At 48.1% G+C, this 279862-nt stretch overlaps 15 protein-coding genes, 1 long non-coding RNA gene, 1 other non-coding gene and 1 pseudogene across 25 annotated transcripts; 9 read left to right on the forward strand and 9 right to left on the reverse strand.

Moving 5' to 3' along the window:
- Positions 1 to 540: 540 nt before the first annotated feature.
- LOC119521284 (EP300-interacting inhibitor of differentiation 2-like) lies at positions 541 to 1667 on the forward strand. The gene is given in 2 exon segments (XM_037819386.1): positions 541 to 762; positions 765 to 1667. Coding segments are annotated over 2 exon segments (513 nt in total). The 5' UTR covers positions 541 to 641; the 3' UTR covers positions 1157 to 1667.
- Positions 1668 to 9934: 8267 nt separating this feature from the next.
- SELENOV (selenoprotein V) lies at positions 9935 to 28745 on the reverse strand. 2 transcript variants are annotated; one of them, XR_005214421.1, is made up of 7 exons: positions 27887 to 28745; positions 17142 to 17166; positions 16966 to 17019; positions 16770 to 16844; positions 16573 to 16671; positions 15642 to 15672; positions 11534 to 11560 (listed from the first exon to the last, which is right to left on the reverse strand). XR_005214421.1 is itself a non-coding variant. In XM_037820408.1 (6 exons), exons 1-5 carry the CDS (start codon positions 28636 to 28638, stop codon positions 16594 to 16596), a joined length of 984 nt encoding a protein of 327 aa, XP_037676336.1. In that variant the 5' UTR covers positions 28639 to 28743; the 3' UTR covers positions 9935 to 11560; positions 16573 to 16593. The 2 variants fall into 2 exon arrangements, 1 of the variants encoding a protein (XP_037676336.1); XM_037820408.1 differs by lacking the exon at positions 15642 to 15672 and having other exon boundaries at positions 9935 to 11560; positions 27887 to 28743.
- LOC119521767 lies at positions 10096 to 11969 on the forward strand. The gene is made up of 3 exons (XR_005214422.1): positions 10096 to 10220; positions 10314 to 10378; positions 11482 to 11969. It is a non-coding gene; the product is annotated as an uncharacterized LOC119521767 (long non-coding RNA).
- Positions 28746 to 44664: 15919 nt separating the features above from the next.
- On the reverse strand, positions 44665 to 53692 carry DLL3 (delta like canonical Notch ligand 3). Of its 3 annotated transcripts, none has more exons than XM_037819864.1 (9): positions 53547 to 53692; positions 53117 to 53398; positions 52259 to 52316; positions 50946 to 51188; positions 49839 to 50053; positions 48648 to 48870; positions 46580 to 47168; positions 46275 to 46365; positions 44665 to 45958 (listed from the first exon to the last, which is right to left on the reverse strand). In XM_037819864.1, exons 1-9 carry the CDS (start codon positions 53613 to 53615, stop codon positions 45953 to 45955), a joined length of 1776 nt encoding a protein of 591 aa, XP_037675792.1. In that variant the 5' UTR covers positions 53616 to 53692; the 3' UTR covers positions 44665 to 45952. The 3 variants fall into 3 exon arrangements, with proteins under 3 accessions (XP_037675792.1, XP_037675791.1, XP_037675793.1); XM_037819863.1 differs by having other exon boundaries at positions 49839 to 50056; XM_037819865.1 differs by lacking the exon at positions 46275 to 46365 and having other exon boundaries at positions 49839 to 50056.
- A 5371-nt stretch (positions 53693 to 59063) lies between these two features.
- TIMM50 (translocase of inner mitochondrial membrane 50) lies at positions 59064 to 66428 on the reverse strand. 2 transcript variants are annotated; one of them, XM_037819554.1, is made up of 11 exons: positions 66294 to 66428; positions 65197 to 65347; positions 64634 to 64665; positions 64383 to 64404; positions 62915 to 62973; positions 62702 to 62821; positions 62160 to 62264; positions 61968 to 62066; positions 60785 to 60941; positions 60347 to 60453; positions 59064 to 59266 (listed from the first exon to the last, which is right to left on the reverse strand). In XM_037819554.1, exons 1-11 carry the CDS (start codon positions 66399 to 66401, stop codon positions 59165 to 59167), a joined length of 1062 nt encoding a protein of 353 aa, XP_037675482.1. In that variant the 5' UTR covers positions 66402 to 66428; the 3' UTR covers positions 59064 to 59164. The 2 variants fall into 2 exon arrangements, with proteins under 2 accessions (XP_037675482.1, XP_037675483.1); XM_037819555.1 differs by lacking the exon at positions 62160 to 62264.
- A 1387-nt stretch (positions 66429 to 67815) lies between these two features.
- Positions 67816 to 94751, reverse strand: SUPT5H (SPT5 homolog, DSIF elongation factor subunit). The gene is given in 31 exon segments (XM_037819564.1): positions 67816 to 68247; positions 68331 to 68426; positions 69880 to 70083; positions 70200 to 70368; positions 70459 to 70617; positions 71055 to 71160; positions 71255 to 71382; positions 71468 to 71570; positions 71662 to 71740; positions 71742 to 71772; positions 72138 to 72232; positions 73597 to 73722; positions 73823 to 73969; positions 74743 to 74889; positions 74987 to 75142; positions 76061 to 76197; positions 76287 to 76380; positions 76612 to 76717; positions 78265 to 78335; positions 78447 to 78536; positions 79934 to 80185; positions 83217 to 83285; positions 83625 to 83655; positions 83942 to 84007; positions 84122 to 84190; positions 84323 to 84392; positions 84882 to 84893; positions 85469 to 85534; positions 89293 to 89455; positions 94318 to 94401; positions 94653 to 94751. Coding segments are annotated over 30 exon segments (3261 nt in total). The 5' UTR covers positions 94393 to 94401; positions 94653 to 94751; the 3' UTR covers positions 67816 to 68103.
- Positions 94752 to 98491: 3740 nt separating this feature from the next.
- On the forward strand, positions 98492 to 100702 carry LOC119521387 (annotated as a pseudogene).
- A 9514-nt stretch (positions 100703 to 110216) lies between these two features.
- RPS16 (ribosomal protein S16) lies at positions 110217 to 112830 on the forward strand. Its single transcript, XM_037819597.1, has 5 exons — positions 110217 to 110372; positions 110507 to 110608; positions 112224 to 112320; positions 112433 to 112480; positions 112620 to 112830. The coding sequence occupies exons 1-5, from the start codon at positions 110325 to 110327 to the stop codon at positions 112763 to 112765; spliced, it is 441 nt and encodes a 146-aa protein (XP_037675525.1). The 5' UTR covers positions 110217 to 110324; the 3' UTR covers positions 112766 to 112830.
- Positions 112831 to 115116: 2286 nt separating this feature from the next.
- PLEKHG2 (pleckstrin homology and RhoGEF domain containing G2) lies at positions 115117 to 125962 on the reverse strand. The gene is given in 20 exon segments (XM_037819596.1): positions 115117 to 117042; positions 117045 to 118514; positions 118598 to 119531; positions 119623 to 119799; positions 119962 to 119978; positions 120143 to 120181; positions 120276 to 120323; positions 120473 to 120574; positions 120682 to 120715; positions 121069 to 121155; positions 121237 to 121329; positions 121724 to 121915; positions 122122 to 122259; positions 122609 to 122759; positions 122996 to 123042; positions 123152 to 123218; positions 123932 to 124032; positions 124106 to 124377; positions 125054 to 125204; positions 125839 to 125962. Coding segments are annotated over 19 exon segments (4356 nt in total). The 5' UTR covers positions 125163 to 125204; positions 125839 to 125962; the 3' UTR covers positions 115117 to 116764.
- Positions 125963 to 126997: 1035 nt separating this feature from the next.
- TRNAI-UAU lies at positions 126998 to 127090 on the forward strand. Its single transcript is given in 2 exon segments — positions 126998 to 127035; positions 127055 to 127090. It is a non-coding gene; the product is annotated as a tRNA-Ile (tRNA).
- Positions 127091 to 129883: 2793 nt separating this feature from the next.
- Positions 129884 to 132558, reverse strand: ZFP36 (ZFP36 ring finger protein). Its single transcript, XM_037820146.1, has 2 exons — positions 132400 to 132558; positions 129884 to 131540 (listed from the first exon to the last, which is right to left on the reverse strand). Exons 1-2 carry the CDS (start codon positions 132421 to 132423, stop codon positions 130590 to 130592), a joined length of 975 nt encoding a protein of 324 aa, XP_037676074.1. The 5' UTR covers positions 132424 to 132558; the 3' UTR covers positions 129884 to 130589.
- A 6205-nt stretch (positions 132559 to 138763) lies between these two features.
- MED29 (mediator complex subunit 29) lies at positions 138764 to 142065 on the reverse strand. The gene is made up of 4 exons (XM_037819038.1): positions 141813 to 142065; positions 141241 to 141299; positions 140909 to 140993; positions 138764 to 139082 (listed from the first exon to the last, which is right to left on the reverse strand). The coding sequence occupies exons 1-4, from the start codon at positions 142026 to 142028 to the stop codon at positions 138840 to 138842; spliced, it is 603 nt and encodes a 200-aa protein (XP_037674966.1). The 5' UTR covers positions 142029 to 142065; the 3' UTR covers positions 138764 to 138839.
- Positions 142066 to 142300: 235 nt separating this feature from the next.
- Positions 142301 to 147388, forward strand: PAF1 (PAF1 homolog, Paf1/RNA polymerase II complex component). Its single transcript, XM_037819037.1, has 14 exons — positions 142301 to 142629; positions 143208 to 143237; positions 143337 to 143429; positions 143731 to 143852; positions 143946 to 144012; positions 144107 to 144208; positions 144297 to 144402; positions 144499 to 144567; positions 144672 to 144775; positions 144863 to 144979; positions 145077 to 145205; positions 146447 to 146552; positions 146665 to 146752; positions 146833 to 147388. Exons 1-14 carry the CDS (start codon positions 142583 to 142585, stop codon positions 147234 to 147236), a joined length of 1584 nt encoding a protein of 527 aa, XP_037674965.1. The 5' UTR covers positions 142301 to 142582; the 3' UTR covers positions 147237 to 147388.
- Positions 146445 to 184355, reverse strand: SAMD4B (sterile alpha motif domain containing 4B). Of its 3 annotated transcripts, none has more exons than XM_037819036.1 (13): positions 184241 to 184355; positions 170550 to 170952; positions 160512 to 160982; positions 156383 to 156622; positions 155788 to 155897; positions 155541 to 155627; positions 154443 to 154782; positions 153622 to 153707; positions 153000 to 153118; positions 152221 to 152419; positions 151960 to 152088; positions 149933 to 150016; positions 146445 to 149725 (listed from the first exon to the last, which is right to left on the reverse strand). In XM_037819036.1, the coding sequence occupies exons 2-12, from the start codon at positions 170743 to 170745 to the stop codon at positions 149957 to 149959; spliced, it is 2037 nt and encodes a 678-aa protein (XP_037674964.1). In that variant the 5' UTR covers positions 170746 to 170952; positions 184241 to 184355; the 3' UTR covers positions 146445 to 149725; positions 149933 to 149956. The 3 variants fall into 3 exon arrangements, with proteins under 3 accessions (XP_037674964.1, XP_037674962.1, XP_037674963.1); XM_037819034.1 differs by having other exon boundaries at positions 146446 to 149725; positions 151965 to 152088; XM_037819035.1 differs by lacking the exon at positions 184241 to 184355 and having other exon boundaries at positions 146446 to 149725; positions 151965 to 152088; positions 170550 to 172691.
- A 3888-nt stretch (positions 184356 to 188243) lies between these two features.
- On the forward strand, positions 188244 to 192530 carry GMFG (glia maturation factor gamma). The gene is made up of 7 exons (XM_037819761.1): positions 188244 to 188384; positions 188842 to 188938; positions 189062 to 189111; positions 189907 to 189956; positions 191408 to 191490; positions 192145 to 192218; positions 192366 to 192530. The coding sequence occupies exons 1-7, from the start codon at positions 188382 to 188384 to the stop codon at positions 192435 to 192437; spliced, it is 429 nt and encodes a 142-aa protein (XP_037675689.1). The 5' UTR covers positions 188244 to 188381; the 3' UTR covers positions 192438 to 192530.
- Positions 192531 to 192686: 156 nt separating this feature from the next.
- On the forward strand, positions 192687 to 210889 carry LRFN1 (leucine rich repeat and fibronectin type III domain containing 1). 3 transcript variants are annotated; one of them, XM_037819760.1, is made up of 5 exons: positions 192687 to 193848; positions 200324 to 200356; positions 202309 to 202363; positions 202702 to 204144; positions 208465 to 210889. In XM_037819760.1, the coding sequence occupies exons 4-5, from the start codon at positions 202739 to 202741 to the stop codon at positions 209369 to 209371; spliced, it is 2313 nt and encodes a 770-aa protein (XP_037675688.1). In that variant the 5' UTR covers positions 192687 to 193848; positions 200324 to 200356; positions 202309 to 202363; positions 202702 to 202738; the 3' UTR covers positions 209372 to 210889. The 3 variants fall into 3 exon arrangements, with proteins under 3 accessions (XP_037675688.1, XP_037675686.1, XP_037675685.1); XM_037819758.1 differs by lacking the exon at positions 192687 to 193848 and adding an exon at positions 197619 to 197830; XM_037819757.1 differs by lacking the exon at positions 192687 to 193848 and adding an exon at positions 197619 to 197830 and having other exon boundaries at positions 202309 to 204144.
- A 6337-nt stretch (positions 210890 to 217226) lies between these two features.
- On the reverse strand, positions 217227 to 218973 carry IFNL1 (interferon lambda 1). The gene is made up of 5 exons (XM_037820009.1): positions 218806 to 218973; positions 218579 to 218656; positions 217609 to 217752; positions 217421 to 217504; positions 217227 to 217325 (listed from the first exon to the last, which is right to left on the reverse strand). Exons 1-5 carry the CDS (start codon positions 218971 to 218973, stop codon positions 217227 to 217229), a joined length of 573 nt encoding a protein of 190 aa, XP_037675937.1.
- Positions 218974 to 265810: 46837 nt separating this feature from the next.
- On the forward strand, positions 265811 to 267131 carry IFNL3 (interferon lambda 3). The gene is made up of 5 exons (XM_037820002.1): positions 265811 to 265990; positions 266302 to 266379; positions 266606 to 266749; positions 266854 to 266937; positions 267033 to 267131. The coding sequence occupies exons 1-5, from the start codon at positions 265811 to 265813 to the stop codon at positions 267129 to 267131; spliced, it is 585 nt and encodes a 194-aa protein (XP_037675930.1).
- The last annotated feature ends 12731 nt before the right edge of the window (positions 267132 to 279862 follow it).

The following is a 279862-nucleotide window of genomic DNA, read 5'->3' on the forward strand; positions in this document are numbered from 1 at the left end:
AGACATGGCAGCTCTCCTGGTCTCTCCCTTCTATTCTGTATTCTTTCGATGTTCAGCTTCTGGCTGCTCCTTTACCTTTCTCTCTTGTCTGAATTCATTCTGCTTATAAAGGACTCCAGTAATAAGCTTAAAATCCATTCTGAGTGAGGGGGGGCACACCTTAACTGAAATAACCTCATAAAACTTCCTATTTACAATGGGTTCACATCCACAGGAATAGATTAAGTTTAAAAACAGGTTTTTCTGGGGTGCATACAGCTTCAAACCACCATAGAATGCCAACAAGAAACGATCTTTTAAGACTCTCCTTATAAACATTGTTTTAGTCAAAATGTAAAGTATGGCGCCCCCTTCGAACTTCAGTGGTGACAGGGCGTTTCCCACCGCTAGGCGGCGTCTGGAGGGTAGATGGTGCGGGAGGGGTACGCATGCGCAGAGCGTTCAGGTTCACACGCCGTTGAAACTGGCACGCACGGTTACGCACACAGCGCTTACTCGTGCGCAAGGCATTTGCGCACGTGCACGGACGTTTTGCCCCCCACAGGGAGACGCACGCTCACGGACTTACGTCAACAGTCACAATCGAGCTGTCCCGTTTTTCCAGTTTTCTGAGTGTAGCCTAGCGGGCACCGCGGATCGAGATGTCCGAGCTGCCCGCAGAGAGCCGGACCCCACAGCCGGGCGCCGCGACTGGCGGCAGCGACGTCCCGCCAGCGGAGATAGGCGGCGGGAGGCTGAAGCCGGCCTCGGCGCGGCCGGAGGAGCCCGGTTGGCAGAGATCGCCCGGTTGTTGGAGCCTGAGGAGGAAGAGGGTCCTGAGAGCAGGCCGAGGAACGACCGAGGCCTGGCTGCACTGCCATATCTCTGCCTCCGTCATCCGCTTATAGTCTTAGGAATTACTTCCCAGCAGTTCATCCGCCACTATCTGGAAAACTACCCCGTTGCCGCGGGCAGAATACACGCTCTTGAAGGACGCCGCAGGCGGTTTGTGGAAGCCGGCAGAGCTGGGGAAGCAGCGTTTGATGCCGAGTATCAGCGGAATCCTCAGGAGATGGATTTTGATGGTTTAACATTTACCATATCTCTGACTGCATCTGAAGTTATCAATCCTCTGATAGAAGAACTTGGTTGTGATAAGATTACCAATAGAGAATAGTTAGGTGAGAACTTAGAGAACCTCTGCATTCAGGACAATATGCCAATCCAACTAAGTTGATTAAAAAAAAAAGTTTTGACAGCAAAAGTAGAAACAACCTTTAAAAAGCTTATTTAAAAAATCAGACAAGAAATGGGAAAAAAATGTCACAAATGTTATAAGATCTCCCTGTTTTCTCTGAGTTTGTTATTGAGCCAGGTTCTTTTTCCTATGTTATGGAAAATGTCTTTCAAAATTGCTTTACCAAAAAGTAAAGGATACTTTGGTAAAATTAAGACTTGATGAAGAAAAATTGCCAATGAAAGAAATTATCAAATAGCAATGATAAACATAAGGAGTTGTCACTGAATTATTAAAACTGGAAGGCTCTGGAGAGAACTTGAAATTTTCAGAATATGTACTGTTCATGTCAGATTCAACAGAAATTTTTAGTATATTTTGTTTTCTGAGGTATTTCAAATGACAAGCAAAGTACATATTGTATGTGTTATACAATAAACCATATTTTCAAGAATATCTGAATATCTCGATTTTTTCCTTCCCTCAATTTTTAATTTTCTGTTGAAATTTTTGGTAAATAATCTGTCCACAAGTCCCCATAAATATTAAATATACAGCAAAAAGATTGCTATCCCTATCCCCTTCTGCCCAGTACCAGCCCCTCATCTGTCTGTCCACTTTTTTCTTATATATACACAAGCAAATATAAATCTAGGTGGGATTTTTTTTTCCCTGCCTAAAAATTGATACATTATATTTGCTGGTTTATACATTGCTTTATCGTTAATAACATATCTTGAAGATCCTTCCAAACCAAGAAATTTCTTCATTTTTAGAGTTGCATTTTCTTCCATTCTGTGGTTATGTCCTAATTTACTTAACCAGGAACCTATTGATGGGCATTGAGATTCTTTCCAATCTTTTTCTATTACCAAAAAACAAAACAAAACAAAATGCTACAAAAGTTAATGTTGTACACATATGACATATTATGTGTGCAAATACAGTATGACATCAATTCTGCTTTTCATATTTTAACATCTATGAATTTGGGATATATCTTACATTTACATTTTTCTTAATTTTTCATAAAAATAATGGTTTATCTTGTAATCAGTAGCTTCTTAGATTCTTTGTTACATAAAATATAACAAAGTGAGAACTCTGTACCAACATATGCATTTGAAATTGTATGCATGTTTCTAAGCTACTTTCCATACATGTATCTTTGATGAACACGGATGTTTCCTTATAGACTAGCCAACTGTGCCGGTTTGAGTGTATTGTGTCCCCCAAATGCCATTATCGTTGTAGTCTTGTGTGGGGCAAACGTTTTTGGTGCTGGTTGGATTTGCTTGGAATGTGCCCCACCCAGCTGTCGGTGATAATTTTGATGAGATGTTCCCATGGAGGCGTGGCCCCACCCATTCGGGGTGGGCCTTGATCGGTGGAGCTATATAAATGAGCTGACTCGGGGGGAAGAAAGTGCAGCTGGGAGTGATGTTTTGAAGAGGAGCAAGCTTGCTAGAGAGGAACGTCCTGGGAGAAAGCCGTTTTGAGGCTGGAGCTTTGGAGCAGATGCCAGCTGCCTTCCTAGCTAACAGAGGTTTTCCGGAGGCCATTGGCCATTCTCCGGTGAGGGTACCCGATTGCTGATGTGTTACCTTGGACGCTTTGCTAACTGTGTAGTGAAATAAACCCCCGTTTTATAAAAGCCTATCCATCTCTGGTGTTTTGCATTCTGCAGCATTAGCAAACTAGGACACCAACTCAGTAGAACCATCAAATCGCTGGATTTTGCGATCTGATAGTTGAAAAATGGTATTCAGTAGTTTTAATTGGCCTTTCTCTTATTACGAGGTTAAATTTCTTTTTATTTGCTTAAGAGTCATAAGTATTCCCTTTTCTGTGAACTATCTGTTCCTATCTTTTATCTTTTTCTCTCCTGAATCATTTTGTCCTCTTTATTGATTCTAGGAACTCTTTATGTATTAGTTATATGAGATATGATAATAGCTTATGATGTGAGTTAGAAATATTTTTTTCCAGTTTGTGGTTTGTCTTTGGTTTTTCTAAAAGCTCCTTTGTTTTTGTTTTCTGTTTTTCTTTTTTTTTAAGTCTGCAGCATTTTGAATCTCAAGGTTTTCTTGGCATGTGTGTGTCTGTGTGTGTGTGTGGCTACGTGGCTTCACTCTTCATGTTTGAATCTTTGAACCATTTGGCATTTATCCCGGTGAACAACATGAGGTAAAGATCCAGTTTTTTTTTTTTTTTCAGATGCCCAGACACTGCTACTAAATAGTCCATCTTTTCCCCATTAATTTTAATTTAAGGTGCCTCTTCATCATATCATAAACTATGTTTTAGACTTGTTAACTAGTTTTAAATATGATAATGCTAAAACCTCTTGTTCTTTTTCTGCATATTTCTGGCTATTCTTGTTCGTTTATATTACTACATGAACCTCAAGATCACCTTATTTCAATTATTAAGTTCACATTACACTTACATACTACCTAAAGGATAAATTGCTATCTTTAAGATGCTAAGTCTTCCCAGTCAAATGATCTATTTTTCCATTTTTAAAGACTTTCTTTGTGTCCTTCAGAAGAGTATCATGTTTCCTTAAAATAGATCTTTCTCAGGTCTAGTTATATTTATTCCTAGATATTTTATCTTTTATATTTTTTGTATTGTAAATGAGGATATATCCATTATATATTTTTAAGCTTACCTGTGTATTTAAAATATTGATTTCTGCATATTTATTTGATAGCTGGTTAGCTTATTTGAATTTTTGTACTCATTATAGTAGTTTTTCATTCTATTCTCTTAGGTTGGGGAAAGTCATCTGTAAATAGTGGTAGTTTTGTCTTGTTTTTACAATTTTTATACCTCAGACTTCTCCAGAAATAAATGGGGTCACAGGGTACCAACAACAACACCGCCAGGTGAGAATCATTTCATCTTCGAAGTAGAAAATATCCCTTAAAATAGTAAATTTTTATAATTCCCTACCTTTGCAGAGTTTAGCTTCTATACTAGTAGAGAAAGTAGATATAATAAACATGTAAATTACTTGTATTCCAGGCAAATTCAATAGCCACTGCAGAAGCTTTAAGGCAGGGACTTTCTGGGTTACTTGAGGAACAGTGAGAAAGCCAGTGTGACTTGGAGCCGAGTGAGCAAGGGGAAAGAGCTAGTGAAATCAGAGAGGTGACAAGTTGGCCAGACCTGCCCTTGGAGTGGTGCCTCGTAGGTGACTGTGGAGACTTTGGCTCTTAGAAGCTAGTGGAGGTTTTCAGTAGAAGAATGACCGGTCTGATTTACATTTTAAAAGAATCATTCTGGATTGTGTATTAAAAATAGATTGCTATGGGCAAAGTAGAAGCCAGGAGACCAGTGGAAAGATACCATAACAATCTACGTGAGAGACGATGATGGCTCAGCAGGATGGTAGCAGTAACAGAGTGAAGAGTGATCAAATTCTAATTATGCTGTAAAAGTAGACCATAAGAGTTGCTGATGGATTGAATATCATATTTGAAAGAACAGATTTTTTCATCCTGAACAACTAGAAGGATTGAGTTGCCTTCAATTGAATTGGAGAGTTTGTGGTTGAAGCTTATTTGGGGTAAAGATGAAAAATTGCATTTTGAAGGTATTAAGTTTGAGATGCCTGTTTGACTTCCTAGATATCCACAAGTTAGTTCACTGTACAAGTTGAGTTCAGAAGACAGGTCTTGGCTCTTCCATACATTTTGGAGTTGTCACCAAATAGATCAGGAGTTCTTAATCTTTTTTGTGCCATTGAGCTCTTTGATAGTCTAGTGAACCCAGTGGACCCCCTCTCAGAATAAAGGCTATTGCCTAAACCAGTCCATAGCTCCCCTGAATTCCATCCAGTGACCTCCTGAGTCTCCAGGACTCTAGGTTAAGGACCCCTGGGATAGATGGTATATGAAGTTAGGAGACTGAGTGACATCACCAAGGGGGTGAGATAAATAGAGAAATGGACTAATAACTAATAACTGACCCTGAATTACTCCAACATTGAAGTCAGGGAGAAGTGTAGAATAAGCAAAGGAAACTAAGAAGGAACCACTGATGGAGGAGGAAAACAAAGAGTGTGGTGCCTTAGAAGCCAAATAAAGTCTATATATAAGGAGGATAGATTGGTCAGCTGTGTCAAATGCTGATTTTAACTGAGAAGAGATGAGTCCTGAGACTGGACCATTGGATTTAGCAGTGTCTCTGGTAGCCTTCACAAGTAGCAATTCTTTGGGTTGGGTCGGGGTAGAAGGGGTTCACCATGAAGCTTGTCAGGGACGTACTGAAGAAAAAATGAGAGAAAAGGACTTAGAGACAGTTCAGTGAAGACAAACTTTCAAGGAGCACTGCAGCAAAGAAATGGGGTGGTGGGCAAAGCAGGTTAAGAAAAAGTTATTTTTCAGGTAGGAGAAATAGCAGTGTTTGAATACGCTGATGGAAATGATCCACTAGAGAGCAAAACAGTCAATGATGAAGGGGAGTGGGGGGACAGTGTTTCAGAGCAGGTGACAGAAGACGGGGTCTCTGCCTCAGGAAGAGAATTAGCATTGGATAGGAGCACAAGTGGTTTGTGTATGGTGAGAGGTAAAGTAGGTAGATGCAGGTGCTGGTGGGTTTTAGATGTAGTAGGAGTTGGTGGGATTCGTCTTCAGATGTCTTCAGTTTCCTAAAAAATGTAGGACAGAAAGTCAGTTGCTGGAAATGAGGAGGAAGAATGTTTTGGAGGTTTGAGGACAGCATGTGAAATAGCCAGCCAAGAGTACGGGAAAATAATGGACTAAGGAAGTACAGTAAGATTGCTAGGCAGCATTAAAGGCATTCCAGAGGGATTTGGTCATGAATTTTAAATGAAACCAGATTTTTTTCCTGGCTGCGACCACAACTGAACTGGTTGTTTAGGTTAGACATTTAGGTCATTATTAAAGTGCATCTCTTCTTGATAGGTATGCTTTTTTATCTGACAATCTCTGGCTTTTTTTTTTAACTTTTTATTTTGAAATAATTTCAAACTTACAGGCAGCTGAAAAAATAATACAAACCCCATACAGAGAATTCCAGTATACTCCCACCCCCAGTAACCAGATCGACCAATTTTAACATTCTGCCACCTTTGCCATATCATTTTTTTCTTTCTTTCTCTCTGTTATCTATCTATCTATCTATCTATCTATCTATCTTCTGAACATCTGAGAGTATTTGAGAACAATTTGCACACATTATACACCTTGGACACATAATGATTCCATGTACATTTCCCATGAACATGATATTCACTGATGTCATCACCTTAAGTGCAGTTATCAAGAAATTTAACATCGATATAAAGCTTACATTCTATATTCCAATTTTTTATACCCCATTAATGTGTTTTTGAGCCTTTTCTCCATTTTTAGATCCCATACAGTATCATATATTGCATGTAATTGTCATTACTTTTTAATTTCTCTTCCCTTTTAAAAAAAATTATGGACATATATACACAACATAAATCTTCCCATCCCAACCCCTCCGAAGCATACCAGTGGAATTACTCATCTTCACAATGTCACTGTACCCTCACCACCACCCATTATTAGAACTTTCCCTTCACTCCAAACAGAAACCCTACACCCATTTTGTATCAACTCCCCATTGCCCCTGACACCCACCCATAGTAACCTGTACTCTACTTTCTGTTTAGGAGAGTGAATATTCTGATATTTCCTTTGTGGTTACCATAGGGCTTAAATTTAACATCCTATATCTGTAACAATCTCATCTGCTTGGATACCAACTGAGCTTCAATAGTATATGCATCCGCTATGTTCCTATACCCCTCCCTCCCCCCACTTTTATGTAGTTCTTGTCACAAATTATGTGTTTATACACTATGAGTCCAGAACAACTTCTTTATCATTACATTTTGTGCCTTTGCCTTTTGATCCTGTAGGAAGTAAAAAAAAGTGGAGTTACAAACCAAAATTACAATAGTACTGGCATTCATATTTACCCACATCATTATCTTTACCAGAGATCTTTATTTCTTCACATGGCTTTAGTCAATTTAGTGTCCTTTCCTTTCAATCTGCAGAAATCCCTTTAGGGTTGGTCTAGTGGTGACAAAGTCCCTCAGTTTTTGTTTATATGGGAATGTCTTAATTCCTTCCTCGTTTTTTGAAAGGCAGTTCTGCCACATATAGAATTCTTGGTTGGCCATTTTTTTTTGCTGTCAGCATTTTAAATGTCTTCCCACTGCCTTCTTACCTCCATGGTTTCTGGTGAGAAATTTCACTTATCTTATTGAAGCTCCCTTGTGTGTGACATGTTGCTTTTCTCTTATAAGCTTTCAGAATTCTCTCTTTATCTTTGGCATTTGGCAGTTTGGTTATAACTTGGTGTAGGGTGGGTCTATTTGGGTATATCCTGTTTGGAGTTCATTGAGCACCCTGGATGTGTATATTCGTGTCTTTTGGTAAATTTGGGACGTTTTCTCTCTGCTCCTTTCTTTTTCTTTTCTTTCTGGGAATCCCACAATATATAGATTGTTACACCTGATGATGTCCCACAGGTTCCTCAGGCTCTCTTCACTTTTCTTCATTCTTTCTTCCCTCTCCTCAGACTAGATGATTTCAATTGTCTCCTCTTCAAGTTCATGGATTCTTTCTTCTGCCAGCTCCAATCTCTTATTGAATGCCTTTAATTTTAATTTGTTACTGTGGTCTTCGACTCTGGTTCCTTTTCATAATTTCCATCTTTCTACTGATACTCTTTTTGTGTTCATCTATCATTTTCCTGATTTCCTTTAGTTCTTCATCCATGTTTTCCTTTAGCTCTCTGAGCATACTTAGGACGATTTTTTAAAAGTCTTTATCTGAAATGTCCCAGGTCTGATCCTCCTCACTGATGGTTTCTATACTTTAATCTTCTCCTTTACCTGGGCCATTGCTTCCTGTTTCTTTGTATGTTTAGAGAAAAGCCCCCATCCCAGGCTGTGTCAGGTGCCCCTCAGCCCACCCTGTCATGGCCCTGAGCCAATGTCTGCCTGGAGACTGTAGAAATAGACATTTTTTTAAAATGGTATAAGTCACAAAGTGTGATTACTTTGGGAGTAAAGCACAGGGAACCAAGAAATTGAGTTAACAGGATGTGGTCATATCCAGGGCACAGAACTGAGACAAGATTCTGAAGGGGAAGTGGGTGTGAGCCTGGCACAGGGCCCGGGGAATGTGTACCAGGAAAAGGGAGCCAAGTGTGCAGAGGCAAAGAGGCGGAAGTGCCCCTGGGAAGGAGGAGAGAGGTGGGAGATGAGGCTGGCAGGGTGCCTGGGACATGGCCGTGCAGGGCCTGGAGGCTCAGACAGGCAGTTTGCTAGCCGGGCAGCAGCTTCGCAAATGGGAGGCAGCCCCTGACTCCTAGAATCATGGCTGGGGATAGACAGCACCAGAGGGTGTCTTTTTTTTTTTTAATTATGGTAAGATATACAACATCAATTTTGCCATTTTAGCATTTTTACATGTACAGCTCAGTGGGTGGCATTAATTACTTTTATATTATTGTGCTACTAAAACTTCATCACTCAAAACAGAAACTCCACCTATTAAACAGTAACTCCCCATTCCCCTTCCCCTAAGCCCCTGGTAATCTGATATACTTTCTGTCTATAAATTTGCTTATTCTAGACATGTCATGGGAGCAGAATCATACAATACTTTTCCTCTCTCTGGGTTATTTAGCCTAATGTTTCCGAGGTTCATCCACGTGTAGCATGTTTCAGAACGTCATTCCTTTTTAAGGCTGCGTACTGCTGCACTTATGGACAGACCACCTTTTGTCCAGCCATTCATCTAGTGATGAACTTGGGCTGCTTCCACCTTTTGGCTATTGTGAATAACGGTGCAATGAACGCTGGTGTGCAGACACCCTTCAAGCCGGGCGGGTGTGCCTCAACCAGCAGCTCCAGCAGCGGCCTCTGGGGCCCCGCATTCGTGATTCTGGCAGGGACAGCAGCTCCCTGGTGAGCCGGTTCTGTGGCAGGTTCACAGCAGTCTTCCCAGGAGGCCCAGCTAGAACCCACTCTCCAGCCCTTCCAACATGCTGTAAGCACCCAAATTGCTGGAATCAATCCTTTTCTGCTCTAAACAAATAGGGTGGTTTCTGTCTCCTTCAATGAACCAAGGCTGATATAGAATCTAAATCCATAAAGTTAAGAGGGGCTGATTTGGTGGTTACAAATACACTGCTTCATGGACCTCACAACTTGAGAGAGCAGATGTTTTTAGCTCCATTTTACAGATGAAGAAACTCAGGCCCAGAGAGGTGTAATGACCCATTACCAATCCCACACCCTCACCCATGACACTAGACTGGTCCCCACATCCTTTAGGTGCCCCCCATCCCGGCCCTGACCCCTTGGCCTGTGGTTTCCCATCACAGCACTGGTCACTATGAGTTGTCACTGTCCGCCGACGTGTCTGTCTTCCCCACTGGACTATGAGCTGCCTGAATCAAGGGACTGTCTGGTTTACCTCTGTCCCAGCACCAGCCAGGGATACAGCTGTGTGTGTGTCCCAGCACAATGCATGTTTGTTGTGTGAACAGTTGGATTACTAGACAGATGGACAACCCCCACCCACTCCTCCTCTTCCTTTCCCACTGCTCCTTCAGCCTTTTTGCTAGAATTGCATGAGATTTATATTGTCTAGAGTTTTCAGCTTCCTTAATTTAAAAAAAAAAAACAAGACACCTAGGTTCATTCCTGCCGAGTGAGCGTGCTGCTAACTTTGGTAAGGAGGTTGTTGAGAGAAAGGAAGACGACGTCACTTCACAGGAAGGAGGGAGAGCATATTCGTTTCCTTTATCTGCTGGAACATACGACCACAAACTTGCTGGCTTAAAACAACAGACGTTTACTCTTGCAGTCTGGAGGCCAGAAGTCTGAACTCGAGGAGCTGGCGGGGCTGCACTACGCCGGGAGGCTCGGGAGAGAATCCGTTCCTCACCTCTTCCAACTTCTGGTGGCTTCAGACATTCCTTGGTATCTGTCCCCATCACTCCAATCCCTGTCTCTGTTTTCCCATCACCTTGTCTCCTGCGTGCCTGTGATTTCCCTCTGCCTCTCTGTTATCAGGAGATTTGGGATGGCATCTGAGGCCTATCCAAATAACCCAAGATGATCTCATCTCAAGTCCGCAGGTAAGGATGGACTGGGATGGGTGAGTGGGCAGGGGACAGGGTGCTGTCCTGGAGTCACAGCAGAAGACGAAGTGGGGCTTCCAGGAAAGTTTTGCTTTCTTAGTAAGAAGAGACTGACCCAGCAGACAGGTCTTTGCTTCTTCACCCACTTCCTCCCGGAATCCAGACATTAATGTGTAGAAGTGCAATCGTGGAACAATCTGCACGAGCCCCAAAGCCAGCACATTAACCAAAGTAGAAAAGAACTATGGGTCCCCAATGGCACGCCCACCTGAAAACTTGTTTCATGAAAACAATTTGGTTTTGCTGTTGTGTGAGCTATGGGCAGTCAAGTTTGCTGTTACTTGCAGGCAAAAGCACACACAACTAAAGCTACACACATCAAGCACTAATTCTGTGCCAGTGTATATGCTAATCTCTACCCAGGCATAATTTATAAAATATAATTATCACAAAAATTCCAAGAGTTAGTTTTATACCCCCCATTTTACAGATGAGGAAAATGAGGCACAGAGAGGGGATGTCCCTCGTTGGAGGTCACACAGCAACTAAGTGGTGAAGCCAAAGTCTGACTCCCATGTCTATGCAGCTGAGTCTCCTGGCATGTGCCCAGCATCCCCCACAGTAACAGGCAGAGAGGTGACCCACAAATGTCTACTGAATGCACAAATGCTCCTCCCCCAAGTCACAGAGACCCCTCCCTACACCAGGATGCTAAGACCTGAGGGTTTAGAAAGTAGGCTCTGGAGTACAGTGGGGTTCTGGATGTCAAGGATTTGGGACTCACTGTAATCCCCTGCCTCCTCAACCCCTAAAAATGCCAACAAGACAGAAAGTTTCAAAACTTACCCCTAACCAGGGCATGGGAAACAGAGAAGCCACAAAAGAAACAAATTGGCCTTGACAGCATGAAGAGTTGACGCTAGACCACCAGAAGAAAACCTGAGTCTTATATTCGGCAAACCTCCCTCCCAGCCCAGAATGTGCGAGATGTTGGAAGCACTGTCACAGGAGCCCTCTACTTACCCCAGAAGAGCAGACAAGCCAGACAGGGACACAGGAAGGCAGTCTCTGTATGTATTTACCTCTTCACCCCTCCCCAGCCCCACCCTAGCCCCAGCCACCATCGGAAAAGGACCTGACTGCAACATTTCAGCCCTTCTCGTCATCCTGCTGAGGCTCCTGAGATGGGGAAAGAAGAGAGAAGATAATAATTTCAAACACAGAAATAATAACAAGAGTGCAACAACTCCATAAAAGTAATAGCATTTCTACAGGGATTACTATATGCCTGGCAAAAAAAAAAAAAAAAGTTCTAGAGCTTTACATGGATTCCACACCCACTCAGCTCTCCTTGCTATTTCTCAAAAACACCAAGTAAACTGGCAAACTCCTACCCCAGGACCTTGGCACTTGCTACTCCCTCTGCTTGTAATGCTTTCTTCCCCAGAAGCCCATGATTCAATCCCTTACATCCTTCAAGTGCTCAAATATCACCCTCTCAATGAGGCCTTCCCTGACTACCAAACTGAAAATTGCCAAAAAAAAAAAACAAAACAAAAAACTCCCCAGCACTCCTCATTCCCTTCCCTGCTTTATTTTGCTCCTTAGCACTTGCCACCTTCTTAAAGGTCTTGCAATTGACCTATGCACCATGTTCATTGTCTGTCTCTCCCTCTACAATGTGAGCCCCAGAAGGCCAGGGGTTTGTTCACTCCTGTATCCCCAGGGCCTAGGACCGTATCCATTACATAGTAGGTGTTCAGCAAGTATCTGTTGAATAATTTTTTAAAAAACTCCAATGAGGTGAGGGCTTTCATAATCTCTGGTTTACAGAGGAGGAAACTGAAGCATAGAGAGGTGAAGGCATTGACCCCAGGTCACACAGCCAGTAAATGCCAAAGCTGGGATTCTATTCCACTATTACTCACCCTCCGATCTGTAAGGTAACGTGTTATTATTCACCCAGCACCCACCCCTATTCTCCTGGCAGTGGTGTGGGGTGGGGGGTGGGGGGCAACCCTGCCCCCAGCTCCAGGAGTGGGCACATGACTCAGGACTGGCCAATGAGCGCACACACCCCTTTGGGCCTTAGTGATTCATTTGGGGATAGACATGTGACCTTATCTAGGCCAATGAGAACCTTCTGCAGGACATGTACCCCTAGGAGTGGGGAATAAAACCAGCCTGGGGGTGGGGGGTAGGGGAACAAAAAACCAGAACCCAGAAGAAAGGAGAGTTAGCGTCCCAGTGGCAGCCTTCAGGTGCCTGCATCCAGCCATACCTGTGGCACCCTGGACTCATTTCTTATGAGCTGTTTTTTTTTTCCTTAAGCCAGTTTGGGCTGCATTTTCTGCTGCACACAGAAGAGTCCTTACTGATTGCAATAATAACAACTGCTATCACATATTGAAGAAGGACTTTGGCAAGCCTTTAGCACGTCTAGCCTCACCTCACTTTGGCCCGGTATAGCTGGCGGATCCAGGACATGAACTCAGGTCTCCATGACCCAGGAAGCTGAGTGCATATACACCACCCTAGTCTACATAATGACAGGTGTGAGAAATAGACTTCTACCCCACCTTCACTGACCCCACACCCCACCTGGCTGCTAAAAATAGACCTAAGTGTCTGGCATTTAGTAGGGATTCAAAACAAAAAACAAAATCAGGTTTATAGTTCTTTAAAAACAGCTAATAATAAAACACATGGACCTGTCTGGATCCTAACTCCACAAACCAACTGTAAAAAGATATGTTTGCGATACATGTGTAGGAATTAGAAGATACTAAAACATCTTTAAAATTTGGTTGCATACAATGGATTGAGGTGGACTAATGGTACATCGACAGATGAGCAGAATAGTGAAGTGTGGTGTTTGCGTACAATAGAATATTGAGTGGCTGAAAGAAGGAATGAAGTGGTGAGACATAAAACTAAATGAATGGATCTTGAGGACAGTATTTTGAGTGAAATACACCAGAAACAAAAAGACAAACATTGTAACACCTCACTAATATGGACTAACTATAATGTGTAAACTCTGAGAACTGAATCTTAGAGCACAAGTTATCAGGGGAATGCTTATTGTAAAGGTCCCTAGATTGTAAGCTCTTATGGCAGTCACATCCATTCCTGAATTGTAATGGTTGTCTTTAAATTCTGAGATGCTGAGCTCCTTGTGTATAACGTCAGTCCCTGGAACATCAAGTATCAGTGTGACACCTGAAACTCAGAGCTAGAGTCTGGCAGCTATGAATGTCAGTATTACCTGAGACAACAACTGTTAAAAAAGCTTAAAAAGAGTTCAGACTTCAGTTAGATATAGGAATGAAGTGGATCTGGTTAGGACTAAGGCAAATCAGGCCAAAGGGTAAAGGAAGATATTGACTGTTTTAAAACTTCAACTTCTGTGTGAGACCAAAGGAAGAGATGTTTCTGAGCCCTCAATCTTGGGCTTGCCCTTATGAAGCTTGTTACTGAAAAGGAGAGGCTAAGTCTTTTTATAATTGTGCCCAAGAGTCACCCCCAGAGAACCTCTTTTGTTGCTCAGATGTGGCCCTCCTCTCTAAGCCCACTCAGCAGGTAAACTCACTGCCCTCCTGCCTACGTGGGACATGACTCCCAGGGGTGTAAGTCTCCCTGGCAACATGGGACATGACTCCCAGGGATGAGCCTGGACCCAGCATCATGGGATTGAGAAAGCCTTCTTGGACCAAAAGGGGGGAGAGAAATGAAACAAAATAAAATTTCAGTGACTGAGAGATTTTAAATGTAGTTGAGAGGTCATTCTGGAGGTTATTCTTATGTGCCATATAGATACCTTTTTTTAGTTTTCAGTGTATTGGAACAGCTAGAAGGAAATACCTGAAACTGTGGAACTGCAACCTAGTAGCCTTGGATTCTTGAAGATGATTGTATAACCATGTAGTTTACATGGTGTGACTGTGTGATTGTGGAAACCTTGTGGCTCACACTCCCTTTATCCAGTGTATGGACAGATGGGTAGAAAAATGGGAACAAAACTAAATGAAAAATAGGGGGGAAGGAAGGGGATGGGATATTTTGGTTGTCTTCTTTGCATATATTTTTATTCTTATTTTAAATTTTTGGAGTAATGAAAATGTTCAAAAATTGATTTTGGTGATGAATACACACCTATTTGAGGGCACTGTGAACAACTGATTGTACACTGTAGATGATTGTAGGGTATGTGACTATATCTCAGTAAAACTGAATTGGGAAACAAATTTTGGTTGCATGTGTTAATGGTCTCACATATACGTCAAAAAGTATCTATCTGAGATGCACACTGAAGTATTTATTTACTAGTGAAATGACCTGAGGTCTGGAATCTACATTAAAATTCTATAGTAAATGCAAAGGAGAGGCTAAACATGCATATAATTGTGCCTAAGAGTGTCCCCCTGAGTGCCTCTTTGTTGCTCAGACGTGGCCCTCTCTTTCTCTCTAACTAAGCCACTTAGGCAGGTGAACTCTGCCCTCCCCCCTACGTGGGACCTGACTCCCAGGGGTGTAAATCTCCCTGGAAACACAGGATATGATTCCCGGGGATGAATCTGGACCCGGCATCATGGGATTGAGAATATCTTCTTGACCAAAAGGGGGATGCAAAATGAGACAAAATAAAGCATCAGTGGCTGAGAGATTTCAAATGGAGCTGAGAGGTCACGCTGATGGATATTCTTATGCACTATATAGATAATACTTTTTAAGTTTTAATGTATTGAAATAGCTAGAAGTAAATTCCTGAAACTACCAAACTCCAACCCAGTAGCCTTGACTCTTAAAGAAGATTGTATGACAATGTAGCTTACGAGAGGTGACAGCGTGATTGTGAAAACCTTGTGGATTGGGTGTTCTTTTTTACTTTTATTTTTTATTCTAATTCTGATTCTGACATAAGGAAAATGTTCAAAAATAGACTGGGGTGATGGATGCATAACTATATGATGGTACTGTGAACAGTCAATTGCACACCATGGATGACTGTATGGTATGTGAATATATTTCAATAAAACTGAATATAATTAAAAAAAAAGTAAAAAAAAAAAAAAAGTGGGAGGAGAATAAATGAAACAAGACAAGGGAAAGTTGATAAAAGTTAACCTGGGTCATGACTATATGGAGTTCATTCTCTTATACTCACAACTATTATATATGTCTAGAAATTTCCACAACAAAAAAGGTTTTAAAAATTACGCCCTCCATTTATATAAAATTCTAGAAAATGTAAACTAACCTACAGTGACAGAAAGCAGATCAGTGGTTGCCTGGGACCAAGCAGCAGAAAGAAGAGATTACAAAAACTCATGAGGAAACTTTTGGGGCGATGGACATGTTCATTATCTTGACTGTGGTGGTGGTTTCCCAGGTGCACGCCCAGGTCAAAACTCATCAACTTGTACACTTCCAACATGTACTATTTCTTATACATCAATTATACCTCAGTAAAGTTGAAAATAAAAGTGGAAACATATATACGCAACAGACAAAGGACTAAGCTAGTAGCACTTGCAAATGTGTATGCAGTAAATGCCTTAAAAAATCCACTATCAGTGGCAAGTAAATTATTCAGCATATACTTTAAAACCTTTGAACGATGCTACTATCAGAACTTACTGTGACGATGGATTCCCTGTTCTCTATCTATACCATCCATTACCACAGGCTGTAGCCATCTGTGGCTACTGAAGACTTGAAATGTGGCTAGCGTGATAGATGAGTCAGTTTGTTTAACTGTATTTAATTCCAAGTAAATTTAATTTAAATACCCACATGCTGTTATTGGCTAGCCCAGCTTTACAACTAAAAAAAAATTAAAATGCTCTTTTGAAAAAAAAAGTACAGACTATAAACAGTGAGCCCTACCCTGTGCCACTTATTTTTTTGCCTTTTTAAAAAAATTTATTCACTAACACTGTACCCACCAAGCAAAAACTCCACATACCATTAGTTGCCTTACATGAGCCATCTCACTGAATCGTTTCAACAACCCCATTTCACAGAGGAGGAAACTGAGGCTCAGAATAGGGTGTGGGTGACTTGTCTCTGGTTTTAAGTGAGGACTAGCTGAGCTAGGACTCGGGCCGTGATTCCTAGACAGTGTCCTGCCCCCGACCCCGCTCCAGCCTCTGCCCTCCCACGGCCACCTCCACAGGCCCTGGCCTCACCTCCAGCTCACCAGTTGCCTGCTACCTTTTCTTGATTGCCTCGTTGATACTGCTCACAATTTTCTGCATCTTGCCGTCATCCACAAAACCATCACCTTTCTGGGCACAGAGAGAAAGAGCACAAACATGTCTCCCACACACCCCCAAACCCCAGCACCACCCTCCTGCCCCATCCAGGACCCTTTGCTCAGAATCACCTTCTTCGAATGGACCAGTTGTCCGTCCACAAACACTTCAAACTCCCCTATGGCCTGGGAAGATCTCTCCTCCTCCTGGGGAGGGAAGGTTGGCAGTTGGGGGATGCTGAGAGTTCTCGGGAGCCCCTCAGGGATCTCGGGGCCCTGAGCACCACCCCACCCACACCCGTTCCCCCCAGGCTACCAGTACACTTACAAAGAGTAGACGATTTGGAAACTGCAGCTCCAGACTCCTTTTCAGTAGAATATACTGCAGGGAAGAAGCGGGCAGGGGGGTGGGTGTCACAGGTTCACAGGTCACGGGGCCACAGGGCAGGGGAAACAGGCACCCCTCCCCAAACTCCCCCCACTTCCCAAACCAAAACTACTCACCCGAAGGCTGTAGCTTCAGAGGCCACTGGAGGCCGACAGCAGAGGCAGAAAGAGAGGAAGGGAAGATGCGGCATCAGTAGATCCCCAACCGTACAGGGAGCCTGTGAACACCTGAGTCTGATCGCGTCCCTGCCCTGTTCAGGGCCCGCCCAGGGGTCCATCTCACTCAAGGTAAGAGCCAGTCCTCCCGCTCACGGTCAGCCCCCAACACCTACCCACCGTCATCCCCCGGACTCGCCACCTCGCTCACCGCGCTCCAGCTACAGGCCCACCCTCCGTCTTCTTCCCACGCTCCAGACAAGCCCCTGCCTCGGGGCCCGTGCACTGGGTGTTCCCTCTGCAAATGCTTCCCCTGGGGTCTGCACGGTCCCCTCACTTCCCTCCTCCAGGCACTTGTTCATCCATCACCTTCTCGGTGAGCCCCTTCCTAGCCACCCAAGCTAAAACGGCAAAAAACACCCCCCACGGCACCTTTTATCCACAGCACTGATCACTTTCTAATATACTAGATAATTTACTCTTTCTCAAATTGCTTATCGCCTGCCCCACCACGCCAGAACGTCAGTGTTGGAAAGGCGCCCTGTCTTGGGATTCCCCAGGGCTGAAAACCATGGTAGGTGCTTAATAAATAGTTGTTGAATGAATAAATTAATGAATTGATAGAGACAGAGGAAGCGATGGAAAGGAAGAACGTGGGCAGAGAAAGAAATAGCAGGGGAGACAAGGAGCCAGAGACAGTGAGAGGGAGAAAGAGAGACACGTACAACTGAGGAAAGGAAAAGAGAGAGTAGGTTGGGGAGAGAGGCAGAGAGCAGGAAGGAGCAGCAGAGAGAGAAGCGAGACAAGGGCATGGAGAGCCTTCTGGAACAGGACAGTGGCCAGGGATTGGAGGGGGAAACCACAGCCCCTTCCCGTGGCCACATTCAGCCCTGGACTTTCGACCTCGGGGAGTCAACGAACATTATCATTATTGATGTTGTTCGCAAACAGGAGCTCAGATCTGGGACAGTGAAAGAGAAGAGAATCCAGCATCCCCGGGCCTTTGCACTTGCTGCTCCCGCGACCTTGACACCGTGATCACCTTCCCCGGCTCTGCCTTAGTAGGTGGCTCTCATCTCAGAGTACAGCACCAGGGCCACCTCCTCAAAAAGGCCGCCCCTGCCTCCCAGCCTAAAGGGTCCATGTCCTCCCTAAGAGGGTTCATCTCCCTTCAAAATAACATGCTCCTTTTGTGTCAGTAGCACTTTGCCTCGGGAGGGGAGCAGGTGGCTCTGCCCAGGGCTCCATTCCCAACACAGACGTGGCACACAATGGCCAGGGCACTCAAAAGTGAATGAATGGGGGGGCCCATCCCATTCAGCATGGCAGGGTGAGATGCTTCCATGCCCCCATAGAAGCTTTGAACAACCAGTAACAACAGGCAGAAACATCTTTCTTAAAGCACCAGAAAATAGTTAAAGGGCTGCTGTACCAAGCTGAGCACCGAATCAAGAAAAAGGCCACTGAAAATTAAGCAGGAGGATCTCTAACCCCACTTCTCACCAGCTTGGTGCACAGCCAGCCCATGCTCCCAATGTGAGTCCCAGGTACCGGTTCCAGAGGGAGCAGAGCAACCCTCGTGCACAGACTAGGAGTGTGCGTGTCCGGCCCAGTCCGTCCGGTGGTGGCCTGAGGGACTTGCAGTCCCAGAAACAGAACTTGCCCTGCAGGTGGAAGGCAGTTCACAGAGAGCTCTCCTATAGAACGCTGTGGGAGAGCACTCGAGTGGCTGCCTGGGGCGAGGGATTGCTGACTGTGAGATGTACAGTGCAGTGCCTGGGATGGAAAGGAAACTGTTTCCTAGGGAAGGGGGACATTTGAACCTGTGTAAATAGGGTAATTCCCAGAGCCTCATGCATATGCCTAAAACAAGAAGCATGCTCAGAAAGGATCAGGGTAACCCCTACACTTTGGCCTCAAGCTATTCTCTAAACTCATTTTATAGATAATCCCTGAAGGAGAGCACTTGCATAGATCAATCTGCAAAGACTGGGAAAGCTGTTTTCTTTTCTTCTTCTTTTTTCTTAGCTCCTGGCATTCAAGGAAAGTTCTGTCATAACACTAGCCACCATCAAGCATACCAATATATACATTATGGGAGTCCCAGAAGGAGAAAAAAGAAAGCGGTAGAGAGAATATTCAAGGAAATAATGGCTGAAAACTTCACAAATTTAACAAAAGACATGAATAGGTACATTCAAGACATTCAATGAACTCAAACAGGAGAAACCCAAATAGACCACACTGCAGCATACTATAATTAAATTGTCAAATGCCAAAGATAGAGAATTCTGAAAGCCACTAGAGAGAAGCAACATGTCATGTACAAGGCAACCTCAATAAGATTAAAGAAAGATTTCCCATCAAAAACCATGGAAGCAAGAACGCAGTGGGAGGACATATTTAAAGTGTTGAAAGCAAAAAAGTGCCAACCAAAAATGCTATGTCTGGCAAAACTGTCTTTCAAAAATGAGAAATAAATTAAGACATTCCCAGATAAAAGCTAGGGAATGGATCACCACTAAACCACCCCACCAAGAGATACTAAAAAGAGTTCTACAATAAAAAAAAACAAAAAATACCAAAAAAGAAAAGAGTTCTACCGTTTGAGAGGAAAGGACAACAGACAATAAATCAAAGACACATGAAGAAATAAAGATCTCCAGTGAGGGTAATGACATGGGTAAAATAAATGCCAGCACTATTGTATTTTTGGATTATAACTCCTTTTTACTTCCCACCAGATCTAAACGACAAATGCATAAAATGTAATGGTAAATCAGTAGTTTTGGATTCATCATGTATAAACACATAATTTATGACAAGAACTACATAAAAGTGGGGGGGGTGGACAGAGGGGTGTAGAAATGTAGTTTGTGTATGCTAGTGAAGTTAAGTTGGTATCAAAGCAAAGGAAATTGTCAGTTTTAGGATGTTAAGTTTAAGCCCCGTGGTAACTACAAAGAAAATATCGGAGAATGTGCAAACTCATAGAGGCAGAAATTAGAGTGCAGGTTGACAGGGGCCAGGGGCAGGGGGAATGGGGAGTTAATGCCAAATGGGCATAGGGTTTCTGTTTGGGGAGATGTAAAAGTTTTAGGGAAGGAAGGTGGTGACGGTTCCACCGTGATTAATCTCACTGAATGGTAGGCTTGGGAGGGATTGAGATGGGAAAGTTTATGTTTTACGTAAATGCCCACGATTTTTAAAAAAAGAGTAACTAAAGAGACAATGACAATTAAAGGCAAAACATGTTCCTGGACAAGATCTGACATGGGTGGAGAGAAGGCTCAAAAGGACATTATCAGTAGCCTTCCCTGCAACCTCAGCTGATTGTCCCAGAGCTGGGAAGGTGGAGCAGTGTGAATTAACAAAGCCCCATTCAGCCATCATTTGAGCAGACTGGGAGCCTCCCTACAAAGCCCAGCAGCCCAGAACTGCCCTGGAGGGACGGCACTCACCTGTGACATAGCACAGTCATCCCTCAACAGAGGACCCGGGGTGCACAGCCTGGAAGAGGGGCCCACTTGCAAGTCTCAGGAGCCATACGCCAATACCAAAGACTTGTGGGTCAGTGGCAGAGACAAACTGTGGCAGGACTGAACTGAAGGATTAGACTATTGCAGCAGCTTTAAAACTCTAGGATCATCAGGGAGATTTGATTGTTAGGGCCACCCCCCCTCCCCGACTGCCCAGAAACACGCCCCACATACAGGGCAGGCAACACCAACTACACACGCAAGCTTGGTACACCAATTGGGCCCCACAAGACTCACTCCCCCACTCACCAAAAAAAAGGCTAAGCAGGGGAGAGCTGGCTTGTGGAGAACAGGTGGCTCGTGGACGCCACCTGCTGGTTAGTTAGAGAAAGTGTACTCCACGAAGCTGTAGATCTGATAAATTAGAGATAAGGACTTCAATAGGTCTACAAACCCTAAAAGAACCCTATCAAGTTCAGCAAATGCCACGAGGCCAAAAACAACAGAAAATTATAAAGCATATGAAAAAACCAGACGATATGGATAACCCAAGCCCAAGCACCCAAATCAAAAGACCAGAAGAGACACAGCACCTAGAGCAGCTACTCAAAGAACTAAAGATGAACAATGAGACCATAGTACGGGATATGAAGGAAATCAAGAAGACTCTAGAAGAGCATAAAGAAGACATTGCAAGACTAAATAAAAAAATGGATGATCTTATGGAAATTAAAGAAACTGTTGACCAAATTAAAAACATTCTGGACACTCATAGTACAAGACTAGAGGAAGTTGAACAACGAATCAGTGACCTGGGAGATGACAGAATGGAAAATGAAAGCATAAAAGAAAGAATGGGGAAAAAAATTGAAAAAATCGAAATGGACCTCAGGGATATGATAGATAATATGAAACGTCCAAATATAAGACTCATTGGTGTCCCAGAAGGGGAAGAAAAGGGTAAAGGTCTAGGAAGAGTATTCAAAGAAATTGTTGGGGAAAACTTCCCAAATCTTCAAAACAACATAAATACACAAATCATAAATGCTCAGCGAACTCCAAATAGAATAAATCCAAATAAACCCACTCCGAGACATATACTGATCACACTGTCAAACACAGAAGAGAAGGAGCAAGTTCTGAAAGCAGCAAGAGAAAAGCAATTCACCACATACAAAGGAAACAGCATAAGACTAAGTAGTGACTACTCAGCAGCCACCATGGAGGAAAGAAGGCAGTGGCACGATATATTTAAAATTCTGAGTGAGAAAAATTTCCAGCCAAGAATACTTTATCCAGCAAAGCTCTCCTTCAAATTTGAGGGAGAGCTTAAATTTTTCACAGACAAACAAATGCTGAGAGAATTTGTTAACAAGAGACCTGCCCTACTGGAGATACTCAAGGGAGCCCTACAGACAGAGAAACAAAGACAGGACAGAGAGACTTGGAGAAAGGTTCAGTACTAAAGAGATTCGGTATGGGTACAATAAAGGATATTAATAGAGAGAGGGAAAAATATGGCAAACATAAACCAAAGGATAAGATGGCCGATTCAAGAAATGCCTTCACGGTTTTAACGTTGAATGTAAATGGATTAAACTCCCCAATTAAAAGATATAGATTCGCAGAATGGATCAAAAAAAATAAACCATCAATATGTTGCATACAAGAGACTCATCTTAGACACAGGGACACAAAGAAACTGAAAGTGAAAGGATGGAAAAAAATATTTCATGCAAGCCACAGCCAAAAGAAAGCAGGTGTAGCAATATTAATCTCAGATAAAATAGACTTCAAATGCAGGGATGTTTTGAGAGACAAAGAAGGCCACTACATACTAATAAAAGGGGCAATTCAGCAAGAAGAAATAACAATCGTAAATGTCTATGCACCCAATCAAGGTGCCACAAAATACATGAGAGAAACACTGGAAAAACTAAAGGAAGCAATTGATGTTTCCACAATAATTGTGGGAGACTTCAACACATCACTCTCTCCTATAGATAGATCAACCAGACAGAAGACCAATAAGGAAATTGAAAACCTAAACAATCTGATAAATGAATTAGATTTAACAGACATATACAGGACATTACATCCCAAATCACCAGGATACACATACTTTTCTAGTGCTCATGGAACTTTCTCCAGAATAGATCATATGCTGGGACATAAAACAAGCCTCAATAAATTTAAAAAGATTGAAATTATTCAAAGCACATTCTCTGACCACAATGGAATACAATTAGAAGTCAATAACCATCAGAGACTTAGAAAATTCACAAATACCTGGAGGTTAAACAACACACTCCTAAACAATCAGTGGGTTAAAGAAGAAATAGCAAGAGAAATTGCTAAATATATAGAGACGAATGAAAATGAGAACACAACATACCAAAACCTATGGGATGCAGCAAAAGCAGTGCTGAGGGGGAAATTTATAGCACTAAATGCATATATTAAAAAGGAAGAAAGAGCCAAAATCAAAGAACTAATGGATCAACTGAAGAAGCTAGAAAATGAACAGCAAACCAATCCTAAACCCAGTAGAAGAAAAGAAATAACAAGGATTAAAGCAGAAATAAATGACATAGAGAACAAAAAAACAATAGAGAGGATAAATATCACCAAAAGTTGGTTCTTTGAGAAGATCAACAAGATTGACAAGCCCCTAGCTAGACTGACAAAATCAAAAAGAGAGAAGACCCATATAAACAAAATAATGAATGAAAAAGGTGACATAACTGCAGATCCTGAAGAAATTAAAAAAATTATAAGAGGATATTATGAACAACAAACTGGATAATGTAGAAGAAATGGACAATTTCCTGGAAACATATGAACAACCTAGACTGACCAGAGAAGAAATAGAAGACCTCAACCAACCCATCACAAGCAAAGAGATCCAATCAGTCATCAAAAATCTTCCCACAAATAAATGCCCAGGGCCAGATGGCTTCACAGGGGAATTCTACCAAACTTTCCAGAAAGAACTGACACCAATCTTACTCAAACTCTTTCAAAACATTGAAAAAAATGGAACACTACCTAACTCATTTTATGAAGCTAACATCAATCTAATACCAAAACCAGGCAAAGATGCTACAAAAAAGGAAAACTACCGGCCAATCTCCCTAATGAATATAGATGCAAAAATCCTCAACAAAATACTTGCAAATCGAATCCAAAGACACATTAAAAAAATCATACACCATGACCAAGTGGGGTTCATTCCAGGCATGCAAGGATGGTTCAACATAAGAAAAACAATCAATGTATTACAACACATTAACAAGTCAAAAGTGAAAAATCAATTGATCATCTCAATAGATGCTGAAAAAGCATTTGACAAAATCCAACATCCCTTTTTGATAAAAACACTTCAAAAGGTAGGAATTGAAGGAAACTTCCTCAACATGATAAAGAGCATATATGAAAAACCCACAGCCAGCATAGTACTCAATGGTGAGAGATTGAAAGCCTTCCCTCTAAGATCAGGAACAAGACAAGGATGCCCGCTGTCACCACTGTTATTCAACATTGTGCTGGAACTGCTAGCCAGGGCAATCCGGCAAGACAAAGAAATAAAAGGCATCCAAATTGGAAAAGAAGAAGTAAAACTGTCATTGTTTGCAGATGATATGATCTTATATCTAGAAAACCCTGAGAAATCGACGATACAGCTACTAGAGCTAATAAACAAATTTAGCAAAGTAGCAGGATACAAGATTAATGCACATAAGTCAGTCATGTTTCTATATGCTAGAAATGAACAAACTGAAGAGACACTCAAGAAAAAGATACCATTTTCAATAGCAACTAAAAAAATCAAGTACCTAGGAATCAACTTAACCAAAGATGTAAAAGACCTATACAAAGAAAACTACATAACTCTACTAAAAGAAATAGAAGGGGACCTTAAAAGATGGAAAAGTATTCCATGTTCATGGATAGGAAGGCTAAATGTCATTAAGATGTCAATTCTACCCAAACTCATCTACAGATTCAATGCAATCCCAATCAAAATTCCAACAACCTACTTTGCAGACTTGGAAAAGCTAGTTATCAAATTTATTTGGAAAGGGAAGATGCCTCAAATTGCTAAAGACACTCTAAAAAAGAAAAACGAAGTGGGAGGACTTACACTCCCTGACTTTGAAGCTTATTATAAAGCCACAGTTGCCAAAACAGCATGGTACTGGCACAAAGATAGACATATAGATCAATGGAATCGAATTGAGAATTCAGAGATAGACCCTCAGATCTATGGCCGACTGATCTTTGATAAGGCCCCCAAAGTCACTGAACTGAGCCATAATGGTCTTTTCAACAAATGGGGCTGGGAGACTTGGATATCCATATCCAAAAGAATGAAAGAGGACCCCTACCTCACCCCCTACACAAAAATTAACTCAAAATGGACCAAAGATCTCAATATAAAAGAAAGTACCATAAAACTCCTAGAAGATAATGTAGGAAAACATCTTCAAGACCTTGTATTAGGCGGCCACTTCCTAGACTTTACACCCAAAGCACAAGCAACAAAAGAGAAAACAGATAAATGGGAACTCCTCAAGCTTAGAAGTTTCTGCACCTCAAAGGAATTTCTCAAAAAGGTAAAGAGGCAGCCAACTCAATGGGAAAAAATTTTTGGAAACCATGTATCTGACAAAAGACTGATATCTTGCATATACAAAGAAATCCTACAACTCAATGACAATAGTACAGACAGCCCAATTATAAAATGGGCAAAAGATATGAAAAGACAGTTCTCTGAAGAGGAAATACAAATGGCCAAGAAACACATGAAAAAATGTTCAGCTTCACTAGCCATTAGAGAGATGCAAATTAAGACCACAATGAGATACCATCTAACACCGGTTAGAATGGCTGCCATTAAACAAACAGGAAACTACAAATGCTGGAGGGGATGTGGAGAAATTGGAACTCTTATTCATTGTTGGTGGGACTGTATAATGGTTCAGCCACTCTGGAAGTCAGTCTGGTGGTTCCTTAGAAAACTAGATATAGAGCTACCATTCGATCCAGCGATTGCACTTCTCGGTATATACCCGGAAGATCGGAAAGCAGTGACACAAACAGATATCTGCATGCCAATGTTCATAGCAGCATTATTCACAATTGCCAAGAGATGGAAACAACCCAAATGTCCTTCAACAGATGAGTGGATAAATAAAATGTGGTATATACACACGATGGAATACTACGCGGCAGTAAGAAGGAACGATCTGGTGCAACATATGACAACATGGATGAACCTTGAAGACATAATGCTGAGCGAAATAAGCCAGGCACAAAAAGAGAAATATTATATGCTACCACTAATGTGAACTTTGAAAAATGTAAAACAAATGGTTTATAATGTAGAATGTAGGGGAACTAGCAGTAGAGAGCAATTAAGGAAGGGGGAACAATAATCCAAGAAGAACAGATAAGCTATTTAACGTTCTGGGGATGCCCAGAAATGACTATGGTCTGTTAATTTCTGATGGATGTAGTAGGAACAAGTTCACTGAAATGTTGCTATATTATGTAACTTTCTTGGCGTAAAGTAGGAACATGTTGGAAGTTAAGCAGTTATCTTAGGTTAGTTGTCTTTTTCTTACTCCCTTGTTATGGTCTCTTTGAAATGTTCTTTTATTGTATGTTTGTTTTCTTTTTAACTTTTTTTTTTCATACAGTTGATTTAAAAAAGAAGGGAAAGTTAAAAAAAAAAAAAAAGAAAAAAGACAAACAAGGAAAAAAAAAAAAAAAAGATGTAGTGCCCCCTTGAGGAGCCTGTGGAGAATGCAGGGGTATTCGCCTACCCCACCTCCATGGTTGCTAACATGACCACAGACATAGGGGACTGGTGGTTTGATGGGTTGAGCCCTCTACCATAAGTTTTACCCTTGGGAAGACGGTTGCTGCAAAGGAGAGGCTAGGCCTCCCTATATTTGTGCCTAAGAGTCTCCTCCTGAATGCCTCTTTGTTGCTCAGATGTGGCCCTCTCTCTCTGGCTAAGCCAACTTGAAAGGTGAAATCACTGCCCTCCCCCCTACGTGGGATCAGACACCCAGGAAAGTGAATCTCCCTGGCAACGTGGAATATGACTCCCGGGGAGGAATGTAGACCCGGCATCGTGGGACGGAGAACATCTTCTTGACCAAAAGGGGGATGTGAAAGGAAATGAAATAAGCTTCAGTGGCAGAGAGATTCCAAAACAAGCCGAGAGATCACTCTGGTGGGCACTCTTACGCACACTTTAGACAACCCTTTTTAGGTTCTAAAGAATTGGGGTAGCTGGTGGTGGATACCTGAAACTATCAAACTACAACCCAGAACCATGAATCTCGAAGACAGTTGTATAAAAATGTAGCTTATGAGGGGTGACAATGGGATTGGGAAAGCCATAAGGACCAAACTCCACTTTGTCTAGTTTATGGATGGATGTGTAGAAAAGTAGGGGAAGGAAACAAACAGACAAAGGTACCCAGTGTTCTTTTTTACTTCAATTGCTCTTTTTCACTCTAATTATTATTCTTGTTATTTTTGTGTGTGTGCTAATGAAGGTGTCAGGGATTGATTTAGGTGATGAATGTACAACTATGTAATGGTACTGTAAACAATCGAAAGTACAATTTGTTTTGTATGACTGCATGGTATGTGAATATATCTCAATAAAATGATGATAAAAAAAAAAGGACATTATCAGGACATATGAAAAAAAGTGGAATGTAGACTGTAAGCTTTACACCAATGATCTATGCTACCTGTACTCAAATGTTCATCAAATGGATTGACGGACACACAGACAGATAGATATACTGATAGAATGATATGGCAAGTGTGGCAAAATGTCAAAATTGGTGGATCTGGGTATCTTGGGGGATAGAAGTATGTTAGAGTCCTCTGTATGAGGTTTGTATTATTTTTGTAACTGTCCTATAAGTTTGAAAGTATTTCAAAATTAAAAGTTCAAAATGTTGAAAAAAATGAATGAATGAAAGTGAATGAAGCACAGAGTCAGGAATCGCGGTGCTGCAGCAGGGTGGGGATTTGAACCCAGATTTCTCTAGCCTCAAAAAGAATCACAGAGGGAGCCAAGTTTCCAACTTTGGGGTGCTATCGGACTCCCTCCCCTCACCTTGACCAGAGCTCCAGCACCTACATCCAGCCCCTTCCCAATGGGGAGGAAGGCATGTGTGGGTGGGGGCAGTCCCTCACCAGTAGATCACTCGAATCGTGATTTTCTTGTCCATTTGGAAGTTCTCGCTGGTGGAGGCGCGCGTGTTGGCGGAGGCGCGCGTGTTGTTGGAAATCGGTAAGGAGGTGAGCGACGGGTTGGTCTCCAGAACCGGTGCCGGGACGGGCCCGGGAGTGAGGTTGCTCAACCTGGACAATAAGTCCGCCCTCGGGGTGATCTCAGAGGTGGGCCCCAGTACCGTAGTGGACGCTGGAGCGGCGGCCGGAAGGGACCCCTGGGCCATCCTAGATAAACTGGTAACTGATGGGACCCGCTTCAGACTCGGTACCCACACAGGATCCTCATCAGGCGACGGAGGTGACTCGAGAGCTTCTTCTGGGGGCGGATCCAAAGGCAGGACGGGGGTCGGGAGGGATTCCCGGACCAAGACCGCTTCCGGGACCGAGACCACTTCCGGGACCGAGACCGCTTCCGGGATCGGGGCGGCGGCCCGGGCTGGGGCTGTGTTGGGGGCTCCGACCACAGTTAGTGTCCGTACCGGGGTCGGAGGGCGGACCGGGGTCGGGGGACGGACCGGAGTCGGGGTGCGGACCGAGGTCGGGGTGCGCACCACGGTTGATGTCCTTACCGGGGTCGGGGGGCGGACTGGGGTCAGGGGGCGGACCGGAGGCGGGGGACGGACCGGAGTCGGGGCCCGGAGTTGTGTCGGGGTCCGGGTCGGGGTTGGGGTCCGGACCTGGGAGGGGGCTGGGGCTCGCGCCTGGTTGTTCATGGGCGGCCAGGTGGGACCGCGGTAACCCTCCGTCAGTCTGGGGAGCGCAGCACCGGAACCGGGGTTCTAAAATGGCAGGCGACCACAAGGGGGCACTGTTACCCCGCGTTCCACTCGGTGCCGAAGTTCTGTTGCCCTGGGCCGGGGGCGGGGTGGGAACCCCTAGATCTCGCCTAATAAGTCCCATCCCCTGAACCACTAGGGTAAGAAACGCTCAAATTGTCCCAGTATTTCCCTCGGCTGTGGTGAACGTTCCTGTCTTCAGTATGTTAACTGAGTGCCTGCTGTGTGTCCGCTCCTGTGCAGGGTGATTCTGGGACAGAGGTAATCGATCAATCCCTGGTCCCTGCGCTCACCATGCTCCTGTCCAGTGGGGGAGACACATCCGTCACCAAACAGTGACAGCCCAGAGTGATTGGGGCCATGATGGGAATAATAGTGCAGCGAGTTCAGGGTTGGATGCAGGAGGCACCGCAGAGGGATCGGGGGTAGGAGGAAAGCCCAGGGGCTGTGGGTGCTCAGAGGAGGTACTAGACAAAAGTCTGCGGCAATCAGAGAGGACTTCCCAGAGGAGGAGACAATTGAGAGATCTGGAAAATAGTAATAATGACAACAGAGAATTAACGTTTATATAGTGCTAAGTACAGTACCCTTGTCCACAGCTAGGAAATGGCAGAGCTGGATTCAAACTCACGAAATCAGGCTGCGGAGTCCTGGCATTAACTTCCCTGAGAAGGACCCTCTCCAACCGCGAGCTCCCCAAGAGCCAGGGCTCTTCTGTCTTGTTCAGTGCCGTATCTCCAGCTTCTAGAATAAGGCCTGGCACACAGTAGGTGCTCAATAGGTATTTGTGGAGTGAATGGGAGAGTTCAAGAATAGAAGTTAGCTAGGTAAATAGGAAGCTAGCTGGAGGCAGAGGGAAAAGCCTGGCTGGTTCCTGGAGTTGAAAGAGCTTGGGCAGAGCTGGAGAACAGACAGTGAGCAGGGCAGCCAGTCAGCTGGAGCAGGGCACAGTGGCAGGGACACCAAGGGCTCCTTAACCATTCAGGGCACACAGACTCCGTCCTGAGGCCATGGGGAACCATGGAAGGGTTTTCCAACTAACACACACATAATCTGTTAATGTAAATATATATGTGTGTATATTACATATAAAGATATATCACAAATATAAAATAATAGATATACATAATAGATATAGATTGTATAACAATATATTATATATAAAGATATGTCATCAATGTAAAATAATAGATTTATAATAGATGGAAAGGTAAAATTTTGCAATAGTGTAACACTCACAAGAAGATGGAAAAATAGTACAGAGGATTCCCTTGGACCTTCGGCCCAGCTTTCCCCATTGATAACATCTTACATACCATATGCATGGTCGAAAGCTGCCACTGGTACAGTTTTACCTCAGGTACAGACCTTATTGGGATTCCCAGAAAGGTTTTGAGCAGAAGAGGAGCTGGACCCTCGGTACTTCCCAATTCCCAAGAGCCCTCCCTGTGTTAAACCTGGGGCCTGGATCTCAAAATCCAGGAAGATCAGGAATAGACCTAATTTTCTGTGTGATGCTGGGCAAGTCTCTATTACTCTCTGTGAGATGAGTCCCCACATTATAGAATGATATAGCTTAATCGTGCCTACTATAAGCCAGGCTCTGTTGCAAAAGCTTTGTACTTAACTTATTTAATATGCACAATTTAATGAGACAGATTCTGTTATTATCCCTATTTTACAGGCAAGGAAATAAGGGCACAGAGAGGTGAAGTGGCTTGTAGAGGAGTCAGGATTCAAACCTAACAGTGGTCTGAATTCTATGTGATTGTAGGCTGCTGCTGCTTTTTTCTTTCCCCCAGCAGTAGGAGTAATTTTAATTATATAGTTAACTGTCTCAGACATTTCCAAAATTAAGGAAGATTTTTTTGCTAGCTCCGACTTAGTTTTGTTCCATCTCATTCCTCATTCAGAAATTAATTTCAGGGCATGGAAAGGCAGGGACAAGTCAAGGTATTTTCACTTCCCCTTTATTTCACATCCAAAAACAATGCTAAGCAATGCCCAGCTATGGCCAGGCCTGCTTTCTGCCATTCACCAAGAACTGGATTCCTCAACTGCCTTAGTAGTCCCTAGACGCACGACTCCTATCTCACTTTTTCAGTAACTTGAGAGAGGACAAGCGAGGGTGGATGCGCTGGGAGCCTCCCTGCTGCTGCCGCTTCCCACCAGGGCTGCACCGTGGAGGGTGGGCTACTCCAAGAGCTGGACCTGGGAGGCCGAGCCCACCTGGCTTACCTACCTCAACAGCAGACAGCGGCCCCTAGCCGGACCTGCACGTGGGTGTGTTGTAGTTTTGGGGTTTGTTTGGCAAAATCCATCTTTCTGATGTAGGATGATTTCCAGCTACAGCCTTCTGAGAATGTTTCCCAGTTTGGTGATTGAGCTGGAAAGATAACCATCTCAAAATGCATTCAGTCTAAAGGAAACTCTAGAAAGGATGAAAGGGCCAAAGGCAAATTCTCCCAGCCTGGACCCTTGGCAGCCCCTCCTCACCCTTCCTAGGCTTCCAACGCCTGCAGAAGTCCAGACGCCTTAAGATGGGGCTGGAAGATGGACTATCCAACCCAGAGAAAAAGCTGAGCTGTGGGTGCCAGAGCAGGAATCCTCAGACCCTCACTCAGGCCCCCTGACCCAGAAACAGAAGACCCTCCGACTGCCACCCCCAAGCTAAAAGAAGCTAGACTGACAGCTGCCGAAGAAGGCACCACTAATGTCACAGACAGCATCTGACAAATGGACCCAAGTCAAAGGAGCCCAAAGAACTGTGTCCACTAGCGGAGTGTTCAGATAGTAAGGCCGATGGGCTTGTTTGGTTGCCTTCACAGTACTGGATCCTGCCGAGGAACCCTGGAGAAGTGGGGGTGTCCTGCTGAAAGGAAAAGCTGCTGAGGGCCTTGAGCCTCTGTTTCATCTGCCTGTGCAGGAGGGGACCTTCTCAGCCTCCTGTCAGTCACAGCAACGTATCTGCACAGTACTTGCCTATAGACTGCAGATGCACGGTGCAACTTGCCTCTTTGCAACTCCTATGAGGATGTGTAAAAGCAGTGAGTTGGGCTAAAGCCACAGGGCAGTTGATGAAACAGAGAAAAGTAGAAGGAGGGGATTGCCCAGGTGAAAGAGTCACAAGTCACTTCTAAGCAATTCTTGGTCACAAATGTCTCCGACAAGTTTATCTTTCTTTTTAAAAATCACCTTCACAAAACTTACTGTGTTTACTTTTAAGTTGACTGTCTCATGAATGCAACAAATGTACCATACTAATGCAGGGTGTTAATAATAGGGTGGTATATGGGAGCCCTGTATTTTATGCATGATTTTTCTGTAAGCCTACAATTTTCTCTAATGAAAAATAATAATAAAAATTTTTAAAGTTGGCTGTCATCCAACTCTAAACCCCAGTTATATGAGAAATCAAGAAACAGGAAAATTCCCTGTGATTGTTTCCTCAGCTTAAATAAGAGATAGATTCAGATCCAGTTTCACACAAACTCCACCAACCGCCCCCTCCCCCAGGTGTCTGGGAGGTCTCTTAGTACCTGTGATGCCGTCAAGCCACGTCCATTTCTCATCTGCCCTCACTGTCCTCCTGGGCTGGCGTCCCTGTCAACCTCCAGCCCATAATAGAATGGTTGTTGGGGTCGTGCCTCCAGTCTAGGAAGACCCCAGTGGCTCAGCCAGACATTGCATTTTTCATGGTTTTCTGCTCCCTTTGCTTGTGGCCTTGGGTGTTTTCTTTTTCCCTTTGGGTCACTTACAATTATTCGTCAAAGACTAGATGCTGCTCACAAGAGGGAAACCATCCAGGAACGTGGCGGCACACACAGCTTCTCCTTGGCTTCTCTGCACACAGCTCCAGGATCGGGTCACTTTGGTAACTAAAAAGCAATGACTTTAGAAAGCCAGTCCCTGGTTGGTGCATATTCATACTGACATGAGGTTGATGGGCATTGTGTTAGAAATCAGAAGCTGATGCAATAAAAAAGAAAATGTTTTAATAAGAATAACTTTCTAGCATTTCTTTAAACATATTCAGCTGAAAGTATTTTCCTTCTAAGTTTTGTGGCATGATTTTCTTTCAGTTCAGTTTTATTGAGATATATTCACATACCCTACAGTCATCCACAGTGTATGATCAGTTGTTCACAGTACCATCATATAGTTGTGCATTTATCACCAAAACCAATTTTTGAACATTTTCATTACTCCAAAAAAAATAATAAAAATAAGAATAAAAATACAAGTGAAGAACACCCAAAGCATCCCACCACCCCCCTTTCCCCTATTATTCATTTAATTTTTGTCCCCATTTTTCTACTCATCTGTCCATACACTGAATAAAGGGAGTGTGAGCCACAAGGTTTTCACTATCACACAGCCACACCGTATAAGCTATATAGTTATACGATCGTCTTCAAGAATCAAGGCTACTGGATTGCAGTTCAACAGTTTCAGATATTTCCTTCTACCTATTCTAATATGCTAAAAATTAAAAGGGATTTCTATGTAATAAATAAGAGTAACCTCCAGAATGACTTCTCAACACCATTTGAAATCTCAGCCACTGAAACATTACTTTGTTTCATTTCGCATCTCCCTTTTGGTCCAAAAAGGCTTTCTGAATGTCACCATGACAGGGCCAAGCTCTCCCTGCAAGTCATGTCCCGCGTAGCCAGGGAGATTTACACCGCTGGGGGTCGAGTCCCACGTAGGCGGGAGGGCAGTGAGTTTACCAGCCGAGTGGGCTTAGAGAGAGAGGTGTGGCATGCTTTTTAAAGGACTGTTAACATGTGTGGGATTGGGAAAAGTGGAACTAAAGTTGTTTCAAAGTATACCAATAAACTCCACGTGTAGCTGAGTAAAAAAGGGTAAGGAGAACATTCCAGTGTGATAGGCTGTAAAGATGGCGCCGGTTCTCCACCCTCCTGGGACCCGTCCCCTTGGAGATGTGACCTTCTACCTTCTTCCATCAGGAGATGGAGTCTAGTTCTCCTCTCCTAGAATCCAGGCTTGCTCTGTGACTCGCCTTGGTGAATAGGATATTGGGGAAGTGACGATGGGTGAGATCAGCGGTTCCACTTTCTCTCTCGGACCTCAGCCATAAGAAGCAGCCAGGCCTGGCCTGCTGGAAATGAGGGGCCAGATGGAGCAGAGCAGGGCAGCCAGCCTCAAGCCAACCCCTGATGTTATTACTCCTAAATTCCCAAGCCCAGCCCAGCTCAGATCAAGGAACCCCAGCAGACCTGAAGACTTGTGGACAAAAAATAACACTTACTGTTTTATGCCACTGAGGTTATATAGCATTATCATGCAACAGATAACTGATAAAACTGGCCACTTTTTTCAAGAGGTTTTTTTATTATTATTATTCTAGTAGCATAGATCCAACCTACAATCTCTTCTTTTAACCACATTCACATATATAATTCAGTGTTGTTAATTACATTCTCAGTGTTGTGCTACCATCACCACCATCCATTACCAAAACTTTACTATCAGCCCAAATAGAAACTTTGTACAATTTAAACATGAATGTCCCATTTCCTAACCCCACCCTGACCCCTGGTAACCTATATTCCAGATTTTGACTCTATGAGTTAGCTTATTCTAAATTATTTCGTATCAGAGAGATCATACAATATTTATCCTTTTGTGTCTGCAACTGGTCACATTTTTAAAAACATTTTTTATTGTTAATTATAACACAAAGACAGAAAACTGCATGCTATGGATTGAATTGTGTCCCCCCAAAAGACATGATCTTGCTCATAACCCAAGATCATGTGGGTGCAAACATATTTGTAAATAGGATATTTGCAGATGTTATTAGTTAAGATGAGGCCAGACTGAATTCAGGTGGGTTCTAATCCAGTATGACTGGTATCCCTATAAGAAGAGGACATTTGGACATAGTAAAGGGAGACAGACAGAGAAAAGTCCCCCGAGTGACGGAGGCAGAGATCGAGTCAGGACACAGATTGCCAGCAAGTCACCACCATGGCAGAGGCCCCCCTGACCCCTTGATTTCAGACTTCCACCATCCAAAACAGAGACGGTGCATTGCTGTTGGTTTAAGCCACCAGTTTGTGGTACTTCATTGTGGCAGCCCAGCAAACTAAGATACTGCATGAAACAACTTAGATAACAACGTGATGAAATATAAGACAAACATCCTAGTAGGCATCACTGTGGCAGCCACCGCTCCGTCCCTGACTTGATGGTAACCACTCCCTTACTTCCTATACGGTTTTATCACCCAAGTGTGCATTCCTAACACTACAGCTTAGTTTTGCCTGTCCTTTTTTGTTGTGTCCCACCAAACCAGAAGCAGAACTCACCCAGAAAAAAATAAATAGGGCAAGACACAGATGGGACTGCCCCAGACCATCTTTCACCAGGGTTGATTGTGATTCCAAAGAAAGAGGCACTAAACGCCAGGGGGATGAGTCCTAAAAGGCGTTTATTAGGGGAACTTACAGAGAACAGCAGCTACATGGAGATGGATGGAGTCCATCTAAGACATCCACACCTATGGCAGCTGCTCCACAGATTATATATGTTTGAGGAACAAAGGTGACTAAGCACCAGGGGTTTACGTGCAAGTATTGGGGACACGTTTTGGCATGTGCTCTTTTCTCAAAACAAGATGTGCTCGTGGTGGGCTGCCTCTAGGTTATAGCAGCCAAAGCCCAGCATGTTCCAGAATGAGGCCAATCCCCAGTCAGGCAGAAGATGCTGTATGTATCACATACTGGTAACATGTCTTTTGAGTCTCTTTTTATCAGTAGGTTCTTCCTTCATTCCTTTTCCTCTCTTGTCAATTATTTACTTTTTTAAAACCAACTTTATCGAGGTATACTTTACAGACCATAAAATTCACCTAAGTGTACAGTTCAAAGATTTTTTAGTAAATTTTTGGAGTTGCACACCATCACCACAGCCCAATTTTAGAACATCTCCATTTCCCCAGTAAGATGCGTCAAGCCCATTTACACTTACTCTCTATTCCCATCCCCAGCTCAAGACAGTCATGAATCTACGTTCTAATTCTGTAGATTTTCCTCTTATCAACATTTTACATAAATGTAATCATTCAACCTATGGCCTCAGTGTCTGGCTTCTTTCATTTAGCCTGTGGTCAAGGTTCATGCATGATATCCCACTGTATGGCTGGTCCACTTTTGTTTACACATTCGCCAATTGTGTTAGTACCCTAGGGCTGCTGTAACGAAGTACCACAAACTTCGTACTTCATCAGTCCCTGCTCTCCCCTTCTTATAAGGACACGAGTCATATTGGATTAAGAGCCCGCCCTATCTGTGTGTGACCTCATCTTAACTAATTCCATCTGCAATGACCCTATTTCCAAATAGGGTCAAAATCTGAAGTACTGGGGGTTAGGACGTCAGCGTATCTCTTTGGGGACATGATTCAACCCAAAACACCCATTGAGGGACTTTTGGGTTGTTTCCTTGTCGGGGCCATTATGAATAATGCTGCTATGAACTGTTGCGTGCAAGTTTTGGTATGTACATATGTTTTCATTTCTCTTGAGTGGATACTTAGGAGAGGAATTGCTGGGTCATATGGAAATTCTGTTTCTTTTTTTAAGAAACCGCCAAACTGTTTTCCCAAAGCCGCTGCCCTATTTTACGTTCCCACCAGCAGTGTCTGATGACTCCCATTTTTCCAGAGCTTGGGCAACATTTGTTTTTGTCTGTCATTTTGATTATAGTCAGTCTAGTGGGTGTGAAGTGGTGTGCTAATTATTTCTGGAAGAAATTAGCCAGTTATCCCATAGAGTTCCCACAGTCTGGATTTTATTACTTTGATCCCTATGGTGTATTTAGCGTATCTTTCTGTCTCCTGAATTTCCTGTACGTTGGTATTAGGTGGAACCATATCAGATTGCCAATATTCAACCATATTTTACCCGGGCAGATCTCTGCACACCTCCCTCTGGAACAACAGAAGTTCAGTCTACTATGCAATTTGTTGCCCGTGAGAGAGGAAAAGTTACCTGGTGCTGTCAGAGGGAAGCTTCCTGAGGTTTCCCAAAACAGTATGTGCACATGAGGGAAAAATTAAAATAGAACAAAGGAGTGCACAATGAAAAAAACATTTTCCCCATTAACACTTGTACCTCATGGTGGGAGTGTGAACTGACGGAGCCATCAGCCAATACTTCGTGAAATTGGTGGCATAAGCCCTGTGACCAGGCAATCTCTCTCATGGGTAAATGTCTGCAGCAGACTCTATTCTGTTCAAAATAGTCACAGTCCCTCCCCGAGAAAGGATTACTCTTACTGCCCCACTGACATCAGGCCGAGCCGTGTGCCTTGCATTGGCCAGTGAAACGTGAGCAGAAGCCTTAAGCGCCTCGGCACGTGGTTCACTCTACCCTTTCCCTCTTCCATGGCACCTGGCAATGTTCCAGCTAGAGGCTGTTCTGTTGGCCTCAGCCCTGGACTGAAAACAGCCCTGGAGCAAAGCCACCCCTGCCACCCTCAGGTGGCAGTGTGCCATGGATGCGGATGAGGAATGAACCTGCGTTGTGAATCACTGAGATTTGAGGATCGTTTGTTACTGCAGTGTAACCCAGCCAATCCTGACTGATACATTAGTCCAGAGAAATTCTCAAACTGGTCCAGCCTTGTGTTGGATAAACTTTAAGAAGGCACCCGCTGATCTCTGCCTCCTGGTATTCAGCCTTTGTGTGATTCCCTCTCCTTCAGTGTGGGTGGGACCTGTGACTTCCTTCTAACTTACAGAATATGTGGCAAAGTGATTGGATATACACAAGTACAAGTACATGATTACGCAAGAGTGGGGTACCAGTCTCTCTCTCCCTCTCTCTCTCTCTCTTTCTCTCTCTGTCTCTCTCTCTCTTGCAGCTTTTCAAAAAAGCAAACTGCCATGGATCCTTCAGTCACAAAGAAATCAAATTCTGCCAACAACCCGTGGGGGCTTGGAAACAGATACTTCCCCAGTCAAGCCTCTGATGAGAACCCAGCCCTGGCCAACACCTTGACCGTGACCTTCTAAGGCCCGAAGCAAGAGGCCCCAGCTAAGCCAGGCCTGGGCTCCTGGCTCACAAAAGTCATGAGATAATAAATGTGTGTTTGTTTGTTTTTTAAGCTGCTGACTTTTTGGTAATTTGCCAGGCAGCATAGAAAACTAATACAGGACCCATATAAGGATGTATACTGAGGCATTGTTTCCATTGGTGGGGAGATCAAAACAATCTGGGAGTACAGCACTGGAAGAATGGAAAATAAAATATGATGAAAAGCTAAAATGCTATGCAGCAATCAGTTAGACATATACCCAACAACATGGCTAGATCTAAAACAGATGCTGTTATCAATAAACTAACATCAGAGATTATCTGTGGTTTGTGGTGAACAGTGAGCAGTCAGGGGGGCAGGAATGGGAGGGAGAATTTTCCCCTGTATATTTTTTCAGACTCCACTCTTTCCAACCATGAGAATATACTCAACATTAAATAAGTAATTTAATTTTGAAAGAGAAAAGGAACAAAGAATGAGATTTTCTAGCATTCATAAAACAATGCTACCTAATTTATAAAGGCACATGCTTATTTAATATTTTAATGATGGGGCAGGAAATCAATCTGGATGAAGGAGGAAAATATTTAAAGATAAAACAACAGATTCCTTGGCCCCCTCCCCAGAGGCAACTCTGATGGCTAAGTTCACGTGTCAACTTGGCCAGTTGATGGTCTCCTGTTGTGTAGTCAAGCAAGCACTGGCCTGATTGTTACTGTGAGGATATTTCATGGATTTAAATCATCAGTAAGTTGATTGCATCTACAATCAACCAACAAGACTGCCTTCAACAATGGGAGAATTCTCATTCAATCAGTTGTGCTGGTGTGAAGCTGTTATGTACCACAGAAAAGGCCATGTCCTTTTAATCCATTCCTGTGGGTGCAGACCTATTGTGGGTGGGATCTTTCGGTTATTTCAATTTGAGATGTGGCCCACCCAAGACATATTGGGTCTTAATCCTTTTACTGGAGTCCCTTATGAGAAGATAAAGGACAGAAAAAGCCCCAGAGAAGCTAAGAGGACCCCAGAGGAAGCCACTGGAACCAGAAGCCAAAAGCAATGAAACCCAGGAGCAAAAGGTCAGCAGATGCTGGCCGTGTGACTTCCCATGTGACAGATGTCCATAGCCTGTCTTCAGGGTCCAGGAATTATCCTGTTGATGCCTTAATTGGGACATTTTCATGGCCTAAGAACTGTGAATTGTAAGTTAATAAATCCCCATCATAAAAGCCAATCCACTTCTGGTATATTGCATTCTGACAGCTTTAGAAAACCGAAACAGCCTTAAAAGGAGAAGTGATGATTGCAGCAGTCATAAGGGAGAATTTCCATCTCTATTTTAGCCAGACAGCTTCTCCTGGGGAATTCATTGAAAACCTCCATCGGAGTTCTCAGCTTGCAGTCTGCCCTTCGTAATTTGGACTTGCCCATACCCACGGTTGTGTGAACCAATTCCTATAAAAAAATCTCCTAATGTTTACATAATACACGCACACACACATATGGTCAGTTCTGTTTCCCTAGAGAACTCTAACTAATACACAACCATTATTGCCATTTTCTTTTATTTCTTTGCAAGGTAATCCTGACTATACAAGCATATGTGAATATACACAGGCTACACACTCCATTTAAAAAATACAAATTGTAGCATCCCATGCATTCTTTTTTTTTTTTTCTTTTCCCATTGTGTATACAATAAGGGGGTGCAGACTTTGCCTCAGTCATGATTACCATGAAGGTGATCCCGTCCTAACGTTTGCCCAGCTTGTGGAACAAAGGAACGTCTATGGGCTGGAATAAGTTCTAACGGCGTGATGCCCCACGCTGCAAAATGCGCCGCACATTCCACAGGCAAATCAGTTTTAGCTTTTCATGTGCATGTAAGCATCTTTCCTAAAAGCCAACAGCCATGAGAAAAACACCCAAATGCCTGTACTCTGCCTTTTCATTGTTTAAAGTCATGAGTCTAGGGTCTGGCTCGAGCAAAATCATGTGCAAAATCCATTAAATGGCAAGTCTTTATTGCTCAACCACTTTTGAAAAATCTCTATCATAGAGACCAATTTTTCCCCTTTCCAATCTCATGATTCTCTGCCAAAACCAGCTCTTGGAAGGAAAAGGCTTCTTTAAAAAGCTGGAGGGGAGCGCAGTACAGACCAGAGGCCGCTAGGTGGCGCCCAGAGCAGAGGCGGGGGCAGGCAGAAGGCCAGCGGTGTCTGCGCTTGGTTTGAATGAAGAACGCGTTCAGCCGTTCTTGAAGTTGGCTTTCTTCAGTTCAAAATGAAATCCTACTACCCTGAATGTCATGGGAAAGCCAGCTTTTTTTTTTTTTTTTTTTCTTTGTGGTCATGAGCAATCTGTAATCTGGGAATCCTGCGTGAGGCTGAAATGGTTATTATTTGGGGGAGCTCTTCTCGCCCTCTCAGGAATGTTCGACTTTTAAAGGCGTCTGCAGCGGTGTTGGTCTTTGGGCTTCACGCGCTGCCGAGTCTCTTCTCTCCCCATTCCCACACCGGCTCTCCTCCCACCTGCACATCTCACATCTCTGTTCGATGTACGGGCTTGTCTGTGTGCACAGGACGGTATAATTGAGTTCGACAGCCTGCGATTAGAAAAAGAGAGGGCAGCCCTATAGAAGGGCTTAACTAGGTGTTTGTGAACTGAAATGCTTACCAAGTTGGTTCTCCAGGCCACGCGCTGCGCTCACTTAAGTTCTCCATACATTCTAAAAAAAAATTTTTTTATTATAGTAACATATACAACATAAAATTTCCCATTTAACCACTTTCCAGAATACAATTCAATAGTGTTGATTACATTCACAATGTTGTGCTACCATGGCCACCATCCATTACGAAAACTTTTCCGTCTCCCAAAACAGAAACTCTGTACACAATAAGCATTACCTCCCCATTCCCCACCTCCACCCCAGGAACCCTGTAATCTACTTTCTGTCTTCAAGAATTTGCATATTCTAGCTATTTCCTGTAAGATCATGTAATATTTGTTCTTTTGTGCCTGGCATACTTGACTCAACGTGTTCTCTTCAAGGTTCATCCATGTTGTGTAGCATGTATCTGAACATCATTTTTAAATTTTTTTTTAAACTGAAATTCTTCACATACCATACAATTATCCAAAGATCTGAAGTGTACAATCAGTTGCCATTGGTACCATCATACAGCTGTGCATCCATCACCACAATTAATTTTTTTCCAATTTTTAGAACATTTTAATTACTCCAGAAAAGATATAAAAACAAAAAAAGGAAACTCAAATCCTCCCATACCCCTAACCACCCCCTCCATTATTGCTTCATAGTATTGGTATAGCACATTTGTTACTATTGATGAAAGAATGTTAAAATACTAACTGTAGTATATAGTTTGCAATAGGTATATTTTTTTTCCTATATGCCCCTCTATTATTAACTTCTAGTTATAGTGTCATACATTTGTTCTATTCATGAGAGAGATTTCTAATATTTGTATAGTTAATCACGGACATTGTCCACCACAAGATTCACTGTTTTATACATTCCCATCTTTTAACCTCCAACTTTCCTTCTGGTGACATGCGTGACTCTGAGCTTACCCTTTCCACCACCTTCACACACCATTCAGCACTGTGAGTTATTCTCACAATGTTCTACCATCACCTCTGTCCATTTCCAAATGTTTAAGTTCACCCTAGTTGAACATTCTGTTCATAATAAGCAACTGCTCCCCATTCTTTAGCCTTGTTCTATATCCTGGTAACTTATATTTCATGTCTATGAGTTTACATATCATAATTAGTTCATATCAGTGAGACCCTGCAATATCTGTCCTTATGTGTCTGTCTTATTTCACTCAGTATAGTGCCCTCGAGGTTTCTTCATCAACCCATTTTTTTTAATGATGGTTTTGTTCACACATCATACATTCTGTCCTAAGTAAACAATCGATGTTTCCTGTATAGTCACATATTTATGCATTCACCACCATCGCCACTATCTATATAAGAACATCTCCATTTCTTCCACAAAGAAGGAGGAAAAGTCAAAGAAGGTAGAGAGACAACAGAAAAAGAAAAAAGAGAGAGGAAAAAAAAAAACATGACAGCTAGGAAGCAACAAAAGGAAACAGAGCATTAAACTAAAATAGAATAAACTTAATAATCAGATTATCAAATGTCAATGATAAAGAAAGAATCTTTATCACCAATGTCAAGAATCGCATACCTTTCCCCTATGTCCCCCCCCATATGCATTTAGCTTCAGTATATTTCCTTTGTTATATTAAAGGAAGCATAATACACTGTTTCTGTTAATTATAGTCTCTAGTTTGCATTGATTGTATTTTTCCCCCAATCCTACCCCATTTTTAACACCTTTCAATGTTGACATTCATTTGTTATACCTCATGTAAAAACATATTTGCACCTTTTATCACAATCATTGAGCATCCTAGGTTTCACTGAGTTACACAGTCCCAGTCTTTCTCTTTCTTCTTTCCTTCTGGTGCCCCACATGCTCTTAACTTTCCTCTTTCAACCATACTCACAGTTATCTTTGTTCAGTGTATTTACATTGCTGTGCTACTATCTCCCAAAATTGTGTTCCAAACCTCTCACTCCTGTCTTTTCCTTTCTGTCTGTGGTGCTCCCATTAGTGTTTCCTGTAGAGCAGGTATCTTTTTTACAAACTGTGTCATTGTCTGTTTGTCAGAGAATATTTTAAGGTCTCCCTCATATTTGAAGGATAGTTTTGCTGGATATAGGATTCTTGGTTGGTGATTTTTCTCCTTCAGTATCTTAAATATATCACCCCACTTCCTTCTTGCCTCCATGGTTTGTGCTGAGAAATCCACACATAGTCTTATCAAGCTTCCTTTGTATGTGATGGATTGCTTTTCTCTTGCTGCCTTCAGGATTCTCTCTTTATCTTTGATGTTTGATAATCTGATTATAAAGTGTCTTGGTGTAGGCCTATTCAGATGTATTCTGTTTGAGGTGTGCTGTGCTTCCTGGATCTGTAATTTTATGTCCTTCATAAGAGATGGGAAATTTTCATTGATTATTTCCTCTATTATTGCTTCTGCCCCTTTTCCCTTCTCTTCTCCTTCTGGAACACCCATGACACATACAGTCCTGTGTTGCATGTTATCATTCAATTCCCGGAGTCATTGCTCATATTTTTCCATTCTTTTCTCTATCTGTTCTTCTGCGTGTAGGCTCTCAGTTACCTTGTTCTCCAGTTCCTGAGTGTTTTCTTCTGCCTCTTGAGATCTGCTGTTGTATGTCTCCATTGTGTCTTTCATCTCTTGTGTTGTGCCTTTCAATTCCATAGATTCTGCCAGTTGTTTTTTCAAACTTTCAATTTCTATCTTATGTACACCCAGTGTTTTCATTATATGCTTCATCTCTTTTGCCATATCTTCCCTAAACTTTTTGAATTGATTTAGCATTAGTTGTTTAAATTCGTGTATCTCAGTTGAAGTGTAAGTTTGTTCCTTTGACTGGGCCATAACTTCATTTCTCTTAATGTAGGTTGTAGTTTTCTGTTGTCTAGGCATCTGTTTTCCTTGGTTACCCCAATCAGGTTTCCCAGACCAGAAGGGGCTCAGGTCTTGGAAGGAGGCAATAATATCCGGTTTCCCTGAGGGTGTCTTAGAAGACTGATATACCCTGTAAGGCCTCAGGTCACTGTGCTTTTCTTCCCATCAGGTGGCGCCTGTCAGCCTGTAGCTCCAGACCGGTGTAAGATGTGGCCTGTGGCTGTTTTGCCCCAGGCTCTGGGGTCTGGTTCTGAATGGAAGGCGGGTGGTAGAGCTTGGCACCACCTTCTTCCTCTTAGGAAAGATACACCCCCTAGGGAGAGGTCATTACCGTTTGAATAGTCTCTCTACCTGTGCTATCTCCACCCTTGTCTGAGTCAGAGGCTGGGAACTGAAAATGGCTGAGGATTTCTCCACTGGGCCAAAAAAGGGACAGAAAGCCCCCTTTCAGGGCCGGTCTGTGCCCCCCCCCCTCAGTTTCACCCATCAGCCAGAGATAGCACCGGGTTCTCTGGGCTTCCTCTCCCTTCCAGAGAGGTCCTCTGGCTCTCCAAGGTCAGTCATCACCAAAAGTCTGTGTCTGCTTGTTGGGGATTCGTAGCTTGTATTGAGCAGTCCACGTTTATTAATTAAAACCCCACTTGGAGCTCAGCTGAGCTATATTCGCTTGCTCAGAGAGTTCTGCTCTCTAGCACCACAAGGCTTTGAAGTTTGGGCTGTGGAGGGAGGGGCTCCTGGCTCAGGTCCGCAGTTTTTACTTACAGATTTTATGCTGCAATCTTGGGCATTCCTCCCAGTTCAGATTGTTGTATTATGAGTACCCCACTGGCTGAGTACTCCAGAGGTTACAGTTTATCTGAGAGAGCTGACTAACCTGCCTTTGATTACACCTCATATTCCTTTGCATTTTAGTGACCTTGTTTGTTACTTGTTTTTACCCAGATAAGGAGCTGACATTAACTCTAGGCTTACATCAGAGGCCCTTTCTTTCCCTTTAATCGCAGAGTCAGTTTGTGCTAGTTGTGTTTGGTTTCTATTTCCCTATTCCACGTCACCTTTATGTGAATGCTAAACTTAACCCTTTTCTTACATCAGAGATGTTGAGGGTTCAGTTCCAGACCATTGCAATAAAGTGAGTCACACAAATGTTTTGGTTTCCCAGCACATATAAAAGTTGTTCACACTATATTCTAGTCTATTACATGTGCAACAGCATTATGTCTATGAAAAGTGCATATCGTAATTAAAATGTGAGAAAGACATGAAGCCAACACACACTGTTGAAAAAATAGCACCAATAGTCTTGCTCAGGGTTGCCACAAATCTTCAATTTTATAAAAAATGCAGTATCTGCAAAGCACAATAAAGTGAAGCATAGTAAAACGAGGTATGCCTATACCTTCTTTTGAATCTTGCTTTTTTTCCCTTGGGGAAAAAATATCTTGATGATCATTTCAGATTTGCACATACAGATCTGCCTCATAATTTTATCACATGCATAATATTCTGTTTATAAATGGCCCATAATGTAACCAGTCCCCTTTCATCAGACATTTAGATTGTTTCCAGTCTTTTGCTATTATAAACAATGCTGCAACATAGACATCTTTGTACATAAATGAAAGCATATGTGTAGGATAAATTCCTAGAAGTGCAACTGTTGGGTTTAGGGGTGTGTGTATTTTTCATTTTTGAAGTTACGCTAAGTTATTCTTGAGGCTTTTAATTTTATGTAACACCTTGTAAACACCAGGATATTGAAGATAGCCAACGCATTCCCATTTTGCTTTTTAGAAATTGAGAAGCACAACACATTTCCACAGAACCCAGTGAGTTCTTTATAAAAGATGATTCTGTCCAAGCTGTCATAACTCACTTGCTCTGTCTTTGTAACATTTACTTCACTCTCTGATCCTTATCTTTGTCCTCTGTAAAACGGGTTCCTTCTGCTCTAACCGGTTGACTGTGTTGGGATTGCCTGCCTGGTAATGATTTTTTTTCTTTTTAGTGGGGTACTGACCCTCATCCATGCCATTGCATGAGATTTGGGTAGCCTGACTCTACATCCTGACACACAGTGGGCACATGACCAAGCTTGGCCAATCAGAGTAAGCCATACTTCCCTGATAACTGGTTCAGACATGGCCATGTGACAAACCAGGGCCAATGAGGATCTGCCTACTAATAAAGTCACCCTAGGGTAAAAGAGCCAACTGGAGAGAGACTGAAGGCACTGAGCCTCTGGATCCAGCCTTGCCTGAAGTTACAACAGGCTTTTCCTTTTTTATGAACTAATACATCCTCTTTTACTATTTCAACCAATTTGAGTTCTTTCTTCTTCCTGCAATAGAGAGAGTCCTATCTGTTCTCCTCAGGACACAAAATCTCTCCTCTCAGGCCCAACACCAAATATAAAGCACTAAGACAAGACCGACTAGTCAAAATCGATGAAAATAAGAGCCTTTATATGCATCTCTGGAAAGATGGGGAGAGAAAAATATATGATATAAATAACAATATGTACAACGTTCAAAGGTAAATTCTCCTAGCCTCTCCTTCCAGCTTGAACTTCAAAGTATCTGGAGCAGACACTGAGCACCACCAAGAAACATCCAGGCTCTGTTGTGGAGAACAGGCAGGTCAGGCCTAGAAACAAAATGAATAGGAGGCATTAGAAAGGGCTGTCCTCAGCCTCCAGTCCCTCTCCCCAGTGAGTGGAAATCAGGTGAGGGGCTCTGGCTGGAGCACCCAACTCTGTCATCTTGAAGCCCAAAGGCCTTCCAAAGAGACGATGGCCAGTAGCTCAAAACGACAGCAAGAGGGAAGCAGGATAGACTTAAATATATCAGAGTTTAAAGTGGGCTTAATGACCTTCCAGAAACTCTCCCTTCCCTATTTTACAGATAAATAAGAGGCTCCACAGGGAATGCTCAACGTATTGGGAGTAAGGAGGAGGTGCTACCTCCCGGGCATAGATCGAAGGAGCAGATATAATGTAAATTGCTCGAGAGTCTCCGTCTTCAGGGCAATTCCAATCAGCGTCAGCGGACAGGCTGCAGAAGGAAAGGTCCAGACCATTTAGATTCCCAATATTATTTTTCCCAACCACCACCAAAAAGACCCCAAAGCCAAATAGCGGAATTGTGGGGAGACCCAATCAGAAAAAGAGCTAGAGCAATGGATAACAGGAATGGACCAATCAGGAAAGTCCATGAATGAATCAGGCCAGATACAAGCAGCCAATGGGGACAAGATTCAACCCCTCACCTTGCACCATCCCCGGAGCCCTCCTGCGTCCGCAGGTTGTTGAGTGCGTCAGAGTGTACGTGGGCTGGTGGTTCCGGGGTTCCCGCCAGTAGGCGAGATCCAATATCCCTGCCCGAGCCACGGCGCCGCACGTGGACCAGCAAGAGCACAGCGCCGGCCAAGCCCGCGGCCACGAGCAGTCCCAGAGCTGGCGGCAAAAGGAAATGCTGCGGGGCCTGCCTCGGGCCCGGCGGGGCCGCAGGCAAAGCGTCTGCGCCTTCGTTCGTGCCTTCGGGGTGAACCGCGAATTCGCATCGCGCGCCCATGTAGCCGGGCGCGCAAGCGCAGACGACACCGGAGAAGTGAGCGTAGCAGCGGCCGCCGTGAGCGCAGGGGCGCGCGGCGCACGGGTCGGCGCGTTCACGGCAGTCGCGGCCGCCGAAGCCCAGCGCGCAGGAGCAGCGGCGCGCGCCGCCGCCCTCCAGGCACGTGCCGCCGTTGGCGCAGGCGCGGCCGGCGCAGTCGTCCAGGTCGTGCTCGCAGCGAGGACCCGCAAAGCCCGCGCGGCAGCGGCAGCGCAGGGCGTGGCCCAGGTCCAGGCAGAGCCCGCCTGTGGGGAAGGGGGCGTCAGGGGCTGCGGGTAGGAGGACTCCCAAGCCCGCCACGCTCTTCTATTTCTTTGGACTGTAGTTCCTGCCCTCACCTTTTCTCTGGGTCCCCTTATCTACCTGGAAAGCAGATCCTCCTCCTTTTCCCTCAGGGGAAGTCTTGGACTAAGTCAGCCTCAACTCTTTGGCCCGCTGTTTGTCTTTTTCTCAGGCCTTCCTTAAACAGTTAACAGTTCCTAGAACTATTGTTTGAACCAGGCCAAGCCCTTCTTCTTCCTAGGATGCCCCTCTCCCTTTTACTTCCTCCCCTTTTCCCATTTTGTACCCACTTTTTCTCTTCCCTAGTTTATCCTTCAACAAGTCTTGGTGCAAATGTCCCCTCCTCCAGGAAGCCTTCCCTGACTCTCTGAGGCTGAGTCAGGCACTCTGGACTTACTCATGCCCAGCCCTGATCACAGTGCTTTGTGCCGTCCCCGTCACAATCCTGAGCCCCATCACAGTGCTGAACCGCCATCACAGGACTGACCACTGGGCCCCCAGTGTCTGAGGACAGGTCTGTCTCTGCTGGGTTGGTACCACCATGAGGGCAGGACCCAGAGCTGTCCTGATCACTGCTGTGTCCCTTGTACTACCCAGCCCAGAATAAACACTTGTGGGAGTTTTTTGGAGAGAACCACTATTAAATCCACTCCCAAGAATGTGTGGAGCCCTTTACATTGATGATCTCATTTCACCTTTTAACACCGAACTCAGATCAGAACACTCCCATGGTTCTGTCTCCCTCAGAGTAAAAGCCAGAGTCTTCCCCAGGGCCCAAGAGGCCCTGCATGATCTGCCCCCACCACCTCCCTGAACTCATCTCTCACTACTCACCCCCAGCTCGCTCAGTTCCAACTGCACTGGCTTCCCTGGTGATCCTCAAGCCCACCAGGCACATTCCTACCTCAGGGTCTTAGCACTCGCTATTCCCTCTTCCTGGAACATAAAAAATCTTTGCCCTGAGCCCAAGTGGCTCCCTCTTTTACCATCTTCCATAAGGTCTTCCATAACCACTCTGGCTAAAATGTCAACCTGCCAGCCCATACACACTGCCCATCCCTCTTCCAGCTTTATTTTTCTCCTTAGTGTTTATCACTATCTATCCCTCCATATAATTTACTGATTTATCTTGTTTATCTTCTGTCTCCCCATCATTCTCACAAGGATAGGGATGTGTGTCTGTTTTATTCCCTGCATGTATTCCCAGTGCCTAGAACAGGGCCTGGCACACAGGTGCTCAATAAACATTTATCAGTTAGGGAAATCACCTTGCTCACTTTATAAGAGCAAACTGAGGCTGAGATTGGGAGAGGGGTCACTTCCCCGGGCCACAGGGCCAGAGGAGGCAAAGCTGGGATTCCCGCCCAGGACTGTCTCAGCCAAGCCCTGCCCCACCGCCCAACCCCACCCCACCCCTCCCGGTTCTGGCCTCCTCGCCTCACCATTCTGACATGGCTGCAGGCTGCACCGGTCCACCCTCTTCTCACAGTTGGAGCCCTGGAAGCCGGGTGGGCAGTGGCAGACGTAGGCAGAGTCGGGGTCTGCACCCCCCACACACAAGCCACCGTTGAAGCAGGGTCCATCTGCGCAGGTCACCCCGCTCACCTCACACCGCAGCCCATAGAATCCACGGGGGCAGGCACACTTGAAGGACCCGGGGGTCTCCTGGGCAGGGGCGAGAAGGCTTTGGACAGGGTGTCCTTGGAGCAGTCTCCAAGCCCCCGCCTCAGAGTCTTGCCCATTGGGGTCTGCTCCTTGTCTGGGGCCCACCTCCCAGCATGCAGAAGCGCCCCTGGGAAGCCCTCCCCGAGAACCCCTCCTCCTCTTCATATTCCCTTGTCTGCCCGTCTAAGTAACCCACAGGGAGGAGGTCTGGGAGGTCCAGGAGCACTGATGCCCGTCTGTGCACCTTTGCCTCCCACATGCTGCCTGCCTGATCTGCCCTCCCATATTGCACCTGCAGAGCCAAATCCTCCTTCGAGGCCCTAGTTCTAAGCCCGCCTCCTCCAGGAAGCCTTCCCTTGATCTCCCCTCCCCAGTGCCACCCCCTGAGCTTGAAACCTGAGTGTTCTCACTGTCCCATGGTGACGGTGTCCAGGTGCCCACAGTGGACTCTACCTCATCCCCTTACACAACCAGCTTGTTCCCACTGCACACGTCTGCTCACCCTGCCACTCATCTGGTCTCCCCTCTCCAGTCACTGCCCCTCAGCCAGATCTATACGGCAGAAGACTGGCCTGGGCCCACCTCCTCCAGAAAGCCTTCTCTGATGTCTCTCCCTCCCCTAGATCCCAGATTCCTATCCCCCCTGGTCCCTCCACCTCCTCCCTTGGGCCCTGGGTTGTTCTCTAGCCCATAATGGGCAGTCAGTGGCCCCATGGGGCTCCCCCTCTCATTCCCTCCTCCACACCCTTAGGAGCTGCCCACTGGGTCTGCCCTTCCCCCAATCCCATCCCCGTCACCTAATCTTCCTTCCAGGCCCCTTCAAGGTGCAAGCTGGACACCTCCAGGAAGCCCTACATGATGGCTTCCCCAGGCCTTCCTCCCCAGGCTGGTATCTCGTGGAGCTCCAGAGCGGGGGACCTCCCAGGATAAAAAAATATCAGGATGGGGTGGGGGTGGGTGATACTGACACTACAGCTGCCCCCGTTGGCACAGGGGTTCCCATCACAGGACCCGGGCCCAGGTACAAGGCATCCAGTGGTGGCAGAGGATGAGCCCCTGGGGTTGAGGCAGCTGCTGGTGGAGACAGGGACTGTGCAGAGAGGCCCAGCCCAGCCCTCCAGGCATCGACACTCGTCAGGCTGCTCACAGAAGCCGTGCTCTGGGCTGCAGCCCGCCCGACATGCTGCTGTGGGGAACCAAGAGGCAGAGGAAAGGAGACTAGCAACGCTGGGGAAGGCCAGGGTCAGGAGGATGGTCCCCTCTGGGCCAGAGGGTATTGTGATCCCCAGTTTACACACAGGGAGCTGAGACCCAGAAAGGTGAGGTGACTCACCCAGCTAGGAAGTGGGGAACAAGGATTTGAACCAGGGCCAGAGTGCTTGAATTGTGCTCTTGGAAGGAAGATGGGGAGGGGACTCCGGGTCCAAGCTTCAAAAGGGGAAAATGAGGGGAGGGAATCTGTGCTTGGGGAGAGACCCCTGGCCTTTCAGGGGAGATGGGATGGTCTGGGATTAGAGTAGGTCTGGGGGGATCTGGATTAGTCTGGAGTCCTAGGGGCCTCAGCCGGTCTCTGAAACTTGGGGAGGGGTCTGAGGGGACCTTGGGTAGAGGTCTAGGGGTTCCCAGACTTCAAAAAGTGATGAGATCTGGTCAGCAACAGAAGGGAGGGAAGATGGAGGATCCCTTGTGGGGGGTGGGTGGGAAGGAGTTTCTAAGGCTCCTGGGTGAAGTAGGGAGGGCCCCCAAATTTGGAGAGCTGTGGGGGTCATTTGGAACGGGGTGTGGCTGTGGGTTAGGGAGGAACTGGGGGCTACTAGCATGCGAAATGGGTTGGGCTTCTTATTTGGGGCTGACCAGAGTGCTAGGAAGAAGGAATGGGACTGGGGTACCCAGCAGGGCTGGGGAGAGGTCTGGGGGCCTCAGTTTCCCTAACGGTGGTAGCTAGATGGTGGGAGGGGGCTGAGGACTGAGGAGAGGAAGGAAAGGGCCCAGGGTCCCCAGTCCCTTATCACACGCTGGGTTGGGGGAGGGACCGGGAGCCCCGGCTGAGATGAGGTGGGGTTGACAGGACTCACGCGGTGCAGTACACTCGTCCTCGACGGGCGCGCAGGGGCGCAGTCCCGGGCCGCACCGCGCGGGGGCACTGCGCGAGCGGCAGAGACGCGTGCACGCGGCCCCGACGGCGGGCGGCTCGCAGCGCGCGCGGTACGAGAAGCGCAGCTCCCAGGCGCCTGCGCGCTGCACGTCCCGGGCCCACGGTGCCCCGGCAGCCAGGCGCCGCCAGCCGGCCACGCGCCCCAGCAGGCTCCAGCCGGGCCCTGCGGGGACAGGGAAGGGCGCTGGGAGGGGCCGCGGCCCGAATCAAGTCTCTAGATGAGGACGGGGCGCTCAGGCTCGGGCTCCAGCCCCGTGGTGAGGCCCAAACACCCCTTATCGAGCCCTGGGGTCCTTTGATATCTCGACCACGTCTAACATAACGATGGTAACATCTACCATAGAAGTCATAATACCCCCAGATTTCAGATCAGAATTTTTGTATATGAAAGTAGTGATGGCACCCCTAATTGCTAGATCATAAATTATCCCTATAAATATCCTGTGGCATTTGATATTTCAATATGGCCAAGGCACAATAATAGGTCACATCCCATATTGTACCTCAGGATCTTCCTACATCAGATGGTGACAGAGACCCCAGTTCCTAGGCCATAAATTACCCATATTGAGATATCAGCAAAGTGACAGTTTTTCCACAAGGCTGCCACACCCTAGCATTGTGCTGTGGGAGCTTTCTGTATCAAAATGGTGATAGAATCCCCCACTGCCAGGCCTTACAAAGCACCGGAGTCGCTCCCCCACCCCACCACTCCACCCCCGCCCCAAGTAAAGCTAAGAACACTCCACATCTCTACCTGAAACCTTTGCTGAGAATTCTCCCTGGTGGAGCTGCAAGTTCCCATGGGGCTCCCTGAGACCTCTACATGGACAGTGACAGAGCCTTCCGTAGAAAGACCAGAAGTCACTCAATAATATTGACCCTGGGCTCTCAAAATCGCAATGACAGAAGCCACCAGAGCTGAGCTGTGAAGTGCTATATCCTATTCTGATGGCTTCAATTCCAAGATAATAAATGAATTTCCCCCACCCCACCCAGAACCAGGACCAGGACATTTCTGTATTGAGATGCCAAGTGCCCTGGAGGTGTCAGCATCTAGCACCACCCTCCAGGATCTGTGATGGGACATCATAGGTCCAGTGATCCTGGAACGCCGCATCCTACATGCCTAGGGCCACAGGCACCCCGTGTTACCATCCTGGACCCCACGTCAGGCTCCAACTCCCAGGACCTCTGGCATCTCACACCACAGTCCCAAGACTAGACACTCACCTCCTATCTGCTCTCCCAACTCCTCTCTCCAGGTTTCGATGATAAGGGAGAAGGTGCCCTGGGTGGGTTGGGGAAGGGGAAGAGGAAAGAATAAAAGGTGATGGTCAGGGTGGGAACTCGGTGAAGGCCTGAGTTAAGGGGTAAAGAGTGAAGGCCAGCTCTGGGTACTGGGTAGGCAAAGGATAATTCCCAGATGGACCAGTCCAAGGAAGGAATGGCATGTTGGATTTCTTTATTGAGCACTTAATATGTGCAAAGCCCTTTACTCAAGATACTTGGTTGAATTCCTCACATGAGATCCTTTGTGGTAACATGATGACCCCATTTTACAGATGGGAAAAGTGAGGCTGGGAAAGGGAATCTTGTCGCCCAAAATGACAAGAGTAGAATTCAAATATAGGTCTGTTCACCTCTGTGCTTTGGGGTTGTGGGGGTAGGAGAACAGGATTTTGGAGATGAAGGGGTTGTGAATAGGGGCCCCAATTGGAAAGACTGAGAAGGGATAAGGTGAGAGGAGATTGGGGGGGGGGTGTCCCCAAAACACAGTGGGAGTCCCCTAGGCACAAAGAGTTGGATAAAGATGAGGATACCAGAATTTAGAAATCCCCAAGGAGCAGAGAATTTAGGGTTTCAGAAGGTGGGTCTGGGGTTCTGGGAATTTGGGTTCTCAATGTGCCCTGCTGGGGCAGAGCTTTTGAGGTACCTAGAGAGAAAAGTTGGGTTCAGAAATTTGCGATTCTCAGTGGGCATTTAGGGTTTAGGAATCTGGAAACAGAGTTTCCAGATGGTAAAGTCTGGGGATTTGGGGGCCCCAAGGAGCAGACTGGAGGGCAGAAGGGAGTCACATTTGCGTCTCACCGGCCAGGCGTCCCGGAAGGGCACGCTCAGGAGGCCATCGGGCAGCGGCAGGTCAGGCACGGGCGCTCCAGGCTGCTCGGTGTAGACGGGTCCTCGCGCGCTCAGCGCAGCGCCCAGGGAGCAAGGGGACTCCGCGGCCTCCTCGGAAACCCCCGGCTTCAGGCAGACGCGGAAAAAGAGACGGCAGAGTCCCCGGGAGCTGCATGGTGACCGCGAGGTCCCTGGACCCGGGCCCGGCCCAAAAGAATGGATCTGCAGCTCGAAGACGCCGGCCGGCTGTGCCTGGAGCGGAAAGTTTCCCAGGATAAGGGGCTGTGTGGGACCCAGGCGCCTCGTGCTCCCCGCGTCCCTCCCACCCCCAGGACCCCCGGGTCGCCTCCCTCACCCCCGAATCCTTCCCCTCCCACTCCGTCTCCCGCGGGTCTCTGACCTGGGGGAGAAGAAGGAGCATGAGGAGCACCGTCTGCGACAGGAGCCAGGGCATCCGCGGGGCGACCATGGCCTTTCGGGGTCTCGGGAGCCGCAGCTGCTGGCTCCGGAGTCTTATATCCGAGGGGGCGACCCCGCCCCCTCAGGCAGCCGGGTCTCCGGGGGACACAAAGGGAGGGGTTCGCAGGGGAAGGGGCTCGTGCAGGAGCAGCCGTGGACGTCTGCGTGCTCGCGGGCACCGGCGACGTCGTGAGTGTGTGATCCTGCGAGAGGGTGCGGTTGGTTGTGGGTGCCACTTTGTATGTGGCTGAGGACTGGGGGGAGAGTTATGCCTGTGGGTGAGGTTCTAAATGATGTGAAGATTCTGTGAGTGTATGCGTGTGTGATGTGGACGAGAGCTACTCGGGGATGTACCTGACTGCTGTTGTGTGTCTGTATGAGATTGGGTATGGTTAAGGCTGTTTGTGAGGTTGTAAATAATTCTAAGATTGTGTTTGTGGGTGCGTGCACACACATGGGAAACTGGGGGACTTCATGATTGACATTTTAAGTTTGTGTGGCATGGGGATGCTTCTCGGTGTATATGTGTTTTTCTGAGATCTTGAACCACTGTCTGTAGTTGTTTGAACCTGTGACTTTGTGGTCTGTGCGACTGTGTGTGTTTGCATGTGTCATAGAGGCTGTGTAAGGTCGTGATCGGCTGAGGGATTCGTGTGACCGAGCCTGGGTGTGCATTTATCATGGGAGGCCTGGTGGGAGGTTCGGAGGTGTAGCTGTGTGTGGTTATGAGGAAGATCTGGGGTTCTTTGTGGACCCCTGTGTGCGTGTGTGTGCTCGTGTGCGTTCTACCCCCCTTCCCACCCCAAGACAAAGCCACTTTCTCCACCCATATAGCGGACGCTTCAGACGCCAGGGCAAAGGGGCCCCCCCGCCTCCGAGGGGCTCCCAGCTGTATGTAAATGCCGCCATCTGCCGGGCGGCCGCGCCCCGCCCCCTGGGCCGCAGCTGGGCTGCCCGTTTGGCCTCCGGAAGGTGTGAGGAGCAAATGGGCAGGAAATTCAGTCCTCCTGTATCAGGGGCGCCTGCCCCATCCCAAGATGAAATGGGGACACCCCTGGGCCCTCCAGAAGCCCCTTAGTATTCTAGGACCAAGGCCAGGAATGCAAGTCTGGAGCAGATGTCCCAACCCTCTGGTCATAATCACCCCCTGAGTAAATGTGTGGATTTTTTTTTTTTTTCCTTTTCCAAACTTAACAAAACAAACAAACAAAAAGAAAAAGACACAAACAAAAACCCACAACAAAAACACCACAGGCTAATGATTACAGGAAAAAAAATAGGTTCCATTGATATACATATTTTTCTTTTCCAGGACTAAGATAGGGTGATCAATAAAGCATCACCCACTACAGCCAGGAATACAGTAGGTGCTCAGTAAATTTTGAATGAATGAAATAACTAATGCCACTCTAAAGGTTTTTTTTCCTTATTCCTGAGGACACTGGAGAGACGGGAATGTTCTGAGTAGGGAAGGACATGACTGGATGTGCAGAACACCCCAGGCCCCTTTGCCCAATTCTTCCCTCTGCATATTATACTCTTTCCTCTCCCTGCTTTAATTCCCCCATTTTCACCATTCACACTTCACCTCCTCTAGGAAGCCTTCCTTATTACCTCCCCACCCTCACCCACCACCCACCGGAAGGGATCAGACACCTCCTCTGTGCTCCCACAGCCCTGATCACACTCTGCTTGTGTTCCCCATCCCAGCCCTGACCTCTTTAGCCTATAGGGTCTAACGCACAAATTGGACCATGCTACACACACACACACATACCCTTCTAGACCCTTCCATGGCTTCCCAGTGCCCTCAAACTCTACTCCAAGCTTCTAAGGCTAATATTTGAGGACATCCCTCTACACTATCTTTACTCAGACAGGTTCCGTGTCCCAAAGGGTAGAGCCAGATGTCAGAAGGGCAGTTAGTGGAAGGCAAATAGGGCCCCCACACTGGGACAGGTGGGAGTGAACTCCCCACCACAGGAGATATTCAAACAGGTCTGGGTAGTTATTAGAATCATCATGAAAGGAGGCACATTCCTGCCTTGGATGATAACTTCTGCAGTTAAATGATTTCTGGTCTGAGATACCCCCACATTTTGAAGACAGTAAAAATGGCCAGCCTTTACTGAAGGCTTGTGCCAGGCATGTTTCACCTGGAGTCTCATTTCTGTGTGAAGTGTATTTTAAGGCTTTTCAGGACTTTTCCTTACATGCTGACTTAAGAGTCCATGGGTCCCTGAAATACAGTGGGACTTGACTGTATCAGTGCCAGTCACTATGCTAAGTAATTTTATTTATTTTTTTTTTTTGCTAAGTAATTTTTATGACTAGAAACTCAATAATTACAGCTACCCTCTGAGATGGGTTTTCTCCCCACTGTCCGTCATCACCTCCTGCCCAGACTGGTGCAGCAGCCTCCTCACTGCCTCCCTGCTCCTGCCCCGCACACGTGGAAACATCCCTTCTGTCCTCAGAGCCCTCTTGGGGCTCCATCTCACTCCTGGGCAAAGGCAAAGTCCTCATCCCGGCCTGCAAGGCCCCACAGGACCTGCCCCCGTCGCCTCTCTGCCTCACCTCCTCCCACTCTCCCCCTTCCCACTGCTCCAGACTCATAAGCCTCCTTGCTGCTTCCTTAACTACCGAGTCCTCAACTCCCTCAAGGCCTTTGCACTGGCCCTTCCCCTCAAATTTATTCCCCCATTCCACAAATATTTAGGAGTGCCTACTGAGAACCAGGCACCAGCGAACAGACAAAACTCTGCCCTCAATGGGGTGTGGGGGGTGGGGGGGGCATTTCCATGAAAGGAGACAGGATAAGTAAAAAGGTACAATATGTCAGATGGTGATAAATATAATGGCAGGAATTAATCAGAGTAAAGGGGATGGAGTATACTGGAAGATTAGTTTTCAACAGAGTAGCAGGGAAGGCTGTGCTGCAGCGACATTTGGGTAAAGACCTAAAGGAGGTGAGGGAGTAAGTCGTATGGATCCTGGGGGACAAACACTCCTGGCAAAGGGAAAAGCAAGTGCAAAGGTCCCGAGGTGACCAGGCCTGGTACACTCAGGTCTCCCCAAGGCTTTCATTTTATTCCGATCTCTGCTCAAATATAACCTCCCAAGAGGTCTTCCCTGACCATTTTCTCTCCAGTCTAAAATAGCACTCCAACCCCCAAATCACTCCATCCCCTTTTCATACTTTCTTTATGCATTCATTAGCACCTGAGAAGAACCTGACCATTGTCTGACTCCTGCATGAGAGTGTCACCTCTAAGACAGTTTTTAAAAAATATCTAATTTGTTCACAGCTGCATCCCCAGTGCCTGGGACCGGGTCTGGCACAGGCAGCACTCAGCAGACATTTGTTGAGTAAGTGAATGAATGAAGATACTATTACTAACCCCTTCTTATGGATGAGGAAACTGAGATGCCTGAGACCTTGCCCAGGATCACGGGTTTGCAAAGGGTGTGTGACCTGCGAATTCAGACCCTGTCGGATCTGCCTTAACACTGGATGCTCATCCAAAGATACCAAGAGGCAGCCCTGGCAGCCAGAGCATCCTGGGAAAACATGCTTCATAAGCAGCATGCCCTCCAGCTTCCAAGAGGTCTGACTTGAAAGCACCACCCTGAGTTAGTACCCAGGTGGGGAAGAGGCCTGGGGGAGCCCACTGGGCACTGATGTATGTGCAGTCCAGAGTGCCAGAGCATTAAAGCCTGGGGGCCACTCTGGACCAGTGTGGGCAGGAGCTCACGGACAAATATACTCCTTTCATCCCCTGGTGGACAAGAAGTTCTGAGACACATTTCAAAATGTTCCTCAGAGGTTCTGTGGGACCAGGCATGTCAGCCATCGCAGGAGGCAAGCACACACTTGTCTCCCTGTCCCCATCTCACTTTCTCCAGGATCACTTTTCCCAAATACAAGCCTTTGTCTCCAACTTTGCTTTTGTTTAAAACACACACACACTGTTCACTCCAATTCTCAAAGTTACATGCAGGGAAAACCTAGGGCCCTCCCTTGATCCTGGGGACCTCCTCAAGCCAGGGAGTCCTGAGGACATCAGGAAGCTCTCCGCTGGATTAGATAGAAAACCCCGGGGTTGGTGCAAAGTTTAATTCTTCTTTGTAGGTATCTGTAAGCCTTTTAGAAACTGTAGAGTTCAGACGTTCATTCTGGTCCACACGGTTCAAGCAAATTTTAATTGTTATAGCAAACACCAGGGAAGATATTTAAAAATATTTAGCTGGTACTAGCATTAAATGCTGGCTGGAGCAGAAGAGGGTGGGACAGCCAGGGGCTTGGGTGGGAGATGGTTCAAGTCAAATGGGTACAAGATATTTCAATCTGTGAATAACTAGTGTGGTCTGCTACCATGACAGCAAGCTCCATGTTCATGGATATATATGCTTAAAAAAAACGTATATTTAGCCTCAGTATGGATCATCCCATTTACTCCTCACAACTACTCTGCTCAGACAGATATGTCTATACTCCCATTTTAGAGTAAGAAACTGAGGCAAAGAGGCAAGTGCTTTGCCTGAGTCCACACAGCTACCATCTGAGGGCCTTATAGGGCAGTGCCTCAGTTAACCCTAATAATAGTACCACCAGGTATTATTTGATAGGTGTGGAAACGGAGGCACCAAAAGGTGAAATAAATTGACCAAGATCACATAGCCAGGAAGTGGCAGAGCTTTAATTCTGAACCCAGACAGTCTGGAACCCAAATTCTTAAATAACACACAGCTAAGCTGTCCAGTATGGGCACCAGGAGCCACATGTGACTATTAAAATTAAATAAAATTAATCAAAATTGAAAATCCAGTCCCCCAACCATACTAGCTGCATTTCAAGTGCTCAACAGCCATATGTGGCCACTGGCTACTGTAACAGACAGCACAGAGAGAGAACATGGGATGCATCATTGCAGAAAGTTCTATTGGAAAAGCACAACTAGCTACACATTCTGCTTGTTTTAGTTAGGAACCAACATTTAAAAATTAGATTTAATATATAAACCCCAATTTCTGGCTTCTACTGAAAAATCAGTAGAAGCTACTCCAGGTCCACCTTCCCACAGGGCCACAGCTGCCTTCTTCAGATGGGGACATCTCTGGTCCCCTAGAGCCCCACTGGGCCCACATTTCACACAGCCACAGAGCAGCTTGGTTGCTACCTGTCTTTCAAATTCCTGTTGCTGTCTCTTTTCTCTTTTCCAAAGATGGGGAATCTGGGACCAGAGAGGGAGATGCACTTGTTGGAGATCACACAGCACAAAGGAAAACAGTGAGAACAAGGACCCAGGTTCTCGGCTTCCCAGGCTAGAATTAAAAACCAACGCAAAGTACCAATTCCATCCTTGGCAGCCAATCAGCTACTGGGAGAGAGTGACGATGATGCAAGAGTCCCTGGCCTCACCCCAATGCCCCCATCTGGAGACTCTGGACACAGGAGTTCTGGCATCTTAGACGGACTTTATTGGACATGTGGCTGCCCAAGCCATGGATCTGGGGGGCAATGGGGCCTGGGGCCCTGAGTTTGAGGAGGCCCAGGGATCAGGGCTGTTTGGAGCGAGGCCACAAGCGGCTGGTGAGAGAGCTGAAGAAAACGTTCTGCTTGTTGGACTTGGAGAGCTCAGCCAGGCGCTGCTGCTCCTCCTGGAGCGGGCAGGCAGACAGATGAAAGAGGAGAGGTCAGCCAAGTGAGGAGAGTGTCTCCCAGACACCCAGGTCCCCAGCCCTCAGCCTAGGGGCCACCCTTTTTTTAGACCTCTGTCTAGCTGAACCCCCAGGACACCAGCCCATACACAGGAGGTCCCCAGAGACCCAGCCCAGACACTGGCAAGAGCCAGCTCTAAGTCTCAGGATCCCAGGCTCAGAAGTTTGGGGGGTACCAGACCCAAATCCCAGGTACCCAGGGTCTCTAGCCCTGAGCCTGAGAAGCATCTCAGGCCTCAAACTCTCTCATGATCACTCCTCCCCAGATCCCAGGGGACCCCTCCCACGAACTCTGGGAACCTAACATAGAACCTATAACCCCGGTCTGGATGCTGGTGAGACCCCAGTCCCAAATCCCAGGGCCCTCTTCCCTGACTGCACCCTTGGCCCCAGTTCCAAGCCCCATGATCCCTGCCTAGATGCTGGGGGACCCTTTCTCTGGGCACTCAGGCACTACCCCCCAGGAACCCAACCCAGAAACTGCTCAACCTCAGTCTAGAACCCTAGGAATCTCTTCCCCAGACTCCATCCACACTCTCAGCCCCACTTCCAAATTACACAGGACCCACCAAAACCATCAGAACTACTTGTTTCTGGAGTTCTAGCCCTTATCTACTTCCCTCTGGAGTTCCTATCCTTGGGCCTTACCCCCATGTCCCAGGATCCCCCTTTCCAAACCTACAGTCTACCTCCAAAAATAACCAGGGCCCCCAGACCTGCTCGAGACTTAAGGAAGACCCCTCTCCCAGACCTAGTTCAAATGCTTCGTGTTTCCTGCCTCCTGTTCTCAGAGGAGGCTGCAGAATCAATCCCCCTGCCCTCTGCTCCGTAACAACTCTAAGACTGGTTGTATCATACTCCCCAGTTTACAGACAACAAGGCAAAGACAAAGGCATTTCTTTGCCCAAGGTCACCCAGCCAACCAGGTAGAGGAGACAAGCTGACTCAGGACCCCTCCTTCAGGGAGCTTCAGGAACTGATGTACTGTCCCCCACTGGCCGGGGGACCTGTGGCACCCACCTGCTCTAACCGGCTTTGCCGCTGTTTGAAAGCCTCAAGCGGGTCGTCCTCCAGTGCATAATGCTCCAGCACCGTCCGGACATCCTCCACGCCGTTCAGTGCAATGGCTGCGGGCACAACAGGTAGGGGTCAGCTGGGCTGAGGTCAGAGGAAGGCAGAGCCCACTAGGGTAAAGGTCAGACTGTGGAGGTAGGTGCTACCTGGGACATTCCTTGACACTGAAAGGGCTCCTTGAACATTCCCAAGTGATCCCAAAACATTCTAGAAGAGCATCCCAAACATCCTAAGAAGGTTCTAAAGACTAAGATGCTCCTGAGCCTTGTGCATCCCAACTGCCCAGTTTTACATGAAAGACAAGGCAGGATCAAGTGCATATCATTCCTCTTGAGGGTCAATGGCTCTGGGGTTAGAGGCCAAGATGTCAGAGGTCAGCCTTACTCTTGAGGAAAGCAGACAGGTCCAACAAGACCCGGTCATCGGAGTTGCCGTCCCAGGGCCGCAGGGCGACGCCATTGAAGGGTTGTAGGCGGAAGGCTTCCTTCTTGCAGTCCACAACGACCACACGGGCTGGGTCCCGATTCAGACATGAGATGTCCTGAAAGCAGATGATAGGCCCAGTCAATGCCTGAGCCCCTCCTCTCCCTGCCAGAAACCCACAGAGAGACAGACACCCACACACCCACACCCACACCCACACCCACACACGGCATCACCATGACCAGGGCCTCCCAAAGGCCAAGTCTGGATGAATGTCGTCAAACTTCCCAGGGAGCTTGGGAGCTAGTCACACAGATTCCCAGAATTCCCACCCAGACACACATTGGACACAGAGACCAATTCAGAAGTCTGGGGAGGGAGCCAGGCACTTGCACATTTAACCAACATCTCACACTCTGGTATACTGAGGTGTGAAAACCTCTCACCGAGATACAGAGGTGTGCACAGATCTACAGCAACACACAGGGTGCCACAGAGATAGAAACCCAGATGCACACCCTTCAAAACCCAAGCCTCCATCCTAACCCATGTACTACTTTTTTTTTTTTAGAACGTAAAATAGAAATTCATTTATTGGTAGGTACTGAAATAGGTCAAATATGCCTGATGGGTTTATAAAATACTCAATCCCCCACTCCACCCCCACCCTGCTTTGAAAGAGAAACAACCCCTGTATTTCTGAACCCCTAAGAAAAACAGACCCCCAGATCCACCCAGATGCAGTCAGAAACCCACAGAAACCCAGACTCCTGGACCCTCAGATACATAGCCAGTCACAATCAGACCCCAGGTCAAACAAACCCCAAACACAGTCTCATATGAGCTACTAGAATTACACACAGTCCCAGAAATACAGTTCCAAACACACAGAGACAAAACACGGCTTCCAAATACCCCATGTCCCCACCCTTCATGTCCCAACCATCTTCTTTAAGGACATCCCATTTCCCCGGAAAGTAAGGAAGAGAGAAGGGCCTAGCAGACATCCAGCAGGGAGCCGAATAAGGGCAGGACTAGAACCAGTACTGAGGCTGGGGTCAGAGCTGGGCCCTCTTTCCCTCAGGAGTGCCCCCAAACCCTCCAGAACCGAGGCCCACCCGCGATCCCCGACCCCCCATGGCACCTTGACATGGTGTCCATCCATGTACCGTGTGGCATCCCGGAAAAGGCGATAGGAGATGAAGCCATGGGGGTCCACACTGTCAATGAGTGGAAACGCAGTCTGGGTGGGGTAGAAAGAACAAAATCAGACTGAGCCCTGGCCCTGCAGACCTCCTGCCACATCGAACACCCCTCCCCTGCCCCATGCCCTCACCATGCCAGTCTCCGAGGTAAAGATGACGATTTCATACAAAGGAGCGAGCTGCTGGAATAAGGTCTCGATACCTGGGCGCTTCTTAAACCTCCAGCCCGTGGCCAGCTGGGGAGGCCATGGGGACAGTGAGACACCAAGACTCAAAGTTCCAAGAGGACAAAGTCCCAGCCTGAGGACTTCCCAAAACCAGAGTTCCCGCCCTCTGTCCTTATGGCTGTTGGGGGAATTCAGGGTACAGGGGCTGTGACTGAAGCTGTGTGACTCAGGAGAGTCTGGGTTCTAGAATAATAGCTGACTCCTTTGTAGCACTTACCAGTGCTAAACATTCGTACAACCACCCTACCCAGTGGGTACTGCCATTATTTCCTTTCCACAGCTGAGGAAAGTGAGGCAATGAGAGGTGACACCTCTGCCCCAGGATCACAAAGCAGACTGGAACGGACCCACTCTGACTCCAGAGTCTAGGCATTTCACCGAATCATCAAGATCCAGCCCCCCAGTTCTATTCAGGGCCCCAACTCATTGCCTTCCCCAGGACACACCGACCACTCAGGGTGCAAGAGGACACCAGTGAGCTCCAAAACCAGTGTGTAGGGTGGCTGGTAGTATGGCTCTCGCAGAGGGTCTGGGAGAAGGCAGGGGCTGGTAGGCTCGATGATCATCTGTAGGAGAGGGACAAAATGAGGACACTTAGACAGGGAGTTGGGGGGGCTGGGGATGGAGGGAATGGAGACTGGGCCAGGGCTCCCACTCACCTGTCTGTAATCTTTGAAATATTTGTATGTCCGGCGCAATTGCTGTACCAGGACTGGATCTAGGAGAACACCGGGGCACAAAGGAATTCCGAGATGAGCCCTGGTCAACGTCCCAGATGAGGGGTTTATTCATCTACCAGACACAAACCTGTCTATCTACCCACCTGGTTTGAAACAGCTCATTTCTAGGTCCAAAGGTAGAAGGCAATACAATGACATAACTGCCAGGTAGAGTTGTATTTATTCACTTGCTCAGTTTTAACCTGAATATTTATACCACACTCTATCCCAAGTATAAAACAGAATGCATATATACTGCCCACTTAAGACCAATATACATATAAATCTACTGACATTATACCAGTATACCTGTTCATTCTGAACCACTATGCTTCCAGATCTATCTACTTTATGCTGTATCTAGTTAAACCAGGATGAACATATACACAGATCTAGACACCTTAAAACCAGTTCTCAACCAGAAGCAATTTTGCTTCCTCAGGGACATTTGACAATGTCTGGAGATAATTTTGCTTGTCACTCTGCTGGCACCTAGAGGCTAGAAGCCTGGGACATTGTTTAACCTCCTCAAATGCAAGGAATAGCTCCCCTAAACAAAGAATTATCCAGTCTAAAATATTGATAGTGCCAAGGTTGAAAAATCTTGCTTTAAGTAGATACACTGAATCCAGTTTGAAACAGTAAACTCACACAACTGCCTACTTCAATATTTAGTCCAGTTAAATTACTACTTATGAGTCTACCTTTTAAAAATTACAATATTGAAACTAGTTAAACTAGCAAACACACACACACACAAACACTCTTTAAACCTATGTGTCCACCTGCCCAATTTAAATCAGTTTATTGATTTTTTAAAACTATTATAATTCTACACCTTCCCAGTTAAAACAGCATACTAACCTCCCGCCCAGTTTAAAACAATCCACATATCAAGATGCTAGTTTACAAATGTCCCCAGCACACACAAGTGGCTTTCTGGACCTACCAATTTTATTTTTCTTCTGGGAAGGACCAGGTGTGATAGAAATTGACAACTACTCTCTACTATCCAATTTGTCTATCAGAAACTCCCACCAAAAACTGGTTAACCAGAAGGGGAGGAAGGAGGTATTGTTTTTGGGAGAAAAAGAAGAGGCTGCCGTAAAAGAGGAGGTGGTTAGGGACTGCAGATGCTCAGCTCTAAGGCACAGAAAGCCGTGTGTCTGGCCTCCCCGAGCCCCCTGTGTCCCCTCCCCCATCTGTCCCTGACCATCTGCTCCTGGGCTGAGGGGCCAGGGAAGGGGAGTAAGGCTTTGTGATGCCCCTCCCCACAAACCATCCAGCTGCTGACTCCCCCACCCCCAATGGAAGGAGGAGGGGTGGGGGGGCACCACATGGGAGGGCTACATCCCTGCAAACAGCAGAGCTGGGAGGGTCAGGGGACCCCATAATCTTGTTTCCTCACCATTGTCGAACTCATCAGGAATCTGGAAGGTAAAAAGAAAAATGAGAAAAATGTGGGGTTTGGGATGGCAGAAGTAGAACACCACCACACCCAGAAAAGGCATCTCCAGGCCCGAGAGGAGTAGGCAAAAGTCCCTGGGAAGGAAAGGCTCACTCCAGACAAGAAATGAACCTAAGCATACCAAAAGGGACGACCCTCACACCCAAGAGATGGGGCTCTGGGTAGGGCATCTGGGTCTCTTCCCCCCTCACCTTGGCACCAGTTTCATCCACGGAGTTGTTTCCTGCAAAGCAGAAAGGGTGAGTGAGAGAAACTTGGGCCAGTCTCCTTGGTCCTGAGAGAGGAGTGGGAAGGTGGCCTGGATTCCTGGGTTTTGAGAAGAGGACTGGGAGCTTGGACTCCTGGGTCTGAGGGAAGAGGACTAGAGGCAGAGTCTCTTGGGTTCAAAGAGGAGAGGGCTGGGTGCCTGGATGCCTGGCTCTCTGAGAAAGGGGCTAGGGGAAGGGCTGGGTCTGAGGGAAGGGGCTTAGCAGGCTGGTTCAGGCCTATCCTTCCCCACCTTCCACTCTTCTAATTGGCTCCCTATAGCCTGGTGTAGGAACTAACTAGAAAAAGTAGAAACTTGAGTACAGGAGTTACAAAGAAGACAGGAGACTTCCCCCTTTCCAGGGTAGGTGTCCAAGTTGCCTTCCCTACTGAGTGATGAGTCAGTGAAAGAAAGTAAGTAAAACTCTTGAGGTGTAAGAAGGGGCATTTAGGTGGTAGAATGGGAACCCAACAAGACAAAACTGGTGGACCGGGGTGTGCCTCTCACCAAAAATATAGACAACGCTCACAGTTCCACCGGCTCCGAGAAGCCCAGCGAGCCAGAGAGCGACTTTCTTGGCGTAGCTGGGACCCTCTGAGCCTCGCTGCTGCTGTGGCCCCTGAGCCTGGGCGTTCCCGCGGCTCCCGATCTCCACCGCCTGCAGATGAAAGGGGGCAGGCAGGCCATGAGAGAAGAGGGAGAAGGCCAGGGTGGTTGAGGCACCCCCATCCCTGAGAAGAATCAGGGTCAGGAGCCAGGAAGCAGACATACACATTGCTGCCCCTGGGCACTGTATTCCGGGGTGGCTGAGAAGAGCCAGAAAGATGAAGAACTAGGCTGTCAGGAGCCTGGATCTCAGGAGTTCAAGAACTGGCAGGCCTGGTGCCTGGGGTCCTGGAGGCAACAGGACTGGAGGGCCTGGAGCCCCAAAATGCAGGGCAGGAAAGAAAATACATCAGCGGACTGGACACTGAGATGTCTGGAGCAATGGAATGGAGGGCACATAGCAGATGGGACAGGCAGTTTGACCTCCGGATCCCTCGGGCTTGCAGTAGCAGTAGTAGAAGGGATGAAAGAGAGGGAAGATAAGGGAGCGAAGGTGGGGAGGGGACAATTCGTTTGCCTGGGGCTTGAGAGTAATAGGGCACGGAAGTGACAGACCTGGAGGTCAGAATGGCTGGCTCTCTGTCAACATGGAGGCAGGTCGAATAGGGAGCCCGAATGCCTACCGCCTCTCTCCATCACCAAAAGGGAGAAAATATGCACCCCTAAAGCCAGGCTGGGACCATAGCGTCCAGGACCCCTTCTCCTCAAGTGTGACCTGAGGGCGCACAGAGATGGGGAACCGGTAACCTCCTCCTCCGGCGCCCACGTGGGTGGGAGGTGGGGTCCCAAGGACGCACTTGGGCCTCAGCATTCCGAGCGGGGGAACAAGCGCTGTCCACCCCGGGAGGCAGGGAAGAGCCCCAGAACGCGGGCGGCGGCGGCGGCGATCCATTCAGCTCCCGGAGGCGCGGCGTCCCACAAGCCCGGGGCAGCGGCATTCCTGCCGGAGTCCCGGGAAAGGGCTCCCACACCCGGGGCGCCACCCCCGTCCCGCTCACCTGGGCCGGGGCCCGGGGGGGCGGCGTCGCCAGCCTCGTACACAGCCCCCGCGCACCGAACCGGAGCCCGCTCCACAGGCGCGAGAACAGCGCCGTTGAGGCCGCCATCTTGCGCTGACGTCACACGGCCCCGCCCACTCAATCCCTTTCCTCCCGCCCCGAGCCGGAGTCCTGGCCAATGGGTGCACAGAGGAGGGGTTGGTGGACGGGAGCCGGAGAGAGCCAAGGAGTTCAGGAGAGCTGCCGCAGGCGGTTTACCAGCTCGGGATATTCCCCTGGCTGCCCCGGGACGTACCAACTAGGATATAAAGACACCCTGCGCCGCGCCCCCTTCGGACCAGAGGGAACAGTTATCACACCTATTGCTCAAAGGTAAAGTTGAGGTCGTATGACGGAACCATTGGTCAAGGTTATCCTCATGGCTGCCTGGTCAGTCTAGAAAGCGAATAGCCTGGAGTCCCGTGGTTCATTTCGCCATCCAGAAGGGTCTGCCTTCACCTCCCAAAGGTCAGAAGTGAAAACTGAGGCCCGGAAAGTGGGCTAATAAGCCAGCGCCTCACAGACTCCTTCCCTCACATGGAACTGAAGGACAGGAATCTTACCCTCTCTGCTGTTCGCAGGGTCCCTCTTGCCCTCCTATCATTAGGTTATCAGGTGTCTGAAATGCTGAGAGCCATCCATGTCATCTGGGGCTCAGCCAGAGGAGCAAAGATCTATGCAGCTGGGTCAGGCTTATTGAGAGAAGATGAATTATCAATGAGTTAGAAGTTACTGTAGTCCCAGATGAATCGCCCTCAGATTATTTTGAGTAAAAAAACAAAAAACACTAAATCTGATACCAATCTTTATATGTAAAGTTACCATGTAACATTTAGGGATAAGTACTGAAGTAGTAAATGTATAAAGTCAGACAAAGGAAACACGTGTAATTCAGGATTGTGATTTCCTCTGGAGGGGAGGTGAACGAACTGGGAGTGCTGCTAAAGAGAGTCGTATCTGGCACATATTGTTTCTTAAACTGGGTGGAGGGACGTGGATGTTTCTGGTATCCTGTGTCTTTCTGAACATCTGAAATGTTTTATAATGCATTTTTAAAAATACATGTGAACATCAAATGAGGAAAGTCAAGGAGGTTCAAGGTACTAAGCCCCATTTTCTACACTGTTCCCCTACTCCCCCCTACTCCTCCCCTACTCCCCCCCAGGACCAACATGTGCTCTATCCTGCACCAAGGGAGGAATTTAGAAGTTTCCTTGGGGATACTGTGATTTTTGCATTTTGTGATAATCCATACCTAAATAAGATGTAATTTCATCAATTGCGTGACAGGGTCTGTTCTAACAATCCCTTTCTGGATGTTTTCTCACACATCCTTCAAAAGAGCCCTCTGGGGTAGAAATGATCATTTTCCAGATGGGGAAACAGAGGCTTAGGAAGGACCCAAAGTCTAAGACTACACAGCAAGGAAGTAAGAGTGGGGTATGCAAATGACCCCACTTACAAAGAGACACACACACAGGACTTTTGACCAAACAGCTTCTTTTTATTGAAAGACCGTAACACAAAAAGCAAGCTGAGGATGAGGGAGATACAGGAAGGTGGGGCCCTTTGCCAGGCTCTACTCTGATTCCCACAGAACATCAGGAAGAAAGGAGATAGGAACCCAGAAAGGAAAATAAAGGAAACCCAGAATGACCAGCCCAGCCCCGCTCCAAGTCCAGGATCCTGTGTCAGACCCCAGGGCCAGAGAAGGAAGGAGGAATATTCTTCACCTGCCAGGTATCTGCCAAAGTCCACCACTCTGCCTGCCTTAGGCCTCCAGGAGCTTCCCCAGGAAGCGGAGGTTGAGGATCTTGAGCTGCTCATCAAGGTCCATGCGGACAATGCCATCCTCACCGTCGATGCTCAGCAGGACACCTGTGGCTTCCCGATCCTCACCCAGGATCACCTTTACCTTTGAGTGGGGGTGGGGAGCATGGGATCAGAGTCCCAAGTCAGTAGCCCTCCGCCCCCTCCTCCTCCACTCAATGCCCTTACCTTGTTGTTCTTGGTGGGGGTGATGGGCTCCAGGTGCTCACTGGAGATGCTGACGACCTTCTCACTGTCCTTCAGGTACACGGAGCACATGCCTCCCTGGGGGTGGGAACAGCCTGGTCAGCCTGTTCTGCTCCCCAACACAGGGCTGACACCCACACTCCAGAAGACACAGGGCTCATGCTGAGAAGTCAAGTCACCTTCCAAGGTGACAGAGCAGGAAAAGGCAAGGCTGGGCCAAATTCCAAGGCCTGAGACCAGTGGTATATAGCAACAGGGTGGGGAAGGGTGGCTGGATCAGCAAGGGAAGCACCAGAATGAAGCCACTTAGGGTCAAAAGGGAAACTGCTTCTTGGGCACTTGACCCTTCAAATCCCAAACTCCCCCCCTGACCCCAACTGCTCCTCCTCCTGGGCCCAGTCTCAGGGACAATCCCACAGTCCCCAGTCCCCAGCCAAAGCCCTGGACCTCATTTTGGTCACTTCCCCCTCACCCACCCCTCAACAAGCCTGCAGCTTACCAGTCAGCTTCCTGGGGGTGCTGCCCCCACCCCCCCCACCATGGCCCTGCATGGTGCTCCCAGCCTCCATTCTCACCAGTCTCAGTCCATCCCAAACCACAGCTCTGAGCTCACCGCTCCCATGTACATTCCTCCAAGAACTCCCTGGTGCCCTCAGGACATAGTCCTGACCCTCCCAAACTGGCACATGACCTGGCCCTAGCCATTTATCTGGCTCTCTTCTATCTCCCTTGGCTCTTTATGTTCCAGCCACAATGAACATACTTCAACTCCCCAAACGTGCTCAGCTTCCCCTCCAGGCCTTAGCACATGTAATTCCCTCTACCTGGACCAAACTGATCCTCTTTCCCAGCCTTATTTCCTGGCTTACTCTTACTCATTCTTTAGGTCTCAGCTCAGATGTCTCCTCCAGGGAGCCCACCAGAGTTGAGTGAGTTGCCTCCTCTAGGTTCTCACAGCTCTCCTTGTCCCCTGGGCTCCCCCATTCCCAGGTTTAACCACTCTGGGTTGTCATTGTCTGGGGAAATGTCTGTCTTTCTCACTGAACTGTCCATTGAGGCAGGGCTTGAGGCTTGGGCTCTGCTATTAATTTAATTCAATTTAATATTAATTGGAAGGCAAACCAGGTGCCAGACTTTTATCTAGAAACTAGAGGTACATACTTGGGAATAAAACACAGGCTTAGTAATCAAAGAACCAGGCAAGTGTACGCTTTAAGCTCTGGCAGATAACATGGAGAACTACATGGTCTTAAGAGAGCTTGTAAGAGGCAGACCTGAGACAGCCTGGGATGTGCTTCCCTGAAGGGTGAGTAGGAGTTAACCAGGCAATGAAAGGAAAGAAAAGAGTCTAGACAGAGGAAAGAGACTACGCAAATACCCTAAGGCTGGAGCAGGTAGAGCCTGGGGCTGTGGAGGTCCAAGCCTGGCACAGAGGGGGCACTTGGTACATGTCACCAAACTGATTTCTCAAAAGAATATGGGCACCATGGGAGAGGCTGCCTGCCCACCCACCACCCTGGGCCCCACGTACCGTGACGCTGCGGATGACGCCTGTCTGCCCTACCACCTGCGTATCCAGGTAGGTGTCCCGCACCTTCACCTGGATGTCAGTGGTCACCCAGTCACTGGAGTTCTGCTCAATGCCTGAGCCTGGTGTGTGGGGGTTGTAGCCACCAGGGGAGGGGGCTCCGGGTGTCATCGGACTGTAGCCAACAGGGCTTGGGCTGGGGCTGGCCTGCAGGGAAAGGGGGACAGGGTGGCTGGGAAGAGATCATCTGGCCTGGCTATCCCTACAGGCCCGAGTCCCCCCCTGTAGCCCACTACCCTGCAGGCCTGTGGGCTGACTGGTACCTGGTAGGCCATAGGCGAGGGGGTGGGGTGGTAGCTGGCTGGAGAGTGGGTGTTCTGGTAGCCAGCTGGGCTTGGTGCCACCTGGTGGTAGCTCTGGGGGCTGGGGCTAGGCTGGTAGGAACCTTGAGGGGATGGGGCGGCGTAGGGTGAGAACTGGTCTGTGTTGTACCTGCGGGGACGAGAAGACAAGGGGCATTTCTGGGGAAGGAGGTTGTGGCAGTGGGGATGGGTTGACTGGGGCTCGCCCCGGTGGACTCACATGGCCGGCGTTCCTGGGGTCTGTGGGTTGTACTGTGGGTTGACCTGTGGGGATGAGGGGTCTGGGTAACCAGGTGTCTGGGGATTGGGGGTTCCCCCATAGGCCTGTGGAGATGGGGTAGGCTCATCGTCGAAGGCATACTCGTACTCTTCCTCGGCCCTGTTGGGGAGAGAAGCTGGTTGAGAATGACTGTGGTGGTAACAGTGCAGCAGATGCTTCCGTCCTCACAACCGCCCCAGCCAGAGGCCTTGCTCATGTGACCTCCATTTTACAGCTGAGGAGATGGTGACATGAAGATTAGGCCAGAAATCAGGCTGCATGCCCAAGGTCACACAGCCCAGGCAGCTGTCTCCAAGCCAGGTCTGAACCACAATGTGCTACTGTGGAGAGGAACCTGAGTGGCCACCCCCGAGCCATGCACACTCCCTCACCTGGAGCAGCCAGGGACTGGGAGCAGAGAACTCTGGGTGCGCCAAAGCAGACCCACACCATCCACCACTAACAGTGAAGTAAAAGGAGGCTCCCAGATACTCCAACACAGCCCCCCCCACACGCCCACACACAGACCCCACCCTGCACCAGCTCCTGGTCCTCACCTGGATGGTGTGTTAGGGTTGTTGGGATCCCAGGCCCCACTTTGGGCAGGAGTGCGGCTGCCATCATGCAGGGGTGTCTGTGAGCCATAATGTGGGGTGCGGCTGCCTGGAATGGGGGAGAGGCATGGGACCATGGGTTCTGTCCCATCTCCATCTGCCCCCGTACTGCCCCTTCTCCTTGTCCCTCACGGAGCACACACCATCCTGGAGAGGAGTCTGTGAGCCATACATTGGCGTGCGGGAGCCAGAGCCGTACATGGGTGTCTGGGAGCCATACATGGGCGTCCGCCCATAGGTCGAGGTCATGCCACCCGGGCGCCGTGAGCCCCTGTGGACAGAGAGCAAGTGGGGTGAACCGGGCCCTCTCACTGCCAAACAACCCCCATCCCAGCCCTTCCCTGGCCCAGCCATACACTGTGGTGAGCCGCTGACGGTCCACAGAGATGGTCTGGCAGGTAGAGTGCAGCTCCACACGAGCCGTGGACTCGGTGGCATCCTTCACCACCCCAATGTAGCCTGGTGGGGAGGTAGGAGGAGGTCAGGCTGGGGAAGGGGGCTCTCCTCACCATGTCCTTCCCCCAAACCCCCACCTGGCTGCACAGGTCACCTTTGTAGGGCCCTTGGGAGATGCGCACAGTCTGGCCAATGAGCTCGTTGTCTCTCCGCCCCCGGCCCCGGCTCATGCCAACCACCGCCACCACCTGGGCTGCCAAAACCACTTGCGCTGACCTGGGGAACAGAGAAGGTTACCAGAATCCTCCAAGGGGCCAGAGAACACTTACACCTGTCTGAGCAGCCTGATTATCCCCAGGCTGTAGCAGGCACCTCCTCTAGGCTCTGCCAAACCCAAGCTTTCCCGTCCCAGCCCTGACCACACTAGGCTACACTGTGGGCATGGGTCTGTCCCTCCCTGGGCTATAAGCCCCATGACGGCAGGGCCCAGGGTTATCTTGTTCACTGCTTGGTCCCCAACAGTGCCTGGCCCAGGGCCTCGCACAGAGCAGGCAGTCACTAAATGTGCACCAAACCAACCAGTGCTCTCCTCCAGCTCCCCACACACACTCCCAACACACCCCACCCAACTCCCTCTCACCTCCAGTGCTGGGGTGCATGGGGCTGCTGATCCGGGGACTCATGGGAGCAAAGCCACCCACGGTGAAGTTGGTCACATCACGGGGCTGGGGGAGGGGCAAGAAGTGAACTGGTAGGGTGACAGGGCCTGGGTGACAGGCTCCGGCCCCCAGGCCACACTGCCTGCCTCTATTTGGGAACTTGCCCAGCAGCCATCCCCCTCTCCTGGTGACAACACCTTGATTTCCCTTTGGGGGAACTGCCGCCCCTCTGCCTTCAGAGGCCTGTCAGTCGAGAGGCCCTGGCTTCCCTAGCCAAGGAGAGGGACTGAAACTTTGCCAGTCAAGAATTTAAATCTCTAGTGACACAAGGACTACAAGCCAAGGGGATTCATCTTCCCATCTGCAGGGCCCTGAGACCACCTCCTGGTTCCAGCTACACAGATCCCCACACTTGATTTCTCTTCTGAAACTTGGCTTCATATGACTTTCCTCTAAGTCCCATCTCAGGACCTTTGCACCTGCTGCTCTATCTGCCTGGAATATGCTTCCCTGAGATACCTTATTTAGGTATCTCAAATGTCACCTCAAGAAGAGACCTTTCTTTATCCCCCTCTACCTAAAGCAGCAGCCCCGTCATTCTCTATCTCCTTACCCTGTTTTATTTGTCTTCAGAGTGCTTACCATCCTTTCACATTCGACTATTATTTATCTCTTCATCTTTAGAGGATCAGCTCCAAAAGGACAGAGGTTTCTGTCTTGTTTGCTGCTATATCCCCAGTATCTAGCACCTAATAGGTGCTCAATAAGAATGGATGGAGACAGTGACAACTAAAGGCAATACAAGATCCTGGATGGGATCTAACAAGGGAGGAGAGAAGGCTCAAAAGACATTTACCAGGACGTATAAAAAAATTGGAATGTAGACTGTAAGCTTTAAAATCAATGTCCAATTTCTTGAACTTGATAACTACACTTAAAGTGGATACATAAGTGAATATCCCTGTTCTTGGGAAACGTACGTAACAGTATTCAGTGTTCAAGGAGCATGATATATACAACCTACACTCAAGTGTTCAGAAAATGGATTGATAGGCAGACAGAAAGATGGACTGACATTATGATGGACAGAATGAAACACAAATGTGCAAAAGGATAAAACTGGTGGATCTGGATTATCTGGGGGGATAGGGGTATGTTGGAATTCACTGTATGGGGTTTATATTATTTTTGTAAACATCCTGTAAATTTGAATGTATTTCAAAATAAGTTTAAAAGAAAAAAACCTGCACAAATGAATGAGTGATTTGATGAATAACTCAAAATCCTAATAACTCACATTTTTGCAAAACTTTACTAGACAATAACATCTGTCCTCCTAACTCCCCACAAGCACAATCTTGTCATTCCTGGGAAAGCCCAGAAAGCCAACCGAGGTACCCACGGATAGGGTCCCACTATGCCTGCCTCACCTTTGAGCCCCCAGCCAGCACCAGGTGGCGGGTCTTGCAGACGAACATGCCCCCGTTTTCCACCAGTTTCTTGCAGTGTAAGAAGGCGAAGCTGCGGAAGAGGTGGCGAATCTCGCCCTCCCGGCCCTGGAGTGGGAGGGAAGGGGTACTCTCTTGGCCGTGCCCCACTCTACCCCAACTCTTTCACTCTTTCAGACTTGGCTGAAGGGCAGGAGCTTGTACTCACCGAGTGGGGGCCATCAATGACCTTGACTATATCTTTCACATGGATGTTGTTTTGTTCTGAGTCCAAGGCCACGGCAAAGCGGTTGTCCTTCTTCCGGGTCACAGCCTGGTGCCTGACAGTCACCACCTTCCCGTACATGTTCAGCACCTACAGAGGGAGGTGGGAGTGATGGGGGGTGGTGGTGACATGGAGCAGGGCTTCCCTAAGGAGGGACGATCCTTTCCGGTGGGAGACTGCCCAAGTTCTGCAGGACATCTAGACTCCTGGACTCCAGGGCAGGCAAGGTCAGGAGTGCCACTCCCCAGGTACTGGGTCAACCAAACATGTTCCCACTCATTCCAAAACGCCCTCAGGGACCTGAGACAGGGATTGCAAGTCAGGGAGACAGTTACTAACAACTAACCCTCATGCCAAGCTCTTCACACAAAACCTTCCACCGAAGCCTCCCACCTCCCTCCGAGATGGGTGCTGTCATGAAACCCATCTTACAGTCAGGGAACCTGGGCCCCAGAGAGGGCAAGGCAAGTCACTAGTCCAGAGTCACAGAGCAGGGAAGAAATACAGCCAACATGGGAATCTAGCGTCCAGGGTTCTAAGCACCATGATCTGTGGCTCCTGGGTCTATGAAGGGGAGGAGGGTACCCACAGCACCCAGCCTTGAACAATCTGATCTCAGGGAATCACAACCAATGAAGCAGATGCTACCCTTGGCCCCATTTTACGGTTTGTGAAACCAAGATTCAGAGAGGACAAATGACTTTCCACTTGCCCAGCATCCCACAGCCCTAAGTGACAGCCAGGACTGCAACCCAGACCTGCCTGTTCTTCATCACCATGCTGTGCCACTCCCCAGATGAGGGGCTCGGGAGAGAGGATGTCGCCTCAAAGTAAGCCCTGACAACTGAGCCCAACACACACACCTGGAAGGTCTCCCGCTCCAGTCGCACGATGACACCCACAGTCTGGTGGTCCAGCTGCACAAGCTCACCCCACTCATGCTGGCCCCCCACATCCACACCCGATGCTGTTTCCGAGCAGAGCTGCAAGTCCCGGGGGAGCACCTTCAGCTGCCGAGAGATAAGAAAGGGGTCAGGTTTGCCAGCCTGGGTCCCCTCTTAGCATTCATGCTCCCTCTCACATCCCCCCTGGCCCCCAACTGCCTACTTCGTGCATGGTGAGGTCGGAGAAGAGGATGACGAAGTTCTCCTCCACCCGCACAATGAGGCCTGTGTCGCCCTCGAATCGGCCAGCGATCACCTTCACATGGTCCCCCATCTTGAAGTATTTCCGAAGTTCCTGGGCTGGGAACTCCAACATGTCCTGGGGGATAAGGGTAAGGGACAAGGAGTAGGTGAGGGGGGCCATCACAACCCAACCCCCTTCTATCTTCCGAATTCACTTGTGTTCTCAGAAAAGGTCCTGGCCAGAGCCCATTTCAGACTCACACCCCCACACAGACTACCTGAGCCAACCTAACAAGCTCAGTTGGCCGGCCCAATACAGGACATCAGCCAGGACAACCGTTTAGACCCACCCAGAAGCCTGCCAACCTGGACAATCCCCTGGAGACACACACATCTAAGCAACAGAACCAGACACCTACCTCAGTGTGCTCCATGGGAACACCACACCCTCAACCCAATATACAGCAAGATTCCTTGCTTTCCAGAAACAAAAAATAGGCCAAGCCTCTCTCCAGTGACAGACAAAACTCAACCCCTTTGATGATACAGCCATATGCCAAAATACAGCCCTTAGGCACACGTTTCTTCCTCCCTTAAACATCTGAGCACCCACCATATGCAAGGCACGACACATACTATCTCCCTTGTACCATGGGTCAGATATGTGAGTGTACACCCCATATATACACAAGCCCAGTCACCCAAAGAAACATGCCCCCAGCAGTCTCCTAGAGACAGACATGGCCCCTTAAACATTACCAAACATCTCTCTCCTCAAATGCCTGCACATACCCCACCTTGACCTGGAGACACACATGTGATCACCTCATCAGACATACCTCCCAGGCCCCTGCAAACACCATGCCCCTGAAAATACTGGCAAGGCTGAGGCAGTCTCTCCTTGTCAAGAGACATAAGCAGGCGCACCACCACCTGGACATGCATGTACAATAAACACGCCCCCCAAACCATGAGACCCCCTGCCTCTAGGACCTGGAGAAGCCCCACAGGGGCCCACATGTGAACCCAGCCTGGGGGTGGGACAGGCACCCACCTTGAGGTCCTCATGCTTGGGCATGATGGTGATCTTGTTGCCATCCACACTGAGGATCTTGCCCTGCAGGTTGATGAGCTCACCCTCACACACCTCCACGTTGTCCCCAGGCTGGAAGTTGTGCTCCCGCTCCTTCCCTGTGGGGGCAGACATGGGGGTGACTTGGGGAGTGCCCCCGTGGGCTGCCCCCTCTTCCTTGGCCTGGGTGGGGATAAGGACCAAATACCCGTGCTCTCAGTCACCACCTCCAGGTCGATGCCCTCTGGCTGGTCCTCAAACTTCTCCAGCTCTGAGAGCGTGGGTTTCACACCCTCCGTGATCTGAGTCCCGAGAGGCGAGGGGAGGAGGAGAAAGTGGTCAAAGGTTAGTGTTGTAGTGGCCAGTGGGCTAGAGAAGCAGTAAGAATTATTCCCCTAGGGACACCTCTAAATCGAGCATTATCTTCTCAAGACCAGAAGAACCACGGGTCTGGGGCCTGGTGTGTAGGAGGGAAAGGAAGCTTGGCCCTCCCCGCCACCCCACACTAGCAATGTCCCCTCTGGGACCCTCACCACAGCGGACATGGCAAAGCTCTTGAACAGAAAACCCTTCCGGCTGTAGCGGTTCCCCTCGAAGATGAGGAAGTCACCATCAGAGGCCACGTCACCCCCCAGGGACCTGGGATTTTGAGGGGAAGAGAAGATTAGAAAGGGGGGGGTCATGAAGAGAATCTTGCTGTACCCCAGTCTCAGCTGGCAAAATGTGGAGAGGACCACAGGGCAACTGACCTTTCCCATCCCGACACACAGCCTCTTTGGGCTTGAACCTCGATGGCCCTGCTTCCCTGCACTCCACTGCCCCTTCCCCACTTATTTTTCACCATAGCACTTCTCACCAACTGATGAGCTACTGTTTGTCACCTGTCTCCCTAGCTAGAATGTCAGTTCCATAAGGGCAGAGATTTAACACCTGGTATTTGCTGCTATTTCCCCTATAACACTGCCTGGTGCATGGCAGGCACTCGGTAACTACTAGTTAAGTCTGGGACATAGTAACAGTTAATATTCGTGGAGCATTCGCCCCATGCCTGACCTGTACATATATAACCTCGCTGACTCCTCCCCAAACCTGGTGACATCAATAATACAATCCTCCTTTAACAGGCGAGGGAATGCAGGCACAGAAGCCACACCACAGGTTGCCAAGCCAGCAAGTCTGGGAGTCAGGATTCAAACCCAGGTGGGTCGAACTTCTAAGCCTGTGCCCTTAACTATACTGCCCAGGTCTGTCTGTGATGTACAGCCCCCGACCCTGCATGTGGGGTGGGGGAAACACCATTCCTGCTCCATACTTTCATATAGGGAGGGAAAGTCACCACCTGCCCCAAAAATGATTCATATGGGAGGGTCAGATCCAGTTCCTCTTGCTGCTCACTCAACTGTCTTCTCCATGTGGTGTGTCTTGGGGAGGGAATGGATATGGCCTGCCAGGCATGCCTGGGGCACCGTCAGCCCTACCTGCTGGGGGGGAGGAAGGGGTCCACTCTGGTTTGCTCTCTGCCATACAGTAAGGGGGGTCCAACTGAGTCAGTGACCAGTGGTGTATATGGGTCCAATTCAGGTATGTGAAGTATTAGCAAGGGCCTTAGGTGTAGACCTAAAGATGTATTCTACAACCCAGCTTTTCTCAGAATAAAAGCCCGGTAGTCTTATCTCTGTTTGGCTGACTCACAACTGGTTCCAGAAGAGGACCAGAGAAAAGAGCATCCCTGGCAGCTCTTGTGTCTTCATCCCCTACTCGCTAGAGTCCCAGGCCATTCTGGGCTACTCCAATAGCATGCTGAGGGCAGGAGCTCTGTATCCTGTCTCAGCCCAGGTGGCAGAAGGAGATCAGGGAAAGACACTCTGTAAAGCCTAACACGATCAATAAATCCCTTTTAAACACATGACACCATTAATCTAGCACTAACTATGTGCCGAGCACTGCTCTGGGCAGACATGCTATTAACTCACTTAATGTGCACTGCAATCCTAGGGAGTGGGGGTTTTCATCATCAATCTTTGTAAGAGAGAAAACCGAGGCAAAGGTATGTTAGGTAACTTGCCTGAGGCTATACTGCTAAGCTAACCACTTACAAACTAACCCTGTGGGGGCCCACCCCTGTGGGGGAAAATACCGAGGCACATTTGGTACCACAGGCCCTGGGGTCACCAGAGCACTCTCACCTGATCTTCTCGGCGTCAAACAGCCTCTGTGGCGGTCGCTTAAACTTCTTCCTTTTGGCAAACCAATCTTTCTGTGGAGGGAAAGGGGCATGGGTGGGAAGGGTGAGGGAAGAGGGTCTGCCCACCAGCAGGGATGGCGGGTGCCCCCAAACCCCACTATCGGCAGTGAGCCCCCACAGTACCAAGCTCATGCGGGCCTTGATGCGGTCGTAGTCGATGCGGGGAATCATCTTCAGGGAGATGGTGTTTTGGCTGGGCTCCACGTAATCCACCTGTGCAACACGGGCAGGTGGTCAGAGGGGCAAGGCTCAGGGCCCAGCCCCTATCTGCCTCCCCTGGATCCTCGACACAGGATGGGCGAAGAGTTGCCGGGAAGGGAAAGGGACACAGGTGATGGGGAAGAATTCCCTCAGACAGCCAGCAGCTCTCAAAACTCTATCCCCAGCCTGGCCAACTAGCCTAAGCTCTGGAATTGAATATCCAAGGCCTGCTTGATATCTCCACTTGGATGTCTAAGAGGTACCTCAAACTTAGTAGGTTAGCAACTGAACTCCTCACTTCCCCCAAATCTGATCCTCTCCCACAGTCTCGTCCCTGCTTATTCTTCCTACTGCTCGGGTACACAACCTAGGAGTCATTCCTAAATGACTCCTTTTTTTCTCACACCTGTATCTAATCTGTCAGCTCTACTTTCAAAACATACCCAGATGCCGAACTTGGAATTCCCCCACCTCTAATACTATGTCCCTGGTCCTGCACACCCATCACCTGCCACCTGGACTACGGCAGCAGCCTCCTCGCGGATCCCCCTGCTTCTGCCTGTGGCCCCCGACAGTCCATTTCAGGGTTTCTCAGCCTCAGCACCTTTGACCTTTGGGCCAAGTACTTCCTTGTTGTGGGGCCTGCCCTGCACACGGTGGAATGTTAGCAGCTCCTCTGGATACTACCGACTAGATATGTGACAACCAAAAATGTCTCCAGACATTGTTGATGTCCCCGGGGTTGAGTCTCAACAAAGTCACCAAAGTAATCTTGTTACAACTGAAGTCAGTTGTGTCCCTCAGAGCCCTCCCACCACATGCAAGGAAAAGTCAAAGCCCTGATGATATGTCCTAGGGCCCTGTGACCCTCTGAGCTTGTCTGCTGCCACTCCTGAACTCACTATCTGCTTCAGCCAGGAAGAGTGCTCCTCCTGCCTACAGCACTCTTCCCCGAGAATTCCACAAGGCTCCCTCCCACCCTCCATCAGACCTTCACCCGACATGCCTGTGAACACACACACAGCACGGCCATCACCCTTCCCCAAGCATGCTCCTGCTCCCCCAGCCTCCCAGGCCAGGAACCCCAAGTCATCCGTGATTCCTCTCTCTTACCTCCTACATCCAGTCAGTCACTGAGCTCTACTGATTCTACACCTAAACATTTCTCAAACCCTCTGCTGCTCTCTGCTCCATTTCCCTCCTCTTAGACCTGCCACTGTCCTCTCCCCCAGTCTCTCCTATGCCAGCCTGTTTCCTCAGGCTCTGCTTCACCTAATCTGAATGGGGTTCTGTTCCCTGCACTAGGAAGGGGGGAGGGAAGACCAAATGGAAAGGAGGGGAGGACTCCACAGAGGAGCAGAAGTGGGGAAGTGAGTCCTGCCCTCCCCGGGCTGCCCGGCCCCAGGCACCTGAGCGATGTCGTCCTTATAGATGCCCCGCTTGAGGCGGACCCAGGACTTGGGTTTCAGGTTGGCCACCTCCTTCACCACCTTGAGCACGTCCGTCATCTCCTTGATGGGCACCATCTGCTGGTTCCAGTAGCCGAGCCGCAGGTTGCCCACGCCCTCAATGGCCTGCTTCACGTGAGTCTGCTTGTAGGCCTCCACGTAGATGTAGCCCTTCACATGCTCAGGGGCCACTACTGACTTAATTTGCAGTGGCTGCAGGGGAGGCCAATGAGACATAACTGCTGGCAACAGTCATGATGTAATGACTACCACGCCGCAGTCCCTTGCCCACCAGTGTAGCCCACAGAAATGTACTGGTGCAGTAACAGGGACACAAGGATGACCACTGCAGTTATTTATTTTAACAAACCGAACTACAAAGAAAAAATGCCCAACAAGAAGGGTTGTCTAAATTATGGCTCAACCATAACATAAAATACAACATAGCAGTTATAAACAATGAGATGAACCTACATGTAGTGACACCGAAAGATATCCAACATACACTTTGTGTAAAAAGCAACTAGAACCAAACAGCTGGAGTGGCTATACCAATATCAGATAAAATAGACTTTTCAGACAAAAATTGGTATCAAAAACAAAGACAGACATTTTATAAAGATAAAAGGGTCAATCCATCAAGAGGATATAACAATTATAAATATACATATACCTAACAACAGCCCTAAAATACATCTGGCAGAAACAGACAGAACTGAAGGAAGAAACAAATAACTCAACAATAATAGCTGGAGACTTTAATACATTACTTTTAATAACAGATGGAATCACCAGATGGAACATCAACAAGGAAACAGATTTGAACAATACTAAAAAGCCACTAGACCTATAAAACATTCTTAACCATCAAGAGCAGAATTAACATTCTTCTCAAGTGCACACAGAGAATTCTTGAAGACACAGATCATGTTAGCCTACAAAACAAATCTCAAATTTAAAAACACTGAAATCTCCAAAGTATGTTCTCTAAACGCAATAGAATAAAATAAGAAATCACGACAGAAGGAAATTTAGGACAGTCACAAATATGTGGAAATTAAACACACTCCTAAATAATCAATGGATCTAAGAAATCACAAGGGAAATTTAACAAACTCTGGGATAAATGAAAACAAAAACACAACAGGTTATGTCTGCCTTAAGAAACAAGAGAAAAAAAGAGCAAACTATATCCAAAGCAGGCAGAAGGAGGGAATTATAAAGATAAGAGAAGAAATAAATGAAATAGAGAATAGAAAAATAGAGAAAATCAACAAAATCAAAAGATGGTTCTTATTTCTAGAAACACATAAACTACCAAAACTGTCCAGAGAAGAAACAGAAAATCTCAATAGACCTATAACAAGATCAATAATTTCTCACACACAAAAAAACTAGGACCAGATGGCTTCACTGATCAATATCTCTTACGAATATAGATGCAAAAATCCTCAACAATAGGCTGGCAAACCAAATCCAACAGCATATTAAAAGGATTATACACCACAACCAAGAAGGATTTATTCAAAGAATGTAAGGGTGGTACAATATAAGAAATCAATGTAGTATACCATGTCAAAAGAATAATGGAAAAAACCACACGATCATCTCAATAGATGTAGAAAACACGTGACAAAATTCAACACCCATTTGTGATAAAACACTCAACACACTAGGAATAGAAGGGAACTTCCTCAACCTGAAAATGGGCATCTAGGAAAAACCCACAGCTAACATCATACTTAATGGCGAAAGACTAAAAGCATTTCTTAAGATTAGGACCAAGACAAGAATGTCCACTCTTACTGCTTCTATTCAAAACCGTATAGGAGGTTCTAATTAGGCAAGAAAAAGAAATAAAAGGCATCCAGGTTTGAAAGGAAGTAGTAAAACATTCCCTGTTTGCAGACAACCTGATCTTATATATATACAAAATCTTAATCCAAAAAAAACAAAAACAAAAACAAAAACCACGTATCAGAACTGAGTGAAGTCACTAGAATTTTGCCCCAGAGCATAACACAGAAGTTTGAAAATCTGCAAGTTCTGCAATTGTCTACTTGATCCCCGGGGCACACACTGACTGCTTCCACAGGTAGAAGCAACTGCCTCAGCCTAACACAAATCACATTAGGTTAGAAAGTTACCAGCCAGCACACAGCTATTAGCAGCCTGACATTTCACAGATTTTACAAATGATTTGAGAACACTGTGCAGATGGTTTGCCCTGGTTCTAAATTTGCCAATTATGCCTTTGACAACAACTACTGAGCACGAGCTGCAGGCTGGGTTCCAGCTGAGAGCTGGACATATCCAAAGCCATTTAACACTAATCATGCTGAGAGGCAAGCAAGGGGCCCAGAGAGGGGTGTCGCTTAATCAAGGTTCCAGGAAGGAGCAGGGGCAGGATCTGAACCCTGCAGCCCAAAGAAAGGTCTGTGCTCTTAATTCTGCATTTGCTGCCTTGCAGGTGGGTGGCATTACTGCATGTTTCAGGAGCTGAGAGTGATCCCTCAAGGGGCAGGGATCAGCACTGGTATGGTCGCTACTGTAGCAGCATCTCCTGGTGCGGTGACTGGCAAAGAGAAAGCTCAATGAATACTCAAAGTAATGGTTGGGCTCATGTGTCAACTTGGCCATGTGACATCCCAGCTGTCTGGTCAGGCAAACACTGGCCTAACCCTTACTGCAAGGACATTTTGTGGCTGGTTAATAAACCAGAAGGCTGGTTTATTAAATCATCAGTCAACTGATTGCATCTGTGACCAATTACATCTACAATCAACTAAGGAAGTGTCTTCTGCAATGAGAATACAGTCAGTTGGATTTAATCCAATCAGCTGAAGACTCTCTAAGGGAGAAAACTTACATGTTTTATTCAGCCATCCAGCCTCTCCTGGGGAGTTCATCAAGGACCTTCATCAGAGTGCCCCCTCACCGCCTGCCCTATAGAATCTGGACTTGTGCACCTCCACAGTTGCATGAGACACTTGTATAAAATCTCATATTTATAGGTATCTCCTATTGGTTCTGTTTCCCTAGAGAACCCTGACAAATACACTCGATGACTGTGGCAGGGCACAGAGGACCCTTCAACTGGGGACTGGTCTTTTTCTAGCTGACACAGCTCAATCAACAGGCAGCTCTGCTCAGCAGAAAGGAAACCTGGTGCCCTTGAAGCCTAGGCTGCCTCTCCCTCTGGGCTCTGCCCTGTCTCTCACTCCCAAGCTGCTGTTCAGCTTACCGTGTCTGTGAACTGGTAGGCAATGAACTTGCGCATCAAGGAAATAGCTGTGGCCCGTTCCTCCCCAATCTGGAGGAAGAGAAACAGACTTAAGAGATATGATGAGATGGAGGGAAAGACAGGAAAAGGGGCAGGGGAGAGCAGCAGGAGAGACAGAGTCAGGGGGCAAGAAACGATAGGATACAGAAACTGGGATGAAGAGATGCAGAGTTGAGAAGGAGACAGAGGTGGAAGAGAATAAACAAATGGGGGGGGGCACAGAAAAATGGAGAGGCAGAGACAGAGGGACTGAGATGAAGGCACTGACAGGCCAAGGAGACCCAGGACAGACAGATGGACAGCTCTCCACCTCAAGGCATCCTCCCCCATTTTCCTGCCTCCCCCAAGCCCTGAGGCCAGAGTACACACCTTACATTTGACAGTCCACAAATTGGGGTCCCTTTAGCCAGGAGATAAAAAGTAATCTCGTTAGGGAAACTGTCTCCTCAGCGTGAACCGTATGATCAACCATAACCATCCTTCTTCCTCTCTCTCCACACCCCCGAGTTCCCTACACTGACCCCATCTCCACTTTTCTACCCATAAGCAGAAGAAAAGCACCAACTTGCCCCAGCTCCACCCCCAATCCACAACTCTGTCTCCAAGAGGCCCCATGGCCTAATTTATTTCAGGGGCATGTCATCCCAAAACAAGAGCCCCCCTGAGCCCTCCTGCCCACCCCTTACTTGACTCCAGGGAGCAGCTGCTGCTGGGTGATGTCATCTGAGAGCTCATCGGATCCTCCATACACTCTGGAGGACAGAAGGGCAGTCGGGAAGGAGGGGGAAAAACTGGGTCAGACCTGACCCTCCCCTGGATGGGACCACCTGCTCCCCATGCCCCACCCCCCCACACTATGCCCTTACGTCTCTCCCACAGATGACTTGGCGTATTTCTTCATGTAATACTCGCCCAGTTCTTCTTCTCGTTGGTCCCTGGGGTCCAAAAGGGAAAGCAAACATGAACTGAAGGGTAAGGAGAAGGGGGAGCTGACCTGTCCCCAAATCTCCCCAAAGAATCTGGCACCTTGGGGACCCAGTTCCACCGCTTATCCCCTCCTTGCTCACCTCCAGAGGTTTTGTAAGCGGCGAGCCCCAGAACGGTCTTCATCCAGGACAACATTATCGATATTGGAGGCTGAAAAAAGTGGGCAGATGGGGTGGGTAAGGGGAGGTGGAAAGCAGAGGCCTGGAGAAAGTGGTGGGGCTAAGAGTTTGGCCCAAGAGCAGCAAGACACCTCATCAAGGAAACCCCCGACCCTCCAGCCTCCTGCTCTCTCCTTCTCAGCATCCTGCTTCTCATGAAAAGGACTTGGGGAGGGGGTCCAGCAATTGGGGGGATCTGGCTGTTCCCCTCACAACCACTATCTAAGCCCACCCTGAACTACATCCCACCCACATATCCCTGCCACTCATACACACTCATACACATACGTAAACACACATTCACTTTCCCAGGGCAACAACTGCTAGATACCTGGCCCTAGAACTCCCTGATTCTGGGCCCCATATGAGTTAGAGCCCCAGGACCAGTAGGGGTCGGGAGAGTATGGGCAGGGTGCCACAGGAAAGAGGAAATGTCAGATATGGGAAGAGGCTCAGGGAATCACGTATTTTAGATTCTTACCTTCAATCTCTTCTACTTGGAGGAAGAGGAGGTGGTGGTGGTGGTGGTGGTGGTGGTGGTGGGCGAGGGCAGACAAAGTATGAGCCAAATTATAGCAGCAAAATCAACCAATGGGTTGGGGGAAGGGATAGGGTGGGACACAGGAAGGTCAAAAATCAAAAGTAAAGGCCAGGCACCAGGTGGTTGGGGGAGAAGCCGAAATGTATGAGGTGCACAGAACGGAAAATAACAGGGAAGGGTAGGGCGCTGGCCCAGGAAGTGGGGGGGATCTTGGGACAGAGCCTGCCCACCCTTTAACCCCCCGGAGGGACTCACTGGGGCCCTGGGATCCCAGAGTCCTTTCCCCATAACACCCACCACCCCACAGTCCCATCCCTCCACCCCCCCTGCCCACCCCCCCAACTCATGGGCCTAAAAGGAAAAGGGTGGGGAGCTGGTCTCTCTGGCAACGACAGAAAGAAGCAAGGTGAGGAGGGTGGGGATTGGGGTGGTGCAGGGCATTGGAGTGGGGGGAATGGGCTCTCAAGACCCTCTCAGCCACACCCCTTGATGTTTTGTGGTCTTGTGGAGACAGGGCCCAGACTCACCTTTCTCTAGGATGTCCTCTGCTCCATCCTCCCACTGGTCCTCATCCTCATACTCATCGTCCACATCTAAAAAGGGAAGGCCAAGTGGTCAGAGCAAAGGAGACCTTCCTGAAAACAGCTCCCGGAAAACAAAGCACCTCCTCTGGGAGATGGGCAAGTCAAACCCCCACTTTACAGATCAGAATACTGAGGCTCAGACAGGTGAGACACTCACCCAAGGCCGCAAACAGATAGAAGCAGCAGAGTCGGGTCTTGCAGGCAGAGCCACCTGGCTCTAAAAATCTCCCCCTCCCCCAACCACCACACATGTCATCTTTAAAAAATGAGACTGAAGTTAGGCAGGCAGAAAAGTTCCCTCCCAACCACCAAGGGAAGACTGGTATACATAACTTTTAAAAAGTAATACAGAGTTCATGGTTTGTTGGTTTTATTATCATTCTCTTACATGATAAATGTTAGCTGTAAGAGCTAACGTTTCTCAACAGCATACCATGTGCCCTGTTCTGAGTACTCGACATGGATTCCTCGTTGAATCCTCCTGGCAGCTCTGAGGGAGGCACCATCACTGTCCCTATTTTAGAGGTAGCACTCCAGCACCCAAGAGGTTAAGTAGCTTGCCAAAGATTCTCAGCTGGTACCTGAGAGGCAGGCTGGCTCCAGAGCCAAGGCACTTAACCTCTTTGTGTTACATTAACTGTTTTCTATGTATCAAATCTTACCCTGAAAACAAGTGATAAATGCACATGATGAAAAAATCCAAAGATGTTAAGAGTGCAGGTAAGTCTCTCTCTCCTATTTCTAACCCCCAGTATCTCAGTCTTCTTTCTAGAGACAACTTCCACGACCGGTGTCTTGCCAAGAGATAATAAAAGCTCCTAAAGATATCTCCCTATGTTTTCTTTTAAGAAAACATAAGCTTGAGTTCTGATATTTAGGTCCTTCATCCACCTGGAGTTAATTTTTGTATATGGTATGGGATCCACTTTCATTCTCTTGCATGTTGATATTGAGTATTCTAGGCACCATTTGTTGAACAGACTAGTCTTTCCCCATTGAGCTGACTTGGCACCCCTGTCAAAAAATCAATGGCCACAGAGTAATTTTGCCAGATATAAAATTCTTGGTTTCTTTGGATGGTTTGTAAGGTATGTGAATGTATCTCAATGAAACTGTATATTAAAAAAAAAAGAATTCTTGGTTGACAGTTTTTTTCTTTAGAACTTTAGGAACTTTAAATATGTCACCCCATTCTCTTCTGGCCTCCATGGTTTCTGATGAGAAATCTGCTGTTAATTTTATTGAGGATCCCTCATATGTGACAAATCATTTCTCTTCCTGCTTTCAAAATCCTTTGTCTTTGGAATTGGACAATTTCACTATAATGTGTCTTCGCGTAGATTTCTTGAAGTCTATCTTGCTTGGAGTTCATTGCAATTCCTGGCTTTATATATTCACTTCTTTCATTAGATTTGGTGAGTTTTCAGTCATTATTTCCTTTCTGCCCCTTTCTCTCTCTCTTGTCCTTGGGGACTCCAATGATATGTATCTTGGTATGCATGATGGTGGCCCACAGGTCCCTCAGGCTCTGTTCATTTTTCCTCATTATTTTTTCTTTCTGCTCCTGGATAATTTAAATGGTCCTGTCTTCAAGTTTGCTAATCCTTTTTGTTCAAATCTGCTGATGAATCCATCTAATGAGTTTTTCATTTCAATTACTATACTGTCTAGCTCCAAAACTGACATTTGGTTCCTTTTTATAATTTCCTGTCTTTATTTTGTTCAAATAATGTTTTTGCAATTTCTTTTACTTCTTTGGATATGGGTTCCTTTAACTCATTGAACATACTTAAGACACTTGATTTAAAGTCATTGACAAATTGTCCCAATGTATGAGCTTCCTCAGGGACGGTCTGTGGCAAATTCATTTTTTTCCCTGTGAATGACCCATACTTTCCTGTTTCTTTGTGTGTTTTGTAATTTTTTTGTTGAGAACTGGACAGTCTGAGTACTGGACAGTCTGAGTACTGTTATCACTCTGGAGATTTAGTTCTCCCACTCCTTTGGGATGGCTAGGTTTTTGCTGTTGTCGCTGAGAGCTGGAAAATTTACTTTTCCAAAGAAATTTTGTTTCCAAAAAGGAAATGGGAAGAGAAAAGAGGAAAAAAACAAAAAAACAAAACAAAAAACAAAATGGTACTGCCTCTTTAAGACTCCTCTGCTGCTTTTGCCAGAAGGAAGCTGGAATAATGGCCACCCTCAGAGCCAACCCCCTAGCCATCTGAAGTAGCTGATCAAAAGCAGTGAACAGCAATCAAAACACCCCCCTCCCCGATTTTGGAGAATTAGGTCCTTATGATAGCCCACCCTGGCTGGCACCAGCAAGCTGCACAAGGAATTCCGGCTGCAGTCCCCACTGCTGCCTGCCAAGTGGTTGGAGGATAGGGGATGGAAGCCACTGCACGGAGGGTGAAATTCACCAACACTTACCACAATATACCAGCCTTTTCCTCCAGCTCTTCCCTGGATGCTGTACGGTTACTTACACTAGATTCCAGAGTTTCAAAACAGTTGATTCAGACAGTTCCAGCCAGTTCAATAGTTGTTTAGGTAGAGGGACTGATTCCTAGAACTTCCTACTCCACCATCTTTCCACAAACCTCCCACATTCTTTTTCAATAATTGTACTTCAATATAAGCATTCTCTTTGGAATCCCATGCATTTTATTTTACGCATTTAAGAACATAATTCTGAGGAGTCCACGGACTCATAGGCTTCACAAGATGCAAAAGTGGTCATAATATATAGGGTTAAAAACTCCTGATCTAGAAATAACTTGCATATGTGTGTCTGCATATGTATGAAGATGTTTTCAGCAGCGCTGCCTGTAATACTAGAAAATATAAACAACTTCAATGTCCAACAAGAAGCTGGTTAAATAAAATATATTATAGAATGAAATACTATTGCAGCTATTGGAAAAAACAGGTATTTCAATGATGACAACAGCCGCTAATATTTATTGAACACTTAGGTGCCAAAAGTCATTCAGAAAACTTTTTTACAGGAATTAAGTCATTTAACCTAAACTATGTCATATCCACGTCTACAACTGTTGAATGGACAAAGCAGTTGACAGAATAGTAGAGATAAGGTAGGTGTGTAATAATTTCTACAATAACCTGTTTGGGCAGGGCTTACTCAGCGATTGGCATTACACTTTGGGTTGCCACCAATGTTACATGCTTCATATACATGGTCCCCCTAAATCCTCAAAATATCCATTTATCCACCTTGTACAGAGGAGGAAAAAGGCTGAGAGAGACACATAGCAACTTGCCTAGGGCCACAAAAGGAGAAAACAGCAGAGCCAGGACAGAAAAGATCCAGATCTGCTGGCCTCTAAGACCCTGTCCTGTTCCCTACTTCTATGTCATTCTGAGTTTTCATGAGAAGCACAAACTATGGTCATTTTTTTTAAGGGTGATAAAGGTAATATGAGGATGTGCTTTAAAAGAGTCTATTTTTTAGGAATACCTACAAAAATATTCGGGTAGTTATATATGCGGGGTTTGCTTCAAAATCATCTAATGGTAGATGGGGAATGAAGAGGAATAAGAAAAATCAAGTTTGGCACTGAGTTGTTGAACTGGTGAAACAAAGAGATGGTATAGGGGTGGGGGTGGGGGGTTCAATATAACATTCCAGTATTTTATGTATTTGAAACTTACCAAAAGGAAAAAAAAACAGTATATCAGAGAAATGGAACTGAAAGTGGAAGTGAAGCCCAATCCCTGCTCTCCTCTCGCCCAGCCCTGTGACGTACCAGCCTCATCCAGAATGAAGCCCCCGTGGCGGGGTTTCTTGGGGGGCCGGTCGTCATCTTCCTCCTCTTCTTCCTCATCATATTCCTCCTCCTCTTCCTCCTCCTCTTCTTCCTCGGGCTCTTCCTCTTTCTCACTGCCTGCTGCACTCCGCCGTTCTTCTACCTGCAGGGGTCAGGCAGGGTTGGGGTACCAGGGTTCTACTGCCCAGAAATCTGGGAACCAAGCTCCCAACCCCCAAATCTGATTCAGGTCTGCCAATTGTAGCCCCTCTGTTTTGCAAACACATCCTGCCACTCTGGCCAGACTTCTCTGGTAACCATCCTGTCTCAGCGACAGCTCCCCCACTCACCCAGTACCCAGGAGCTGAGTCAGAATCCCCACCCAACAGACTTCTTGTTATAGGTCCACAAGGCTTAGTCCTTGGCCCTCATTTTCTTCTACTCTAAGCTCCCCCTGGACCACCCCATCCATTCCCATGGCTGTGGTCATGCTGCTCACCAGCATCGTTGACCATCCCTCACTGCTAATCACGTGGTCATTCTTTAGTCTTGACCTACAAGCCACCCCAGCAGTACTGCCTCTGCTGACCACTTCCTCTCTATGGAAAGCTCTTCCCTTGGCTTCTGCCCAATCATGCAGTCCTGGTGTTTCTTCTACCTCTCAGGCTCCTCCTACTCCTGCTTATCCTTTAAATGCTGACTTCAGTCTTCAGGGCTCAGTGCAGGGCCCATTTTGCTTCTCCCACCATATACTCTCCCCCTGGGCCATTTTCCCTTCCATGGCCTCAGTTCCCATCTCAGCGGGTAATACCCTCATCTGTCTCTGGTCCCAAGCTCTCTCCCGAGACCCCACATGCCAGCAGCCTCTGATGTCTTCCCTAGATGTCCCGAGCCCCTCACACAAACCACATCCCAAACTGACTTCAGTGACTTCCCTGTGCTACATCTGTGTTGGCCTCCTCCAGTTCCCATCAAGTACCAGGCTCTGTCTGCTCTGCCTTTTGAACAGCTTTCAATGTGTCCTCTCCCCACCCCCACAAACCCCAGGCCAGGCCAGGACACTGCCCACTGACACATGGATCTTTGCCCCAGCCTCCTCCTGGTGTCTTGACTTTTAATCACTCTATCTGTGTCAGCCACAAATGGAAAGTGTATCTGCCAACTTCAATCTTTTCCTCATTAATTTCATTTCTTGCCATAGCCACATGAGCACCACCTGTTCACCTGATTATTTTCTTTAAATCCGCTCACACTGTTACTTAATTTAAAAGAAAAACTTTTGTTTTGAAATATGTCACAGTTAAAACCTTTCCAAAAAGGTTCACTCCTCCTAAATAAAAGGTAACCACAAAGAAAAAAAGCAAAACAATGTTATTAAATTCCACCAAGATACTGTTTTGCCTGCTGCAGGCTTTAAGCCTGAGGCCTGTTCTAGCAAACTTCAGAGAAGTATTCAAGACACAATAGCACCAAAGTAAAACTTTCTCCTTGACACAATCAGATGTCAGGACATACAACTGAAAAAACAACAACTTTCTCAATAAATGCTTCAATGTACTTAAAGTTGTATCCTTATCCCACCTAAAAGCACCTCTTACCCAACCCTCCACCCAAAATGGTTCCCACAGTCTTGGGAAACTCTGATCTAAATAAAACATGAATCTGACAACATTGGTCCCCTGTTTAAAACCTGGGGGCTCCCCACTATCCTCAGATAAACACTCAGCTCCTCAGCCAGCCTGGACTGGAAATGCACATCCTGCCTACTGCCTCTCCCTCTTACCCCACCTCTCAGGGCTTTCCCTCCCAAAGGTGAGGTCCCAGCCACTGAACCACTTGCACCAGGCTCTCAGCACTGCCCACCATCCAGGCTGTTCCTCTGCATAAAAGGACATTCCTCTCTTCCTCCCAGTCATACTTCAATCTAAACACTCCCTCCTCCAGGAAGCCCTCCCTGTGCCCCCACAGGCAAAGTCAGACAAGTCCTCTAGGTTCCACAACTCTCTGGGCTTCCCCTATCTCAGCCCTGACCACTCTGAGCAGTGGACTGGACTGTGAGCTCCCTGAGAGCAAGGTAGGGCTATCTCAGGCACCTCTGGGTCCCCTGCATTACCCAGCCCAGGGCCAGGAACAGAAGCCTTAAGAACTACTCGCTTAATATGTAATACCGACTAGCCCGCAATACCCCACATTTTAAAACCCAAACTACAACAGCAGCACAACCTGATTTCTAGAAACCTTGTTACCATCCCTATTGGCTGGGTCCCAGCAAAGCCTTCTTTCCAAACCTGGCTCCTCCCTCCTTGGGAAAAGAGCTCCCAGTACTACTTTTGTACTTTCTCAGGGCTGGAATGTGCTCTTACACTGTCCTTGGTACTCCTGAAGTAACCATCTATTTATAATACTATCTCCATTCTAGGACTGAGAACTGTGTAAGAGAGGCTGTGATCCCAGCATGACAGACTTTCAATAAACATGCTGAATGAATGAATGGGTTACTGGGGCAATGAATAGAAGCGGCTGATACCTTCCATCCCTACCTGTGTATACAAAGAACATAGTCCTTCAGAGACCATACCAACATTTTGCTCCCTGAAAAGCCCACCCAGTCCTGTCTCTGGCAGTGAGAGCAGGCCTTACACAGCCCTCTGCCTCAACAGGTGACAGCAGACAAGCCAGCAGGTCAGTCAAAAGCCTGGTATGGTGTCAAGGAAGTGAGTCTCCTAAGGTGCAAACCAGATTGTTTCAAGCGGGAAAAGGAAGTGGGGATCCTGTTCTCATTACCACCAGGCTCTAACCACCAAGCAAAGTGCCCTGAGGCCATGAGTCAGAGACCAATGACCCAGCGTAACAGCTTGGAGCATCCTCCCCCTTGCCCCACCCCCAACATGTCCCAATTCCTCCAACTGTATCTCCCAAAGGATATAGCAAGGGTTGACAACAAATGCCAACTGGTGGCAAGCTGGCAACATAAATAAGTGGAGCAGGCCAAAAGAAAGCCACAGAACTCTTTGTCTACCTGATGTTTTCCAGGACACAGGTATATGAAATCTTTCCTTTTCTTAACTCTGACACAAGGCAAGTGTGATAAGAAATGGCAACCGACACTCAATCCTAATGTTTTTGGGGCAGGATGGTAGGATATCTGGGGAACTGAAGAAAATTCTTGGTTCTAAAGGGAACAGCCACTTCTCTAGCAAAGAGCTGCTGTGTAAAAAAAAATCCTGGTCCTAGGTTGCTGGCTCCATCCATTCCCCCCAAAATGTAGGAAATCTCTATTTTTATGTGAAATCTTCCTTAATGCATTGGCAACTAACTTAAAAAAACAAATTTAAGTCTCTACGTGTCAAACAAGATATCTATAATTACCTTGTCATCTCTTTTCATTAGTTTTTGGATGTTGTCTACTAAATGTGAACTCCTTAAGAGCAAAGATCTGCCTTGCTCCATTCTCTCTCTGACACCTGGAAAGTATCTAGAACATGGTAGTAGATGCTTAAACACTTATTTGATCAACAAATGAATAAATCAGAAGTAAGTAAAAAAGGAGAATAGTAGTTTCTAAAATAACATTTGAAATTAAAAAACATCCCAGGAAATGCTTATTTGGTTCCTGAAACAGTGGCACTCAACAAACCCAACACCAGAATTATTCTTTCAAAACATCAGATCAAGTCCCTTCTTTGATCAAAACTTTCAAGATCCAATATTCTGGTCCCTGTTACCTGTCTGTCCCACTTACTCCAATCCAGCCAAACTGGACTCCTTGTTTCTCCATGAACACAGAAGACACACTTCCAACTCTGTATTTGCTGTTCCCCCTTACTGGAATACTCTATGTCCAGATTCCACATCGACTCACTCTCTCACCTCCAACAAGTCTTTCCTCAAATGTCCCCTTCCCAGGCTCTCTCTGAGCACCCTAAAGTGCAATCAGGACCACCTATTCCTCTTCTTTGCTCTATTTTTCTCCAAGTACCTATCATCTTCTAGTTTACTATATAATTTATTTATTCTTATGTCTATTTTTTTTAAAACCTATATTCCATGAAAGCAGAGGCTTTTTTGTTGGTTTGCTTTTTAGAAGAGATCCTAGATTACAGATGGTTCTGTAAAATATGCTGGCCCCAATGTGAAATGGCTGGCTGTAGCATCAAAGCTCCAATTAGGGGTGGCCCTGAAAGATAATGGTGAAGGGAAATTCTCCTAGTGGTCAGAACTTCAAGCAGTACCTTTGGTTGTGTATTTTGGTGGGATTGAGACATGGCGAAAGGTATGGATCTACAATGGTTTGTGAGCAACTGTTAATGATTTCACAGAATGATTAAAGACTTGGGAAGAACAGTATTGGGAGACTGGTGACAAGCATGTCTGGAAAAGAGGTTATGTGGACGGATTTCTCAGAATGGAGACTGAACGGGAAGATATTTGCAATGCATGTAGATGCTTGTCAAAAGGTGTCCAATGCAGGGAAGGCTCTCATTAAATCTATTGGGGAAAATGACACATTCTGTCAATGTCAATCAGCTTTTATTCCAGTCATCAGTGCTCAATGGGCCGATGTATAAAATGACTCTGGTGGCAGCTAAGAAGCTATGTATAGGCTTTTCAACCCGGACTCCATCTCATAAGGCTGAGCCCTGATAAAGCACCTTTCCTTGGGGAGTGGGTCAGGCAGTCACCTGGTAAGCAAAGATTTTAAAAATCTGTTTTGTTCACTGGTGAAAACCAAGGACAAAAAAATTGTACCTAACAGGTAGGAGACACTAAAAATGTTTTTGGAATGAGCGTGCTTACTGTATACTAGTCCTCTACTGGTTATCCCACCATACCTGGCACATTCCTGGCCTCAAGGACCTGTCCCTCTGCTTGACTTCAACTTACCTACCTCTCTATTTCTTTGGACAATCTGGAAACTCCCACAGGCCAGAGCCCGCTCTAATCCCTTCTGGACTCCCACAGGGGCCTCGCTACCCCGTCCTGTCCCCAGGCGCAACGCCTCTCTTGACACCCCCGGCTACAGACCTCAGCCTCCTCGCCATCACTGCTGCGCTCGCTATCCTCCTCTTCAGAGAAGTTGCTGTCCTCGCTGTCCGACATCTTCTGTTCCTACAGGGAGAGACAGCAGCCTGAGCGAGTCTCCCAATCCCGAGAGCCACCCTGAACCCGTTTCCCCACTGGTTCCCTGGGAAAAGATTACCCCCTTAGCGCACTTCCGGAAGTCTCGTTCTGGCAACTGCGAACCCGAAAGAGGAAACCTCGGTGCCCCTGGTATACCCCCAAGTCCTCGAATCCGGTCTCCACACCTCCCCTTTCCCCGGCAGCACCCTCGGGCCTACCACTTCGGTCCCCTCCCTCACCCCTCCGGTGCAACCTCCGTCTTCGGTACCAGATGCTGTTCACACAACGCCTCGCTGGGACTGACGGGCCCTCTCGCGATAACATGCCCGTTGGCCTCGCCCAACGCGAGACTTCCGGGGCCCGCCCCGGGTGACGCACTTCCTGGACGCTATCTTGAGAGTGGCAAGATCTCACTATGGCAGAGAGTGGTGCTGACATCTTTGGGAGGGTCAAAATGGGAACGTACTTTCCGGGCCCTCCAGCCTGGATGGAATTCATGCTTGAATTTAGTGAGCCATTTATTCGTTAATTCAGACCAAGTCAAGCCGTGAGGAGTCAGGGAATCATCAAATATAATAACCATAATAAATGAGACTTTACGTGCTGGATCTTATAGACCTTCTAAAACATCGCTGGTAAGTAGTCACCCCATTTTAAGGAAGAGGAAACTAAAGCTCAGAAAAATAAGCTAGTTGAGAAGTGCAGACCGAGACTCCACTCCAAGTCTGGGTGAATTTAAATGTGAATTCATGGATCTGAAATGATTGGACAGAGAGGTGGCCAAGAGGACGGGTATGAGAGAAGGACATGAAAGATTAACCTGTTGGAAAAATTTAAAAAGCTTTTAGAACATATTGCTAACATTTTTCGCATAAGCAATGAGACAGCTGGATTCAATTTCTAGAAATTCAACATGCATATAGTTACAAGCGCACACTCCCAACTCAACAATCCCAAATTAACCAAAGATAGATTGGGGAGGGGCTGGGACTTTATAGAGACCTCCCCCACCCCCACCACCATAAGCTGGGTTCCTTTAAACAGCGGCTCTTTAAAATGTTTATTGACACTGCTGCAGAAAGGCATTTACTCCAGGAAAGAGAGGGAGCAGTCATTTTATCCCCATAGAAAGTTCTTTGTCTGTTAGAGTTCTCTATGCATAACCCTGACAACACATCAGAATTCTTGGGAAGGTTAAAAAACAGAAAGAAAGAGAGATGCATAATAACCCCAAACTGAAAACAACCCAAATGCGCATTATGAGGAAAATGAATAATCAAATTGTGATACACTTATATAATGGAATACTACTCAGCAATAATAAGGAACGAGTATTACATGAATAAATCTTACAAACATTATGCTGATTAAAAGAAGCCAGACAGAAGGATATGTACAGTATGATTCCATCCATATGAAACTCTAGGATAGACAAAATCTGTCTTTACAGGAAGAAAGTGGAGTTGATAGCTGAATAGCTGGAAAGATCCTCAATATAATCCTTTAGCTGAAAAATGCTTAGTGTAGTCTTTGGTAGCTAGACAACATTTATTATAATCACTTCTCTCAAGCAGCTTGATTCATTTTAAGCCTAAAAGCCCTTGTTGAAATAATTTGCTGTTGATCTAATCTCAAAAGTTTACCCTCTGTTCCTAGTTAACATTAACGAGACCTTCCTAGCTTTTCTTTATTTTGATGAAAGTCCTGATTATGTTCCGCAGTCAATTCTAGGGCTTCTCAGTCTGAGCCATGCACAGCGGCTATGCTGGTTTGGATCTGTTATGTACCCCAGAATGTTAGGTTGTTTCAATCGAGATGTGACCCAGCCCATTCAAGGTGGGTCTTAGTCCCTTTGCTAGGGTCCCTTAAGAGGATAAAAGAGAAATGTCCAGAGACATTTGGAGACAGCCATTGAAACGAAAAACAGGAGAGAAGGACCTGCAGACATTGCCATGTGCCTTCCCTGTGACAGAGGATCCCCGGATGCCAGCAGCCTTTCCTCAGAGAAGACAGCTTCCTCTTGATGCTTTATTTGGACATTTTCATGGCCTTAGAACTGTACCATTGTAACCTAGTAAAACCCCATTGAAAAAGCCAACCCATTTCTGGCATATTGCATTCTGGTAGCTTCAGCAAACCAAAACTGATTTTGGTACTGAGAAGTGGGGTGCTGCGATGTGCAAATACCAAAAATGCTGGAACAACTTTATAAAAGGATAAGGGGAAGATTCTGGAAGAATTGTGAGATGCTTGATAGAAATTCCCTAGATTGGTTTTAAGAGACTGCTGGTAGAAATATGGACACTAAAGTTACTTCAACAAGGCCTTAGAAAAGATGAATGTGTCATTGCCAACTGGAAGAAAGGCAATCCTTGTTTTAAAGTGACAGAGAATTTGGCAAAATTGAGTCCTGGTGTTGGATGTAAGTTAGAATTTGAAGGTGACGAGCTTGGATCTCTAGCTGAGGAAATTTCCAAACAAAATGTGGAAAATGAAGCCTGGCTTCTCCTTGAAGCTTATAGTAAAATGTGAGAGGAAAGGGATAAGCTGAGAACTGAACTCTTGGATATGAAGAAACTAGAAATTGATAATTTGGAAAATTCTGAGCTTTTGGAAAATGAGTCCTCAGAGGATAGTGCCCCATGTGAGGATTTAGCTGAACATGGAAGAATCATCAGCCATTTCAGAGTGAGCCAGGCTTGGAGATGGAGTTATTCAGAAAGGATTTGTGGGAAGTCCTATTGTCTGATTATTGGGACTCCTGGGTGCTGCATGCTAAACCAAGAAGTTTTTTGAGAAATCTGTATGAACAGAACCACTGCCAGCCTGGACTAAAAGGGACAGAAAAGGGACAGATTGAAGGAAAAATTATTTCAAAGGCAGAACCATGGAAGTTGAGGTCTGGAGTCAAGAAACCTTGGACCAGAAGAGCAGACCCACCATGGAGAGGATGAGTTTGCCCTGAAGTTTGCAGAGGTCTGACCTTCCTCCCCATTGTTCAGGAAGAGTGTTACCACCCAGGGCTGTCAGATGCCTGAGGAAGTGAGGGGAGCTTGGCTGCCCTGTTACTCAGGAAGAGTGCTGCCGCCCCAGGTCTCAGAGAAGGTGGAGCACATTCTCTGGGGATTGGGGAGAGCCTGACCACCACCCCACTGTTCTAAGGGGGTTGAGAGTGCCCCAGAGATGGCAGAGAGTCCGGGTGCCACTCCAATGCTTAAAGAGGTTGGAGCCGAGAATATGGTGGTCTCCCAAAAGCTTGGAGATGTTGGAACCCTCACCCCAGTGTTTGGAGAGAGCAAGGCTGCCTTGAAAGCCCTTGGAGAGTATGGGACTGCTGCTCTCTGAAGCCCTGAGGATAAAATGTCTTTCTGTAGATGACTCTAAGACTTTGAAATCTAATGGAGTTTGCCCTGCAGGTTTTTGGAACTGTTTGGGACCTCTGACCCCTGTTTTTCTATGGAAATGGGAACATTTATCCTAAGACTGTTCTTCCTTTGTATATTGGAAGCAGATAACTCATTTTCTAAGTTTCACAGGTCCACAGCCAGAGGAGAATTTTGCCTTAGGATAGACCATTCCTGTAACTGATTTTGATAAGACGTTGTACTTATTTATTGTTGCTGAAATGATTTAAGCTTTTGTGATATTGTGATGGAATGAATCTATTTTGCATATGGAAAGAACAAGTCTTTTGGGGGTCCAGAGGAGGAATGTGCTGGTTTGGAGCTGTTATGTGCAGAAGATAACATCTTTTAAGCCCTTCCTGTGAGGGCAGACCTTTTGTGAGTGGGATCTTTTAGTTAGGTTGTTTCAATGGAGATGTGACCCAGCCCATTCAAGATGGGTCTTAGTCCCTTTACTGGGGTCCTTTATGAGGATAAAAGAGAGAAACAGAGACATTTGGAGCCATTGAAACCAGAACTAGAAGAGAAAGACCAGCAGATGTTGCCATGTGCCTTCTCATGTGACAGAGGAACCCCGGATGCCAAGCACCCTTTCCTCAGAGAAGATATCTTCCTCTTGATGCCTTAATTTGGACATTTTCATGACCTCAGAACTGTAAATCTGGAACCTAATAAAACCCCATTGAAAAAGCCAACCCATTTCTGGTGCATTGCATTCCAGCAGCTTTAGCAAACCGAAACAGCAGCATACAAAGATTTAACAATAATCCCAAAGTTGGGATCCAGATGCAGTAGAAAGCAGCCATTCCTAGAAATCCCTGTAGTTGTCTCTTGTCTTAGGGGCTGAAATATTCTTCAGTGCTTGGTGCCTGTCATGCAGGAGGGCCCTCTGACCTTCGGAGAGAAAATATCCTAAATACTTTACACAGGGTTTAGTGATTTGAGCCTTTTTCTGAGACGCTATATATCCCCTAGTGTTTAGAAAGTTCAGTCTTAATAGTATTTGCATCTGAATCTTCTGCAGTGTGGCTGGCTATCAAATATCATTTGCAGAGAAGCTGGTGCCACAAACTTTGGAGTCTGGAGCCCCGGACTTGGGGTTCCTGCGACCAGACAGCCTCATGGAGCTTTGGAATGTAAGGAGGAGGGTGATGGTGCTGGCAGAATTGTTGGCCAAGGCAGAAAATGGCCAAGGAAAGGTGCCTTAAAAAGTTCTTTCAAGATAGTCTTGAAGATATAAAGAAGCAAATGAAAAAGGAACAAAAACTTGGCAGAAATTGGCAAAATCAAGTCTTCTGCAGCTGTACTATGCCAAATAATCACCAGCACTTCTGCCCTGCCAAAAAATTACTGAGACAATAGGATGTTAGTTTTAGCTTTGGAAAATGAAAAATTCAAAATGAGAGAAGCCCAAGATACCATCCTACAGTTGAGAAACGAATGTTACTACCTCATATGTCAGCTATATGCATTGAAAGAAAACAACTTACTTCACAACAAACAGAAGAACCATCTCAGAACCAGGAAGTATGTCCTTCTGGAAAGGACTCCAATGGTGATGACAACTCCAGGGAATTAGTTGTGAAGGGTTTACTGCAAATTCCTCTTCAGGAAGCTGACCTTCCAGGACAAGACGAATCATTCTAAATAAAAGAGCAAATACCTACTGTTCAAGACACATTGAGATTTGATTTAGAGTCAAGTGAAGATAAGCCTACTGATCATGTCTTACCTAGAACCACATTGGTTCATCACAATTTAAAGAACTGTTTCAACAATCTATCTCAATTTGATACAATGGATAATTTTGAAACTAGTCCTTTGAAAAGGGAATCTTTTGAATTTGACTTTCAGACCCACTCATAAATGTACACATACCTGAAAATGTAGAACAAAACATTTGTCAATGGAATGAGGACCAAATTAACTTATTACCAAAGTTGATTTACCCAACAAGCCTTAGTAAAACAAAAAAATCATTTTAGAGTCTATATCTGAGCAAACTAAAACTAAACATAGAGATGCACAAAGAAGAAAAAGAGAAAAGAAAAGAAAAATTAACAGAAGAATAAAATCAAAGTATGTATCGAGGTATAAAGGGAACAAAAGTGAATGTAAAAAAACTGTTTCCAAAAAAGTTTAAATGAATCTTTCAGTTCCAATGATGCTTACAATTTTAATTTGGAAGAAGGTATTCATCTCACTCCTTTCTGGCAAAGTAAAAAGAGCAGTGATTCTAAAAGAGAAGAAAGCAAAAATGACTCTGAAGTAAGCAATTGTGAATCAAGTGAGTCAGGAGGTGATTCTGATGACCTCTATTTGCCTTCTAAAAATATCTACAAGTACATTCAGAATCTCACCAGCAAATCAGATAGAAGCCCAATCACCAGGCCTCAATGTAAAAGTTCACTAAAATGTACAGATAAAAAAGAGATCTATGGTTCCAAGCCAACAAAAACTCCTACCAGGAAAACTCCTACCAGTCCACCACCTGAAACTTAGCAGTCAACTCATCTTGGTCTGAAAGAGATCATAAATCTCTCCTTATCTCCCGTAGTGAAAATCAGAAAACTTTCTCTTTCTCCCAAAAAGAATAAAGAAAGCCCAGCGGTGTCTCTGCGTAAACATAGGTGCACAGCCAGTGTAAACTATAAGGAACCCACGCTCGCTTCGAAATTGAGAAGAGAGGACCCTTTTACAGATTTGTGTTTCTTGAATTCTCCTGTTTTCAAGCCAAAAAAAGCACTCCAGGCAAAGTTCTAAAAGAAAAATGGATCAAGCAAATACAGTGACGCTTTTGTTGGATGCTGTGCTAGTTTGAATGTATTATGTCCCCCCAAATGCCATTATCTTTGATGTAATCTTGTGTGGGCAGATGTATTAGTGTTGAGTAGATTGTAATTCTTTGACTGAGTGTTTCCATGGAGCTGTGACCCACCCAACTGTAGGTGATAACTCTGATTAGATCATTTCCATGTAGGCGTGGCCCCACCCATTTAGCTTGGGCCTTGATTAGTTCACTGGAGCACTATATAAGCTCAGACCGGACTGAGGTTGCTACAGCCAAGAGGGACACTTTGAAGAACGTACAGGAGCTGAGAGACAAGAGCTGCAGCTTACAGAGACATTTTGAAGATGGCCATTGGAAGCAGAGTTTTGCTGGTGTTTTGGAGGTACTAGACCAGAGTTTGCCCTGAGAAGCTGACACAGAGGCATTCTGGAGAACGCCATTTTGAAAAGCAACCTGGGAGCAAGTGGATGTCAGCCATATGCCTTCCCAGCTAACAGAGGTTTTCCGGATGCCAATGGCCTTTCTCCAGGTACCATACCGTTGGTGGACACTTTATGGCCTTAAGCCTGTAGCTGTGTAACCAAATAAACACCCTTTATAAAAGCCAGTCCATTTCTGGTGTTTGCATTCCGGCAGCATTAGCAAACTAGAAGAGATGCCATTGAAATTCATCTTTCACTCCCTCTATTGCTGAAAGAAAAGTTTGTAAGATAGTACGTCAAGTTATTGCCATAGACTATTCTCTTGACAGGACCATGTAGATCATGAACATTTCTTCAAAAACTGTATTGAAAATGTGGTGGTTGATCTTAACCTTTAATAAATTTGAGTTTATTTTTTCTTTTGAATATAAATAACTGGGCTTAAGTACTATAATAGTTTAGATTTCTTATACTGCCTAAAACCCTTCATTTTAGTCAAAATGTATCTTTTACCTAAAGTTTGAAAATTAATAATGATTGTTCAAATTAAGATGCTTCAATTAGAAGCTTTTGGCATCTTTATTTTTCCCTTAAGTAGGGTAGGGGATGCTAGAGTGATTTTCAAAGACAGGCTGAGGACCTTTTGAAATTTGTTATAATATTTGAGTAAAGTAAATCCTTGACATTCACAGTAGGGTATACCCTAAGTTGTTTATGGATCCCTTATATCACAGTTATGTTTAATTTTTCAGATAAAATATAAAATATGGTTTTTCAGATAAAATGAGATCCTGATTAGAGAACTGATGGTTACTTAGGCTCAAAGACTAGGTAAGTGACAAGCCCTGAACCCAAAGCTCTAAGGGCCATGTTGTTCAAAGTGATGTCTCACAAAATCACAAATCATTATTTCTTAGACCTTCAGGATAGCTCCTATTTAGTCAAACATCTCAAATGTTAAATATGTGGATACTAAGGTTTTTTTGTATTTGCTCTATGTAAAGTTTTTGATCAACGAATGAGGGAATTAGTCCAGTTTAGAAAGTTTGAAGCCTATACTTGTTAGTATCTCTTTAAACTTTTGAAGCACTGTAGTTTATCCAATTTTTAAAGAGCAAATAAAGTTTTGTATAAGATTGTGGAAAAAAATATCACCTGCATATTGCAAAAGGACACCCTGATGCAGTTGCAAATCACATAAATCTTTTGCTAAGAATTCTCCAAAGAGTGTGGGAGAACTCTTAAATCCTTGTGGCAAAACAGTCCATGTAAGTTGCTCGTTAACTTTAGTGTCAGGGTTTTCCTATTCAAAGGCAAATATTTCCTATGATTCAAAAGCCACAGGAATGCAAAAGAAGGCATTCTTTAAATCTAATTCAGAGAACCACTTGAAGTTCCCAGTCAGAGTTGTTAATAGAGTGTAAGGATTAGACACAACTGAATAAATGTCTTTTACTGTTTTGTTTATAGCCTTAAATCTTGAACAAACTTATATTCTCCATTACTGCCAGCTTTCAAGACTGGGCATACAGGCATGTTTATATGGAGACTGCCAAGGCTAAATGAGGCTATTTTCTTTTTAAGTCTCTATTACTGGTTTAATGCCTTTCCTTGCTTGTAATGACAAAGGACATTGATGTGTCTTGGGTGGATCTGTTCCTGCCTTGAGCTCAGTTTTTACTGGACAGGCAGTTATAGCTCTTCCCGGAGTGCCAGATGCCCATATGTCAGAGATGACATGTTCTAGTATGTGATCCAGTGCTGGTTCTTTCATAGGTTCTTCAGCTTGTGAAAGGATAGCCTGCAGATGCAATCTTTTGTCTGGAGGCACATTAATCTTTATTTCTCCTTTTCAAAGCACAATTTAAATAGTTTAGTTAGCAAATCCCTTCCCAGCAAGGGTCTAGGGTGTTCAGGCACATACAGAAGTTGATGCTGCAGATACTCTTTCCCAATTTTGCAGTCTGAAGGCTGTAGAAGCACCCGAGGTATATTTTGGCCATTTATTCCAACAATCATTATTTGCTCATTTGTCTCAGTGGCCAATTGCTGGTTTAATACAGAATAAGTTGCTCCTGTTTTGAGAAAGTCCACTAATTTGCTTCCCACCTGTATCTTTATCTGAGGTTCTTGGTGGGAAATAGGTGTGGCAGAAGAAAATGTGGCCAATGCTCTCGGGCACCTGTAATCAGAGTCTTCTAGTTCGGATTCATAGATCATTAATGCCATTTCATTCTTCTCTTTTTTCTTATTTGCCAGCTTGGGGCAGTTTTTCTTCCAATGCCCTGCCTCTGTGCAGTAAGCACACTGATCTTTACTAGATTTCTCTTTCCACGTTTCTCCGCTTTGCCCTCCTCGTGCTCGGTTCCCACTTAGAACAGCTGCCAGAAGGGCAGTCTCTTGCTTCATCTGCTGTTTCTGCTGAGCTTCTTCCCTATTGTTGAATACCTTGAAAGCAACAATCTTTGAGCAATGCCATGGGCATTCCAAGCCCACCCTCCAGGTTAAGTCAGGTTAATTATTACTTTAGTGTTCTCTGGCCTTTCCAGATCTATATCAGAATATCTACCTTTCGCTTCAAAGATTCTTTCTGAGAAAGCAGAGGGATTCTCATTAGGCTCCTGCTGCATCTCCTGTATTTTGCTCAGAGATTTTTGTTTTGGGGTCCTGTTCTTAAGGTGTATCAAAATGCATGTCTTATGCTCTAAAGGAGCCTGTTCCCAGGGTCATTAGGATCCAGTGGGGATCTGCCTCAGGGACGTTTGCACTTGGGAGGGCCTATACAGAGTCCTGGGGAGACACCTCTCCTAAGCATTCTGCTTCCTGTTTAGCTTTGTGTAACACCATTCATCTTTCCTCCAAGGTTAGTAACACATTCATCAATGACTGAAGATCAGTCCAAAGATGGACACAAATAGTCTTTTCATTTGGTCTGGATCAGCCCTGTAGCAAAGCATGCTATTTTTCTAGTTTAACAAGTCACATATCAAAAACAGCTTGTGGACCCACAAAGTTCCTTAAGCGTGTCCTTCCTCATCAACTCCTAAAGGGACCTGACGCATTGGAAATTGCCCTGCCCCAGAAGCGGTCGCACCCTGTCCAAATTGCATACCACCACGGGCATGAGACGGGGAGGTCATTCCTCCAATAGGATCATATGGGGGTGCTGGAGGAGCGGTAGGGAGTTCGGTCAGACTCACAGGCTGCGGAGGGGATGAGGACAGCATTGCTACCAGACCTGCATCGGGAGGTGTGCCCCTCCCCAGGGGTCGGAGATGGTGAGTATGATACTGTCTCTACACCAACAGGTGAAGGAGGTGGAGGGAATGGGGAGGAAAGAAGGTCATCCAACAAAACATGGATCAGGGCTGCGTTTCAGGCAGCGGGGGTCCCATCCGGGTCGCCAGTTGTTACCGTGAATCAAACACGATTTTCAATAGTTGGGCCCACCTGATCCCACCTAAATAGAGAAACAAGTCTCTTGGTTAGAAGGTTCGTTTTATTGAGAATACATCCACAAGGAACTGGAGGAAATCTTTCCAAGACCAGTTTGAAGTGAGAAAGGGGACTCAGGCCTTTTATAGCCCAAGGAGACAAAGAAATGGCAAGGGTCCAGAAGAAAACAGAAAATAAGAAAAAAACTGAGTAATAGTCATAGGTTTCATTAAAATTGAATAATGGTCACCTGTTTCATTCTGGTTTGGTCAACATATCCTGTTATCTTACAGGTCCTCCTTTCTTTGCTGACCATTCAGTCTTTGATCTTGTCCTTCAAAGAGAGGAAAGTGCTGATTTATTAGCCCATATGGTGTTTCTGGTTTGTTCCATCCTGCCTTGGGGTGTTATCTTATCCCTGCAAGAAAAGCTAGGAAGGTCTTGTTAATGTAATTAGGAACAGAGAGTAAACTTTTGAGATTAGATCAACAGCAAACTACTCCAACAATGGTTTTTAGGTTTAAAACAAATCAAGGCTGCTTGAGAGAAGTGATTATAATACACATTGTCTAGCTACCAAAGACTATACCAAGCATTTTCCAGCTGATGGATTTTATTGAGCATCTTTCCAACTATCCAGCTATCAGAGTGTTTGGGGCCAGGGGTGAAAATGAACTGGGAAGGGGTATGAGGAAATGTTTTGGGGTGATGAAAACGTCCTTTCTTGATTGTGGTGGTGTGTATACATTTGTCAGGACTCATTGAAATGTACACTTACAATGGGTGCATTTTACTCTATGTAAATTATATCTCAATAAAATTGACTTAAAGATATACTCAGGCTCCAGAGGAGAACAATGATCAAATCCTCTGGGTTGGGTCCTGGACATCAGCATTACTTGAAAGCCCTCCAGGTACAGTCAGGGATGTGAGCCATAGTAATTTCCCAGTCCTCAAGGGATGGGGATGAGGTTAGAGGCCACCCATCTCCTCCTGGGAAAGGAGAGAGGAGGGAGAATCTGAAAGAGAAGGAGAATGGGGGCAGATGAGTGTAATTTTTCTACCCCCTTGACCCAGTAGGTCAGAGACTTCAAGCTTCAGATCTCACCTTATTTTCCTCCTTTTCTCCTTTTCTCCCTGTCTCCTGGGGTGCCAGGTGGGTCCTTTTGAGACCAGCCCCTTCACCTCTCTGGGCCTCAGTTTTCTCACTTGGGAAAAAGGGCTTAGAATCATCCCTACTTTCAGGGCTGACACTCGCCCCTGTGGTACGTTTGTGCAAGTTAGAGAGAGGCAATCCTACCTTAAGACTCTCCTTGGGATATGATGAGTGCAACCTGCTCTCAATGTTCAGCAACAGATAGACAGACAGACGGGTGATAGAATGATACAGCAAAGGTGACTATTGCAGGATAATATCTCTACTGAGGAATCTGATAATGGGAACGCTGATTGCTTCTCTCCATGCTGCTCTCATACACCACCTGATGTTTTCTGTTCTAGTAGTGAAGGACCAGTTATTCCTTCTGATATGGAAGCATATTTAACGGAACTTTTACCTAAAAACACTCAAGTACAATTTCTAAATGATAAAAAGTGGAAAGGCCTTACTGTAATAACTGGGATGGATGATTCATATCCTTCAAGTCCCATATTAGAAAATTATACTGAAGGAGAAGTTAAACAGTTAAAAGAAATGTGAATATTTTCAAGAAAGCAGAAAGGCCCTCTCAACCTTCTTCAATATAGATAACATGTAATCACTTGGTCCTCTGTGTAAACAGGATGGGCTGCTGCTGTTATTTTAATCAGAGAGAAGTTGTAAATAATGTAGCAAGGTTGAATACAGTCCTACTCAAATGTATGTTTATCAATATGACGTAATGGCTAAACTAATTATAGAATAAAATGAAAAAAAGTATACTAACAAGTTTAAGGCAGGTAATAGTCATCTCTTTTCTAATTTTTAGACTTTATACAAGTAAAAGTATGTTACATTGCTCTTACAGAAATCATAGCTTAATTACTAAAAATATTATCAGCAGAGTTTTACAGGCTTTCAAGGCTAAGTCTTAGAAGATGCTGTGAAAACCCTCCTTTAATCTTGAACCACTCGTGTTCACAACGCATCATTTACACTCATGATTTAATGTAAAAATAGAATATGATTTGATTGAATATAAATTAAAAATGCTATAAATTCTCTGTAAATGAGACAAGGGGGGAGCTCTTTGATCTCACGTCCAGCTACATCTGGAAGAGCAGACGCTCCCAGACTTGGAAATCTATCAATTAATTTTTACATTGTAAACCGGTTCCTTTTACCTTAAGTGCTCCTTTAGTAAAGATGTGTTAGAGTTGAATTCTTGTCTTGAGTGCTCTTCACTTTTAAACTAGTATCTATCCCTATACTCTTAATTGAGTGGGAGGTTACTCGATGAAGCCCAAACCCGTTGAATCATGACCTCATTAGGCTCAGACCTTAACAGAGATCATAGGTTTGAGGTGTCAAGAGATGAACCCGTGACATGACAAAATGTTAAAATTGGTGGATCTGGGTGTCTGGTGGATGTGGAATATGTTGGAGTTCTCTGCATGGGGTTTATATTATTTCTGTAACTGTCCTGTAAGTTTGAAATTTTTTCAAAATAAAAATTTTTAGAAAAATTAAAAAAAAAAGAGACTGTTCTTGGAAAACTTGTCATAATGTGCTGATTTTGTGAGAGCAGACACTGCCATCTACTGGACAACTGAAAAATATGCAAATCCACACTGTCTAGGATGTGAATAGGAAGGATCCTTGTAGATGAGCGATCCTTGTACAGTGTACAACCTCCATACCCATCCACGGCAGCCTTGTCTACCTCATAGGGTTTGTGTGATGAATATATTTCAAGTGCTTAGCCAGGTACCTGATACAGAGTGTTTTGGTTTGCTAAAGCTGCTAGAATGCAATATACCAGAAATGGATTGGCTTTAATAATGGGGGTTTATTGAGTTCACAAATTTAAAGTTCTAAGGTCATGAAAATGTCCCAATTAAGGCATCAACAGGATATTACTTTCTCTGAAGAAAGGTATCTGGCTTCTTCTGTCACATGGGAAGGTTCATGGCCGGGTCCTTGTCTCCCGGGTTTAGCTTCTGTTTTCTGTGGCTTTCTCCAAAACGTCTCTGGGCTTCTGTCTCAGCTTCTCCTGTGGGTGCTTCTTGCTTCTCCCAGGGCGTTTTTCTTTCTAAACTCTCTCCATTAACTCTCTTAAAGGACTCCAGTAAAGGACTAAGACCCACCTTCAGTTGGGTGGGTCACATCTCCATGGAAACAACCTAATCAAAGGTCCCACCCAACAATAGGTTTGCACAGGGATGGATTAAGAGAACATGGCCTTTCATTGGGTACATAACAGATTCAATCCAGCACACAAAGTAAGCAGTTTATAAGTATAATCATATTTGTCATCCTCACCATTGTTATTATATGCCAGGAGCTGTTCTAGGTGCTGGAGACAGTAGTGAACAAAATATATTTGTCAAGGCTAGGGGCTGGGTTGGGGTGGAGAGCCAGAACACCAGCCCCCCTCCTCCTCCCCCAACACACACTTGTGTGCACACATACACACACACACGCACACAAACATGGGTGGGAGCCTAATGAGTTCTCCCTAAACTGCCAACTTCAAGTGAGGAGCTAATGAAGTACTGAGAGAACATTGGGATGTAGAGAGAGCCATCATTTTTGTTCTCCAACAGTTTGGAAGTCGGAGGAGAATAAGATCTTGGAGGGGGAGCATTTGACCCTTCCTCAAACATGCCCCACTCCAACCCCTCAACTAGCCTGCCTCTGCCTTCTGACTCTCTCCTCACATCCTTCCCCCTCTTTCTCACCAGCATCTTCTTGATGGCAACCAGGAAGTAGAAAGGCTCCCATGAGCAGAGGGGTGGCCTGGGTTCCCCCAAGGGCCACACTAGCAAGAAGGTGGTCCAGAGAGGCCAGGTGGGCACCCTGCCCTCCCCAGGCTGCCTTTGGCCCCTGGCCCAGGGTCCTGGAGAAAGTAGTACAGATAGGGGGAACCTGTTGGAAGAGTGGAGTGGGTGGGGGTAACTGCCCCCTCCCCTGCTGGCTGCACTCAAACCACACCTATTTAGGGAAACTGTCCTTAGAGGCTGGGGGAGATTTTCACCCTAGGATAGGGGGGACCTGAGTCAGAGGGCTCCCTGACCTCCAGGTTCAGGAAAGACAAGAATTAGCAAGAGTGTGAGGGAGAATGGAGATTTGGGGACCCTCCACCACCACCACCCAGGCCCTCATGTGTATGTATGCATTCTGTGATCTTTCTGGGCTGTGTGCCTGCCTGTATCTATCTGCCTTTTCTTTCTCTAATGTTGGCATCTCTGACTGACCCTGTGTCTCTCTTCTGTCTCCTCCTTCTTTGTTAGCCTCTTCTTTGTCTTTCTTTCCTTCTTCATGTGTGCCTGTTTATGTGTCCTTCCAGGTCTGCCTCTGTGTGCTCCCTTCCCTCTTCCCGCTTGCCCCTCTCCCTCTCTCAACCTTTTGGAGCTGGATTCTGGCCTGGAAGATCTAACCTCTGGCCCCAGACCCCGTGCTGCCAGAAAAACTGAGGCAACCCTGGGCTTCCCCTAACACCAAGAGAGGAGCTTATTGGCTGGGAAGGGAGCATCCTGGTGGTGGTGGTGGTGGTGGGGGTCTGTGGGTAACCAGAGGGCAACCAATTCTGGGGTTCCTGAAATGGGTTGGGGGGCTGGGGATGGAGAATTCTGTTGAGTGGAGGCCTGATAGGGGGGTGATTTGGAAGAGAGAATGAAGAGATGATTTGGGGCTTTTGGAGAAAGAGAGAGTCTAGAGTAAGGACCCTAAAAAGGGGGATGCTTGGGTCTGTGGCTTCTGAGGAGAGGGATATTCTAGGGAAGTAAAATTCCAGGGGACCCAGGAGACGAAAATGCTGGAGAGAGGAGGCTCTGAAGAGAAGAATATTCCCTTCAAAAGTAGATTTTGAGGGAGGCCATCCTGAAAGGGAGGGGAAGGGTGATGGGGGAGGTTCTGAGAAAGGTGGATTCTGGGGGGAGGGAGATTCTGAAGGAAGGGGATTCTGGGGGTAATGGGTCCTGAAAAAAGGAAGATTCTAGGGAGGGAAGCTGGGGGGAGGGGAGAGGCTCCCGAGTGGAGGGGGATTCAGGGAAAGAGGGATTCTAGGGTGAGGGCTCAGAAGAGGGAGATCTGGGGGTGATCTCGAGAGGACTCTTGGGAGAGGGGGCTCTGAAGTGAAGGTCATTCTGGGGGAGGGAGCTTTGAGACGAAAAGGATTCTGGGAGAGGGATTCTCCAGGATAGGATTCTGGGAAAGGCGGATTTGAAGAGGATTCTGGTGGAGAGGGATTCCAGCGGGGGGGGGGGGGGGGGGGGGGGGGGGGAGATTATGGAGGGATGGGAGAGGCCTTTTTAAGGGAGAGTGAGAATTGATAATAGAGGGGAACCGAGGGAATTATTAAAGAGGGCAGAGCCAGAATACAAAGGAAAACCGGCAATGACCAACGAGGGCCGAGGATATAAAAAGGAGCCGTCGTCATTCTCCTTCTCCCTGTGCACACGCCACTCCCCAGGTCCCCTCTCCCCCCTCCCTCCCTCCCACCTCCATAGTCCCGCCCCCTCCGCTCCCAGGATCCACCTTCCCGCAGCTAATCCAGGCTCCGCCCCCTAGCGACTACAGGAGTCGTAAAGCTTTCTCCTGTCGTGACGCAGCACTCACGGCGCCTGCGCAGACCCTGAAAAGTGGCCTGGGTAGCCCCGAGCCTGCCTTTTCCGGTTACGGCGCCGCGCGGTGAGGATCTCTCGTCTACTCTAGCAAGCATGCCGTCCAAGGGCCCGTTGCAGTCCGTGCAGGTCTTCGGACGCAAGGTGGGCCGGGCACCCTCCGGGAGGGATCGGAGAAGGTCGGGATCTAGGAAAGGCTGGTAGGTAGGGGTCTGGGGCCAACCTGGGAGCTGGGGTCCGGAGTTCACGCGGACCGCTTTCCTTTTCGTTCTCAACAGAAGACGGCTACAGCCGTGGCGCACTGCAAACGGGGCAACGGCCTTATCAAGGTGAACGGGCGGCCACTGGAGATGATCGAGCCGCGCACGCTGCAGTACAAGGTAATGGGATGGGGAAAAGGGCGTTTGGGTTGAGGGGAGGGTTATGGAGTCGGAGATGTTAAAATCCTTGGGTTCTGGAATTCGTGGGACTCGGAAGCTGAGAGATGTGGTATTAGAATATTTGGAAGTTGAGTTTGGGGTGGAAGAATGACAGTAGAGGTGGGGTTTAGAATGTATGATAAACACCGAATTGAGGAAGTGAAATTTTAAAGTTAAAGATTAACGGGATTCTTGATAACTGGGTCTTTGGAAGCCCACCCACTGGGGACCCGATGGCAAGGGGTATACCATAGCTTCCTTGGCCTGGTTTTTTGAGAGGCGGCGCATCTATTATGTTTTAGGATGGTTTGTTTTCATCTCTAGAGTGTTAAGCTCTGTGAGGACAGGGATGGAAGTTTTAAGTCCTTAGAGTAGGTTCTGGACATTGTAGAGGCTCAATAAGGTCAAAAAGATAGGTATAGGACCTAGGTCTGTTTAAGTATTTGGCTGTGAAAAGGGTCTTCCCTTTCCTGTCTGGGCCCAATTTCTTTGGTTCAGAGTGGAGAGAGACCTAAGACTGGCTTTTACCTCTCCTAGCCATTTTACCTTAGGCAAGTCACTTGTCTTATTTGCTTTGGGTTCTTCTGTAAAGTGGGGATTTCTCCCTTGAAGGGCTGCTGGGAGAACAAATTAGATTTCTCTACGTAGACTGTTTAGTACATACGAGAATGTATTCGTTCTTTCCTTAAAAATTATTTTTTTAAATGGGAAGCAAAACATCTTCACTGCAGGGTCTCAGTAAGAATTTAATATGCTAGTGTCCAAGACTCTTGTGAAAAAGATATTCAGTGTTAATTGCTCATCATTGGCTCACTAGTTTATTTGAAGGTTTTGTTTGTGTGTGCCCTTGTATTGGGTGCTGGGGACCCAGTGGTGAACTAGATAGCCCCAGGCCCTGCCATCATGAATCTCCCAGTCCAATGGCGGAAGTAGACTGGACCCATTACTAGATACTGGCCCAACCAGACTGGCATGGGGATTTCAGAGGCGGCTTCTGATTTAAACCAGGGTGGAAGAAGTGTCAGGGTAGGCTTCTTAGGGGAGGAGACCTGTGAGCAAAAGTAGAAGGGTTCCAGGCAGAAAACATGTAAGAGAGCTAGAATTGGAAGGGGAGGTTTGTAGTATAGTCGTAATTTCTCTGGAAATCATTGTGAGGCTCAAAGAGAGGGCAGATAGCTGGGGCAGGGAGTCTAGGAAAGATACCTGACAGATCTTAAGATGTGGCTTTCCACTCTTGGCATCCTTGAATGTTGTAAAGGTTTTCCTTACTGCTGAGCGTAAGTGCCAGCATTCTAAGAAAACCAGTCCTAGAGATGGGGAATCAGAGGCCCAGTGAGAGATCAAAAAACAGGGTTGCCTTCACCTGTGCTAGGTTTCCTTCCACTGCAGCAGTCTCATCTGGCTGCTTTGAATCACCTCTGCTTTCCTGGCTTTGTAGAGAGGCCCAGGGCGGCAGTCCATCTCCACTAGTATGTTGAGGCTAGTGGCAGAAGATGGATATCGATAAGGAGGGATGTTATTCAGGTAGTGACCTAAAAAAAAACAACAACCCTTTTCATGTCCTCTGTTCCTCCAGCTCCTGGAACCTGTTCTGCTTCTGGGCAAAGAGCGGTTCGCTGGTGTGGACATCCGTGTCCGTGTGAAGGGCGGTGGTCACGTGGCCCAGATTTATGGTGAGTTCTAAGAACTGGGCACTTTTGGGTGGTAGGTGGTTTTGGGAGTAAGGCCCTAGTCTTGGGCCTTCACAAAGCTCACGTGCCCTGTTTTTGTGCATCTTCCCCACAGCAATCCGCCAGTCCATCTCCAAAGCCCTGGTGGCCTATTACCAGAAATGTAAGTGAACAGGGCCTTCCCCTTAGGTGGGTGGGTAGAGGCAGGTCAAGGATTAGCTCAGGCCCTGAACTTCAGAGCGTAAGAGGAGGACAGTTTGTTATCTAAATCCTTTCTACCCCTTCCTTTCTCTTAACCCCAGACGTGGATGAGGCTTCCAAGAAGGAAATCAAAGACATCCTCATCCAGTACGACCGGACCCTGCTGGTAGCTGACCCCCGTCGCTGCGAATCCAAGAAATTCGGAGGCCCTGGTGCGCGGGCTCGGTACCAGAAATCCTACCGATAAGCCTGCTACGAGGAGCAGGGTTCACATTCATAATAAACAAGGGCTGTGGGATTTTAAGGTTTCAAGGACTGCTGTGGTCTTCTGTGGTTGTGTGGGACTTTCACTAGACAGAGGAAACACCCCTGGCCATTGCTGGTATGGATTTTAGTCCTTCCCAGCAACCACCAGTACTCTGGGGTTAGTGTGGATGGAAGGCAGGTGGAAGCAGACCCGGTCTCTGTCTCTCTGCCACCTCCACTACTGTGTGTGCACAGCTGAAGTGGGGGTGGTTCTGGGCCTATGGTGGCTGCATAGATGAGTGGGTGGGGTCTCCATGTAGATTTTTCTTTTTCAATCTTTTTGATCTTTTAATGGCCTGTCAGGGAAAGCAGAGAAATGTATTTCATCTGTAATCTTTAATGATAGCACGAGTGATTACAAAGAAGGTGGGGAAGGGACTGCCTGGGTGTAATCTGTAAAGTCAGTTACTAAGGGCCACCCCTGGCCTTGCCTGGGGCTGGGAAAGGAGTTTCTCTTGTGTAGACCTTTAGTGTGGGCAGTAATGAGATCTGGCTCCCACCAGCTTCTCCTTTCTAGTCTTCCTTTAGTTCTAGTAAATTCTGTCTAGACCATGTCAACCACCTTTTCTGTTCTCTTCAATTATTAGTCTTGCCTTGTTCCATCCTTTGGGTGTCAGCAATATTTCTTGGGGGCAGGCCCTCCCCGGCCTCAGAGCAGGTCCTAGTTGTGTTCAGTGATGCTCTTCTTGGGGCATGTAGCATGGATCCAAGGACTTGTCCATCTGCATGAGCTCAGAGTAGTCAGTTTTCCTGAGTGTTCTCATGGGTTAAATTGCCTTTCAGCTTTTTTTCCTGTTTTACAGAGGAAGAAAGGAAAAGCATCTGGAAGTTAAGGGCTTGCCCAAGGGCACACGGGTTGGGAAATAGTCCACTGGGACCCGTGGGAGGCACCTGACCCAACTTGGAGGGCCGAGTGGGTTCTGGGGGAGATGAAGGACAGAAAGTGAACTGGGGAGAGCACTTCTGGGTGCTTCTCTCATTCATTTGTTTGCTGGCTTCATGCCCAACCCTGCCTTGCCATGTGACCACAGCCCACTTCCCACCCCCACGGAGTGAGTCAGTGTTGCTGACAGTGGAGAAGTGCAAATGGGGCTAGAATGAGTTGAGTGAACAGTAATTTGTATGGAGCTGGAGAGGGGCCAGGTGTGGCGGGCATTTCTGTTTCAGTGGCAGCCTTTGTGCCCGTCTGTTCAAAGTGGGCGTCCACCCTGCTCTCACTGCTGAGTATACGGGGAACACGTCATGCCAAGTCAACATGTGAACGTTGGCGGGTGGGTTCACAAATGTGCTTTATAAAAGGGGAAACTTGAAATTTAAGTTACACCAAGCCTGTCTAGTTTAACTTTGTATATACTGCACTCTCCAGTACAGTAGCTGTGGTCCTCTCAAAAGGCTCAGTGGCACAGATGTTGGTGTCTAGGCCTCACAGATAATAGAATATTTCCATCATGAAAGTTCTGTTGAACAATGCTAGTGTCTATAGGATTAGTCTTACAGGTAGGGGGAGGGATTGATTGAGCCCCGATTGGGTGCCAGGCCAAGCATTGTTGGGCACAGCCCTACAGTGTCCCCATGAGGTTAGTGACAGGTGTCTCCTGGTTACAGAGGAGACAACAGGCTTAGAGGCAAAACTGTTCTGCAACTCACCAAGTTTTGCGTTGGAGTTTGGACTGGGTTAACTGGGTTTTAGGGGACATTAACCTAATGTCCAGTTAGGGCAGTGGGAACACCCTCATCCTTTCTGGGCCTGATTTAGCTGCAGCTCTAAAAGGCAGCCTTTAGTAGGTGGAGGAAGAAATTTCCTGAGGGGATGTCAGAACTGGGGTCTTGAAGAAGGGGTAGGGCTGGCAGCAGGAATGGAATGTAAGGGCTGACCAGGAGGGGCTCAGGCAGCCCTCATGACCATGGTTTTCCCAGGGGGCCAGAGACACCTCCCATTGGAGCTCCTGGCTTAGCACTACTGGGATCCACCTGGAAAGGCCAAAGGAGCACCCCTCTCCTTGCCCCCCAGTCCAAGCCTTGGAGTAGAAAGGCCCTTTTTCCCTCCCAGCCGCCTCTACAAATACCGAGAATTCCGGCACCACTGGGAGCCCAGGCCGGGCTGGGAACTTTCCATCAGCTGGGGGCGGCTGGGAATGTGCAGCTGGGGGCAGAGGAGGGGAAGGCCATCCTGAGCTCTGACCTTGGAGAGGCGGCAGTGGAGTCTTCCATCACTCCAGGCCAAGGAGTTTGCCTCAGCCACTGTGGGGCCCACAGTAGGCGTTCGATAAAGAAGTGAACCAGCAACTAACATTCGTTGAGCCAGGTCTTGTGCTGGCTACTTTATTCAACTAATTATCAGAATATCCTGGGGCCCTTGGAGCACTAGGCTGTAAGCCGAACACAGGCAGGGACACATGCCCTGCTGTGCCCCTAGTACAAGAGCAGCACTTGGCCCAGGACAGGCACTCAGCAAATCCGAGCAAAGGTTCTGGAGCCAGATCAGGTTCAAGTCCCTGCTTTGACGGTTTTTAGTAACTGGGCAACTCTGTACCTGTTTTCTCATCCCTAGGGGGGGATTAAAAACCATCCTCGCTCCATGTCATGAGGATTAAAAGTGAATTAGTTCATGTAAAGTGACTGTAAAGCCTGTGGCATACAGTTAATAAATCTCAGCTTTTTCGCCATTTAAAAAAATTGATTGTTAAATTCAAATCCCTAAGGCCCCTGCCCTGAAGGTTCTGATTCAGTAGGTTGGGGCTAGATCCTGGGGATCTATGATTTTAATAAGTGCCCTGGTGAGCCAGAGGTTCAGACCCATTTGGGAGGCTCTGAATCTTCACAGCGATCCCATGAGGCAGGTACTGTTTGTCCTCATTTTACAGATGAGAAAATCGAGGCTAAGAGGCGGAGTCACACCAAGTTAAGTGGAAAAGCTTGAACTCAACTGGAATATACTCTTTTAGCCAGGATGCTACGATGCCTCACAGAAATCCAGGGAAGACTGAGACTGCTAAAGCGCAGGGGTTGAGTGTTCAATGAAGGAAGTCAATACTACTACCAAAGAAGCTAGTTATGCTTCTTTGCATATCCTGCTTTTGGGAAGGGGCAGAAGGATGCTAATGTAAAAGCTCTTTGTCTCTGTGACTTGAACCTTCTTGGGGGGAGACGGGGTGAGCATGTTAAGGCATTGTAGAAGGTCCCAAACTGAAGAGGAACTAGGGGATCTGACGTGGGTGGGTACAAGAATTGGGATGTTCATAAAGGTTGCCAAGGGAAATTGGACAGATGTGGAACAGACTTCTCTATCAGCAAACTCTTGTACCAAGACTTCCTGGAACCCAATTAAGGAGGGGTGGTTGGAGAGATGTTAAAATGAATGGATGGGTGGAGGTAGAGAGATGATGGTTGGCTAGGTTGCTGGATTGAGGATGGTTGGGTGGATGAGACGGATGGATGAATGGACAGAGATAAATATAAAGAGATGGATGGAGAGGGTTGGATGGGTGGGATATTGGAGGAATGGATGCTAGATTGGGAGGGTAGGAGGATGGACAGGATAGAGATGGTTGGATAAACAAGGTAAATGGGTGGGATGATGGACTGGAAGATGGATAGGGAGGGAAAGTAATGGTGGAGAGATGGCCAGATGGATAGATGGAGAGTAGGTTGCAGGTAGATGTAGAGAAGGTGGATGCATGGTTGGACACATGAACTGGGCAAGAGCTAAGGAACTGAATTCCTAGTCAGCCTGCTTGGAATAAGGCTTCCTAACTTGGGGTTCCTGGATGGGCACCAAGAGGTTCATAAACTCCCTGAAATGAGACACCAACTTGTAGTGGGTCCAGTTTCCAATAATTTTCAAAGGGGGTTGAGATTTGCCAAATGTTCTATTTCAGGCTTCCCTGTTTGTTAAGTCTTCTGTCATCCCCCACTGCCTCCAGAATGGTAAGTTATAATTTTATAACCTTAACAAAATAATAGTTACATCCCCTTCTCCATCCCTGTTGAATGTCAAGGTAAAGGGCCATTCACCAAAGCAGATCCCTGGAGTTGGAAAATGGCAGCAATTTTTGGACCTGCATTCAGTGTCTGGACTTCCAGGTGAAGTTTGGGGGTCTGTGGCATCCGATTGAAGTCCTTTCTTTTCGGGAAGCCTGACGTCCTGGCTCATGTGTGGAAAGGGGTATCGGGAGCCCCCTGGGCTCTGCGAGGACCCACAGATTCCTGGGTGGGGGCCAAGAGAGCAGGGTGGTTCAACCTGACCTGGGCCTTGGCTGGCCGCAGCCGCCCACCACCTCCCACATGGATGCTGACTGTGGTGGCATAGCTCAGCCTCCTGGCTGGGGGCGGAGGGAGCTGGGGCTGGGGTGGTGGTGAAGGTGCCCGTGATGTGGGGGCAGAGGAGGACCAGAGGCCCCGGGAGGCTGAGGTGCCCTCTCCCCCAGGCCCCTGCCGCCGTGCCAGGCTCTGGCTGATGTACGAAGCTGCCAGATATCTCGAGAGGGCAGCTGCATTAGGGCCCAGGAGCTGACGGGTGGGGAGTGGGGGGCTCTGCGGTGGCGTCAAGTCCAAAGACTCTGGCTTGGTAGTATGAGACACCAAGTGGCCTTCTGGCTTGGACAGAACCATGGTGGCCTGAGCCAGGGTGGCTGGCAGGCCCTGAATGTCCTGAGAGCTTCCTTGCTCAGGCAGAGGTGCGGCAGCAGGAACATGGCCGTCCGTGGGGCTTCTCTGCTCTGACAAGGGTTTGAGTTTTGGGCCCTGGATGTCTTTGAGGCTTTGCTGCTTGAGCAAAAGGGCAGCAGCTGGGCCCTGGGTGTCTGGGAGGCTTCCCTGCTCAGGCAGAGCTGTCAGGGCTTCGACCCGGATGTCTGTGAGGCCTTGTGGCTGGGGCACCTGAGCGTCTGGGAGGTCTTGTGGCAAAGAGAATGGAGACTTGGCTGGGATCTGGTGGTCCTGGGGGCTTCCACGTGTAGGCAAAGGTGCGGCAGCTGGCGCCTGCCTGTCTGAGAGGCCAGGTGACAAGGGCAAGGGGGTGCTGGCTGGGATCTGATGGTCCAGGTGGCCTCCAGGTATAAGCAAAGGACTGATGGCTTGGACCCAGGCAGTGTCTGGGACTGCAGCATCCCTGGAACCTCCTTGCTTGGTTAATGGGGTGTTGGCCGGGCTCTGGCTGTCTAGGTGACCTTCCCTGGGCACAGGAGTGGTGGCTGGAACCGTGACATCAGAACAACTTCCCTGCTTGGGCAAAGCTGAGGTGGGTGGAACTTGGATGTCCACGTGGTGTCCTTGCTTAGGAAAAAAAGTGGTGGATGGAACCTGTATGTATAGGTGGCCTCTTTGCTCCAGCCAAGAAGTGCTAGCTGGAACTTGGGTTTCTAGGTGGTCTTCTTGATCGGGCAAAGTTATAACAGCCGAAACCTGGATGCCTGAGGGCCCTTCCTGCTTGAGTAAAGGTGTGGTGGCTGGAACCCGGAGGCCTCCTTGCTCGGGCACAGGGGTGGTAGCTGGAACCTGGATGCCTGGATGGTCTTGCTCAGGCAAATGTGAAACATTTAGACCCTGGCCATCGAGGCAGTCTCCCTGCCTTGACAAGGGTGTGGCAGCTTGAACCCAGGCAGTAGGGCCCAGGGAAACAGATTCCTGGGCACAGGTCAGTGGGAAGGCCAGCTCGCAAACCAGCACGTGTCCAAAAGCAGGCAGGGGCCCTGTACACAAAGAAAGGAGGACTGAGTCAGGACTGATGCCCCAGCTTGGGCAGCCTCTGCCATCCACAATGCCTGGACCTCACCTGGCTCAGCCTGCTCCTGGGGCAGGCAGGGGGACAGCTGGGGTTGGGCCAGAACCCGTGGTCGGCGGCGGGGGGCGTTGGCACATGCCCGTGTCTCAGCCCGCTGCATCTGCTGGATCCGCTCGCTGTAAAGCCGGGCCAACTCTCGGACCCGGGAAGCTGCCCTCTCCGACCTCGGGACTCCTGCCTTCCCACTCCCGCTGCCTCCACCCAGATCTGAATCTTCCAGGATCAGCAGGGGCTCTGGGAAACCTGGCCGGGCCAGCTGCCCCTGCTCCAACGCCCTCCAGGCGCTCCGGATTTCTGAACAAGAACGGAATTCCAGCTCATCCGGGAATCCCTGATCTTGGGTGGCATCCTGGGGCTGGAAATCTGGGAATGGTACCCCTTCTTCATCCTCTTCCTGTCCTGGCCCACTTCCTGAAGGAGGGTTTCCCAGCTTTCCAGGACTGCTTCCAGGGAATAGTTCTGTCCTGGCAGTGAGAGCCTCATCCAGCTTCTGCAGGGGCCCCTGGAGCCAGGAGTCACAGGGAAGGGCAGGAGTGCTAGAAAGACTGGGGATGTCGGGGACACTAGGTATGGCTGGAAGGCAGGGCATTTCAAAAACACTGGAAATGTCAGAGAGACTGGGAAGGAGGGGAGTTTCGGGAATTTCAGAAAGGCTGGGCATTTCAGGGAGACTGGGTATGTCAGGAACTTTGGTAAGGCTGGGAATGTCAGGAATGTCAGCTGCACTGGAACTTTCAAGTCCCTCTAGGACGTGGAGTGGAGAAGGCCCTCGTTCATCCGTCTCCAGCTCTTCCTCCTCCTCCCCCTCCTCTTCTGAAGAGTCCCGGCTGGGCAGGGCTTGCAACATGAGGGGTTCGTCGTCCACTGGCATCTGGGAGCCTCCGGGGGACGCAGGAGTGTCGGGGGGGGACGGCCGCAGTGGGCACTGGGGAAGAGACCAAGGTTTCAGTGGGGGTTGGCCCCTGTGCCTGCGCAAGCCTGGAGCCCCAGGGCTCAGTGATGGGACCCCAGCTCACCCCTGGGTCCCGGAGGCCTCTCTGGTTCAGCAGTTCCAGGATTTCTTCAGTGATTGAGCTCCCAGAGGGCTCCAGGGTAGGGGCTCCGGCGTCCTCCAGGTCCTCAGAGGGTCCAGAAGCTGGAACTGGTGGCTGAGCCTCTGAGGGAGGGTACAGCTCCCCCTCACTGCCAGCATGCTATGGGGAGGGAAAGGGGATGGAGGGCAAGAGCCAAGAGGAACAAACCCCTATGCCCCTCAGCCCCCTCCTCTCTCAAATGGAAGACTCCAAGCCCAAGCCCCCCTTCTTACTCAGACCCAGAGTCCAGGCCCCCAGGCCCTGGCCCAGGATATTTCTTACCTTGAGTCTAGGCTTAGCTGGGGATGCAGAGATGAGAAGGAGAAAAGAGTCAGTGAGATGCAGGAACAAGAGTTATTCCTTATAACTGATCAGTTGCCCCAATCACCCCTTTTTCCCATCACCCCAGGCAGGTTAGAGAGACAGCTAGGGATGGGCCGGGCTGGGCTGGGCAGTCACTGACCATTCTGTGGAAACATGACATAAGGGTCCTTCGCCGGCTCTGGGGGGAAGACACAGTGATGTCAGGACCCACCCCACTGTCCCAACCCTAGGTTCATGTATTATTTTTCTCTTTTCAGGGGATGAGTACTCACCAGACTGTCTGCGGCTTCGGCGGGTCATGGAGAGTCCTGGAGATGGAGCTGGGGGCAAGGAGGGGTCAGAATCCTTTAGGGGCTCAGCTCTGGGAGGCTGGGGGCCTGCGTCCTCAGCTTTCCCAAAGGAGAAGGGGGGCTGGGCATACTGTCCTGAGTCCTGGGGGGCTGTGACTCAGGGCTCCCCTCTCATTTACCTGTATTCCTTCGTCCAGGGGTGAAACTTCTAGTATCCCGAGGTTGGGGAGATCCAAGTGGGGGTGTCAGGGGCTCTGGGACAGGCTTACTTTTGGGAGCACCTGAGGGGAGAGTTTCAGGGTTAACAGCCCACTTTTTCCTGGAAGCAATTCCTTTATGTCCATGTCTTCCCACCCCCAGTCCCCGCAGCCCCCAAGCCCCAACTCACAGTGCAGGCTGTTTTCAAGGAGAACTTGTTTGGCCTGAAAGAGATGGGGACGAGGGCTGAGAGGAGCTGGGTTTCTGAGCACCACAGAGGCCTAGCGGTCTCTTCCATGGGTGCTGTCTACATGCACCCATGCAGACCTCACCACATCCCTATGAAGTAGGTGCTATTATCTGTTACTCTCCCAGGTGAGGAAGTTGAAGCCCAAGGAGGTTAAGTTACTTCCCCAAGGTCACAGAACAGGGATTTCGTGAGGCTGGGATTCAAACCCAGGCAGCCTAATGCCCCATCTGCACAGCAGATGTTAGAGGGGTCCCCTGTGCTCAGAGTGTCTCCCAAAAGGTTTTGCAGTAGTGGGGGGAAGGCCCCCAGCTGCGGGAGGAGCCGTACCTTGGCGGGGATGGAGGCGGGGTGGTTCTCAAAGAAGAGGCGCTGGAGACAGTGAATCCACAGCCTCTTCTCTTCTTGGTTCTTGGCCTGGGGGTGGAGTCAGGCAGCCGAGTGTGAGGCCCAGGGGCTGGGGGAAGTCCTGGCCTCTCAGCCCCGCCCTGCACTCACCTGGAACAGGTGCCGGTGCTTGGGAATGGTCAAATCGGACACCTTGAACCCTAGAGGGTCACGAGGACTCTCACTCACACTCAAGTTGCAGCACTGGACGTGGGGGCGGAGAGGGGCAGGCTCAGAGCCCTTGGACTCAGAGATGTACCCCTTGTAGGTGGCTCAGGACCCCTACCCCATAGAAAGATGTGCCCCCCCATCTGGACCAGAGAGAAGTGCTCCTTGTATCTCTATGGGGGGCCCCTTCTCCCCCTGCCCCATGAAGATGCTGGTGGAGGGGGCAAATCCAGGTCAATAGATCGACGAGGCCTGACCCTCCTCCCACTGCCACATCTGCTGACCTCACCCCCTTTCCTAGGAGCCTTACCCCATTCCCGGACTCAGGCAAACACAGCCCTGTTAAGCTAGGCTGTCCCTCCATGCAGCACCCACCCCCAGCCTATCCCTTGTAAGTCTATTCTAGCCCCGTCCCCATCTCCAAACTCACGAAGATGTGCCCCTTGTAGGTGTATTCTGGCCCCCGGCACTTGGTCACGAGCAGCATCCGCGAGAACAGGAAGAGCAGCCGCTCACCCCCGCGCAGCCGGGGGCCGCCGCCTCGGAACGCGCCCTCCAGCACCAGCTCCCCAAAAGCGCTGAGCTCCGGGCCAGTCCAGCCACTCAGGCGCTGCTGCACTTCCTGTCAGGACCCCACAGGGGCACCAGGCACAGGGACACACAGGGCGGGCGGCACATACACATGCCAAGGCAGAGGTTAGCGACAGCCCACTCATTATGGCGGCCTCTGAAGCACCAACCCCCCTTCCCCCGTCCCAGGCCTTCTAGTCCTTTCCCCCCTGCAACCGCCCCACCCAGCAGGATCTGGGGCCACCACTCTGGGGCCACCTGGAGGCGTGCGGCATGCTCCTGCTTGCGCTTCATGTCGTTGATGTACCAGGCCACTGCGGTCATGGACACGATAGCCTCCTCCACCATCTCACGGCCCCCAGCGCCCGGACCTTCTGCCCAGTGCTTGCCTAGCTCCTGCCGGGCAGCCGCCAGGTACACAGGAGAGGAACAGAGAGGAGGAAGAGAGGATGAGAGGGATGGGAGACAGAGAGATACAAAGATAGGGGCAGAGATGAGAAGAGGTGGAAAGAGACAAACAGAGGCAGTGACAGAAAGTGGGATCAGCTGGTACCAGTCCCTACTGCCAGCAGGATCCTGCCAAGCACTGGCACCAGCTGCATAGTCAGGTGCAGAATGTCAGGGGATGCATCCCAGGCCATCCTCCCAGGGCCCATCCACCCTCCAGGTGCACCACCATGAGGCCAACTGGACCAGGCTCACCCCTACCCCACCCCCAACCAGCCCCCCAGTGCCTGCAGCTGACCTGCAGCAGCAAGTGGTACTTGAGGATGCGCTGAACAGGTTTCAGCAGGAAGCTCTGCAGGGGCAGCGAGTGGCAAAGCTGGGCCTGGCGCTCCTGCAGCCACAGGGCCGCTGGCGGAGACAGTGACAGCTCCCGCAGCAGGGCCAGGGAGCTGAGGGCACAGCACAGGTCAAGGGTGGCTGGCAGCTGAGGTGGCCAGGCTGGGAGGGGCCGGGGAGTGGCCAAGGTTCAGGAGTGGTAGGGGGCTGGCAGGGGTTCAGTGGCAGGTTAGGGAGAGATCAGGCACTGCCAAGGTCAGGGTTGGAGCTGGATGGGTGGGGGGTGTTGGCTGGCATATCGGCTCGTGGGCACGGCCTGGGGGCTCAGCAGGGGCTCCTCGCCCCTCACCTTGGGTAGTTCATGCAGTACAGCGTGTAGATGTCAAAATCCTCGCTCTGTGGGTGACATGGGAGTCAGGGAGACCCCAGGCCCCGCTTCCCACAAGCCCCCCTAGCCTAGCCCAGGCCTGCTTCCCCTGCTAGACCCCAGCCCCCTCCGACTCACCCTCTGCACAAAGCACGCGGCAATGCCCCCTGCGCTGCTGCTGCCTTCCAGGTCCTCCAGGAGCTCACTGTGGGGGAGAGGGGAGGAGTGAGGGGCGCCCTCCCAGAGGCAGATATCCCAACAGTCGGCTGTGGGTGCCAGGACCTCTCCTAGGGGCATCGCATCCAGAGGGAGGGGCCTCTGATCACTAGGAGAGAAAGTGCTACCGGCCCAGACTCTGTCCTTGGACAGCTTCACATTCCTCCGTCCTGCAACCCAGCTGGCTTGAGCCTGGGTGGGGTCAGGCTCCTTGGAGCCCTGATGATCTCCTTATCCTGAGGTCTAGTCAGCTCTCCCAGACATGCCGTCATCTTAAGACCTTGTCAAAGATGCTGAGGGTATCATGGCCCCTGAACCCCATCCTCCTCCTCACTGGGGTGACCAACCATCTGGGTTTGCCTGGGACTGAGTGGTTTTGGGGGATGAGACCCTCTCAGCACCAAAACTGGGACAGTCCCAGGCAACCTGGGATGAGTTGGTTGCCCACTTGCTCACACCGTGGCACTCTTCAGGCCACACATGATTCCTGGATCCGACACAATCCCAGACCTGCCACAGCCCTGAGCCTCCATCGTGGTGCCTGGAGCCTGCCAATATTTGGACCTCAGCCAGCTGCTCAGACACTCCCATTCACCTCCCTGGGTCCTCACTCCCCACCTTGACCCCTGCTCACTGCCATGGCACCCCAAGTACCAGTCAGGACGGGACATAGCCCCCTCCCCACCATGCAGCACCTCTGACCTGCTGAACTCGTAGATGTCCTCAATGTTGGCGAACAGCGTGCCCACCTGCTCCACGGTCAGCCCCAGGGCCCCGCCGTCCAGCAAAGGGCCCAGGTAGTCCTGCAGGAGTACCAGTGTCACAGGGGCCGAGGGCTGGCCTGGGTCTCCCTGCCCTCGGGTGCCTGCACCTCACCTCTACGATGCTACGGAGATCCCGGACATAGGCCCGCTCTGTCTCCACAATCTCCCGGGCCACGCGCTCCAGACGCGAGGGTTTTGTGGAACCCGCAGTCCCCACAGGTGACAGATGCAGGCGGATGGGGGGCCCTGGCAAGGGCTCTGGCCTGGAGGCTGAGCAGGCTGGGGTGGGCCCTGGGGCTGGATCCCCCTCAGAGCCCACTGTGCTCAGGGATGTGGAGCTTCCAGAACCTCGGGGGGAGGCCATGGAGGAGGCTGCAGGGGCAGCTGGGGGTGGGGAACAGGTCAGAGGGGGTCCCCAACTGCTCACCTCCCTCAGCCCAACACCCGGTCATCATGTCATCATTGTCATCTTGTCACTGTCCTCTCCCACAAAGGTCCCTGTCAGATCACCTCCTGGGGCTTCCCGGTTCCACTCTCTTCCCTCTAATCCTCCTCCATGCCCCAACCAGAGAGATCTTTATTAATTTGCCCACCTGACCCTGTCACTCCAGTGGGTAAGACCCCTTCACACCCTGAGGATAAAGTCCAAGAGGCCTATCCAGCCTGCCACCTCCCACAGCCTCCCACAGCCACTCTGCTTGGTACATTCCATCCTCCAGACTCCAGTCTCACGCAACTCTGTTCAGTTACTTAAAACTGCAGCCTTCTCTTGCCTCTGGACCTTTGCACATGCAGTTCCCTCTGCATGAAATACCCTTCCTTGTCTTTGCCCAGCTTTTTCCTTTGGGTTCTCAGTTCCCCCCCCACTTTCCCCATCCCAGGCCTGACCACACTGCCGGGGGCTTGCCCTTCTTGATTTCCCATTTCTCCCACCAGACTTGGGTGTGGGTGGGGAGTTGGGGCTTTCTGGGTCACTGGCACTGGGCCACAGAGGGGAGCTCAGGGCCTTGAACGAGAGAGTGAATACCCCCCAGGCTCTGCCCCTGTCTTGTCCACTTACCTGCCTGAGTCTCACACACAGCTGAACAGTCACACACTTCACCTCCGCGGCCACACCCAAGGCTGGGGCTGGGTCTGGACAGGCTCAGTCCACGGGCTCCCTCAGGCATGGCTGAGTGTACTCAGGGAGTGTCCTGCAGAAAGACCCCCTTCTTGGATATGGAGACCCCATGGGTCTCCGCGCCGCTCAACTCACAGATTGGGGGCTGGGGGTTACGAGTGTAGTCTAAACCCAGTGAGGGGGCCCGGAGAGTAACTAATGGGGAAGACAAGCAGAGTGACAGAGGGGGGAACAAGGAGAGATAACAGAAAAAAAGATGGAAAGGCTGAGACAAAGAAAGAGTCAAAGAGCGCAGAAGAGTCGCAGAAGCTAGGAGTCGCGTTGCGGCCCCAGGCAGGGCGGCGGGAGGCCCAGGGGCCCTGGGAACGTTTGGGCTCTGGCTGGAGCGGAGTGCGAGGGGCAGGGCTGGGAAAAGCCGTGGGCGGGAGGCGGCGGGGTCCCAGGGGAGGGCGGAGGAGGCTGGGGGACCGGATGCCAGGGTCCTGTAGACGGCTCCCTCCCCCGCCGAGAACCGCGCTGGCCCTGAGCCCTCGAGCCCCCGCACCAGTCGGTCCCTCCGCGACCCGATCCCCATCCCTTCGGCCGCCGCAACCTCCCCAACGCCTTCCTGCACCCTCCAGCCCCCAAGCTCCGCCGGCGCCTCCGCTCGCCCCCCGCCGGCACGCCCCCTCATTGTTCAGCGGCCGCGGCGCCGCCCCCTCCCCCAGCCCGCCGGGGCCTCTCACCTCCCCGGGAGCCGCCAGCTCTCGACCGAGGCTGGCCGGTTCCTATTCAACCCCAACGCGGTCCCCGCGTGGACGCGGAGCCGTCCCGGGTCTCTGCGACTCCGAGGCGTGAACTTTGGGCTCTCAGGATCCGGGAACCGTAATCCGGGATCTCGCGGAGAGTGGGGTCCGGCGGCTCGAATTTCTTGGTCCTCTAAAGAGGGGATGCTGGGAGCCTCGACTCCCGAGTCTCCGATGGGGGCGTTGGGGACCCAAATTCCTGGGTCTTCTAGGTAGGGCCGTCGGGGGCCCGGATTCCTGAGTTTCCCTAACTATAGTGGCGGGATGAAACCCCCTCCAGGAAGGAACGGAGGGGAGTCCCAAATTCCTGGGTCCCCTTGAAGTGGATGGTGTTGCAATCCAAAACAGACCGGCTGGAGCCCTAGCGGTCCGGATCCCGACTTCTTCCAACCCGGGGGTCTTGGGCCCGGATTTCTGGGAACCGCTGGCGGAATCTGCGGTCCTGGATTCTGAGTTCTTCAACCGGGGATACGGGAGGCTCGGCCTCCAGGGTCCGGCGGGGCTGATGTCCCGGACTCCCCGCTCCTCCAGGAGGGGGCGCTGAGGGCCGGGATATCCGGGGTCCTCTACCGTGGGCTCCGCGCCGTGGATTTCGGGGGTCTCAGGGCTCCAGACGCCGGAGAACGCGACTCTGAGGCCCTTGGATTCCGAGATGGACGGGTCGGGGCTCCTGCGGCAGAAGCGGCGCCACATCTGGAGCGGGAGAGTCGCACTCCAGCTGTGGGGCGGGGGGCGGTCGCCCAGGGCTTTCCCTCCCCCCTACCGCCGGGGCCCATATCCTGTTCCCGCCAGCGGCGGGGGGGCCCACCTTCCGGCCGGCTCGTCTAGCGAAGGGTTAAGACCCCTCCCCGGGTTCTGAATATTTATGAGGAGGAGAGTCCCTCGCAAGCTACGCCTCTACATTCCAGGCGTCTAGCGGACTTTTCCCTTTTACAGCAAGGGCCAGCGAGGCGTGAGAATCTGGACCTCGTCACGCACTTTTTCCTATTGGCCAACCAAAAGCATTCTATTTGCATATGGAATTTGGGGCGGAGCTGTCCGGCGAAGTCATGTGGCCATAAAAGACTGAAGGATCCAGTGTGAAAAGGGTGCGGCCAAAGCTCCAGTGGCGCAATCGGTTAGCGCGCGGTACTTATAAGACAGTGCAAGCGGAGCAATGCCGAGGTTGTGAGTTCGATCCTCACCTGGAGCAGGTTTAATGTTCTCATGTTTTATAAAATTTTATCATTGTCTGGAACATCTACATTATACAGAAGAATGAACGCTTCGGTCTTTGGAATTCTGAGAGTCGAAAGACTCCTTGGACGCTGGCGAGGGTCGGTTGGGGAAAGAAAGGGTCGGTTGTAGTGTGAGAAGGTGACGTTTCTGTTCTGGCCGCCAGGGGGTGGTATCGCCTCTTACTAGATAACCTGGGCATCTAATCGGGCTTGAGAATCTCGTTTAAGGCTACTACTATAAGCTGTGGGTCTTGGGCAAGCTATGTGTAATGTCTTTCCGTCTCCGTTTCTGAATCTATTTGTTTTATTCAACAAATATTAAGCACCCACTATGTGTCTGGATCTGTTCTAGGAGTAGGGGATATAGCAGTGCACAAGACAAGGAGGTCTTGACACTCTAGTGGAGCAGGCAGGCATTAACAAACAAAGCAACTAAGTACATCTGGTATGTTAGATGGTGATAAATGTCATGGAAAATGTAGAGCCAGAGTAAGAGGGTTAGGGGATTCCGAGGTGAGTGTGAGTTGCAATATTAAACGCGGTAGCCAGGTACAGGGTCACTGAGAAAGTGACATTTAATAAAGACCTGAGGGAGGGGACCGAGCTATGGGGCTATCTGGGGGAGGAATGTTCCCAGGCAGAGGGAGCAGCTAGTGCAATGGCCCAGTGGCTGCTGGAGGAGCAGCTAAAGAAGCCAGTGTAACCTACGGCAGACTGACGAAGGGGGGAGGGTAGGAGACGAGATTAGAGGGTGATGGCGGCCAAGGCCAAGGCGTGTGCTCGTGGTGAGAACTTCGGACTTTGGTCTTATGTGATCTGACTCAGGTGTTAACAGACTCCCTTTGATGGCTGAGTGGGGAACAGGGAACAAGACTGAAGGCAGAGTCAGGAGCAAGATTCAGGCAGGAGAAGCGGGAGAAGATGCTGGACAGGACCACAGTGGAGATCGGGTGTGGGGGGGAGGGAGAGACTGTGCTGAGGGTGTGTGTGTGAGGATTGTGGATCTATTTTGAAGGTGGATCAGACAGGATTGCTGTCAGATGGGGAGTGGGTTTGAAAGACAGGAGACAAGGGAACTCCCGGGTGATCAGCCTGAGTACGAGAGCTGGTGGTATGTACCATTCTCCCGCTAAGAGAAGAACCAGAGATGTCTGCTTCTCGTTCTTTGAGTGTTAGGAGTCTCTTTTTCTGAAAATGTCTCTACATCCCTTGCTCTTGCTCTCTGCTTCCCCAATGTCTCCGGGTCTTAGGTTTCTGTCTGTCTCCCCTTCTATCCCAACCCTCTTCCTTCCGGCATTATTGGGGCCTGAGTCCTTTTCCACCACTGGGGCAGTTTCTTTGAAGAGGAGACCAAAGGGCAAGGTCTGTCCGTGAGCAAAGGGAGCGGGACAAGGTGGAGGGGAGGAAAAAGGGGAGGGAACAAAGGAGAAAAGGGCTGGAGAGGAAGCAGAGGGAGAATAAGTGGGAGGAGAGCGCCGGTTGGGGGAGGGAAGATGGGTGGGGAGGAGGAGGAGGGGGAGTGAGCAGGCGGGGAAAGGGTGGAGAGGGAAGGAAGGAGGGGGAGAGGGAGAGGAGAGGGAAAGGAGAAATGGGGAAAGGAAAGGGTTGGAGAGGGTGAGGGAAGAACAGGAGGGAGAAGAGGGGAAGAAAGGAGGAACCGAGAGGGACGAGGAGGGGGAGGAGAGAGGCGGTAGGGCGGAGAGTGGGGGAAGGGAGAGGGGCGGGCAATGCGGGGGGGGAGGGCGAGGAGAGGGGTCGGGGGGAGGAAGGCGCCGCGGCGGAAGGGGGGCGGGCCGCGGGCTCTGACGCGGGGCCGCTTCCGGGCGCGGGGCTCCCCCGCCCCGGGGTGGTTCCCCGTTCCCCATTCCCCAGGCCTCTTGCCTTGTATGGTCCGAGGCCGCCGCTCGCCCCGAGGCCCCGCCCGGGTGGGGAGGCCGGCGCGGCGGGTGCCAGGCGCGTCCTCGCTCGCCGCTGCGGTCCGCGACCCGGCAGCCCGAGACTCGCGGAAATGGAAAAACTGGGTTTGGAAATGCCGAGATCCCGGAATTTTGAACTTGAGACTCCTGACAGCCTAAGGTTCTGCGATTCCGAGGTTCTAGGATCCCCGAAAGCCGGAGTTCTGGAATTCTGCCTTTCTTAATGTTTAGGGATCTAGAACTCGGAGGGTCTGGAATTCTAAGTCTCCAAGAGATTTAATTCTGAGATTCCAAAATGTTGAGATTCCAGAATCCTGAAACTTGAAAGCCGCCTCCCCCCTCCCCCGCCCCCCGATTCCGAAAAAGTCTAAATTCCTCAGACTCTCAAATCCAGAGACTCCCCGCTGTCCCGGACCCCCAGGACGCCGCGGCCCCGAATTTCCGGGATGACCCCCCCTTCCCGCCCCACTCTGCGTTCACCCTAGGCGCCCGGCCCGCCCCCGCCCGCCCTGGGCTCGCGCTGCGGCACATTCCGTCCTCCCCACTCCGCTCCTCCCTCTTCCCTCGGCCTCTGGGGACTGAAACAGCCGGTCCCCACCCTCAAGCTGGGCCGGGAGCGCCCGCCCACGCCCCGGGAACTGGCTCCCCGGGTTCTAACCGTGATCTCACCTGGCCCCGCCCTCTCAGGTGAGCGACCGAGCCCGGTGGCATCACTTCCTGCCAGGTAAGCGCCGCGGGGCTCTCAGCTCCGGGAAGGTTTGGAGCTGTCAGTTGACTACCCCGTTTCCAAAGAAACGTCACAATATCCTTCCCACTTTTCTCCCTCTAGACGGCAGAAAAGTCAGGATTCCGTTTAACATGCCGACTCCTTTTATTTAAAAATTCAAAAAACACAAAAATAGACTTTTTAGGTAACAATATATATTACTTAATATAGTATACTTATAACAATAATTATTCCATCGTTCCCAATATTACAAAAAGGAGGAAGAAAAATACACGGGAAGCAGACGACCCAATATATATAAATACTATAAAATCTATTAGAATAAATAAAGTCGTCATAAATAAAGGGCCCATTGGCTTGGGGGGAGGGGGCTTGGCAACGGCTTTGGCTACTTTGGGAGGGAAATTTGAGCACCAGGATTCCCCCTCAGGGGAGGCTCCAGTCTTCCCCAGTTGCTGGAACCTCCGAGTCCAGGAAAATTTGGGAGGGGGTAGTGGGAGCCTATTAGTCACAGCACATGATTCCAGGAGATGAGATCTGGGCAGGGAAAAGATGAGGGGGAGGCCTCACAGCCTCCCTCAAATTTGCTACATCTTGTTTTTAAGGACCCCAAGAAGACACTCCACCCCCAACACCAAGAACACTGTCAGAGATCGCACACTGGGGACCTGCCCTAGTGTGGGGTCAGGGAAGTGGGTTAATGCATTTTGGAAGGTGGGAGGGGGGTTTCTTGATTAAGGGGCACCCAGGTCCCCACAGCCCATGTGGAGCCCCCAGTATGAAAGAAATGGCCCCTCTTTGAGATCCAGCTGGTCTGTACTCGCAGTCTCGTCACTCAGAAACGGAGATGCGATTGAAGATGGGGAGTCGGCGGGGCACCGCAGGTGGCTGGGGTGGCCCAAAAACCCCTGCCTCGAAGACAGGCGAGTCAGAGCCCCCCAGGCTGCTGCCGCTGCTGGCATATTCATCAGGGTCTGAGCCCAGGGAATGTGCAGAGGGGCTCCGAGCCAGGCCACCCAAGGGCCCCCAGAGACTGCTGCTGGGAGTGGCCCTCCGGCAGGAGGGGCAACAGGCTGGGGTGGGATCCCTTCGGGGTACGGGGGTCCCAGGGGCAGCAGAGAAGGCAGAGGGTGAGAGTGGAAGGTCCCCAGGGGGTGGTGGTGGGGAGCTGGAAGGAGAGAAGGAGCAGGAGGACAGAGAAGGGCCTGCCAGGCCCGGCGGTGGTGGTGAGGCGCGGCGGCCAGACGGCAGGCCCGAAAAGCTGATGCTCTGGCGCAGCACGTGCGGGTGGCCAGGGGTGGCCAGGTCCTCACCGGGGTTGTGGATGAAGTGGCAGCGGGAGCCATAGGGGCAGCGGCCCTGGAGGTAGAACTTGTGGCAGAGTTCCGTCTTGTACTTGGGGTGGCGGCTGGCCTGGCGCAGTTCACCCAGGCCATGGGCAAACTGGCACTTAGCCCCGTATCGGCAGCGCCCGCTCTCGGAAAAGGTCCGACACAGCTCAGTCTTGTAGCGGGATGAAGTGGCGGGGGTAGCAGTAGGCGAAGTAGGCGACAATTCAGGGCCCGGGCGGGGAGCCAAAGGTGCAAAGCCTGGGGGTGGGGGCACCCAGCTGCAAGCGCGGCCCTCCACCAGGCTGGTGGAGCGGTTGGGCAGGCGGGCGGCGACCTCCGCCGGGCTGGAATCCGAGGAGTTCAGGCTCCAGGGTCCCGAAGAGGTCCAGCCCAAGCTGGACTCCGTGCCTCCACGGGCAGATGGCAGGTCAGGGCTCAGCGACAGGAGGCTCTGCCCGGAAAGAGGAAGGGGGGTTAAGACACTGAAAATGCAGGGTGACGCCCTGCCCCAGTTGCAGGGCACCTCAAGAGCCTGCCAGCCCGGTTTGTGGGCTCCCTGCCTGAGCACCATCCGTCCGCAGGAAACTTTGGGTTCCGGGTCCAACCGAAACCGATTTGGAGGGTCTGTGATTATCCATGGCTGAAGCGTACCCTCCCCTAGGAGTCCAGACTCCTCGATCCTGGGTAGAGCCCGGCTGGATCGAGATGGGACCCCAAAGTTAGGGCACACCACTGACCCCCCCCCCCCCCACAATTTTGAGTCTCTTGGCTTCCCCTGATCTGGTTCACAAATCCGGGTTCTCCAGTTTCACAGCGGGAAGATTTGGGCAAAGTTAACTTCGGAGTCCGGATCTCCTTGATTTTGGAGTTCTCAGACACCTCCCCTGGTCAGGGAGTGGGGGGAACATAAGTCCGCTTTCCCCCGCCCTCCGAGACTTCAGCCCTTGAAACACCTCCCCGCAAACCGCACCCTCAGCAGCTACTAGGGGTAAGCCAGGTGTGGGGGCCACTTCCGCTCCCAGACAGCCCCAGCCTGAGAAGAGTCCTCCAACTTTCCATCTCCAGGGGCCACTCCACCCATATTTGGGCCAAGACTCGGGAGTGGCGGGTTCCATTTCAGCCTCCAGAGAATCTCACTGGTCTGAGAAGGGAGGCAGCAGGGGCTCCGGGACGGATTATGAGGCGCTAAGGAGCCCCAGTTTGAGAAGGGAGCCAGAGACTCGGGGCCGGAGTTTGCGGCGCTAGCGAGCCCTAGTTGGTGAAGGGACCGGGGGTGGGGACGGCGCGGGTGCCGGCCGGCGAGGGCTCACCTCGTAGATGGCGGTGAGATCCATGGCGGCGCGGACGGCCGGTCGGCTGAGGGGTCCACCGCTAGCGGGAGCGCTGGAGTCGCAGGCTGCAGGCGAGCCCCAGAGCCGGCTCTTATAGCAGGGCCAGCGGGGCGGGGCCAGCGGGGGCGGGGCTGGAGGACAGGGCCACAGGGGCGCTTCCCGGACGAGCCCCCCCGCGCGCCCGGGCCGGCCCCGGTCCAGTCCCCTTCCGCCCCGCCCCCAGCCCGGACACGCCTGCGCCTGGCCCCCGCGGCCCGGAGGGGGTGCGGGCCACGGAGGGGCATCCTCCCAGGTTTCAAAGCTGGAGACTGAGGCGCGGAGAAGGGCTTGGGGGTGTGGGGCGGGAGGCGGGGGCAGGGCTCCAGGGGTAATTGGCGAGGGGAGAGGCCGAGAGGCTGCGCGCGTGAGAGACGCAAAGACAGACGGACAGACACGGGCGAGGAGACACACAGAGAGGGGAAGAGACAGAGACACGGAGGGAGGGACATCCAGGGAGAGACTGGGCAAAGAGAGTCCCAGAGAGATAAATTCACAAATTCAGGGCAAGAAGCGGGAAGGAGAGGGTTATACAAAGAAAGAGGGAGAAAAACAGAAACAGACACCCACAGAGGGGCAGAACGCCAAGATGAGACCAACGGGCCTGGAGAAGATGCTCCAAAGCCCTGGGCCGCCCTCTCGGCCCCCGCTGGCGGGGGTTGGTTGTGGGGTGCGGGACGGGACACCTGGCGAGCTGTTCACAGGGCCCCTGTAGGCCACCCCACCCCCTCGCCCCTTTAAGAGGACAATGGCACTTTTAGATGCCTGCCTCTGGGCTGGGCACTGTCCAAAGCGCTTTACATGCTCAGTCCTATCACTGCCACTCAAGGAGGTATTATAGAGGAGGAAATTGAGCCTAGAGAAGTTAAATTACTCACCTGGTTCCCCAGCTAGTAAACGGCAGTGGCCTAATACCAGGGCCTTAAATTATATTAAGAGGTTTGCCCTCTGAGAAAATGCTGAAGATGGGAAGAGGGAAGATCTTTCATTATGGTGGAGGGTTGCCTTAGAGTTGGAAGAAATGGGTCATCCCCAACTGATGGATAGGGCTGTTCTGTGTGTGCCCGAGTGAAAACTCAATTTTAAGATCTGAGAAGAAAACTTAATTTTTTAAGGGGCTTATGGTGAGACGGCTACTCAGAGCGAAAATGTGGGGGTCGCAATCCTTGCCACCGAGCACCGGTTGTAATGGTGGAAAGTTCAGTCTTGCAGACCGCGGCTGCGGCGAGTAGTGAGGTGGGGACGCTCAGGCAGGCACCAGCAGACTCGCCTCCTCGGCGCACACGGGGAATCCCTATGCGGCGCTTTCTGCCTCTCTGCGAGGGGCCGCGGGGCCTTCCCGGGCCGGTCTCGTGAGCTGGGAGTCCGCGGGCGGCCCTGGCACGGTTGCGGCCTCCCGCTCGCCTGTGACTCACTCGCAAGGGGGGTGGGGAGAGGAGGCTTCCTGGAAGCCGTGACGGGGAGGCTCGGTCAGGACGCCCGGGTTCTTCTCCTGTAACCAGGGCTCCCATCCCCTGTAAACAGAGCGTCGAGGACGCCGGGAGCGGGGGGCGGGGGTGCCTGGGACCCGCCTCCCTGCTTGGCTCCAAATCCCGGTGCTGCTGGCAGGGCTAAGGCGGGAAAACGGGTTTGGGGGTACGCTGGGGTCCCCGGAGCCCGGGTCAGCTCTGGCCGCGATCCTATAGGAGGGAATTCAGTTTCGATTCCCGGGAGACAGGGCGCATTTCCCACCCCTCAGTCCCACCGCGCGGCCTCTCCCCCACCTGCTGAGTCATCGGCCCGAAAGCCGGGACGTTGGGATCGGGCCACTCTCGGAGAGGCTGGAGAGGGAACTTGGCGGGCGCGCGGGCGGACCGACCCCCCCAAAAATGCTGACGTGCGGGCCCCAGGAGTCCCGGCCTCAGCCCCTCCTGGCTCAAATTCAAGGGTCGGGTCCCCAAGCCACCTCCTCACCCCGACCCAGGACTCCGTGCTCCCAGCTCCCACTTCCGTCGGACCCTAGAGCCGGGACCCCAGCCCCCTCCTGTATCAGACCCGAGAGTCGGGCTCCCATCCCCCGCCCCACCCCCCGCCCCGAAGGCCTCGGGCGTCCGGGCCCGGGAGGAAGTTCGCGGCAGGACTCCTCCCCGCTCCCCACGTAGCCAGCGGGAAAATCCGCGGCCCCAGCAGCGGCCGGGAATCCCCTCAGGAATGATGTTGGGGAAGGGGATGGCCGGGGTCCCCCGCCACGGCGCAGGGTGGGGCGGGGGGGACAGGCCCTGGGTGAGAGGAGGAGGGGGCAAAGGGCGGAAACCAGAGAGGCTAAAAATACTGCGAGCACTTCCGGCTAGGGGGTGGGGAGCGGAGAGCAGTTTCCAGAAAAACAAGCGGGGACGGGAAACGCGGGGGTGTGAGAGCCGGGGCGAGTGCGCGGGCAAGCTGTAGGCCGTGTCCTCGCGGCGCTTGTGTGTCTGGGCAGTGCGTGCGCCTGGCGTGACCGACTGCGTGGGAGCCGGTGTGACCGAGGGTGGGGCTGGCCGTGTGTGACTGCGTGGGCAGGCGCGGGACAACTTGTGTGTGTTCGTACGAGGTTGTGTGAGTAGTGTGTACACTGCAGGCTTGGCATGACTGGGTGTGAGTTCTGGTGTGCCTGGGTATGTAATTGGGGAAGTAGGTGTGCAACACGAATGTGCCCAGTTTTGTGTGTGAGGACTGCGTGTATACAGTCCTGCGTGACCTGACTCTTAATAAATGTGTGAAACTGACCAGGCCTGTGTGATTGACTAGGCAGTGTGTTCTTTAACCATCACATCTGTGTCGCTCTGTACACTCTGGGGTCTGGAGAGACTTAAGCGTGTGTAACTCCTTGAAGGTGCCTTGTTGCGAGTATGACTGCTGTGGGTGCCCTCAGCCTTGTATAACTATGTGTACAACTGTGTGTATGCCACATGGGTATCTGGGCTGTGTGAAGGTATGACTAAGGGTCTGAGTAAACACAACCTTGAAACTGTTTGTGCAGGCATCTGCGTGAGTGGGAGCTGCATGCAAGCCCGCATAGCTCAGTGTGTGTGATTATCAGCGTGTGATAGTGTTCATATGTGTCTGTGTCTTCTGTGGGTGTCTGTGATTGCGTGTGCATGAGAACATGGTAGGCCAGTGTCTGGATGCAGTTCCTCTGTGGCCCAGTCACAAGGCAGTGTGAAACTGGCAAACTTTGCTTCCTGACGTCTACAGTGCGCGTGATGGGGAGGGTGGCAGGCGTGTCCCTTCCATGTTGCTGTGTTGCTGTTCGTGTGTCTCTGTGGGCAGAGCAGATGCCACACCCACACCTGAGAAGCTGGGGCCAGCGTCTGTGCTTGGCCTTATCTGTCCCCAGTGACTCTGCTTCTGATAGTGTTGGGCTGAAAGTAGTAATGAGTCAGGCTGTGCTGGCAGTCTGAGATGGGGTGTGAGATAGCGGGTTAAGTGGTGGTTAGAGGGTTACTGTGTGTTCACGTGGTTGGGTTGTTCCACTGGAAAGTTTGTGGGAATGTCACTGGGTCGGGGTCCCATGGTTGTCCTCTCCTGCAGAGTGGGGGTTGTTGTGTGCCTGTGCACCCCCACTGTCCTGTCCTCAGTGTGGCTGTGCTTCTGATGTACCCTCCTTCCCTAAAGTGTGTGGTTTCTTGCCAGGATGTACAGCAGTCTCCCTCTGAGTTTAAGGGCCTAGTAAGTGCCAAGTCCCCGCCAAAGGTCCCCATGATCTGCCTTTTCTTACCCCCCCAATCCTGTCCCCTCACTGAGATCCAGTACGCCTCAATGTTTCATAAACATACCAGCACACCTCTACATTCCTGCCTCTGGGCCTTTGCACTTGCTGTCCCCCCACCTCACCACCCAATGCTCTTGCCTCATGTTCACATGAGTTATTTCTTCTCCTTTTCCAAGTCTTTGCTCTAATATCACCTTACTGAAGCTTTTCTTGACCTCTGTCAAGGATTTTAAAAAAAATATTAAAAATATTCTCATCTATTTAACACAGAATACCAAGAAAATATATGCAACATTTATAGGTCGTGATAATAATGAATACCCATGAAACTACTACCCGACCTAAGCTCTCCAGCTTTTTCAATAAGTGACATATTTTTCCATATCCAGATCTTACATTTCTTCTGTTAGATTTATTCCCAAATACCAATGTCTTTGCTGTAACAAATCTCTTTCCACTTCTGATCTCACTTCTCTGTTTTGTTTTTCTTCTTGGAACTTCTGTCGGATGTACTATGTTATAATTCACCATGTTTGTTTTCTCTCACTAGAATATCAGTTCCAGGAGGGCAGGGATCTTTGTTTATACTGTGCAGAGTCTGAGCCATACTAGATGCTCAATAAACATTTGTTGAATGAACATAGCTTCCCCGTTCAGATCTCCTGCCCCATGTGCAGTTGATGAACCCATCAACCCCCCTCCCCTTCCTCTACTGTGTGTTTTGGCCGTCTCCACCTCCACCACCACCTGTGTGTGCAGTTGCTGTGTGGACTCTAGCCTGTAGGCCTAGTTGTACCTTAGCTTTGTGTGTGCCAGCAGCCTACACGTCTCCACCTGAATGCGGTGTGTGCCCCAGGCCTGGAAGCTGTGTGGACTCTTTGGGATAAAGGGTCAGTGAGCATTTGTTCTATATAGGGTAGTTGATCCAATATTGGGTAGAAATGTGACTTTCTCATTGTATTCATTTGGAGTGTAAGTATGATTTAAGGAGATGTGTATGAGTGTCAAGTTGACAAGGGGTTGACTGTGATTGTCCGTTCTGTGTCAACTTGGCTAGACTACAGTCCCCAGGTATTCAATCACATGCTAATCTCAGAGTTGCTGTGAAGGTAGACGTCATGGAAGCCCATAACCAGTTGACTTCAAGGGAGATTGCTCTAGACAATGGGGAGGGGGGCTGCTTCACTCAGTAAAATGATCTGAGGCTTCCTTGAAGAAATTCCACTGGTGGACAGCAGCTTTAGCTTGTGCCTGAGAGTTCCCTTCCCAAAGGCCCACCCTGCGCACCCTGGCACTTCTAGGCAGGATGGGGAGAAGGGGGAGGAATTTCCTGGGATGAACACACACGCATGCATGCACACGCACACACACACACACAGCCTGGCCATTTTCCAGGACTTCAGTGTGAGGACTTGGGCTTGGGTGAATCACAGTGTTCTCCATGGTCTGGGGTTTCCTTATAGATGTGGGGTCCAGAACAGGAGGCCTGATGGGTGGGGACATGGGAACTAGGGCACAGAAGGTGTTGGGTGGAGCAGACCCACCAATCAGGCTGAGTCACTTGGGCCTTTCACGCCCCAACAGCTGGACCTGGGCTGGTAGCTCCACCCTGCACTTGTCCAGGCCTGAAGGCCATGGCTGAGCTCCTCAAAGCTCTTGGAGTGGGGAGTTTGGTGGGGCACTCCCTCCCTATAGCCCCCTCCTCAAGGCCTGCTTCCTGGAGCTGGGGCCCAGGCGCCTGGGTCCTTCCCCAGGACAGATGATTCACCCATGCTGGGGCCTTTTCACTTCTCCTTTGGGGCTAAAAATACAGGGACCCAGGCATCCAGCTGGGCCAGGCCTTACCACAGATTGCACAATGGATTGGTTTGAGTGCGGTTGACGCAGGCTCTGGGTACGGGTGGGGCTTGGGGGCCTAAGTTGTTCCCCAACTAGGCATGCTGAGGTCAGGGCCTAGACCCCCTCCACTTCCCCTTTTTTGGCCAGGGCCTACTTGGGACGTAATGGAGGACCCTGTGCTTGGCTGTGGCCCCTGGAAATGGAGCGCCTTCCTGTAGACCCAGGAAACCCAGAGGTTCTGGCTCCCAGAAGTTGGTCCCCTTCAAAGACATGGAATCCCAGTTAGGAGCTCGGGGCAAAAGAAAGCAAAGGGGGACAGAGAGAGAGGGAGACAGGGAGACAGAACCACAAGGGGCAGAGACAAAGAAATAGCAGCAGAGAGGAGAGACAGGGACAAGTATAGACAGCATGAGAGCAAGATGGACAGACACATGCAGTAGAGACAGAAGAACAGCTAGAAAAAGGAGCAGACACACCCCCCCCCCCGCCTCCAAACTGGGATAGAGATATGGAAAGATTGAGGGGCAGTGGTCCAGCTAGGAATCTACACCAGGGCCAGGTGGGGAAGCCCCTGGGCAGAGGTCATCCTCACCACTCAGAGTCCAAAATCCACCCCTGGCTAGGCAGGGGAGCAGGGGAGCAGGGCGCCAGGCTGCAGCAGAGGCCCTGCCCGCCCTCTCCCCACAGGCGTCTGCTGCCCCCTGCTGGCCCAAACGGGAAGAACAAGCAGAGACAGAGTTGCTTTTGCTCAGGCCACTCTTCATTCCCCAAGCCTCTGACAGCCCCAGCCTGCCCGACTCCCCACCAAGCCAGCTTACAGGGTGCCTCCAGGACCTGTAGGTGGAGCAGGTATCTTCCCCGTGACCTTGTTGGCACAGTCCAGTAGGGAGGTGTGAATGTCCTTGGCACAGGCAATCTGGGCTTTGATGACTGCCAGGTACTGTGGGTAAGGCAGGCTATCAGGCTGCACCGCATCGGGCTTGGTGGCCGTGGGCACCAGTGTTGGAGAGTGCTTGGCGCTGTCGCAGCTCTGTGACAGGCACTCATGTGCCAGGCGCTGTGGGCAGGCAGGAAAGGGAGTGGCATCAGCTTTACATCCGGTACTCTCAACTCAGCCCAAAGGCCAACTGGAAGCCTGGGTAATCCCAAGGTCTTGGAGTCAACACCTGGCTCTACCAATCACTTGCTGGGTGACCTTGGGCAAGTGGCGGCTCCGCTCTGAGCCCTGGTTTCGTCCTTAGAAACTCCTTTGGAAAATGGGCCTAACAACCAAATCTGCCTACCTCATAAAGTGAGAATAGTGCAAGACATGGGACACAGATCCCAGCACAGTGTTTAGGTGCTAACTCATGCATGTTAGCTACTATTATTACTTCTCTTAGGACTGGGTTGGAATGCCAAGCTTGGAACCTGCAGTCACTTCTCTGATAGCACCCGCTCCTGGTTTTCCTCCTACTTCTCTGGCTGCTCTTTACTCTACCTTAAAGGCAGCAATTCCTGGGTCCATTTTCCTCTCACTCCTCACACCCTCCCAGGGCCATCTCACCCATAAATGCCACTTCACCTCTCACCTCTGCACTGATGATGCCATACCTGTCCCTGGCTCTGGCCTCCCCTGACATTCCCAGGACCCCTCATACCCTTCCCTACAATTGCTCCTCCTCCTGGGCCCACAATTCAGGGACGGCCATACCATTCCACCCAGAGCCCTGGACCTCATCCCGGAGGCTCCTTCTCCCCTGACAGTCTGTCAGATCCATGGCTTGTACTCAAGGCCTCCTGATTATCTTTCTCAGCTGCCCTTCCTCCCTTCTTCATGGCCCTGCCCTGGATGAGCCCAATCCAAGCCCACCCAGATCCTGCCATGGCTGCCTCGAGGGCTTCTAGCCTCCGGTCTCTGTCCTTCTTACCCACCCATCATTTGGCAGCCAGAGGGAGAGTCTAAAAAAGTAAATGGGTCCACGATGTTCTTCTCTGCTTGGAATCCTCCATGGTTCCCCAGGGCCCTCAGGGCTATGTTCAAACTCCAACAAGCCCTAGTGGCTACCACACCTCAGCCAAACTGATTTTCTTGAAGTTCCAAAAGGGGACTTAGAGCGGAAGCTGTTCCTTCTGTTTTGGAACATGCTTCCACCACTACCAGCCCTTTCAAACAGTGACTTTTCCTTCAAAGTCCAGTTCAAAATAATGGTAATGATGATGATACTATAAGAAACATTTACCATATGACTAGTACCATGTTAAGTATTTTACATGCATGATCTTGCTGATTCTTTCCCAAATCTCAACTTTCCAAAGGAGGAACCAAGGCTCAGAGATAATAATTGATGAGCCGGTGCTTCAAATAGTCTGATTTCAGAAGTTGTACTCTTAGCCACTTTTCCTTCTTCTTAACATCTGCCCGTCTTCCATTCTTCCAGCCTCAGCTCAGCTGTGCTCTCCACCAGTATCCTTCCCTGAGCTCCTTCCCCTACCTCTACCCCAGGCAGGGCCAGAAGCCTTCTCTGGTCTTCCACAGCCCTCTGAGCATCCCTCATTTTAACCCTGACCCATGTGCCTGTGCCTTCCCAAACCTGGTCCTGACCCTCTCCTGCCTGTGCCCCTCTTGTCCTGGCCCTGACTCCCCTTGCCCGTGCTTCTCGTAACACAGCCTTAACTACTGTGGACTGTCACTTTTTGGGACATATCCACCACCCCATTGGACTGGAAGCTCTACGAAGGCAAGGAAAAGGGCGACACTGTGTCCCAAGCATCAGCTGAAGCACCAAGTCTGACCCAGAGAAAGTGCCCAGTGAATATGTGTTGATTAACTGAATAGGTTCCTGAGGACCCTGGGAGAATGAGGCAGGGTTGTGGTTACCCAGTGTATGGGAGGCCTCTTACCAGGCAGAGCTCCAGCTGGTCACAGAGTGCATAGAACTCCTCCAGGCACTTGTCAAAGCGCTGTATGGGTCCATCGCTGCTCTTTCTACACCCAGGAAACGAGGGTGACTGGGGAATGGCTTTCCAATCTCTGGGATACCATACCATTGTCTACCCAACCAAGTGTCCATCAAGAAACCGGGTACAGACCTAGGAGACCCACGGCAGGGCCTAAAGGACAGGTAGTAGAAGGGGGTGGGGCTTGAAAATAGAAGGAAATCTAGGCACTTGAGGATGAGTTTCTAAGACTGGGTTGGAGATAGGACATCTTAGAGAAAGGAGGCTGCACTCACTGTCCGTTGTCAATGTTTGTGTTTTGAATCAAGTTCTGGGCGGCAACCTTCATCAAGTTCTAAAAAAAAAAAAAAAAAAGACGAGGGAGATGAAAAAACAGAAGGGAAGGGGACACCACCTTGGTAGACCTTCTTAGGATCCATCCAATTCCAGGCCTCCTCTTCTACATGGCACCTCCACTCCTGACGCTCCAGAGTAAAGCCCGCTTCCATCCGTATAGCAATCACCACCCCTATTTTCCCAAGGGCCCACGCTCACCTGAAGGTCTCACCACCAACCTCCCGGACATCCCTCGGCCTCTCTGACCCGCCAATCACGGACAGAATCTCCCTACAGATCAGTTCTCGCCTCAGGCTTCAACGACCAGAGCCCGGGATCTCCTTTAAACTCCCTTCCACTTGAGTTCCGGCCAATCCCAGGCTCAGCATCTGCGCTGATCCCACCTACGCTGTCAAACTGCAGAGCTTAGCTCTGGCTTCTGCCCCAGTTGTCCTTCTGACCAAACAGCTCCGCGGCCCACCCTCTTCGTAGGCCGAATCCCGCTTGCTCGTCGCAGCTTCTGGCCAATCACCTGTAGACTCTCCTTCAGCTGCGGGATGAGCATCTTATAGCGTTGCACAGGATCGAAGTCCTGTTGTTGTTGCTGCAGGAGTCCGCTCTGGGCAGGACCCACCAGTTGTGCCGGCGGTTGCGGTTGCTGCTGGGTACCCGGCCCGCCAGCCGAGCCCGGACCGGACACACCAGCCACAGAAGAAGCCGTTGAAGCCTGCTGCTGGGGCGCGGCCATCTTCCTCGCTTAGCGCGCCGGAAGTGCGTCACAAGCGCGTCTCCTGTCTTTTTAGTATCTGTAACATCTCTAGGACCTGTTTGCTAGTTAGCTCCGCCTCTCACACAATTCAGCCTATTCAGTCAGGCCCCCCCTCCACACTTGGAATCGCAAACCCGACAAGCCGACTGAGATGCATTTCCACCAATCAGAAGAGGCTCTTTCTCCCTCGCTCCACCCTCTGTCCAGTCGCTCGCCAATCTGGTCGTAGGTGCTATCCGGACTCTATTTCCCCGAAGGCCTCGCGGCCTGAGGCGACCTGTCGGGTCCTTCACGTCCTAGCGGCAGTTGGCAGAGCCGGAACTGCGAGTCCGTCCTCAGCGCTGCCTTCCCGTTTCTCTGCGTCTCGCCCGGAGCTCTTCTCATCAGTCCACCGTCCCCCGACCCATTCCCTGCGGAGAGCGGCGCCAACTCCGGCCGGGCCTCGATCAGGCGTCCGCGGAAGTCGGCACGCCCCTTCGCGTCTCCCCGCGGCGCAGGAAGGACCCTGTCCGGATCGCCGTCGCTTCGTCGCCATGGCGCCCACCATCCAGACTCAGGCCCAGCGGGAGGATGGCCACAGGTAGGCGCCACACCGCCTGGCAGTTACGCTTTTCCCTAAGGTCTCTCCAGGTGTTCGTGAGGCGGGGGGTCGGGCGCCAGTTTTTGCCTACAACGTCACCAGCGCCCAGGTATGCCCGTGGCGTCAAACCCTCGGCGTGAACGCCGTGACATCACGGAGTGCTCACCTTTGAGGATGGGGGAGAGGTCTCTAGGTTCCTTCTTGGATGGCGTGTTGCCCCTTGTCATCGAGCTCGGAGATAAAGCGCTTCGAGACTCTCCGAAAGGGATTGAGCTCTTAGATCCTTCCAATCAGCGCTTGGAGACCCTTCTTCCAAAAACAATTGCATACATGGCCCTTTTTATTAAAGCACGTGAAGACATCCCTCCAAAAGTACTTGGCCTCGCTCACTAAGGCACTTGGGGACAGTTGTAATAAGTTTAATTCTTGGCTTTTTCCGTTAAAGTACTTGGAGATAACTCCTTTCAAAAGGCATTAAGCCTTTTCCCTTTTAAAAGCTTGGAGAAGCCCCTTCCAATCTCCCGTCAATTCCATCCTCTCCGTCTTTCTTCTCACTATGTCTCTCTCTACCCCACCAGGCCCAATTCCCACCGGACTCTGCCTGAGAGGTGAGCCCCATTGTACTTTTCCAGGAGGGGTGGGCCAGTGGGAGCTGGGGAACATAAGTGGGGCAGCATGGGCTCAGTCTTGAGCCACTGTGTTTTCAGGTCTGGAGTGGTCTGCCGGGTCAAGTACTGCAATAGCCTTCCTGACATCCCCTTCGATCCCAAGTTCATCACCTACCCCTTCGACCAGAACAGGTGAGACTGAGAGCAGGGATATGGGAACGAGTCACCAGAATGAGACCCTCAGGAGCAAAGATCTGCTTGTGTTAACTGCTCTTCCCTCAGGGCCTAGAACAGTACCTAGCACATAGTAGTAGATGCTCAATAAATGTTAACAAATGGAGCAGTGCCTGAGTCTTTCCACTGGGGAGTCACTCAGCCTCCAACACGTGGGTTACTCCATGCTGAATTCCTCCCTGGAGCTTAGTCTCTAGGAACCAGGGATATGAGAGGTAAAGGTGGGATCAGAAATTAATGGGCATGTTTCCCCACCCAGGTTTGTCCAGTACAAAGCGACTTCCCTGGAGAAACAGCACAAACATGATCTACTGACTGAGCCAGACCTAGGGGTCACCATTGACCTCATCAACCCTGACACCTACCGCATCGACCCCAATGGTTTGTGGGGAGGCAGGGAAGGTCTGCTCTAGGTGAGCAAGAGCCAGGCCAGGGCCTCCCTTATGGTTCTCCTGCTCCCATCCTCTCCTCTAGTTCTCCTAGATCCAGCTGATGAGAAACTTTTGGAAGAGGAGATTCAGGCCCCCACCAGCTCCAAGAGGTAAGGAGGTGCTGAGTGGATACTGGAGGCTGGCTGAGATGGGCTCTCCAAGCAGGAGAGCAGAGGGTCCTGAGATGCCTGATCTTCCACCCAGATCCCAGCAGCATGCAAAGGTGGTGCCATGGATGAGGAAGACAGAATACATCTCCACTGAGTTCAACCGTTATGGTATTTCCAATGAGAAGCCTGAAGTCAAGTAAGTTGTAGCTAAGTAGGGAGGGGAGGTGGTATATACATTTGAGGTACATCCCTTGGTCCCTAAAGGCTTTTCTCTTCATCCATAGGATCGGGGTTTCTGTAAAGCAGCAGTTCACTGAGGAAGAAATATACAAAGACAGGGACAGCCAGATCACAGCCATTGAGAAGACTTTTGAGGATGCCCAGAAATTGGTAACTGAAGAGGGACTTAGTGGAGGCGGAGGCAGAGAAAGACATGATTCTAGGGGTCTTTCTCTTCTTCTTCATCTATTTTTTGGTCCCTGCCAGATCTCCCAGCATTACAGCAAGCCCCGAGTGACACCGGTGGAGGTCATGCCTGTCTTCCCAGACTTCAAGGTCAGACCCAGGGTGGGAGGTGGAGAGGGATAACCACAGAAGGAAGTGGGTGAAGGTTAAAGCTGCCTGTTCCAGTCTAATCCCAGCCCCTCTTTTCTCTCCAGATGTGGATCAACCCATGTGCTCAGGTAATCTTTGACTCCGACCCAGCCCCCAAGGATACAAGTGGTGCAGCTGCCCTGGAGATGATGTCTCAGGCCATGATCAGGTAAGTGGCCTTGCTGGCTGCCTTGGCCTGCTCCTCAGGTGCTGCTTTGATCTCACTTCTCCCTTTCCTTCCTCTTCCCCCAACCAGGGGCATGATGGATGAGGAAGGAAACCAGTTTGTGGCCTACTTCCTGCCCGTGGAAGAGACACTGAAGAAACGAAAGCGGGACCAAGAAGAGGAGATGGACTATGCTCCAGATGATGTGTGCGTGGGTTAGGGTTAGGTTTGGGGGCTGAGAAGTGTGTCCTCTTTCTTCCCTCATAGGGAAGCAGTGGGGCTGACCCTGTACCTTCATCCTCAGGTATGACTACAAAATTGCTCGGGAGTACAACTGGAACGTGAAGAACAAGGCTAGCAAGGGCTATGAGGAAAATTACTTCTTCATCTTCCGAGAGGGTGACGGAGTTTACTACAATGAGTTGGAGACCAGGTACCCAGCACACTCCCATCTCAGATTAGCCTGGGTCTGTGCTCAAGACCCTGGGGCATGTGAGGGCCACTTTGGAAGTCATTTGTACTTAAGGAGTTGTCTCGTACTTGTAAGCAAGATCAGAAGCCTGCTAATCCACTGGGGCTAGTCTTTTTTCTAATGTGAGGCCAGAAAGGAAATCTGTATGTAATGCTGGAAACATTTAGAACCTTTCTGTGAGAGTAGACTGCCAAGCTTCCCATTACAGTAATAAGATATTATGTGAAGATAAACATAGCTAAAGTATGTAATACACAAAATTAACATGTTTTAAATGAAACACTGGACACTGAAGTTAAAAAATGTGATCCTAAAACTCTTCCCTGGTAAAGTACACATGCTCTGGGGCCACAGGATCCTGGTTCTGACGTTTTCTAAGCCGTATGACTTGGACAAATTTTTCAACTTCTCTGTGTTCCCTCAGTTTCCTGTAAAGCAGGAGAGATACTCATCTCAAGGGTTAAATGAGTTAAAATATGAAAAGTATTTGGAATTGTGCCTGGCATGTAGTATGCCCTAGATAAATGTAAGCTGTCATTTAATTAATATGTATAAAAGAATATAGCTTATTTCCTGACCTAAGTATAAGTTATTAGAGAGTAGACAAGTATGCTTTCTTATTAAAATAATTTAAAAAAAAACAACAGGAAAAAATCATCTCTTGTCTGATGGCTAAAATTTCATGGCTGTGTGGATACCCTTGATGTAAGATTAGTAAAGTGGGACCTTGAGTTTATATTTAAAGCAGGGATCACAGAGTCTGATCCTATAAGCCAGGCAGGAAATAAGAAAAAAAAGGCAGCGAGGTTTGGGTGATCCAGAGCTCTTGGCAACCTCCAGGGGACCCAAGATGTAGCTCCAGCCTATTGTTGCTATGCTATAGGGGACAAAAAAAAGGCCCACTGTGGCCATAAATTCCTATTTTTCAAAAGCTAGAAATCCAGATTATATGAGATCTCTTATTTTTTAAGTGTTGGTAACAAATTCACATTTTAAAAAAAAAGGTGCAGGGCAACCAAACTGGTACCTTGGGAGCTACCATCCTTCCCCCAAACCCAAGTTTGGTGTCCCTTTTCAGTCTTATCCAATCTGTTTGCTGTGGCCCAAACAGTGATAGGGAAGTAAGAACCAAATCAGACCAGACCCCTCACTGCAGGGGTTCTTTAACCATATCAACCCACCCCACCCACCCCCACTTACAGGGTCCGCCTCAGTAAGCGCCGGGCCAAGGCTGGGGTTCAGTCAGGCACCAATGCTCTTCTTGTGGTCAAACACCGGGACATGAATGAGAAGGAATTAGAAGCTCAGGTAACAAGTTCCACTCTGCCCCAGAGCACCCAGTGGGGAGGGTGGTAGAGGGCAAGGAGGGGAACACAGACCTGACAGTATTCCTTGTCTGTCCCAATCCTGCTGCTTCCAGGAAGCACGGAAAGCCCAGCTGGAGAATCACGAACCCGAAGAGGAAGAGGAAGAGGAGATGGAGACAGAGAAAGAAGCTGGGGGCTCAGGTAAAGCCAAACACGCCAGAGCCTGGGGCCTAAGAGGGTAGGAGGCAGGGACACTGGGTCTCATCTCTCCCTGCTTCCAGATGAGGAGCGAGAGAAGGGCAGCAGCAGCGAGAAGGAAGGCAGCGAGGATGAGCGCTCAGGCAGCGAGAGTGAACGCGAAGAGGGTGACAGGGACGAAGCGAGTGACAAGAGTGGCAGCGGTGAGGATGAGAGCAGTGAGGATGAAGCCCGGGCCGCCCGGGACAAAGAGGAGATCTTTGGCAGTGATGCAGATTCGGAGGACGACGCTGAGTCTGACGATGAGGACAGAGGACAGGCTCGTGGCAGTGACAATGATTCGGACAGCGGCAGTGAAGGGGATGGCCAGAGGAGCCGGAGCCGCAGTGCCAGTCCCTTCCCCAGCGGCAGCGAGCACTCAGCCCAGGAAGATGGCAGTGAAGCGGCAACTTCGGATTCCAGTGAAGCTGACAGTGACAGTGACTGAGTTCCAAGGCCTTTGGGGCTGGTGCAGATACCATTATTACAACGAGGAAGGTACTTTTTCAGTGGCCAGTGAGCCCTTCATTTTGTTGAGTCTTTGTTTTTTTCTCCAAACCTTTGCTGTTAATAAAGTCAACTTCTTTTTACTTCCTCCCAGCCCCTGTGGTCTCATTCCACCCAAGTCCCCCGTCACAGGCGTTCAAGTTCAGGTTAAGGCATGGAAAGCGGAAGGCCACAAGGGCAGGGCCCCTGGGCTTTCTGTTACACGTAGCATAACAAAGGTCAGAATCCTGTTTTGTTTTTGTTTCTTTTTTTTTTTTTTTTCCAAAATAAGCCCAGACCATTAAACAAGTGAAACTCCAACAAATAAGTCTTCTCCAACAGCGAGAAAAACTGTACAGTTACTCAAAGCTGATTCTGCCAGTGGGGCTGGGGATAGAAGGGGGAAGGGCAAAATCATGGTGGGGAGCAGGGGTTGGGGAGGCTTGAGCAGGAGAGGGTCCGGGTCCTGCCCATCAGAGTGGGGCCGCCTGCGTCCTGCACACTCTGCTGTCAGGTGAGGGTGTGGGTGGGCCAGCTCTTGCCTCCCTTTGTTGGGGAGGGGATGTCCCTCACCATCTCCCAGTGCCAGGCAGAGCCAGCTCATCCTGATGGGTAGTGACAGAATGGGACTGGCTGGGGGGAAGGAGAGGAGGTGAGGATCCCATAAGAGGGACAACCTGCTGATTCCAAACGAGGTGGCCCCTGTCCATCCCACTTCCCGGGGCTTGCGGGAGGGGACTGGAGAAGCCCTGGGAGTTTGAGGGGAATGAGCAAAGGCACAGAAACATGGAGGGGCCGGGGTGGGGGACTTGCATAGGTTGATGAGTGTGCAAGAGGTACATAAATAAACCTGACACCCCACCCAGCCCGGCACTGGGAGAGGAGGTGGGGACCTGAAGCAGATCCCCGGGGCCACCCCCAACCCCTGGCTTCCTCCCACTCCCTGGGCTCAGAGCTGAGGGAGGTCTACAGACCAGGAGGGCAGAGGCAAAAAGGTCTGGGGAATGGGTGAGAGTGCGGGGAGGGCGGTGGTTTTAAAATTTTGTGGTTTTTTTTGGTTTTTTGTTTTTTCCCAACATTTTGTATCTTTAATAACATACACAATGGTTACCAGCCATATTCATAACAAAAGTTATTCATAAAATGTATCTAAAAATAACATTTTTTTTTCCTTTTCGATGTGAAAAGCTTGAGAATGTCCCAGTGAGGTGGGGTGAGTTGAGGAGGAAAAGGGGGCTGGAAAAAGGGGACCCTGGCTTCCCCATAGTCTGAACCCCCCAAATCCCCTCTCTCCACCTGGTCCCCAGTACAACCCCTCAGTAGGAACAGGGACCAGAGGGTCTGTATGGTACCGGGGCTGGGACAAATCTCGGCTATGATATAGTGTTCCACTTAAGTGAGGTCATGACATCATGAGGGTGAGCTGGGGTAGGGGAAGAAACCAGAAACCAAACAATACCCTTTCTCTTATTTCTTACCCCCAAGTCTCTCAACAGCCAAACCTGGGAGTGGAGAGGGGTGTGTACTGGTGGGGGAGGGGGGGGATGTTAAGGCAACAGACTTCCTGACCTCACTGGCTGCCCTGGCTCACCTTCAACCTCTGCATCTAGGGGAGCCAGGACTGCTGGGAAAGGGGGGTGGGGTGGGGGAGGTAAGTGGGATCTGGAGGAGGGGGCTCTGCCCTCTCCTCGTAAAATTCAGGCTCCCTCTGCCACTGTCTTGGCTCAGAGAGAGGCCTGGGGATTGTAAAAATGAGAGGGAATGATCAGAGAGGAAAACCGTTAAGAACTATATAAATATGTGTCTTAAATAGGCCTAAGAAATTAATTGTAGAGAACCTCTGATAAACAGGGTGAAAGGTAAGTAGAGGAAGGCAGCTCCTGTCCTCAGGAAGGGAAGGGAAAGAAGCTGAAGAGGAAAGAGAGAGAGGTTCCTCTCCTCAACCCTCCTCTTCTTAGCTCCTCGCAAGTAATATTCCAGAGAGCTTATTTATCCCCAAAAAGCAAACGTTTCTGAGCTGGCTCCACAAGGGAGTGGTCAGTTTGTCTCTGGGGCTGTCTGCTCCCTTGGGGAGGGGCAGGTGGTCACTGGTCTGGAGGAGGCAGGGATGGGATGGAACTGGGCCAAGTGGGGGACAAGGAAGGAAAGGAGAGGAGTGGGCAGTCTGGCCAGTCCCTGCCCCCTCCCCATCCTATCCTGGCCACCCAACTCCCTCTCCCAGCCTCAGCAAAGATCCCTCAATGGGCCTGGGAGTGAGCAAGGCATGTGCCAATGTTAAAAGTTAAAAGGATGAGAGAGTAGAAAAATATTAGAATGTATAGCTGAGCCAGCCCACCCTCTCGCTGTCGCAGAGAAGCCTGATGAGGGTTGGTCCCCGCCCGCCGCCCGGGGAGCCTATGGGTGCGCTGGGCTGTGGGTCCTGTCAGATGGTGGAGGTTTTGTCTGTCCCATCTGTGGTGAGAAAGGGAGGAAGGGAGGAAGATCAGGAGCTGGTGGGAGGCTTGAGAAAAGGCGCTCAGGTTGCCTATCATCCCAGTCAGGCCCTCCCTGGAGTCTGGCCTCCCCTAGGGACCCCTCAGGATAACTTTGAGTTGCTCAGTTCAGAGGTGGAGACACTGGGTAGGTGGGAGCTGGGTCAGGGGAAGAGGAAATGCTCACCACCCAAGGCGTGTTCTGTCATGCTCAGACACAGAGACTCCAGAGTGGGATTGATCTCCAGGTCAGGCCCAGGGACCGGGCAGTCTGGATGGGAGAGAGAAGAATGGAGACAGTGAGGACAGGACTGGGATAGAGAGTAGAGCCAAGAAAACAATGGACAGGGACAGGGATAGGCTGGCTTGGGGAAGCGGCTGAGAGAAGTGTATGAGAGAGAGCGAGAATTCCTGGGGAAGAAAGAGGAAGAGATGAGACAGAGAAAGAGTGTGCAAGACATGCACACACAAGTGTGTGCAGACTGAAGAGATGACTGGGCAGAGGAGGAGGACAGAGAGACAAGACCAGGGTGTGTCACAAAGCAAGCACAGATCACGGCAAGAGTAGAGACTTGGCAACACAGAGAAAGCATGACACGCAGACAAAGGAAGTGATGGGAAGCTCAGAGAGGACTTCCTGGAGCTCACACACTGGCTGCGCCCATTGTGGACACAGACTGCAGGTTGCTTTGTGTACTGTCTGGGCATCTCCCCCAGATACTGGGCAGCCCCAAGCTCCCTGACTGTTTACCTGCTCTGTATTTGCTTACTTAAACCTCTTCCTGTCACCACCTGGACTTGCTCCTCTGAGCAGGCTGTGGTCCCCACAGGCAGAGCAAGTGGGGCAAATTAGGACAGGAGTCATGGGACTTGTCTTCAAACTGCCTCTCAAAAGAGCCTCCTGTTCAGGTATCTGGGAAACAGCCCACCTCCCTGGGCAGACCTGACCCTTTCCCACACAGCTTAAAATCTTCCCTGGGCTCCTCACTGCTATCCAGAGGGAATGTGAGCCCCTTCCCTGGGTTAAGAGACCCTCCTCACATCTTCACTGCTTATTACTGTCCTGTCTTAACCCTGAGCTTGGGCCATGTCAGAACACCTAATTTCTCTCCTGTTTAAAAGAAAAAAAAATAATAATAAATCACCTTTCTGAGCCTCAGATCCCTGAATGATACGATGGGACTAATATCAGAGCCATTGCATAGCAGTCGGGAAGATTCGATATGACAGTGCAGGCAAGCTGCCTGATGCAGTGCCCACACACAACAGATCAGCAAAAGGAGCTGCTATCATTTTGTCACTCCTGCAGTTCCTCCACCCCTTCATTTAACAATCATTTACAGACACCTGTGTGCCAAGCCCTGTTTGAGGACAAACATGACATAGAGGGTCCCTGACCCCTACAGACTGCGGTCCACCTTATCTCATGAATTCAGAATCCCAACTGATTTGGCAATTTGTGACATGAAAAGCTTAAGATCACCTGCAGAGCTAAAGAACTCTCCAGAGACAGTCTGTTCCAGATCAGCCTTGTCTGTATTTGCATCCCCAGTGTCCAACAGCGGACCCAGCACAGGGTGGAAGACTTAACCCAACTTGCTGAGAAAAGCAGGGACCTGCAGCTAGTGCTTCTCTGATCTCCCTATTGCCCACATGGCCCCAATCCTGATTTCCTGCCTCTAGGCAGGTCTGTGAGCAGAAGTGAAACACCTCTTCCACCTCAAACACCCTTTAGTGTAGAACCTGATCCAAGAGCTAAAGCCTCCTGCTTCCTGCCTGGTCACCTGTCTTGGATGAAGGCCACTGGAACGTCAGCCATTATTTCCCTCCATAGGAACCTCACTGCTTTGACCATCCCTTTCAAACTGAGTATCTAATGATCCTGTGAAGAGACAGTGACATAAACCAACACAGACACTAAGATTTTGAAAAAGAGGGAGAGGAGAGAGGTGGAGATGTGGAGGAAGGAGTGAGGGAAGAAGATTCAGAGAGAGAGGAGAGAGAGAAGACAGGACCTGAGACATAAAACTGAAACAGGAATAAAACAAAAAAAGGATACCAGAAAGCCCACAATGCAGGGAGATAGGGAGGAGTGGTGTGAGGTATGGAAAGAGGTGCTCCAGCAGTTGAGAGGGATAGTGTATACTGAGACCCAGAGGAGAAGAGAAAGGCTAGCCAAGGGTGCCATTGCGCAGAGTCCCAAGGGTACCGCACCTCACCTGGAGGAAACATGAGAATGGCCTGGGGCGACGAGTGAACTGGGAGCGAGTGGGTGCGCTGCACAGAGCTGCGACTCTGGCTGGGCATGCTGTTGCTGCCCCCAGGGTTGGCAAACCACAGGTTCTGCATTGAGCGTGGGAAGAGAGAAAGCTGTGGGTGAGTGGGGAAGAGGCCCAGACACAGAAAGAGACACAATCCCAGGCACCACCACCCCAACGCTAAAAGCACCAGGTCCTCTGCTTCCCACCGGCTCACCTGTCGGCCCTGGGCCCCAAGGCTGGGGCTGGTGAGGGCATGCCGAGGGGAGACGCCCCCAATGCCTGAGGGGCTCAAAAGGCCCATCCTGCCAGGTGGAAGGGCCCGGGGAGGCATTGGGAACTGCCGCTGGGTCCTCCGGGCCACCCCCATCCCCACAGAGCCAGCTATGGGGAGCGAGTTGGAGCCGAACGCCCAGCTGCGAGAAAGCAGAAGGCAGGGTGTCAGTTTAGGTGGATGGGGTCCATCTGTTTACCCTTTCTCACTCCTGCCACAACCCCAATGGGTAGGATAAAACATGAACTTCCTCTGAGCAAAGACTCCCTGACCAAGCCCCTGCATCACATCTTCTGTCCCCTCCTGCCCCAAGGATGTCCCCAGATTGGAGGTAGAAAATACAAAGGCTTCCTCATTGTCCACTCAAAGCAGTCTCCTAACTTCAATTCTCAAGTGTGTTCATTGTGTTATTTACTTGTGGTAAGAAGGGACTTGAGAGCATCCTGCAAACAGGAGAAGAGAACAAGGTATAGGCAAGGACCTGCTATTGAGGACGGCTGTCGGTTTTCTGCCAGCTCAGCATCCTATTCTAATGGTAAGAGCACACTGATTTTCTTCTTGAAAAGCACCCTATCTTCACTGGGTGACTTGTAGAAGATGACCCAGTGATTGAATGAATAGAAACCAGGTTCCCAGCCTAGCATACAATCACCCCTCATCCACTTATCTGTCAACAAGCAAGGGCTGAGGGAGAAGGGTCCTCTGCACTGGCCACCACCTACCTTTTCTGCTGCCGGTAGTTCTGCATGTCTAGTGCAGCTTTGCGAGGGAATGTGCGGAGGAGCTTCAGCACTTGCTGTTTCCAGGACAGCAGTCGTTTCTTCTGCGTCTCTGTGAAAGCCTAGAAAGGAGGGTGAAGGAGGGAGAGTCCTTTTGGATCTGCTTTCCATTCATTTCCTCGAATACTGACTGCCTGCTCTGTGTCCCACCATGCTGGAATGCAGAGGTGACCTGTGCTCACAGAGCTTACAGGTTAGTTGGGGGGTGGGGGTGGGGGTGGAGGGGAGGGGGACATATATACTTATAATTCTGTGACAGATATTGAAAGGGAGAAGTACAGGAAGCCCAAGACACCTGAACTAGTATTTGGGGTCAGGGGATGCATCCCTGAGGTAGATGTCTGAACTGCGAGTTGAGGGACAAGCAGGAAAATATACAAAGGCCCTGAGAAGAAAAGAGCTTAGGGCATTCATGGACTCCCAACACTGGTGAGATGAGAAGCGGGAAAGGTAAGTGGATGCCAGGCCAGATAGGACACTGTTCGCCAAGTAAAGAATTTGGTCCTGAAAGCAATCGGCATCCTTCCCCTTCTCTCCAGCCTTGGAGCCCCGGAGAAGGCCTCACCTCATGAGTCAGGCACTTTTCAATGAGCTGGAGGTAACTGGTGATGTTCTCCTCATCTGGCCGGGACACCAGCAGCTGGGTACACACTAGGGGTCATGGGAAAGGGCAGGAGGTTAGCCCCTGGCCTGCTCTCTGTTATGCTCCAGCCTCCCCGGCCCCAGCTGGCTGGTGTGGAAGGAAGGACAGGAAACTCAGACTGGGTGAGCACCAACTATGTGCCAGGCACTGTACCTGGGTTATCCTGAGGACATGAGATGTGAAGTGCCCCACACAGTGCCTGGCATGGGCAGATATGAAGTCAGTAATCAGTAAATACTCCTCGCATTTTAACTCTTGCAACAACCTCGACAACATGGGCATTTTTGGCCTGAGGAAACTGAGGTTCAGAGAGGTTAAACCACTTACCTCAGGTCACAGAGCTAAAAGGATCTGGACCCAAGTATAAGTCTGCCCCACCATGCTGCTTCAGTTAAGGCTGAGCCCATCAGAACTCTGCCATATTATCTCACGGTCACCTCTGAGAGAATATATGGCTTCACCTTACTCTGTTCGTCCTTCACTGTATGCAGTTTCTACTTACATACTGTCCTATCTTCTGCTCAGGATGGAGATGCTTTGAGGGTAAGGGCTGTCTTGGACTATCACCTGGACACTCCCTGAAGAAAGGGATCCTGCCGCCCTGAGTCTCAGGCACTCTGCAGTGTCGTAGTCTAAGGGGTGCTTGAAAAAGCCCTGCTCCCATCATCACTTATTTGATGCCTAGGCCTAGGTTCACTTGATCTCTAATCTAGGACTTCCTGTTGGGTCCTGGGTGGTCTCACCTTTGCCCATCACCCGTGTAAACTGGCTGGGGATGTCTCCATCGGCGATGGGAGCTGGGGCTGGCTCACTGCCATCACTGGGAGCTGGAGCTGGTGGAGGGGGGTAGCTCTCTGCTGCTGGAGAGTCCTTGGCCTCAGTGCCCTTGTCTGTGCCAGGGTGGGCCAGGGAAGACTCAGCACCTGGCAGCGCTGGCTCCCCCTGGCCCCCATCCTTGGCAGCAGTGGTGGCAGCAGCAGCGGCCACGGTGGCCTGGAGGACACTGTAGGCCTTGATGGGGGTGATGATGATCTGTTGCAGCTCCTGAAGAGCGTTTCGCAGATTCCCACCTTCCAGCACATCCTGGGTTGGGGGACATGGGCCATGGTCATAGGCAGACCAAAAAGCTAGGTGCAGAGAATCCCTAATCATGTGGGGTCGGACAGGGCTCCAAGAGGGTTAAACGGTCCTTGGGTTCTAGCACACAGAGAAGATAGATAAGGGCACCCAAGACCACATGTATGTAGCACTTGTACACACACATTCCCTTTTCCCCTCAAGGTGGAGTCCCTTGGAGCACAGAAGAATGTGGCCTGATGCTGAAGCATTAGGTCCCACCAAGGGCAGAATCAGATTCAGAGCCAGAAAGTCATACTGAGGGGAGAAAGCAGAACAGAAGACGAGCAGCAGGAAGAGGGGGAAAGTAATGCAGAGGCAGATATGAAAGGAGAGAGAATGAATCAGAAATAACCAAATGGAAAGAGATCATGGACATAGGGAGACACTCAACTCTACCAGAAAGATCAGTAGGAAATGGAAAAGAGAAAGAGGAGAGAAAAGGCTGAGTCAAAGACAAGAGAGTGATTCTGGAGACACAAACCAGGGCAGATAGGAAGGGGACCTCTTAGCCATTGGCAAGTTAGCCCTTTGATGTCAACTTCCACCTTGGGGCCTTGCTCCATGGGGCTAAAGACCATTGGCAGTTAGACCTGTGGGGTGGGGAGGTCCACTGAGGAGATCACCTGGGCAGCAAGCTGGCAGCAAGGCCCACCCAGAATCTTTGTTCTAATGGTACCTCTGGGCAGCTGTTGGCCTTGGAGATAGAGATACCACATCCTCACCTTCTCCAGAGACTTCAGGACACTCTGCCTCTCACGCAGCTTCTGGATGCTCAGAGCTATCTTGTGGCGGGCACCTTTCGTGACATTCTGTGTTAGGGGCAGAGGGGATAGGAAGCTGGAAACAGGAAGCCGAGGCACCTGGGGGTACCCCAACAGGGCCTGAAGAGAGGGAAGAGGCTCAGGCTGCAAGAGTAGTGCCAGAATGGTACTGTCCCCATAGCCTCCCTGATGATCCCCCTGGTGTCACCTGAGACTCCAGGTGCTGCTCAGTCAGAGTCATCATCTCCTCATAGCTCATCTGTGAGAAGAGGGCTGCATATTTGTGCAAGCGGAGACTCTTAAGCCATGTGGGCACATCTGCGGAAAAGGAGAGAGGGCAAAAGGTCAGGAGTTTGATCCTGGTGACCACTACAGAAGAGGGTTGTAGGGAGGAACTAGGCATAAATCACAGGCAGAAAACCAGGAGGGGGTGGGGTGAAGCGAAGGGCCCATAAGCTATCCCTATATCTGCCCAGCCAGGTAGCTTTCCATGATAAAGACATTCCATGTTATTCGGCCAGCTCTCCCTTCTGAGCTGGTAGGTTGGATGTATTCTAGGATGACCTCACTGAATTTCTCTAAGTGTTCCTGGAACCTTATCAGTCACTTCTGTGTCCTGGCTTCCTCATCAGACTGGGGTCTATGAGGGTAGACTTGGGGGTCTCTCTACTTAGTCTTGAATCCAAAGGGCAGGGAATATCTCTTCCCCTCAGATCAAGGGCTCTGGCATCAGGGAAGTAGACAGAGGGGTGGTGGCTATTGGCTCCCTTCCGTCTTCTGAGCTCTGCAGAAGTCCACTGTACCTTTCATGCCACTGCCATCCTCCTGGAAAGTGTTCCGGCTGGAGCCCTGCTCCTCCGTCTGCTCACTGCCAGAGGAGGCCACGCTGCTCTGGGGTGAGAGGGGCGCGTGGTCGGGTGTGGTGAAAGCAGCCCGGGCCCCAAGCTCCTCCGGACTGGGCCACTCGCCAGGGGCCTGTGGGCTCGTGGGGATAAGTGACATGGAGCGCTTCAGCGGGCTGGGGTGGATTTGGCAAGGGAGACCTGGCAGGAGGGAAAGAGAGTCAAGAGGGAGGTCAGGATTGGAGATTTGACCTTAGGAGACCATGCTCCCTTTCCTCCCAGTCAGTGCCATGGACTGTGCTCAGTTCCAGAATGCTCCAAGGGAAAGAGACCCTGGGGTCTGAGAGAAACCACCTACCAGATGCTGCTCAGGCCCTCACCCCACAACACCCAACCCATCAGTAAGTTCTGCCAGCCTCTTCTCAGAATCTCTCCACTTCCTCTGCTAGCATCCTGGTTCGAACTACTGGCAGCTCTCATTGGAATTACTACCACAGCCTCCTCCCTGGCTTCCTTGCCTTTGTTCTTGCCTCCTGCAGCCCCATTCACCTCAAGCAGCTACACTGACACTTCTAAAAACGCAAAGCTCATCAAGTCAGTTCCCTGCTTAAATCCTGCCTTTGGCTTCCTTTCATGCTAAGAATAAAATCCAAAATTCTCCTCTCACACACAAGACAATAACTACTATTAAAAAAAATGGAAAATTATAAGTGTTGACAAGGATGTGGAGAAATAAGTCACCCTCGTACACTGCTGGGGAGATATAAAATGTTGAAGCCACTGTGGAAAACAGATTGGCAGTTCCTCAAAAAGTTAAATACAGAATTACCATATGACCCAGCAATCCTACTTCTAGGTATACACCCCAAAGAACTGAAAGCAGGGACTCAAAACATATTTGTACAACATTGTTCATAGATGGAAGCAATCCAAGTACCCATTAACAAATGCTAATGGCTAAACAAAGAGTAGAATAGCCATACAACGGAATATCATTCAGCCATAAACAGGAATGAAGTACTGATACATGCTACAATATGGATGAACCTTAAAGACATGTTGAGTGAAATAAATTCAGAGAGGGACAGATATTGTATGATTCCACATGTATGAAATAACTAGATTATGCAAACGCACAGAGCCAGAAAGTGGGGTACAGGTTACCAGGGGCAAGGCGGAAAGGGAATGGGGAATTAATGCATAATGGATACAGAGTTTTTGTTTGGGACGATGGAAAAGTTTTGGTAATGAATGGTGGTAATGGTACCATAATACCATTCCCACTGAATTGTATACTAGGGAATGGTTGGGATAGGAAATTTTATGTTGCAAATATGTTTCCACAATTTAAAAAAAAAAGAGAGACTAAAGTGATGACAATTAAATGCAATACATGATCCTGGACTGTATGTAATAATGGAGGAGAAAAGACCCAAAAGGACATTACTGGTGCAACTGGAAAAAATGGATTATAGGCTTTATAGCAATGTTAAATTTCTTGAACTTGATTACTGTACTTAATGAGATTACATAGTGAATATATTTTTCTTAGGAAATATACATGGAAGTATTAAGTGTTCAAAAGGAGAATGATGGATACAACCTACTCCCAAATATTTAGAAAACAGAGAGACAGACCAGACAAAACAAGTGCAGCAAAATGTTATAAGTTAGTAAACTTGAGTATCCAAATAGAGAGCATATTGGAGTTCTCTATATCGGTTTTGTATTATTTTTGCAACTATACTGTAAGTTGAAATTATTTCAAAAACAAAAAAAAACAAAAACAAAAACAAAAACCCAAACTGTTCCACATGTCCACAAGGCCCTGCACTTATTGCCTTCTTCATTGCCTACTGGACTGTGGGTTCATGAAGGAAAGCAACCCCACTTAATCAGTTCTGAATCCCAGGATCAGGTACAGGGCACAACAGACAGTTGCTCTTAATGCTTCCTAAAAGGGAAAAAAAATGGAGGGCACCCACAATTCTAGGGATGGTTAAGGGGGCTTCTGAGCTCAACACAGAATCCAAACATATTCCCAAGTCAGCCTAGAGAAAAATAAAATGAAATAAAGCCACAACACCTCATCCTGGGTAGGTGAGAAAGCCCTTTGCTCCAGTTCTGACAGGGAGCTGGGAGGCATAGATAGAAGAACCCCAGCCTTATTACTGATGGGAAGGCTGGGATTTCTGCCAGTGCTCCACTGACACCCAGATCGGGAAAGAGGACCAGCCTGGTACAGGCCCTGAAGCACTATCCCTCATCTGTGACAATATCCATGCTCCTAGCCAGGAAGTCACCTGAGGGAGAGGGCAGTGCATGGATATGTTCCCTCAAAGCCAGTCTCCACCTGTGCTCATGGCTCATCCCGAGCCTCTAAACTCCCTCAGTCCTAACTTCCGTCCCTATTCAAGAACACTTCAAAAACATGGCATGCTCTTGGGCCATCATGGGATGGGAGAATCCTGAATGCAGGCTTTTTTTCCCCATCTTGGTGCCTCTGGCCTTCTCCTTCCTCCCTTCTCAGCCAAGAAGTGGGCAGGCAAGGCTGAGAGGGCAGGAAATTACCCTGATTGGAATGACTGTGCAGTTCCTAAGGAGCCCTGTTTGGCCCTGCACTGGGGTGGAGGCTGGCTGCAGCACAAGAATTATAAAAACAGGAATGCCGGCTGGAGATCCAGTGCCTCACTCTCTCCAAGAAACCCTGGTCTGTCCCTGGCAGCACCCCAAACCCACCCTGCCTGCCCTCACAGGCCAATCCTTCCTCCTCACTCAAAAATATTTTAATGGTTTCCTGTTTCCTCCAACTGCCTGAAATCAAAAAGCTTCCCTCTACCCTTCAAGGCCCTCCAGAATGTGGCCCTAACCTACTGAGGTCTGGGAAACAACACAGATCTGAGTTTAAATCCTGGCTCTGCCGCCTATTAACTGTGCATTCTTGGGCCAATCACTTCATTTGCCTCTCTCCCTCCATTTCCACATGAAGTCCTTGGAACAGGGACAGGCATATGGTACATGCAAGGGCTCACTATTGCTATTGCTTGTGTTAACCCTCGTACCACTGTCCTCCCCAGCCAGACCTGTCTGCATACTGTCCCCTACAATTTGACACCCCTGTGGCTTCAATTCAGGCTGTATCCTCTTCTTGGAATGCCCAACTCCTTTCTCTCTTCTAGTCCAAATCTCCTACCCAACATTATTTAAGCTTGGTTCTTTAATAGCTGCTGTCATCATCACGGGGAGCCCTAAAGATGTGAGGAGAAAAGCATCTAAAGGCACCCTGCATGGGTGATTCCTCCCTGTGATGAGGTTTCAGTACCTCTGGGAGAGTCACTTTCACGTGGAGGTATGGAACATACTGGTTAAGGGTATGAACTCTGGAGGCAGACTGCCTGGATTTAGATTCTGGCTACCCCACCTTGCAAATGACTCTTCTGTGCCTCAGCCAATGAGTTTTTATGTCTTAAGTTCCTAGAACAGCTCCTGCTAGACTAAGAACTCAATATATTCCAGCTGGCGTTATCACTATTAATATGTCCTCCTAACTTGGACCTAGGAACCATGATGTTCTGAGACTGGAAAACCAAGTCCAAGATACCTTGGATTTCTAGAGTCCCCAGAAATGCCCTCCTATCCTTCTGTCTCCCCTGATTATCCCAAGCATCTGGGAGGAAGACAGGCAGACAAGAACATTCATATATGGGGAAGAAACAGGCTCAGGAGGGACCACACTGCTTGGACCCAGCTGGGTACCAGTGACCCAGTGCTCACCCCATTGCTGGCCATTTCACTGGCATGCTTTCCTGCCTGCTTTAAACAGTGCCCGCTGAAGAGGACTGACCACCTGAGTTTACAGCTTAGAGACCTTGCCTTGGGTCAGGTCATGTCACCTCATATCCCTTGGAGAGCCACCCTCTCTTATCCTGATCATTTCAACTAGTATTTAAACTCACTGAAATACCAACTCGTTCTGCTCACTCCATCCTATGGAGCTCTTACTGAGCAAGGGCCACAGAGCAAGTGAAGGCAGACCAACCTGACCATTTTTCAAATATACATGGCCTCCCGGGACCCCACCCCCCATCACCTGCATTTGCATTGCTCCCAATACTGTTGATGGCAGGCGGCACTGAGCTGGGTGGGTGGAAGGGCACATGTCCATTTTCCCGGGGTGGCTTGTCCTGCCAGCCTGGCCCTGCCTCCCCAGGGCCCAGCTCTGCAGGGCCCCCCCACTCATCGGAGCTCTGGCGTGAGTGGTAGGCAGGCTCAGGCCGGGTGCGGAAGCCACCAGCCAGCCGCTCTTCCAGGTGACTCAGCCAGAGGGCCAGTGCGTTGCGGTCCTCCAGTGTGGTGGCTGGGTGGATGAGGGCATAGGAGAGGAGCTGGCGGCTCTCTTCAATGAAGGCATTGCTCTCGATCGAGTAGGCTAGCACTTTCTGCAGTAGCCTCATGTACTCTGACTTGACCTCTGTGTTGCCTGGCTGAAGCAGAGGAAGGTGGGACAGCAGAAGGGACACCACCTTCTCTTTGGACTCTTGCTGCCACTGGCTGACGATGGCTGCAGAAGGGATGAGAGGGAAACGTCAGGGGAGCTGTGATGGGGCGCTCCCATAAAACCAGGAGCGCTGTCTATGGCCTGCTCCCTCAGCTTCTACCTCTTCCCCCTTACCCTTTCATAACCCCCAACCTTGTCCCCACACTTCAAGAAGAGATCAAACATTCACCCCGCCTTTAAAGTAATTTTTCCTAGGCCTATCACTTGTTATCAAAAACCTGCTGTCAAACTTGCTACCCTGGAATCTGAATTTCTCCTGCTGCCTCTGGGCCTACTCCCTTTTGCTACATCCTTACTCTTTATCTTCATGGCCACTAACCTGTTTCCCTTGACTATTAAAACAAACTCCCCCCTGATTGGGGGAAGACAGTGGAATATAGTGGTTAAGAGCTTGGGCTCTGTAGTCAGATGGTCTGCACTCCCCAACTTACTAGCCGGACCTTGGGCAAGTCACCTTGTGCCTGATGAAACACTGATTTTCTCACTGCAAAATTTTGAAAATAATTGCAGTATCCAATTCACAGTGCTGTTTTGAGATTTAATGAACTAATAAAGAATGGAAAGTGTCCTGGCATATGTAATAAATGCTTGCTTTTGTTTTTAAAGTGGACTCTGCCTCTATATTCTCCCCCTCCAATCCGTCCCCTACACCCAGATGGATTTATCTTACCGAACCACAGCAAGATGACATGTTCCTGACCAGGAATTTACAATGGCAAATCAGCATCAACAGAATCAAATCCAAACCCTCCTAGTCCAACATCACCTTGATTGCCAGGGCACTCCTGCCCTCCCATTCTTCCAGATAAAGATTCAGCTCAGGATACCCTATCTTCCCTCCCTGAGGCTCTCTAGATGCCACATTCACCCCAGCTTCCACACTTGGGCTGAATGTCAAGGCTTTAGCCTGGAGCAGCTTCCTTCCTCCTATTTAAATGTTATGTCTCCTAGCGACTGCCTAAACCTGTCCTGCTCCAGGAAGCCTCCCTCCTCTGGCTATACCAGGGGACCTCTCTTCCCTATCCCAGGTTCTGAGGGCCTGAGTCTGTCCTGTGGAGATGAGCCCCCTGCTCCCTTCTCAACCCAGAAGGGAGCTCCCCCAAAAATAAGGTCTAGGCTGGCCACATGAAGGAGGTCTTGGGAAGGAAATGTTACAGGCCTGACTGTCCCTCTCGAAAACCTTGTTACCACTTCCATGACTAGCTAAATGGAGGAGTGGAGAGGATGGGAATAATGCTGACATGCAGAAGAGAGGGACAAATAATACCAATACTTGGGAAAAGAGGCCATGGTCAAGGATGGGGGCCAACTCTGCTCTGACACTTGGGCACTGAGCTTACGCTTACAGCTAAGGCGATGATTCACAAACACCTCACAACAAGGAGTTGTAAGAGAGGTGCTATTGGTGAGTTCCTGGAAAAGAGGCAAAGGGACTGCCCTAACTGGACAGAGCTAAGACCCCAGAGGGGAGGTAAAAGGAACGGGCAGAGATGTGGCTTATGTCCCTCCTCCATACTTTGTGACTTTGGGCAGATGAGGTCACTTCTCTGAACTCTACTTTCTTCATCTGTAAAATGAGGCTCATAATCATTCCTTCCTGGGAGGGCTGCTATGAATTAAGACCATAAACACAAAGCAGGGCAAAAAGTAAGCCCCAAATAAACAGGTAATCACCTGCTATTACCATCAGCATGATTATTATCTTACTTTAGCTTCTTGCTTTAAAACACACAGATTCTAAAGGCACAAGCCAACCTTCCAGCTTGGGAAATAGAAGCTGGGAATGAGAATATAAAAGGAGAGTCTTAGAAATCCAGGCATTTGGGGCTTCAAGTGAGCTCCCCACCTGCCCCCAATCTGGTTCCCTCTGCATCTGAGGGTTCCTCAAGCCAACTTCCTTAGGGCTCAGGATTCCAAGGACCTCTGGTCTCCTCTTCCCAAACACAGCTCCTATTTCTGGCTCTGTAAACTAAATGTTTTCTTGGCCTGGGCCTCTCTGCTCCAGGTTTCCTAGAAAACCCCTGTGAAAGTGTCCAGGAACTCATCCATTTATTTGGTCATCAATTCATGCTATGCATACAGTATTGGCAAAAATCAATAACAACTAACAGGAATGCTACCACTACCAGCACCACCACCACCAGTGAGAGTAATCATGGACAGCATTTACTGTGCATTACCATGTACCCGACTCTATGCTAAGGACATGACTGCTTTTCATCCTTACCTCAGCATTGTTTCTGCATCCTCGTCTTGCAAATAAGGAAACAAATTTGGGAAGAACTTCCCCCAGGTGGTGAAGCTGTGATCTGTATGCCTCTAGAATTGGGAGGAATTTTTACAACCACACTTGACTCTCTCTCCAATGCCAAGTCTCTCTTCTTCAGCCTGTCCATGGTTTTCCAGATCCCCTTCAGTAACTGCCAAATGCTACGAAACCTCATCCCCTGCTGTCTTCATTTCAACAGATTTCCCATGATCACGAAGCTCTCCCTTAGGCCAATTCATCTCTCAAGATTTTCCCAAGGTGGGAAAGGCCTTCCTGAAGTTAGGGAGACTTGGTCCTTTCTGCACCCCTACCTCCATCGGGCAAGGGATCATGTGGGAAGGACCTCCCTAGCACCCTTTTGTCCTTAGTTCTTGAGGTTTTTTTGTGTGTTTTTTTTTTATTAAATTCAGTTTTACTGAAATACATTCACACACCATACAATCATCCATGATATACAATCCACTGTCCACAGTATGATAACATAGTTATGCGTTCATCACCACAATCTATCTCTGAACATTTTCCTTACATCAGAAAGAACCAGAACAAGAATAAAAAATAAAAGTGAAAAAAGAACACCCAAATCATCCCCCCATCCCACCCCATTTGCCCTTTAGTTTTTATCCCCATTTTTCTACTCATCCATACACTACATAAAGGGGGTGTGATCCACAAGGTCTTCACAATCACACTGTCACCCCTTGTAATCTACATCATTATATAATTGTCTTCAGGAGTCCAGACTGCTGGGTTGGAGTTTGGTAGTTTCAGGTATTTACTTCTAGCTATTCCAATACATTAAAGCCTAAGAGGTGTTATCTACATAGTGCATAAGAATGTCTACCAGAGTGACCTCTTGACTCCATTTGAAATCTCTCAGCCACTGAAACTATTTCGTCTCATTTTGCATCCCCCTTTTGGTCAAGAAGATACTCTCAGTCCCAGGATGCCGGGTCCTTTTATAAGAAGGGAATGAAATAGTGATTAAGATTAGGAATAGAAAGTCAAGGACGTTCACCCCAGTTGTGTCATGTAGTTGCTTGGGCAATGTGCTTCCACCTCTGTAAAAGGGGATTATAGAGCTGAGGGGACTGAGGGAGATGCTGCATGTAAGGCATCTGACAGAGTCTGCCATAGTAAGCACTCAATATGTGGCTCAGTGATTGGTGTTTTACTGCCCTCTCCTCCAGCGGAGTCAGCCTGCCGCTTCACCCCTACTCTGGTGTTCTCGTTTGCTGTTCGTTTAGGCCTTGCAGAGTAGCCAGAAGCATCTGGGACAGAAAGAAGCCTTGTCTAGTCCCTCCCGCACCCCAGGGTACTGCCAGGACCCCAGGGCTAAGGACACAGCTTTTCCTCTGGTACTGCCAGGGGACGTGACAGAACAGCCCCAAGGGCTGGGCTCAATGAAGGACCTTGTTCTACTGCAGAGAAAGGAAGAGAGTGGTTTTGGATGAATGGAGACTGACCCTGGAGAAATGTGTACTCATGTGTATAATGTGGTGATGATGGTTAAGGGCAGGGCTCTGATGACTGGGAAGCCATCAGTGAGCACTGGAACTATTCCAAGGAATTTGCATGGCCTCAAGCCCCTTGGGGTGAGCCCATCTGGGGCTGCAGATGATGGGTGGGAATGGAACTTCTAGTTTCCTGCCCAGATCAGAAAAATCTGGCCCAGAATTGAGGCACAGCAGGGACCCAATGAATACCTGCACAATGGAACCCAGATGGTCCCCTGGAAGGTAGCAGCATCTATGTGTGTATAATGTACCCTCTCTAGGATCCCCCAACCTCAAGTCACCTTGTGTGGGTCCTAGCAGAGTATACTGATTAAGAGTACAAACTAAACAGGCAAAACCGTCTGGACTTGAAATCTAGCCCTACCCCCATGACCTATTAATTGTGGGCCAGTACTTTAACCTCTCTTAGCCTTAGTCTCCTCTTCTGTACAAGGGGGGTATAAAAGACCCTACATCACAAGGTTCTGTAAAGATTAAATGAGACAATCATGCAAAGCACCTGGTAGGTGGGACGTGCTCAGTGTATTTTGACTTCTATTGTTGTTCCTGGTTGAGGATCTAGAGCCCATGCTGTTTCAGGGTTGAGGGGAGCAATTCATGTAGGAGATCACATCTGGGTCTCCCCCTGAAGATTCCCGACAGGGTAGGGAATTTTACAGTTATTTACCAAAAACAGACACATCTCTGGCTCCTCTGAGCTGGAGGCACAACAAGCAATGATGAAATTCTGAAGGTGGGCGGATGGGGGAAGGAGATGGGGAATGCCGTGACGCCAATGGCTGCTTCTTACCAAGCTGCAGACCTGGACTCCACAGGCATGGGAAGGAGGGGGCTGTGTGTATGAGTGTTCTCTTTGGCAATGGTGGAAACAGGAACAGGGCTGGCCAGGTGACCAGAGCTAAGTGGGTCATGACCCTGTGCCCTGGCAAATCACAGAAGCCAAATTTATCTTTGAGACAGCCATAAAAGCAAACCCATTTTTATGAGCCGGACTGCTGCAACAATCATGGCAGTGAGGAGGCAGTCAGAGGGGCTGGGGTTTGGCTCCAAACATGCCCTTCTCCGCCTCACCCCAGCTCTTGCAGACATGGGGGAGGGCCAGGGGACTCACATTTTTGTTTGATGAACCGTGTCAGTAAGAGCCTGAAAGGAGAGGGTGGAGGCACCAGGGCTGAGCTCTGGTGACTCACTCAGCCATGGCCCCCTCCTGACCTCAGTTTCCCCACCCAGATTCAGTGAGCCAGAGAGGGAGGGCTTAAACTTGCTGGGTATAGGGACTCTGACTCAATGGACAGGAGAAGGGAAGAAATGCAGGGAATGTGGCACAAGCAGCTGTAGGTCCAGGGAGGGAAGGAAATTTCACCTCCCTGGCCCCAGCCTCCTCCCTCTCTGTCCATGAAACACCCTTCTTGTCCAAGTCAGCAACAAGGAGAAAGAGGAGTTACAGCTCCAAAAAGGCAGGGAAGAAAGCACTGAAGAAGTATAATGGGGATGACAAGGGGAAACCTGGAGCCTCTCCTCAGTTCCTGAGACTCGGGGTGGGGAGGGTGGTGTTGTTCAGTTCCTGGGTGTTGCCTCAGTTTCCACCTCCATGAAACCAATGCTGGCTGCCTGGGCTGGAGGACCCCTTCACCCTCCCAGATGCTTGAGAGGAAGGGATGGCCCAGGGCAGAGCCTCCTTCCACAGCTGTAAACCTTCACCTCTCCACTCTCACTAGGTCACATGATAGCACCCTCACCACATTCCCGAGCCCACCCAGAATCAGCATCATCCAAACAAATGGTTCAACACTGGGTACACACGAGGGTTCACTGGCGGACTTCAAACATATCAGAATCCCTGGGGATAGGATCTAGGCCTCAGATTTTCTTTATGAGGTCCCTGAAAGATTCTGACAAGAAGCCAGGGTTGGAAAACACTCACCTGGGTCAATCCCTCTGTGTTCCCTGCCTTTTCTGAAGAGGAAGCAGGAAGGTGCAAAGCTCTGACCCAAACCCAACCTGTAATTAGGGTCTCCCTGGGAGAAGTGGAAGAAGGAGCAGGGTTGGGTGGGTGAGCAGGGAGATACAAACTCAGAAAAAGACAGATAATTTGCCTCATTATTCAGTCCTCCTGGCTTGAAGAGGTTAAAAGAAGCTGAAGAAGTGCTTCAGCCCCCAAAATAGGGATTGGTGGACCAAATAAATTCAAGATTTGGTGTGTGAGGTAAGTGTGTATTTTTTCTTAGAAGGGTGAGGAGGAACAGAGAGGCAGATTCTATGAGGGGTTCATCCCATAAAATATTAAAAACTACTGCTTCAGAAGAATGGGCTGTGCCCTAAACAAAGAAAGCAATATGTTTAGCTGTGGCTCTGCTGTCTGTTGGCACATTTCAGAGCCCATGGCAATTGCAGACACCCGGAACAGCTCCCTCAGTGGCCAGAAGGGGTTCCTCAGGCACCAAAGGAGCGGGACTGGCCCACCTCACAAGAAGTGCTAGCGGCAGACTCGGATCTATAACTCCTGTGAGTGCCAACTCCTATCCTCATGTCCTATGACAAATCCAGCAGGGCCTCATCACTCAAAACTGGTCATCAGAATAACCTGGGTACTCAGTCCCAGGCCCACACCCTTAGGATTATGATTTAGTGGATCTGGCTGGGGGCCCAGAAATCTGGATTTTAACAGTCACCTCCAGGTGATTCTGACAATTGGGCAAGTTTGGGAAACACAAGGGAATAGGAAGGTCACAATGAACACAGGAAGAGAAACAGAGGAATTACAGCTCCTCCCATGAGGCAGGCCTCAGGCCCAGGAAGCAGGGCTTTGCTTCTCCCAAACAAGGCAGGGAGACTGCTCTACTTAAGGGTGGGAATAAGACAGGAGACCTGGGCTTTCTGAGTGTTAGAGCCACCATCTCTACTAAGAAAGAGGCATTCAAGGACAGGCATTCATGGGGCTCCTAGAATTTATCCCTGTGATCATTTCTCTCTCAAATCATGCTTGGCTCCTAACAGGCTTTCTGCGACTCTGGAACACAACATGGCCCTCTCTCTCTTTCCTCATTCAGAGTTTTCCCTACCTCTCTACCACCTAAGTACCAGCTTGGCCCACACCTCTACTGGGAAGCCTTCCCTGACATCCAGCCCTCCATCAAAGCCTCAGTGATTAATCAACTGATGCACTAATCAATGCTGCTCTACTCCCAAAATTAGACTGTGAGCTCCAGAGAAGTTGGGACCTTGTCTTAGAAACTTCCTACATTCTCACTGACATGAGGCTGTGGATAATGATCTTGATTCATACATTCATTCATTCATTATTCAATTAATTTCACAGCAGTTCTCAACCTATACTAGCTATTACCCTCAATATCCCAATTCAAACAGTCTAGGATGGGCCTTAGGTTCTGTTTTGTAAATTGTATCGTGTCTTTAAAGAGCCATGAGGTGAGAATACTTTAAATGTACATGCCTTCAAACTAGCAGTTCCACAGAATTCTAGAGATTTATCCTAGAGATGCTTAAAGGATACTCATTACAGCACTGTTTATAAGAACAAGACTGGGAAAAGTCTAAAGGTTCACCAGTGGAGGACTGGAATACTATGTGGTAGAGCCTACAGGTAAAGAATGAGAACTCCAACTCCAGCTCCATCCCTGACCAGTGTATGACCAGGGCAAGTCACTTATTCTCTCTGGACCTCAGTCTTCTCATCTGTAAAATGGGGGAGTGACAGGACTTACCTTACAGAGCTGTTGTGAGGACAAAGTAAGCAACCATGAGATATATATTCTTGGGCTGAATATGGAATGATCTTCAGATTATATTAAGTGAAAAAAAGTCAATTGGTTAATATACAGTGTCCTGCCATATATGTTAAAACAACTGAAACAATGAAGAAGCTGGAAGGATATGCATGTGCTCAGATATGCAGAGTATAGAATACCTCATATACAAACTAGGAAGGTGCAAGTCTGGAAGGGACACCTCACTTTTCATCTTTTGCCTAGCCTGACTTTACTACAAATTTTGAAAACAAAAGCAAAAACTAAAAATGTTCTAATAAATAGCAGTAAGCACCACTGTGACTGTGATATACAGCCAAGATTGGCACCCGGTGGTCAGTCATCTAAGAGCCTGGTTGGGATGTGGTTGTAGGGATGTATGACAAGCTGCATAAGACACTGGCCTGCCCCAAAGGAGCTTCCGCTCTGGGCGACAGATCCATATGACAAATACAGAACTTGTGCCCTGGTGCTAGAGCAGAGGGGAGCCCTCCCTGCTTGGGAAGGTTGGGGAAGTGTGTGAGACAGGTGAGCTGAGCCTGCTGCAGCCAAGCTGGGTTTTTACTGCTCACTGTCTACTAGACTGGCAATTAAACTCGGATGGCTCCTGGTCTGAATGACCACCCTTCCCAACACCTATGGTGCTTCTGAAACTTGTACATAAGAACTTGGTAAAATAAAAGTGACTACTGCTAATGTAGACAGGCCTGGGGAGATGAGGGAAGCCAGGCCTAGCTCTGTGGTTCCCCAGATCCCATTTTCTCACCTGTAAAATGGGGATAATAACAGTATGTATCTCGTGGGGTTGCTGTAAGGACTAAACAAGTTACTGACACTAAAAACAATCAGCATTTATTGAGGGTTTACTACATTCCAGCCACTGTTCTAAGAGCGACACGTGGTAACTCACTGACTCCTCAGAACTACCCTAGAAGGAAGGCACAATTATCTCAATTTTCAAGATGAGGAAACCAAGCACAATGTTTAAGTTACTTAGTTATACAGTAAGTGACAGAACTGGGACTTAAACACAGATAGCCTGACTCTAGAGCCGCTAAAGAACACTGCTTTTGAAGTTAACATACAAGTAAAGACAGATCTTAGCATGTTTTAAGGGCTCAATGTGAACTATTATTATGGGGAAGAGGGTGGGAAGGGTTAGGATGACTAATTTGGACAAACTCTGCTTGGAACCCCTAGGTCCCCTTCCCAGCTAGCTTTTAGATACTCTCTCTTCTCTGGCCTCTATAGCTCCCACCCATCACTGGTCAATGACTCTCCATCCAGTCCTATGGAGGCTTGCCTGAGGCCCAGAAGGCCAGCATGGCTTCAGCAATGCCCCTTGAGATGGTCCTCTGGCCTGCCTCCTGTCTATGACAAGGACCCTAGAGATAGTTTCTAGAGAAGTCTGACTCACCCTCCCTGCTGCCAACCTCATGGGACACAGAGAGCCCCTCTACTGACTGCTTAGGGAACTGATATGGAGGAGTGTATCTAAATTCAAAACTCTTGAAGTTGTTTATGCCTTAAGCCTAAACCTACCTTTGGACAGTACTTTTGGTATAAGATGACTCATAAATTTTGAAAAGAGTTCTACAATTCCCTTCTAGTTCTGATGTCCTGGAGCCTGAGAACGAATTACTGGCTCCACCAGTAATTCATCTTCCATCCCCCTTTCATAGGTAATGACTTCAGTCTGTTCCTTTTAGCTTCCCAGACAAGTCACTCTGTTGTTGCCCAAGACGAAGAAGCCACCCTACATGATCCTTCCTCTGCTCTGGGTAATGTCTAGTTTGTGTTCCCCTCCCCTAGATGTCCTCCATTCCTCGCCAGAGGATATCTGCAACACAGCCCAGGAGACCCATGATGACAACTTGAGAATATAGGGACCCCCCACCCCAAACCAAGAACCCACATTTCTTAGCAGCCTCATTGGACTGGCCTCCTCAGCCTGACATCTGCTCCTATTCCAGGGCTCTCTCCTGCTGTGCTCCCATCTCTGGGAGTGGAGACTCACCAGCACTGTTGGCCTCTGACTCCAGCAGGTGGATGTCATTGCAGTCTGCCAGTGAGTGCTCCAGGCAGAGCTGCAGGAAGCGGGCTTGGGTGCGGGTGACCCGCTTCAGAAGCGACAGCAGGGCCACCGTCTGCTCACATTCATTCCAGCCCTTGAACCAGCCAGCGAGGATGCCCACCTGGTCTCGGAACATCATGGTGCCGGGCCGAGGGCCAGGGTGGGGGAGACGGCGGTGGCGAGGGCCAGCGCCGTCACATGGTCTCGGCTCCGGGCTCCTGTCACCTCTCCCCTGAGGGCCAGGGCTTGAGGATGTTCCCTGGCGTGGTGGCAACAGGAGATGGGGAGAGGAGGAAGCCTGCTCACATCAGGGGATGTCTTGGTCCAGCCACGCTTCTCCAGGCTCCTAGAAAAGGAAGCAGGGGTCAGACAGAATGAAGGGGCTGGAGCTGGCCAGGTGAGTGTGCAATGAAGGGGCAGTGAGCTCTTGAGAAGAAGATAAAACCAATACCAGGCATTAAACTTTCCCTCCAATCTCCAGATCCAGAGAAAAGGCAGATCCATCCTTGAGACTAAGGAAAAGATGTGGCCCCTCAGGCATGGCTGACATAGGGCTAAACAAAGTGGATTTAAAACAGAGAGTAAGTTGGTAAGATTTTCCAGAAATAGGAAATAGGAGAGGCTGAGCACTGTGGGAAAAGATCTGAATTAATGGAGACTTGTCCCCAAGCCTACCTCTAAGCAGACATGTGATTACAAACACATCCCCTGACCTTGGTTTCTGGCCACCTCCTCTGAGAGCTGGACAGTGACTGCTCACCTACCAAAAGGACCCCCTGGGCTCTTTATATTACTTCAAGCTAAAACCACAGTGCTAAGACAGGGGTGGATGGTGGTAGCCCCAGTGGAGACCTTGGGTATGGACAGCTATCTGATCAGGAACAGGCTGGGTATCTATCAGCCCTTACTCATGGGCATGGACAGGGGCCTTTTCAAGGATCAATAGACTGAGGGGATCCCACTCCTCACAAACTAGTTATCCTGCTTGGGAAAAGATGTACCTCTGCTCTCAAAGATCCTACCTATCTCTACTCTGAGGTAAATCTCTCCCAGCCCTCTTCTTCATTTCCCTTAAGGCTCGAGGTGGCTCCAGAACCTAGTCTTGTGGTTTGGGAAGTCCCCTGGGCTTCCAGACACACCAGCCTGTCATACAGAGTCCTGGGAGCCAAGAGGATGCCAACCTGAGAGGAAGGGGACAGATCAAAAGTCAAAACTCCTGAGGGAGAAAGTTTCCAAATTCCTTCCTAAGGTGGAAATACATGGGAGCTGTTTCAATTGGGCAAACAACAGGCCTATTCTTCAGTTGACTGGTTTCTGACACTACTCTGAAGCCTTTTACTCAGTGTCTCAAGCTCCTGGTCTCCACTCACATTTCCCTTTCTGTCTCTTGTGACCAGTTCCCTTGGCCCCATCCCTAAACCACATTCAGCTCCAGCCCCCTCTGGGTGCCAAAAGAGTCCCCCTGGACTAAGAATTCCATATAAAGGCCCATTGAACCTGCTGAGTTCACATCTCAGAGAGCTACTCCTAACTCCCAGAACTTCTATGTCCCTGCTGAGCAGGGCTGAGCTGCATCTGACAATGGTTGTGACTCATCAAGCGAATCCCCTGTGGGAACTCCTGAATAGAGGGAACTGGCCTGGCTGTAAATCCCTTTGGATACAAGAAAGCAGGGAAAGTCATGGGGAAGAAGGAAATCTTGCTCCAAGTTAAACAAGTCTCCCAGCAATCTTTAAAAGATTTTTTTTTAAAAAGGAACTCAGAAGTCACTTCCCTGGCTTAAAATCCTTCAGTGACTTCCCATGGTCCTTAAATCCTCTTCCCTCAGACCTATCTATGGGTAGCTCACACTTGGCTCCACTCAGTCTCAGTTCAATGTCACTTCCTCAGAGATATTCCCTGATCACCCAATCTAAGGAGTTTCTCCCTGGGTCATACAATATTACATTAACTCTATCTTATTTCTTTCATATAATTTGGCACACTCAGATATCATTTTTTGACATGTCTTAATATTTTTAAAATTCAGTTTTATTGAGATATATTCTCATATCATACAATTATCTGTGGTACACAATCAACTGTTCACAGTACCACCATATAGCTGTGCATTCATCACCCCAATCTATTTTTTTGAACATTTTCCTTATACCAGAAAAGTAAAAATCAGAATAAAAAATAAAAGTAAAAAAGAACACCCAAATCATCCACCCTCCCCATTTTTCAATTAGTTTTTGTCCCCATGTTTCTACTCATCCATCCATACACTGGATAAAGGGAGTGTGATCTACAAGGCTTTCACAATCACACTGTCACCCCTTGCAAGCTACATTGCTATACAATCGTCTTCAACAGTTAAAGCTACTGGGCTGCAGTCTGAAAGCTACAGGTATTTACTTCTAGTAATTCCAATGCATTAAAACCTAAAAAGGGTTATCTATATAGTGCGTAAGAATGCCCACCAGAGTGACCTCTCGACTCCAGTTGTTCTCTCAGCCACTGAAACTTTATTTTGTTTCATTTTGCATCCCCCTTTTCGTCAAGAAGATGTTCTCAATCCCATGGTGTCGGGTCCAGATTGATCCTCGGGAGTCATATTCTGTGTTGCCAGGGAGATTTACACCCCGGGAGTCAGATCCCACGTAGGAGAGAGGGCAGTGAGTTCACCTGCCAAGTTGGGTTAGCTGATATCATTTTATTTATGTTTGTTGTTTCTCTCTTTACTCCAAAATGCAAGCGATAATCTGTTTTGGTCACTCAGTTCCTAGAACAATGCCTGGCACATAGAAACTGCTCAATATGTTTGTTGAATGAATAAATAGCTAAAGAGGGAGGAGGTGAGTGTGGAAACCAAATTTGGGATTTCTACAGCCCTGGAGAAAAAAGAATACAAGGAATGGCCCACAGGATTGTAAAAGGATTTGGAAACCTTGTCCTAAGAGAAAAGTTTGAAGGCCCAGAGGAGAGTTTCCCTAGAGAAGAGAAGACTCAGGGGGAATGGCATAACTGGCTTTAAACATCTGAAAGGGGGCACACAGAAGAGGAATCAGATTTATTCTTTTACTCCATAGAAGAGAACCAGAGTAGGTGGCTCTATTGAGAGGCAAAATCAGATATGTGAAATGTTTAAAGTCAAGAAAATTCAGTTTTAGTCCTGCCTCAGACACTGATTCACTTTGATCTTTGAACTAGTCTGCTTCCCTCTCTCAAATGTGTGAGATAAGGGAGTTGGACTGGATCACACATAACAAATAGTTTACCTCACAGGCTAACTCCAATCGATTAGTGGTTGCCTAGAGCACTGTGGTGAGAAGGATCCTGAAGAAATGAAGCAATGTGAATACCCATCAGTGGCAGAATGATTAATAAATTGGGGCAAATCCCAAACCATGGGATATCACGTAGCTGTTAAAAATATGTTTGATCCTGACAGCAGGACCAAAAAATCTATATCTATATCTGTATCTGTATCTAGTGTTTGATCTGTAACTATCAATCTGGAGGGATGTCCATACGTTGCCCAGTAACATATACAATATGCTGTTTTTAAGAAAGAAAGCCACATACAAAACCCCCCGAAAAGCTCATATATGAATTTCTTTGACTGTATGCTATAAAGACTTGTAGAAGGATACATCCTATTGCTTGTCTTGGGGATAAGGAGGAACAATTACCATTTTCTTTATATGACTTTGTACTATTTCACCAGTTGCAAGTGAACATAATGTTTTTGTATTTTTTAAAGAGGAATTTAACTTTTAAAAAATGCTAAGGCTGCATTCTAATTTCTGGCTCCGTGAGAAACAGTACTGTGATTACCAATGTTTGCCCTGGATGCAGGATGGATGAGGGGTGGCTCACATGCCTGAAAATATCAGTCTCCCTCCCAAGCTCCAGCATTTTGTGGCTTTCAGTCCCAAGGAGGCAGCAGCTGCTGCAACATAAGGAAGAATTTCAACATGATTTCTCTGTCCAAGAATGGAACTGGCTGCCATGTGAGGAGGTAGTAAGCTCCCTGGCTGCTGGAAGTGGTCAAGCGGGGGCTGGATGAACATCCCCTGGGAGTGGGAGGGATTCCTCCATTGGGTGGCAACTCACAAGATAGAAGGACATGTTACTATTTCAGAGGGAACATTGGTGACACAAGGTTTGATATGCCAACAGCATTTATGGCAAAAAAGATAACCAAATCCACAAACAGAATTTATGGGCACACTCTTTCCCATAAATTCTTTTACTAGGTTGTTACTTTTCCTAAGCAACAGCACTGTGACCCCCAAATAAGCTGCTGACTGTACATGAATCTGGCTTCCTCCCCCAACCCAAATGTTAAAAGGAAAGCCTTGGGACAGAGAAGAGTCTCAAACTTAAGTGCTTACAAGGCCAGGCTTTGAAAGAAGCAGACCAGTGGGGAATGCAATGAGTTGCAAAAGTCCACACCCTGTCTAAAGGGAGAAGTCACTATTCAGCTCTAATCAACTATTGCCATATGGGAATGTGAGTCCAGTATTGTTAGGTCTTAGAATTTTGTTTAAGAAGAGCTAGAAGTCTAGAGTTTAAACAAACAAATAAACAAAACCCCTGTATTTTTAAATGTTAGAAACAATTTCAAACTAAAACAACAACAAACTACTATGCAGAACAAACAAAACCTGTGGCCTGTAGTCCTTGGAACACAAACAAACTGGGTAAAGACCAGAAGTCTGGTAACTGTCCTTCTCTCAGGCCACTCTGGATTATAACTTCAAGCTACTCCACTGTTAAGGGAACATGATCAGCAGAGAGGATCTAAGTGGCTGAGGATGGCCCTGAGCACAGTCCTCAGTAACGATGGGGGGGCGTTAGAGAAACAGTCACTTTTATGTGACTGTTAAAAAAAAGTCATCCCTAAAAGAAGGGTTCCTATGTCTTCTGGACAGGAGAAGGACGCTGGGTGTTCAATCTGGATGGTGACTGAAGAGGAGTACTAGATGGCCTTATTCCTTTGAAGAGCCAGAGGCCCCCAGCTACCTCTTACCCTAGAGTTAGGCAGCTGTGAGAGAGGAAGACATGGCTTGCAGAGATCTGGGGGGAAGGCATCAACCCTGGCTATTCCAAGGCCTCTCACCCTGGTAGCATCTCACAGAGGTGGATTTGCCTGCCAAATATCCACTCTTGTCTTTCGGCACCTGTTTCCTTTGGAGAATTAACTGTCTTTCCTGGCTCCAGGAGTGGACACAGGGTAAGGCCTAGCCAAGCAAAGTCCCTTTCCTGAGACCTGCTGAAACTACTGGGGAAAATTAGTTCTCTGAAAGGGCTACTCAGATTATATAATGTAAGCGTGTTAAGAGGCCATAAGGAAAAGTGTTTGCCCTCTGGCTCCTTCTCTGGCCCCAAACAGTGAGAATGGGTCCCACACAAGCGACACCCCAGAGATCAGCTTTCCTCATTCAAAAGCTGTATTTTCCAGTGGAGTTAGATCCGGCTTAAACCCTGGCTCTCCTACTGCTACTTACTTGCTGTGTTGACCTTTGGCAAGTAAACTCAGTTTCTTCTTCAGTGAAGCTTCTTATAAGAATTAAATGAAACAATGTATACAAAAATACCTAGCATGATGCTTAGCATGCCTTTACATATCATTTATTAAGTGCCAAGTGCCAGCCTGACAGGAGGAACCCATCTGATCCTAAAAACTCTTTGGGAGACAAATATTCCTCATTTTACAGATGGAGAAACTGAGGTATACAGAAGCTAGGACATATGTCTAAGACCACACAGAGCTAGAAAATGATAGAGCTGAGATTTCTAAGGCCAGGCAGACTTTCTTCAGAGCTTTCTTGCTTTTAAGAGAACTACAGACTCCTTTCCACCGCCTAGAGAAAGTTGGCCTTAAGCATGCATACACTCTTTAATGCCAACATCCGGATAAATAAGGGGTCCTACTAGCCTCCCTACCCATTCCTAGCCCTCCTATAGCACCCATCTAGGCTTTTGAGGAATTCACACCTCATAAACAAGGTAATAGGGTATATACCTAAAGCTGGCTCACTATCTTAAACTGAGAAAACCAGGAAAGTGTCAGAAGCCCAGGAGTCCAATTTCTCTAAGAACTAACCATTATTTTCAGAAACTCCTGAAATATGTACACAAAATATGTATACTATTGCCTCAGCAAAGAATGATGCTTTTGTATGAATGGTTCCCAGGGAAAGGAGGCTGAGGTGGGAAAAAGCCAGGCAGGATTTCCTAAGAAGAGCTCTTGGACACTGGGAAACCCAGCCGTGGAGAGGAAGCTGGTGTTCCTCTTCACACTCCCATGTAATGCTTCGTCTTCCTTCCCACCCCCACCCCCAATGTAATGACCCCTTCCCTCAAGGCTTATCCTCACGATAGATGCAACAATATGGATGAACCTTGAATACATCGTGTTGAGCAAAATAAACCAAACACAAAAGAATAAATATTGTATGATCTCACTGATATGAAAGAATTAGAAAAAGCCAAGTCATAGAGTGAGAAACTATAATATAGGTTACCAGGGGCCAAAGTGGGGGTAGGGAAGGAGGAGTTAATGCTTAAGGGGTAGAGTTTCTGTTTCAGGTGATGGAAAAGTTTTGGTAATGGATGGTGGTGATGGTAGCACAACATTGTAAATGTAATTAACATCAGTGAGTTATATATTTGAATGAGGTGAAAAAGGGAGAATTTAGGTTGTATAAAAAACAAAACAAAACATAGGCTTGTTACAGTGAATGCTAATGTAAACAATGTACTACAGTTACTAGTATAATTATAATCATATCCTTTTATCAGTTGTTACAAAGGTACCACACAAATGCAAAGTGTTAACAGTAGGGAAAACTGTGTGTATGTGTATGGTGGGGGGCTGCGGGGTGGCGGTGGCATACAGGAACTCTATTTTCTGCATGATTTTTCTATAAACCTACAATTGCTCTAATAAAAAAAACCCCAATATCCTCAGCTCTTTTTCCCTTCTTCATACTTGCAACCTCTCACTTAGGAATGTAATCAACTTCCATATGTTCAATTATCACCTCTCTTTGGGCAGCTCACAATTTTTCAGTCATCTTTGACTATTTCCTCTTCTTTCAGACTCAGTCATCAGGTCTTGATTATTTTTCTTAATGTCAGGTAAGCACATCCTTCTTTTTATTTCTCAAAATCCAAGTGGCTCTGGAACCAAAATGCCTGGACTGGAAATAAATTCCTATCGCTTACTAGTAGCGTAGTTTTGGGCAAGTGATTACACCTGTTTTCTCATCTGTTAAATGGGTTTAATAGTAATACCTACTCTCATAGAGTTGTGATGAATAAAAGACTTAGCTATTATCATCAACCTGGATTCTTCCCTTTCTCACACCCCTTCATCAAGTGCTGTTTTCTCCAAGCTGAAATATATCCAATTTTCTCCATCTTTATACCACCACCACGATTCAAGACACCATCCTTTCTCATTCAGTCATGCAGGCTGCCTAACTGGCCTTCCTGCTTCCATTCTTGCCTGCTTTCCTCCCAAAAACCAAAGTGAACTTTCTAAAAAGTAAATCAGATCATGTTACTGTTCAATATGCTTTTAAAAACCCTCTTATAGCCTTCCAGTTTTCTAAATTCAAATTTAAATTTCTTCCCATGGCCCACAAGGCCCCACATGATCTGGCCTCTTTCAGCCCCTTCAACCCCCTTACCTCTACCTCACTTATGCTCTAGCCACATGGGTTTTCTCGTTGTTCCTTGAACATACATATGTATCAGGGCTTCTGCACCTGCTGGTCTCTACCTGAAATGCTCTTCCCCCCAGATGACCACATGGCTGGTTCCTTCTCATCAATCAGATCTGGGCTCACATGTGCCCCAATCTTCCTACTCTTTCCAGCAGGAGTCTGTGGTCTGATATCATCCTTGTGAGGTATTTCTTAAAGGCTGCAGCTCTCCCCAAATGCCCAAACTGTAAGATCAATGAGGTAAGGGAGGCCTGTGGCTGTATTCTTCACTGATACATCTCCAAGCACAGAAAGTCCAAGTCCTAGCATAGCATCCAGAACACAGCAGACCCTCAATAAATATTTGGGAGAAATTTCCCCACCTTGGAACAGTCTTTTCTCCACATGCCACAATGTTCAGATTAGAATGTCCCACTCCAAGATCTTCTCACAACTGGTGCTTTCTCATCTTTCAGGTATCAGGTTCAACTGTTACCTCCTCAAAGAGGCCACTTCAAATCACCCTGACACACTCATCACATTACGCGTTCATTTCCTTCATAGAACTTATCATTACCTCATTTCTTTGTTTGTATATCCTCACCCATCAGAATATAAGCGCCATGAGTTCCAGGACCTTGACTGTTTTATTCACTGCTGTATTTCCAATACCTAGGATGGTGCACACAGTAAGCACTTCATAAATTGTTTAATAAATGAGTGCAGGTTAGAGACATTTGAGACTTGCATACTCTGCACACTGCTGTTCTGCACCTTGTCCTCAACCAGTCTCTAGTCAACAAGTTTATATTAAAACTGATTAAAAAAAAAAAGGCGAAAACAAAAACAAAAAACAAAGTTCTACTCACTGTAACCTACTTAACTCTCTTCCAAAGTTCTGAGCCCTGAGAACCCAAAGCTGAGGTAACTGGACTAAACACCAGTACTCTTGGATTCCACTGACCTGATGACATCACCAAACCAGGTAGTTCACCTCATACCTGACTTTCCTAGAGAGATCCCAAAGGAAACTCTGGTTAAGTCAGACTAGCCATAAACTTGCCTTGGACCCAAACAATCAGAGAAGAGAATGATTGGGGCTGGGGAACAGTGTGGAGGGGAACTACCACCAATACTCAGAAAAGTCATGGGATGGAAGAACAGTTCTGTGTGGCTCAGAAAGCAAGAGACTGAGTTCTAGAGTACAGGACCCAAAACATGACTAAGGATCTGTCATCCACTCACATTTACTCAGGGAAGAAACTGTTTCTAAACAGTTTCCTTTGCTGAGGATCTCAGGAAAGATTACTTTTTCCACTGTGGCTGCAAAGGAGGTAGATTTAAACCAGGGTTGCTGACAGTCATCTATGCCACCACAAAGCTTAAGCTTGTGGAGGATGAAGCTAACTCAGTGGAGAAATGGGGGGAGGTTCCTAAGAATACTGTTTAAACTCCTGGATGCAGCTAGGCCTGAAGCCATCCTAGAATTGGACTTTTTAGTTAACATGAGCCAATTAACTCCCTCTTTTGAGTAAACCAGCTTGAGCTAAGATTCTGTCATTTATGTGTTTAGTCCTGGCTGATACAGGCTATTTTTTTTGCTAAGACTGAACACTTATGTTCAAGGCACTGTTCTAAGTATTTTTTAAGTATTAACTCAATTAATCCTTATAACAATTCTATGAAGTTGAATATGATTTTTTAGCTGTAGAAACCAAGGACAAGATAAATTAAGTAATCTGTCCTAGGTAATTTGGTAAATGACGACATGGGAAGCAAATCCTGACTGTCTGGCCCTAGTGTCTGCATACTTAACCACTATACTATGATGCCCGATTATTCCCAACCCTATATGAACAGAAAATCCAACTCTCTGACCCAAGCCAGTACCATTTTGACAAAGACACTTCTCCTCAATTTCATCATCTGTTAATGAGAATAATGGTAGTTTACCTACCTCCTAGGGTTCCTATAACTATTAAATGCGATAATACATGCGAAGCACTTAAACAGTGCCTCGCACATAGTGAGCATTCAAGAAATAGCCAACATCACTAATATTACTCTGTAGGTCACTAAAGTGAGGCTGACAAATATAATGCCGATGGAAGGAAACTGCCTTCATATCTGTCCATCAGGTGATGAGAAGAGACGCCAAGGGTGAGAGTTAAGGAGGCTTTCCTGTCTTTGGCCACTGCTTAAACTGCTTCCTCTGCTTAAAAGGTTTATCATCTCAAGCCCTATGGAACACTACCCAGCCCAAATACCACCTTTTCCATCTTACCTTTCCAATTAAAGGGCTCCCTCTTGCTGCTGAATTTCCACAGTACATAATGTGCACCTCATGTTATGCCCCATGTACATGCCCACCCCTTCTACTGGACTGTGAGCTCTCTGATGGCAGCGCCCAGTGTTAATCCTATGGTCTCCTTTTCTCAGCCCTAGAAACAAACAAAATCCCTTGGAAAAAGTGGAAAGCCCTGCAGGGTCCCCAGACTTAGAGGGATCCAGGGGGGCTGAGAAGCCAACCAGGATGGGGGTGAGGCAGGGCTCCAAGAAGAAGACTTGGGGTAGTACAGAATCAGATAGGAACAGTTATGGAAGACAGCCTCCCCTAGGAAGAGAAGCAAAGTGGGTTGATAGAGAAAAAAAGGAGGTTAGAGGAGAGGTGAGGGGTAGGAAGGTATGCTGAACCAGAATGAGATCTGAGAAACTTGGAGAGTTCTGGCCAAATGCAGAAGAAAGAGCTACGAATTCTCCAGTGAATCCCAATGACTGAGAGAGAAACAACAGGTTCTACCTTGGAGGATTCAGAGAGGAATAAGACATGTCCCTATACTTTCAGAGTCCCAGTCCAGTGAGGATTAGTAGGCAAGTACTGAATAACTTTAAGGGAGAAGGTACACTAACAGAAATTCGGTTAAGGGCTCTGGGCAGTGAGGCACAGAGGAAGGAGACTTGAAGGGGGAGGTACCTATGTGGAGAGGGATGGACAAACAGAGATGATCACATGTGCTCAAGGAGATACCAATTTACAACAGAAACACCAAATACCAGGGGGGCCAGAAAGATAGGCCAGAAGAAGAAGGTGCTGAGAAAAAAATCTAATATGGGACCATTCAAAAGTATGATTCTGAAGTAACTGCTCAGAGGGTGGAGTAATAGTGTAGAGAAGCCAGGATCCTTCCAGGGAGGGTAATTAAGTCTTTCTGGAGGATGTGTACTTAGCAAAGGGGACTCCCAGGTAAGTGGGGGTGGGCAGTAAGGCATAGAAGGCATACCCTGAGGCATCTTTCAGAGGGCTTTCTGTGGTTCTTAAACCTGACAGTGTCAGAATCACCAGGAGGTCTTATTAAAAGATTGCTGGACCCTGCTCTCAGATTTTCTGATTTAGTAGATCTGGGGTGGGACTCAAGAATTTGCATTTCTAACAAGTTTCCAGGTGATGCTGATGCTGCAAGTACAGGCACCAGACTCTGAGAACCAGTGCCACAGGTGAAGGGATCCTTGATTGAGGAGGCCCTCAAAGGGGAAAAGGAGAGAGAGGGCTTCTGAAAGGAAAGAGAGGAGAGGAGTCTTCAGGAAGTCTCTAAGGAGGGTGTTAAGGGTCTCTTGGTCTCTGAAGAGAGGAAGGGTCTATGAGGACAGGGCTTAAAGAAAACAGTCTGGAACAAAGGACTGTGAGTGTTAGGATTTCAAGTGGGGAGAGGTCTCTCACAGGATCTTTGAAAGGAGATATGGAGGCCCCTGGATATGTGGAATCTGGAGGATGTTGGGGGCCTCTGAGGGGATAATGGGTAGGGTCCTTTGAAGGAGGCTCAGAGAGTACCTGAGAAGGGTCTCTGAGATGAATTTAGAGGAAAGAGAATGGGGGAGATGAAGATGCTGTAAATAGGGAATCTAAAGGAAACAAATCTGATAGGGTCCTGAGAAAGGTTTCTTAGGAATATCAAAGGAAGACCTGAAGGAGAGTTTTGAGGGACTCTTGGGAAGTACTGGGAGGGGGGGCGGGGGGCGGGGTTTGCTGAGGCAGGGCAATTTTGGAGAAAATTCTCTACAGGGTGTCTGGGGGAGGTATGGTCTTCTGCGAGAGGTCTTGGCTATACTGGAGTAGGATGACAGATCTTTTAGGAAACACTCTGCAGATGTATCAGATGAGAAGAAGTCTGAGTAAAGCTTCCAAAAGGGTGAATGGAGAAGAGTGGAGAAATTCTGGGAGAATTTCTAGGGGAAAATGCTTAGAGAGTTATTTAGAGGGGAGATTTGGTGAAGTCTTCTATAGGGGATTCTAGAGGATTTGGGGGACCTGTGAGGGAAAGATCAAGGAGAGGAATCTCTAAGAGAAGTCTCTTAGGAAGCAGGGGGTCTCTGAGTGGTGATTCAGGGGATTCTAGAGGTATCAGGAGAATCTCTGGGAGGGATTTCAAGAGCATATCTCAGGAGGGCTGGTGGGCTTGCTGAGGGAGATTTCAGAGGGTCCATGGTCTCTGAGAAACGTTTGTGAAGGGGTCCTGAAAAACTCTGCATCTCAGAAGGGTCATGAAGAGGATCTTCAGAGTCTTTCAAGGCAGTTAAGAGGGAATTAGAAAGTTCACCTAAAAATAGTTCTAAAGGAGGGATTTTCAGGGGTTGTCTAAAAGGGGTTCTAGCAAATATCAGAGAGGAACTATAAGGGAAACTTTGGGATGACAAGCAATTTTTGAAACATGGTGTGTGCTGTGGGAGATTTAGGATATGTAAAAGGGATTTTGGAAGAGGCTTTTGGAATATAGAAAAGTTCTCTGGAGATTTTAGGGAGTCTCTGGAGAAGATTTTTTGTTTAAGTGAGAAGGGTCTCATGGGAAGATTTTAGGGTATGTGAAGATCATCTCTATGGCATTTCAGGGGATAGATTTGAATGCGGACATGAGTGGGTTTCTAGAAAAAAACTTCTGGAACCTGGGGAAGGAATCCCAGGCATGACTTTTGGGATGAGACAGGGGCAGGGCAGAGGGGTGATGTATGTGCACAGGAGTTGGAGGCAAAATGGCAGTAGGAGGTGGGAACCTCCAGGTGAGTTTCTGGGATCTGTGGCATTGCAGAGTCTCTGAGTAAGATTTTTTGGAGTACTTGAAGGAGCTCTTCAGGGAAGATTTTCAGGATACATCAAGGGTTTTATGAATGGGGTGGCTCTGAGACTTGGGAGATATGAGAGGAAAATCTCCAGAGACTTCTGGAATGGGGGCAGATGGGAAGGAAAATTCTTAGGATCTGTGAAGTGGAAGTCTGGGGAGATTCAGAGGGCCTGTGAGGAAGATTGCTAGGTAGGCAACCAGGTCTCTGGGGGGAGTTTTGGAATGAGGGGTAGGGGTCTGGTGGAGATTTCAGGTGGTCTCTCTGAAGACTTTTAGGATTTGCCAGGAAGGCTTCTGGGGAATACCTCTGGGTAAAAGAGGAGAGAGGGAGATTTTAGGGGAGGGGCCCCTGAGGAAGATTTTGAGACACAGGAAAATCTTTGAAAAAGACTGGCAATAGGAAGACTTTTGGACCCTACAAGGGGGATGCGGAGGGTTTTCAAGGAGTCTCTCAGGTACATTTGGGGGATCTGTGGGGATGCCCTCCAAGAAAGTGTCTGAGGTAAATCTGTGGGGGTTCATGAGAGAGGTCCCCCCTGCCCTACGCCCGCCAGGCCCCTAGACGATCTGGAGGGTCTGAGAAGAAATTGGGAGGGAAGCTTCTGAAGGGGCCTGCGAGAGCGGTTCGGGAAACGGGCGCGAGGGAGTCTCCCGAGGCGCCCCTGACCCTGGAGGCCCGCGCACCGCGCCCGTCGCCGCCCGCGGCTCGGGGTCCCTGAGGGGGCGGGGCCGCCCGCACGGCCTGGGTTGCCCTGAGGTGATCCCCGCGCACCCCGACCCGCCGCAGCCCCGAGTCTGCCCGGCCCTGCCCGAGACTCACCGCCTCGGCCGCCGCCGCCGCCGCTCGAGCCTCCTCAGGCCACCGCCACCGCCGTCGCCCCCCTCTCTGGCCCTCGAGCTCCCCTCCTTCCTCTCGCACCGACCACCGCCGCCGCCACCGCCGCCGTCGCGCTGCGTCACCGCGCCGTGCGTCACCGCTCCTGGCCCCGCCCCGACGGAGCCGCCGCGCGCTGCCATTAGCTGACGCCGAGGTGACGAACAGCGCGCCAGCCAACGGGCGACCCGGGCAGCCCGAAGGGCGGGAGGAATGCGAGGAGAAAGGCGGGGCTCGGAAAAGATTGGAGCGACGGGGGTTGAACGATGCCCAAGAGGTCCGCCCCCTTTGCCCTGGGATTGGTCGGACTTGGGGGTGATGGGCAGTCGATCAGGCTAAAGGCAATCCAAGGAGGCAGGTTGGTAAGGGGAGGAGCGCGCGCCGTGTTGCCTAGGGCAACCCGCCTGGCGGAGCTGAGAAGTGGGCCTCCTGCCCCGCAGGGGGCAGTCACGTGCCCGTCTACCTCAGCAGCCAGGAACGAAATCACAATTCCTTATTCTGGCGTTCAAAGCCCCCTTTTCACAGCCCCTCTGGTGTGGCCCAACTAAAGCCTTTGCCCAACTATGCCCCTGACCGTAGAGGTGACCTAAATTCGAACTCAGGATTCTTTAGTCTCGACTTTTTCACCTCATCGCACGGCCTTCTGAGACTTGCTGCATCTCTCAAATGGGAATAGGAATATCTATACTTTAGGATTGAAAGAGGGAATGCATACAAAGCGTTTAGCACAAGGGAAGTGGTCAATAAAGAGAGTCATTATTATTACTATAATCTGTTTATTCGACAAATTTCCCTGGATCAGGTGAACTAATTAGAAGGTTCTGTGGTGACAGAGACAAGGCTTAATAGAAAATGTAATCAGGATGGAGTGTAGGGTTCAAGGCAGGGAGTGGTAAGAAATGAGCAGAAGCGCCATGTTTGGCCACTTGGAGAGAGTTTAGTTTTGTCCCGAAGGCACTAGGGAGCCACGGAAAGTCAAGCAGGGGAGGGTCCTGGTCAGTTGGGGATTTTGGAAAGAGGCCTCTGGCTTCCATTTGGAGGGTGGAATTAGAGGGAGTGTGACTCCGGGCCGAGAGCCCAGGCAGCTGGGGTGGACCCGACAGGAGAGGGAGGTTTGCACCAGGGCTGGACTTGGGGGAGGGGAAGAGGGCTGCGCAGGAGTCTGAGTAAAGAGGCCAGGGCTGGCTGGCTGTGTAGGGGGAGAGACGTCCAGGATGAGGCCTTCTGGCTGGGAGATGAGGAGCACAGTGTGGGACACCCAGCAAACGTGTCCAGGAGGCTGCAGAATCCCCCTGGATCTGCAGATTAAGTGAGAAATTGGAGCTGGAGGCAAAGGTTTGAAGATCACCAAAGATAGTAACTGAGAATGTGGAAGTTTGCTAGTCCAGGGAGGGTGTGAGGGATGAATGGAGACAAGGACCCAACAGAGCCTCCAGAAAAGGGGAACATTTAAGGTTTGGGCAGAGGAATTGCTACTCTCAACAGAAATTGAAACAGAAGAGCCAGAGAGAGAGGAGGAAATCCAGGAGAGGGTAGCATCACAGACGCTGTGAGGAGAGGCCATATTAAGCCAGAGGTAAGGGGACATTATGCCCTACATTTAATAACGACTTTCACACCATATAGAATGGTTGTGCTCGATGGATGCCAGCTTATTCATTCATTTGATAATATTTCTTGAGTACCTAATATGGGCTAGGCACGCTCAAGGTGTTGGAAATACAACAGTGTATGAGGCAGACAAAAATCCCTGCCTTCATGAAGCTTACATTCTAGTTGGGAGATACAATAAATAAGGGAAAATGTAGAAGGTCACTTGGTGGTAAATACGATGAAGAAAAATAAAGCAAGGAAAGGGGATGGAGTGATTGGAATCAGCACGATTTTGAATGGGAAAAGGACCCTTTGATCAGGTGAGTTCTGAACAGAAATCTGAAGGAAGGGGTGAATCATGAGGATATTAGGGAAAGAGGGTTCCAGAAAGAGGGAACAGCAAGTGCAAAGACCCTGTGGCAGGATCATTCATAGAACCACAAAGACTATGGTTGGAGTGGAGTGACCAAGTAATGGATGACAAGATGCAAGACTAAAGGAGGAGGAGGGTGACAGCTAATTTAGTTTTAAGGGCCATTATAAGGACTTTAGCTTTTACTGGAATGAGCCATGGGAGGGTTTTGAGCAGAGGAGGGATGTCAAAGATTTGAGGATCACCAAAGATGTTAGGTCTTTATTATGATCCCTCTGGCAGTGTGTGAACAATAGACTGGGGGTGGGGGAGGGGTAGAGGCAGGAAAACAGGGAGGAGGCTGCGGTTGATAGTTCAGGCAGGAGATGAAACTGGTCAGGACAAGGACAAGGGACCATGGAGGCGTGTGAAAAGTGGTTGGTTTCTGGTAATATTTTGAAGTTCAGAGCTGACAAGTTCTGGTGTAGGTTGTGAGAGGAAAAAGAAAGGAAAAGGATGACTCTAAGACATCCAGATGGCGATGTCAAGTTGTCCATTAGATGTAAGAGTTTAGAGTTCAGGAAGAGGTCCAGGATGGAGAAGAAATTTGAGCATCCTCAGCGAAAACCAAGAGACTGAATGAGCTCAGTAAGAGAGTAAGATGCAAAAGAGAAGGGGACCAAGGACCGAGCCCTGGGACAGTCTGATGTTGAGAGGCGGAATCAGCAAGAGAGACTGGGCAGGAGCAGCCAGAGGAGTAGAAAGAAAACCAGGTAAATGTGGCATCTTGAAAGCCAAGGGAAGAAACTGTCTCAAGGAACAGGGAGTGATTGATGGTGCAGTTGCCTCTGATGTGGTAAGATGAGGACTGAGAATTGACTATTAGCTTTAGCACCAGGGGGGTCATTGGTGACCTTGACAAGGGTGATCTTCGGGTGGCCAGAGTGAAAGTCTGATTGGAGAGGGTTTAAGAGAAAATTGGGGGTAGAAATTGGAAGCAACAAGTGTAGACGATTCTTACAAGTTTTGCTGAAAAAGGCAAAAAATGAATGGGCAGTAGCTGGATGGGAGATAGGGTTTTTCATTTTTAAGAAGGGAGAAATAACACCGTGTACAGGCTGAAGGGAAAGATCCAGCAGAGATGGGGACACTGATGATGCAGGAGAGAGAAAGACAATAGCTGCAGTGATGCTCTTGAGCAGGTGAGGGGGTGTGACTCCAGGTGTGAGTGGGGGCAGGTAGTATGTCCGCCCATTAGTATGGAGGGAAGCCAGTGCACTGGGTGAGTAAATGTGGGGAGGGCATCCTGTAAAAATTCTCTTCTGTTTGCTTATATTTTCTCAGTGAAAGCTATAAGGTTTTCTTATAAATGACTTCCCTTTTATCTCTCCTTTATATGACAGTTAGGACATTATATTGATTTTTTTATTTTTATTTTTGTATGTAAGTAGGTTACATTATCTAGGAATTCTAGGAATTTCAGGATGTGAAAAGGTGACAGCACAAAATATTTTCAGTAAAAGAGGGGATACTGGTCCAATAAGATGGAACACCATTATTGTAGGGTCTTGTGGGCCACTGTAAGGCCCATGAGACTGAATAAGTCCAGGAAAAAATTTGCCATTATCCAAATGGTGCAGACTGTCTCTGGTCTCCATTTCCCCATCAAACATAATGGGTGACCAGCAAAAATCTCTAAGCTCCTTTTTCCAATTCTGGAATTCAAATATTCCAGATGAGGAAGTTGAGGAAGGCTTCTTAGAGGAAAGGAGGAGCAAAAGATCTCATTATTAATATCTGCTGTTTCTTGAGCCTGCCCACCATGCTGGGAGATGTGTGAGGCTATTTGACTTTTACAACAATCCCAAATCAGAGGGGTGAAGTTACTTAGCAAAGGTCACACAGGAAGGCAGCATTCGAACCCTGGTCCGAGTGATTGCAAAACCTGGGAGGTTCTGGCAGAAGAGGGGAAGGAAGGAGGGGAGGAGCCTTCTATGACAGTTGTCTCAGAACGGGCATAAACAGGATGTGGTGTTAGATGAAAGCTTCCCCCTACCCCACACCCTGCCCCCCACAGCTCTCATCCCCACCCCTAGAAGACAGCGGAACTGAGGAAAGAAGAGGCCTTCGGACAGAAAAGCCATGGTCAGGGGGCCAAGGGTCGTCTGGGAAGGGCTGGGGGGCTGAGGCTGGGGCAGGGAGGGCACCTGAGTGGAGATCAGGCAGTGGGGCTGGAGGCTGGAGGCTGGAAAGTGGTCTTGTCTGCTGCAAAGGGCTTAGCTAGGGAAATAGAAATGGTGGTTCCGAGTTTAGACCCAGGCAAGTGGATCCCTGAGTCTCCTTGGGGGTTGCCCAAGGGTACCCGCTGAGGGGGCCGGGGTGGGGCTGGAATCCAGCCTCTGCTCTGCTCCCCCAAGCTGTGTGCCCAGGCAAGAAGCAGCATCTGCTTCAAGGAAGGGGTGCCTTTTCCTAATTTGTATGAAGGCATCTTAGGGGCTAGCATGGTCCTTCTCTTCATTAGTGGATGGAGAAACTGAGGTTTAGGGAAGGGGGCAGGGGCTGAGGCCAGGTCAGCTCAGCTCTTGCTGGGTCCCTCTGGCAGTCTGACTCCCTGGTGGTGTGTGAGGTGGACCCAGAGCTAAAGGAAAAGCTGAGGAAATTCCGCTTCCGGAAAGAAACAGACAACGCAGCCATAATAAGTGAGTGACACCCTCCTCTCACCCCCCACAAGGATGGGAAGAGGGTTGGGGACTAGCAGGGAGGGCTGGGCTACTGTCCCCCATGGGAGAAGTATCTAATCCCTGTGTGCCATCCCTCCCCAGTGAAGGTGGACAAAGCACGGCAGATGGTGGTGCTAGAGGAAGAATTCCAGGTAACAGGCTGGGGTGGGGGTGGGGGGTTCCCCAAGAGGTCCAGGATGGGACTGGAAGACCCAAGGGGCTGGAACAGATGCTAAGAGCTTGGTGTTTGAGGCCGGAAAGATCTGGAGGTCAAGTCCCAGCTCGGCTGTGACCTTAGGCAAGCGACTTGGCCTGTCTGGGCCTCTGTGAAATGGGAATAACCAAGAATACCTATCTCAAAGGGTTGTTTGGGAATTCAATGAGTTAATCCATGTAACAGGTTTAGAACAAGTTCTGGCACATAGTATATGCTCAATAAAGCGATTAATAATAGTGGTAGTAGTAATAGTAATTTGGCACTTAAATGAAGGAGTTTCCAGATACATTAACAAAAAGCTAGGGGAAATCGTTTATCAAAGGGTGGACCTAACTCTCTGTAGGCCTCAGTCAGATGGAGATGATAATAAGGCTTACCTCATAGTTTTGCAATCATTATTCAGTAAGGATTTGTCAGAGGGTCCATGGAGACTGGAGCTATTTGAGCTGGGATGGGGATTGGCTAGGAGCTGGACTCCTTCAGGCCCTTCCAGAGGAAGTGTAATGAAGTGGTTACATTTTGCCCTCAGAATCAAATCTGAACTCCGCCGCTTACTGACTGTGCAACTTCAGGCCTCAGTTTCTTCATCTGTAAAACAGCCAGTAATAGGACTCTGGGAGAGTTCAATGAATTAATCCACACATGTTTCTTAGAATGGTGCCTTGGCACATAGTAAGTGCTTATTTGAAGGCAGCCATTGCTTTTTTACTGTCCTGTTTTCTTGTCCCAGGACATTTCCCCAGAGGAACTGAAAAAGGAGTTGCCAGAGAGACAGCCCAGGTATGCTGGGGGGTAGGGGGTAGGGTCAGGCCATGGGGAGAGGGGCTACTATGGTGGTGGGACAGAATCAAGGACAGATTGCATTCCAGTCTTATTCATGGCCTCTGTGTTTGAGACCAAGAGTTCACATCCCAGGACTTTTTGTTTGTTAATATTTTATTGCAGATATTTATGTTGATATTCACATGTGGTATTGGTTTTGAGTTTCTTTTTTGTACAAACCTGGTCCGGTTTTGTTTCCCACGTTATACTTGCTTCATTTTTTTTTTTTTTTAAGGAAGTTTTTCTTCTTTTTCAATTATCTGGAATACTTCCAGTAGCAAAAGAATTATTTAACCTTTAAAGATGAGATAGAATCTTCTGTGAAACCACAGGAGCCAGATGCTTTTTTGTTGTTGTTGGGTGGAGCACTCTGACCACTTTCTATCTTCTGTGGAAAATGGTCTCTTTAGATTTTCCATCTTGACTGGGGTTAATTTTGGGGACCTCGGGATTTTGAAACTCAATCTCAGGCTATATATCTCAGCCAGATCCAGCTTCGTGGGTCAAGGACAAGTGCAGTGTCACAGCGTCTCCCCCACCCCAGCCCCCTTGCTTTGAGACTGCCTTCTTGGAATTCTTAATCATTTTATCTTTGAGTCTGTGTTTAGTAAATGAAATCTGTTAGGACGATGGAGCATGAGCTGGGAGCTTCAAGCCTCGGCTCACAGGCGACTCCACTTCCCACCGCCTCCCTGGATCGGTTTTCAGCTACCCGCTCCCTGCCAGGTGGAGGGAGGGGGATCCTACATGCAGGTGCAGGGCGGGGCAGGGTTGGGCGCATGCGTCTTGCACGATGAGTTCCAGCGCGCCCTCTACAGGCGTCCATGAGGACCTGCAACCTCCCTGCGAGTATCCTCGAGTCCAAGGGAGACCGACATTAAATAGCAAATAAAAAACACCGTGAATGATCAGTCAAGAGAGAGACTACAGAAGAAAGGGAAAAGCCTTTTTTCCTGTTCTTTGAACAAGGAGCTCTGCATTTTCATTTTGCACCAGGACCAGCAATTAGGTAGCCGGGTCTGGTCTCGGCTAGTGTTCTAGAGCACTGGACAAAATTGCATAGTGGATGGGCACTTCGCTGTGGTGCTGGAATTTCCTGGATTCAAATCTTTCCTCTATCCATAGCACCTTGAGGAAGTGGCTTCACCTCTCTGGGCCTCAGTTTTCCCATCTGCAGTATGGAGGATCATAAGAGCACCCACTTCATGGGATTGTTGAGAGAGTCAGATAAGCACTTACTATTATTTTTTAATTAATCATTTGTTGGGTTTGAGGCCATTACCACGGGTTCCAGGCGCTAACCCTAGGTTCTCAGTTTTAGTCAGGTTTTATAGGTTGTGGCTCAGGTAATGGGCTTTGGGCCTGGGCTCCAGGCCGTCCTGACTTTGAATTCCCTTTCACTGGTGTAGATTCGTGGTTTACAGCTACAAGTACGTGCATGAAGATGGCCGAGTGTCCTATCCTTTGTGTTTCATCTTCTCCAGCCCCGTGGGTGAGACACAGCTCTATTCCTCCTGAGGAAAGGGGCTTAGGCTCCATCTGTGGGGTGTGGAAGCATGTCTATGCGAGTGTGTGTGTATGTAGCTGTGTGTCAGTGTGTGTGAATGTACGTAGATGCCTGTGGTCAAGTTTGAGTGTGTGTGTGACTATATATGAGGGCGTGAATGTGTGCAGGCACCTGCATGCCTGGGTGAGAGAGTGTGTATGTGATAGTGTGAATGTATTAGAGTGTGGATATGTGTGAGTGTGTGTGACTCGGTGAGTATGTGAGTGTGTGGCATGTGTGGCGTATGAGTGTATCAGCGTGTGTGTAAGTACTGGTGCGTGTGTGGTGTGTATGAGTGCTGAGAGGGCAAAAGGGTGGAGTAGGGGGCTCCAATTCATCCCAGAGCCCACCTATCCTCTTCAGTCCTGAGGCATAAGCCAGCCCTTAATCAGCCTTTTACCTAGAAATCTCTCCCTCCCCCCTAAATCGTCTCCAGGAAATCACAGAATAACTTCAAGACCCCCAAACAACCCTAGAAACGGAGAATAGCCTCCAATAACCTACTTCAAACAGCAACTAGAACCCTTAGGACATTCCTAGAGTCCTAAAGAATGCCCCAAGGCCCTGCAGTTATGCTCCTTTCTCTTTCTTTCCGTGCAGGCTGCAAGCCCGAACAACAGATGATGTATGCTGGGAGTAAAAACAGGCTGGTGCAGACAGCAGAGTTGACAAAGGTCTGGAGCCTGAGCTGAGGCTCCAGGGTCTTAGGGAGGAAAGGGTTGGGGTCCTGGACTCCTGGGTCCTGGGGGAGGAGGGGGCTGGAGTACTTGGTGTCTCAATTCCTGAGTGGATCATGATCCTGAGACCCCTTCCTTGCCTAGGTGTTTGAAATCCGTACCACCGAAGATCTCACAGAGGCCTGGCTCCAAGAGAAATTGTCTTTCTTTCGTTGACCTCTGGGCTGGGGACAAGAATTCTCAATGTCTGAGTCCTCTAGGATCTGCATATCCAAGACCCTAAAGAAATTAAAAATGCCAGAACTCTGAGATCCTCAATTCAGGCTGGGTTTCTCCCATTCACTGCGAGTCTAGCCGGCAGTCCCTGCTGTACCACTCTTGGGCCAGCAGAGGGCAGGCAGACCAAGTGGAACCTGGAGCTGGGTCCCTGGAGGATACCTGCATCTCCGGGAGGAAGGGTGGGAGGCATGGAGGGTTTCCTGGGAGAGTGGGGTGGCCTGGGTCTCCTGAAGGAATTAGGGTTATATCCTCTGAATCCATGGAGGGGTCATTCCCAAGGGAAACAAGGACACCTGTCTCCTGAAAATAAAGGAGGCAGAGTGCCTGTTTTGCTTCCTCTCCTTTCTCTTCCCCTCCTCTGAGGGGGCCAGCTGGCATTAGCTGGCAAGGAATGCTACATTTCTCAGCTAAGCCCCCAGGCAGAAGAATTTAAAGGCTGAAGAGTTGTTGAAGGATCAGACATAATTGCTTCAGGGGCTCAGGAGTTGCTGGGGGTGGGTGGTTTGGGTAGTTGAGTAGGCCTGAGGGCCCAGGGCTGGGGAAGTTGAAGAGGATCTGGGACCCTCAGTGGACCTCTGGTGGGCTGTGCAGTTGAGGAGGGAGGGAGGGTAGGGAAGGGACACCCCACCCCACTCCCTTCTGGAGATTCCTCTTTCCTTCCTCCTGGCATCTCTAGGAATTTGACTCTCACACTTTCAGAGACTCTGTGTCTCTGAGGGACATTTATTGGGCACCCACAGTGTACCAGGCTCTGAGAATTACCAGGTGGCCAGGTCTTCCCATAGATGAATCACACTTTCTGTGTCTCTCTCTGCTTCTCCTCCATGTCTCTGACTATTCCTCTCTCCAGTGTCCTGGGAGATCCCCAAAAAGCCCTCCCCTGCCCCCTTTCCAGGTTCCCTGTAGAGAGGTGGCAGTTGCCATGGTAACAATGACACAGTGACCTTGGGCCTGGGCTATCCCTCCCCCCAGCACTGGGAGGGCCCATAAGCCAGATCCCACCCGCCACCCCTTCTCAGCCATAATTACAGGATCTCCTCACCGCTGCCCTGCCCTACCTGTCTCCTTGCTCCCTTGTCCCGGGTCAGGACAAGCCTTCTGTATGAGCTGTAGAGAAATGCCTCCTGCACCCAGTTTCCTGTGGGGTTGAATGCCTCTCTCTGAGGCTCACTCTAGCTGCACCCCTACTCCCCCCCATCTTTCTGACTGGACTGTCCCTCTGATCACAGCCCCAGTCCTGGATGGCTGGAGACAGAAGAGGAAGACTGAGGATAGGAGGGGTCATTCAATTAATAGGTCAAGGACTTCCGGCCTGCAGATGTCAGAGAAGCAAAGGGACTTGTTCAAGGTCATGTACTTACATAATCATATGAATAATAATAGCTAATCCTCCTATTGAGAGTTTCCTGTGTGCCAGGTACTACTATAAGCACTTCACAGGTATTAAACTCGTTTAATCTTTGTACTACCCCAGGAAGCAAGTACCATTATTATACCTATTTTAAAGATGAGGAAAATGAGGCACAGGAGCCAAATATGTTTGCCAGAGGCCACAAGGCTAGTAGTGTGTACAGTTAAAACTTGGACCTAGGGATACCTTCCGGCCAATGGCCAAACCATGTCTTAGAAAGAAGGGTCAAAGGTCTCTTCCTCTCTGCCCCCCTCCCCTCCCAAAGCAGAACTGTTGCATCCAGGCTTATAATTGCAAACAATCCAATCAGAAAGAGGTATGTACAAGGACTTGCCCACTCAGGAGGAAGGAGTTTGGAAAGCAGGAACCAATCGGAGAGGGTGATTCAGAGGAATACTCCAATGCATAGTGGGTACGCTAAGAGGGATTGTGGAAGGACCAATCAGAACACTCTATCGAATGAAGAGTGCGTCCAATGGGGTGTGCTTTGGGCTTTGGGCGGATCCTCAGAGGGGCGGTACAAACCCGGGACCACTCCTTTCTTCCTGCCAACATTCCCTCTAAGCTCCCACACATCCATGCTCCCTAATTCTTGACTTCAAGCCCCAGTCTTTCCCTGGAACACTTCTCCCTCCTAATCCTTAAATGTGTGCAAAGCTCATGTTGGCGAGGCAGAAACTGGATTTCAGATCCAGCTGAGAGTGGAGAACTCAGCCTTGGCTCGAGGGGTCTGGCCTGGGCTGCCGCAGGCTAGAAAGCTTTCAGGGTGGAGCCTGAGGTGAAGGGGTGGGGCCTGGGCTTGAGGGCGGGGTCTAGGCTGAACAAGGCTGAATATTACGTAGTTTGGGGTGGTGTCTTACGTGGTGGAAGGATGGGGCTCTGGCTGAGGGGTGGGACTTAGTCTTGAGGGGCGTTGCTTAGGCCAGATAGGGCTGGGATTTTCCCTTTGGGGCGGGGCCTAGGAGGCGGAGGGTGGGGCCCAGCCTTGGGGGCGGAGCCTAAATTGTAGACTCATGGGATTGGTCTCCAGTTGGTGTTAGAAAGTCTGAGACGGGAAGGTAGGGGTCCAGGAAAATAAGCACATTATCTGTCACCTTTGGCTTTCTTATTTTTCAGGCCTACTCCCCGGCCGATGGGATCCACCCCTTCCCTTTCAATGACCCTGGGCTGGGAGGTCATGTTTATTCCTAAGTGTGGGCCCTAAAATGAGGCTTATAGTGGGCCCAGATCCGCAGCTCTCTCCCAAGAGGCATGGTTAACGAGTGCCTACTGCGTGCCAGTAGCTGTTCCCGGCGCTGCAGAAAATTGGTACCCGTGCCACTCCCTTCAAGAGGCTTACGCTTCAATGACTCGAAATAGCAATAAACAAACACTCACGTAAACAATGAATAGGTAAACAAAGAAATAAGATCATTTCAGAGGATGTAGGTGTTTGGGGGGAAATAAAAACAAAGTGATGTGATAGCTGGAAATAGTAAGACAAGTTGGGGTTGTTTTTTTTAATCTCTTTAGTCTATAGAAGAGTCCTGTTTTTTTGTTGTTTGTTTGTTTTTAGTTATTTCAACATTTGTTATAAAAATTTTCAAACACACAGCCAAGCATCCATCATCTTTTTTTTTTTTTGTAATGTATTTCCAAGTAATTTGCAGACATCAAGACCATCAAGACACTTCTTTGTGGGGGCTGGGGGTAAATTGGGGACAGAAAGGGAAGGCTGCACTGAGGAGATGACATTTGAGTTGAGATCTAAATGAAAAGAAGGAACCAGTTGTGGAAGATGAAAGTGTTCAAAGGCCCAGGGGCCGAAGTGCATTGAGTGCACTGGAGGAACAGAAAATTACAGCGAGGCTGTAAGACCAGAGCCAAGGAGCCTGTCTGAGGGTGAGATCAAGAGGTTAGCAGGGGCCAGGGCTCAGTGGCCCTACAGCTGTCTCTCCATCTTTGGGTATCCTTGTCTCTCCTACTATTATCTCTTCTCGCCCTTACCCTTCCTGTCCAGCCCAGGCCTGCCCTAGCCCTCTCTCTCCTTCCCCTCCACCTGGTTCTGCCATTTACTATCTGTGTGACCTTGTGCAGGTGACTTAACCTCTCTGTTCCTCAATTTTCCTCACCAGTAAAATGGGGATAATGGGACTTCCTTGTCTGGCTATTGTGAAGATTGAATGAAGTAATAGTGTGAAGCCCTTAGAACCACTTCTGGCACATAGTATTGCTAAATATGTGTTGTATTCCTTTCCCTGCCCCCCTCCTCCCAGCCCCAGATGGCCAAGCCCCAGCAGAGAGCACCATGGTGGGAGGTGGGGATGGTGCTGGGTCGTGGTGGTGACAGTGGGGGTGTGTAGAGCCTGGGGGGATTGTGAATGTATCCAGGGGCACCTAATGGTTGTGAGTGGGGTCTGCGCTAAAGGGAGGGTCTGCAAAGGTAAGCCTGGTCTGGGGACAGGACAGCCTTCATGTGATGAGGTGGCTGGGAAATCTAGGGAAAGGGTTTTGGGGAGGACCTCGATGCAGAAGATTCGAAGATGGGGGACCACTGAGGACTCCAAAGATCTGGGTGACTGCCATAAGACAAATTCTGAGGGGAGGCCTGGCTGTGTTGGGCCCCATGAGGATCTCAGAAAGAGGTAGAGATTGGCCTGAGACACTCAGTGAGGCTTGGGGGAGGGAACTGGGGAGCTCACTATGAGGAAGGGTTGGGAAAGGGGTCTAAGCAAAGAAGGAACAAGGAATTCTGGGCTCCATGGAAGTCCCAGGGATGGGAGAAGGGTTTGCATGGCCCCTGAGAGAGAATGGGAACAGGGAGGAGTCAGGGCTCTCAAGAGGGTAGGACTGGTGGGGAGGATGGGAAAGAATCTGGGGCAAATCAGGGGGCTGGAAAACAACGGGTGCCTTAGAGAGTAGGGGAAGAAAGGTCTAAGGTTCTCAAGGGGGTTGGAGGGTGATCTATGGTCGAATGGGGGAAATGGGGGAAGTTTGGGGTCTCCCATGGGGAAAAGAGACATTTTGGAGTCCCCTAGAAGTTGGACATGGTGTGGAGTCCCTAGTTGGGGGTCAAGGAATGGTTTGGGGTCTTTAAGGGTAGAAGGGTGGAAGGACATGGCTGGGGATCCCCAAGAAGGAATGGGTATAGTTTGTGGTCCTGGATGGCTGGAGAGAATGGTCTGGGCCCCCAAAATCCGTGCGATTGACTTATGGCCTGCTTCCTCCTGGATGCTGGGGTATGGTCTGGAGTCCCTGAGGGGATAAGGGCGTGGTCTGGGGACCCCTGAATGTTGAGGTGTGGTTTCGGGTCCCTAGTGGGGTAGTCTGGATGCCCTTGGATGCTGGGATATGGTCTGCAGCCCCTCTGGATGTTGGGTCACGGTCTAGGGTCCCTGATGGAGGTGTGAGATATAGCCTGGGGTCACCAAGGAGAGTAGGACATGTTTTGTGGTCCTGGGTTCTCTAGAACATGCTCTGGGTCCCCAGAGGAGATAAGGTGTGGTCTGAGGTCTCCTGGGTATTGAGACATGGTCCGGGGTGTCCTCTGGGAGATCTAGGGCTCCCAGGCCAGGCGGGGCATGGTCTGGGGGTGCTTTGGGGAGGCCGACGGGCCTGGGGGTGGGGCGGCGGCGGGCCGGCGGCGGCTCCGCAGTGGAAGGGGGTTTGCGGCGGGTTCCGGACCGGGGGCTGGTGTCTGCGGCCGCCCCGCCCTCCCGCTCCGGTCGGCGCCCCCTCCCCCCTTGCGGCGGTGGCGGCGGCGGGGCTGGGGCGGCGGGCGGCGCGGAGGGCGGAGCTCGGCGGCGGCTCGGGAGGGAGGGCGGGAGGGCGGGAGGGAGGCGGCCCCGCGGCACCGCGCCCCCTCCCCCGGCCCTCCCCCTACCATGGCGCGGAGCGAGGCAGCGGCGGCGGGGCCGGGCCCGGGGCCCCCCCGGCCTGGGTGAGCGCGGCCCGCAGCGGCTCGGGAGGCGGCGGGCGGGGGCGCCGGTGTGAGCGCGGGTGTGAGCGTGCCAGCGTGTGAGTGTGTGTCCGCGGCGCTGCGGCGGGCCCGGCGTGCGCTCGCGCGGCCCTGTGTGTGCCCGGCGCCGGCGTGTGCGGCGCCCTGCTCGTGTGGCCATCCGGGTGTGTGCTGGCTGTCAGGCCGGGGCTGTGTGACCGGCCGTGCGCGTGTGTCCACCCGAGTGGCTGCCCCTCCGGCTGCGTGTCTTGGGGGCTGTCGCGCGCCCATCGGAGGGACTGTGTGCAGGTGTGTGTGCGTGGGTTGGGTGCCCAGGTGTGGGTCTCCCCCACCCCCAGCGAGTGTGCGCGCACGGCTAGCTGCGTTGGGTGTTTGTGCCCGGGCTGGATGTCCATCCGAGGGTCCGTGTAGCCGGGTGTGCCCGCTCGGATGTCCATTTGTGTGTGTGTGTGTGTGTGTGTATGTCTGCGGGTTGTATGTCTCCGAGGGTGTGTGTCTGTGCGTCCACGTCAGGTTCCGGGCCGGGGGCTGGGGCTCGGCGCGTTGTGGGTCCAGGCCTCTGTGTAGGTTTGGGGGAGGGGAGTTCGCCGCTCCCTCGGTCCATGTCGCTGGGGGTGGGGGGTCCTCAGCGGTCCTTGGGGGAGACGGCCATGTCTTCCCCTTCCCCGGGGCTGGGGGAGGGGAAGGAGATGGGCGGCTGAGAGGTGGACAGATGGAGGGATGAGAGGCTGAGGGATGGACAGATGGGCCCTGGGGGGGGGGGGGCGGACCGGCCCTTCCCCACCCACCTCACCCCTATCCCCCCACCAGCCAGATCTCCACAGATAGGGCCAGAGTTGCCTGCATCCAGATGGCCATGCTGGGGGACCCTTGGGGTACTGGTGGGGGAAGGATGGCCTTGGAATGATGCTCCGGTAGTCAGCCCCCCAACCCTTTGACATTTGACCTGCTGAACTCTGACCTCTGACCCTGGCTTGTGCCCTGGTTTTGCCAGTGGGTGGGTGAGAAGTGCTGGGAAGGGTGCTAGGATTTCTTTGGACTGGGAGGTAGGTGGGGCAGGGGTGTCTTAATGTGGTCCCTGTCCGTGTGTCAGTGCCTGTGGACTCTGGTACTGTGGGTCAGGATTTTGTGTGCATTTGTAAGTGTGTAAATCCCACCTGACAGGGGTCTGGGCTGTTGTGTGAGTGTGTGTTATGAGTGAACATCTTGAAGAGTCTGTGCAAAGGTGGGTCTTTTTGTGCCTGTGGGTTTGGTCGAGCCTTGTGAGTGTCTGTGTATTCCTGTTCTATGTATGTGTGTGAGGTGTGTACCAGCCAGTGTGAAGAGGTGCATCTGTTGGTGTAGGAATGTATCAGCTTTGTGAAGGGTCATCGTGGGGATAAGTGAAGTTGTATGAGTGTGTTGGGATATTTAAGAGTGTGCACCAGTGTATCTTTGGTTGTTCAAGTGTGTATCTGTTATGTATGTGCTCCTGTGTGTTGGTGAGTGTACAAGAATGTATCTGTTATAGGTGCATGTACCTGGTTGTCTGCAAGAGGGCATGCAAGTTTCTTTGTTGTGTGAATGTGCAACGGAAAGTGTTGTACTGTGTGGTCACGTGCAGGTGTGTTAACCCTGAAGATATATGTCTGCCTGTGTTGCGAGTCCGTTTGTACTTCAGAGTTCGTCTCTGGGGAGTGGGGCTGTGTCTGTTCAAACATATATATGCAGAACGAGGTGCACACCCGAGCTTATGTCCCTGGCACAAGGCTGCCCCTGCTTCTGGGCCCAGTGAGATTGGAGCCCAAGTGGCATGGCCCTTGGTATGGGTGCTGGGGTCTAGCCTGGGGACTGTGAGACAAGGGTGTCCACACCCTGGAGGGCCCAGGGAGGGTGGGGAGCACATTCCCTGCTGATGTGTCCACAGAAATCCAGATGTGGAGACGTGGGTTGCAGACATGTGGGTTTGGCATGTACACATGTGTTGGGGCGGGCAATGGTGTGATGGGGCCCTCTGGCCCTTCCTCAGCTACCTGTACTACTCAGGTCTTTTAAATTGAAGGGCTGGGGGACCTGAACTTCTGGGTTCTAAAAGAGGAGGAACAAGGGACCTGGCTCCAGACTCCTGGGTGTGAGGAAGGATGTGGCTAGGAGCCTAGAATCCTGGATCTGAAGGAGGAGGGGTCTGAGGGGGGAGGGGCCTGGAGTCCCACACTCCCAGGTCTTAAGGGAGGTGGGGCTGGTAACCCTGGCCTCCTTGGACCTCAGAGGACAAAGGGTAAAGTCCTGGACTACTCTGTTTTGGAGGGTGACCAGGCCTGAGGTCTCCAGACACAACTCCCTGGGTCACCATCAGACTGTACAGAGCCTGCAGCTAGAAGGCTGAGGGAGTGATCACACCAGGGACTTCCTTGTCCAACATGGCCTCTGAGGCAGAACCTGCTGCCCCAAGAGGAGCTAGAAGGGTGTTAACAGGGTCATTTTGTTCCTTTGCAGGTACTGGCCCAGGCCCTGACTCCCTGAAGAGAGGTGAGTGGGGCTCTCAGGCTGGGGAGAGAGGTATAGGGTTACTGGGCTTGTTCTCAGTGGCTGGAGGCCTGGAGCACTGGCCTAGTGGGGATTTAAGTGCAGGGTGTGGCATGTCCCCAGGGGCCAGGTGCCCCTCAGGCTGGGGGGTAGTAACAAGGCCAGGAGCATCATGCTTGGCATGGCTGACCAGGGGCTCTGGGGAGCAGGTGGGAGCCTCAGGGCAGGAGGTGTCCCCTCTCAGGACAGGCAAGGAAGTCTGGAAAGGGAGTTTTCCTCATGATATCAGTAAAGGGTACAAGAGAATTTCATGACATGAAATGACACCTGCATGGGAGAGTCGAATGGACATAGTTTAACATTGTGTGTATGCGTGTGTGTGTGTGTATGCACATGTATGTGGGAAGATCTCCTGATAGTCTCACCTGCAGTGGCTAAGAGAGAGCCAGACAAAATAAATCATCACCATCATCATCATCATCATCATCATCACCATCATCATCATCATCACCATCGTCATCATGGCAGCTAACATATATGTAGTGTTTCCTCTGTCAGGAACTATTCTAAGTATGTTACAACATCTTAACTCATTTCATCCTCTCAACAACCCTATGAGGTAGATGCTATCATCAGTGTTTTACAGATGAGCATATTGAGGCACAGAGAGGGGAAGTCACTTGCCTAAGGTCACACAGCAGTGAATTGGGGTGTGAATACAAGCAGTCCAGATTCTGTCCTGTGATGCTACCCTGCCTCCCAATAAATGTTAGCTATTTTCACTGCTGTTATTCCTCCAACATGAGTCCCACCCCAGATGTGGGCGGCGAGGCTCTGTACCCCACCCCCACCCCCCATTTCCTAGATAGGGGTTCTGAGCCCTAGAGACTGCACAGCCTAGCAGGTGCAGAGCTGGGGCTCCTAACTCAGGAATCTGGCCTTCCAGCCCAGGGTTTTCTGTCTGATGCAGAATAGTGTCCTAGAGGGAGTGGAAGACAAGTTAGGGGGTGGTGGGGTGGTGAGCTGTCCTGACCCTGCTCCGTCCCTCAATCTGTGTCTCTGTCTCTTTTTATCTCCCTCTGGGGAACACTATCTTTCTCTTCATCTCTCTCTGCAACTCTATATCTCAGTCTCTCTTCTTATGTTGCCGTTTCTTTCTGCACTCTCAGTTTTTCTCTCTCTGCTTCAGTCTCGTCCCTGTATTTGCCTTTCTTTTAGACTCTCTCTTCTTGTTTCTCTGCTTCTCCCTCTGAATCTGTCTCTCTGTCCCTGCCTCTTTCTGCCAGTCCAGCTCTCCCTCCCTCTGCCTTGTCTCTCCCCACCCTCTTCATTTCCTCCTGCCACTCTCTTGGTCTCCCCCTCTCTATGTCCACGGTCCCCCTCCCCAGGGGCAGAAGGATCAGGGGCCCACCAGGCCACAGCCCTGAACTGCAGCTTTCCGGAAGGTGGGCCGACAGGCAGGGTACAGGGTGGGGTGGTGTGAAAACAGTTCCAGGGACGCCCCCTTCCCATCCTTCCCTCTTCACCCCCCCGCCCACCCCATGTTGTGATGGGAGCTGACACACCGTGGGCTGCAGCCGCCGCAGGGGGAATCCCCGCCGGAAGGTTTTGCCTGGAGCAGAGGCATAGTGGGAGTGTGTGTGCGCGTGTGTAGGCACGTGTGGTCGTGTCTGAGCATGTGGGGCCTGTGTGTGCCTGCTGGTGTGAGGGCAAGAGTCTGCCCCCTGCTTGGGAGCCCGGTAGAGACCAGGATAGAACCAGGTGCAGAGAAGGGCTTCCAAGTCTGAGCAGGGAGACACTGATGTGTTTTCCATAGACCCCCACCCCCACCTTCAAACTCTCTGCCACTGCCAAAGGGGGGAACTCCTAACATTTAATGATTGCTTACTGTGTTCCAGGCCCTGTGCTCCGTGGTGTCCATGCATGCACTCACTGTTTCTATCTCCATTTTACAGATGAGGAAACCAAGATTCAGAGAGGTTCAGACACTTACCCGAGGTCACATAGCTAGTAAGTGTCAGAGCTGGGATTCGAACCCAGGAGTATGGCTTTGAAATCCACAGCCTCAAACCCTAGTCAGCAGTGATTAAAAATATTTAGTGGGTACTAGAAAACCCAGCCTGGGCCAGGTGTCACCCCTCCAGTTGGGAGAGCATGGGAGGTCTGGGGGTTCCTGGGGGAGGGCAGAGGTGGGAGGGAGGCAGTTTACCAACGGGCATGGAAATATTTTAATCTGTTAACTAGTGCATGCTGGCTGGTTATCAGTCCTGTGTGACCCAGCCCTCGGGAGGAGGGATCCAGGTCAGACCCCGAGCAGGACAGCCTAGGGTGGTCTCCTTCCCTTGCAGGTCTCCTCTCCCACTTGTCCCGCCTGCCCCCGGCACCATGGCCCCAGGCCCCTTCTCCCCGGCGCTGCCCTCACCGCCGCCTGCTGCCCTGCCCTTCCTGCTGCTGCTCTGGGCCGGGGCCTCTCGTGGCCAGCCCTGTCCCGGCCGCTGCATCTGCCAGAACGTGGCGCCCACACTGACCATGCTGTGCGCCAAGACCGGCCTGCTCTTCGTGCCGCCCGCCATCGACCGGCGCGTGGTGGAGCTGCGGCTCACCGACAACTTCATCGCGGCCGTCCGCCGCCGCGACTTCGCCAACATGAGCAGCCTGGTGCATCTCACCCTCTCCCGCAACACCATCGGCCAGGTGGCGGGCGGCGCCTTCGCCGACCTCCGCGCCCTTCGCGCCCTGCACCTCGACAGCAACCGCCTGGCGGAGGTGCGCGGCGACCAGCTCCGCGGCCTGGGCAACCTCCGCCACCTGATCCTCGGCAACAACCAGATCCGCCGGGTGGAGTCGGCCGCCTTTGACGCCTTCCTGTCCACCGTGGAGGACCTGGATCTGTCCTACAACAACCTGGAGGCCCTGCCATGGGAGGCGGTGGGCCAGATGGTAAACCTCAACACCCTCACGCTGGACCACAATCTCATCGACCACATCGCCGAAGGCACCTTCGTGCAGCTGCACAAACTGGTTCGCCTTGACATGACCTCCAACCGCCTCCATAAACTCCCGCCCGACGGGCTCTTCCTGAGGTCCCAAGGCGCGGGGCCCAAGCCACCCACGCCGCTGACCGTCAGCTTCGGCGGCAACCCCCTGCACTGCAACTGCGAGCTGCTCTGGCTGCGGCGGCTGACCAGGGAGGACGACCTGGAGACGTGCGCCACCCCCGAGCATCTCACCGACCGCTACTTTTGGTCCATCCCGGAGGAAGAGTTCCTGTGCGAACCCCCGCTGATCACGCGGCAGGCGGGAGGCCGGGCCTTGGTGGTCGAGGGCCAGGCCGTGAGCCTGCGGTGCCGGGCCGTTGGCGACCCCGAGCCGGTGGTGCACTGGGTGGCGCCCGACGGGCGGCTGCTGGGGAACTCAAGCCGGACCCGGGTCCGGGGGGACGGGACGCTGGATGTCACCATCACCACCTTGCGGGACAGCGGCACCTTCACCTGCATCGCCTCCAACGCCGCCGGGGAGGCCACGGCGCCCGTGGAGGTGTGTGTGGTGCCTCTGCCGCTGATGGCGCCCCCACCGGCCGCTCCGCCCCCTCTCACCGAGCCCGGCTCCTCTGACATCGCCACGCCGGGCCGACCCGGTGCCAACGATTCCGCGGCTGAGCGCCGGCTGGTGGCCGCCGAGCTCACCTCGAACTCCGTGCTCATCCGCTGGCCGGCTCAGAGGCCCATTCCGGGCATCCGCATGTACCAGGTCCAGTACAACAGCTCGGCCGATGACTCCCTTGTCTACAGGTGGGTGGTGCCGTCCCAGGACCTCCTCCCCAATCTCCGGGGTCCCTGCCTTCCACCCGCCCTCCCACTCCCCCCAGCCTCCTTGCTCTCAGCCTGGGTTCTAGGTGGCCCTGTAGAGTTGCCTGGGACCCTCATTTGCCCCATCCCCTTCTCTCTCTATTTCCGTCTCTCCTTTTTCTTTTTCTCATTCATTCAGCAAATCTTCATTGAGCCCCTACATGAGCCAGACCAGAGGTGGGCACTGGAGTTAAGGCAGTGAACAGCACTGCACTACCATCCTGCTCTCACGGGCACATGGTCTACATCACTGGTTGCCAAAGGTGTTTGATTGTGCACCCTGTTAGTTAAACATTTTGGAGCAGGAAATATAGATCCATGTATATTTATAGTTACAGTTTCATTTATATTTATAAATTATATGCCAGTGCTACTGTACCAACGCATTGGGTACATGATAGAAACAGAAAATGGAAAGTATGAGAAAAATAGAAACATAAGTGATTTCTATCCTCCACAATGGATTAGAAGCCATTGCCCTGCTGTGGACAGACCTGGGTGGTGTAGACAGACATTAAACAGTTGCTTTCTCTTGTCATCACTGTTAGTCTTTTCCTCTCGCCTCCGTCTCTGTCCATCTCTCCCTCCTGCCATTATTAGTCACCAAGCCCCTGTTCTGTGCCAGGCCCTGTGCTGGGCACTGGGGACACAGGAAGACCAAGAGACCCAGTCCCTGACCTCAGGGAACTGACAGCCCAGGAGGATGAAGCACAGATGACATACCCCTCACTGCTTCAGCCTTGCTGTCTTTCCATCTCGGTATTTTTTTTTTTTTAATTCAGTTTTATTGAGATGCATTCACACACCATACAATCATCCATGGTATACAACCCACTGTCCACAGTATGATAACATAGTTATGCGTTCATCACCACAATCTATCTCTGAACATTTTCAGAAGTGAAAAAAGAACACCCAAATCATCCCCCCATCCCCCCCATTTGTCCTTTAGTTTTTATCCTCATTTTTCTACTCCTCCATACACTAGATAAAGGGGGTGTGATCCACAAGGTCTTCACAATCACACTGTCACCCCTTGTAATCTACATTATTATATAATTGTCTTCAGGAGTCCAGACTGCTGGGTTGGAGTTTGGTAGTTTCAGGTATTTACTTCTAGCTATTCCAATACATTAAAGCCTAAGAGGTGTTATCTATATAGTGCATAAGAATGTCCACCAGAGTGACCTCTTGACTCCATTTGAAATCTCTCAGCCACTGAAACCGTCTTGGTATATTTTTGAGTTCTGCTCTTGGCCACAGAGCTGGCACCTAGTAAGCACTTAATAAGGGTTGTTGGCTGCATAGACGTCTCTACTTCCTGCTCTGGCTCCCTCGTGCACATGGGAGCATGCCTGCTGAGGGCTTCGCCCTGTGCTTGACTTCACTTGGGGGTACCAGAGAGGCCAGAGGTGGTTCCCACCTTCCAGCTCCTGGAGGTGCTCAGACCTTCACAGAGGGGTCTGTTTCTTGGCCTTCGTCTCCACCTTCCCTGCTGCTCTCTCGGGCACACGCCTGGCACACAGTAGGTGCTTTCCTATTGTTGGTCAAATGAACAAGTGTTTCTCTTTCCCCCATCTCTATTTCCCTCATCTTCCCTCTCTTTGATCCAGGGTGCCAAACGCTGAGTAAATGCCTGCTGCAGGCCTGTTCTGGTGTTAGGCCCTGGGTCGAGAGATCGATTCGACACCTGCCTGGTCTTACAAACCTTAGGGCAAGCAAATGAACAAACCCCAAACCTTTATGAGTACTTCCCAGGATGCTACCTCATTCCATCCTCCCAACTCTGCTCTGAAGCAGTGAGGTTACCCCCCACCCCTACCTCACCCCTATTTTACAGACAGGGCAACTGAAGCCCAAGTGGTGAAGCCATTTGGCCAAAGGTTACATAGAAAGTAGCAGAACCAGGATTCCAATCCTTACCTCCTATCTCCTAATCCTGCCCTTTTTACATTGAACACATTTATTGAACACCTACTGTTTGCCAGGCAAGGATGGAGGGAGATGGATGACATTTTTGTAAATAACTCTCCACCTGTCTGTTTCTCTCTCTCCTTCTCTCTCTGACCCCTGGCCACCATACACAGGGGTGGGGGTGGGGGTGGGGAGATCATTCACGGTCCCCAGACCCTGTGTGTACGCGGATGTTAGTGGCCCTTATCCCCAGCTGGGCAACAGACCTTGGGACTCCCCCCTTCCCCTTGTGGCCACAGTTCCAGTCCTCCATCCCTTATTGCAGATGCTTGTATTGTGGTGCTGCAGGGGTTAACTTCCTTACTGCTGCCACGAGTGGAGGTGACATCCAACCAGAAGCCTGCTCGGCTGCTTGCCTGGGCCTTCCAGCCAATTAGACACATGTGGGCTCCGGTGTTCTTAAGGAGCCAGTTTCTGTCCTTGAAAAGGGGGAGCCCCTAGCAACTGGTTATTTTGGGAGAAGGAGCAAGAGGAATCCAAGGGAACCTGAGAAGGGAAGATGAGGGAAAAGAAGACTGGAAACTTGGGGTGGGGGGTGGGACATCCCGGGGGTAGTTGGGGTAGGATGGTAGTGATCTGTGAAATGGCAGGCAGAAGTGGTCAAAGTGGGTGGGCCTTTTATAAGGGGATTGGACCGTGACTTAAAGTCCTTCAGTCGGAGGGTGATGCGTGGTGGTGGGGGAACCCCTAGAGGTAGGGTAACTGAAGGTAAGTTCAGGACCAGAAGGTAGCCCTGCTGAAGGGGAAGCTGAAGCTTCTGAGAGGTAAGGGGGCCTGGAGAGATGGGGGCGTGGTCTTTGGGAGGAGGCGGGGTTTGCTCTGCCTGGTTCCCAGGAGATGGAGTGGGTGGGTCTTGTCTCTGGTGACCCACTAAGAGCAGTGGATCTTTGCAGGAGAGGAAAGCTTGAGGGGTAGAGTGCTGGGCATGCAAGTCAGTGTGGCTGTGTGCATCTGGTGTAGATGAGGCTGGGTGTGACCACTGGGATGTGTGGAGGCCAACTGGAAGGGACGTGCCCATCAGAAGAGGGGCCTAGTGGTATTGGTCCTACAGAGGGGTGGGTCTGATGGGTGGGGAGATGCAGCTAGCAGTGGAGTGTGAGACACAGCAAGGGTTACTGGCCAATGGGAGTGGGGGGATGGGGTGAATGCTAATAATGATATTATTGCTGAGTGCCAGATACCATGTCTATGACGTAGGAATTCTTATCATCCCCAATGGGGGGACTGAGGTGCAGAGAGGTTATGAAATTTGCCTAAGGTCACAGAGCTAGCCAGTGGCAGATCCAGGCAGTCTGGTTCCAGACTTTGTCAGCCTAACCCCTTCTCTACACTGCTCCTCATTTGAGGGTGTGACCTATAGCGATGGAAGGGCTTGCTTAGCAATGCTTGACCCAAGTGTGGATGAAACTCACCTGGGAGCATGACTTGGTGACTTGTACCTGTGCAGGGTGGGGCATGTGCAGGAGGAGGGCTGGGGTTGCCTCTAATATCTGGACAAAGAGAAGGGCATGCAAAGGGTGGACATGGTCCTGAGCACAGTAGGGGAACATTACCCCGTGGCCGTGGAGGGGGTGTAGCTTGGAGGTGCGTGACTTATAGCATTGGTCCCTTAATGGATGGGGATATGTAGATGAGTGGCTTGGAAATTGTTGAGGTAGTGGATGGACACAGCAAGGGGATGTGTTTACCCAAAGGTGGGGAACGAAGATGAGGGGGAGTGGTCTGCATCATGGTTCCCCCTAAAGGTTAGGAATGGGTAGAAATGAGGAACAAAAAGGGCATCCCTTGTCCCAGGAGGCCTAAGAGCTCAACCACCTGAGGGTGGAGCATGCAGATGAGGGGGAGTGGCCTGTAGCACTGCCCCCCTAAAGATGGAAATATGTAGATGAGGGAGCTTGAATGGCAGTTGTCCTAGTTGGGGATGAGACACCCCTAGGGGCATGTCCCTTGAGGGCAGTGCGTAAAGACAGGAGGGTGGCCTCTAGTACTGGTCCCTTCCAGGAGCCTGAAAATGTAGATGAGGGAACTGGAATGGCAGTTACTGCCCCAGAAGGTGCTGAGACACAGCCAGGAGGTGTGTACAACTGGGGTGGATTGTAGCACTGGTACTGAAAGGGTGGGAATATTTGATGAGAGTTCTTGAAAGGCTGTGTTTGTCTCCGTAGGGGGTGAGACACTTGCAGGGGCTTTTGGTTTGGTGTCCACTCTCCACCGCATCTGGGGCTTGCAAAAGAAGGGACGTGGTCCAGGATGGGGCTGACCCCGCCCTGATCCCGCCTCTTCCCGCAGGATGATTCCATCCACCAGCCAGACCTTCCTGGTGAATGATTTGGCGGCAGGCCGCGCCTACGACCTGTGTGTGCTGGCCGTCTACGACGATGGGGCCACTGCGCTGCCCGCCACGCGCGTGGTGGGCTGTGTGCAGTTCACCACGGCTGGGGACCCGGCGCCCTGCCGCCCGCTCCGGGCCCATTTCCTGGGCGGCACCATGATCATCGCCATCGGGGGCGTCATCGTCGCCTCGGTCCTGGTCTTCATCGTCCTGCTCATGATCCGCTACAAGGTCTACGGTGATGGAGATGGCCGCCGCGTTAAAGGCACCTCCAGGTCGCCCCCGCGCGTCAGCCACGTGTGCTCGCAGACCAACGGCGCAGGGGCGCCACAGGCTCCGCCGCCGCCGGCTCAAGACCGCTACGAGGCGCTGCACGAGGTGACTTCCCTGGCTGCGGCCGCGGTGGCCGTCGAGGCGAAGGCCACGGCTGCCGAGGCCGTTTCCGCGGAGCCGGAAGCGGCCCTTGGACGCTCTCTGGGTGGCTCGGCCACCTCGCTGTGTCTGCTGCCGTCCGAGGAAACCACCGGGGAGGAGCCTTGGGCCGCGACGGGTCCTCGGAGGAGCCGTTCCGGAGCCCTGGGGCCGCCAGTTTCGGCGCCCTCCACTTTGGCTCTGGTTCCTGGGGGTGCCCAGGCCCGGCCGAGGCCGCAGCAGCGCTATTCGTTCGACGGGGACTACGGGGCGCTCTTCCAGAGCCACAGTTACCCGCGCCGCGCCCGGCGGACAAAGCGCCACCGGTCCACGCCGCACCTGGACGGGGCTGGAGGGGGCGCGGCCGGGGAGGACGGAGACCTGGGGCTGGGCTCCGCCAGGGCGCGCCTGGCCTTTACCAGCACCGAGTGGATGCTGGAGAGTACCGTGTGAGCAGGCGGGCGGGCGCCGGGACGCCTCGGTGCCCCTGGACAGACGCCCAGCCGCTGGGACGCCCAGGGCAGGACATGGGGGAGAGAGGCAGCGCCGAGACGTTGGACTGGAGGGGGACAAGCCCTTCTCTTCCCCGGAGGGGGCGGGGCGGCCTCGTGCCCAGGGAGGGTAGGGGGCAGGCCGCCGGGCTCCCCTCCCCCACGCGCTCCCCGCCCCCCTCCTGCCCCTCTCCCCGCACGCTCGCGGACCTCGCTGGAGTCGGTGCCTTACACAGCGAAGCGCGGGGAGGGGCAGGACCCCCCGACACTGCAGCACTGAGACACGAGTCCCCTCACCCCGCCCGGGACCCGGGGCAGGGTGAGGGGCCCATTTCTTGTATCTGGCTGGACTAGATCCTATTCTGTCCCGCGGCGGCCTCCAAAGCCCCCCACCCCATCCCGTTCACCTCCCTGGTCCCGTCAGGTCTGGCTTGGGGGGGGGGGTCCCCCTTCTCTGCCCCCCTCGTTTATCTCCATCCCGCCCCTTGTTGTCTATGTCTCTGTCCTTCTCAACTTGTCTCTCCTTTCTCTGTCCCGTGGTCTCTTCTCCCGGATTTGGTCCAGTCTCCCGTTGCTCCCGATTTCCTCGCCCAGCTACTCATTCTCCCGGGCCGGTCCCACTGGAAGGACCAGACTTTCCCCGATTCTTCCTTGTTCCCCAAATAAATCCCCACACGAACAAAATCCAAAACCAAATCCCCCCGCCCATACCGGAGCCGGGACCCTCCGCCGCAGCAGAATTAAACTTTTTTCTGTGTCTGAGGCCGCTATGCGTGACCTCTGTGTGTGTCCGTGTGTGTCTTGGAGGGGGGGGGGGTGACCTGGATTGCAGCAGAATGACTGTAAGTGAGACTACAGGAAGGGTGGCTGACTGGGGCCAGGGAGACTGGCAGACAGACCCCAATCCTCTGAGACTTAGAGGTGGGGGATAATAAAAATAAAATGATAATAGCTAACACTTGAGTGCTTATATGTGCAAGCACTGTTCAAAGCACTCTTCATGTCTTAAGTCATTTAATCCTCGTACAACCGTGAGAGATCGGGACTGTTACATCATTTTTACAGGTGAGGAAAATAAGGCCTGGAAGAGCTAAGTAATTTGCCCAAGGTCACACAGCCAGAAGCTGACAAAATTGGGATCTAAAGGCAGGCAGTCTGGCTTCTGACACTAAATCACGTCACTCTACTGCGAAAGTTATTGAATGTTCATTCCACACGGAGGCATCGTGCTAAACACAACTGCTCTCACTGAGATCCGACAGCTGTGTGAGGTAGATATCTTTGGTCCCATTTTACTGACAGGAATCTGATTCAGAGAGAGGTGAAGTCACTTGCCCAAGGTCCCCCAGTGAGAAGATGGTGGAGCTGGCAGTTGGACCTCAATAGCCGTTCCTTACCACTAAACTATGTTGCGCAAGGGTCTGTGTCTGGAGGCTAGGGAATGTCCCCAATGACCTTAGCTGAGTGTGGGTACCCCCAAGGCAGCGTGGTGGGGTGGGGGTAGGGGAGGGAGAGCTTATTGGATGCTCGAGGCTTTGGAATCTGAGGGACCCTAGGAGGAGAAGGAGACTGCTGGGGGGCACAGAGGGTGGTATGGGGAGGGGAGTTTCTAAGGTGAAGCTGAGGGGTGTGGCAGGGGGGAGAGGAGCTGGTGGAGGGGAGGGGGCACTCCAGCTCTTGTGGGGGTCCCTGCAGTGAGAGCTCCTTCTGGATCCTGGGGAGGAAGGAGGAAGGCTTCATGCCAGCCAGGAGCCCCCTGAGGCCTGGGGAGGAGGAGAGAAAGACAGAAATAGAAACAGAGAGCAAGAGGGAGGGGGATGGATTCAGGCAGACAGGGTGGGAGGCAGCAAGGACAGCGGCACCAGAGAATCACAGGCCGGGAGGCTCCCTCACCCAGAGGCCCAGCCATACTGATGTCACTCAGGCATCATGACTCCTGATTCCCCAGGGACTGAGGGATTCCAACATGCCCAGCTGTGCTCACAGACCCTCTCTGTTGCACCAATAAAGAGCATGCAACCCAGGGCCTGGCACATAACACTCATGAAATAGAATTACTTGGTTAAGCATGATTGCATTTAAACCCTGCAACAGATCTGGGTAGAGTGTGGACCCAATTTTCCAGACGGGGAAATAAGCTCAGAGAATTTAAGGAGCTTGCCCAAGATCACACAGCCAGTAAGCAGCAGGACCTTGGCTGGAGAGCTGCCTCCAAAGCCTGCCACCTACCCATCAGACTATTTTGTCTCCGATTCACTCAGTAGAGATTTGAGCATGTACTCTATGCCCAGTCCTGTGTGGGGGATATAGTAGTTAACAAAACAGACAAATAAAACAAGAAAACCCTGTCCTGTGGAGCTTATATTCTAGAGGGGGAGACAGTTGACAAATATGCAAGTAAAGAAGAAAAGTGTCTGATGGTAAATAAGTGCCATACAAAAAAAATGGAAATTGTATGATGGGGCAGGGCATGACTGGGAGGCCTTCAGAGAGGCTGATGATGATGGAGCTGAAGAAATCCACTGTGGGACAAGTTGGGGAAAAACATTTCAGGCAAAAGAACTGTGTGTGCAAAGGCCCTGAGGCAGAAGTGTGCTTGGTGTGTTGGAGGTAGTGTAGAGTGAGACAGAGAGAGCAAGGAGGGGAAGTGGAAGATGAAAGCGGGGAGCAGATTCAGCAGAACCTTGTGGGGTGTGATGAGGAGTCAAGATTATCTTCTCAGAGCAGTGGGAAGTCAATGGGGAGTTTTGCAGGGGAGGTATGTGGTTTGATTTCCGTGGAGACCCCTTTCTGGGTGGGGCGTGCCTACCTTAAAAACAAAACCAAGAACTGCCATCCACCCATAGGCATATTTGGGGCCTGCGTGGTCCCGGATCCAGCCCTTGGGATGACTCCCCTCTTGCCTTCTTTCCCCTGTAACCCCATGCCTTCATCTAATAACATTTATCAGTGCCAATGATATGCTTTATTTTCAAAATCCAGAGCTTCAACCCTAAGGAACAGGTATGCCAGGTGGGAGAGGGCCTAATATCATCCAAGAGGAATGTTCAAACATCTGCTCTGTCCCTGGCCCTGTCAGACCTGGTCCCTGCCCTCCTGGGGCTCAGACAGGTGGGTGAGCCCAGGCTGTAGTGATCAGGGCTGGGATGGGGGGACACAGGAGACGTTGGGAGTCCAGAGGAGCTGCCTGACCCAGGATAGAGGATCAGGGAAGTTGATTGGTCAGGGCCTTTTGGTGGGAAGTGACAGAAACTCAGCTCAACTGGGTTAGGCAAAGAAAGGGAGCATTTATTGGCTCATCTAGCTGGGCAGGAAACAGAATTAAGGGCCTCAGGCACTGGAACCCAGATCAACCTAACCAAGACTCACTTACCTCTCCTCTCTTCTTGTCTCAGCTCAGTTTCATTCTCTTCAATTGCATGTATTGGGAAAATGCATGCTCATTTATTTACAGACACCATAGCTCAGAGGCAAAATGGCATCTCCTCTAGCTCTAAATGAAAAATCTCAGGGCAAGGCTCTGATTGGCCTGTCTAGGGTCTTAATGGCCACTTTTGTACTAACTCGGGCATCTAAAAGAACGAATGCTTTGAATGGCCAGGTGGGAGTCAGGTGTCCAGGGTGTGTCGCCTTGGGGAGGGGGGTTTGCTAATTGTTGAGTTGAACCTTATGCACTTGCCAGTTTTGTAGGTCAGAAATGCTAGAATATCGGCAATTTCATATGGTTCAATCTAATTGGAGAGCAGAAAAGTAGGATGGGAAAGCTTTGGGGCATATAAAATCACCAATTGCCATGGTAAGAGAGTATCAAGGTCCCAGACATTGTATGCAGAGGCCTTTATGAAGAAGGACGAGGAAAGGCTTCTCACCATGCTCTAGAGATGGAGTGCTCTGATTGGTCAAACCAGAGTCATATGTTCAGTCAAATGAGGGAGTGGGAAAGGGGGTCATGTTCCAGAGTAAAATGGAGGTTTTATTTTTACTAGGGGAAATGAATGCTGGGCAGCAGAAGCAAAATACATCCAGTTTAAAATCCCTTTCTTCAAAAACTTGGCACCTCAAAGCAGCGATTTGCAACCTCATTTCCATTGCAATGCTCATAACTGATGAAGGTCATAATATGCTTGAAATCAGACATGTCCCATATGATTCACATTTGATTATTAAATATTAATTGACCACCTTCTCTGAGTTCAGCATTGGACATACAAGAGATAGATTTGTGAGGATGCATTTGGCTGCAAGAAACAGAAAACCCAATTAACTTGGCTTGAGCATCAAAGGCATTCAGTTATCTCATTTACTGAGAAGTCTGGAATTAGGGGATTCTGGGGTTTGGTGTAATGGCTTACTGATATCACCAAGGACCCAGCCTCCTACACTTTTGTTCTACCTTCCTTAGAATGATAGCTTCATATCCTAGGCTTCATGCCTCATGGTCACAAGATGACTGCCACAACTCCAGGTCTTATATCTTCATCCCAGTGAACTAAGGAGGAAGGAAAGGAACAAGCAGAAAAAGGTTTTCTTTGGATCATGGAAGAAAAAAATTAAATAATAAGAGTAGCAGCAACAAACACCTATATGGGACTTATACTGTGCCAAGCACTGTTCTAAATTCTTTGCATAAATTAATGTATCTAAGAAACCCTTTAGTCACATGTCCACCCCAAGCTGCAAGAGAGCCTGGGAAAACAGATATCAGACAAAGAGGAAAGAAATTTATGTCCTGGTCTGGGCACCATGCTTGTCCCCCCACCCCCACCCAAAGTGGGGTTCTGTTAATAAGGAGAAGGGGAGAAATGGCTGTTGCCACTCACAGACCTTAGTGGCTATGGGGGCTGTGTAATTCCTGGTGTACAGCTATACCTCCAACACTTTTTCTCCTGATTAAGAATGCAAAGGCATGAGAATTATGACATTATGGGTAGGATTCTGAAACTCCTGTAATGTGAGAAGTCAACTATTCAGAAATTTCAGTGGATTGCTACTCTTGGTAATAAATTTCTTATGACACACCACACAATGGATTGTGATGGGCTGGTGGCTATCCCACTGTTATAATTATCTATCGCTGCACAAAAAAACAAAATTAGTGGTATAAAACAAAACTCATTTGATTATGTTCACAGCATCTGGGGTCAAAAACTTGATCAGGGCCTAACGAAGATGGCTTGTCTCAGTTTCTTGATAGCTGGAGGCTGGAATCAGCTAGAGACTTCTTCACACATGTCTGGTACCTGAGCTTGGATGACTGGAAAGCTGGGCTCAGCTGGGACTGTCACCTGGAGAATCTACAAGTGGCCTCCACAAGTGGTTTGGACTTCTCACAGCATGGTGGTTGGGTTCCAAGAGGGAACATCTCAACAGTGGGTTTTACAAGAGAGTTTGGTGGATGCTGAAAGGTCTTTTTGACTGTTCTGGTTTGCTAATGCTGCCTTTATGCAAAATACCAGAAATGGATTGGCTTTTATAAAAAGTATTTAGTAAGTTACAAATTTACAGTTCTGTGGCCATAAAAGTGTCCAACCTAAGGCATCAACAAGAGGAATGGTCGATGGTGTCCGGAACACCTCTGTAGGTGGAAAGGCACATGGCTGGCGTCTGCTGGGCCCTTGCTCCTGGGTTGTGTTTCAGCTCCTCTCTCAGCTCCTGTGCGTCCTTGCTTCTTTCTCCCAGGGCGTTTCTCTCTAAGTGCCTGGGGGTGTTCTCTTAGTTTTTCCGGGGCAAACTCTAGGCTTCAACTCTTAGCTTAGCATCTCCAAATGTCCTTCTGTCCGCATCTCCGAGCATCTCTCCGCATCTCTGTTGACTCCCAAGCATCTCTCCAAAAGTTTTTCTCAGATGCCTTGGGGAGTTTTTTTGCCTCTCTGCTCTCTGTGTGAGCTCTCTTTAAAGGACTCCAGTGATCTAATTAAGACCTACCCTGAATAGGTAGGGGTCACATCTCCATGGAAATAATTAAATCAAACGTTTCCACCCAAATCAACAGATTAATCAGTCTGCCCCCATAAGATTGCATTAAATAATATGCTTTATTGGGGGACATAACATATCCAATCCAGCACAATGACTTAGTGTTGGAAGTCACACAGCCTCACTTCCACTGCATACTCTTGGTTGAAGTTGAAGTCACAAGTCCAGATTCAATGAGAGGGGACAATGACCCCAGCCCTTGATGGGAATAATGTCAAAGGATTTGTGACCACTTTCTCAAAAACCACAAGCACCATACGTGAGCATGAGATGCTATGCAAACTACTTAACAACTGGCATTCTGACAAATCAGAATGCATGATGACCACACACTGGTACAGATCCTGGGGCACCCTCCCCACCCCCTGCACCCCACCTCCACAATTCTACCATACACGAACTTTTAAAAAAATTTTTATTGTGGTAACATAAATACAACATAACATTTTCCATTTCAGCTGCTTTCAAGTATACAATTCAGTGGTGCTGATTATATTCACAATATTGGAGGCACTAACTCTTGATTTTCTGAACTGTGGGGAGGTCTGTGCATCCCAGGGGAGGGACGGGGTGCGTGGGAGGAGAGTTGCTCAGGGGGAACTTGAGAAATGGCCATTTACCAACTGGAAGGCTAGTATTTTAATATTTTAACAATAGAAGCTGCACTACCATTGGGGATCCACTGGATTAGTGCTGCTGGAAATTCACAACCTGGAACCTCTGGGCGCCATTGTAGGCCACCTTCCTTGGACCGTTTCCCACCTTCTTCCTGGTAGAGCTCTAGTTCTGTTCAGGTGCTCACCTTCTTTGGGCATGTTCTCAGGGAAGGGCTTCTCCCCATCTCAGGGTGAATTTTGGTTTGCCTGAGACTATCTTTGGAATTCCAGTTTCCTTGCCAGCAATTGGTTTAGGCTTATACATTTGAATAAATTCTAGCAAATGAGATAAGCATGTACATCCAATAGGGAGTTTCTGGGAAGGGTTCTCCTTGCTCTTAAGAACTATGGGGAAAAAAATATCAAGGTCCCAGGCATCGTGAAGCAGAGGAAGTTATCCACACTGTGCCTTGTCCAAATTTGTGACCCACAGAGAATAAGATGGTTGTTGTTTAACGCCACTAAGTTTAAGGTGGTTTGTTATGGCTTGGAGGTTGCTGTCTGTGACAGCTGGAGCTGTGGTGGCCATCTTGGGACCATGAGGTTACCAGAGTAAGAATCAGTCAAGAGAAATGGAAAGACTCTAGTTTCCTCATGCTATTATTGAGAGGATGAATTAACCAACCTTAGAACTGCTCAGCCAACTGGCTTTTTGTTGTGTGTGTGATAATAAGCCCATTGTTGTTTTAGCCATTTGAGTTGAGTTTTCAATTACTTGCAGCCTAAAGCATCCTGACTGATATAGACTCCAATCTGACCTAGGACAGGGAGAGAAAGACATATAACCATGTGCATAAAAACTTGTACACACACACACGGACATGTTATGCATCTTCAGTTAGACTCCGGTATTGGGCAGATACTCAGATGCACACACACACTTCATAGAACATCAGGTGCACACAAATGTACACAACCAGTCATGAGCATTGGCCGCACCACACAGACATCTACACTCAGTCACAAACCCACAATCACACACATGGTTTCACCTATCACAGAAGGTTCCAACTCTTCAGTTTATTTGTACATATTGTATAAAAGTAGAAAAAGTAGAAAAATAAAAATTTCTTATGGGTCTGAGTCGGGGCTGCAGCCCAATAAATATGGAGTGAGATAAAATAACTTAAGGCATAAATAAGGTGTGGGGTCCCAGATGGGCTGGGGTGGGGTGGGTTCAGGTTCTCAGACACACAGGTCCCCGCTGGCAACACATTTCAAGTCCCGAATGAGGAGGCGGAAGAGGTTGAATGTGACCGAGGCCTCCAGGCAGCTCTGGGACTCCTGCGGGAGAGAAGAGGTGGCAGTTTCCCATCACCAGGGTGTCGGCTCCTCCCTTCCCGGGACCCCGACGTCTGTCCCCCTCCCTGGCCACTCACCTTCTTCGGGGCCTCCTGGAGCCGGTGCACCCAGCGGAGGAGGCGGCCCCGGGGTCTGGGGCCTGCCAGGGGCTGGGCCGGCATCTGTGGGCAGAGAAGGGTCATGTGTGAGGCCCAGCCTGGGACAGTGGGTGAAGAGTGGGGGTGTCAGAGCCCACGGCCATGGCCTGGGTGCCCCGAGTACTCACACAGGCCTGGAGCTCACGGTGGATGTGACGCAGGGTGCAAAGGGGCTGGTCCAGGACATCCCCCAGGGCCGAGTCAGCCATGGCCCCCAGGACCTTCAGCGTCAGGGCCAGCTCGGCCTCCAAGGCCACAGGGCGCTCCCACATCTGAGGAGAGGTGAGAAAGGACAGGTGAGGGGAGCAGGTGAGGGTACAGGTAAGGGGGGGGAAGTGAGGAAGGTTTGGCAAGAGGGTACAGGTAAGTGGGGACAGGTAGGGAGAACAGGGGAGGAGGGTGGGTGATATGAGACATGTAATGGGGCAAATGATGAGGAGGGGCGAGGAGGAGACAAGTGACAGGGACAGGTGATGGGTCAGGTGAGAGGGAGATAGGAGAGGGACCCATATGAGGAAGGATGCAGATGACAGGAATACAGGTGAGGCAGAAAGGTAAAGGAGGAGATAGGTGAAGGGACAAGTGAAATGGGGACAGGTGAAAGGGGACTCTGGGAGTCACCGAGGTTGAAGGGACAGGGGATGCAGGTGGGTGAGAAGAGAACAGGTTAGGGAGGTAGGTGGGAAAGGGACAGGAGAGAGAGGTGGGTGCTTGAAGGTCAGTGAAAGAAAGATGCTGAAGGACGTGTAGTGAGGCAGGCAGGTGAGGGGGAAGAGGGAGTCAGTGTGGAGAGCAGACAGGGGAAAGCTGAACAAGGCAAGGGGCACAGGTAGGAGAGAGACTGGGGACATGTGGAGGAAGAAAGAAGAGGGAGGTAAGAAGGAGTAGCATAAGACTAGCAGGAAAACGGACAGGGCATGGCATAGGGAAGTGGGAACTTGCAGTGGAGGGAAAGGTTGAGGATTGACAGGTACACAGGACAGGTAAAGAGAGATCAAAGAGAGAGAAGGACAGATGAGCTAAAGCAGGTGAAGAGGCCACCTAAGGAGACAGGGGAGAAGGGCCAGGTGAAGGCAGGGGCCGTCACTCCCAGCTCACCTGCAGCTGCCTCGGGTCCCAGGACACAGGGAAGAGGTCAGAACTGCAGCTCCAGTTTTTCAGCAAGAGTGACTCTTCCTAGAGGACAAGGGCAGAGGTTAGCTCACAGCATGAGAGCTGGAGGCTGGCCCATAGAAGGAGGGGTGGAGGTTAGCCCACAGCAGCAGGGCAGCCGCTTGGCCACTGCAGGATGCGGTGGAGGCTAGTCCCCAACAGCAGGGACTCACCAAGGCATCCCTGGCCTTCTTGAAGGCTTCCAGCTCCCGCGGCGACAGAGATTTGAACCTGCCAATCTGGCAGCCCCTACTGGTTGCGTGTTTGGAGACGGGGACAGGGCCTGCTCTGGCTAAGCCCAGCATCACGGTCACCAGCACCAGGACCCAAGTAGCAGCCATGGCCAAATCGCAAGTGCTTCCCTGGCTGCATGGCTCTGCTTTTTAACCGGGCTGCACGGGCAATCCCGGCTGATGTGTGTAAAGTGAAAAGGCACATGGAAAATGGAATCGCCACCTGACTTAAAAGATGTGAGTATACAGTTGTGGGCGGGGCCAGTTGAGCCCGGACCTGCGCAGCCGAGAAGGAAAGAGAAACTGAAATTCAATCCCAGAGCCTTGTTTCTGAGAAGTCTCCGTGCCCGGGAGAATCTCCAATTTGGACCCCTTGGGGAAGCTTTCAGCTCATTGACTTTGGGGAGCCCCTGATCAGGAGACAGATGGAGGGATGGGAAGCTGGCTCGAGCACTCTCGCAGTGGGGCAGGGGCTTGGGGTAGCCTCAATAAGGCTGCCTGCATGGCAGAAGGAGGGCTTCCTTCAATTGCTTTCAGCATTTGAAACTTTAAACTTTTCTCCTCCTAACAGCCCCGTGTGGATTTATCTATTTTCATAATCATCCTCATTTTACAGGTGAACTATTTGAGTCGTAGCATGTAAAGTGACTTGCCTACAGTCCCACAGCTGGTTAACGGCAGAAATGGGGTTTGCACAGAGTCCCACGAGCTTACCCCAATTCTATATGTGCCAAGGTATAAGGTGGGAATCTCTGGAAAATTCCCTCCTTATATGTCTCTCTCCTATGTCTCCTCTGGGTGGCTTGGAAGGGATAGGAACCCCTTATTCACTGGGAGTGAGGACACTAGCTAAGGGACTAGAGGGGCTGCCTGGGGAGAAGGCAGAGAGGAAGGCTCCCAGAAGGCAGGCAGTGAGTCTGGTTGATTTGCTATCCTCACTCCCCTGCAGTAATAATAATTGTGTAGCAGGGAGGAAACTGCTAGGATGTGCAAGCACTTCGTATTTTTCATTCCTTTATTTATTTCTTGACCTTTATGTACAGAAAGTTATTCTATCATACTCCTCAGATCTCAACCTGGTCACACAATTGATCCACGAAAGACCCTCAAAATTTTACCCCCAAACTCCAAACCCCACTCCCACCCTTCCCCCTCACAGGCACCCACTTGAATGCACTTGATAGATAGCTGCAAAGATGTATCTTTATAAGTTGTGATTTTGTGTGTGTGTGTGTGTTTCCGATTTACATAAATGGTATTGTGTTATAAATCTTGTGCTACTTCTTCCTTTTTCTTTCTTTTCTTTCTTTCTTTCTTTCTTTCTTTCTTTCTTTCTTTCTTTCTTTCTTTCTTTCCTTCCTTCCTTCCTTCCTTCTTTCCTTCCTTCCTTCCTTCTTTCCTTCTTTCCTTCCTTCCTTCCTTCCTTCCCTCCTTCCTTCCAGCCCAGCACTGATTCTGCAATGGCTCCAAGCCATCGTATGCACATCCAGTTCGCCTTTTCTGCTACACTATATTCCATGGCAAGCACACAGCACTCTTACTTATCAATTCCCCAGGGATAAACACTTAGGTTGCCTCTAGCTCGCCATCAGCATAAAGCTCACACATGTCCTCTCTGGGGGTGAGGGGTTCTAGGGTATATACTGTAGCACACCTGCCGATGCCCCTCCTCCCCCACCATATCCCCTTGGCCCACTTCCGAGCTCACCTGCAGATGTGGCGGGCAGTTCCTGTACACGCCGGCAGCTTCCCACCTCGAGTCCTGTATCTCCCTGCTTCTCCTCCTGAGGTTTTTCTCCTGTCTGCATGCAGAATAGACTGGAAATGATAGGATTTCATTGCGGTCCCCACCCACCACCCAGGCAATCCTCAACCAATGAGAGTTGAGAGTCAGTGAATAAATACTTTGGCTTCTCTTCCCCTCAGTGAGTCAATTTGGAGGTGCATGCCGAACAAATTGATTACTGATGATTCCAAAGGGTCCCCAGTGTGGCTGAGCTCCCAGTTGCTCATAGCAGTAACCCTTTCAATGCTGGGGCTAGGAAGAGGCAAGTCAGGCAACTTGGGGGCAAAATTTAAGGAGGTGCTCACTCTTGTGTTGGGGCAAGTACAGGCACTGAAAGCAAGCACCCCCTTAAACTTTACACCCTAAGTGCCTCACTTGCCTCAGTCTAGACTCTGCACCCTTTATTGGATTATTTCTCTTCTAGTCTCACTTTCCCCACCCGCTCATGCTTCTGGGAACACCTCCCAAATAAAGCACCTGTATCTTTGGGTCAAAGTCTGCTTTTGGGAGAGCCCAAACTAAGACATATAATCAAGAGTAGGACTGATGAGTCAAAGGGGGCATCCATGCGTATATTGTCTGATCAGTGCTCTCTTCCTACTGAGCCTTTTGTGATGATGGGAATGCTTTGTGTCTGCCCTCTCCAATACAGGAGCCCCTAGCCACCTGTTGAGCACGTAAAATTTGGCTAGTGCAACAGAGGAACTGAATTTTGATTTAATTTAATTTAAATTCATTTAAATTTAAATAGGGACATGTGGCTAGTGGCTATCATAATGGACAGCGTAGTTCTAAATATCCATATCCTGTTTTCCCAAATAGCTGCACCTATTTCCCTTCCTTTGGAAGTGCACAAGAGTTCCTACACCTCCACAACAGCGTGGCCTCCTCAATATCTGGATCTGATTTAGATGATGAAATACTGGACCTTGAGTCTGAGCCTGATGCATAATAGATGAGACTTTCAAGATTGTGGGAGCAAATGAGTGTATTTTGTACATGGAAGGAATGTATATAATTTGTGGCCAAAGGGCAGACTATGGCAACTTTAAAACATGTTTTCAAATTCTTTGACATTCTTCCCACCAAGGAGTGTGTCTGTCCCCTTCCCTCAGATCTGGTCTGATTTTAGTGGCTCATGTGTACCCTTAGCGTGACTTCCAACGCTAAAGGAGGAGAGTCAGGCAGCTGCTGCCTGGTTCTCTTGAGACCCTCACTTTGGAGAAGGCAAGTTGATGTGTGACAAGTTTGACTATCTGGAGACCACCATGCTTCCACCCTCACTTGGCACCAACTGCCAAACATAAGAATGAGCCGCCTTGGATGTCCAGCCCATCTCTCAGGTTGCCCAAACTCTGGTGGGGGCTCTATCACCGCCAGTCCCCACACCATCAAGGACCCTACACAGCAACTTTTACTCTACTGTTCCCAAGCCCTCTGGGACCTAGAAAGCAAAATAATTATATATGCACATATATATGTATACAGTTACAATCTCCCTGTCTTAGTTTACCATGCTGCTATGACAAATACCACGCAGCAGGTTGGTTTTAAAACAGGAATTTACTGGCTCATGGCTTGGAAGGCTAGAAGTCCAAAATATAGGCATTAACAAGGCCATACTTTCTCCCCAGAGTCTGCAGCATTCTGGTGCTGGTTTGCTGCAATTCTTAAGGTTCCTCGACTTGCATCTCTGCCTCCCATCATGTGTGATGTCTCTCTCCTTGTGCCTGCTCTTCCTGTTTCCTTTGACTTCCAGCTCCTTCCTGTGTGGTCTCTTCCAACTTCTGGCCTCTGGCGTCTTCTCTTTTTAAGGCTTCCAGTACTATGTATTAAGACCCATTGTCATTCAGTTGGACCACATCTTAACTAAAAGTAACATCTTCAAGAGGTCCTTCTTTACAATGGACCCACACCTACAGGAATGTGGATTAAGAATGAGTCTCTATGTTGGAGTACATAATTCAATCTACCACACTCCCCTTGTATGCACAAATGGGCTTATTATGTGGAGGGTGTGTGTCTAGTTACAATTGCTATATAACAATTTGCCCAAAACTCCAAAACTTGTAATTCACTCATTGTACATGACAGCTGGAGTGAGGATTGTGTGATCAGAGCTCTGACTACCATCCAGACCTGTAAATAATGAGATTTAAATAGGAACAAGAATCTCATAACATATTACCCCAAATGTTGAGGGCACAAGAGAAAATAACTCATCATCTTAAGAACCAGGAACATCTCAACCAGAATGGGAAAAGTCAATCAACAGATGCCAACATCAAGATGACACAGAGATTGACATTATCTGATAGGGATTTTAAAGTAAGTATTGTAAAAATTCTTCAAGAAACAATCATGATGAATGTGGACCCGGCATCATGGGACTGAGAGTATCTTCTTGACCAAAAGGGGGATGCAAAATGAGATGAAATAGTTTCAGTGGCTGAGAGATTCCAAATGGAGTTGAGAGGTCACTCTGGTGGACATTCTTATGCACTATATAGATAACACCTCTTAGGCTTTAATGTATTGGAATAGCTAGAAGTAAATACCTGAAACTACCAAACTCCAACCCAGCAGTCTGGACTCCTGAAGACAATTATATAATAATGTAGATTACAAGGGGTGACAGTGTGATTGTGAAGACCTTGTGGATCACACCCCCTTTATCTAGTGTATGGATGAGTGGAGGAATGGGGATAAAAACTAAAGGACAAATGGGGTGGGATGGGGGGATGATTTGGGTGTTTTTTTTTCACTTTTATTTTTTATTCTTGTTCTGGTTCTTTCTGATGTAAGGAAAATGTTCAGAGATAGACTGTGGTGATGAACGCATAACTATGTTATCATACTGTGGACAGTGGATTGTATATCATGGATGATTGTATGGTGTGTGAATGTATTTCAATAAAACTGAATTTAATAAAAAAAAAAAAAAAGAAACAATCATGAACATGCTTGAAACAAAATTTTTTTTAAAAAGAAAGTTTGACCAAAGAAATAAAAGATAGAAAGAACTAAATGGAAATTTTAGGGCTAAAAAAATGCAATAACTGAAATAGAAGTCACTTGAAGGGCCAAATAGTAGAATGGACATGACAGATGAAAGAACTAGTGAACTTGAAGATAGATCAATGGAAATTATCCATTCTGAACAACACAGAGAAAATAGATGGAAATCTGAACAAAACAAAGTAGATTTTAAAAAATTAAAAGTGCCTCAGGGAGCTTTGGGACAATAACAAAGATCTAACATTCATATCATTGGAGTTCCAGAAGAAGATCAAAAGGAAGGTGGGTCTGAAAAAAAATTTGAAAAAATTATGACTGAAAATGCTCCAAATTTGGTGAAATACATAAACCTACAGAGTCAAAAAGCTGTGTGAACCCCAAATAGGATAAATGCAAAGTAATCCACACCCTGGAACATCATAATGAAACTTCTGAGAACTCAGGAAAATAAAAGAAATTTTGAAAGGAACCAGAGAGAAATGACATATTAACTTTTATAGAGGAAAAATCATTGGACTGACAGCATATTTCTCTTCCTAAACCATGGAGGTCAGTTGAAAGTGGCACATTTTAAGTGCTGAAAGAAAGGAACTCAATTCAGACTTCATGTGGGGGAAACATCCTTCTGGAATGAACACATTCTTGGATGAAGAAATCTAAGAGAATTTTTTACCAGTAGACCTGCCTTAAAAGAATTGCTGGAGGCAGTTCTTCAAACAAAAAGGAAATGACAACCAAAGGGAACTTGGGACATCAAGAATGAAGAAAATCCTATGGAATGAGTAAATGTATAGGTTTAGATTTTCCTACTCTTGAGTTTAAAAAATAATGTTATATGTTTGAAAGCAAAATTATAATATTTGTCTAATGTTATTCTCAATGAATATAAAAAAAGATATTTATATATTTATAAAACAGAGAGTTAAAGGGTCCTAAACAGTAAAAAAGAGATTCCTACATTTCATTTGAAATATAAAGTATCAATACTAGCAGACTAAGATAAGGTTTATGTATATTGTAATCCCTAAAGCAGTCACTAAAAACTATTATGAAGAGATATACTCAACAAAACCATAGATAGAGCAAGACAGAACACTGGGAAAGGTTCAAGTTGGTAGGTAAGAAAAAGAAAAGAGAAGAATGAAAAACAATGGGAACAGAAAAAAATAAAATGGTAGAATTAAGTCCAAATCATCAATAATTTCATTAAATGTAAATAGTCTATATAAAACAAACAAAACAGAGACTGGCAGAATAGGTTTTTAAAAAATGCCTATATGCTGTCTATACGAAACTCATTTCAAATATAATGACATGGGTAGGTTAAAAACAAATGGATGAAAAATGATATAGCAATCAAAATAAATCTGGAGTGGAGTAGTGTGGTGGATTGAATTGTGTACCCCAGTTTGGATATGTCCTTGATTTTTGTCCTCATTCTGGTGGATGTGGGCCCACTGTAAGTAAGGTCTCTTCAGATGTTACTTCAGTTAAGGAGTGGCCCCACAGAATCAGGTTGGCTTGTAATCTGGATTACTGAGTCCTTTATAGGCAGAGTGAAAGTCAGAAGGAGTAAGAAGCCGGGAGAGGCTGCCTTGTGCTTTGCCATATGACAGAAAAGCCAAGGACCAAGGATCACTGGCAGCCAGCCCCAGGATGCCATTGTGTTCAGAAAGAAAGCAACACCTTGCTGATCCTCGATTTTGGACTTCTCCTAGCCTCAAAACCATGAGCCAATGAATTCCCATTGTTTAAGCAAACCCACTGTATGGTATTTGTTTTAACCGTTGGGAAACTAAAACAAGTGAGGATATGAATATCAAATAAAGTAGACTTTAGGGCATTACTAAAGAAATAACCAGAGACAGAGAGGGACACTAAATAATAATTATCACTAAATAATGATTAAAAGGGTCAATTCATCAAGAAGACACAACAATCTTAAATGTGTACGTACCAAATCTCAGAATTTCAAAATACGTTAAACAAAAACCAACAGAACTGATATGAGAAATAGACAAATGCACAGTTATAGTTGGGTACTTAAATATTCTCTCAAAATGACTATGCAGAAACTCAGCAAGAATATAGCAGAACTGAACAAAACCACAAACCAGCAGAATCTTCTTGACATTTGTAGAACATTCCACACAACAATTGTAGAACACACACTTTTTTTATTTCTAATGTACATGGAACATTCAATAAGATACACCATATCCTGGGCCATAAAACAAACCTCAACAAACTTAAAATAATTAAAGTAATTTCGAATATATTCTCTGACACAGTATAATGAAAACAGAAATCAGTAACAGAAAAATACCAAACATTTGGAAATTAAAAATGCAAACCTAAACAATCCATGGATCAAAGAAGAAGTCTCAAGGGAAATAAAAATTACATTGAATTAAATGAAAATAAAAATACATCCTATAAAAACTGTGGGATGCAGCTAACAGCAGTGCTTAGAGAGAAATTAAATGCTTACATTGAAAAAGAGGAAAGTTCTCAAATAAATAATCTAGAAAAAGAAACTGGAAAAGGAAGAGCAAAATAAAACCAAAAGCAAGCAGAAGGAAAGAAGTAGTCAATATGAGAGCAGAAATCAACGATACAGAAAACAGAAAAACAAGAAATAAAATCAATGAAATCAAAAGCTGGTTCTTTGAAAAGATCAACAAAATTGATAAACTTTTAGCAAGACTGAAGAAGAAAAAAGAGAGAAGACACAAATCACTACTATCAGAAATGAAAGAGGAGGAATAACTACAGACTTTAAAGACATTAAAAGAATAATAAGGGAATACTATGAACAACTCTGCATATATATTCAACAACTGAGACAATATGGACAAATTCCTAGAAAACCCCAAACTACCAAACCTCACCTATGATGAAATAGATAATATAAATAGTCATATAACTACTAAAGAAATTTAAACTGTAATTTAAAACATCTAAAAAAGAAATCTCCAGGTCCAGATAGTTTCACTATATCTACCAAACATTTAAAGAAGAACCAACACCAATTCTACACAGCCTCTTTCAGTAAATAGAAGAGGCAACATTTCCCAATTCATTTTATGAAGATAGAATTAATCCCTGATTCCAAAATCAGACAAAGAAACTGAAAAAAATAAAGAAAGGAAGGAAGGAAGGAAGGAGGGAGGGAGGAAAGAGAAAAGAAAAAGTAAAGGAAAAAAGAAAAATAGGAAAGGAAACTAACCTGGATTCTTCATGAACATAGATAAAAAAACAACCTAAAGAAATATTAGAACATATCTAGCAAAATATATAAATATAAAATTATATACCATGACCAAGTGGGGTTTACTCCAGGAAGGCAATATTTGCAAAATGTATCAGTGTAATCTACCATATTAACAGAATAAGGAAGAAAAAATCACATGAGGCATATCAATCAATTCAGAAAAAGCATTTTACTAAATTCAACATCCATTCTTACTAAAAACTTTAATCAAACTAGAAATAGAGGGGAACCTCCTAAGCCTGATAAAAAGAATCTATGAAAAACATTCAGTTAGCATCTTATGTAATGGTGAAATACAAATGCTTTCTTCCCTAAAATCAGGAACTAGGTCAAGATGTCCACTCTCAATACTCTAACGTAGTACTGGAAGTCCTAGCCACAGCAGTAAGGAAAAATATTAAATAAAAAAATTGCACAAAGATTGGAAAGGGAGAAACAAAACTCTCCCTATTGTAGATGACAAAATCATTTATGTAGAAAACCCTAAGAATGTACAAAAAACTCCTAAAACTAAGTGAGTTTGGCAAGGTCAGAAGTTACAAGGTCAACACACAAAAATCAGTTTAGTTCTTTATACTAGCAATAGATGATTGGAAACCCAAATTTAAAATATATTACCATCTACAATTAGTGAAAAAAAAAAAGGAGATATACCTGTGTATAAATCTAACAAAACATGAATACAATCTGTATGCTATAAACTACAAAACCCTGATGAAAGAAATCAAAGGAGATCTAAATAAAGCAAGATACATACTGTGCCTATGGATTGGAATGTTCAACAGAGTAGAGAGGTCAGTTCTCCCCAAATTGATCTATAGTTCAATTCCTATAAAAATCCCAATAATACTTTTGTATATATAGACAGGCTTATCTTAAATTTTATGTGGAATGGAAAAAAACTAGACTTTAAAACAATGTTGAAAAAGAATAATGTTGGAGGAATCACACAACCTGATTTCAAGACTTACTGTATAGCTAAAGTAATAAAGACTGTATGGCATTGACAGAGAGATAGACACATAGATTGATGGAATAGAATAGAGAATCTAAGGATGCCCAAATGAATACTGACAACGGTGCGAAAGCAATTCAGTAAAGGAAAGATAGTCTTTCATCAAGTGGTGTTGAAACATATGGACAGACATGAACAGCCCAAAACACAAACCTTAACCTAAACTTCATACTTTATAAAACAAAGTAACTAAAAATGGATCACATATTTCAATGTAAAACCATAAAACTTTTAGAAAAAAACATAGAAGAAAATCTTAATGAACTATCTTAGGCAAAGAGTTCTTAGTAATCACACCAAAAGCACAATCCATTAAAAAAATAGATTGTACTTCATCAAAATTAACACACTGGGAAAAGTGTTTTGTTTTTTTCCCTCTTTTTTATTTGTTAGCTCTTGGCTTTCACGGAAAGCTCTGCATTAACACTAGCTGGATACAAACTCAAAGAACAGATGCCTCAGAGTCTAAATTCCAACAGTAATGTATTAAAATATAAAAATTTCCAGGTTTCAACAAAAGGTTAAAATGTGCAAAGAAACAGGAAGTGATGTCCCAGGCAAATGAGAAAATTAAAGCAGTAGAAACCGTCTAATCTAGTAATGGGGCATACTAGACAAAGACTTTTTTTTAATAGTGCTAAATATGCTCAAAGAGCTAAAGGAAAGCATGGACGAAGAACTAAAGGACATTAGGAAAACGACAGAAGAACACAAAGAGTATATCAATAAAGAGATAGAAATTATGAAAAGGAATCTACATAGCTGAAGACCACAGTAATGAAATTAAAAATTATCTTAAGGGATTCAAGACCAGATTGAAGCTAGCAGAATTAAGAAACAGTGAACCTAGTAATGCAAGGTGTTGGAGATGGAGTGGTATATGGGAATCCCATATTTTATGCATGATTGTTCTGTAAACCCATGACTTCTCTAACAAAAAAAAGAGAATCAGTGAACAGGAAGATAAGATAATTGAAATCATCCAGAAAGAAGAAAGAATGAAGAAAAGTGAACAGAACCTGAGGAACCTGTGGGATACCATCAAGCATTTCAATATATGCATTGTGGGAATCCCAGAAGTAGAAAAAAGAGAGAAATGAGCAGAGAGAATATTCTAAGAAACAATGGATGAAAACCTCCCAAATTTAACAAAAGATATGAATATATACATCTAAGACACTTAACAAGCTCTAAACAGGATAAAACCCAATAGACTCACACCACAACATATTATAATCAAACTGTTGAACACCAAAATTAGAGAAACAATTCTGAAAGCTTTGAGAAGCAACATATCACATACAAGGGAGCCTCAATAAGATTAAATGCCAATTTCTCATTGGAAACCATGGAGACAAAAAGACAGTGGGAATTTAAAGTCTTGGAAGGAAAAAAAATTGCCAAACAAGAATTCTACATCCAGCAAAATTGTCTTTTAAAAATGATGAAGTGTTTAAGAAATTCCAGATAAACAAAAGCTGAAGGAATTCATCACCCATAGACTAGCCCTACAAAAATGCTAAAGAGAATTCTTTAGGTTGAAAGGAAAGGATGATAGACAATAGATCAAAGCCACATGAAGAAATAAAGATACCTGATAAGGTAATGACATGGGTAAATATAAATGCAAATACTATTGTATTTTTAGTTTGTAACTCCACTTTTTATATCCTACAGGATCTGAAAGGCAAATGCATAAAATGTAATGCTAAATCAGTGGTTTGGACTCATAATGTCTAAAAATGCAATTCATGACTAGAATTACATAAAGATGGGGGGATTGAGGGGTATAGGAACATAATTTGTGTATATCACTGAAGTTAAGTTGGTATCTAAGCAAATGAGAGTGTTATAGATTTAGGATGTTACATTTAAGCCCCAAAGAAAATACTGGAGAATATGCAAGCTCATAAAGATAGAAATTAGAGTTAGGTTGCTAGGGGCAAGAGGGAGGGATAATGGGGAGTAATGCAATTTAGATGTAGAGTTATGTTTGGAGAGATGGAAAAGTTTTACTAATGAAAGGTGGTAAAAGTACTGCAACAGTGTAAATATGAGAAATCCCACTGAACAGTATGTTTGGAAGTGGCTGAGATGGAAAAGTTTATGTTGTATGTATGTTCCCACAATTTAAAAAATGAGCAACTAAAGAGACAATGACAATTAAATGCAACACATGATCTGGGACAGGATCTAATAATGGAGGAGAAAAAGGCCAAAGGACGTTAATGGAACATATGAAAAATTGTAATATAGATTGTAAGTTTTATATCAATGTTAAATTTCTTGAACTTGATAACTGCACTTAAGGTAGTTATATAAGTGCATATCCTTGTTCTCAGGAAACATACATGACAGTATTAAGTGTTCAAAGTGTACCATGCATATAACCTACACTCAAGTGTTCAGAAAATGAATTGATAGATAGAAAGATGGATAGAGAGATTGAATGATGTGGCAAATGTGGCAAAATGTTAAATTGGTAGATCTGTGTATCTGAGGGCATAGGGATATGTCGGAGTTCTCTTGTATTATTTTTTGTTAACTGTCCAGTATCTTTGTAAGTATTTCAAACTAAACAGTTATTTTTTAATTAAAATAAATAAATTGAAATTCATATGGAAGTGCAAGGGACCCCAAATAGCCAAAACTGTCTTGAAAAAGAACAACATTGGAGAATTCACACTTTCCTATTTCAAAACTCATTGCAAAGCTACAGGAATCATAACAGTGTGTTACTGGCACTAGGAAAGACATATAAACCAATAAAATAAAACTGAGAATTCAGAAATAAACCCACACAACTATGGCCAATTCCTTTTTGACAAGGGTTTCAAGTCCACTCAATGGGGATAAAATAGTTTCTTCAACAAATGGTGCTGGGAAAACTGGATAACCACAGGCAAAAGAATGAAAGTGGATCCCTACCTCACACCATAAACAAAAATTAACTCACAATTGATCGATGATCTAAATATAAGAGCTGAAAGTATAAAACTCTTGGAAGAAAACAAAGAGAAACATCTTCAGGACCTGTATTAGGCAATGGATTCTTTTTTTTTTTTTATTAAATTCAGTTTTATTGAAATACATTCACACACCATACAATCATCCATGATATACAATCCACTGTCCACAGTATGATAACATAGTTATGCGTTCATCACCACAATCTATCTCTGAACATTTTCCTTACATCAGAAAGAACTAGAACAAGAATAAAAAATAAAAGTGAAAAAAAACACCCAAATCATCCCCCCATCCCACCCCATTTGTCCTTTAGTTTTTATCCCCATTTTTCTACTCATCCATACACTAGGTAAAGGGGGTGTGATCCACAAGGTCTTCACAATCACACTGTCACCCCTTGTAATCTACATTATTATATAATTGTCTTCAGGAGTCCAGACTGCTGGGTTGGAGTTTGGTAGTTTCAGGTATTTACTTCTAGCTAGGCAATGGATTCTTAGACTTTGACCCAAAGTGTCAGCAACAAAAGAATAAAGAAATGAAGTCAACTTCATAAAAATTAAAACCTTTTATGCATCAAAGGACATAATCAAGAAAGTGGAAAAAAGACAACCAACAGAAGGGGAGAAAATATTGGGAACCATGTACATGATAAGCATTTGATATCTAAAAAATAAAAAGAACTCCTACAGCTCAACAACAAAAAGACAAACAACCCAATTTAAAAATAGCCAAAGGACTTGAATAGACTTTTTTTTCCAAAGAAGATTTACAAATGGCCAATAAGTCCGTGAAAAAATGCTCAATATCTTTAGCCATTAGTGAAATGCAAATCAAAACCACAATGAGCTGTCAACTCACACCCACGAGAATTGCTATTATTTTAAAAACGGAAAATAACCAATGCTGGTGAGGATACAGAGAAACAGAAGCCTTAGTATATTGGTGGGAATATGAAATCATGTCGCTACTGTGGAAAACAATTTGGCATTTCCTCAAAATGTTAAACATAGAACTAACTTATGACCCAGTTATCCCACTTGCAGGTACATGCCCAAGACTTGAAAGCAGGGACTCAAACAGATATTTGTCCACCAATGTTCATAGCAGCATTATTCTCAATAGTCAACATGTGGAAGCAACCCAAATGTCCATCAGCAGATAAATGGATAAACAAAATGTGATATCTACATACAATGGAACATCATTCAGCTGTAAAATGGAATGAAGTTCTGATGCATTCTACAACATGGACATCGAAGACATCGCATTGAGTGAAATAAGTCAGACACTAAAGGAGAGACATCGTCTGATTCCACTTATATGAAATAGCTAGTATATGCAAATTCATAGAGGCAGAAAGTAGAGTACAGGTTACCAGCAGTGGGGGGAGGAGGAACGGGAAGTTAATGCCTGTTGGTGTAGGGTTTCTGTTTGGGGTGATGGAAACATTTTGGTAAAAGTTTTGGATGGTGGTAAGGGTAAAAAACACTGTGAATGTGACTAACCCCACTGAATTATACACTTGAGGATGGGTGAGATGTGAAAGTATAGGTTATATATAAGTTACCACAATTTTTAAAAATGAGCAACTAAAGAGACAATAAAAATTAACTGCAATACATGATTGACTGGATACAATAACGGAGGAGAGAATGCCCAAAGAACATTATTGGAACAATTTTAAAAATTGGAACATAGTCTGTTGGCTTTATATGAATGTTACATTTCTTGATAACTACTCAATGTGGTTACATATGTGAGTATTCTTGTTCTTTGGAAATATCAATGGAAGTTTAAGTATTCAAGGAGTGTGATGTATGCAGCCTTCTCTCAAATGCTTAGAAGGGCGATTAGAATGATATAACAAATGTGGCAAAATGTTGAGAGTTGTTAAATCTGGGTATCTGTGTGGGGGTTCTCTGTATGGGTTTTGCATTATTTTTGCAACTGTCCTGCAAGTTTGAAATAATTTCAAGGTAATAATAACCAGTAATAACTCCAAACTGGTAACAACCCAAATGTCCTTCAACATTGAATGGTTTAGTTTGGTACATCTGTACAACAGAACACTACCCAGCAATGCAAATAATGAAGTGTCAATACACACAACTTGGATGGATCTTAAGGGCATTATGCATAGTGGAAAAAGCCAATCTCAAAAGTTTACATTTGAGTATGCTTCCATTTATACAATGTTTGTGAAATGACAATATTAGAGAGATGGAGAACAGATTAGTGGTTGTCAGGGGTAAGGGATGGGAGAGGAAAACCTGACTGCAAACCCGCAGCACTCAGGAGCTCGTTTGTGGTGAGTGAACTGTTCTGTAACTCGGTTATGGTTGTGGTTATACAAATCTATAAAATGTCACAGAATTATACGTGACATACATGTATGTCAAAACTACTGAAATCTGAGTGGGGCCCATAGTCCATAATAAATTGTCTTGTGCCAATATCAATTCCTGGTTTTGATCACATGACCTATGTAAGCTATGTAAGATGTCACCATTGGGAGAAGTTGGGTCATGGGGATACTAGGTTTCTCTGCAGTAGTTTTGCAACTTACTGCATGTCTATAAGTATTTTAAAATAAGAAGTTAAAAGTCGTTTTAAGATGAATAGAGGTGTACTAAAAGGAAAAAATTATTCCATGCATATTTGTCTATTTAGCTATGGTTTTTTCCTTTCTTTCTTCCTGACCTGGCTCCCTAACTCCCCTTTCCAATCCCAACCCCCTTAGGTAACCATTGTATGCTCATAGCTTTCTCTACACACCCATCAAATGCAGGTGCACGCACATATTCTGGTGGTGGTTGGTTTTTACAAAAGTAGCGACTGTACTTTACTGCAACTTGCTTTTCTCGCTTAGCAGTGAAACTGCCGAACTTCCGCTAGGTGGTTTGGGTGGATATAGGTTTCCAGGTGGGTGGGTGGAGCTGGGTCAGGGGACTCTGAGTGGGATCTCAGCCCCCTTCCACCAGCCCCTTGCTTTGCCCACACCCTCCCAGGGTGCCAGGCGGGCTTTAACGGGGACCTACGGGCAAACACAGGGGATGCGTCCTCAAGGGCAGACGTGGGAGACGGGCAGAAAGGGGTGCTTCTGTGCAACTGGAGATCAAGGAGGTGGGCAGGCTCCACCCGCCTGTTCCGCTCAGAACCTCAGACCCCAACACCCGGATCCCAACCCAGCAAGGTCGTCTATTTCCTACTCAGCCTTTTCCGCGCGCCCCACCCCCCACCCACCCCGCAGGTCTGGGGCCCCCTGCTGATCGCCCGCGCGCAGGTCCCTTCTTCGCCCGGAGTTCCACAGCCCGGTGGATGCATACTTTCCTCTAAATCCCGCAGTTAATAATAGGCAGAACTAGCACTAACTTAGTGCCTCTCTGGGAATGCGGGTCTGGAAAGGGGCTTGAGGTTCTGCATCTACATCAAGCGCCCAGATGACGCAGGTGCTGCCAGTCTATGACTCACATTTGAGGAGTGAGGGTTTTAACCATTAACCACCTCTTGGCTTAGAGCCCTGGTTCTCAAAGCGTGGTCTTTGGACCAGCAACAACAGTGTCACCTGGGAAAGTGTTAGAAATGCAAATCCCCAAGCCCCACCTCTGACCTACTGAATCAGAAATTCTGGAATGGGGCACAGGCATCTGGGTTTTAGCAAGACCTCCAGCTCACTCTGGTGCACGCTGAAGTTTGAGAACCACCGGTAGAATGTAATGATTAACACCAATGAAATCTCTGGGGCTGCTGCCCGGACGCATAATTTTGGACTCTGCAGGTGATTATTAATAAGCAAGGGCTCATTAATAATCTGACCTTGAAATTAACTTCCAGGTTTGGGGCAGGTCGGGGGAAGTCCACGTGGGTGGTGGCCGGGAGATGACAGATGAAAGACAACTTGAAAGAGAAAGTGGAAGGAGGTTAGAGCAGGGAGCCTGAAATTCTTTTGAGAAGTTATTCCTGGACTGGTATTTCTGAAGTCCATGGTGGGATGGGAGGGGAGGGAGTTTCCTGAATCACCCCTATTTCCCAAGGATGGTAAGGAGTGCAAAGTCTTGATTCCACGTGATAACAGTATTCACTGATTAATAATATGCATAGTGAAAAATACTGTTATAAAATCAAAAATACTTTTAAATGAATTTGAGTTTTTAAATCACAAAAATATATGCATATATATCCTATTATTGCTGAATGCTTTGTTTTCTTGTTGCTAAATATAATTTTAAATGACAATAATTGTATTATATGTGTATTAGAGGCACATGCAAATTGGCTATAAAGTAATCTCTGGTCCTTTGTCAAAATCTCTGGTCCTTTGCTCAAAATGAATTTAATATTTTGGCTTTTTAAAATAAGACCTTTACAGTTTTATGTTTTTCAAGGTAGATCTACTTCTAAGTTTAACAGTTTTTTTAAAGTATTTTAAAAGAATATTGAAGTTGTACAATAACAAATATAATGCTTAAAGGTAGTTCTTAAAAGGCTTTATGGATTTTAGCTCTTCATTTAGCATTTGTTAAACTTTTTATTGTAGTAACATATATTCAATTCAAAATTTCCCATTTTAACTACTTTCAAGTGTACAATTCAAGGGTATTGATTACACTTGCAATATTGTGCTACCATCACCAATATGCATTACCCCAACTTTTTCGTCATCTCAAACTGAAATTCTGCAGCCATTAAGTAAAAACTCCCCTTTCCATTCCTTCCCACTCTCAGCTCCTAGTGATCTATAATCTACTATCTGTCTCTATCAAATTTGCTTATTCTAGGTATTTCACATAAGTGAGATTATACAATATTTGTCTTTTTATGTCTGGCTTATTTCATTCAACATGATGTCTTCAAGTTTCATCCATGTTGTAGTATGTATCAGAAATTCATTCCTTTTGACAGCTGAATAATATTTCATTGTGTGTATAGGCCACATTTGGTTTATCCATTTATCTGTTGATGGACACTTGGGTTGCTTCCACCTTTGGCTATTGTGTATAATGTTGCTTTAAACGGTGTACAAATATCTGTCCAAGTCCCTGCTCATATACCCAAAAGTGGAGTTGCTGGATCATAAGGTAATTCTATGTTCAACTTCCTGAGGAACCACCAAACTGATTTCCACAGTGGCTGCACGATTTTACAATTCCACCAACTACGTATAAGAGTTCCTTCTTCTCCACATCCTCACCAACACTTATTTTCTGTTTTTGTTTCTTCTTTAATAATAGCCTTCCTAGTGGGTGTGAAGTGGTATCTCACTGTGGTTTTGATTTGCACTTTCCTGGTGACTAATGATGTTGAGCATCTTTTCATGTGCTTTTTGGCCATTTGTATATTTTCTTTGGAGAAATGTCTTTTCAAGTCCTTTGTCCATTTTTAAATTGGCTTGTTTGTCTTTTTGCTGTTGAAATGTAGGATTTATTTATATATTCTGGATATTAAACTCTTATCAGATATATGGTCAGCAAATATTTTCTCCCATTCTGTAGGTTGTCTTTTCACTTTCTTCATAGTGCCCTTTGATGTACAAAAGCTTTTAATTTTTATTAAGTCCATTTTGTCTAGTTTTTTTTTTCTTTTACTTGTGGTTTTGGTATCATATCTAAAAAATCACATCCAAATCCAAGATTATGAAAGTTTCCCCTATGTGTTCTTCTAAGACTTTTATGACTTTAGCTCTTATGTTTTGGTCCTTGATCCATTTAGAGTGAATTTTTGTATATGGTGTGAGGTAGGGGTTCAACTTCATTCTTTTGCAGGTGGATATCCAGTTTTTCCTGCCTCACAAAGCTCTTTGTGGTCTGACCCCTCCAGGCCTTCTAATCTCATCTTCCTCTTCATTCCCCCTTCTCTACCACACTAGCCTCTTTGCTGTTCATTGAGCCCATTCCTGCCTGTATCATTCAGGGCTCTTAGTTGCAAACAACAGAATCCACACTGCTTTGACTAGAAAAGGAATTCAGTCCAGGATATTGGAAGATCATAGATTATCAGGGAAGGTGGAAAGGCAGATCATGAAGCTAACAACTTAGAGTAATTGCCAATCCTGCCACGAGGGCCTCCCTGGGGTAAAACCTAGTGCCTGCTGCTTCTGCAGAACCTCTGATGTTCAAAACAAGTCTCCAGAAACCTCCTTCACAGCCACCGCAAAGAATCTGGTGCTTCTACTATACTGGTCACCGGCTGACTGCTGTCTGCTTTTGTGTCCACCTCCTCTCCTGGCTTACAAAACTCAACATTTACTGAGCAATTATTACTTCCCAAGTACTGTTATTCACTTCGTTTAATTCTCGCAAATCACCCCATTGAAGTAGGTGTTATTATTATCCTCACTTTATAGATGAGAAAACTGAGGACTGGCAAGGTGAAGCAACCACTTGAGGTCAAACAATTTGTAAGTGGCAAAGTCTGTCTTATGTATTTCATACTCATTATCCCTACCTAACATGAAATTACGTCTTTTTAAAGCAGCTTTAGTGAGATATAATCCACACACTATGCAGTGCACCCATTCAAGTGTACAATTCAATGGTTTTTAGTGTTTTCATGGAGTTTTGCAACCATTACCACAGTCGACCTTAGAACATTTTCATCACCCCAAAAAGAAACCCCATATCCTTTAGCAGTCAACCCCGATTTCCTCCCAACCTCTCTTCCCCCAGCCTGAGGCAATCACTAATCTACTTTCTGCCTCTACAGATTTGCCTATTTTGGACAAAGTAGCTTCTTTCACTTAGCATCATTTTTCAAGGTTCATCCATGTTGTCGCATGACTCAATACTTCATTCCTTTTTAGTGCTGAATAATATTCCATTGTATGGTTACCACATTTTGTTAATCCATTCGTCAGTTGATGGATATTTGGGTTGTTTTCACTTTTTGGCTATCACAAATAATACTGCTATGAACATTTGTGAACAAGTTTTTGCATGGACATTTGGTTTCAATGTTCTTGGGTATTGTGACTCACTTTTTTTTTGCACAAACAAATATATTTATGTTTTTAGAGAGTTAGTGGAAGCAAACGTGGCAAAATGTTAACAAGTGGTGAATTTAGCTGAAGGAAATACAGCTATTTATTGTAATATACTTTTTTTTGCTTTTTTGTTTTTTTTTTAATCAGAGAAGTTATAAGTTTACAAAAATATCATGTGTAAGAGTTCCCACATACCACTCTATTATTAACACCTTGCATTAGTGTGATACATTTGTTACATGGATCACTGTTTTTGTTTGTTTGTTTTTAATTCAGTTTTATTGAGATATATTCACATACCATACAATCATCCATGATGTACAATCAACTGTTTACAGTACCATCATATAGTTGTGCATTCATCACCTCAATCTGTTTTTGAACATTTTCCTTACACCAGAAAGAATCAGAATAAGAATTAAAAAATAAAAGTAAAAAAGAACACCCAAAGCATACCCCCCATCCCATACTATTTTTCATTTAGTTTTTGTCCCCATTTTTCTACTCATCCATCCATACACTGGATAAAGGGAGTGTGATCCACAAGGTTTTCACAATCAATCTGTCACCCCTTGTAATCTACATTTTACAAAATCGTCTTCAAGAGTGTGAGTCACTTTTGACCCAAGCTCATGTGGATGATCTTGTGGTGGAACCCAGGTCCGTTGTCTGTCCCAGACCATATGTCCACAGATGCACTTTGTAGGTGCCACGGAGTCTGAAAGTGTGAGTCTTTTGGCTTCTACCTGAGGAAGGATGGGTCTCATAATGTGGAAAATTACCAAAACATGGGAAGGCAGGGTTTCAATTTATTGCCTCTTGGCTCCAAATTCATTGGTTTTGCCTGCTCTCTGGTAATGGAGCTAGACCTTGAGCATATTTCTCCTTTGTCAACCAAAAGTTGTTAAGTCTGGTCAATAGAGGGTGCTGAAGGGACACTGGAGGAAAAGGGGGCTTTACTTCCTGGGTCCAGCATGGTTTGCTTGCCAGTCTTCTGCTGAGTGTGCATTACTTTCCACCACTTGGTCCCGTGGGGTTTCCCTGGGGCTTCGTTACCGAAAGGCCGCTTCCTCTAGCATTTGGCCATTGTGTGCTTTCTCCAGCTCTTGACTTGGGTGGCAGCAGCGTATCCAGAAGCCCCAGCCAGGTCTTGCTTTCACACCCTCTCCTCAGCCCCAGGCACGAGCACACTGGGGGTCCCAAGGGGCTAGTGAGCTGATGGCCCAATCTTCATCCTGGATGAAAGCTAAACTGGCCTGGAGCTGCCTTGGTCCAAGCCACATGATCTAGCATGCTAGACTCCTGCAGAAGGTGGTCTTCTTAGCTCCCAAGTCCAGCAGCACCCTCAGCAGCACCCCAGCTCCCTCTGTGCAACTACCCACCACGCTTGGCTTTCCTGCACCCAAACATTAACCAGCTGTGACCCTGGCAACCCAGAGAACTTCTCCAACATCCAATAGTGGAGGTCTGAAGCCCATTCCAAGTTTGTCCTTCCTTGGCGTATTACTCAGGGTTCTCCAGAGAAACAGAACCACCAGGATACATGTCTGTCTGTCTGTCTATCTATCTATTGACAGATATCTATTGATAGATATTGATAGATAGATACAGAAAGAGGGAGATTCATTATAAGGAATTGACTCGTGATTGTGGGGGCTGGCAAGTCTGAATTTTGTAGAGCAGGCCAGAGGCTAGAAGTCCTGATAAGAGTGATGTTGAAGTCTTGAGTCTGAATTCCTTAGCCTGGAAACTCAGAAAGGGAAAGTGTAGCCTTAAGGCAGAATTCCTTCCTATCTCTGGAACCCTGGGTCCTTGCCCTTAAGACTTCCAACTGATTGGATGAGGCTGGTGGAGGGTAATCTCCTTTACTTAAACTAGCTGATGGTGGATGCTAATCCCATCTATGAAAAACTTTCACAGAATACAAATGCTAAATGTCAATAATAAGGGGATGTAAGGGATATGGGGTTTTTCTTTTTGAATTAATGAAAATGTTCTAAAATTGATTGTGGTGATGAATACACAACTCTGTGATATACTGCAAGCCATGGTTTGTACACTTTGCATGGATTGCATGGTATGTGAATATATCTCAACAAAACTGCTTTAAAACAAAACACTTCATGGCAATAATAGGCCAGGGATTGACCAAACAACTGGACATTGCAGCCTAGCCAAGTCGACATGGAAAATTAACTATCACCCTTGGGCACTCGTCCTCAGCCCTGGGGTTCTCTTAAGCTTCTCTTTCCATCTTTATAGTTATTTCCCTATCATTGCTTAATAATTCTTTATATTAACCTTCTCCTGCTTAAATTACTGTGTGGTCTCTCTCTCCAGTTTGGACCCAGACCGATACAGTAATCAATACGTGATGGGCAGACACAAATGATACGTGTCCTCTCCACCACCTCAGGGTCCTTGCACTTGCAGTCCCTGCAGCCTGTGCCACTTCTACCCCAGATGTTTGCATGACTTGCTTCTTCACATCATCCTCTGCTCAAATGTCACCCTGTCTAAATTAGTGCTTCCACCATTCTCTGTCCTTTTTCCTGGCTTTATTTTTTTCTATGTATCACTATTCACCATATGACATTATATTACATATTAATTTATATATTTTTTTATTGCTTCCCTCCCACCATTGGAATGCAAACACCATGAGGACAGGGACTCTGTCAGCCTTGGTCTATGTTAACTTCTCAGAACCTAGAACCATGCCTGGTACATCATAATTACTTAATAAGTATTTCTATCCGTAATTTACAATTTTATTCCAACAGAAATTCAAAGCTGTCTTCCTACTTTTATGTAGACTTTTAAAACTGTGTTTTTACAAGTTTATCAAGTGTATCAGTCAGAGTTCTACCAGATCAGAACCAGTAGGACACACACACACACACACACACACACACACACACACACACACACACGAGAAGTATTGCAAGGAATTGGCTTATGCAGGAGCTGAAGCTGATGCTGCAGTCTGCAGACGGCAGACGGCAGTTCCTCTCCCTGGAGGGACCTCAGTTTTGCTCTTAAGAACTTTCAACTGATTGGATGAGTCTCACCTAGATTATCCAGGACAATCTCCTCTTCTTAAGGCAACTGATTGAAGATGTTAACCACATCTTCAAAATGCCTTCACAGCAACACCTAGATTAGTGTTCAACTGAATAGCTGGGAACTATACACTTGCCAAATTGAAACATAAAATTAACCATCACACTGAGGTATAATTTATATACAATGAATTGTATACAATAAAATATACCTCTGATGAGTTTTGACATCTGTAAATACCTGTGAAACCATCAACACGATCAGAATACCGAACGTTTCCATCACCTCCACTCCCCCCAGGCAGTAAGGGATCTGCTTTTTGTCATTATAGGTTAATTTGCATTTTCCAGGATTTTATAATAGGTGTTTTGGATGAATGAATGATGCACAGGGAAGTGAAATAACCTGCCCAAGGTCACACAACCAGGAAGAGATAATGCCAGGACTCAAACTCACATCTGGTAGATTTCTGAGTCCAATGACAAATCTACACTTTCTCCATTGTAAGGGAATCTTCTGGAACCACAGAATGTCTATTCTTCGAGGACATTCTGATGTCATTCTTCCCCCTCCCCAGCATCCCAGGAACTTATAAGACCTGAGACATCAATAAATACTCCCTTCTCTGTGTGTTTCCTCCAGTCACTTCTTACATCTTTATCTGCCTGTTTCCATTATCTATTGATGCATGACAAATGAGCCCAAAATTTGGTGGATTAAAACAAAAATGCTTTATTATTTCTCAAGATTCTGAGAGTTGGCCGGGAAGTTCTTCTACTGGTCTCAGCTGTGCTCACTCATGAGGCTAAGGTTAGCTGGTGGGTGGCTGGACACTGGGTTCAGCTGGGACGATGGTAGAGCTAGGTCTCTCTTTCCATGTGGGCTTTCATCTTTCAGTAGTCCAGGCTGGGCTTCTTGCATGATGCAAGTACATTTCCAAGAGGAGGCGCTCCAATACACAACTGCTTATCAACCCTCTGTGTTAATGCCCCATTGTCCAAAGCCTGTCACACCAAACCACTGTCAGTGTGGGAGGGGACCATAAAGGGCTTAAATTCCAGCATATGCGGGACATCAGGGCCACCCAAGTAAATTCACAGTACTGCCCCAGGGCTCCCCCTTGTTTGCAAGGCAGTGTAGTTAGTGGTTAAAAGAATGGGCTCTGGAGCCAGCTGGACCCTTTCATAGCCTGGCTTCACCACTTATTAGCCTGGGCAAGTAGCTCAATAGCTCTATGTTTCAGCATCCTCATCTGTAAAAAGGGTTAATAATATCTCATAGGGTTGTTGTGAGGATTAGATGAGTTAATGCAGGCAAAGTGGTTAAATCAATGCCTGACATGTAGATAGCACTCAATAAATAAGAGCCATCATAATCTCTTTCCCTCATCATCTCTGGCTGGTTTGTTGGTGTTCCTGAGTGCTCTTGTATCAGCTGGGAATTATATTTGACTGCTAGAACACAGACTGGCTGTAAGATGGAAGTTTATTTCTCTCCCATGTAAAACAAATATAGAGGTAGGCTAGTGTTGCAGCTCCATAGTGTTATAAGGGGCTAGGCTCCTTTTGGTTTTCTGCTCTACTAATCTCAGCATATGGATTCCATTTTCAATATCAGCTCTTGGTTCACAGTGGCTGCTGGAGCTCCAGCCATCACATCTACATTGAAATAAAAAATTATGAAGTATAGAGAGCATAAAGTTTCTTTTAAGAAACTTTCCTGAAAGCCCCACCCAATGACTTATTTTTATTCATTTTATTTATTGTTTGCCTGGGCTATCTGAGCTGCAAGGGAGGCTGGTAAATATCTTTTAGCTGGACACATTGCCACTTGTAATTAAGCCAGGGTTCTGTTGCTAAAGAAGAAGTATAGAATGGTTATGGAATAGGCAACTAGCAGTCTCTGCTACATGCCTGTAGCCAGGTAATGAGAGTGCAAGTGTGGAGAAAAACAGAAATGTCATGTTGAGAAGCATTTTTCAACAGAATATCACTCCTAGGAGACAAGGATTTTTGTGAGTTTTATTCACACCGTTTGCCAGTGCCTGGAACAATGCCTACCACACAACAGGCACTCAATAAGTATTTGTTGAATGAGTGTGTTTCTAACATTCCAAGGAGTAGAAAACATGTACAATTGTTTGAAACATGATTGAAGTTTTTTTTTAAAAGATGAATATATTTTTCATTTCCCCCCATTTTTTATTTTGAAAATTTCCACCCCCACAGAAAAGGTATAATAGTAGTACAATGAACACCCATATGCCCGCACCTGGATGCACCCATGTGTGCTGGTTTGAAGCTGTTATGCACCTCAGAAAACGCCATGTTCTTTTAATCCATCCCTGTGGGGGCAGACCTATTGTGCGTGGGATCTTTTAATCGGGTTGTTTCAATTGAGATGTGACCCAGCCCATTCCAGGTGGGTCTTAATCCTTTACTGGTGTCCTTATTAAAGCATAAAAAGCAGAGACATTTGGAGAGAGCTTAGAGAGAGAAATGCCCTGGGGAAGAAAGAAAGGACCCTCAGAAACTGAAAGAGCCAGAAGCTGAGAGCAATGAAACTCAGGAGTGAACGACCAGCAGACGCCAGCCATGTGCCTTGATGTCTGACAGAGGAGCCCTGGATGCCAGCAGCCTTTCTTCAGAAAAGATATCTTCCTGTTGGTGCCTTAATTTGGACATTTTCGTTGCCTTAGAACTGTAACTTGTAACTTAACAAATCCCCATTGTTAAAAGTCAATCCATTTCTGGTATATTGTAGTCCGGAGGCTTTGGCAAACTGAAACACCATTGTTAACATTTTCCTACATTTCTTCAAGACTTTCTCTCTCTTCACCTGAAAGTAAATTGCAGACATCACAATACTTCACCGCCAACTACCTCATGTATATCTCCTAAAGGCAAGGACATTCTCTTACATAACCCACTATACTCCAAAATTTTAACATTTTATTAACAGTATTAACTATATGTTATCTAAATAACATGTACTCCATATTCCAATTTACCAATCCAGGATCCAGTCCAGTTAAGGATTGTGCATCGCATTAGATGTCAATGTCATGTCTCTCAACTCTCTTTCAATCTATAACAGCCCTTTTTTTTTTTTTGGATCTTTCTTGACATTGACATTTTTGAAGAGTCCAAGACAGTTTGTAGAACATTTTGTATTTGTATTTGTCTAAGTGAGTCCCCATGATTCAAATTCAAGTTTAAAAAAAATTTTTTTTTTTGCCAAGAATAATTCATGGGTGATATCACATCCCTCTCAGTGTTTCACATCAAGAGGAACATGATGTCCATTTGTCTCCTTTTCGGTGATGTTAAGTTTCATGATTGAGTTAAGGTGGAGTTTGCCAGATTTCTCCATTGTAAAGGTTTCTTTCCTCATATGTATTAAATATCATCTGTGGGGTGAGACTATATGAATATCATATTTCTCAACAACTTTTCACCTAAGGGTTTCAGCATCCATTAATGATCCTTATCTCAATCAATTATTACTTTGGGGGTTACAAAATGCCATCAAGATAGAAAAACTTTCAGCACTCTGGTGTTTTTTGACAACAGTGTGGAAATAGGTTTCTCTTGCTTTTTTCTTGAAATCAGTTTGTAGTTATATTCCCCCCACACACACACACACAACCTGAGTTTATTTGTCTGTCTGTCTCTCTTTCCTCCCTCTTCCCTCTCTTGGTTCAGAATTCCTGGCAATGGCTGACTAGGTGTCCCTAGAATCCTAAATGTTTGGAGAATTCATTAAGCTCCAGTAGACAATGAAGCTTCAGGACCACAGATGATGATGATGATGGTGATGATGATGATGATGATGGTGATCACAGTTCTTGGTATATCGCTTGTGCTCAATAAATATCAGCTGTTTTTAGTGATTTATATGTATTAACTAATTTTATATTCTCAATAACTTTATGATGTAGGTGCTATTTTTATTCTGCTATCACAGGAAACTGAGGCACAGACAGGATAGGTGATTTGATCAAGGCCACACACCCTGTCAGTAGAAGATCTGCAACCTGAACTTGGGGTCTCACACCAGTTTCTCTGTCTGACTCCCTTCAACTTTTACAAAGAGACTGCAAAGAGAAAGATTTTGGAGCAACTAACATATATTGTGTAAAAATACTGAGATTTGGGTCAGTCAGGGTTTATTTGTGGGAGAAACAAACCGCTCTAGCTATGATAAACAGAAAGGGATTTAGTAGAGAGAATTAGGCACTTCAAATATCATGAAAAGGGCTCAGAGGAGAAAGTTTTAGGCTTCGCCCCAGAAGTGAATCTTAGAAGATGCTGCAGAACTTACCTCCCAGGGAGCTGCTGGACAATCCCACCCAGGAGGTAGGAATTCTGAAGGCCATTGTGGGGCCATTGAATTCAGGGGCAAGCCTCTCGGGCTGATTATTTGCCTATAGTTTCCGTTCCAAACCCACCCATCTTTGCTCTGTGATTATAGGGCTGAAAGCCTATAAGCTACATTTTCCCAGATTCCTTTGCCAGTTCCGATTAAGTTCTGTGAATGAAAGAAGAAAGGAGCAGGGGCTGTCTTCCTGCTTCTAGCTCAGATGAGCATCCTGACAGCAGCTGTGTGTCACAGATGGGGTTTCTGGAAAGCAGACTCTGAGATGAAGATTAGGGGGTAGGACGTTTATTGGGGAGGACTGTCGGGATCAACACCTGTGGGAGGAAGACAGAGGATGCAGGATTGGGCAGAGGGGAAGTTGAGCTGTTCCCCAGGAAAGCCTCGTCTGACCCTGGGGAAAACTGGATCCAGATGGCCCTTCAGACTGGTCTCGAGTTGGAGTGAGGGGTCAAGGTCTTCATAATCACATGTTTAACAGTCATGATGCAGGCTACCTGTGAAAGGACATGAAAATTTAGGCAATGCCCAAAGAGAACTGACTGCTACTGTCCCATGTTCCAGCAGCACTCCCGGCACCTGGAGGAATAAAATTTTCATTCCTGAAAGGGGGATCTGGGTGACTTATCATAGCATCCACCACTCAATGGAAAGCTCTAGCTCCAGCATCTTTCAGCATTCCCGGTACTGGCTTCTCTGTATCCTCAAAGACATACCAACAGCCAACATGCCATGTACTCTGGACGATCAAAGAACCAGCTGCAGGGAACCTATCTCGTGGTCAGAGAATCAGCTACACAGTTCTCCACTCAGAGGCTGGGCACCTGCTGCAGGAAAATCCCTTCAGAAGCCAGACTGTGGGGTGCCCTGGTGTCTCCTCGGAGGTTCCAGGATCAGCTCTGGATGGCCTGAGAACCCACCATGTGGGGCCCCTCCTCCAAGATCCTGGTTCAGTCCTAGGGGTGGTAGTTGATTTATTCCATGTTAACCTTTGGGTTACACAGATGTCCCATTTTTGCTCAGGAAGATAATACTGAGTCATTTGCAGGTGAAGAAAATTAAAGGCCAGAAGAGACAAGGACATTCCCAAAGGTCATTCAGCAGATAAGAGTCTCACCTGAGTACCGAATTCACGGCCAGGTAAAAACGGGCTTCCTCAAATGATCACCCGGAAGCTCACACTGGCAACACCATCTAATAACCGAAAATAAATTACTACCAGAATAAAGAGAGCAGCAGTTCCCCCCTACGTGGGATCAGACACCCAGGGGAGTGAATCTCCCTGGCAACGTGGAATATGACTCCCGGGGAGGAATGTAGACCCGGCATCGTGGGACGGAGAACATCTTCTTGACCAAAAGGGGGATGTGAAAGGAAATGAAATAAGCTTCAGTGGCAGAGAGAATCCAAAAGGAGCCGAGAGGTCACTCTGGTGGGCACTCTTACGCACACTTTAGACAACCCTTTTTAGGTTCTAAAGAATTGGGGTAGCTGGTGGTGGATACCTGAAACTATCAAACTACAACCCAGAACCCGTGAATCTCGAAGACAGTTGTATAATAATGTAGCTTATGAGGGGTGACAAGGGGATTGGGAAAGCCATAAGGACCACACTCCACTTTGTCTAGTTTATGGATGGATGAGTAGAAAAATAGGGGAAGGAAACAGACAAAGGTACCCAGTGTTCTTTTTTACTTCAATTGCTCTTTTTCACTCTAATTATTATTCTTGTTATTCTTGTGTGTGTGCTAATGAAGGTGTCAGGGATTGATTTGGGTGATGAATGTACAACTATGTAATGGTACTGTGAACAATCGAAAGTACGATTTGTTTTGTATGACTGCGTGGTATACAAATATATCTCAATAAAATGAAGATAAAAAAAAAAAAAAGAGCAGCAGTGCTGTAAACAAAGCTTACAAACACTAGGACATGGAAGTAACAGGATTTGAAAAATCACAATAACTGGGAAGTGTGGCAACTGCATTGTCCAAATCCCACAAGCATGAGGGCTTCTCAGGTGGGGAGAGCTAAAAGTCAGATTCCTAGAATCTTAAAGTGGGTGCTGAGGTTTCAATCAGGGGTCCTGACCCCTCACAATCAGGAGGATCCAGGTGCCCACAGAAGTGAAGGGTGGGCCATGGTCACGTGGGAGGCCAGCTGCCAGGGAGGACCAAAGATATGAGCCTTTTCTGGCCAGGCCTAGCCCGGGAAGAGCTCCAGGCAGTGCTGCCGACAGAAATATCACCGCCTCCCCGGGAACTGCATTCTCCTTTATGGGAAAAGTACAACCGTTTTGAGGTGTCTCTCGCACCCCCTTGGTCAATGGGGAGACCAGGGCCGCGCCCGGCAGCCAATAGCGTGGAGAGTTTTGGATCCCAGGATCAGAGTCAGAGCCCGGAAAACGCCACCAGCCTGAGGTCCCACCTGAGCGGGCGAAGAAGGTTGAAGATGACGGTGGCTTCGTGGCACCGAGGCGAGTCCTGAACCCAGGAAGGGGAGAAGTGGGGCTGACTCTGGGTTTTCCTCACCGAGAAACTGCCCCCCTCGAACCCCCACCCAGGGTCCTCGGCTGCCCCGAGTCTCTTGTCCGGTTTCATCTCGCACGGTCCTCCCTGGGGTCCAACCACTCTCCCGCCAGCTCCACTCCCAGCTCTGCGTGTTTCGTGACGCCCCCTGGGTGGCTGCAGGGACTTCCTTGAGGGGCCTGGCTGGGTCAGCTCCAGCTGGAGGTGGAATAGAAGGTCAGTGAAACACGCGCAGCACAGTGCCGGCCCCATTCAAAGTGCCCAGGACCCAGGGCCCTCCTTGTGGCGGACAAAATTCCGTATTTGATGGATGCCAGGAGGGCGAGTTGTGTTTGGATGGATTTTTCGCCAAGCGGGACCGTATTCGCAGACCAGGTGGGCCTCGCTAGGAGGCCGGAGGCGCAGAACACTACCCACCCCACGGCCGCCAGCAGCTCCAGAGTCGGGCCGGTCCCGGGGAGCAGCTCCGGGCTGCGCAGGCTGCTCAGCACCGGCTGGGCGTCGGGGAGGGCCGGGGCCACCAGGCGGAGCCGCGCGCAGCACTGGGGGAGACCAGGCTGGAGTCAGAGGGGGCCGCGCCTCCCCCGCGGGGTCCCGGGCCTCACCGACGGCCTGAGGGGCGTCCTTCTTGAACAGTTCGGCGGCCTCCAGCTCGGCGTCTCTTCCTCCTGCTGCCCAGGGGCCCGGGTGAGGCTGTGCCGTCGCGCCAGGACCCCTGACGCGCTGGCACGTGTAGCCTTCCCCGACGTGAAACAGGCCTGCCGCGCGCTGTTGTGCTTGTTGGACACTGAACCAGGGAGCGCTCCGAAGGCGCGAATGGCGGTTGAAATGCACCCCAAGCCCCAAGCCCTGCCAAGCCCTGCGCCCCGGCGCGGAGAGGAATCCTCCCGGTGGGGGTGGTGGTGTGGTTTTTGTGTTTGGCACGAAGGCCGTGTCTGTGGTTTGTTTTGGGGGGTTGGAGGTGGGTGGTGGCTGGGGGTGCGGGGGACCCATGGGAAGATCTCCTGGTCTGACGCTGGAGCCTGAGTTACGAGATGCGTCTGCTGGGCGCTGCGACCCAGCGCTCCCTCGGGACAGGGACGGGCGACTCCGAACCCAGCGGGCCCAGGGTCGCGGGGAGCGGAGGGGGCTCGGCCCTCACCCACGTAGCGGTCCCTCAGCTCCTGGGGTCCAGCGAGCGACAGTGCCAGGACCCACCGCGCCCGGGCCACCGCGGCGCCTCCACTCGGCCGCATCTCGGCGCCTGCAGGAGGAAGGAGGCCGAGGAGAAGGGCCCGCGAGTCCAGCCCCCTCGCTCTGCTCAGGCTCGCAGGGGACCGATGCTCCGCGCGGAGCACGCACAGGGGAGAGGCGGGGTGGGCCCGGGGACCCCCTCTCACCTTCAGCCTCTCGCGCCTCGCTCCTCGCTTGTACACTTCTCCCTTTTTGTCTCTTTCTCTTTCTTCCTGTCTCTTATCTCTGCCTCTGTCTGGGTCTCTCTCCTCATTTCTTTTCTCAGCAACGATCCAGGCCAGAATGTCTTTCTCTTTCTCAGTCTTTTTTTGTTTATAAATAAAATGCACTGCTTTTTTTTTTTGGCTGATCATATATGCAATGCATGTTAATTGGGGAAAGCTTGAAAATACAGAAAAGTATAAGAGAGATACGAAAAATACCTATAACTTCACCACCCATCTCTCACCCCTCTCCCCACCACTGGAACCACCCCCAACCCCCCAACAATGCACAGACATTAACCAAATAATAATTTGTGTGTATGTTTTCTGGTTACCAAAGCAACGTTTATTCCTTGAAAAGATTCAGTCAATACAAAAACATACAATTTAGAGAGTTAAAATCTTGAATCCCATCTCCTGGAGGTAATCCTTTAAACAGTTAGTAGCTGTTCCTCCTGGTTGTGTTTCTCCCTTCTTTTCTATGTGCAACTTCACCCGAATTGGAACCAGCCTGTGTACAGTTTGGTAGCCTGCTTTTATGTTTTACCATTGTCTCTCATTAGCATTTCCCCATATCTTTAATTATACTGTATCAGTTGGGGCCACAGCAGGAAACAGATGGCCCAATCAATTTAGGATAATTTGAAGTGGGTTTAATACCAGAGTATTTACAAAGGGACTAGCAATAAAGAGATACTACAAGGGCTAGCCTAAGGCCCTGAGGCCAGATTGGGGTGGTGGTGGGGGAGCTCCCCTAGGCACCAAGGAAGGGAAAATTGGACGGAGGGGTTATCAGACGTGGGGTAGAGTCAGGCAGACAGGGTAAGAAACAGCCATCATGGTGGCCCTGCAGGGGAGTAGTGTGGAATAAATACCCTGACCTCGCTCTCCTCTCTCCACAGCCCTCCTGCTAGGCTAAAATTTTGTCAGTTCAAAAAATACTACATAAATGGAATCATATAGTTTGTAACCTTTTAGAGCAGGCTTTTTTTTTTCCTCCACTCAGCATAATTCCCTGGAGATTCATCCAAGTTGCATGTAGCAGTAGTTTGCCTCTAAATATACCAGAGTTTATTTAACCATTGCATTCGTTTCCCAAAGCTGCTGCAACAAATGACCACAAAACTGGTGGCTTCAAACAATAAGAATTTATTCTCGCACAGTTCTGGAGGCAGAAATCTGAAATCAAGGGGTTGGCAGGGCCACACTCTCTCCAAAGACTCCAGGAGAGACTCTGTCCCTTGCCCTCTCCTAGCTGCCGGTGGTGGCCGGCAGTCCTTGGCACCCCTTGGCTTGTAAACACATCACTCCAATCTCTGCCTCCACTGTCAAATTGCCTTGTTCTCTGTGTCTCTTGTGCCCTTTTCTGCCTCTCATTAGGACGTTCTCATTGGATTTAGGGGCCGCCCTAACCCAGCAGGACCTCATAGCCATCCTTACCTTAATTACGCCTGCCAAGACCCATTTCCAAATAAAGTCATATTGTGAGTTTCTGAGTGGACATGGATTTTGGGGTGACACTATTCAAGACACTACAACCATTCACCTTTTGAAGGACATATGAGCTGTTTCTAGATTTTGGCTATCATGACTAAAGCTGATATGAACATTTGTGTACAAGGTTTTGTGTGGTGTAAATTTTCCTTTCTCTAGAATAAAATGTCCAAGAGTACAGTTGCTGGGTTGAATAGGAGTTGCATGTTTAATTTTTATAAGAATCTGCCAACCTGTTTTTCAGAATGGCTGTACAATTTTACACTCCCACCAGCAATATAAAGTGATTAAGTATCTCCATATTCAATTTCATTTTTAATGCAGTTTTATTGAGATATATTCACATGCCATACAAACCATCCAAAATAAACAATCACTGGCTCACAGTATCATCACATAGCTGTGCATACATCCCCTATGATCAATTTTAGAACATTTTCATTACTCTGGAAAAAAAAATAAAAATAGAAAAGAAAGCCCAAATCCTCCCATACCCCTTCTTCTTCCCCCCCCACCACCTAACTGACCTTCAGTATTGATATAGTACAGTTGTTACTGTTGATGAAAAAGTATTAAAATATTAATTTTAACTATATCTATAGTTTTCAATAGGTACATTTTCCCCATAAACCTTCTATTATTAACTCCTTCTAATAGTGCTATATTTGTTTTAGTTCATGAAATAATTTTGTTATATTTTTACAGTTAATCACAGGCATTGTCCACCATAAGATTCACTGTGTTATACATTCCCATGTTTTAACCTCCAACCTTCCTTCTGGTGACATACCCAGCTCTAAACTTCCCTTTTGCACCATATTCGCACACCATTTATTCTCACAATAACATGCTACCATCACCTCTATCCATTTCCAGGCGTTTAAGTTCAACCTCGTTAAACATTCTGCAAATATTAAGCAACTGCTCCCCATCCTTTAGCCTCATTCTATATCCTGGAAACCTGTATTCTATATTGTATGTCTATGAATTTACATATTATAATTAGTTCATATCAATAAGATCATACAATATTTGTCCTTCTGTGTCTGTCTTATTTCACTTAACCTAATGTCCTCGAGGTTCATCTACATTGTCGCGTGCTTCAGGACTTCATTCCTTCTTACTGCTGAATAATATTCCATAGATGTTGTGCCAGTTTGAATGTATTATGTCCCCCAGAAAAAGCCATATTCTTTGATGCAATCTTGTGGGGCAGACGTTATCAGTGTTGATTAGATTGAGAAGTTATCAGTGTGGATTAGATTGAGTGTTTCTGTGGAACTGTGCCCCACCCAACTGTGGGTGATGACTCTAATTGGATAATTTCCATGGAGTATTGCCCTGCCCATTGGGAGGACCTTGATCAGTGGAGCTATATAAATGAGCTGATGGGCAAAGGGAGCTCAGTGCAGCTGTGAGTGATGTTTTGAAGAGGAGCAAGCTTGCTAGAGAGGAACGTCCTGGGAGAAAGCCATTTTGAAACCAGAACTTTGGAGCAGATGCCAGCCACGTGCCTTCCCAGCTAACAGAGATTTTCCAGATGCCATTGGCCATCTTCCAGTGAAGGTACCCGATTACTGACGTGTTACCTTGGACACTTTATGGCCTTGAGACTGTAACTGTGTAGCCAAATAAACCCCCTTTTTATAAAAGCCAATCCATCTCTGGTGTTTTGCATTCTGCAGCATTAGCAAACCAGAACAGATGTATATACCACATTGTGTTTATCCATTCATCTGTTGATGGACACTTTGGTTGGTTCCCTCTTTTGGCAATTGTAGATAATGCTGCTATGAACATTGGTGTGCAGGTGTCTATTTGCGTCTGTGCTTTCAGATCTTCTGGTTACATCCCAAGTAGCAGGATTGCCAGGTCTTAAGGCAAGGAAGTGTCAAACTGTCCTCCACCACAGATGGTACCTTTTTACATTCCCACCAGCATGGAGTAAGTGTTCCAATCTCTCTATATCCTCTCCAACAAGTGTTGCTTCCTATTTGTTTCATAGCAGCTATTCTAAGAGGTGTGAGATAATACCTCATAGTGGCTTTGATTCGCATTTCCGTAACAGCTAGTGTAGCTAAGCATCTTTTCATGTGCTTTTTGGCCATCTGTATTTCTTCTTCGGAAAAAAGTCTATTCATGTCTTTTGCCCATTTTTAAATTGGGTTGTCTTTTTATTGTTGAGTTGTAGGATTTCTTTATATATTCTCGATATCAAACCCTTATCAGACATGTGGTTTTCAAATATTTTCTTCCATTGAGTCAGCTCCTTTTCACTCTTCTGACAAAGTCCTCTGAAGCCCAGAAGTATTCGATTTTGAAAAGGTTCCATTTATCTATTTTTTCTTTTGTTGCTTGTGCTTTGGGTGTAAAGTCTAAGAAACTACCACCTATCACTAGATCTTGGATATGTTTCCATACTTTTTTTCCTAGGAGTTTTATGGTATTGGTTCTTTTATTTAGGTCGTTGATCCATTTTGAGTTAATTTTTGTACAGGGTGTGAGGTAGGGGTCCTCTTTCATTCTTTTGATATGGATAACCAGTTCTCCCAACACCATTTATTGAGGGGACTCTTCTGTCCCAGATTTTTGGGAGCCTTGCCAAAAATCATCAATTTCATTTTTGAGTTGTATTCGCAAAATATGTTCTCCAAAGCTTCTTTTTTGTTGTTGTTTCTTAAACTCTTTAGAGAAGTTTGGGACTAGAGAAGGGACTGCAAACAATGAGTCACAAGAAACCTTTCTATTGGGATGATATATAATGTAATCTTTATTATAAATAACTTTAAAAATTTTATTGCAGTAACGTATATAAGAAAACTTGCCATTTTAACCATTTTGAAGTGTACTGTATACAACACTTGAGCTCAATAACCTGCATTGTGCTACTCAGAGTTGAATCACTGTCAATAATTTACCTCTGCTGTTTTTCTATGACCAATCCCACAGCACCCCACTCTTCCGGCCATGAGCAGGTCTGTGTCTAGGTCTTCACTCTTTGAAGACATGTAGTTTCATTGCAGTCCCATGATGCATATCACTTAGGACACTTTTGGTTTGGTGGTGTTTTGGAGCTGCATGTACTCCCCAAAAATATGTTGTTAAACCTAATCCATTCCTGTGAGTGTGAACCCATTTTAGTTAGGACTTTTTGATGAGTTACTTAAGTTAAGCTGTGGCCCAAGCCAATCAGGATGGGTCTTAATCCTATTACCGGAGTCCTTTATAAGCAAAATGAAATTCAGACAGACAGACAGAAAGCCATGGTAAGCAAGAAGCTAAAGGTCAACAGAACCCAGGAGAGAAAGGAGAGGTAAGGAGAGACTGCCATGTGGATGACCATATGACAGAGGAGCCCAGGAGCAAGGGTCACTGGCAGCCAGCCTCAGAACACCAGTCTTTGGGAAGAAAACTTCCCCTTGATAATGTCTTGATTTGGACTTTTTCCTAGCCTCAGAACTGTGAGCAAATAAATTCCCATTGTTTAAGCCATCCCATAGCATGGTATTTGCTTGGGCAGCCAAGGAAAGTAAAACAGTTACAAACAACCAAAAACCCAAACTCAAGCTGACTTGGACAATGAAGTTATTGGTTCACAAAACTGGAAAGTCTAGAGTTAAAGCTGAGGCCTCAGGTAAAGTTTGATCCAGTAGTTTAATACATCACAAACCTTCCAGATTCATTTGATCTCTCAGATCTCCTTTCCACTGGTGGGGATGCTCTTTCCCTTGTAATTCCAAGATCAGCAGGAAAGAGGAGAGCATCTTTTCCCCAGGATGCCCAGGACTGAGATTCATTCTGATTGGACTGGCAGGTCACATGCTCACCCAGAACCCAATCATTGTGCCCAGGGAGATAAACTGAGGTAAATGGCTGTAGCCTCTTCATATAGCCCATTCCAGGGACTGGGGCCACGTCACCTTCCCTAAACCATTTGGATCCCCAAATGAAATGGAAGGGTGAGGGAGAGGTAATAGAAACTTGGAAAGTAACCACCATGTCTGCCCTGTGGACACTTTTGGGAGTCTTTTTTAATGTCTCAGTAGAATTTCTGTAACGGCTTTTCAGTTTTTAAGGTTTAAACAGGCAGAGCAAGAAAATAGATGTGGAGAAGACACAGGCATTTGGCTCAGGCTAGAGTTTGGGGCAGAGCCACGACATCAGCCGGCGTTGGCGTTCGGAAAGGCTATAGGAGCCAGCGAAGCCCGGCGGCGATAGCCCTTTCACTTTTCCAACCGGGAACATAAAAGCCACCATGGAGGGTCCCGGCACCGTTGCCGAAGGTGGACACCGGTCTGGAGAACACCAGCTGGGCAGTGGAGGGCAGGACCGGCTGCAGCGCGGGGCGCCTAGAGTTCCCTGCAGGTGAGGAGCGAGGGAAGAGCGGCTGAAGGTGAGAGGGGGTCCCCGGGCCCACCCCGCCTCTCCCCTGTGCGTGCTCCGCGCGGAGCATCGGTCCCCTGAGAGCCTGAGCAGAGCGAGGGTGCTGGACTCGCGGGCCCATCTCCTGGGACTCCCTGACGTCCCTCCTCGCGTCCTGCAGGAGTCGAGATGCGGTCGAGTGGCGGCGCCCCGGTGACCCGGGCGCTGTGGGTCCTGGTGACAGTGGACGTGGCGGCCCCCGGGCGCTGCCTCTCCTCGCACTGTCACTCGCTGGACCCCAGGAGCTGAGAGACCGCTACGTGGGTAAGGGCAGAGCCCCCTCTGCTCCCCGCGACCCTGGGCCGGCTGGGTTCGGAGTCGCCCGTCCCTGTCCCGAGGGAGCGCTGGGTCGCAGCGCCCAGCAGGCGCATCTCGTAACTCAGTCTCCAGCGTCAGACCAGGAGATCTTCCCATGGGTCCTCCGCACCCCCAGCCACCCCCCACCCCCCAAAAAAGCACAGACACAGCCTTTGTGCCAAACACAAAAAGGCAAGCACCTGAGAGGATTCGGCTCCGAGCCCGACGCAGAGCTTGGCAGCGCTTGGGGCACGGGGTGCATTTCAACCCCCATTTGCGCCTTCGGAGCGCTCCCTGGTTCAGTGTCCAATAAGCACAACCGCACGCGGCAGGCCCGTTTCACGTCGGGGAAGGCCACACGTGCCAGCGCGTCAGGGGTCCTGGCGCGACGGCACAGCCTCACCCGGGCCCCTGGGCAGCAGGAGGAAGAGACGCCGAGCTGGAGGCCGCCGAACTGTTCGAGAAGGACGCCCCCCAGGCCGTCGGTGAGGCCCGGGACCCCGCGGGGGAGGCGCGGCCCCCTCTGACTCCAGCCTGGTCTCCCCCAGTCCTGCGCGCGGCTCCGCCTGGTGGCCCCGGCCCTCCCCGACGCCCAGCCGGTGCTGAGCAGCCTGCGCAGCCCGGAGCTGCTCACCGGGACCGGCCCGACTCTGGAGCTGCTGGCGGCCGCGGGGCGGGTAGTGTTCTGCGCCTCCGGCCTCCTAGCGAGGCCCACCCGGTCTGCGAATAGGTCCCACTTGGCGGAAAATCCGTCCAAACACGACTCGCCCTCCTGGCATCCATCAAATACGGAATTTTGTCCGCCGCAGGGAGGGTCCTGGGTCCTGGGCACTTTGAATGGGGCCGGCACTGTGCTGCGCGTGTTTCACTGACCTTCTATTCCACCTCCAGCTGGAGCTGACCCAGCCAGGCCCCTCAAGGAAGTCCCTGCAGCCACCCAGGGGGCGTCACGAAACACGCAGAGCTGGGAGTGGAGCTGGCGGGAGAGCGGTTGGACAGCAGGGAGGACCGTGCGAGATGAAACCGGACAAGAGACTCGGGGCAGCCGAGGACCTGGGGTGGGGGTTCGAGGGGGGCAGTTTCTCGGTTAGGAAAACCCAGAGTCAGCCCCACTTCTCTCCCTCCTGGGTTCAGGACTCGCCTCGGTGCCACGAAGCCACCGTCACCTTCAACCTCCTTCGCCCGCTCACTTGGGACCTCAGGCTGGTGGCGTTTTCCCAGTCTTGTCTCAGATCCCGACCCGACTCCGCGGGATTCTAAACTCTGCACCTCATTGGCTCTGAGCGCGGCCCCCGTTTCCCCATTGGCCAGTTGCCTCTCGACCAATGAGCGCCGAAGACTCGAGACCCTCTCCGCCGTCATTGGCCAGGATTCGAGCCTCCTGTGCTGAGTGCAAGAGGCACTTCGAGACGAGTGTAATTTTTCCAAGGAGGGGAACTCGTTTCACCAGAAGCGGCGATATTTCTGAGAAATGTTTTGTCTGAATCTCTTTCAGGGGTCAGATCTGGCAGGAAAAGTCTCGAGTCCTTGGTCCTCCTTGGCCACTGACCCCATTGTGATCATGAACCAGATTTTGCTTCTGACCGTGACCACGACGGCCCCCTCCAAGATTCTTTGAATCTGACTCCTGGATCACCTCCGCCTTAAAAAGCCTTGTACCTTGGGGGATTTGGTAGTGAAAGGGCCAGAAGTCCCTAAAATAATGTAACTTTTTGGATTCTGATACTTATGTGTACTTGTACACATTTTCTATGTTTATGTGCTATTCTGTCTTCTGTTGTTAATTTGTCCAGTTATTAAATAGTGCTGCTTTTGCATCGATTGTTTCCCAAGTGATCATTTGAGGAGCGCTGCTCAGAAAAACAATGTTGAGCCAGGGAATCGGGCGAGTTGAATTTCTATTCTGATCCTGCCACTTAGTTAGTGGTATGTATGTTACCACAATAAACATTTTTGCAAAGCCGACAGAACTGTACAACACAAAAAGTGAACCCTAGTGTAAACTATGAACTTTAGTTAATAATATAATTATAATAACATTGGTTCATCAATTGTAACAAATGTACCACACTAATGCCAAATGTTAATAATAGGAAAAATTGTTATGTGTGGGGCTATGTGGTAACTCTGTACTTTCTGCCTGATTTTGATTTTTCAGTAAACCTAAAGCTACTGTAAAAAAATAAATTCCCTCCTTCATTCCCTCCATCCCTCTCTCCCTCCCTGCCTCTTCCTTCCTTCCTTTCTTCCTTCCAATAGCCTTTATTTTTTAGAGCACTTGTAGGTTTGCAGAAAAATTATGCAGAAGGACAGAGTTCCCAAATACCCAACTCCCTACTCTTTTTCCTCTTATTAGCACTTTGCATCAGTGTGGTACATTTGTTACAATTGATGCAGCAATATTATTATAATTATATTATTAACTAAAATCCATAGCCTACATTAAATTTCACACTTTATTTGAATAGTTGTATTGGTGTTTTGTTTTTAAATTTTTTTTTCATGTGGTAACCTATAACAACCTAACATTTCCCATTTTAATCACTTTCAGGTACACAATTCAGTGATGTTCACCAGTCACATTGCTGTGCTACCATCATTACCAACCATTACCAAAATTTTTTCGTCACCCCAAACAGAAACTCTGTACAATATTAAGCATTAACTCCCCAATCCCCACCCACCCCTGCCCCCGTCCCTGGTAACTTGGAATCTACTCTCTGTCTCTATGAATTTTCAGATTCTAGTTATTACCTATAAGCGGAATCATACAATATTGCCCTTTTGTGTCTGGCTTATTTCACTCAACATGATTTCTTCAAGATTTATCCATGTGGTTGCATGGATCAGAACTTTATTCCTTTTTATGGCTGAATGGTATTCCATGTACGTACATACCATATTGTTTATCCATTCATCTGCTGATGCACATTTTGGGTTGCTTCCACCTTTTGGCTACTGTGAATAATGCTACTATGATTACTGATATAAAAATATCTGTCCAAGTCCCCACTTTCTCCTCTTTTGGGTATAGACTTAGAAGTGGGATTTCTGGGTTATATAGTAATTCTACACAGCTTTCCAAGGACCCACCAAACTTTTCCACAGCATCAACACCTCATTTTCATTCTTACCAACAATGCAGAGGGGTTCCTATTTCTCTGCATCCTTGCCAACCCTTGGTATTTTCTGATTTTTGTTTTCTTTTTGAAATAATAGTCATTCTAGCAGGTGTGAACTGGTATCTCACTGGGGTTTTGATTTGTGTTTCCCCAATGGCTAGCATTGTTGGGCATCTGTCAATGTGTTTATTGGCTATTTGTATATGTTCTTTGGAGAAATGTCTTTTCAAGTCCTTTGTTCACTTAAAAAATTTTTATTTTGAAATAACTACAAACTTACAGGAAAGGTGCTAAAATAATATGAAATCAATACATTGAATTCTAATTTACCTCCCCACCCAGATATCCAGATTTAACAACCTTTAGCATTTTGTGGCATTTATTGTATAATTCTTTCTGTCTATCAATCAATTGATCTAAACATATATATATATATATATGCTCTCAAATATGACACATGTATGATATATATGTATCATGCTTTTCTAACCCTTAAGACTTCCTGGTACATTGCCATAGAAAAGGAAGAAAAAACATTTCAATTTTTTCAATTGTTCCAATAATGTCCTTTTTTTTTTAGTTGGAAAATATTTTTTCTTAATTTTTATTTTAGTAACATATATGCAAACTATAATTTCCCTCTTTAACCACATTTGAGTATATGATTCGGTGCTATTAATCACATTCACAGTGTTGGGCTACCAACAACACCGTCCATTACCACAACCTTTCCATCATTCACAACAGAAATTCTGTACCAGTTAAGCTTTAGCTTCCCATTCCCTAGCCCTGCCCAGCACCTAGTAATCTGTATCCTAGTTTCTGACTCTATGAATTTGCTTATTCTAATTATCTCATAACAGTGAGATCATACAATATTTGTCTTTTTATGTCTGGCTTATTTCACCAGCATGTGTCTTCAAGGTTTATCCATGTTATCGTATGAATCAGAACTTCATTCCTTTTCACAGTTGCATACTATTCCACTGTATGTGTGCTGGTTTGGATGTACTATGTCCCCTAAAATGCCATGTTTTCTTTTTTTTTTTTGTTTTGTTTTTTTTTTTTTTTGCCTGTTTAAATCTTTTTTTTTTTTAATTCAGTTTTATTGAAATACATTCACACATCATACAATCATCCATGATATGCAATCCACTGTCCACAGTATGATAACATAGTTATGCGTTCATCACCACAATCTATCTCTGAACATAAAATGCCATGTTTTCAATCCAGTCATGTGGGGGCAGATGTATTGGTGTTGATTAGGCGGGAATCTTTTGATTGAGTGTTTCCATGGAGATGTGACTCAATCGACTGTGGGCAAAACATTTGATTAAATTATTTCCATTGAGCTGGACCCCACCCATTCAGAGTGGGTCTTGATTTAATCACTGGAGTCCTATAAAAGAGCTCACAAACAGAGGGACCTCAGAGCAGCTGAGAGGGACATTTTGGAGAGCAGCCAAGAGAGAATTTTGGAGACAGCCACTGAAAGCAGACTTTTGCTAGCCCAGAGTTTGCCTGGGAGAAACTAAGAGAACACCCCCAGACACCTAGAGAGGAACGTCCTGGGAGAAAGCCATTTTGAAACCAGAACCCTGGAGCAGATGCCAGCTATGTGTCTGTGCCTTCGCAGCTAACAGAGGTTTTCCAGATGCCATTGGCCTGCCTTTGGTGAAGGTATACTCATGTTGATGCCTTAATTTTGACATTTTCATGGCCTTCAGACTGTAAATAAACCCCCTTAATAAAAGCCAGTCCATTTCTGGTATTTTGCATTCTGGCAGCATTAGCAAACTGGAACAGTAGGTATATGCTACATTTTGCCTATCCATCTTTTGATAGACTTTCGGGTTTCTTCCATATTTTGGCAATTGTGAATAAGGCCACTATGAACATTGGTGTGGAAATATCTATTTGAGCCCCTGCCTTCAATTCTTTTGAGAATATACCTAGAAGTGGGTATGCCAGGTCATATGGTTATTCTATACTTAACTTTCTGAGGAACCACCAAACTGTTTTCCACAGGGGCTGCACCATTTTACATTCCCACAAACAATGAATGAGGGTTCCTATTTCTTCACATTCTCTCCAACACTTATTATTATTATTTTTTAAAAAATAATAGTTATTCTAGTGGGCATGAAGTGGTATCTCATTGTAGTTTTGACTTGAATTTTTCCTAATGGCTAATAATGTTGAGCATCTTTCCATGTGATTATTGGCTATTTCTGTATCTTCTTTGGAGAACTATCTATTCGAGTATTTTGCCCATCTTTTTATTGGGTTGTATTTTTGTTGTTGAGTTGTAGGATTTATTTATAGTTTCTGGATATTAAACCCTTACCAGATATATGGTTTTCAAATATTTTCTCTCATTCTGTAAGTTTTCTTTTCACTTTCTTGATAATGTCCTTTGACGCATAAATACTTTTAATTTTAATGAAGATCAATTTATCTGTTTTTTCATTTGCTGCTCATGCTTTTGGTATAAAGTCTAAGAACTTATTACCCAATATAAGATCCTGAAGATATTCCCCAGTGTTTGCTTCCAGGAATTTTATAGTTCCTGTTTTGGTCTTTCATCCTTTTGTGTTAATTTTAGTATATGGTATGAGGTAGAGTTCTGCTTTTATTATTTTGCATGTAGATATCCAGTTTTCCCAGCACCATTTCTTGAAGAGACTATTCTTTCCCTATTGAGTGGACAGTGCCCTCGTCAAAAATCAGTTGGCCATAGATGTGTGGTTTTATTTCTGAACTTCCAATTCTGTTCTATTGCTTTATATGTCTGTCCTTGTGCCAATAACATGCTGTTTTGATTACTGTAGCTTGGTGATAAGTTTTGAAATCAGGAAGTGTGATACCTCCAACTTTATTCTTCTTTTTGAAGATGATTTTGGTATTCGAAGCTCCTTACCTTTCCTTATGAATTCATGATTGGCTTTTCATTTCTGTGAAGAAAGCTGATGGATTTTTTTATTGGGATTGTGTTGAATCTGTAAATTACTTTGGGTAGTATTTATATTTTAACAATATTTGTTCTTCCAATCCATGAACATGGAATGTCTTTCCCTTTATTTGGGTCTTCTTTAATTTCCTTCAGCAATGTTTTGTAGTTTTCTCTTTACAAGTCTTTTACATCCTTGGTTAAATTTATTCCTACATGTTTTATTCTTTTAGTTGCTGTTGTAAATGGATTTTTTTTCTTGATTTCCTTTGGGAATGTTCAATTGCTGGTGTAGAGAAACACAATTGATTTTTGCATGTTGATATTGTCACTTTGCAGAATTTATTTATTAATTCTAGTAGCATTCTTGTAGACTTTTTTTGGATTTTCTATATATTGTGTCATATCATTTGCAAATAGAGGAAATATTACTTCTTTCTTTCCAATTTGGATGCCTTTTATTTCTCTTTCCTGCCTAATTGTAATGGCTAGAACTTCCCATGCAATGTTGAATACACTGGTGAAAGTGGGTATTTCTTGTCTTATTCCTGATCTTAGGGGGAAAGCTTTTAGTATTTCACCATTACTATGATGTTACCGTAGGTTTTTCATATATGCCCTTTAACATGTTGAGGAAGTTCCCTTCTAAGTTCCCTTCTATTGGTAGTTTTCTGAGTGTTTTTATCAAGGAAGGTGCTGGATTTGGTAAAATGCCTTTTCTGCGTCAATTGAGATGATTGTGTAGGTTTGGTTTTTTCCCCTGCACTCTCTTAATGTGGTGTCTTACGTTAATTGATTTTTCTTAGATTGAACCACCATTGCATCCCTGGGATAAATCCCACTTGATTATAGTCTATAAGTCTTTTAATGTGCTGTGGATTCAGTGTGCTAGTATTTTGCTGAGGATTTTTGCATCTATATTCATGAGAGATTTTGGTCTGGAATTTTCTTTCCTTGTGATATCTTTATTTGGCTTTTGTATTAGGGTGATGCTGGCTTCATAGAATGAGTTAGGAAGTCTTCCCTCTTCTTCACTTTTTTGGAAGAGTTTCAGAAGGATTAGAGTTAATTCTTTGAATGTTTGGTAAAATGTGCCAGTGAAGCCATCTGCTCCTGCTTTGTTGGGAGGATTTTTTTTTAATTCAGTTTTATTGAGATACACTCACATACCATACACTCATCCATCGTGTACAATCAGCTGTTCACAGTACCATCTTATAGTTGTGCATTCATCACCCCAATCTATTTTTGAATGTTTTCCTTACACCAGAAAGAATCAGAATAAGAATAAAAAATAAAAATAAAAAAGAACCCCCAAATTACCCCCCCATCCCACCCTATTTTTCATCTAGGTTTTGTCCCCATTTTTCTGCTCATTCATTCATACACTGGATAAAGGGAGTGTGATTGACAAGGCTTTCACAGTCACACTGTCACCCCTTGTAAGCTACATTGTTATACAATCGTCTTCAAGAGTCAAGGCTACTGGATTGGAGTTTGGTAGTTTCAGGTATTTACTTCCAGCTCTTCCAATATAGTAAAACCTAAAAAGTGTTATCTATATAGTGCATAAGAATGTCTACCAGAGTGACCACTCAACTCCATTTGAAATCTCTCAGCCACTGAAGCTTTATTTCGTTTCATTTCACATCCCCCTTTTGGTCAAGATGATGTTCTCAATCCCACAATGCCAGGTCCAGATTCATCCCCAGGAGTCATATCCTGCATTGCCAGGGAGATTTATACCCCTGGGACTCAGGTCCCACATAGAGGGCAGTGAGATCACCTGCCAAGGTGGCTTAGTTAGAGAGAGAGGGCCACATCTGAGCAACAAAGAGGCACTCAGGGGGAGACTCTTAGGCACAATTACAATCAGGGTTAGCCTCTCCTTGCAGCAACAAGCTTCATAGGGGCCAGCCCCAAGACAGAGGGCTCAGCACATCAAGCTGTCAGTCCCCGATGTTTGTGAGAGCATCACCAACAATCCAGTTGAGGAAGTCTGACACACCTGCATCCTCCCCCCATTCCTAGGGGGGCCTGTTGGGAGGATTTTGATACTGATTTTATCTCTTTACTTATTATTGGTCTGTTGAGGTCTTTTATTTCTTTTTGGGTCAGTTTAGCTAATTTGTGTGATACTAGGAATTTGTGCCTAGGGTTTATGCCATAGAAAAGGAAGAAAAAACCTTTGGATTATCCAAAGCTTTTTGTCTTTATTTCTTGATATCCATTAGTGGATGGTTATTGTATTAGTTAGGGTTCTCCAGGGAAACAGAATCAACAAGAGATATCTATAAATATAGGATTTTTTATAAAACTGTCTCACGCAACTGTGTAATGCATGTGTCCAAATTCCATAGGGCAGGCAGCAAACTGGCAATCCAATGAAGATGTTTAATGAAATCCTCAGGAACGAACTGGCAACGTCGATGAACTCCTCAGGAAATGCTTCACTGGTTAGCCAAAGAAGAAGTGAAGGTCCTCTATCTGGCTTAAAAGTCTTCAACTGATTGGATTAAATCCAGCTGATTGCATTCTCTCATTATGGAAGACACGCCCTTCATTGATGTAATCAGTCACAGCTGCAGCCAATTAACTGATGATTTAATAAATCAGCTTTCTGGTTTATTAACCAGCCACAAATATCCTTGCAGTAATGGTTAGGCCAGTGCTTAATTGACCAGACACTTGGGTACCATCACCTGGCCAAGTTGACACATGAACGTAACCATCACAGTTATCACTGCCTTCTCATTGCAACTACAAACAAAATCACTTTATTCACAATAAAATTATTTCTTATTCTCTCCCCTCACACCCATATTAAAAATCCTGCCCTCATCACTAATTTGCTGTGTGACTTTGGGCAGGTCTCCTACCTTCTCTGAACCACATGTAGCATTTTCCTAGTTATTTAGAATATAGCTGGACCACAGAATGCCCTAGATGTTACTGTAAGGATTCATCACAGAAAAGCCTCCAGGACAGGGTCAGACACAGATCAAGTGCTGAACAAAATGGGGGTGTCTTTGTTTTCAGTTTGTATTGGCTGTTCCCCTTGCCTGAAGGGTCTTCCCTCAGATCTTTACGTGGCTCCCTCCCTCACTTCCTCCAGTCAGTGAGCAAATGTCATTTCTCAGGTCACTTCATTTAATGCAAACTCTCTCCTGCCCTCTGTTCCCTTCCCTGCTTTATTTTTCATTGTTACCTGACACAATACGTAAGACATGCTTCACTTTCCCACTAGATTGTCTCTGTCTCTTCTCTAGTAAATAAGTTTTGCAAAGCATTGTTTTCTGTTGCCTTTTTTTTTTCTCATTGCTCTATCTCTGGCACCTGGTATAGTGCCTGGCTTAAAAATTAGGGGCTGAATAAATACGTGTTGAATGAATGAATGCATTTGTCACAAACTGATCCATTCCTGTTGAAGTTCTTGGCCATGTCCCTGTTCCTTAGCAGAGCCTAGAGTTCCTGGGTCCTTCCATGCCTGGATAATTAAAGATTTTTGGGCAAACTCCCTTCTCTTTTGCTCTCTTGGTACCAGGTGGAGAAAGGTAGGAGACAGCTGATCTCCTCTCTTAATTCTTGGGTCTCTTGGCTTTTCTGATTCTCTCTTCCACCCGCAGTGTCTTCTCCCTTCCCCTAAACATCCCTCCTTCTGGTCAGGCTGTACCTGCCCCTGGCCTGGAATGTCCTGCGTGGGCAAACGTGGAGTCTGTGTCAGTTTCTCTTTCGATCCAGGTGCTCACCTGGCTCACCTGGCACACCCGGCCCCGCCCTGCTCCAGGCTTCCGCAGCCCGGGGCCTCCCTTGGCGGCAAGTGTCAATCTCAGACCGTGTTTTCACTTTTCCTACATCAGCTGGGACTGCCCAAATGTTCAAGCTAAAAGCTGCCCCATGGGGCTCAAGCAGGAATTGTGTCCCAGGCGGAGCTAGAAACTCAGAGCCTCGGCCAGAGACCAAGCAGCCGGCTGAGGCCAGAGGAAGAGACCGAGGTTGGAGACTCTGAACAGGACTGAGTGGGAGACTGGGCGACAGAGCCTCTGTGTGGACACTCAGATCCCCTCCTGCTGGCAGAGACCAGAGACCAAGAATGAAGCCAGGTGAGGCCCCCATACCACTGTCCTTGACCCTGTCCTCCCCATAGCCCCACCCTCAGCCCCGATACTCTGCATCCCCTCATCTTTCTCTCTTTCCATAATGCAGACATGGCGGTGGGCTGCATGCTGGTGCTGACTCTGGAAGCTGTAGGGCTGCCCAGGACAGGAGCAGTTCCCGTCCCTGCACCCCTCAAGGACCTCCCAGATACCCGGGGCTGCCACATCACCCGGTTCAAGCATCTGTCCCCCCAGGAGCTGCAGGCCTTCAAGAAGGCCAAGGATGCCCTTGTGAGTCTCTCCACCATCCCTCCTGCATTGGGCTAGCCTCCACCCCTCCCTCTGTGGGTGAACCTGCTGTGTGCTGCTGAAAGTGGGCCTGCACCCTGCCTTTCCTGGTGATCAGCCGCCCTTCCTGCAGTGGGCCGTCTTCTGCTCTTACTGCACTGGGCTAACTCATGTCCTCCTACAGCAGAGGTGCAACTGCCATCCTTCATGAGCAAACGTCCCCTCCTCCTCTTGTTAGCCATCCTCCCATCCTGCTGGAGTGGTCTAACCTTCATCCCTCCCGCCGTGAGCTAACCTCTGCCCCTGCTCTCTAGGAGGAGTCACTCCTGCTGAAGGACTGGAGCTGCAACTCCCGCCTCTTCCCCAGGACCTGGGGCCTGAAGGAGCTGCAGGTGAGTTGGGAGTCAGGGCTACCCCTGTCCCCACCTAGCCCCCCTCATCTGGCTCACCAGGCCCCTCACCTGACCACATTAATTGTATGCTCTCACCTGGCCCCTGACCTGTCACCTTCCTCTGTTCCTTCCCCTGTTCTCTCTCACCTTTCCGCTCTCACCTGTCTCCCCCTCACCTGTTCTCTCTTACCTGCAGTTCTCACCTTTAGTTCTCACCTCTCCTCAGGTGTGGGAGCGCCCCGTGGCCTTGAAGGCTGAGCTGGCCCTGACGCTGAAGGTCCTGGGGGCCATGGCTGACTCGGCCCTGGGGGACGTCCTGGACCAGCCCCTTCACACCCTGCGTGACATCCACCGCGAGCTCCAGGCCTGTGTGAGTACTCGGGGCACCCAGGCCATGGCCGTGGGCTCTGACACCCCCACTCTTCACCCACTGTCCCAGGCCAGGCCTCACACATGACCCTTCTCTGCCCACAGATGCCAGCCCAGCCCCTGGCAGGCCCCAGGCCCCAGGGCCGCCTCCTCCACTGGGTGCACCGGCTCCGGGAGGCCCCGAAGAAGGTGAGTGGCCAGGGAGGGGGACAGACGTCGGGGTCTCGGGAAGGGAGGAGCCGACACCTTGGCGATGGGAAACCACCACCTCTTCTCTCCCGCAGGAGTCCCAGAGCTGCCTGGAGGCCTCGGTCACGTTCAACCTCTTCCGCCTCCTCATTCGGGACCTGAAGTGCGTTGCCAGTGGGGACTTGTGTGTCTGACCCCACAGACCCACCTTCCAACCTGTCCTCACCCCTTAGATAATATATAGTCATCAATCACTTTTCTTAAGTTATTGCACCCAAATCCCTATTAATGTATTTATGTGAGTGGAGTCTCAAACTCAGACTCAATAGAATATTTATTTTCATACGTTTTAATAAAGTTGTGCAAATAAACAATGAGGAGAAGAATCTGTTTGTCGTTGAGCTGTGTGTGTGCTTGTGTGCATAAGTTTTCTCTTGCTGCTGTAACAAAATGTAAAACAACACACGTTTGTTATCTCCCAGTTCTCAAGGCCAGAAGTCTGGGTTGGTGTTCTAGTTTGCTAATGCTGCCAGAATGCAAAACACCAGAGATAGATTGGCTTTTATAAAAGGGGTTTATTTGGTTACACAGTTACAGTCTTAAGGCCATAAAGTGTCCAAGGTAACACATCAACAATTGGGTACCTTCACTGGAGGATGGCCAGTGGTGTCCAGAAAATCTCTGTTAGCTGGGAAGGCACGTGGCTGGCGTCTGCTCCAAAGTTCTGGTTTCAAAATGGCTTTCTCCCAGGACGTTCCTCTCTACGCTGCAGTTCCTCAAAAATGTCACTCTTAATTGTACTTGGGATATTTGTCCTCTTTCAGCTTCTCTGGAGCAAGAATCTGCTTTCAATGGCCGTCTTCAAACTGTCTCTCATCTGCAGCTCCTGTGCTTTCTTCAAAGTGTCCCTCTTGTCTGTAGCTCCTCTTCAAAACATCACTCACAGCTGCACTGCGTTCCTTCTGTTATGTCAGCTCATTTATATGACTCCTCTGATCAACTTAGACCCACCCCGAATGGGCGGAGAAACACCTCCATGGAAACTATCCAATCAGAGTCATCACCCACAGCTGGGTGGGGTGCATTCCAAAGAAACACTCAAAGAATTACAATCTAATCAACACTGATAGCATCTGCCCACACAAGATTACATCAAAGATAATGGGGTTTGGGGGACACAATATATTCAAACTGGCACAGTTGGCTTGGCTGGTTTCTCTCTGCTTCTGGTCTCACAAGGCCAAAATCAAGATGTTGGCTGTCTGGGCTCTTATCAAGAGGCTCTGGAAAGAATCTGCTTTCAGGGTCATTCAGGTTGTGGGCAGAATTTAGTTCCTTGCAGTTGTAGGACTGAGGTCCCCAATTTCCATCACATACTCATATAATTGTCTACAAAGCAGGAAGAGCAGCATGGTGGAGACTCCTGTTAGCAGTCTTCCATACCCATTCTCCCCTCTTCCTTTCAATGCTCTAAAGACTACTGTTCTAGTTTGCTAATGCTGCAGAATGCAAAACACCAGAGATGGATAGGCTTTTATAAAATGGGGGTTTATTTCACTACACAGTTACAGTCTTAAGGCCACAAAACGTCCAAGGTAACACATCAGTAATCGGGTACCTTCACTGGAGGATGGCCAATGGCGTCCGGAAAACCTCTGTTAGCTGGGAAGGCACATGGCTGGCGTCTGCTCCAAAGTTCTGGTTTCAAAATGGCTTTCTCCCAGGACGTTCCTCTCTAGCAAGCTTGCACCTCTTCAAAGCGTCACTCACAGCTACACTCCGTTCAGTCTCTTTGAGTCAGCATGTTTTATATGGCTCCACTGATCAAGGCCCACCCTGAATGGGTGGGGTCACACCTCCATAGGAGTATCCCACCCAAGTCACCACCCACAGCTGGGTGGGGCACATTTCAAGCAAATCTAACCAGCACCAAAACCTCTGTCCCACAAGACCACAATGATAATGGCATTTGGGGGACACAATACATTCAAACCAGCACATTCCACCCCCTGGACCCCAAAATGACATTATCTTTCCAAATACAAAATACATTCATTTCATCACAATATCACAGAAACTTACATCATTTCAGTAACAATAGTCAAGTACAAAATCCCATCAAAATCAAATATAGGCGTGGTCAGTCCTAAGACATAATTTTTCTTTAGCTGTGGATCTGTGAACTTAGAACAAGTTATGTGCTCCCAATATACAAAGGAGAGACATTCATAGGATGAACATTTCCATTGCCATAAGGAGAAACAGTAAGGAAAACAGGGTTCCTAAAACCCACAGGACAAAGTCCATTAGATTTCAAAGTCTGAGAGTCATTTACAGAACAATGTTGCATCCTTGGGGCTTGAGAGAGCGGGAGCCTAACCCTTCCCAAGGGCCTTTTTGGCAGCTGTTTCCTCTCCAAATGCTTGGGTGAGTGCTCCAACATTTCCACACATTGGGGAGACCACCTTCTCGGCTCCACCCTCCTCAAACCTCAGGGCAGCTCCCGGATTCCCTTCCATCTCCCGGGCACATGCTCAACCCCTTCAGAACAGTGTGGTGGCAGCCAGGCTCTCCCCAATTCCCTGGAAATGTGCTCCACCCTCTTTAGGACCTGAGGGGGCAAAATTTCTCTTCCAGAGCATCGAAGAGGAAAGCCCACCCTCGACCTCCAGGGCAAACTCACCCTTTCCATGCATGTGGGCTGCTCTGCTCTCCCAGCCCGAGACCTCCTGACTCCAGACCTCAACCTCCATCGCTCTGTCTTTGAAGAGATTTTTCCTTTAATTGTTTCCTTGTCTGTCTCCTCCAGTCCAGACTGGCAATGGCTCTGTCTATAAAGATCTCGCAAAAATTCTGTTGGCTTTGCATGAAGCACGCAGGGGTCAAAGCCATCAGACAATAGGAGTTTCCACAAATCCTTTCTGGATAATTCCATCTCCAATCTTGGCTTGTACTGAAATGGCGGCTGGGTTCCATGTTTGGTTACATCCTCACATTGGGCTGTAGCTTCTGGGATTCCACCCCCTGGAAGCTTGTAACTTTCCAAGCCATCAGCTTCTGGTTTCTTTGAACCCAAGAGTTCAGTTCTAAGTTTCTCTCTCTCCGCTTGCATTTTACTATAAGCTGCAAGGAGAAGCCAGGATACATCCTCCACACGTAGTCTGGAGATCTCCTCAGCTAAGTATTCCAGTTTGTCACTTTTAAATTCTTCCTTCCATCTGACACCAGGACTCAATTTGCCAAATTCTCTGCCACTTTAAAACAAGGTTCGCCTTTCTTCCAGTTTGCAACAACACATTCATCATTTCTGTTCAAGACCTCATCAGAAGTATCTTTAGAGTCCATATTTCCACAAGCAGTCTTGTTAAAGCAGTTTTGGCCTTTTCTATCAAGCTCCTCACAATTCTTCCAGAAACTTCCCCTTATCCATTTAAAAAGCCGTTCCAACATGTTTGGTGTTTGCAAAGTCAGCAGCAAAAGCACCCCACTTCTCTGGTACCAAAATCTGTTCTAGTTTGCTAATGCTGCAGAATGCAAAACACCAGAGATGGATAGGCTTTTATAAAACGGGGGTTTATTTCACTACACAGTTACAGTCTTAAGGCCACAAAACGTCCAAGGTAACACATCAGTAATCGGGTACCTTCACTGGAGGATGGCCAATGGCGTCCGGAAAACCTCTGTTAGCTGGGAAGGCACATGGCTGGCGTCTGCTCCAAAGTTCTGGTTTCAAAATGGCTTTCTCCCAGGACGTTCCTCTCTAGCAAGCTTGCACCTCTTCAAAGCGTCACTCACAGCTGCACTCCGTTCAGTCTCTTTGAGTCAGCATGTTTTATATGGCTCCACTGATCAAGGCCCACCCTGAATGGGTGGGGTCACACCTCCATAGGAGTATCCCACCCAAGTCACCACCCACAGCTGGGTGGGGCACATTCCAAGCAAATCTAACCAGCACCAAAACCTCTGTCCCACAAGACCACAATGATAATGGCATTTGGGGGACACAATACATTCAAACCGGCACAACTACATTTCCCAGCTTCCCTAAACCTAAGAGTGACTATGACACTAAGTTATGGCCAATGCATGTGAGTGAAGGTAACCTGAACACCCTGTAAGTTGTTTATTAAAGCGAATGGGGATGCCCTCCTCTTCCTCTTTCTTCTCTCTTCTGGATGACAGAAATAGGAAGAGTCATCTTATTATGTCTTCAATTTTCTATGACATTTTTGGTGGATGTAGACGTCTGTGTTAACAGTTTTATTTTTTCTTTCAATACATGATAGAACCAAGGGAAATTTTTTATACCACATTTTGTTTGTCCATTCAGATTTGATGGACACTTGTGTTGCTTCCGCCTTTTGGCTTTTGTGAATAATGCGGTGATGAACATGGGTGTAAAAATATCAATTCTTTTGTGTATATACGTATGAGTGGAACTGCTAGGTCATATGATAATTTTATGTTTATATATGGATTCTAATGTCTAAAAAAGGAAACACTGAATATAAGTCAGTTTGAAAATTGGGAGAATTGATCACTGTGCAACTTGATTTTCTCCAAATAAAGCAGGGACTCTGCAATAGACAGATGTTGCTGGGGAGACTGGGACACCTCCCTGTTTCTGGTTCTTCAACACTTGCACACCGGAGCCCGTGGTGTCTCCAAACCCTGGGACACTGGAATTATGAACGAGGGATGAAGGGAAGGAGCGTGAGTCAATGGAGTGGAACAGAGAAGAGGCCATACGGAAACAGGAAGACACTTTGGTTTTAAATAACACTTTCAGAAGTAACTACATGTTCATAATTATTCTTTGTTTTCCCCTTCTCTCTTGATGAAAACTTGGCCACACTTACACTGTGGCAAAAGAAATAAATCCATCCCCTTTATAGTCAACTTACGTTGTTCATGCACTAATGATAGTTTGAGCATTTTTCTATAGTTAGAGATGTTTTGCTTCGTTATGGTTGTAGTTTCTCAGGGAGGGGGGCCACGGGCTCACCCCATCAATAAGTTCATCACATCCACTCCAGCCACTTCCAGGCTGGTGATAATGGGGAAGAGAGACAGAAGGTAGAGTCCTGGAGAGAGGAAAGATGAGGAGAGAACCCAGAGAGGGCTCTTGCGTAGTCCCTTGCAGTTCTGTCTCCTAAGAGCCCTCCCCAGTAAACCTTCTGCTTGGAAGTCCCCATTTCATAATCTGTTTCCAGGAGCCCGATCTAAGATGAACATGTCAGCTCTGGCTTACCTCACTTCTAATAGGTGATCCAGATCCCTGTGGCTGAGTGGTGTGGGGACTCTCATGACCTCAGGCTGTGCTCTCTGTCCAGTTTTTGTTAAAACTGGTCAAGAAGATAACTAGAAATGCCCTAGTGGGTCACCTGAGTGCCACACAGAACCCCTTGTCCCCGCTGTGTGGCAGAAACCCGACCCCTTCCCGATGACCAGGGTCAATTATCTGCCCAGCTGCTGACCACTCTCTTTATCTGTTGGTCTCTTGACAGAAAGGCACAATGGGACCAGGAGGCAACCACAGGTCAAGGTTAAGGTTCAATGGTGTTCTTTCTGCCTTCCTGGATGGGAAAGTTCCCCTTCTGGGAACCAGGACCCCTGGACCTGCAGAACCTAAACTTCTGAGGGCAGGAAGCACCAATTCTTGAGGTGGGTCAGCGTGAATGATGGGAAATCATACCATTTCTACTTCCATCTCTTGACTCCCACCCTCATTTTTCTACCTCTTGGAGATCCAACACCATAGAGTGATGGTTGACTTCACAAGTGCATCGAGTGATGTTGCTCCGTCTTCAGAGTTTCAATGCCATGCTGTGGCCTCAGCTGCATCTTTAAGAGTCCATTCAGTGCTCTATTGGGCCAGCAGCTTCCAGGTAGTGGGGTTTGTATTAGGAACAGAGGATCCCACTCCTGCACTTCCACTTCCTTTGTTGTAAAGTGTGTTCCTGGGTCCACTGGATCCTTTGTTGGTGGATCAAAGTTCTGTAATCCCTCAGATGGCAGTTCTGGCCGAGTGCTTGTGGTCAGGAAAGGCAAACCATGGCTGGAATATTGCAGTCAAGATGAATCTCTGATCCTGGTGGAATGTAGCAACTTGGTCTTCTCAGATGTCCGTGACTGACAGGTTTGTCACTCAGCAATGGCATTTGCTAGACCAGCTTTGGTGATTGGCAGTTCAAGCTGTGGGTGCCACGGCACGGGCTCCACCCTACCCTCAGGGCTTCTCCACCCATGTGCTCATTGTGCTAGGATGGGGTGGAGAATGACAGAGGCTCACTGAGTCAACTGGCCTCGTCATTATTTCTATGTGGTTGATTAGTGCCACTTCTGTAATGGATGCTCTCCAGTGGTTATTAACATGCAAAAAAAATCTTCATACTTCATTTATGTTCTCTCCCACTAGCCCATCCATGTATCTCTACACCCAAATGTCCTCACCAGGATAATCTAATTTTTCACCTTCCAGGCCGTTGACCAAGGATCAAGGCCATTTGCCACTGCTCATAAGTTCATGTTCATTTTCATATAAGTTGAGATATTTTTCTTTCCACAGAAAGTGGGTGATCAGCTTTACCACCCCTCCCTAGCTCTGGCCCCTGGGAGCTCTGCCCCCTGGAAAGGTTTCCCCTCCCTAGAGTCTTTCAGAGCCACCCCAAAATTAGGACGTAGTGAAACAAAAGTCCATTATCTCCTCTTTTAATGGTATCTCATCAGGTAAACATTTTAGCTATTGCACCCCTAGAGAGTGGGTTCGCCATACCTCACCTGCCACCAGGGATGGGGTCCCCACTGCCAGCTGGTCAGCTAGTGGTCCTGCTCCAAAAGCCCATTTCAGAGACTGCTGTTTAGGACCACATTAGTTACAAATTGTCTTAGACTGGGTTCCCTGGAAACAGACCTAGAAAAACACAGCATTGCAGGCAGAAGGTTTACTGGGGAGGCCTCTAAGGAGGTACCTGTAAGACAAGGAGGAAGCAGAGGGAAAAGGTGATCTGCAGTGCGGTTGCCATGGAGACGTTAGCCCATCCCATGATGTCCACAGCTGAGATGGCCCTTCAGAATTGTCCAAATTGCACCAGGGACCCAGGCCAATCATATGTCAGCCAATCATTGGCCGTGGGAAGTCCCCTGGGATGGGGAGAATTTTTGAGGCCAGGCAGTCCTCCGTGGCTGAGGCACTTCCTAACAAGGGGTGTAGCCATGAGCCGTGAAGAGCTGGGGGTGAGTGTGCAGGTTCTGAAGAGGGGATCTGGGTGGAGTGTTGCCATATCCACTGCATGGCTACAGCTTTGGAGCCTCCCCTTTGCACACACTCTTCCCAGAGCTGGGGGTGAGGGGGCCCTATCAATGTGTTCACATGATCGTACATTTGTGTAAAACGAGCATAATAAAATATGTTTCCATTCCGTTTCCTAAAAGGAACCCCTAAATTGTGTAAGTTTCAGGCCCCACTAACTTGAATCTGTCCCCACAAGTGAGGACATCTCACATCAGTCAGTCCATGATGAGTCGAGTTTGTGTATAAAGACTGAGATGATGTAACAGAGACCTGCAAATACAATGGATTTAAAAACATAGAAGTGCAATCGCCTACCATCTCACAGTCCTAGGGTGAGCGGCCTGCTTGGCAGGATGGCTCTACTCTACTCAGGCATCCGGGGTCAAGGTTCCTTCCAGACTTTTGTTCCACAATCTCTAGGCAGAACATTCTTACCCATTTTCATGAACCGGACCTCATGGCACTCTGGAGCCTGCTCAGAATATAAGACAATACACAGGACAAAGGAATCTGATTTTTAGTGTAATACAGTTATCAAAATATTTTTTAAAACTCTGATATGATAATTTAAGTGCTTCTACATTAATGCATTAAATACAAAGTAACCAGGGGCAGCTTTAATAACTGCCATAGCTTAAAAGATGTGCAGAGCATGACAGATATTTTAAGACGCCTACTAGAAAGGAATGTACTATAAAATTAGCTGTGATTTCTTTCTGTAACAAAGTCACATTGTCTGCTAACCCTACCGTGGTTTGTTACGTACATTTGTAATGGGATTGGGGAACCCCCAAAGATGTCCATGCCTGATCCCCCAAATCTGTGACTATATTCCCTTTCATGGCAGAAGGGGCTTTGCAGAAGGATCTCAATTACATCTACAGACCTGGTTAAGTTGAGCATCTTGACAAGGGAGATTACCCTGGCTTATTGGGGTGGGCCCAATGTAATCATGAGGGTTCTTATAAGAAGCAGGAGATGTGAGGATGGAAGCCCCAGGCTGGAGTGAGGTGAGGAAGGGGCCAGAAGCCAAGGGTTGTGGGTGGCTTCCAGGAGTTTAAAGAGGCAAGGAAATGGATTCTCCCCTAAAGCCTCCAAAAGAATGCAGGCAGCCATACAGACCTCTTGATTTTAGAATTCCGACCTCCCAAAGTATGAGAATAAATGCATGTTATTTTAAGCCACTGTGTTTGTGGTCATTTGTTATGGCAGCCATGGGACACTAAAACAGGAAGGTAATGGCAAATTTCAGTTAGAGATTAGTGAAAATAAGGATGCAAGGTTTTTATTTTTTTATTATTTATTATTTATTATTTTATTATTATTTATTTATATAATTTATTAATACTATTATATATTTATTATTTAATTTATTTATTACTATTTATTCTTTTATTATTATTTGTTTTGTTTTGTTTTGTTTTTATTGCAAGGTATTTTGTTTTTTTGTTTTTTGCCCTTCCTAGTTAGTTCATATTTGCACCCTGGATTCTTTTTTTGTCTTTTTTTTTTTTAAGTAATTTGTTATTGGGTTCATGTTCCTTATAATTTTATCTGCCAGGAGTTTTTAAATAACTTTTTATTGTAGTGACATATGTACAACACAAAATTCCCCTAACCACTTTCCACCCTGGATTTTTGCCTCAGGTTAGAACCCCTGCCCTGGGGTGTCCTCGCCTGCACAGCTGGGTCTGCCCTTGAGGCACGTCCAGGATCCAGGATCCGGGTGGCGGGAAGGGGAGAGGGCGAGGAGGGGCGCGCGTCCCTCGCTGAGGGCCTGGATCCAGGATCCGGGCTGGGGTGTAGCCGAGGGCCGCGCCTACGCGGAGGATGCGCTGCAGTGCCGTCTGGGGCCCAGGAGCCGAGGCCACTCCATCTCCATCTCTAATTCTGAGCAAGCAGGGGTGAGAGGAACAAGGCAAGTCAGCCCCAGGTCCGCTCAGGGGCCTTCCCTGGGGTGGGCAGGAGTCAGGAGACGGAGAACTCAGAACTCAACCCCTCGCGGAGCAGGGGGCGCAGTGGTCAAGGCCCGTGGTCAGATCCAGCTCAGCCCAAACCCTGCCCCTATTTGCTGGGTAAACTTGGCCAGGTCTCTTGGCCTCTCTGAGCATCAGCTTCCTCGTTCTCCAGGTGGGAGAAACCGAAACCGTGGTACCTGCCTCGGAGGTGGAGGGAGAATTCACTGCTCTCCGGTGTGTGGGGCTCCAGGACAGGGACGCGACCGGGGGGCGCCCCGTCTCTGCGCTCCCTGCGCTGCTGCCCCCACGGCCTGGGCCGCTGGGCCCCGGGTGTCCTCAGGTTCCCTCCCCCTCCTTCAGGTCCTCGGTCAGCTGTCACCTCCTCCAACGGGCCTGTTTAACACCCCCCTCCCCTCCCTGCACGCCCTTCTTAATATCTGACCTCATATATATTGAACTTACTATCTGGTTATTGTCAGACTCTCCCACTGGAATGCCCGCTCCATGAGGGGCAGGGATTTTTGTGGGGTTTTTTTTCTGCTGTGCCTCAGTGCCTGTAGAGCAGTGCCTGGCCTATAGTAACTGCTCAATAAATGTTTGTTGAATAAATGATGAAAGGAAGGAGGGAAGGGAGGAAAGAAGGGAAGGAGGGAGGAAGAAATGGAGGGAGGGAGGACAGAAGGAAGGAAGGAAGGAAGGGAAAGAGGGAAGGCAGGAACTGGTCTTACCCAATCTGTTTCCTTTGAAGACCCCAACTGCATGTAAATTCCTCAGCAGACACTTTTGACCCCAGCCCCCTTCCCCACAGGTGTCAGGCTGGGTATGACAGGCGAGACCCGGTCTTTTTCTTTGTACCTGGCCATCTTGGCCTTTCTGACTCTTGTCTTCTCACCCCACAGTGTCCCTCTCTTTGGGTTGTCTCTAATCCCTTTGTGGAAATACTTCCTGGGTGTCGTCTCACATTGGACTGTCTTCAGAAAGACGAGCCCCTCCCACCCCAGCCCCATCCCCGAGGACCGTCCTGCTCAGGAATTCAATTTCACGTAGGGAAACATGGAATCTGTATCAGTTTCTCTTTCGATCCAGCTGCTCACCTGGCTCCCCTGGCCCCACCCTGCCTTGGGCTTCCCCAGCCTGGGGCCTTCCCCGGTGGCAGGTGTTTTCATTTTCCTTCCATCAGCTGGGCCTGCCCGTCTGTCCAGGCTAAATGCTGCCCCGTGGACCTCAGTCAGGAATTATATCCCAGACAGAGCTGGAAATTCAGAGCCTCAGCCAGAGACTGAGCAGCCGGCCGAGGGAGGAAGAGACTGAGGCTGGACTCCAAACAGGACTGAGTGGGAGAACCCTGGGCAGGGGAGCCAAGAGAGGACACTGACTTCCTGCTGTTGGGGTAAGAAGTTCAGGAGCCAGGATGGATCTTGGTGAGCTGCAGGCCTTCAAAAAGGCCAACGACACCTGTCAGTCTCCCCACCCCGTTCCTCTTGCTGTGAGCTAGCCTCTACCCCTCCCACTGTGGGTTAACCCTGCTGCACGCTGCTAAGGCGGACCTGCCATCTGCGTTCCCTGGGCTATCTGCTGCCCTTCCTGCACCGACCTCGTGTCCTCCTGCAGCAGAGGTGCATCTATATCCTTCTGTGAGTGCACATCCCCTCCTCCTGTTGTTAGCCAGCATCTAATACTGCTGGAGTGGTCTAACCTTCATCCCTCCTGCTGAGCTAACCTCTGCCCCTGCTCTCTAGGGAGAGTCACTCTTGCTGAAGGACTGGAACTGCAACTCCTGCTTCTTCCCCAGGACCTGGTACCTGAGGGAGCTGCAGGTGAGTTGGGAGTCAGGGCTATCCCTGCCCTCACCTGACCCCCCCCTCATTTGGCTCTTTAGGCTGCCCCTTTGCTTTCTCCTTCTCATGTCTGCCTCTTTCCTGTAGCCCTCCCTCACCAGAACCCACTTACCTATCTCCCTTACCTGACCACATTACTCTCCCATCCTCAGGGCTCCGGTATCAGGGACTTAGGATCTTTCTATGTTGCTACTCTCCCATCCTCAGTGCACCAGTACTGTCTCCCCTCAAGGTCTCAAGATGGCTGCCATGGTTCCAGCCATCACATCATCACAAAAAGAGGGTCTGAAGTAGGAGGGCAGTGTGGAAGAGATGCTGGTTGTCCCCCAATGTTCATTCTCTCCTTCTTCCTTTATTTATATATTCCTACGTTTTAGTTGAGTACACAGTTACACCATTAAAGACTACATTTCCCAGCCTCTTTTGCAGCTGGGTGTGGTAATGTGGCTAGGATCAGTCTAATGGATTTGAGTATAAGTGAAGTATGCAACTTCTGCCTTATTCCCTTAAATGGAAAGAGATTGTACTCCTCTTTCCCTTTCTCTCATCATGGCTGGAATGCAGATATGATGCAAGAGCTGGAGCAGCCATCTTAGACCCTCGAAGCCCCTAGTTGAGGATGGCAGGGCAACGAGGAGGAGTCTGGGTCCCTAACACTGTGGAAACTCCTATCAGCCCTAGACTGCTCACGCTTTGACTACTGTTTGAGATAGAAATACATCTCTATTTTATTTAAGACATTGCTATGTGGGGTTTGTTGCAGCAGCAGAATCCATGTCTTACTTAGCAAGCTGGTTTCTCCTTGTGGCTAATTTCTTTCTAACATATTCCACATTGGGTCCCTCTGCCAGGATCCGGTTGCATGACTATGACCTCCTTGCAAGGGAGGTTGGGAGAATACTTTATTCTGGCATTTTCTGCCTCTAAAGTTGGACATGGGGTGTGCCAGTAAAGAAGAAATGGAAGAGGTTTGGCTATTAGGTAGCCACTCTAACAGGGACAGCTAATTGTCCCTTTTATCCATTCTCCTGATCTTCTTTGGAATAATGGAGACTCCCCACATTTTAGCAGGGAGCACGTCTGTCCATTTGGAGAGTACATTTGTCAGATTCCCTTTCATCTAGGTGTGGCCATGTAATCAATATTGGGCCATAATTCATGTTACAATAACCAGGTCACATCCCTAAAAGGAAACTGCTGCCTGTCTGCTTCCTCTTCTTCCTCTCTGTGGACCAGAAAGAGGACACTGGGCTGGATTTAGGATGTAGATGAGGGTCACACTCCAGAAGGTGGGGAGCAAGGAGAGAGAGAGAAGGGGTCTGGTCCCTTGCTGACTTCATGAAGTGGAGCAATTGACACCCTGGGCCACCTGCCTGACTTGGTGCTGTTATGTGACAGATAAATAAAATGCTATCTTCTTCAAGGCACTGATTTTGGGACAGTGTCTTGTTGCAGCAGCTTAACCTATACTTTAAGTAGTGGACTGTGTGACGTTGTGGTTCCCAGTGTGTGTGATGGGGGGAGAGGAAGTGTCAGCCTGTGACTATGGACCCTGCTTGCAGGTGAACTGAAACTTAGCTCAAACTGGAGTAAGCCACGCAGAGATCTGGTTCACAGCTCTGGGAAATAGTCTCCATAGAAGAGGACCAGGAACAGTGTCCACTGCTTAAAGTTGGATGCACTGGTGACATCAGGGGACAGGCTCTCTTGGGCAGACAAGGCTGGGGCTGTAGCTGCATTGACCCCCCTCACTCCTACCCATTTCCCAAGCCAGTTTCTGGGTCTTTCAGAGACTGATAAACCACCCAAGAGGCTTCTTTTATTTACATATTTTT

Source organism: Choloepus didactylus, chromosome 27 (assembly GCF_015220235.1).
Source record: "Choloepus didactylus isolate mChoDid1 chromosome 27, mChoDid1.pri, whole genome shotgun sequence".
NCBI lineage: Eukaryota > Metazoa > Chordata > Mammalia > Pilosa > Megalonychidae > Choloepus > Choloepus didactylus.

What these genes read in the sequence shown, in the direction of transcription:
- RPS16 (XM_037819597.1), top strand. Translation starts at nt 110,325, where the DNA reads ATGCCGTCCAAGGGCCCGTTGCAGTCCGTGCAGGTCTTCGGACGCAAG. An exon ending in TCACGTGGCCCAGATTTATG is followed by an intron (nt 112,321 to 112,432) that starts GTGAGTTCTAAG and finishes TCTTCCCCACAG; the next exon opens with CAATCCGCCAGTCCATCTCC. An exon ending in GGTGGCCTATTACCAGAAAT is followed by an intron (nt 112,481 to 112,619) that starts GTAAGTGAACAG and finishes TCTTAACCCCAG; the next exon opens with ACGTGGATGAGGCTTCCAAG.
- GMFG (XM_037819761.1), top strand. An exon ending in AGACAACGCAGCCATAATAA is followed by an intron (nt 188,939 to 189,061) that starts GTGAGTGACACC and finishes ATCCCTCCCCAG; the next exon opens with TGAAGGTGGACAAAGCACGG. An exon ending in CATCTTCTCCAGCCCCGTGG is followed by an intron (nt 191,491 to 192,144) that starts GTGAGACACAGC and finishes CTTTCCGTGCAG; the next exon opens with GCTGCAAGCCCGAACAACAG.
- DLL3 (XM_037819863.1), bottom strand. Translation starts at nt 53,615, where the DNA reads ATGGTCGCCCCGCGGATGCCCTGGCTCCTGTCGCAGACGGTGCTCCTC. An exon ending in GGACGAGTGTACTGCACCGC is followed by an intron (nt 50,057 to 50,945) that starts GTGAGTCCTGTC and finishes GGTTCCCCACAG; the next exon opens with CAGCATGTCGGGCGGGCTGC. An exon ending in GGCTCCGGGGATGGTGCAAG is followed by an intron (nt 46,366 to 46,579) that starts GTGAGGGGTTGA and finishes TTCCTTCTGCAG; the next exon opens with CCTGTCCGCTGACGCTGATT.
- IFNL3 (XM_037820002.1), top strand. Translation starts at nt 265,811, where the DNA reads ATGGCGGTGGGCTGCATGCTGGTGCTGACTCTGGAAGCTGTAGGGCTG. An exon ending in GGGGCCTGAAGGAGCTGCAG is followed by an intron (nt 266,380 to 266,605) that starts GTGAGTTGGGAG and finishes ACCTCTCCTCAG; the next exon opens with GTGTGGGAGCGCCCCGTGGC. An exon ending in TCCGGGAGGCCCCGAAGAAG is followed by an intron (nt 266,938 to 267,032) that starts GTGAGTGGCCAG and finishes TCTCTCCCGCAG; the next exon opens with GAGTCCCAGAGCTGCCTGGA.
- TIMM50 (XM_037819554.1), bottom strand. Translation starts at nt 66,401, where the DNA reads ATGGCGGCCTCAACGGCGCTGTTCTCGCGCCTGTGGAGCGGGCTCCGG. An exon ending in CCCCCCGGGCCCCGGCCCAG is followed by an intron (nt 65,348 to 66,293) that starts GTGAGCGGGACG and finishes TTTCATCTGCAG; the next exon opens with GCGGTGGAGATCGGGAGCCG. An exon ending in TGGATGGACACCATGTCAAG is followed by an intron (nt 60,942 to 61,967) that starts GTGCCATGGGGG and finishes ATCTGCTTTCAG; the next exon opens with GACATCTCATGTCTGAATCG.
- SAMD4B (XM_037819034.1), bottom strand. Translation starts at nt 170,745, where the DNA reads ATGATGTTCCGAGACCAGGTGGGCATCCTCGCTGGCTGGTTCAAGGGC. An exon ending in GGATGGCAGTGGCATGAAAG is followed by an intron (nt 155,898 to 156,382) that starts GTACAGTGGACT and finishes CCTTTTCCGCAG; the next exon opens with ATGTGCCCACATGGCTTAAG. An exon ending in AGCAGCACCTGGAGTCTCAG is followed by an intron (nt 155,628 to 155,787) that starts GTGACACCAGGG and finishes CCCCTAACACAG; the next exon opens with AATGTCACGAAAGGTGCCCG.
- PAF1 (XM_037819037.1), top strand. Translation starts at nt 142,583, where the DNA reads ATGGCGCCCACCATCCAGACTCAGGCCCAGCGGGAGGATGGCCACAG. An exon ending in CTACCGCATCGACCCCAATG is followed by an intron (nt 143,853 to 143,945) that starts GTTTGTGGGGAG and finishes CCTCTCCTCTAG; the next exon opens with TTCTCCTAGATCCAGCTGAT. An exon ending in AGAAGGAATTAGAAGCTCAG is followed by an intron (nt 146,553 to 146,664) that starts GTAACAAGTTCC and finishes TGCTGCTTCCAG; the next exon opens with GAAGCACGGAAAGCCCAGCT.
- ZFP36 (XM_037820146.1), bottom strand. Translation starts at nt 132,423, where the DNA reads ATGGATCTCACCGCCATCTACGAG. An exon ending in ATCTCACCGCCATCTACGAG is followed by an intron (nt 131,541 to 132,399) that starts GTGAGCCCTCGC and finishes CTTTCCGGGCAG; the next exon opens with AGCCTCCTGTCGCTGAGCCC.
- IFNL1 (XM_037820009.1), bottom strand. Translation starts at nt 218,973, where the DNA reads ATGGCTGCTACTTGGGTCCTGGTGCTGGTGACCGTGATGCTGGGCTTA. An exon ending in AGAAGGCCAGGGATGCCTTG is followed by an intron (nt 218,657 to 218,805) that starts GTGAGTCCCTGC and finishes CTTGTCCTCTAG; the next exon opens with GAAGAGTCACTCTTGCTGAA. An exon ending in TCCAGGAGGCCCCGAAGAAG is followed by an intron (nt 217,326 to 217,420) that starts GTGAGTGGCCAG and finishes TCTCTCCCGCAG; the next exon opens with GAGTCCCAGAGCTGCCTGGA.
- MED29 (XM_037819038.1), bottom strand. Translation starts at nt 142,028, where the DNA reads ATGGCCGCGCCCCAGCAGCAGGCTTCAACGGCTTCTTCTGTGGCTGGT. An exon ending in AGCTGAAGGAGAGTCTACAG is followed by an intron (nt 141,300 to 141,812) that starts GTGATTGGCCAG and finishes TTTTTTTTTTAG; the next exon opens with AACTTGATGAAGGTTGCCGC. An exon ending in ACCAGCTGGAGCTCTGCCTG is followed by an intron (nt 139,083 to 140,908) that starts GTAAGAGGCCTC and finishes GCCTGCCCACAG; the next exon opens with CGCCTGGCACATGAGTGCCT.
- LRFN1 (XM_037819757.1), top strand. Translation starts at nt 202,601, where the DNA reads ATGCTGGCTGGTTATCAGTCCTGTGTGACCCAGCCCTCGGGAGGAGGG. An exon ending in GATGACTCCCTTGTCTACAG is followed by an intron (nt 204,145 to 208,464) that starts GTGGGTGGTGCC and finishes CTCTTCCCGCAG; the next exon opens with GATGATTCCATCCACCAGCC.